This window comes from Schistocerca nitens, chromosome 9, assembly GCF_023898315.1.
Source record: "Schistocerca nitens isolate TAMUIC-IGC-003100 chromosome 9, iqSchNite1.1, whole genome shotgun sequence".
NCBI lineage: Eukaryota > Metazoa > Arthropoda > Insecta > Orthoptera > Acrididae > Schistocerca > Schistocerca nitens.
The window spans coordinates 448,567,004-448,849,417 of NC_064622.1; the positions used below are offsets into that span (position 1 = coordinate 448,567,004).

General features: G+C 44.6%; 2 protein-coding genes across 2 annotated transcripts; both read left to right on the forward strand.

Moving 5' to 3' along the window:
• The first annotated feature begins 7,977 nt into the window (after positions 1–7,977).
• LOC126204311 (uncharacterized) lies at positions 7,978–143,313 on the forward strand. The gene is made up of 6 exons (XM_049938696.1): positions 7,978–8,086; positions 53,167–53,262; positions 82,872–83,013; positions 89,584–89,717; positions 102,998–103,147; positions 143,159–143,313. Exons 1-6 carry the CDS (start codon positions 7,999–8,001, stop codon positions 143,311–143,313), a joined length of 765 nt encoding a protein of 254 aa, XP_049794653.1. The 5' UTR covers positions 7,978–7,998.
• A 52,644-nt stretch (positions 143,314–195,957) lies between these two features.
• On the forward strand, positions 195,958–270,258 carry LOC126204312 (protein takeout-like). The gene is made up of 7 exons (XM_049938697.1): positions 195,958–195,999; positions 196,097–196,265; positions 230,627–230,719; positions 246,482–246,629; positions 253,371–253,504; positions 255,666–255,818; positions 270,016–270,258. Exons 1-7 carry the CDS (start codon positions 195,958–195,960, stop codon positions 270,165–270,167), a joined length of 891 nt encoding a protein of 296 aa, XP_049794654.1. The 3' UTR covers positions 270,168–270,258.
• The last annotated feature ends 12,156 nt before the right edge of the window (positions 270,259–282,414 follow it).

Here is a 282,414-nt window from a genome sequence, read left to right on the forward strand (position 1 = left end):
AACAATAGTCTGCGGAAGACCTTCAATGCAAAAAATAGCAGATAACGCTTGTATGGTGGCAGATGACGTCGTGGAAGACATCCGGACAACAAAAGGAAAATTACTGAAAGAATCGACCACAACCAACCATCGAGCATTCCAGAATGGACCGGCAAAATCTATGTGCAAGCGTTGCCAAGGGGAAGTGGCTTTCGGCCAGGCAAAGAATTTCCGCGGCGGTGCGGATTGTTGTTCGGCACACGCCATGCAAGAAGAGCACATATTCGTAATCGCAGCATCGATTCGGAACCAAGTACAGTGCTGACGAGCAAGTTGTTTCGTACGCACTATACCCCAATGTCCTTGGTGGAGAAACTTTAAGACAGAGGACTGTAACGAACGTGGGACCACGACCCTAGACTGATCATTATCAGAACGCAATAACAAAACACCACGTCGTACAAAAAGTCTCTCCTTGTGAGCAAAAAATCGGCGAACCAACGGATCCTCGATCCGTGACTTCGACAAGGGCCATTGCGTAGCAACAAAACGCAAAACAGTAGCAAGGACAGGGTCAGCAGCTGTGGCTGTAGCTACATGACGAAAATCAATCGGAAACGATTCGACCACGTCATCGGTTTCCGAATCAATGAACATGCAAGCAAGTTCGGAAGAATCGAATGCTTTATCCTCAGCAACAGGCAAACGGGACAACGCAGCAGCGTTTCCGCGCTTAGCAGTGGACCGATACAAGATATCGTAGCGGTTGGCGACCTCATAACGCAATGCGTGGGGAACATTGCGCGCTCGGAAAAAGTTCGGTTGCGCGTTTACCTTCAGTGCCAAAGGTGCTTCATAGTTCTTAGCGCAACCAAGGCCCGGTGCAAAAATGTCTGAACATTCCTCACATAGACGAGAAACACTGGCGGAAGGCACAGTCTGATTCACTGATAGGACCTGATTGACTATAGACAAGTTAAACAATTGAAATAAATCTAAACCAAACAAGTTCACTGCAGTAGAAGAATGAAGGACGTAAAACGACACAAGTTTTGTTTGTCCCTTGTATGTGGCAAGAAGAGTGCACTGTCCTAACACAGGGAGAGCTAGTCCCGAATAACTCGTGAGCTGAACATTTGCGGCACGCAACGGAGGTGCGCCCAGTTGTTTGTACGTGGCGAGATTGAGCAATGAAACTGCAGCTCCAGCATCGAGCTGGAACGGTATCACTTGTCCGGCAAAGTCCAAATCTACAAAAAGTTTATTGTCCTGCTGACGACAAGAGCGACTGTTTTGTGCAACTTGAACAGACACTGGAACAGAATCACGCGCGACGTGACGGGACTTCCGTCGACGTCGACGCACACTTTTTGTGGGACGAACACAGTCACTGTTAGCGAGAGGAACACTGGGCGGAGTGGCAGTAACTACATGAATGTCCATGGGCAAAGGTTCACGAGCCCGATTGTCCTTGGTTCGATTCCGGCGCGAAGCAAAGGGCCTGGAATGGTTGTGAGTGTCTGATCTGAGCTTGTTCTGGCAAACACTTTGAACATGTCCTTTCTTATGACAGTAAAAGCAAATAGCTTGGCGTGATGGGCAATTGTCACGCGAATGTCTAGTTGCACATCGCGGGCATGATTTCACTGCATTTGCTTGCCTGCGCGGGACACGTGGCTGCGTGGACGTGCGCGAGGGCAGGTTAGCGTTCCGTGCAGCGGGCCCGGCGGGCCGGTGAATGTGACACACGGCTGGCGAAATTGCAAATGATTCCTGAGCAAAGTCAAGTGTGTCTTGCCTATCTAATATGTCTATCACTTGCTGAAGGGAGTGATTAACTAGTTTCAAAATCTGTTCCCGTATGCGAACATCAGAAACGTTCTGTGCTATTGCATCACGCACCATAGTATCTGAATAAGGGAGTCCACAGTCACATTCAAATGCACACTCCCTAGTAAGTCCTTGCAATGTTGCAACCCACTCCCTATTAGTCTGACCGGCCATACGTTTTGTACGAAAGAACGTATACCTTTTTGCAACAACATTGACTGTTTCCTTTAAATAGGCATCTAAAGCAGACAAAATTTCTTCGTATGACAGAGTTGCTACGTCGCGTCGGGGAAACAATTTCACTATCACACAGTAGGTGGACACACCTACACACGAAAGCAAAAATGGCTGCCGCTCATTACCTTGAATTCTGTAGGCGGCGAGATGAAATCCAAATTGTCGGGATCATTCTGTCCAAGATTCGTTGGCTGCATCAAAACTACGGAAGGACGGTGCAACGGCGTGTTGTGGCTGCGGTAGCGATGAAGCGGCGGCGGCTGCATCGTTTTGCAGCGCACGTTGACCCTGGACGAGCTGTCCCAGGGCATCCAATAACGCCTGCGTCTGCTGATTCTGCAAGCGATAAAATTCGGACAGTACATCTGGAGAATGTGGCGAAGCCATGACACAAGCAAATTAGTGCAATACGAACGCTAAAGTCCCTTTTTAGACTCGTCGCCAATGTAGTGGACTGTTAAGGCAGCCAGTCCACAGTGAAGTAGCCGAAAGGGCACGCGTCAACTCACGCCGTCTGGCGTTAAGTCTGGAACAGGAGTCGTAATGAATGTGATAAAGAAAAGAACGTAGCTACTAGAACACTTAACTTTTATATTGTCCTTTGGTATACAGCATTCTGGATGATACAAGTGAGACTCTATCTGGAGGTACATGCAACGTTACAAATGGTTAATGGCACCTTGCTAGCTCGTAGCCATTAACTTAGCTGAAGGCTATTCTAACTGTCTCTCGGCAAATGAGAGAAAGCCTTCGTCAGTGTAGTCGCTAGCAAAGTCGTCGTACAACTGGGGCGAGTGCTAGTACGTCTCTCGAGACCTGCCTTGTGGTGGCGCTCGGTCTGCGATCCTGACAGTGGCGACACGCGGGTCCGACATGTACTAATGGACCGCGGCCGATTTAAGCTACCACCTAGCAAGTGTGGTGTCTGGCGGTGACACCACAAGAACAACCGAAATAAAATGTTCAAACATACCTACATTCTGTATTTTAATTTAAAAAACATACCTGCTACCAACTGTTCGTCTAAAATTTGAGCCATATGTTTGTGACTATTACAGCGCCATCTATCACTAAGCGAAAAAAGTGGTCCAACTAAAACATTGCTATTTCTTTGCGTACTACACGAATACGTAATAAAAATGGGGGTTCCTATTTAGAAAAACGCAGTTGATATCCGTTTGACCTACGGCAGCCCTATCTAGCAGGCCAACCATAGCGCCATCTGGTCTCCCCTTCAAGCTAGACAAATGGTCGTGGATTTAAATCCAATTCCATACACCTATGTAAGTCACAGCTACACCTTTACCCATTTCTACGTTACCTTCATGCATCAATAATATTCTATCTAGGGGCTAGTCAACTTAATAATCTCTCCAGTAATTACTGTTCCTTTACCGCTTAAAATATGGCCTTATGTCCCCATACATATCTCTATATTCGTCAGAACAAAGTATCTATAAACTTAAACGATTAATCTCATCTTCGTCATAGAACCAATTCTTGAAGACTGCTAGGAACTCATCAGTCTTCTGGAAAATATCTTGATACATTAAATCCCGTGGGCAGGGTGCCTTCTCAGATATCCTTCCCACGAAACTGTTCGTATGCCCTCTGTTTGGTAACCTTATCTAAAGAAGTTAAATCAGACCCAACTACCTTTACTCTCTCCTTAACGCCGAACTGAGACTCGACAACCTTATCAGAATAATTAATGAACATAGACTTCAAATTGTTGATCATTGCGACACAAGAGATGTCTACTTCCTCAATTGTTTTGTCCGCTTTCGTAGACAGCTTTTGTGGCATATCAGATTTGGACTTAACATAGGTTCTTTAAATCAACAAATTAATCCTTAACGGTAGTAATAATCTAATTTAATTACTTCTGTAAATGACTAAAACGGCGCAATTCTTTTTGGATTCGTCTAGTATTCTGAGGGCACTGAATTAGAAACCTCCTGTCACCCAGTCGACAACCCCTTTATAATCCTTACTTATCGAGTCTCCTTACTTTTTTAATTTCGCCCTTAGCTCCTTGTAATTAGCATTTGACATATTCTATAACTTGCCAAAATCAATAGTCTTCACTTCTTCATACTCAGCGTTTAACTGATTCTCTAACTTAACAAATTCAATTCTTACTTAATTAAGATTGCCACACATTTCAAATCTGATCTCTCCGTTTCCTCAAGCATGATGGAGGGAGCTACTGGGTATAGCAGCTGGACTGATTGGTAATTGCTGGAGGAAGGCTGACTACTTCCCATTATAAGATGAGAATGGTAAACCTGTCGTCATACCCTTCATAAACAAGGTACCAAATACCATATTTAAGGAGGGTAATGCAACCCCCACACTGTAGGTCACACCACAAGCGCCTCGAGGAATGTACAGGTTTCTGATTGGCTTATTCTGTCCCATAATTTATTATACATAGAGATGAAAAGACATCGACTTCCATTACAGCCTTTTGCTAGAAATCGTAATGAACTGATACATAGTGTGTTTCACGCAGAGATTCCTCAAGATGACATGCGTAGACTGTTTTCTTCCATGCCACAACTAATACAAGAGTGCCAATGGAGGTCACACTTCATGCTGATGTTGATAATGGACATCTGTTTCCAACGGAATGAAAAATGGTTCAAATGGCTCTGAGCACTATGGGACTCGACTGCTGCGGTCATTAGTCCCCTAGAACTTAGAACTAGTTAAACCTAACTAACCTAAGGACATCACAAACATCCATGCCCGAGGCAGGATTCGAACCTGCGACCGTAGCGGTCTTGCGGTTCCAGACTGCAGCGCCTTTAACCGCACGGCCACTTCGGCCGGCCAACGGAATGAAAGCTTAATTGTTTAATATTCATTATGTGATAAACATCTGCACAGAGTTTGATAAATATCGCACTGGCGCGCCATAGTGGAATTGTTACACCACCGTTTTTTCCAAACAGTCCCATAACTTACGTAAATCTATACGAGAGAGTAAAATTAAAATCTAATAAATTAATGTCCACCAGATAACGAACTGTAGATTAGTATTAGTGATTGCAGCCGGCCGAAGTGGCCGTGCGGTTAAAGGCGCTACAGTCTGGAACCGCAAGACCGCTACGGTCGCAGGTTCGAATCCTGCCTCGGGCATGGATGTTTGTGATGTCCTTAGGTTAGTTAGGTTTAACTAGTTCTAAGTTCTAGGGGACTAATGACCTCAGCAGTTGAGTCCCATAGTGCTCAGAGCCATTTGAACCATTAGTGATTGCCAACACATAACTACTTTGACTTTGAGTTCCCATGTTAAACGGCATGCATAGCTAAATCCGACGCCGCTGTGAAACCAGGTTGGACTCCATTGAGGACGAGGGGCGCTCTGTAGGAGCATAAAACCGCAGAGAGGCAATCCCCAGCCCTATTCACAGAATCGCCACTCGTTCCGCGTGTGACGGGAAATGCAAGGCAGTGCCGTGCCGAGCTTTGTTTTGTGAAACAAGAGTAAGAAAGAAAGCCACCTTGTCGGCGAGCGTCCGAAATCAGACAGTGCAGATTACATTCTGAAAATGTATTGAACATCAGAGTCTGTTTTTCTCGATATGTGTGCCCATGGAATGCGTGCCACTTAGTGATGAGAGGTCTAGAAGAACTGCTATTGTAGCGGGAAACAGCGGACAGTCAGATTTTGCCGAAAAGCACAGACTGTTAAAAAAAACACCTTCGAAATAAAATGATCGTATGGCATTATTGGCCGGGACCCCCCATCCGGGGAAATTCGGCCGCTGGGTTGCAAGTCTTATTTCAGCTGACGCCACATTGGGCGGCATGCTTATCGGTGATGATGAGGACAACACAACATCCAGTCCACGAGCGGAGAAAGTCTCCAACCCGGCCGGGATTCGAACCCGGGACCGTGTAGTAGGCAAACGCGTTATCACTCAGCTAAGCAGGCGGAGACGTCTTCGAAAGTGGAACGTGAAAAGGACGTTTAGCACTTATTGGAAGAGCATGAGATGCCGAAATCCGTCCAGGTGCCACTAAACTAAGCGTTTAAAGAAACATATTGATTCATTTTAGTAATTGAGAAGGGGAAGTAGGGAGTGCCACTGTACTTCCAGAGGTCCAGGGAGGGGGGGCATAAGTTGGACACATTTTGGAGCGCCAACGCTAACAAGTTTTTAAGTCATTAACCTCCTGTCTTGTAAGACAAGATTTTACTGGACGGTACTTCTAAGAATTAGTATTCTACCAATTAAAATTAATTGACGCGAAAGAAACACAAAACTCAGTTTTTCCTTGACGGAAACGGTCAGCAGATAGTTGTTACTTGTGGGGCAGGCCTCTTCACTTCTAGGAATCACTCTTAGACGACTTCTCGAGCACATCTTCACCAAATCCAGCCGCCGTAGGACCGCGATGCTCTCACCCGGCTGAGCTGAACTAGGAGTTGTTGGTACAGAACCAATGACTGTTCTTGTAGCACTTCAGCCGCCTCTTGCTGCTCATGAGTATGGCGATATCCAGTCGCAACAGCAAAGCGAAATGTAGCAAAATAGTTTCGTACTGATGTTCAATAATTTCATTCTTCATTCGAAACATTTCTTTGCAGTTAGAAGTTCAACATTCTCTGAACTCCGACAGTAGATACACGTGCATATATCATCATGTAGTATTTTCTATCTCTCAATACTAATTTACGGCATCATAGTACGTCCTTCGCGAATGTACCCTTTATCAAAATACGCATTCAGTTGAATCACATTCCAGATCCCTTGTCCAAGTTTGCCAAGGCATTAGTTTATTGATCGCAGTCGTTGTTCGATATGTTGATATAAATTTGATTTCTTGCATGGAAAAATCTAAGTTTACTGAAGTCTTTGTTTAATTTCGTAATCAGATGAATTCCCTTATCATTGATTCAATAGGTAAAATTTACTTGTGTCAGACATTAAAGTGCCAAATTAATGCATTTAATTAAAGATTCAAATGAAATAATTCCACCCACACGATACGCAAGAGCTGCCAAAACGCGTAAACTTACATAAGACGTTTCATCAGTGTAGTTTTAGACCGGCAGATGCGGGGTACAAACTGGATGTATTTTCCAAGGCCACAAATGTCGCTCGCTGAATTGAGGACGTAGGCATTATTTCCTTGTAATTTCTATTCTTTGTTTTCTCGATCTCTCTTTCAGTTTAAGTATTTTTATTAAAACGAGAGACTTCATTAGTGTCTATAATAAAGAGAAACACGTAATGTTGAGATCACTGTCATTAATTGTATTGTACCAACGTAATTCATTTGCATCAATTCCTGCGAGAGAATTCCAAGCCCTTCTGGCCATGTGACCAACTGAGACAATTGTCCAGTCCGCCAAGGACAATGTCCTTCGCCTACCTCTAGCGAAGGAGTTGATATTCTGCTCCATAACAGCTTGTGTCGGAATTCTGGGCAATAAACTGGTAGACTCAACAGTCGAGCCGAAGACTGGCACTACGTCCACTGTAGTTATGTCGTCGCAGCAGCTTGTATGCACGTCAGTTGGCGCTGACACTACGTACCACACTAAATAGTGAGGGGGCTCATGTTTGCCGTGTCGCGCATACACATAGGGCACTTTTCACTTACCGTGTCCGTCGGTCCTCTTGCAGTGACTACGGTATAGGACACTCTCCCCTGATGCGTGGATAGCAGTCTGGTCCCTTTAATCCCACAAACCAACCAACCTGATGCGTGGACTGTCTCTACGGCGATAGCACACGCTCGTGGAAATTCCAAGAAGGCAGTAGTCATAGTATGGGATGTTTGAGAGCACACTTGTATTTTAAAGGAAGGCGCTGTGTGACATAAACATGTCCCCTATCCTTGTGCAAATGAGGTAGCTTTCTATACCTGGTAACCTATACGTATATAAGTCTTTAAATTGTGACGATTGTTTCTTTACATTTACAGGACTGCGTCATGAAGAATGCAGTAGCAGCAGCAGTGCGTCTCTGTTTGATGGTGACAGCGTTGGCGGCAGAGCCGGACAAGGAAGATGATGACGGAGGTCAGTAGGGTGTCGCTCTGAACCACACGTTAATATTTAATTATTTCACTGTAACCGTAATGTTTCATACACTATAACTGTGGCTGCCTACTTTTCCTGAGTCGTGTTACTAGTTTAGTCAGTTGCAATGTATGACAAAAATATTGCTTTCATACTGGTCTTTCACGTGTCTGGTTGTCAAAGGAAAACTGGGCCCCAAGTAGTCTTGCAAGCCCCTTTCACATATACTGCCTTTATTTCCACGCATGGACGTTAATCTTAATTTAAGACATTAATGTAAATGAAGGAAGTATGGGGTGCTGCGTAGTAATTTTTTGTCACTAGAAATCAAGCAAAGGAATAAACAGAGAAGTAAATAGCCCAGAATACTTTCGATAAACTGAGCGCAATCATCAAAACGAATATTCCAATATGCAGAGAGTTGATGCAGAGATTTTACAATCAATGTGTATTATTAGTTCTGACATATATTAGACAAATATACAATTTTAATGACAAAATTATTCAAAAATTGGAGACTAACTAGCGACCATTTTAACAAGAGGCATGTTAGGACTTTCTGGGGTGGCAAGAAAAGAAACAAGCGAATCAGGCGACAGACTGGAATGGAAGACGTAATTCTGATTTCAAAGAAAAGGAGTTGAAAATTGGAGGGAAATGCAACAAGGCTAATGGATGGTAAATACACCAAGGATGTTGTGTGCTGGATTTGAAGTCATAAGATCGAGACGACGGCGTATAGGATAGTGGGTAAATGACATTAGAACACATTTAGGAGCAGCATGTATGGGCATAGCCGAAACCCCTAATGTATGGGAAAGTCAAGAGGAGGTCCTTATCCTACAGTGGTTGTCAAAAGTGTAATGATAATAACGAAGATCCATAGTAAAAAGCTTTAAATTGTTTTGCAGGGAATTTCTGAATTTCGTTCTCAATTCTGACATCTTTTAAATTTTGAGAAATATTTTTCAATGTGATATTTTCCACATGTCCGTTCGAAGCGTTCTTTCTCGTGAAACGCTTTAATATTATAGCCTAGCTTTTTCATATCATTAAATAATTTCTTTTCAAGAACGTATAAATAAAATGGAATTGTGCATTGGGAATAAACCGACCGAGGTTGAACTGTTTTCAACAGCCTGGTCTTGTATTTGGGAGGATGGAAGCACGAATCTGCAACTAACCATCCATGGGCATCGGGATTGAAGTTGCACATAATGCAGCTTATTGCGCACAGTTTGAGTCATAGCACAACGCCCTGTGCCTGCATGAAAAAAGCATTATTCAACATGGTGGCGTTGCTGTCAGGGTTCCTCCGAGCCAAAATCGGTAGTCAGCGGTCATCCACTGCAGTAGTAGCCCTTGGGCGGTCTGAGCATGTCATCGACGGTTCCTATCTCTCTGTATCTCCTCCCTGTCCGAACAACATCGCTGTGTTTCACTCCGAGACGCCTGGATACTTCCCTTCTTCGGTGCCCTTCCTGGCACAAAGTATCAGTGCGGACCGCGGTATTGACCATCCAGGCATGATTGAACTACAGGCAACACGAACCGTTAACCTCCTTCCAAGTGGAATGACTGAAACTGATCGGCTGTCGGACACCCTCCGTCTAATAGGCGCTGCTCATGCATGGTTGCTTACATCTTTGGGCGGCATTAGTGACATCTCTGAACATTCTCGAAGACTGTGTCTGTAATGCAGTATCCACGTCTACCTTCAGGAGTTCTCGGAACCATTTTGATGCAAACATTTTGTTGTTGTGTGTATATGGAACTGTAACAAGCTATTCCATAGACAAGCTTCTGAAGGAGTGATCCATCATGGCGTATAAAATAATCATCCTTATAAAATCAAACAACTGAAAATGTAGGATGGAATGTAACAATATTATGAGGAGGAAAGTTGCTACTCACCATATAGCGGGGATGCTGAGTAGCAACTGTTCTTCTCATAATACCGTTACATTTCATTCTTATAAAATGTACACGAGTTGAAGATTCAGAATGAAGAACCAAAAGACCAACCATGCCGGCAAGACAAGTTTGTTTTGACGTGTGTTGCCAGATTGGTTGGGCTTTTGGCATTTCACTTTTAATCTTTAATTTGTACACGTTCTATAAGGATGACAATTTTATATGCCGTTATGGGTAATCCATAATGGCGTATAAAATTGTCGTCCTAATGAAACGCTTTTGTAAGCCAGGCTATGGAACAGTAACAGTTCTTGTCTGGAGAGAAAGGGACCAAACTACAGGGGCATGAGTCCATTTTTCCGCACTCAAACAGCTCGCAGAGTAAAGCCATTCCCCAAAAGAGTCTGGGAAGTAAAAAAGGCGGAAAACTAACGGCTACCCACACTGAAAGACAAAACTAAAGAGGCAAGACAAAGGGGGGAACGTGCACTAAAAGAAAAAAAGGGGTAGAAGGTATTTAAAAAATAAAGTAGATGGCCTGGGTTGGCTGATTGCTAGAAGAAAAAAGGATGCCACTCTGCAATACACTAAAATCTCCAGCGTAAAAGACAAGGCTAGAGGAAAACAGATAGGCAAAAGACGAAATAGCAAATAGAGAGTGAGGGAGGGAGGGCGGAGGCCTGGGAGAGAGAGCCAGACGCTCACCCTTAGATTGTGCGATGAAAACGAATAAAACGTAAAACTATTTCAGTTGATTCATTGTCTCCCAACATCCCAGACAGTGTGGTGACAAGGTTGAAATGGGCCACAGAGTGGCTAAAATTGGGCAGTCAGACAAGATGGAGACGTCAGTCAACTGGGAAGTACAATGGCACTGAGGTAGGTTTCTCCAATGGGGGAGGTAACCATAAGTCAGCCATGTATGGGCGCTGTGGGGCTGGCAAGGACAATAGAGTCACTGTGAGTGGCATGCAGGACTGCCACACATTCATTGTCTGCTTCACAATACGGAATTTATTTGGTGTACTGAGGATGCACCATTCAGCATCCCGGATCCCAAAAACTTTACAGTGTAAGAGCAATTGTAGATCAATTTCCAGTTGACTGATCTCCAGAGTTTTACTGGTAGCCTGTCAGCAAGTTCATTGCCCAGGATCCTGACATGTCCTGGCGTCAAAATGATGGACACTGAACGTCCACTGTTTCTGAGGGCATAAAGAGACTGCTGGAGAGTTATTAGCAAAGGCTGGCAAGGGAAGCACTGGTCGAGAGCTTGTAGGCTGCTTAAGGAGTCTCTACAGGTGATGAAGGACTCACCTGCACAGGAGTGGATATGCTTAAAAGCTACCAACTCTGCAGTAACAACACTGCAGCCATCCAACTAGGAGCATAGTTGAGTATGTCCAACGTGAGCGTAAGCGAAGCCAACGTGACCATTGATCATTGAAACATTGGTGTGGATTATTTCTGAGTGCTGGAATGCTGAGAATAGAGAAGAATTGCTGGCGGAGGGTCTCAGGTGGAACTGAGCTTTTTGGATCTTGCGATAGGTTCAGACTAAGCTGGCGCCGAGGCATGGACCATGGAGGTGTATATGAGTGGACCTGTAGGCAAGGTGGTAGAAGGAAAGTGTCGAGTTCAGTAAGAAGCGACTGGGCAGAGACTGCAATTGGAATCCCAGATCTGGACTGCCATTGCAGAGGATTGGTCGCCTTGTTAGGGAAAGGGCACAGTAATTTGGATGGTGAGGCGAACTATGAATGTGGGCAGTTTAATTCGAAAGCAGCTTTTGTCACCTGATCCGCAATGTAGCACCCCAGCTTCCAAGATCAGGCGGTCTTTGGGCTCATCGGAAAGCTGCCATCGCAAGTCGAATTCCACAGAGTTGGATGGCGATGCTGAACCATACACCAGCCTCCCATAGTTAAGACAGGAGTGTGCAAGGACTTTGTGTAGCTGCAGCAGTGTATGGCGATCAGCACCCCAGTCAGTGTGGCTCAGGCATTGAATAATATTAAGATGCTGCCAGCACTTGTCCTTCAGCTGACGGAGATGGGGAAGCAAAGTAAAGTGGGCATCGAAGACCAGTTCCAAAAAGCGGTAAGTCAGTAGTTGGTCATTGATGTAAAGTTCTGGATGGGGGTGGACAGTACAACGATGACAGGAGTGCATGATACAAGTCTTGGTGGCCGAAAACTTAAAGCCATGAGCTAGGACCCACAACTGTGCCTTCCCTATGGCTCCCTGCAGCTGGCGTTCAACCGCACCAGTAAAAGAGGATCAGAAGGAAATACAAAAATCGTCAGCATATAGGAAAGGGGGGCGGGGTACTGAGGACTCCACTGCTGCTGCGAGACCATTAATGGCAATTAAGAAGCATGGGATGCTCGGTATCGAGTCCTGCGGGATCCCTTTCTCTATGATGTGTAGCGAACTGTGTGAAGCACTGACTCGAACACGAAGTGACAAAAAGTTCCATATAAAAATCTAGAGGGGCTGTGGTGACCCCACTCTTGCAGAGTAGCGAGAATGTGGTGGCACCAAGTGGTATTGTAGGTTTTCGTCAGGTCAAAAAAACGGCAATGAGGTGTTGACGCCGGGAAAAGGTCGTTCATATGGAAGACCCCAGGCAGACCAAGTTGTCAGCAGTGGAACGAGCTTGGCGAAAACCGCCCAAGGACAGACTCAGAAGGCCCTGAGACTCAAGGACCCAACACAACCGCCAGCTCACCGTATGTTCAAGTAGCTTGCACAGAACATTGGTCAGGCTGATAGGACGATAGCCATCCACTTCTAGCTAGTTTTTACTAGGCGTCAGCACTGGAATGGTCATACTTTCCCGCCATTGCGACGGGAATTCGCCATCGCTCCAGATGCGATTGAAGGCAGCAAGGAGGTGGCGCTGGTAAACCGCTGCCAGATGTTAAATCATTTGGGAATAGATATGGTCTGGTCCGGGATATGTGTGACGACAAATTGCAAAGGCACAGGGTCATGGTGGCGTGGACCAAAAGGTAGATGTTGTCGTTACACCTGCTATTTTAGGAGATGCATGGCGAGGCAGTAGTTCCCAGATGAAGAGGTGTGAACATAATGTTTGGCAATGCGCTAAACGATTACATCTGGATCAGCAGTACAACTCCATGTGAGGAAATTCCAGATATACATGCAGGAGTCTGGTATCCCTGAAGGTATCAGAGCCTGACCAAAACCTGCAAAGGAGAGGTTTGTGTTCTAATGGTGGAGACATATCATTCCCAGCACTCCTACTTCCTCGTTTGATGAGCTGATGGACATGAGCATGCAGCCGTTTGAAGGGAAGGAGGTACTCCAGGGATGGGTAGCGTTTATGACATTGAGGGCCTGCCTACGGTCTCTAATGGCTGCAGTTATTTCTGGCGACCACCAAGGCAATGTCTTCCACCTGGGCAACCTGAGGAACAACATATTACCGATTTAGTTGCGGCAACAACTATAGGAGTGATGGTCTGGATCACCTCATCAATGTTCCCATCCATCGGTGATTCAGCGGTGGTAGTGTAGGTGAAAGCGCCCCAGTCAGCGTCAGTAAGAGCCCATCTAGGTAAGCGTCCAGGTGAGTGACGTTGGGATAGGAACAGGAAGAGCAAAAAGTTGTCACTACCACACAAATCGTTGTCAGCTCTCGCGTGGATAGAAGGGAGAAGGCCACGACTGCAAACTGAGAGATCAGTAGCTGAGTATGTGTTATGTGCCACACTGAAATGGGTGGGGGCACTGGCATTTAGGAGGCAAAGGTAGAGTTGAGTTTGTAAATCCTCGACATCTTTATCATAGCTAGAAATCTTGGTTCCACTCCACAAAGGGTTAAGGTTCAATGGCTCTGAGCACTATGGGACTTAACATCTGTGGTCATCAGTCCCCTAGAACTAATTAAACCTAACTAACCTAAGGACATCACATACATCCATGCCCGAGGCAGGATTCGAACCTGCGACCGTAGCAGTCGCGCAGTTCCGGACTGAGCTCCTAGAAAGGGTTAAGGCATTAAAATCATTTAGAAGTAGAAAATGTGGGGGGAGTAGGAAAATTAGTGTAGCCAATACATGGTAGGCACTTCACCATCTGGAGGAAGGTAGATCTTATAGATGGTAATTTACTATGTTGTCCTCTCCCTGACAGACACGGCTTCTAAAGGTGTTTGATGGTGCACAAATTCGCTACATAGACATACATACAAACTCCATCTGACATTCTGCTACAGTCAGAATGGTTTTTGTAGTACTCCCAATAGCCACAATGGGTGAGGGTCGGCATTATGCGAAACCAGGTTTCCTGAAGGGCAATGCAAAAAGCAGGTGGAACACCTGAAAGGTCATAACTCAGCCAGGTGAGAGAAAAAACTGGCGCAGTTCCAGTGGAGGATGACGCTGTCAGTCGTATGGGAAGTCATGAAGGGGCCAAGGAGGCAGTTAACACCTCTGGGTCACCTGCTGCCACCGGTTGAGTACTGGTATCCAGGACCTTTACATCTGGAGTCTCGGCAAGATCTAGGTCCTTTGGATATGCTAGAATCTCTACCTCATCCTCTGACATGGAACTGTTAGGGAGTGGTGGTGTTGGTGCCACAGGAGTGTCCTGTTTCTTAGTAGACTTCATCTTCATCAGCTTGCTCTCTCGCTTCTCTTTAGGGGCTTGCTGGGAGGACTTCTCCAAAGTAGCTTCTGGCATAGTGGAAGACTGTGAAGCCCTTTGTCCAGCAGCTTGTGGATCCTTCCGTCACTGCTGAGTGTCCACCCTGGGATTGCTGGAGAGTTCCAGAGGTCCCCCTTTCATGTGAGAGGAGTTGGAGGAGGCTGTTGCTTCTTTAGCTACGGTGTGGGAACCAAGGTCCCCATCATTTAGAGAGGTGTCACCCTCAAAGTTTTGGGAGCAACAAATGGAGAAGTGCCCTCAACCACCAAAGGGACAGGATGTAATAGGGTTGCCCTGAGGGCCCACTGTACCGAGGTAGAGGCGAGGAGGCTACTGTCGCCAGTGAGGGTGATGTCGACATAGCTGCAGCATAAGTAGATGTCAAGAGAATGGGGTGCAACCATTCATCTTTCTGTTTAGCCTCTTGGTAAGTCAGCCAGTGCAGGGTCTTGTACTCCATAATTTTCTCCTGCTTTTGGAGTACTGTGCAGTCTGGCGAGCAGGGGGAGTGGTGCTTTCCAAGTTGATACCAGTGGGAGGAGGTGCGCATGGAGAATTGGGATGCAGTGGATTTCTGTAGTCTTGACAGGTGGTGCTGGAATTGCAGTGGGGAGACGTGCCCAAATTTCCAGCATAGGGCGAGTGATGTATGGTTTTACGTCATATGAGTATACCATCACCTTGACCTATTCAGACAATGAATCACCCTGAAAGGCCTATTGTCTTTTGTTCCCTTATAGATACGCCGAATCAAGTGAACACGCTGCTGCTCTATATTGGAGCGGAGTCACACTGCAAGAGAAGATCATGATTTAAAATAATCCCCTGGACCATGTTGAGGCTTTTATGAGGGGTGACGGGAATGGGAATATCACCCATCTGGTCACAGGCGTGTAATGCCTGGGAGTGGACTGGGGAAGCTTTCTGAATGAGGACTGCCTCATTTCTCATTTTCGACAATGCAGACACTTTCCCAAACATGTCTTCCAGGTTTTCGACAAGAAATAGAAGCTTTGTAGCCAGAAAGGAGTCCCCATCTGTTCTGCTACAGACTAAATACCTTGGCGAATAAGGCTCTCTCTTTTTCTTTAGTCCTACAAGCCTCCCATTGGGTAGCTAGGGAGGGGAACGATTTAGGGTCATTTCTGTCAGCATTGTACTCTACTTTGCCTTTCTTAGAGACTGCTGGCGCCATTCAGCCACCAGTAAGAGATGATCTGGTCCGTTTCATTGCAGGTCATCCACCCTCATGCCAACCATTCTGATCAGGGACTCTCACACAGGTGCCACCAAGCCACAACAAAAGCCATCTGGCGCGATGGCCATTGCCAGGAGTCCTGATGGCCGAAGATGATGAGCATCTACTCCTTGGCATACATGGGGAGTTTTCAGCGCAGGTATCAGCAATGCTGATCCCTGTGTTGTCATGAGGCTACAACCAAGAGGGTACATGATGGCCCCACCACGACTGACTGGCTGGTGTGCTGAATATTGGATGCAGAGAAATCCAGTTTTGTCATGGAGGCAAAAGAGGACAGCGGAGAACAGAAGAAGATGACATACCCCAGAAGGTGTCCTCACACAAACAGCTGAACTGTGGGTGGAGTCGCAGAGCCATGACAATAAATAGCGCAGAATATCTAACCACCCTATGGATAGCAAGTGCATCACGTAATGCATCCTTCCCAAATGGCCCGCGTTCCTGTAGAATTTTGGAAGTGTGAGGTCAAATCCTGAAAGGGAACCAGAACTAATTAGGTCGAAAAGTGGGAGACTCCTTTTAGTCGCTTCTCATGACAGGCAGGAATACCTTGGGCCTATTCCAATCCCTGAACCCGCAGGAGAAGCTTTAACTGTACAACGAAAATTGCAGTATAAGTATTAAAAAGTTTTTATATTAAAAATTATTTATCACAAGTTTTACATTAAAAAATTTATTTAATAATCTGCTAGACTGATTGAAGGAAAGTGCCACCATTTATCGAGTTAGAGAAATGCAGACTGTCGCACAGATATGTGTAGTGCAATTGCGTCTGGAGGAAAGCAGAGGCGACGGAACGTGTAGAATATTGACATCACAGCCTCAATTTGAAAAGCTAGGATCACATTGGATCTACTCAGTTTTTCACCGGAAACTGTATTCGTGGACTGCAATAAGACTGGAAAATTTCAGGGCATTGGAAAATTTCGAGTTACATAATACTGTTGTTTTGGTGAACTGCACAACTTATGAGATAGCTGGGACGAGGTTCTGGCTCCCAGTTACATGAGCTGGGACGAGGTTCTGGCTCCCAGTTACATGCGCAGGTACGACTGTAAATACCATGAGTCCTGATCTCATAGACTCTTTAGATACACTAATAGCATCTCAGCAAGCAAAATTTCCTTGGAGCAGATGTTGCAACGTATTCAGCGATATCAAGATAACAGACGCCGAAATGTGGTAACCATAAGCATTACGACCCCTAGTCTTTCCGTGTTAGCAATTTTTGTAGTTTATTTTTGTCTCAAACGTAGATGTATCCATTCTCAGGGCCTACCGACACATCAGATGCCTGTCGAATTTTTAATTAACGTAATTCGAGAAACGTAGACTAATAAAAACTCTAAAAGTACTGCAACTTGGAAAACGAAATTAAGGTCATGTAGGATATCTCTAAAATGGGTTCAGAAAATCAAAAGTTAAGGTTAATGGTATAGAATTAGGAAACAAAGAGAAAATACATCAGAGTCAGCTCTCACAAGCAAACGAGTTGATGACATAGCACAGTGTACAGTTTTGTATATAAATCTATGAGATGATTGCAGAGGATAATGAAAGGTAAAATTTTTTTGGAAACGGGGAAGGAATGTTACGCATCAGAATATTTTACTGTACGTTGAATTTACTTTACGTTGAATTTATTGAAAAGTTCTGCCAGGCAAGTTCAGAACAGAGTAGGCCAGCACTGGGCCGGTGTCCTACTGTGAATGTTAACAGGAGGTGTTGCCAATGTGACCCACGTCTCAGCACGAAGCGAACATTGCCACACAAACTTCGAGTGGGGGAAGGCAGAAATGTAACCGTCGCAGTGCTACGCAACACAGTAATGTGTAGTAACACTTCGTAATTTTAGCGGCAGACCGCCACTCTCAAGCCAAATGTAGGCAGAAAACCCAAGTTCGGCGACGTAGAATAATTATGGAATTGCCACAGAAAGGTAAGGAGGGATGACAGGACCGACAAACGAGGGCAAATGTGTCGATACACCTAGAGCCACCGCGTCATAGGCGCATCCTCGGTACACATTCCGTTGTGCTGCCATTCTGTCCAAGTCGCTAGAGCCAGAGAGAATGGCGGTCTACTGAGTTTCAGTGAAACTATGACAAACTGATCGATGATGATTCGCCTACTACTTGCTTGCTGATTCGCACACCGAGACGCAGCCAACCTGATACTTACTACAGACTTCGCCTGCCCTTGATGCCTACTGGAATATCGCAGATAAAAACATGGGTTTGCGTCCAGCCACCTTCACTACAGGGTATCATGGCTTGCAAGCTGTCATCTTCACCCCGACCAGGTGTCGCCCGTTTGTACAGCCCTCTGGTCAACTTTTGAACATTTGCTGCACTTGGTCGCTCCATGGGGGATGGCCAGGGCCTAGTCTTCACGGTAATCGACGTCCTGGACTACATTCGGATTTCCTCACCTGAGCAAGTGGTGGGCTTTTTATGAGAGCACTGTAGTGGGAGCTGCAGCGTATCGCACCACGTCTGCACAGGAGATATCTTCTCGCCCCTCTGCTGCCGCCAGCACAGCACGCAGCCGTGGCTCACTGCCCTGCGGGGTGGCGTCGCAAGCCGCTAAAGAGGCAACAGCACTTCTTTATGGCACATTCTTATGCCCGGCCGCCGACTGTCGCCTTGAAGGTAACTCTGTAAACTCAAGAGAAGGAACAAATCTTATTACAAATACCAATGTGTGATTGACGCCTCCGAGCGTAAACTGGATCACTAATCCTCACTCTGTGCCAGGCCTCCTGCTTAAAGTGCAGCCCCAATTCCTTGGTTCGCAACAGATCTATGATCACTTGTTAAGTGCATCTCTTCTACTGAACAAGTACTCATAGCTCTTAAATTACGTATTTTAGAGCCCATGTTTATTAGACAATTTTTCCTGTTTTGGTCAATACTACCACCACTGAAAGTACACTTTATGATCAAAGGTACTTGGACACCCCCAAAATGATAAGTTTTTCATGTTAGGTGCATTGTGTTGTCACCTACTTCCAGGAACTCCATATCAGCGACCTCAGTAGTCATTAGACATCGTGAGAGAGCAGAATGGGGCGCTCTCCAGAACTCATGGACTTCGAACATAGTCAGGTGATTGGGTGTCACTTGTGTCATATGTCAGTAGTAACTTGATATCTTGAGCACACTCGCAGATAATTTAGCAACATTTTTATATTTTAAAGGAATCACTTGAGTGATCAAACCGAATGTACCGAAAAAATATGAAAATGGAAATTCAAGAAAAGAGTCTTGAGGAGCCCGCAAAAGAAACCCTGAAAAGCTACTTCAAAATCACACATTGAGCTCTAGATCATGAAATTCATTATCATTATTTTAGCTCTTTTCATTCCTTTATATCTCAGCTTAATATTGGCTTCTTCAAAACACTTAAAATCCCAACTACTAAGAATTTTATAATATCTGTCTGGTAAAACAGCTTTACATTTTTCTCCATATCTAGTTTTTAAATATTAACAACCTATAATGTAATATAATTCATTTACTTCTAGCTCACTAATCATTTTAAACAAATTAGAATTGCTTGCAGTGTTTAGCTTCTTCAGTAGAGCCTCCATTTATATACAATAAAAAATTTAATAAGATTATAAATTTTATTATTATAAATATGACTAATGTGTGGGAAATATTTCAATTTGACATTACTGATCAAAAACAACTTCAGTGTAATGTTTGAAATGAATATTTTAAACCATCTTTAATTATAGAACATTTGAGAAGTCGGAAACATGATGTATTAAAGAACATAGAAGAATATGATGAAACTGATATAGAAATATGGGAGGAAATAGAAAACTCAGGTTCTTTCTTTTCTATGATTGTAAAACAAATAGCTATTTATAATTTACCTAAAAATACTTTACCAATAAAATTACATTAAAGTCTATTCATTATTTTTATCAAAGCCTATTCATTAGTTTTAAAAGTTTCTCATTCTATAACCAAAAAATTAGATATCAATGAATACAACGGAATTCAACTAACTAATTTATTCTGTTTGTATAAGAAATGTGGTATGAATTTTTTTACATTAGAAGAGATTCAAAATCCATAAAACAGTGTATCAAAATTTTCTAGAACAATTCTCTTATCATACTGAAATGAGAATCCTTTCTTAACTTGTCTGTTAACTAGATTTATAGTAACAACATCTCTAGTTACCTGATGTATAACTGTATCTGTATCTTTTCTTTCAATTCACTCTCTATTAGTCATATCACAGAACCACCATTCAGCTTTTGAAGATTCATGTAATTTAAAGTGAAAACCTTTACCTTCATCTCTCCCCCCTGCGGGTTCGGGGGTTAGAATAGGCCCGCGGTATTCCTGCCTGTCGTAAGAGGCGACTAAAAGGAGTCTCACATGTTTCGGCCTTATGTGATGGTCCCCTCTCGGGTTTGACCTCCATATTTCTAAATTATTCCGAAGAGCGAGCCAATTGGGGAAGGGCGCCTTACATGGTGCACTGTATCCGTCGTGCAATTAGACCTTTAGCCGGCTTTCTCGTCGTTGCAATGGTGTCCCGCTCGTTTTCGATCTCTTGGGCGATTACCACGCTGCACTCTGCAGTGTTTCTTTTATCTGCGACGACGACCTTGGTCAGTTTTGCACCTAAGATCCAGCACGGTAGCCAGTCCGTTGTGGTGGGGCCGCCATGTACCCTCTTGGTTGTAGCCCCCTGACAACACAGGGATCGCTCTACTGATGCCTGCGCCGTTAACTCCCCACGTATGCCAAGGAGTAGATGCCCATCTCCTTGGGGCATCAGGACTCCCGGCAATGGCCATCCTGCCAGGTGGCCTTTGCTGTGGCTGGGTGGCGCCCGTGGGGAGGGCCCTTGGTCGGAGTAGGTGGCATCAGGGTGGATGACACGCAATGAAGCGTGGCACTTCTTCTCTTGCTGGTGGCCAGCCACCAGCAGTCTCTAAGCGTTCGAGGGCCCATTTCAAAGGTAACGTTTATGACCCCAAATCGTTCCCCTCCCTCGCCACACCATGGGAGGAACGAAAGGCATTACATGCAAGTGAGCAGTATTCGCCCAGATATCTTGTCTGTACCAGAGCTGATGGGGAATCTTTTATGTCCGTGAAGCCTCAGTTCTTTGTCGAGCATTTAGAGGACAAGTTTGGGGAGGTGGAGGGCTTGTCAAAGATGCGGTCCGGATCGGTGTTGATAAAAACGGCGTCCTCCGCCCAGTCGCGGGCCTTGCTCGCTTGTCCTAAGCTGGGGGATGTCTCCGTCACTATCACGCCCCATAAAAGTCTGAACATGGTCCAGGGCATTATCTTCCACAGGGATCTCCTTTTACAGTCCGATGACGAGCTGCGCGCCAACTTGGAGCGCCGAGGTGTCCATTTCGTCCGGCGCGTCCACCGGGGTCCGAGGGATCGTCAAGTTGCCACCGGTGCCTTCATCTTGGCCTTCGAGGGTGACACGTTACCTGAGAAGGTCAAGGTGATGGTGTACCGTTGTGATGTCAGGCCTTATATCCCTCCCCCGATGCGGTGCTTCAAGTGTTGGAAGTTCGGCCACATGTCTTCACGCTGTGCTTCCGACCTCGTCTGTCGCGATTGCGGTCGACCATCCCATCCTGATCATCCCTGTGCCCCACCTCCAATCTGTGTGAACTGTGGTGCGCACCATCCGCCTTGCTCGCCAGACTGTCCGATTCTGCAGAAGGAGCGGAAGATCATGGAGATAAAGACTCTCGACCGCCTGACGTACACTGAGGCGAAGCGGAAATATGACCGGCTTCACCCAGTGCGCATGACGGCTTCTTATGCCGCAACTGTCTCTCCTGCTACGGTTCAATCCTCTCCAGCCAGCTCGCAGAGTCGCAGTCCCGCACCTGCCCCCTTGATGGTGGGGGGCACTAAACCCACTGTTGCTCCTGCTCCATCTACTTCAGGAGCAACACCCCCCCAACCATCGGGGACATCAGTTCCCCCTTCCCAGCCGGAGAAGCGTAAGACTTCTTCGGCTACTCTCGTACGGAAGGGGTCCCTTGGGGACCTCCCCTCGCAAGTTCCGACCGGTACCAAAGCCGACAGCCGCAAGTGGCTTAAACAACCGCTGGTCCCTGGTCGTCGGGACACTCGGTCGTCGTCTGTCCCTGAGACTGACCCAGTGACGCCCTCCCAGCCTGAACCACCAAAGGCGCAGCGCGAAAAGCAGAAGAAGAAGAAACTCCCCAAGGCTACCGATATTGCGGTGGCACCCATTCCACCGCTTCCTACAAGCTCTGCGTCTGAGGATGAGGTGGAGATTCTGGCGTCCGCTGAGGACATGGATCTCGCCAGTCCCTCGGACGCACTGGCTGGCTGTTCTCCAGGTGGTGACTCAGTAGCAGCAGGGGCCTCGGAGGCGTAATCTGCCTCCCCAGTCCCTCACGCCTTTCCCATCCATGGCTAATACCATCCTCCAGTGGAACTGCAGCGGTTTCTTCCACCATCTAGCTGAGCTCCGCCAGCTTATCAGCCTTCATCCTTTCCTTTGCATTGCTCTGCAGGAAACTTGGTTTCCAGCAATGCGAACCCCCGCCCTCCGTGGCTATCGGGGTTATTTTAAGAACCGGGCAACTTATGAAAGGGTGTCTGGTGGCGTCTGCATATATGTCGCTCACACTCTGCACAGCGAGTCTGTCCCTCTCCAAACACCTTTAGAGGCTGTCGCTGTACGGGTGTGGACGCCACAGGCTATTACCGTCTGCAGTATCTACCTTCCACCGGATGGTGCTGTCTCGCAGCATGTCCTGGCTGCTCTGATAACCCAACTGCCGCCACCTTTCATGTTGTTGGGCGATTTCAATGCCCACAACCCTCTATGGGGTGGGACTGTCTCCGATGGCCGCGGTCGTGCCGTGGAGCATTTATTGGCTCAGCTCGACCTTAGCCTCTTGAACACCGGTGCTCCCACACATTTCAGTGTGGCCCATGGCTCGTTCTCCGCCATCGATCTCTCTCTTTGCACCCCCGGACTTGTCCCATCCCTCCACTGGAGGGTGCATCCTGACCTGTGTGGCAGTGACCATTTTCCCATCTATTTGTCACTGCCCCAGTGTCATTCTTCTGGGCGTCTGCCACGCTGGGCCCTCCACAGAGCTGACTGGCCGCGTTTTACTTCCGCGGCAACCGTTGAGTGTCCCCCGCAGGGTGACATTGACGAGGTGGTCCGTGTCTTCACCACGTCCATCATTTCGGCAGCCGAGGCTGCCATCCCCCGCTCTTCTGGACTCCCTCGGAGGAAGGCTGTACCCTGGTGGTCGCCGGAGATTGCTGAGGCTATTCGCGACCGTAGGCGGGCCCTCCAGCGTCATAGGCGGCACCCGTCTCTCGAGACCCTCATCGCCTTTAAGAGGCTACGTGCCTTCGCCCGACGTCTGATTACACGGCGTAAGCAAGAGTGCTGGGAGCAGTATGTCTCATCGTTGGGCTCCCGTGTCTCCCCCTCGCTGGTGTGGTCCCGGATACGGCGGATTTATGGACACCAGACCACTTTCGGTGTCCCTGGGATCTCCTTGGACGGCGCTGTATGCACGGACGCTGCCGCCATTGCTGAACGGCTTGCCGCGCACTTTGCTCAGAGCTCTGCGACTGCATCTTATCCCCCCGCCTTTCGCTCTCTAAAGGAGCGAGCCGAGCGGACGCCGCTCTCATTTCACACGCGTCGTTCTGAAACATACAATGCCCCTTTCAGCGAGAGGGAATTCCTCGCTGCTCTCGCCGATTGCCCTGATACAACACCAGGCCCAGACTGCATCCACGCGCAGATGCTGAAGCATCTCTCCAGGGACTGCCAGAGACACATTCTCGCGATATTTAATCGCATTTGGAGTGAAGGTGTGTTCCCGTCGCAATGGCGAGAGGGTGTTATTGTCCCCATCTTGAAGCCCGGTGCGGACCCACTGGCGGTGGACAGCTATCGTCCCATTACCCTCACCAACGTTTTGTGCAAATTGCTCGAACGTATGGTGGGGCGGCGTTTGTGTTGGGTCCTTGAGTCGCGCGGTCTCCTCACTCCATCCCAGGGTGGCTTCCGTCGGGGCCGGTCTGCAGTGGACAATTTGGTGCGGCTGGAATCAGCTGTCCGTACGGCCTTTGCCCGACGTCAGCATCTCGTTGCTGTATTTTTCGATCTGCGGAAAGCGTATGACACCACATGGAGGCATCACATCCTCGCCACGTTGCATGAGTGGGGTCTTCGTGGTCAGCTCCCGGCTTTTCTTCAAAGCTTTTTATTGCGCCGCTCTTTCCGGGTGCAAGTCGGTGCCACCTCTAGTTCCTCTTATATACAGGAAAATGGGGTCCCGCAGGGCTCAGTGTTGAGCGTCTCCTTATTTCTGGTGGCTATTAATGGTCTGGCTGCAGCAGTGGGGTCGTCGGTGTCTCCTTCTTTGTATGCCGACGACTTCTGCATCTCATTTAGCTCCACGACTACGGGAGTCGCCGAACGCCGGCTGCAAGTCGCCATTCGCAAGGCAGCCTCGTGGGCTCTGACTCACGGTTTTCAGTTCTCTGCAGCCAAGACTCGAGTTATGCACTTCTGCAGGCGTCGGACGGTCCACCCTCATCCTGAACTTTACCTCGACGGCCACCTGCTTGAGGTGGTGGACACTTGCCGCTTCTTGGGACTCGTGTTTGATGCCCGGCTCACATGGGTTCCTCATATTACTCAGCTGAAGCAAAAATGCTGGCGGCACCTCAACGCCCTCCGCTGCCTTAGCCACACGTCTTGGGGTGCAGATCGCTGCACGCTGCTGCGGTTGTACAGAGCCCTTGTGCAGTCCCGGCTTGATTATGGGAGCCTGGCCTATGGGTCTGCGTCCCCCTCAGTGTTGAAGTTGTTAGACCCCGTACACCACTGTGGGGTTAGGCTTGCCACTGGCGCTTTTCGCACCAGCCCCGTGGATAGTCTACTGGTGGAGGCCGGGGTTCCCCCGCTGCGGATTCGCCGCCATCGTCTGCTCGTCGACTATGCTGTCCACGTTCATTGCTCGCCAGGTCATCCCAATCGTCGCCTGCTTTTCCCTGCTATGGTCCTCCATCTGCCCGAACGGCGACCTAGGTCTGGGCTTTCCATAGCTGTCCGTGTCCAGTCCCTGCTGTCAGACCTGGGGTCATTCCCTCTTCTGCCTCCCTTCCGGGTCCGTACACCTACGCCTCCCTGGTGTTTGTCCCGGCCGTCCGTCCGTCTGGATTTGGCACAGGGACCTAAGGACTCGGTTCCGCCTGTGGTCCTCCGTCGCCGTTTTCTTGCACTCCTCGACTCATTTCCGGGCTGTGAGCCTGTCTACACGGATGGTTCCCTGGTTGATGGTCGCGCTGCCTACGCTTTTGCTCACGCTGCCCATGTTGAGCAACGCTCCTTGCCGGCTGGCTGCAGTATTTTTACTGCAGAGCTGGTGGCAATCATGCGCGCTCTTGAGCATCTGCGTTCCTGCTCAGGTGGGTCCATCGTCATCTGCAGTGACTCCCTGAGCAGCCTTCAGGCCATCGACCGCTGCTATCCCTCCTCTCCTCTGGTGTCCTCCATACAGGAGTCTGTTTCCGCCATTGCCCGTTCTGGTCGTTCGGTGGTCTTGGTTTGGACGCCCGGTCATGTTGGCATCCCAGGGAACGAACGTGTCGACAGGCTGGCTAAAGGGGCGATCGACGCCCCGGCTTTGGAGGTCGGCCTTACGGCTCGCGACCAGCAGATGGTGTTGCGCCGTAAGTTGATTGGGATGTGGGCTGCTGAGTGGCGTGGCATGACAGCCCCGAATAAACTGCGGGCTGTCAAGGAGACGACCGCCGTGTGGCGTTCCTCCCTGCGGGCTTCTCGCAGGGACTCGGTGGTCCTGTGTCGGCTGCGCATCGGCCATACGTACCTGACGCACGGCCATCTCTTGCGTCAGGAGGATCCCCCCCTGTGTCAGTGTGGGTCCCGGCTGACGGTCGGCCACATTTTGCTGGAGTGTCCTCGACTGCGCACACTCCGGCAATCTTTTAATCTCCCGGGCACTTTGGCTTTGGTTTTATCTGACGATGCCTCCATGGCTGATAACGTTTTAAATTTTATCCGTGGTAGTCCGTTTTATGGTTCGATTTAGGGAGGTCCTGCACCTTTCCCTTTCTGTGTCTTTTGTCCTTGTGCCTGTTGCTGTTCTGGTGTGCCGTGAGATGGTTGACTCTTTCCCTTTTTTGTTGTCGTGGTCAGTCAACCAGTCTCCGGCCATCTTCTTCTCTTCTATTTCTTTCTGTCTGGTGTTCGTCCGTACTCTTCTTTTCTGTAGTGTTCGTTGCCTAATTTGTGTTCTTTAGCACCCGGGGGGGGGGGGCAGTCTCCTTCCCCCTTGGGGTTTTATCTGCTCTGCGACTTTGTCTCGCTTGTTTTTGGAATGGGGGACTGATGACCTTCGCTGTTTAGTCCCCCTTACACATCCCAACAACCACCACCACCTTTACCTTCATCTCTTTTTTTTATCATTTTTCTCATAATAATAACTTTTGGGGCCTTTTGAAGCCCAGTCTGTAATCCAGTTATTTCCCGATTCATCAGTTCATTCGCCTAACATACAAACTGTTTCCACAGTATTTTTACCAATATCAACATATACTACAGAATCGGTGTCAAAATACATAAAGTTTATTCCTAGTTCGTCTAACATATCATGCAATTTAAGCCTTGCATTTGTTCTATTGAATGCAGCTATGAAAATATATGTAGCTGTATTATTTTCTACACAATAATCCTTGAAATTGTACCTCATCTGTACCATACGCTCATTAATAAAATTTATATCTAAAGTATCTATTCAGTCATCCAAAAGTATCTCATAAAAATGTAAATCTATCACATAATGAGTTTTATTCATATTTTGCCTTTGTCCAAATTTCCTCCATAATAAATTCAGACATATCTTGGCAACTGCTTGTTTTTCCGGGTTTTCATTTATTCTATCAGGATCTAAGTCAATATCCATTTTCTCTTTATCTATTTTCATATACTCTTCATCACTTTCAAAATTATGTTGACTGGTTTCTAATTTTATTTACGCAAAATTTTTAAACAATTTGTTGCTTTCATCTTTAAAATCCCATACCTCATCTGTACCATATATTCATTAATAAAATTTATATGTAAAGTATCTAATCGATCATCCAATAGTATCTCATAAAAATTTTATAAATCTGTCACATAATCAGTTTTATTTATATTTTTCCTTTGTCCAAATTTCCCACATAATGAATTAAGACATATCTTAGAAACTGCTTGTTTTCCTGGATTTTCATTTATTCTATCAGGGTCTAACTCAATATCCATTTTCTCTGTAACTGTGTTGATATACTGTTCCTCATTTTCAGAAGTATGTTGATTGTATTTTAATTTTATTTTTAAAAAGTCTTTCACATAATTTTCAAACACTGTTGCTTTTATGTTTAAAATCCCATACTTCATAGACATCTAAAATTTTATATCCTTTTTCCACAGCTTTCTTTACTTGTCCGTTACCCAAGTTCCAATCAAACTAATTTCTTCATCAATGTGATTAAATTATTTATTTGTTCTTCTGCGCATTGATAAAGGAAACAACAGTTTTTCATTTTTACCTATCTTTATTTTCAATGGTAAAACAGGGTGATACAATCGTCTGGGTGCCAATACTTAACATTTTATAAAGCTGTACCATTATTTAGTGTAATATCTTAGTTCGTATATTTTTGTTTCATGTCATCAGGATAGTAATCATAATATTGTACAGTTGGATAAAGACTACATGCAGCAATATATTTTATTTTTGTGCTAACACCATCTGATTTAGCTCTTAATTTTATTGCACTTATTCGGCCACCAAAAAAAGCATTTCTTGGATTCAACAGTTCGACAACTTTGGCTAACTGTTTTAGTTTCTTAAGCTTTTTATATTCTGGTGAGTTCAGCCAATCACATTTCCACATCTCTACCAAATTACATACAGCATTTCGATTTTTCTGTACTTCTTTCTAAAATTCTTTTGATAAAGGTCATCTATTGTTTTTTATTTTTCTTGTTAATCGTTTCACTTTTGAAACATATTTTACATCCATACCAGAAGTAACCATGATAATGATAAAGAGTATTAGTTTCTTTATCAAATCCATCTAGTTTTGCACCAACTATTCTTATTTCTCCCCCATTAAGAACATGTTGAAAGTTGCTATTATTTAAACTATTTAAACAAGCTATGGATTCTTTACTGTAATTTTATTTCTATTCTTTATCCAATACAACAGTCGTATTTCTAGCTAAATATTTGGATCTGTATATAGCCATGCAAACTCCACCAATTGTTAAGTAACAAAATGGATCAATATTAGCTATTTATAATAATTCTAAACAACCTCTTCTCAAATCACTACATCAGAATTAGAGTACTCATTAATTTCTTTCTTGAAATTGAACACATAATTTTCTTTAACTCTGTAACTATTCCATTTGAGAAATGCTTCTGTATTTCTCACTGTGAAAACAGTAATATTCAGAATAAGTAATTGGTCCAATTTAATTTTCATTTTCTGCTGTATTGAATAAATGTGGGAAGTAACCTTTCTTCAATTCTTTCTGTTGTGTCTAGCTCATTCAGCATAGACACAATGAGGTAGCTAGGTGCACGCTAAACTAACGCAGACGGGCTTGAAGTTCTGGAACATGAGACTTATTAATGAATAAGAAGAAAAGTACGTAGATGTTACTTAACTTTTATTCTCTTGTTGGAATACATCTCTTGAATAGTAGTAAGCTATAAGCACTGATACAAATGGCGCCTTGCTAGGTAGTAGCTATGGAATAAGCTGAAGGCTATTCTATCAGTCTCTCGGCAAATGAGAGGAAGACTTGGTAGGTCTGGTCGCAAGCTATGTCGTCCGTACAACTGGGGCGATGTCTAGTCCGTGTCTTGTGACCTGCCATGTGGTGGCGCTAGGTTTGCGATTACACAGTGGCGACACGCGGGTCCGACATGTACTACAGGACCGCGGCCGATTTAAGTTACCACCTAGCAAGTGTGGTGTCTGGCGGTGACACCACACTTTCAAATCAAAAGTTTTTGGAAAAATACTAAGAGGACTTTGTACAGAAGTACTGCTGTCTATAATTTTTGTACCTAACTGTTTGATCTCCAATAACATCAATTTAGTTCCTGTGTAGATGTTATTTTATGATATTTTCAACACAGTATTTCAAAATAAATTGTGAATTGTAAGCATTTGCATAATGAGCTATGAATGTGTAATAGCTGCTTTTTTTCCAGATATCATCCATCTACAGAATTCATAATTTGTCTTAAATTTATAAAGAGTGTCACCTTTAAAATTGTGAAAAGTTATGAAATTTTCAGTGTGTGTTCCAGTTTCTTGAGTTGCTTCATAATCAAACCACATATACCTCTCTGCATAAGTACAATTCACTCTCTTAGGGATTCCATCTTTACAACATTTAAACACCTGCAAATATTTTATTGCACTCCAAGCATTCCTAAACATAAAAATCTTTAAATTCTCCATTAATATAACAACCATCTTTATTACAATTTGGACAACCTTGGACTATAAAATGCTCACCAAATTTTCTTTCATAGATGCCACCTTTTTGCAATTTGTATTGCATATAACATTTGTGATTTTTAATTTTTACTACTTGATTACAGTTTCTACAAAGTTCAAAGCGACATGTATTTACTTTCGATCTCACACAAATCTTGTTACATCCTTTACATTTATAAGCTGTAACACAAACTTCTTGGTGATTGTTTAAGCATTCTTCATTCATTGCATTTCTCACAGTAAATCTTATTTTCTTCATTTTCATGTTCTGGACTTTTCCATAATATGCACAATTTTTTCTTTATTTTGCATCTCTGTTCATTCTTCTTGTTGTATGATTTCTTACACTTATTGCAGAAATATACTAAATGCCAGGAAAGCTGTCATATTGTTAATTACATCGAAATGGTTGCGATCTTTATGTAGATACATCTTCATTTCTTTTTCAGGACCACTATAGGTAACTGAATTGATATTTTCAGCACATACAACGTTTTTTGGATATCTAGTAGTTGCTCTACGTTTTTGATGTCACCTACAGTAAATCCTTCTTCTTTGGATTCACCCAACTGTTTACATAATATGTCAGTTAACTCTTTCATTAATTTGTATTTATCTCCTACTCTGATCTTCTTAATCTCACCTGTAGTTAGTTCTATTCCCAAAATATTATCTGTATGGTATGTTAATGTAACAATTACTGCTCTAGGAAAATACAAATTATCATTAATTTTATTTCTTGTCATACACCTTTTAGTCCTTTATCTTCAGCTATATGTAATATTTTTCTACCTTTACCACTTCTAGGATTGCTATCATCGGAATATTAATCGAGGTATCAGCTATATGAACAGTCTCAACAGATGTTAAGATATATCTCATTTTATTGCACAAAACTTCAACAGACTCTAGAGTATTATTCGATGCTCTATATCCTGTGGAAATTGGATAAAACATTTTTGGGTTGTTTATTGGTAAATTCAACTTATCACCTTTTCTAAAATTAGATGTCTTTTTAGCTGCTTTTAACATAGAATTGAATGCTTTCGTTATATAATCTGTTTTCTCACTAATGGTACTAAGTTTGGTAATGTTAGCATCGTTAAATACAATTTTGTAGTCAACGGACCATGCTTTCAATTTTTCATTAAATCTAGATCTAATTTCTTCAATCTCAAGTAAATACTTTCTGAGTGGTTTGGTCGCTTTTTCTTGTTCAAGACGTTTGGACAAAATGGATAAAGTTGATCTAGTCTCACTATCATTTCCTCTCTCAGTGGACGAGTTTTTTCAATAATGTCATCATAACATCTGCAGAAAAAATTTGTATTAGGTACATTTTGTGGTCTTGGTCTAGTCATTTGGAACAAATGTGGATGAAATTGAAACTCTTTTTACCCAATAGCATTAATTAACTCTGATTTCCTTAATGTACTGTGTCCTCTAAGGCCAGGATTTTTAGCTAGAGCTTTGAGTTCATGTACTCTCAAATAATCGAGATTTATTGTAGGAGGAGGCAAATTATTTGAAACGATTAAGTTAATTAAATCAGCTTTTCTAAACTCACAATAAACTCATAAATTATTCTTTGTGCAATAATCGTGAGGTTGAGCGACTGTAAACGCTTCCATTTACGTATAATAAAAACAACAATAGTTAAATTTTATCTTCAGTTAATTGTATATGTTTGGCTGACTGGAAATGTCTTTTGAGACCACTTGTAATTCAATCTTTTCCACATTTACACACCATTTTTCTTTTTCGCTTATCTTCTAATTGGAAAACATTGCACCTGCTTGACCACTTGTCCCTAGGTGAAGGATTTGTGTAAAAACAACTAAAATCTTTAATTTCTTGACAACCAATACATTTTTAACAATGTGCTTCACTCTGTTGATCTCTGTGTAACTCCTGTTGTTCATAATAATTCTTGCTAAAACAAAGAATAGCTTTCATGTCATTAAATTTTTCAATTGGATTCTTATGGTAAGATATAAATTGTTTAAAATGTTCTTTTTCATTATTATATATTTCTCATTTACGATTTTTTTCATATTCTATTCATACATTTGAATGTTTATCCTTTGTATATTTATGTTACTGAAAGTTATCAATTGACTTCTCCACTTGGCATTTCTTACTTTTTCAACACTTCCATTTATTGAGATAGTTTTTCATTAGAATACCTAAAATTATCCCTTAAGAAATGAATCCTCTTTCATCTTGTTGTACACTAGATAATTGCATAGATAAAATATTTACACTCTTAATTTTTTTACTCTCACTATGTATTTTTTATTGCATTTACGATTTTTAGTACAATATGCATTTCAAACCATGTGCTTTGCTGATTTGTTGATAAAATATATCAAATACTTGTATAACAGCTATAACTGACGATAGCAAAAGAGAGAAGTGTTTGTATCACGTCATGAACAAGGGAAGCACGACCGCAGCAGAAAAAAGACAAGCTGTGAATGCATAATATAGCATAATATACATAACATGTACATACATATACCCTTCTCTGTCGTCTGTGAGCGTTTGTAACTGTTGTGTCTAGACCATACAGCCCAGACACAATGCTGTAGCCGATAGGGCACGCAAGGCTAACGCAGACGGGCGTGAAGTCTGGAACATGAGACTTATAAATGCACTAAAGAAAAATACGTAGCTTTTTTAATACTTAACTTTATTCTCTTGTTGGAATACATCTCTCCTGCATACTCGTAAGCTATTGGCACTGATACAAATGGCGCCTTGCTAGGTGGTCGCCATTTAACTTAGCAGAGGGCTATTCTACTGTCTATCTCTCGGCAAATGAGAGCAAGGCTTAGCACGTCCAATCGCTAGCTATGTTGTCCGTACAACTGGGGGCGAGGTCTCCTCAGTCTCTCGAGACCTGCCTTGTGGTGGCGCTAGGTTTGCGATCCCACAGTGGCGACACGCGGGTCCGACATGTACTACAGGACCGCGGCCGATTTAAGTTACCACCTAGCAAGTGTGGTGTCTAGCGGTGACACCACAGTAACATCATCACGTAATCATTCTGTATCGAGAGAGGTGGCACAGTGAGTAGCACACTGGACTTGCGTTTGGGAGGACGGTCATCCTGATTTTGGTTTTCCGTGATTTCCCTAAATTGCTTCAGTCTAGTGCCGTGATGGTTCATTGGAGAGGGCGCGGTCTATTTCCTTTCCCCATCCTTCCCTAATCCGATGACACCGATGACCTTGCTGTTGGTTCGCTCCCCAAATCAACCATCCAATCAAATCATTCTGTATAATCCAGCAGCTAAAGAGAAAGCACGAATTGATGATTTCCTTTCAGGAGGCGTCGCCATGATAGCTTGATTCCGTGCCTGCGATACTAATGTGCACTATATAAGGAAATAAATTAAAACCCAGTGAAGCTAGCATATAAAATATCTAAACGCGTTTTGTAAAACAAAGCTGAACAAACCGTGTCTTGCATATAGCGAAGTTTCTCGGTAAGCACGGGAAATAAGAATACCTATAAGAAAAAATATTACGACGATTATATTATCAGTTTGTCTTGGTAATATATCCATATTGGCCTTACCTCTGTAATTTATTAGGTGTTTAATTCTAGTTAATTTTCTCCCTTGATACAAATTAATGCCCCTCCGTAGTTGGGATAGCTAATGACGCCTGGTGGCGCTCGAGTCGGTGGCAAGTCGGTTGGAATTCTGCTTGTGGATGAAACTTCCACTACCATTATTTGGCCGGAAAGGAGGGGAGAGGTGGTGGCACAAGGTTCGCGATCACCAGTCTCTGCGCCAGTATCCTTTATCAAATTCCAAACCTCTCTTCAGTGTCTCAAGACGTGAGGCCGTGTGTGTCCGTCAAATGGGGATGTGGAACTCTGCGACTCCCTTGATGCTGTTCGAGATCAGGACGCTGTGCGCTGGCACCGGCTTTTACCCTTCCCCTTCTCTCATCGTCATACAACATAATACAGCACACTATATATACACATCCACTTCAGTCACATACACTCTACGGATATACCTGCGACACAATTCCCGGATATCCGCAAGGAAAGGGGCCAACTCACACAGAGGAAGAGGATCCTTTCAGAGAGGTGGCTTAACTAACCCAGTGAGATATTCCATCCACAATGCCAAACGACATTTACATTTTCATTTCAAGATGATTAAAAGCTGGTAACTTTTCGAACGCTTTATAAAATGTTAAGAGGGAACGACGTCTCCATTTCCAAGCCATTTGGTAAATCATAGGCTCTAACAACAAAACAAAACATTGTAATAGACTATATTGCTGTGCATGTGTTATTCCAAATTATGATGGAATGTTCCTAGGCACAGCGACGACTACAGCCTTTTTGAAATACAATTCACAGTTGCGAATATGGACAACCGTAAGCTGTATAATAAATTGACGACAGTCAAACGGTGCCGACACAATAGCTCAGCGTGTTCGGTCAGAGGGTTAGCTCCCCTCTGTAACAATAATAAAAAATAAAAATAAAAAAAAGGCGACCGCTCACGATAAGTGTGAAGTCCGGGTTCGAGGCCCGGCACAGCACAAATTTTCACTGTCATTAATTCATTATACATGTGATGGTTGTCCACATTCGCAACTGCATATACATTTTTAGTAAATATTGTAATGGTCTGAGAGTCAAGTAACATCTTCTGAAAGACAACTTTCTCTCCTTTCACTTTTAGCTTTATTTAAAAATCGCTTAAATCCTTTCCTGTGCTAACCTCTTCATCTCAGAGTGGCACTTGCAACCTACGTCCTCAATTATTTGCTTGACGTATTCCAATCTCTGTCTTCCTCTACAATTTTTGCCCTCTATAGCTCCCTCTAGTACTATGGAAGTCATTTCCTCATGTCTTAGCAGATGTCCTATCATCCTGTCCCTTCTCCTTATCAGTGTTTTCCACATATGCCTTGTCTCTCCGATTCTGCGTAGAACCTCCTCATTCCTTACCTTATCAGTCCACCTAATTTTCAACATTCGTGTATAGCACCACATCTCAAATGCTTCGATTCTCTTCTGTTCCGGTTTTCCCACAGTCCATGTTTCACTACCATACAATGCTGTACTCCAGACGCACATCCTCAGAAATTTCTTCCTCGAATTAAGTCCGGTATTTGATATTAGTAGACTTCTCTTGGCCAGAAATGCCTTTTTTGCCATAGCGAGTCTGCTTTTGATGTCCTCCTTGCTCCGTCCGTCATTGGTTATTCTACTGCCTAGGTAGCAGAATTCCTTAACATCATTGACTTCGTGACCATCAATCCTGATGTTAAGTTTCTCGCTGTTCTCATTTCTACTACTTCTCATTACCTTCGTCTTTCTCCGATTTACTCTCAAACCATACTGTGTACTCATTAGACTGTTCATTCCGTTCAGCAGATCATTTGATTCTTCTTCACTTTCACTCAGGATAGCAATGTCATCAGTGAATCGTATCATTGATATTCTTTCACCTTGTATTTTAATTCCACTCCTGAACCTTTCTTTTGTTTCCATCATTGCTTCCTCGATGTACAGATTGAAGAGTAGGGGCGAAAGGCTACAGCCTTGTCTTACACCCTTCTTAATACGAGCACTTCGTTCTTGATCGTCCACTCTTATTATTCCCTCTTGGTTGTTGTACATATTGTATATGACCCGTCTCTCCCTATAGCTTACCCCTACTTTTTTCAGAATATCGAACAGCTTGCACCATTTTATATTGTCGAACGCTTTTTCCAGGTCGACAAATCCTATGAAAGTGTCTTGATTTTTCTTTAGCCTTGCTTCCATTATTAGCCGTAACGTCAGAATTGCCTCTCTCGTCCCTTTACTTTTCCTAAAGCCAAACTGATCGTCACCTAGCGCATTCTCAATTTTCTTTTCCATTCTTCTGTATATTATTTTTGTAAGCAGCTTCGCTGCATGAGCTGTTAAGCTGATTGTGCGATAATTCCCGCAATTGTCAGCTCTTGCCGTCTTCTGAATTGTGTGGATGATGCTCTTCCGAAAGTCAGATGGTATGTTGCCAGACTCATATATTCTACACACCAACGTGAATAGTCGTTTTGTTGCCACTTCCCCCAATGATTTTAGAAATTCTGATGGAATGTCATCTATCACTTCTGCCTTATTTGACCGTAAGTCCTCCAAAGCTCTTTTAAATTCCGATTCTAATTCTGGATCCCCTATCTCTTCCAAATAGACTCCTGTTTCTTCTTCTATCACATCAGACAATTCTTCACACTCATAGAGGCTTTCAATGTATTCTTTCCACCTATCTGCTCTCTCCTCTGCATTTAACAGTGGAATTCCCGTTGCACTCTTAATGTTACCACCATTGCTTTTAATGTCACCAAAGGTTGTTTTGACTTTCCTGTATGCTGATTCTGTCCTTCTGACAATCATATCTTTTTCGATGTCTTCACATTTTTCCTGCAGCCATTTCGTCTTAGCTTCCCTGCACTTCCTATTTATTTCATTCCTCAGCGACTTGTATTTCTGTATTCCTGATTTTCCCGGAACGTGTTTGTACTTCCTCCTTTCATCAATCAACTGAAGTATTTCTTCTGTTATCCATGGTTTCTTCGCAGCTACCTTCTTTGTACCTATGTTTTCCTTCCCAACTTCTGTGATGGCCCTTTTTAGAGATGTCTATTCCTCATCAACTGTACTGCCTACTACGCTATTCCTTATTGCTGTATCTATAGCGTTAGAGAACTTCAAACGTATCTCGTCATTCCTTAGTACTTCCGTATCCCACTTCTTTGCGTATTGATTCTTCCTGACTAATGTCTTGAACTTCAGCCTACTCTTCATCACTACTATATTGTGATCTGAGTCTATATCTGCTCCTGGGTACGCCTTACAATCCAGTATCTGATTTCGGAATCTCTGTCTGACCATGATGTAATCTAATAGAAATCTTCCCGTATCTCCCGGCCTTTTCCAAGTATACCTCCTCCTCTTGTGATTCTTGAACAGGGTATTCGCTATTACTAGCTGAAACTTGTTACAGAACTCAATTAGTCTTTCTCCTCTTTCATTCCTTGTCCCAAGCCCATATTCTCCTGTAACCTTTTCTTCTACTCCTTCCCCTACAACTGCATTCCAGTCGCCCATGACTATCAGATTTTCGTCCCCCTTTACATACTGCATTACCCTTTCAATATCCTCATACACTTTCTCTATCTGTTCATCTTCAGCTTGCGACGTCGGCATGTATACCTAAATTATTGTTGTCGGTGTTGGTCTGCTGTCGATTCTGATTAGAACAACCCGGTCACTGAACTGTCACAGTAACACACCCTGTGCCCTACCTTTCTATTCATAACGAATCCTACACCTGTTATGCGATTTTCTGCTGCTGTTGATATTACCCGATACTCATCTGACCAGAAATCCTTGTCTTCCTTCCACGCCCGCATCTCGTGGTCGTGCGGTAGCGTTCTCGCTTCCCACGCCCGGGTTCCCGGGTTCGATTCCCGGCGGGGTCAGGGATTTTCTCTGCCTCGTGATGGCTGGGTGTTGTGTGCTGTCCTTAGGTTAGTTAGGTTTAAGTAGTTCTAAGTTCTAGGGGACTTATGACCACAGCAGTTGAGTCCCATAGTGCTCAGAGCCATTTGAACCATTTTCTTCCTTCCACTTCACTTCACTGACCCCTACTATATCTAGATTGAGCCTTTGCATTTCCCTTTTCAGATTTTCTAGTTTCCCTGACACGTTCAAGCTTCTGACATTCCACGCCCCGACTCGTAGAACGTTATCCTTTCGTTGATTATTCAATCTTTTTCTCATGGTAACCTCCCCCTTGGCAGTCCCCTCCCGGAGATCCGAATGGGGGACTATTCCGGAATCTTTTGCCAATGGAGAGATCATCATGATACTTCTTCAATTACAGGCCACATGTCCTGTGGATACACGTTACGTGTCTTTAATGCAGTGGTTTCCATTGCCTTCTGCATCCTCATGTCGTTGATCATTGCTGATTCTTCCGCCTTTAGGGGCAATTTCCCACCCCTAGGACAAGAGAGTGCCCTGAACCTCTATCCGCTCCTACGCCCTCATTGAGAAGGCCGTTGGCAGAATGAGGCTGACTTCTTATGCCGGAAGTCTTCGGCCGCCAATGCTGATTATTTATCAAAATTTAGGCAGTGGCGGGGATCGAACCCGGGACCGAAGACGTTTTGATTATGAATCAACGATGCTACCCCTAGACCACGGGTAAAAGTTTTTATGTAGCATGATATTAATACCCTTAGCTGCTAAAGGGCGTTGATATACAGGGTGAGTCACCTAACATTACCGCTGGATATATTTCGTAAACCACATCAAATACTGACGAATCGATTCCACAGACCGAACGTGAGGAGAGGGGCTAGTGTAATTGGTTAATATAAACCATAAAAAATGCACGGAAGTATGTTTTTTAACTCAAACCTACGTTTTTTTAAATGGAACCCCGTTAGTTTTGTTAGCACATCTGAACATATAAACAAATATGTAATCAGTGCCGTTTGTTCCATTGTAAAATGTTAATTACATCCGGAGATATTGTAACCTAAAGTTGACGCTTGAGTACCACTCCTCCGCTGTTCGATCGTAGAGAGAGTAGAGTAGAGGGGTTTCGTGGGCGCACGACAGCAAGGTCTTCAGCGCCCGTTCAGTATCCTAGTGAGACGGGTGTCAAGAAAAAAAAAGGCTCAGAACATTTACATAAAACGGAACATAAAACAAGGGGAACAATCATTGGAAAATATGTGCTCACCCACACCGAAGCGTGGGATGAAGCAGGGCGTCAGCAGTAAAACATGGACAACACAGGAAGAAAATGAGAGAGGGAGCTAAAACAATGTAGGAGATGGAAGTGGCTGGCTGACCGCAAGGAAAAAAAGGGAGGAGTCAGCCACTCTGCAATACACTAAAACCTCCAGCCTAAAAGTTTAGGCCAGAGTCCAGACACATCACAAAACTTAAAAACCCTAGACACACACGTCTCATCGTTTGCTAAAACACAAGGCAGATCCCCATCAACTTGTGCTTCTGCCCTTGCATCACGGTATAAAATGCAGTCTGTTAAAATGTGCCGGACAGAGATGTGCACACCACAGGCATCACAAAACGGAGGATCCTCCCGCCGTAATAAATAGCTATGCGTCAGAGGACAGTGCCCGATCCGAAGACGTGTGAGGGCCACCTCCTCCCGCCTCAGCAACCGGCAGGAGGAACGCCACGGCCGAGTGGTTGACTTTACCGACCGCAGTTTATTGGCCGTCACCGCCAGCCATTCGTCCTCCCACAACTCCATGCACTTCCTGTGGAGTGCAGCGATGACTGACTGCAAGGGGATAGGACACTGGACCACATCCTGCTCTCTGCAGGCCTCCTTGGCAGCCCGATCAGCCTGTTCATTGCCCCATATTCCGACATGACCAGGCACCCAGCAGAAGGATACCTCTTTACCCCGCTGTTGGAGCAAGTACAGTTGGCCATGTATCAGCTGGACCATCTCCTCAGTCGGGTATAGGTTCTGCAGTGATTGTAAGGCACTAAGAGAATCGGAGCAGAGAAGAAATCGATCGCCCCGAACACGATTCATCTGCCCCAGTGCCTTCAGGATCGCGTGGAGCTCCGCTGCGAAAACGGTATATTCAGCAGGGAGGCGAATCCGGGTAACATTATCAGGGAACACCGCAGAACAGCCAAGGAAATTCTCCTGTTTGGAGCCATCAGTGTAAACGACAGTGAAACCGTGATGCACATCTAAAATGTGAAAAAACAGTGACTGGAATGTAAAATCTGGCGTGCCATCCTTCTTAAAACGAGTCAAATCTAAAATAAGTTTGGGTCTTCGGAGGAGCCAAGGTGGAGATCTGCTCTAACCTCGACGTAAAACACGAAGCCCAGCCATAGACATTGCAGCGAGGCAATCCTGTGCGCGAATCCCATAGGGCTGCGTCGCACGTTGCCGGTTATGAAATAACCGTGCCAGAGGAGGCTGAGCAACGGTATGGTATGCAGGGGTGTATGGTGTGGACAAAGTTTTATACGCCTGGCGGACCGTAAGTAGCCGTCGCCGCATATGGTGGACAACGTCCAAAATCTTTAAGTAAGAAGGCCTCGCGGACCCATACACCGTGCACCCATAATCGAGCCGAGATCGCACAAACGCCCTGTAAAACTGGAGCAGACAAGTCCTGTCAACTCCCCATGTACTGTGGCTAAGACATTTTAAAATACTTAAAGCCTGAAGCGACCGCCGTTTCAGGTCTTTAAGATGAGGTAACCACGTGAGCCTCGAGTCAAAAATGAGCCCCAGAAATCTCACCGTGTCTTTAAAAGACAGAATAGTGTCCCTCAAGCGCAACTCAGGAAAGGTGAAAATCGAACGAGAACGGTTAAAAAGAACACATACAGACTTCTCGGTGGAAAACTTAAATCCACTCTTCAGCGCCCAGTCATCCAAACGCCTAATCGTAAGTTGCAACTGACGAGTTGTCGTTGCAAGGCTTGAAGAAGAGCAGAACAAAGAGAAATCATCCACAAACAAAGAACACTGGACAGGACTTTTCACTATGGACGTAATGCTATTAATAGCGATGGCAAAGAGAGTCACACTTAAAACGCTACCCTGAGGGACACCATTCTCCTGCTCAAATCGATCAGACAGGACGTCACCAATTCGGTATCTAAAATATCGTGGCGAGAGGAAAGACTGAATAAAAAGAGGAAGACAACCACGAAAACCCCATTGGTGAAGCTGCTCCAGGATGAGACGCCTCCAAGTGGTATCGTAGGCCTTCTCGATGTCGAAAAAGACACCTATAAGGTGATGACGGCGTAGGAAAGCTTGTTGTATAGCCGCCTCCAGGAGGGCAAGGTCATCGAAGGTGGAACGAAACCTCCTGAACCCACACTGAAAGCGACTAAGGAGTTGCCGGGATTCTAACATCCAGACAAGGCGGCGGTTGACCATCCGCTCCAAGGTCTTCCCTATGCAACTAGTGAGGGCAATACTACTGTAGCTACTTGGGCTCGTGCGGTCTTTCCCAGGTTTTAAAAAAGGGATTAAAACTGCCTCACGCCACGCGTCAGGAAAGTGACCCGACGCCCAAATGTCATTAAAAAGTGCGAGGAGGAGTTCTCTGTTGCGCATTGTGAGGTGCCATAGCATACTGTAATGGATCCTGTCGTGACCAGGGGATGTGTCACGAGCTCCAGACAATGCAGAATCCAGCTCCCACATAGAAAAAGGGCAGTTGTAAACTTCATGAGAGGTGGACTGGAAGTTCAGTCTACACCTCTCAGCAACCGCTCTATGGCGCTGGAAACCTGGATCCTGACTGGTTGTGGCAGTAACTGTCGCAAAATATGCTGCCATAGTCTGGGCAATGTCTCGCGGATCTGTGTGGAGAGTGCCGTTATTCATTACAGCAGCTATGGGGCACCTCCCTCCTCTGCCAGAAATTCTCCTGATGGTCTCCCACACAATGGAACTTTTGGTGGAACGATTAATGGTGTTCAGGAACTGCTGCCACGACCTCTTCATGCTCTCACGAATAATGCGGCGACATCTTGCCCTCGCCACCCGAAAGGCTGCAAGATTCTCAGCAGTCGGCCGACACTTGAACCGCCGCAGAGCCGCACGCCTGGTCCTGATTGCAGAGCGGCATTCGTCACTCCACCAAGGCACAGGTGGCCTTTTCCGGTGGCCTGTGGACTGTGGAATGGATGCTGCAGCGGCGTGGTGGACCGTTTTGGTAATATGATCCACCCACACCTCAACATTCGCACAGTGTTCGAATTGGGCCAACTGGCTATAAAGTGTCCAGTCAGCTCCACTGAGCACCCATTGTGGTGGTCTCCTTTCGGGCCCCACGCCATCTGGCAGGTGAATCCAGATTGGGAAATGATCACTGCCGTGCAAGTCAGCAACCACTTCCCAGTGAGCACTGGCGGCAAGAGCTGTAGAGCAAAGCGCGAGATCAATGGCAGAGAACGACCCGGTCGCCGTGCAGAAATGAGTACTCTGTCCTCCATTGAGCAAGTAGGCACAGGAGGACAGGAGAAGCCTCTCAATCGCTCTACCCCTGGGGCAGGTAATTGCAGAGCTCCAAAGCACATTGTGGGCATTAAAATCACCACAAATAATGAATGGCTGGGGGAGCTGTGTAAGAAGGTCGGTGAGGGCCGCGTCATCAAGAGCATCATGTGGGGGCAAGTAAAGTGAACAGACAGTCAATGGATGACGCACGTGCACGGACACAGCGACGGCCTGTAAAGTCGTCGTAAGTGAGAGAGGCGAGGAGCGGTAGTCCGTCCTGACAAAAATACCTACGCCTCCTCTAGCTCTCTCTCCATGCAGGTCGTCCTTTTTGTGGAGTGTATAGCCTCGTATCTCAGGGGAGTATGATGGATGGAAATACGTCTCCTGGAGACAGAGACACAGTGGTCTACCTTGCGATAGTAGACGAAGTTCCTCCACATGCGTCCTGAACCCTTGCAAGTTCCACTGAAGTATGGGAGCCATCTATGATGGGGGTAGCACCTTCATCCTGTCTCTCCGACGGGGCGGGGAGACTGCAGCAGGTGGAGGGGCAGGCGTGGGGCGAGATGATTTCCCCACACATACATCGGATTCCATCAACTCTGGGGAAGAGTCAGAGGAAGCCTCACGGAAAACCACATCTGCATGGTCAGACGGTTTACTACGGGATTTGACCCGCTGTTGCTGCTGTATGGGAGCTTTCTGCGGTTTGGTGGGCTTTGGGGGAGCTGATGTGGGAGTGGTAATGGCTGTACTGGGCTTCAGAACATCCTCAGCTGTTGGAGGCGTCAGGGGCTGGCCCAAGTTCGCCACTGTACCTTTGTCTGCCATTCGAATAGGGGCTACTGGCTCTGAAACACTGGCTGCGTTGCAAGTGCACTGACAGCTGCATGTATTAGTGCCAACACTCACCACCTCTGCGTTCCTCTAAAAATATTCGGCAGTCCCTACTCCAAACAGGGTGGTTCCCAGAGCAATTGATACATTTGGCTGGAGAGGAGCAACCAACTCCGTCATGAGCAGCTTTACCACAGTTGCCACAAGTCGCGTCGCCTTTGCATCCTAAGGTGGTATGCCCAAAACGCTGGCATTTGAAACAGCGCATTGGGGTCGGGAAATAAGGCCTCACACTAAGGCGAAGAAAGCCAGCTTTCACATGTTCAGGAAGTTTCGTGCTACTGAAGGTTAGAATAAAGGAGTCGGATTTGACAAGATTGCCATCAACCCTCCTCATGATATGTTGAACATCAACGATACCTGCCGGAGCCCACTCACGTTGCAGTTCTTCCTTGGGAATGTCAACTAGATCCCGGCACGTCACAACACCTTTGCTGTAGTTCAAGGTGCCGTGCAGTTCAGTGTCTATGGCATACTCTCCAAGGCATTTAGCAGACTGAAGTTTAGTCGCTTTCTGGGAAGTGGAAGTTTCCACTAGCAAGGTCCCATTACGTAAGCGCTTCACCGATTTTAAGGAGCCACAGATTCCCTCCAACCCCTTTTGTATATAGAAGGGCGAAACCTTCTCGAAACTACCCTCCTTCCGTTTCACAATGAGAAACACATTCGGATCACAAGAATGCATTCTGTTACCTAAGACTGGACTTTGTAAAGAAGCGCCGGAGTCAGGGGGACTGACTGCACGGGCCCTCTTAAGAGACTGGGTGTTAGAACCTTCCAGCGGCCCACCCTTTCCGCTGGGAGGAAGAAAAGAAGATTTCGAAGGATCCATCTCGGTCCCACGAGCAGCTAGGGAACTACAAGTCCACCTAGACAGAGCCCCGCGTGCCTAGGTAAGCCTTATACAACTGAGGTGCGGCAGGTTCCCCAGAGGTTGCCCGCTATCGACTGTTCCACCTCAACAGCCATGCATCTCATCGGCGCGCAGCACACCTTGAGATTGAGGGTTTTTTTATAGAGGTTTATGCCATCCTCGCGATCCGGGCGGTCAAGCCAAGATCCCCATTCCCTGAGACACACAACGTTCCACCGCCGCGCCGCACGGTGGTCGCTGAAGTATGCTCAGAGGTTACGGTGACAGGGGACTGGCGGCGCTTACCAGTCCCCAGCTCAGGAACCCCGGGGTCGCCAAGCCCGTACCCAGCAAATGAGTGCTGAGCCCCTGGGGGCGCTGTTCGATCGTGTGCACCGGAGAGCAGCGAATTACGTAGGGATCCAAAGGGAACGGTGATGGACCTTAGGTACAGAAGTGACTGGAACAGCACATTACGTCCACATGCTAACACCTTTTTATTGGTCTTTTTCACTGACGCACATGTACATTACCATGAGGGGTGAGGTACACGTACACACGTGGTTTCCGTTTTCAATTACGGAGTGGAATAGAGTGTGTCCCGACATGTCAGTCCAATAGATGTTCAATGTGGTGGCCATCATTTGCTGCACACAATTGCAATCTCTGGCGTAATGAATGTCGTACACGCCGCAGTATATCTGGTGTAATGTCGCCACAGGCTGCCACAATACGTTGTTTCATATCCTCTGGGGTCGTAGGCACATCACGGTACACATTCTCCTTTAACGTACCCCACAGAAAGAAGTCCAGAGGTGTAAGATCAGGAGAACGGGCTGGCCAATTTATGCGTCCTCCACGTCCTATGAAACGCCCGTCGAACATCCTGTCAAGGGTCAGCCTAGTGTTAATTGCGGAATGTGCAGGTGCACCGTCATGCTGATACCACATACGTCGACGCGTTTCCAGTGGGACATTTTCGAGCAACGTTGGCAGATCTTTCTGTAGAAACGCGATGTATGTTGCAGCTGTTTGGTCCCCTGCAATGAAGTGAGGACCAATGAGGTGGTCGCCAATGATTCCACACCATACATTTACAGTCCACGGTCGCTGTCGCTCTACCTGTCTGAGCCAGCGAGGATTGTCCACGGACCAGTAATGCATGTTCCGTAGATTCACTGCCCCGTGGTTTGTGAAACCCGCTTCATCGGTAAACAGGTAGAACTGCAACGCATTCTCTGTTAATGCCCATTGACAGAATTGCACTCGATGATTAAAGTCATCACCATGTAATTGCTGATGTAGCGACACATGAAACGGGTGAAAGCGGTGACGATGCAGTATGCGCATGACACTACTTTGACTCAGTCCACCGGCTCTCGCAATGTCCCGTCTACTCATGTGTGGGTTCGTGGCAACAGTAGCTAACACACCAACTGCACCCGCTTCTCCTGTGACGGGCCTGTTACGGACCCGTTTGCGTGCTACGACCATACCTGTTGCATACAGTTGGCGGTAGATGTTTTGCAATGTGCGGCACGTTGGATGCTCTCTGTCCGGGTACCGTTCTGCATACAACCTGCAGGCTTCAGCTGCATTTCGTCGACACTCGCCATAGATGAGTATCATCTTCGCCTTTTCAGAGTTCGAATACACCATGGTCACAGTTCCTACACCACTACATTATCACAGACGTCTGGTAACACGGTGTACTACAGTTGGTCTGCGTGCGGAGACGAATGCAGAATAAAAATAGCAGCAAGCGCTACATGCGGACACTGCGACAGCTAGACCAAACCACAACAGCGCACTACAGCCACACTCGTAAACACGGTCGTCATCGTAAGCATGTCCCTGCAGATGCTGCTCGCCGACCGTGGCCCGTGTTTGTTACAACACGCAACTGAACGTCGGAGGTTTCAAGCGTCAACTTTAGGTTACAATATCTCCGGATGTAATTAACATTTTACAAATCAACAAACGGCACTGATTACGTATTTGTTTATATGTTCAGATGTGCTAACAAAACTAACGTGGTTCCATTTAAAAAAACGTAGGTTTGTGTTAAAAAACATACTTCCGTGCATTTTTGTATGGTTTGTATTAAACAATTACACTAGCCCCTCTCCTCACGTTCGGTCTGTGGAATCGGTTCGTCAGTCTTTGATGTGGTTTACGAAATATATCCAGCGGTAACGTTAGACGACTCACCCTGTATATAAACGGGGAGAGGTGTAAATGTGTGCCCCGACCCGGGATCTTACATGGCAGACGCTCTATACATCTGAGCAACCGAGGACACAGAGGATAGCTCGACTGCAGGGACTCTCTCTAGCACGCCTCCCGCGAGACCCACATTCTCACCTTGTATGTCCACACACTACACTCGTAGTGTCCCACCCCACCACACTCAGTACTCGTGGAAGACATTCTTACCAAGTCCCGTAGGAGTTCGGGGAATATGTGTGCATCCGCGCAGAAGACGGAGGTCATGGCCGGTGTTGCCAGAACTGTATATTTATATGGATATGGTGTCTGTTCTTTCGGACATGTCCGAAAGAACAGACACCATATCCATGCAAGTATGCTCTTTTTATTTGTTTTCTTCCTGTGTTGTCCATGTTTTACTGCTGACGCCCTGCTTCATCCCACGCTTCAGTGTGGGTGAGCACTATTTTCCAATGATTGTTCCTCGTGTTTTATGTTCCGTTTTATGTAAATGTTCTGAGCTTTTTGTTTTTTCTTGACACCCGTCACACTAGGATACTGAACGGGCGCTGAAGACCTTGCTGTCGTGCGCCCACAAAACCCCTCTACTACTACTACTATTCTTTTTATTTGGTGAACGGTTCAGCATAACGAAACGACGTTTTCAGAAAATTATGGTACATAATGTGGTGTCACCGCCAGACACCACACTTGCTAGGTAGTAGCCTTTAAATCGGCCGCGGTCCGTTAGTATACGTCGGACACGCGTGTCGCCACTATCAGTGATTGCAGACCGAGCGCCGCCACACGGCAGGTCTAGTCTAGAGAGACTCCCTAGAACTCGCCCCAGTTGTACAGCCGACTTTGCTAGCGATGGTTCACTGCCTACATACGCTCTCATATGCAGAGACGACAGTTTAGCACAGCCTTCGCCTACGTCATTTGCTACGACCTAGCAAGGCGCCATATTCAGTTACTATGTATGAGAATGTATTCTGAACAGATAATATTGTGAATCATGTACCGTCAAGAGCGTCGTTCATCATTAATGGATTAATGTTAAGTATCAAACTAATTACGTCCACTTTCGTAATTCTAACTCCTTGTCATGTTCCAGACCTCACGTCAGTATAGTTCTTCCCTCCTCACGCCAGGCTGCGTGAGCTAAAACGCGGTGCATTTCGGCCTCCACTAGTAACACGGTGTTGGCTCTTCTGCCAACACAACACATAAATGGGCACGTATTTTATTACATGTTTAAAGCCTTTAAGTTATGTATCAACCAAAATAATGAAGTAAGTTTAATTTTTTTAATTGAATAATGTGCTACTTCAACGGTATTTGAAAATGCGAAATGAGTGACAGTGATTGTAAACGTGTCCGTGCTGAAACTTTTCACAAAAGTGCATTTGAAATGTGCTATAATTTAAAGGCAAGACAGCTGGATGCGCCTGCTGTGGTGGAAACGGCACCAAGTGTGGATCTCATGTCAGGCTCCGCCGTTGTAACAAGCATTTCGGCCGTTTGCTTGTTTCCACTTAAACAGGTTTATGTACACATAAAACGCCTTCTGATATGCTAGAATTTAGTATACAGTTTAATTTATAAAATTTACCAATATCTATGTTGCATAACATTGAGCCAAGAAAAATACGTGTTATCTTAATACCGCAGGCTTACGATCTCGGTATACACAGGGTGTATCAAAAAGAATCATCCGATTTGGCACGTCTATATTTCTGAAAGTAATAAACAAATACAACGAATTATGTTTTCTGATGAACGGGAAACTCAAAAAGTTTTTTTTTTTAATGCCTTTTCATAGGTGTTCAGTATGCCCCCCTACAGATGCACGGCATACGTCAATGCGGTATTCGAATTGGTTCCACACTGCAGAGAGCATGTCTTGAGTTACGGCTTCCACAGCTGGTGTTATGCGATGTCTCATTTCATTTATTGTTGTTGGTAACGAAGGCGCATCAGCAGGGTCTTTTACAAACCCCCACAGGTAACATTCATATATAATCAGATCCTGTGACCTTGGAATCCAGTAATGTAAGGCTAAATCATTTGGTCCAGTACTATCGATCCATCCTTCAGTAATCATTTGTTTTATAAATTCCCGCACTTGCAAATGACAGTGCGGCGGCGCCTCATCCTGTTGACAAATGAAGGTGGGCTTACTGGTAGTTGGGAGCTCCAACGTCAGGTGCGTAATGGGGCCCCTTAGGGAAATGGCAGCAAGAGAGGGGAAGAAAACCAATGTGCACTCCGTGTGCATACCGGGGGGAGTCATTCCAGATGTGGAAAGGGTCCTTCCGGATGCCATGAAGGGTACAGGGTGCACCCATCTGCAGGTGGTCGCTCATGTCGGCACCAATGATGTGTGTCGCTATGGATCGGAGGAAATCCTGTCTGGCTTCCGGCGGCTATCTGATTTGGTGAAGACTGCCAGTCTCGCTAGCGGGATGAAAGCAGAGCTCACCATCTGCAGCATCGTCGATAGGACTGACTGCGGACCTTTGGTACAGAGCCGAGTGGAGGGTCTGAATCAGAGGCTGAGACGGTTCTGCGACCATGTGGGCTGCAGATTCCTCGACTTGCGCCATAGGGTGGTGGGGTTTCGGGTTCCGCTGGATAGGTCAGGAGTCCACTACACGCAGCAAGCGGCTACACGGGTAGCAGGGGTTGTGTGGCGTGGACTGGGCGGTTTTTTAGGTTAGATGGCCTCGGGCAAGTACAGAAAGGGCAACAGCCTCAAAGGGTGCGGAGCAAAGTCAGGACATGCGGGGACCAAGCAGCAATCGGTATTGTAATTGTAAACTGTCGAAGCTGCGTTGGTAAAGTACCGGAACTTCAATCGCTGATAGAAAGCACCGAAGCTGAAATCGTTATAGGTACAGAGAGCTGGCTTAAGCCAGAGATAAATTCTGCCGAAATTTTTACAAAGGTACAGACGGTGTTTAGGAAGGATAGATTGCATGCAACCGGTGGTGGAGTGTTCGTCGCTGTTAGTAGTAGTTTATCCTGTAGTGAAGTAGAAGTGGATAGTTCCTGTGAATTATTATGGGTGGAGGTTACACTCAACAACCGAGCTGGGTTAATAATTGGCTCCTTTTACCGACCTCCCGACTCAGCAGCGTTAGTGGCAGAACAACTGAGAGAAAATTTGGAATACATTTCACATAAATTTCCTCAGCATGTTATAGTCTTAGGTGGAGATTTCAATTTACCAGATATAGACTGGGACACTCAGATGTTTAGGACGGGTGGTAGGGACAGAGCATCGAGTGACATTATACTGAGTGCACTATCCGAAAATTACCTCGAGCAATTAAACAGAGAACCGACTCGTGGAGATAACATCTTGGACCTACTGATAACAAATAGACCCGAACTTTTCGACTCCGTAAGTGCAGAACAGGGAATCAGTGATCATAAGGCCGTTGTAGCATCCCTGAATATGAAAGTTAATAGGAATATAAAAAAAGGGAGGAAGGTTTATCTGTTTAGCAAGAATAATAGAAGGCAGATTTCGGACTACCTAACAGATCAAAACGAAAATTTCTGTTCCGACACTGACAATGTTGAGTGTTTATGGAAAAAGTTCAAGGCAATCGTAAAATGCGTTTTAGACAGGTACGTGCCGAGTAAAACTGTGAGGGACGGGAAAAACCCACCGTGGTACAACAACAAAGTTAGGAAACTACTGCGAAAGCAAAGAGAGCTTCACTCCAAGTTTAAACGCAGCCAAAACCTCTCAGACAAACAGAAGCTAAACGATGTCAAAGCAAGCGTGAGGAGTGCTATGCGTGAAGCGTTCAGTGAATTCGAAAGTAAAATTCTATGTACAGACTTGACAGAAAATCCTAGGAAGTTCTGGTCTTACGTTAAATCAGTAAGTGGCTCGAAACAGCATATCCAGATACTCCGGGATGATGATGGCATTGAAACAGAGGACGACACGCGTAAAGCTGAAATACTAAACACCTTTTTCCAAAGCTGTTTCACAGAGGAAGACCGCACTGCAGTTCCTTCTCTAAATCCTCGCACAAACGAAAAAATGGCTGACATCGAAATAAGTGTCCAAGGAATAGAAAAGCAACTGAAATCACTCAACAGAGGAAAGTCCACTGGACCTGACGGGATACCAATTCGATTCTACACAGAGTACGCGAAAGAACTTGCCCCCCTTCTAACAGCCGTGTACCGCAAGTCTCTAGAGGAACGGAGGGTTCCAAATGATTGGAAAAGAGCACAGGTAGTCCCAGTCTTCAAGAAGGGTCGTCGAGCAGATGCGCAAAACTATAGACCTATATCTCTGACGTCGATCTGTTGTAGAATTTTAGAACATGTTTTTTGCTCGAGTATCATGTCGTTTTTGGAAACCCAGAATCTACTATGTAGGAATCAACATGGATTCCGGAAACAGCGATCGTGTGAGACCCAACTCGCGTTATTTGTTCATGAGACCCAGAAAATATTAGATACAAGCTCCCAGGTAGATGCTATTTTTCTTGACTTCCGGAAGGCGTTCGATACAGTTCCGCACTGTCGCCTGATAAACAAAGTAAGAGCCTACGGAATATCAGACCAGCTGTTTGGCTGGATTGAAGAGTTTTTAGCAAACAGAACACAGCATGTTGTTATCAATGGAGAGACATCTACAGACGTTAAGGTAACCTCTGGCGTGCCACAGGGGAGTGTTATTGGACCATTGCTTTTCACAATATATATAAATGACCTAGTAGATAGTGTCGGAAGTTCCATGCGGCTTTTCGCGGATGATGCTGTAGTATACAGAGAAGTTGCAGCATTAGAAAATTGTAGCGACATGCAGGAAGATCTGCAGCGGATAGGCACTTGGTGCAGGGAGTGGCAACTGTCCCTTAACATAGACAAATGTAATATATTGCGAATACATAGAAAGAAGGATCCTTTATTGTATGATTATATGATAGCGGAACAAAAATTGGTAGCAGTTACTTCTGTAAAATATCTGGGAGTATGCGTGCGGAACGATTTGAAGTGGAATGATCATATAAAATTAATTGTTGGTAAGGCAGGTGCCAGGTTGAGATTCATTGGGAGAGTGCTTAGAAAATGTAGTCCATCAACAAAGGAGGTGGCTTACAAAACACTTGTTCGACCTATACTTGAGTATTGCTCATCAGTGTGGGATCCGTACCAGATCGGGTTGACGGAGGAGATAGAGAAGATCCAAAGAAGAGCGGCTCGTTTCGTCACAGGGTTATTTGGTAACCGTGATAGCGTTACGGAGATGTTTAGCAAACTCAAGTGGCAGACTCTGCAAGAGAGGCGCTCTGCATCGCGGTGTAGCTTGCTCGCCAGGTTTCGAGAGGGTGCGTTTCTGGATGAGGTATCGAGTATATTGCTTCCCCCTACTTATACCTCCCGAGGAGATCACGAATGTAAAATTAGAGAGATTAGAGCGCGCACGGAGGCTTTCAGACAGTCGTTCTTCCCGCGAACCATACGCGACTGGAACAGGAAAGGGAGGTAATGACAGTGGCACGTAAAGTGCCCTCCGCCACACACCGTTGGGTGGCTTGCGGAGTATGAATGTAGATGTAGATGTAGAAATCGTTCAAGTCAGTCTCCATCTGTGGGAAAAGAAAGTTCTCATGCATATCGAGATATGTGCTTTCTGTAACAGTGTTCTCGGCAAATAAAAATGGAGAGACCCTCTGTTGTTGTACAACTTCATGTGGTTATTTCGTACGCCATATCCTCACATTATGACGGTTCACCTTTCCATTTAAATGGAATGTTGCCTTGTCGCCAAACGCTAAGAGTGGAAGAAAACTTTCATCATCCACACGTTGATATTTGTCACCTCCACAAAGATCTTGCAGTAGCAGAACTTTGTATATTTTCGTGTGTAAAGGTCGACACAACACACGCCAGACGGACATCGGAGCCACGATGAGCTGTCGAGCTGCACGACGAACGGATTTCTGCGCACTCTCTGTGAAACCAAGGCAGATGTGAAATTTCCTGGCAGATTAAAACTCTGTGCCGGACCGAGACTCAACTCGGGACCTTTACCTTTCACGGGCAAGTGCTCTACCATCTGAGCTACCCAAGCATTACTTACACCCCGTCCTCACAGCTTTACTTCCGCCAGTACCTCTTCTCCTATTTTCCAAACTTCACAGAAGCTCTCCTGCGAACCATGCAGAACTAGCACTCCAGGAAGAAAAGATATTGCGGAGAGAAGCGCACACTTCGCTGCAGAGTGAAAATCTCATTATGGCAGATGTGTTCGAAGTCTGTGTCAGACACTCGACGACGGCAGGGCGATTTGCCTTTACACAAACCGTGTTTCTCCGAATTGTTCGCAGGTCGGTGTGGCCAATCGGTTCTCGGCGCATCAGCCTGGATCCGCGCGACCGCTACGGTCGCAGGTTGGATTCGTGCCTCAGGCATGGATCTGTGTGATGTCCTTAGGTTAGTTAGGTTTCAGTAGTTCTAAGTTCTAGGAGACTGATCTCAGATGTTTAGTGCTCAGAGCCATTTTTTCGGAGTTGTTCATGCCATAGTCTAATGCCCTGTGCTGTAGGAGGATCCACACCATACCTAGTACAAAAGTTACGCTGAACAGCTATTACTGATTCCCACCGCGCAAAAGATAGAACACAAAACGCTTTCTGTTATGCCGACACCATTTTTACTAGAACTGAAGTGGGTGCACACTCCCGCTACCTAGCGGGAACCGTGTAAATCTCGAGAGTTTGCTCTTTCCAACAGCACGTTGTTCACACACATATCTCAAACAACATAATAGTTATGATTTTTTCAAAAATAGGATAATTTTTTTGATACATCCTATATAATGATGGAAGTAGGCACGAGAACTGCCTTGCCTTTCAATTTTAATACGTCGCGGATACTACTGCGCAGTTTTTCTACATCGACACTTCTGTATCGCTGTTTCTATCTCTACAGGATCAGGAACTATGAATGCCGTTAAAAAAGTATACCGCTGCATTTTAAAAACGATACTAGCTTCCACGTCTTAGTTGATACAAAAGTTAAGAGTATTACCTCTGCAACAAAATTACGTTCTCCCCTACGTATTATCATTTACTGGAAACCTCGTTTTATACCTTGAACCATTCAGGAAATAAGAGGGATTTTATGTGTTAACGCAGCGCATACTGCATATCTAGACTTACTGTACGAGAACTTTTGTCTCAAATGTGTTCAGATGCAACAGTAGTTTGTATGGTAGTAGATTTAGTGGTGTTTCCTCCTGTGCTTTTCGGTCAAAATTCCAAGCAGACCTATAGCTCGTTCTTGAGGCTAGTTCGTAGGAAAGAGTCAAATATCACGTGACTGTTCTGGCAGCCGTGATACCGTATCGAGCTCTGCCGCGTATCTGTAAATCTCGAGTCCTGACGGTCGTAAGTATATTTCAACCAGATGTAGTAAACATGACGGTGCTGCGACTCTGGTTAGATCTTCACTTCACTTTGTCAGTTCATACCTTTGCAGCTGGTTGTCTTTCAAACTCTACGTACAGGAAACGTGTTCAAACGACAACTGGGAGTAGGCTGAGAAGGCCGGAGGACGAGTATTGGCACGCTGTGTTTTGTTGCAGGGACAGTGGCGGTGCCCAAGTGCCGGCGCGACAGCCCAGACCTGGACGAGTGCCTCCAGCGCGCCCTGCAGGCGTCTCTGCCGCTGCTGCTGCGAGGTGAGCCGCTCCTGCGTCAGCATGTCGTACCCTCCCTCGGAAAAGAATCACACGTTAAACCGCTAGCTGCGTCCCTTGTTGTTCAGGTTGTATGTTAATGACCTTCCAGACAATATTAATAGCAACGTCAAAGTTTCCCAGCTGATGCTGTTATCTGTGATAAAGTACTATCGAGAAATAGCTGCACAAGTATCCGATCAGATCTTGATAAGATTTAAAAGTGGTGCAAAGGTTGGGAGCTCGCTTAAAATGTTTAGAAATGTAAAATTATACACTCCGCTAAACAAAACAATATAGTAAGTATCCTACCACTACAATATGGATGAGTCACAGATGGAATCAGTCAACTCATATAAATACATGAGAGAAGCAGTTTGCAAGGTTCTGAAATGCCAACAACATAGGCTCGGTTATAGATAAAGCACGTAGCAAAATCCGTTCCTTGGTATGGTGCTAGGAAGATGCTTACAAACTACTTGCGCGGCCTGTACTAGTGTGCGACCCGAACCAAATGAGACTGATAGTGGATATTGAACGTATACAGGGAAGGGCGCACGAATGGTCACAAGTTTTTTGGGCTCACAGGAGATTGTGAATCAAATGCTGAAAAATTTGGATTGGGTATTGCTTGAAAATATATGGAAACTCTCCAGAAAAAGCTTAATTACAAAGTTTCAAGAACCAGTATTATGCGAATAACCTAGGATTATATTACAGCACCGTATGATATCACTGCTGTAGGCGTCGCGGAGAAAAGATTAGAGTAATCATTATTCCTGTGCTCCATATGAGAAAAGGACGGAAAGAAACTGTCATGCGAGGAAAAGACCCTTCGGCATGTATTTCACAACGGTTTGCAAAGTGTGTATGTAGACAGTTGCGTCCTCTCTCAATCTAATGTTACCTGCAGTCTCATTACAAATAAATCAGTTTTGTATTTTGTACCGTGTACGCTTAGTCTTCGGTTGGGCGACGCCCAGTTTTGTCGTACATCTACATCTTCATCTATATACTGAAAATATCTAATGTTCATCGATGCAACTACTCGCTGTATGCGGGTGGTATATGCCCAAACAAAAACTACTTATGTTTTGTGCGGTGCGCAATGTGAACAGCACAAGACATTTTGATTTTCATTGTAAATAAATAATTATTCAACTGACAATTTTACTTGTTCAGTCCATAGAACAATCTCACATTACTCTAGTGCAATATTTAGATAAAAGGCTTTTGTTGATAATGGTAGCGAAACAAGAACAATATCGGTGGTTTCAGCAAACAACGAATAGTATTTCTCTGCTATGCAGCGTTGTCCTTGGAGTCCTTGGATTGAATTCTGAAAAAGTCTATATCAACTGGATACTTACAATCGTAATAGGGAAAATATTTTACTTACAGTCAGAACTAAAGCGTTTTTCTTTCTATTCGTATTATACGAGGACTGTAGAAAAAATTCCGGAACTTTGTTCACAAAATTTTTTCCACGCTTACCTTTTACTTATTGTGCATGGTCTTCTTCGAAGTACTTACCTCCACAATTGATACACCACTCCCAACGCCGTTTCACTTCCGGAAGTAGTCTTGGTACGCCTCGTGCTGGATCGCGCGAAGCGCCGTCTGCGAATTTTCTTGTATCTCGGCTATCGTTGCAAATCTTCTTGCTTTCAACAGGGTATTCAACTTTGGAAATAAAAAAAATGGCAGCAGGAGCCATGTCTGCAGAGTACAGAGGATGAGGCAGCACAGTGATTTCGTTTTCTGTGCAATAGTCACGCACCAACAGGGATAAATGTGCGGATCGGTATCGCTATGCAAGAACCACGAATTTTCTCGCCACATCTCTGACCGTTTCCTTCTCACATTTACTCGAAGATGTCGCAACACATCCCGATAGTACCATCGATTAATAGTTTGTCCCTGTGGCACGAATTCATAATGAACTAATCCTTCAAAGTCAAAGCTTTGACATTTGACCTGACCTGATGAGCTTTTTTTGGTCTTGGAGAACATTTCCCGACCCACTGTGAACACTGAACTTTAGTCTCAACATCATAACCGTAGATCCACGTCTCATAAGGAACATCTAGTTCTCATTTGTGCGATCCAAAAGCTCTTCACAGATTGCGAAGCGAATGTCTTTCCGGTCGTGACTCATGAGCCGTAGGACGAGCTTGGCGGCAACACGATGTTGTGTCAGGATTTCATGACTTGATCCAACTGAAATGTTACATTCTTCTGAAATCTCTCGGATAGCTAGTCTTCGATGGGCACGCACAATTTCGTTGACGTTCCTGATATGGACGTCGTCGGTAGATGTCGAAGGGCGTCATGAACGAGTGTCATTTTTAACTTCCGTCCGGCCATTTTTAAACCGCGTGAACCATTCGTAAGACCGAGTACGGCTTAAGCACTCATCACTCTAGGCTTCCTGCGTCATTTGGTGTGTCTCTGTAAAGGTTTTTTTCAGTTTCGCGCAAAATTTAATGCAGTCGCGTTCTTCCTCTAACTCTGCCATATAAAAAATCGCAAACTGTGCGACACAACGTTCTACTCGATACAGCATTGAACAATAACTAACAGACATACAACATCGAAACTTCCGGAAGTTACACACTAAACACAGGCGTGTGCAGGGATACCAACCGCATTTCACTCCAACACACAATTGGCGCGAAATTACAAAAGTTCCGGGAGTTTTTGAACAGAGCACGTATATCTCGTGAAACGGTCTACAAGAAATTTTAGTGTGAACTGATTTCATCCAAAAGTCACAATAACAAGTTTAAAATAAGCTTTCGAAACAAAATACGAGAGGATGTCAAATGAAAACCGAATACCCGCCACAATGGGGCCATTCAGTGGTTCCATTCAAAAGTAATCACCGCTCGCACTATGACATTTTTCCCACTGTTTCATGTTTCGTGGAACGCGGTCGGCTGCTGACGGATCCAGAAACACACCGACTCTTGCACGTACTCGCCGGACTGAAACAGACGCCCACGCATATCTTTCTTCAGGTCGACAAAGATGTCAAAATCACACTGTGAAAGATGCGGGCTACACGGAGAATGTTGCAGTGTTTCCGAATCAAAGCGCTTAAGCATAGCCTTCATCTGGTTGACAGTGAGGGGGCAGGCGTTATCGTGCAACAGTGTGGTTCCGTGCAATAGCATTCCTGAGCGTTTTATCTTAATGATGCGTCGCAGATTTTAACAAGTGTCTTCATAGCGTTGCCCATTGATTGTGGTTCCACGCTCGACGACCTCGCCGAACAGAGGAACTATCCTGTTCCACGATAACGGCCTTTCCCACAATGACAATAGAGCGAAGGCTACACTTCGACGATGTGGTTGAGAAACACTGAAACTTCATCCGTACAGTCTGGGTGTTTCACCGTATGAGTTTCACATCTTTGGCGATCTGAAGAAATAAATGAAGGGACGTCGGTTTCATTCGGACGAGGACGTGCAAGAGTAGGTGTGGTGGTGGATTTGTCAGCGAACGACCGCGTTCTACGAAACAGGAACTGATCGTCTTGTCTCTCAGAGGGATCAATATCTTAAAGCAGGTTATGATTACTTTTGAACTGACCATTCCATGGTCCCTGTGAGTTAGGTTTTCATTTGACTACCCTTTATATAAGTCACCCCCTTAAAAGAGCACCCCGTTCGCTTTGTAACGCTAAAGGTGCTGTAGGTGTAGCACCAGATGGTCAAATGACTCTTCAACGCTGACGTACATCATGGCAGCGAAGTGGTGTGAATGTGCCAGTCGGCTGAATAGAATCGGCGTAGTAATTGACTCGGAGTGACATAGTGACAAAAAGCAGCTGTCGTATTTGGACGCGCCAACGATCACACCGTGATTGAAGTTGCCCAATTTGTTGGTGCACAACGTACATACAAGAAATGGGATTACCATGCAGAGCCATATAACACCGAATGAGAACAATAGTCGTGAAAAGATCCTACCTGGTAGGGGTCGAAGTCGAGTGTCACCCTCTGTCAATAACAGTTTGTTTCAAACACGACATATACTATGGCTGTCAGTGAACGCAGACCTATCTCAACCAACTTAACTTCTGTCAGGTCCGAAAGTGCTTATGATTGACAAGGATTGACCCTCATTTTCGGTCTCTGTGAGTTACGATCTTTGCGACCATTGTTTTTACACTGCGTTACATAACTGCAAATGGTGCATACACGATAGACAGACTTCTTAGATACATCAACAGATAGTGTAACTTGATTCGCGGTCTGGTCATGAGCACTTCCAAATAAGATAATTCTTTTCAGCCATTCTGTGACGTCTCCGCGTCGACCCATCTTAATTCGTTAATTCCGTACAAACAGCTTTCACTCACACACCACTTCACTCTACAGCGGTAAAAGCTTGCGTGACCTTCTGGTATCAGCTATACAGCTACCACTGTGCGCCTTTAAGGGAGTGACTGTATTTTGCCCAGTGAGCTTACATTCAGAAAACTGCAGGCAAAAGATAATAAAAAGGCAGTCCAATGACGACGTGAGGTCTGGTAGTGCGTTAGGCTCATTAAGACTAACTTATGCCCAAGAGCACATCACCCGGCCATAAACAGACTATGGCCTCCCCTAAACATTCTGAACGGCTTTGGGAATGAATTACGGTATGAATATAGACGTCACGCAACCACGATATATTTTAAATGAAGGTTCTCTCGAATACACAACAATCTACTGTATTAAAGTATGTTCCAGAATAAATCATCCAGTGCAGAGCTCGTCTAGAAATGGCTAGGTACGAAGGGTATTCATAAAATTTTAACTGTCACCTTAAAAAGTAATCTTAGGTAATCAGTTATTTTCACTTATCTGTCCGTTGTCCAGGTACACATAGAAATCTAGCGTCACATTACGTAGCACGCCGATTGAGGAGCCAATGGCACAGATCATTGACAAATGTGCAGTGCTGTGTGGTAATAGTTTTCCGCGTTTGACGAGAACAGCAGAGCAACAAATCCGTGTTGACTTGGTGCAAATGTAAGGCAACAATGCACCATCCTGTGCCACAGTAGCTAGATGGCGTAGAGGTTTCCAGAGTGATGAAACTAGTTTGAACGACGAACAATCATGTGGCAGACCATCTCTCTGCGAAGAACCAGGTACCACAGGAGAAGAAGAGACTCTGATGCTCCAAGCCAGCGTATCTCAATACAGGCGATTATGAAAAAATTGAAATTCAGTCATGGATCAGTTGTTGCATCCAGGAATTCATTTTGCACACAAGGAAGGTCGTCGCCCGGTGGGCTCACATCCAGTCTGAAAGTCCGCCCAGCCGAAGCAGCAGTGGAAGTGCTGCTGCTGTGTCAGGCCAATCCAGATCAATTCCTTAGCCGCCTATGTTGTTGTTGTTCTTGTTGTTGTGGTCTTCAGTCCTGAGACTGGTTTGATGCAGCTCTCCATGCTACTCTGTCCTGTGCAAGCTTCTTCATCTCCCAGTACCTACTACAACCTACATCCTTCTGAATCTGCTTAGTGTATTCATCTCTTGGTCTCCCTCTACGATTTTTACCCTCCGCGCTGCCCTCCAGTACTAAATTGGTGATCCCTTGATGCCTCAGAACATGTCCTACCAACCGATCCCTTCTTCTGGTCAAATTGTGCCACAACTTCTCTTCTCCCCAATCCTATTCAATACTTCTTCATTAGTTACGTGGTCTACCCATCTAATCTTCAGCATTCTTCTGTAGCACCACATTTCGAAAGCTTCTATTCTCTTCTTGTCCAAACTATTTAAAGTCCATGTTTCACTTCCATACATGGCTACACTCCATACAAATACTTTCAGAAATGACTTCCTGACACTTAAATCTATACTCGATGTTAACAAATTTCTCTTCTTCAGAAACGCTTTCCTTGCCATTGCCAGTCTACATTTTATACTTCGACCATCATCAGTTATTTTGCCCACTAAATAGCAATTCTCATTTACTACTTTAAGTGTCTCATTTCCTAATCTAATTCCCTCAGCATCACCCGATTTAATTCGCCTACATTCCATTACCTTCGTTTTGCTTTTGTTGATGTTCATCTTATATCCTCCTTTCAAGACACTGTCAATTCCTTTCAACTGCTCTTCCAAGTCCTTTGCTGTCTGTGAAAGAATTACAATGTCATCGGCGAACCTCAAAGTTTTTATTTCTTCTCCATGGATTTTAATACCTACTCCGAATTTTTATTTTGTTTCCTTTACTGCTTGCTCAATATACACATTGAATAGCATCGGGGAGAGGCTACAACCCTGTCTCACTCCCTTCCCAACCACTGCTTCCCTTTCATGCCCCTCAACTCTTATAACTGCCATCTGGTTTCTGTACAAATTGTAAATAGTCTTTCGCTCCCTGTATTTTATCCCTGCCTCCTTTAGAAATTGAAAGAGAGTATTCCAGTCAACATTGTCAAAAGCTTTCTCTAAGTCTAAAAATGCTAGAAACGTAGGTTTGCCTTTCCTTAATCTTTCTTCTAACAAGGGAACCTCCCCATCGCACCCCCCTCAGATTTAGTTATAAATTGACACAGTGGATAGGCCTTGAAAAACTGAACACAGATCAATCGAGAAAACAGGAAGAAGTTGTATGGAACTATGAAAAAAAACAAGCAAAATATACAAACTGAGTAGTCCGTGTCCAAGATAAGCCACATCAAGGTACGTGTATACTGATGAGCACCGTGGTCCCGTGGTTACCGCGAGCAGCTACGAAACGGAAGGTCCCTGGTTCAATCCTCCCTCGAGTGAAAAGTTTTAATTTTTTATTTTCAGACAATTATCAAAGTTCATGCACTCAGACATGATCAACATCGCTCTCCAAAATTCCAGGACATGTTCAGATTTGCTTGGACACATGCAGGATTTGACGGTCTACACACGCAAAAACTTGAAAACGTTAAAAACGTATGTTTTGACAGAGCACTGGGAAAACTGTGCGACTGTGAAACTTGCATTCATTTGTTGCCGTTTATGTGACAAACTCTTGTTTTCATCACTTTTTTGGGAGTGATTATCACATCCACAAGAAAACCTAAATCGGGCAAGGTAGAAGAATCTTTTTACCCATTCGCCAAGTGTGCAAGTTAGGTGGGTCGACAACATATTCCTGTAATGTGAAGCACATGCCGTCACCAGTGTCGTATAGAATATTTCAGACGTGTTTTCCTGTGGAGGAATCGGTTGACCTATGAATCTGCGATCAAATGTTTTCGGTTCCTATTGGAGAGGCACGTCCTTTCGTCTACTAATCGCACGGTTTTGCGGTGCGGTCGCAAAACACAGACACTAAACTTATTACAGTGAACAGAGACGTCAATGAATGAACGGTCAGATCGTAACTTTGCGAAAATAAAGTAAGTAAAATTTTTACTCGAGGGAGGACTCGAACCAAGGATCTCTCGTTCCGCAGTTACTCACTCTAACCACGGGACCACGGCGCTCCTCAGCTTACACAGTCCTTGATGTTGCATATCTTACACTTGGACTACTCAGTTTGTATAATTTGCTTATTTTTTCATAGTTCCACACAACTTCTTCCTGTTTTCTCGATTGATCTGTGTTCAGTTTTTCAAGGCCTATCCACTGTGTCAATTTGTAACTAAATCTGAGGGGGGTGCGATGGGGAGGTTCCCTTGTAAGATAAGTCGTAAGGTTAGTATTGCCTCACGTGTTCCATTTCTACGGAATCCAAACTGATCTTCCCCGAGGTCGGCCTCTACCAGTTTTTCCATTCGTCTGTAAAGAATTCGCGTTAGTATTTTGCAGCTGTGTCTTATTAAACTGATAGTTCCGTAAGTTTCACATCTGTCAACACCTGCTTTCTTTGGGATTGGAATTATTATATTCTTCTTGAAGTCTGAGGGTATTTCGCCTGTTTCATACATCTTGCTCACCAGATGGTAGAGTTTTGTCAGGACTGGCTCTCCCAAGGCCGTCAGTAGTTCCAATGGAATGTTGTCTATTCCTGGAGCCTTGTTTCGACTCAGGTATTTCAGTGCTCTGTCATACCCTTCACGCAGTATCGTATCTCCCATTTCATCTTCATCTACATCCTCTTCAATTTCCATAATATTGTCCTCCAGTACATCGGCCTTGTATAGACCCTCTATATACTCCTTCCACCTTTCTGCTTTCCCTTCTTTGCTAAGAACTAGGTTTCCATCTGAGCTCTTGATTTTCATACAAGTGGCTCTCTTTTCTCCAAAGGTCTCTTTAATTTTCCTGTAGGCAGTATCTATCTTACCCCTCGTGAGATAAGCCTCTACATCCTTACATTTGTCCTCTAGCCATCCCTGCTTAGCCATTTTGCACTTCCTGTCGATCTCATTTTTGAGACGTTTGTATTCCTTTTTGCCTGCTTCATTTACTGCATTTTTATATTTTCTCCTGTTATCAATTAAATTCAATATTTCTTCTGTTACCCAGGGATTTCTACTAGCCCTCGTCTTTTTACCTACTTGATCCTCTGCTGCCTTCACTACTTCATCCCTCAGAGCTACCCATTCTTCTTCTACTGTTTTTGTTTCCCCCATTCCTGTCAATTGTTCTCTTATGCTCTCGCTGAAACTCTGTACAACCTCTGGTTCTTTCAGTTTATCCAGGTCCCATGTCCTTAAATTCCCACCTTCTTGCAGTTTCTTCAGTTTTAATGTACAGTTCATAACCAATAGATTGTGGTCAGAGTCCACATCTGCCCCTGGAAATGTCTTACAGTTTAAATCCTGGTTTCTAAATCTCTGTCTTACTATTATATAATCTATCTGATACCTTTTAGTATCTCCAGGATTCTTCCGTGTATACAACCTTCTTTTATGATTCTTGAACCAAGTGTTAACTATGATTAAGTTGTGTTCTGAGCAAAATTCTACCAGACGGCTTCCTCTTTCATTTTGCACACAATCCATATTCACCTACTATGTTTCCTTCTCTCCCTTTTCCTACTCTCGGATTCCAGTCACCCATGACTATTAAATTTTCGTCTCCCTTCACTACCTGAATAATTTCTTTTATCTCATCATACATTTCATCAATTTCTTCATCATCTGCAGAGCTAGTTGGCATATAAACTTGTACTACTGTAGTAGGCGGGGGCTTTGTGCCTATCTTGGCCACAATAATGCGTTCACTATGCTGTTTGTAGTAACTTACCCACACTCCTATTTTTTTATTCATTATTAAACCTACTCCTGCATTACCCTTATTTGATTTTGTATTTATAACACTGTATTCACGTGATCAAAAGTCTTGTTCCTCTTGACACCGAACTTCACTAATTCCCACTATATCTACCTTTAACCTATCCATTTCCATTTTTAAATTTTCTAACCTACCTGCCCGATTAAGGGATCTGACATTCCACGCTCCGATCCGTAGAACGCCATTTTTCTTTCTCCTGATAACGACGTCCTCTTGAGTAGTCCCCGCCCGGAGATCCGAATGGGGGACTATTTTACCTCCGGAATATTTTACCCAAGAGGACGCCATCATCATTTAACCATACAGTAAAGCTGCATGCCCTCGGAAAAATTACGGCCGTAGTTTCCCCTTGCTTTCAGCCGTTCGCAGTACCAGCACAGCAAGGCCGTTTTGGTTAGTGTTACAGGTCCAGATCAGGCAATCATCCAGACTGTTGCCCCTACAACTACTGAAAAGGCTGCTGCCCCTCTTCAGGAACCACACGTTTGTCTGGCCTCTCAACAGATACCCCTCCGTTGTGGTTGCACCTAGTACGACCATCTGTATTGCTGAGGCACGCAAGCCTCCCCACCAACGGCAAGTGGTGTTCCTCCTGCCGGTCACCTAGGCGTGACGAAGTGACCCTTACACGTCTTCGCATAGGGCACTGTCCTCTTACGCATGCCTTCTTACTACGGCGCGAGGAACCCCCTCTGTGTGCTGCCTGTGGCGTGCGAATCACTGTACGCCACATTTTAGTTGAGTGTGCTTTATATCGTTTTGTCAGGGCGGAAGTTAATATTAGAGGGGATCTGCCCTCGATTTTAGCCGATGACGAGGCGAGTGTCAAGAAAGTTTTAAGGTACTGTGCTGTTTCTGGGTTTCAGCCAAAAATTTTAGGTTGGAATTACTAGTGTGTTGCCGAGTGGCTTACCACTCCTTTTTATTCTTGTCATAGGCCAGTTCCCAACATGTGCTGTGTGTTTCCTTTTAACCCCTTCCCCTCCGTTCTCTTGCAGTTCTCCTCATTATGTGCTGCTTTCCTTTTGCTACTGTTGAGGTGCAAACTGCCTCTGTAGACTTTCACCTATATTTTTAATCCTATTTCTGCACTTGCTGCATTTTAGTGACACTCGTCCGTTGTTGTCTCCGTTCGGGCGCTAAAGACTACACTGTTGAGCGCCCATAACACCATATCCATCCATCCACCAACGGCAAGGTCCACGGTTCATGGGGGGGGGGGGCGAGTGGGGGTGGAGGAGGAATGACCAGGGAATGCAGCGTCTATTATTATGAGGAGAATCGACAAAGGAAATAATTTTACTGAATGGTTGCGCGATCATTGTGAAAATTTTATAAGTAAAAACTTCTACATCGCTTATTTATTACGTCGTTTCGACTACTGCCAACATCGAACCAAAATTTACATAAGAAGACTTCTGTCTTTTGCAACTGACTTTTATTGTTGAGTACCATACATGTTTCGCTTATTCATGTTAGGCTTCTTTGGTACATTCATTTTTGTGACCTGTTCATGAAATCATTTGTTGTTCTATATCTGCTAAATGCACATTATATAGGTTTCTTCCAGTAAATACTTTTCTGCACATAACCTATACTGGTGAATACTCCACATGGTTGCACTGTTCTTGGTACATATATACCATCGCATGTGACCAAATGCAGTGCAACCATGTGGAGTTTCCTACAAAATAGGTTATGTGCGGAGAAGTACTTACTGCAAGAAACCTATGCCATGTGCATTTACCCGATGTACAACAGCAAATGGCTGTATGAACAGGTCACAAAAATAAATACTGCTGAAGATGCCTAACATCAACAGATGAAATATGTTTTGTACTCAAGAGTAAATTTCAGTTGCAAAATATGGAAGTTTTTTACCTTTATAATGAAGTACAACTGAAGTTATTATTTTCAAGTAAGGGAAATGGATGCAAATGTTAACAAAAATTAGAACTTGTAAAACAGCGTTCAATTTGCAGACATAAGTTCTGTTGAGTAGCCGAAAAGGCGTTATAAATAAAGACATGGATTAAGCGATCTAGACGGTTTTATTCACAAGCAAAGGACGAAGCAATCACTGCACACACGTGGAATCACCGCCGTCGGAATGCGAAGACCCAACCATCATCGGACAAGGGCAAGCTGAGTTATTGGACTGCCATGGTGTGATACGAACAGAATTTGCTCGTAAGGGGTAAACCCTCACGGGACCGTACTACAGTTTTGTTAGTGGACTTCGCGAAGCTGTCAAGACAAAGCGTTGCGGGAAACTGTCCGGCAACAACTCCCCACTTCGCTTTGCGTAGGACACAGTCACATATGCTGCTTGCTTGGGCTACCAAATTTTGCATGCCCCCTCCGTATTCTCCAGACATGGCGCTTGCCAACTTCTTTTCCTTTCGTCGGATGAAGAAGCCATTGCTTGGCCGACATTTTCAGAATGACGACCAGACGATTTTCGAAGTGGAACGTTTTCTTAACAGCCAAAATGCACATTTCTACGACCATAGTCCCTGTCACGTCACCTATCGTTGGAAACAAAGCTGCGCAGAGTGGCAGCGCATTTAGAGACGCCATGTCACTGATTACGCGACTCCTCCCGCCAAAGGTTCGAGTCCTTCCTCGGGCATGGGTGTGTGTGTGCCGTTCTTAGCATAAGTTAGTTTAAGTAGAGTGTAACTCTAGAGACCGATGACGTCAGCAGTTTGGTCCCTTAGTAATTCAAACACACATCATTTTTGAAACAATATGTCGCATTGGAGAGTAAATACACTACCGGCCATTAAAATTGCTACACCACGAAGATGACGTGCTACAGACGCGAAATTTAACCGACAGGAAGAAGATGCTGCAATATGCAAATGATTAGCTTTTCAGAGCATTCACACAATGTTGGCGCCGGTGGTGGCACCTACAACGTGCTGACATGAGGAAAGTTTCCAACCGATTTCTCATACACAAACAGCAGTTGACCGGCGTTGCCTGGTGAAACGTTGTCATGCGTCCAGTAAGGAGGAGAAATGCGTACCATCACGTTTCCGACTTTGATAAAGGTCGGATTGTAGCCTATCGCGATTCCGGTTTATCGTATCGCGACATTGCTGCTCGCGTTGGTCGAGATCCAATTACTTTTAGCAGAATATGAACTCAGTGGGTTCAGGAGGGTAATACGGAACGCCGTGCTGGATCCCAACTGCCTCGTATCTATAGCAGTCGACAAGCATCTTATCCGCATGGCTGTAACGGATTGTGCAGCCACGTCTCGATCCCTGAGTCAACAGATGGGAACGTTTGCAAGTCAACAACCATCTGCACGAACAGTTCGACGACGTTTGCAGCAGCATGGACTATCAGCTCGGAGACCGTGGCTGCTGTTACCCTTGACGCTGCATCACAGACAGGAGTGCCTGCGATGGTGTACTCAACGACGAACCTGGGTGCACGAAAGGCAAAACGTCATTTTTTCGGACGAATCCAGGTTCTGTTTACAGCATCATGCTGGTTGCATCCGTGTTTGGCGACATCGCGGTGAACGCACATTGGAAGCGTGTATTCGTCATCGCCATCCTGGCGTATCACCCGGCGTGATGGTATGGGATGCCATTCGTTACACGTCTCGGACATCTCTTGACCACATTGACGGCACTTTGAACAGTGGACGTTACATTTCAGTTGTGTTACGACCCGTGGCTCTACCCTTCATTCGATCCCTGCGAAACCCTACATTTCAGCAGGATAATGCACGACCGCATGTTGCAGGTCCTGTACGGGCCTTCCTGGATACAGTAAATATTCGACTGCTGCCCTGGTCAACACATTCTCCAGATCTCTCACCAATTGAAAACGTCTGGTCAGTGGTGGCCGAGCGACTGGCTCGTTACAATACGCCAGTCACTACTCTTGATGAACTGTGGTATCGTGTTGAAGCTGCATGGGAAGCTGTACGTGTACGCGCCATCCAAGCTCTGTTTGACTCTATGCCCAGGCGTATCAAGGCCGTTATTACGGGCAGAGGTGGTTGTTCTGCGTACTGATTTCTCAGGATCGATGCACCCAAATTGCGTGAAAATGTAATCACATTTCAGATCTAGTATAATATAATTGTCCAATGAATACCCGTTTATCATCTGCACTTCTTCTTGGTGTAGCAATTTTAATAGCCAGTAGTGTATGGTTCTGAGCACTATGGGACTTAACATTTATGGTCATCAGTCCCCTAGAACTTAGAACTACTTAAACCTAACTAACCTAAGGACATCACAAACATCCGTGCCCGAGGCAGGATTCGAACCTGCGACCGTAGCGGTCACGCAGTTCGAGACTGAAGCGCCTAGAAACGCACGGCCACATCGGCCGGCCGCCAGTAGTGTATATGGAGAAGGACCAGCACCGTGACATCGAGTTCCACAGCTACAGCTTGAATTTTTCGGCGGGATGGTTGAAGCTTTATGACTATTCATCGTAGAAGCATGCTTAAACCAGGGTCCTTGACCCTGGAGTTAATATATGGTGTAAGTCCTCTAGTTCTGTGAATTCTGTGCATGTTGCAGTCCCACTGTATCAGGGCTATCCTGATAAGTGGAGTGAGGATCAGTTTGTGTGTACACTTAATTCCCCAGTTTCTCGAGGAAACGGAATAGTTATTAGTTCTCCGCATCTGATGTTCATTACAGCAAGAATAGAGCACCACGTAGAACCAACTCGAAACCTACAGCGAAAAACCAAGGAGGAAAATTCTTGTTAACATGAGGAACAGAGCAAACGTTTGCCATAATTCATTTGTAGTGATCAACTGAGAAGGGGCTTCCTCTGAGAAGACCTCTCATTTCTATGTTTACAAGTGTCCTGGCATGGAAACAATGAGGCCTTGGTTGGTCGCTGAATGGAGTTGGCACCACATCTGTTCACACAAGAAGTATACTTCCTGTAAACTCCGGGGAGTAGGGCGATGAACTCTGACGCCACATCTCAGATGTGTTCGATTGGGTGCAGACATAGCGAATTAGGGGGCCAGTACATCACTTGGAACTCACCACTTAGTTTCTCAAACCACTCCATCGCCCTCTTGACCTTGTGAAACTGCGCATTACCTTGTGGGAAAATGCCTCTGCCGTCAGGAAATATGATTGTCATGAAGGAGTGCAGGTTATTTTCAACCAGCGTCCGATACTCCTTGGCCGTCATGGTGCCTTGCTCGAGCTCCAGTGGACCCATGGATACCCACGTGAATGTTCCCCAGAGCATAATGGAGCCGTCGTCAGCTTGTCTCCCTCCTACAGTACAGAAATGTCAAGGAGCTGTCCCGCAGGAAGACGACGGTTTCGTGTCTTCGCATCGGCATGATGAAGAAGGTATCGGGATTCATCAGATAATGCAACACTTGCCACTGCACCAACGGCTAGTACCGATGGTCAAATTCTTATTTCAGTCGTAGTTGCCAGTGCCGTGGTGTTAATGTTGTCACATAAATGGGTCGTCGGTTGTGGAGGGCCATCATTAGGAGTTCAGTGCTCCGTGTCTTCAGACACACATGTACTCTTCCCGGCATCAAAGTCTGATGTTAGCTCCACCACAGTTCGCCGCCTGTCTTGTTTTATCAGTCTGCCCAGCCTACGACGTCCGACATCTATAGTGCGGAGTGGCCACCCAACATCACGATGTCTGCACGTGGTTTCATCTTGTTTTCGCCACATATTGGAGACACTCGCCACAACACGCCTCGACCATCGACAATTCGTGCAGTTTCAGAAATGCTCGTACCGAGCTGCCGGGCTATCACAGTCTGCCCTCGGTCAAACTCAGCTAGATCGCGCGTCTTCCCCATTCTACACACTGACAGCACGCTGACTGATACTATACGCGCCGTGAGTGTGTCTGACTAGCAGTTATTCCTGGCCATGTGACGCTGCTGTCGTCTATCGCCTGTCGATAGTAGGCCAGTGGTAATAATGTCCTGGCTGATCAGCGTAATTGTTCAATGGTAGAAAGCGCAAGTCTTTTTCTGACTTTAAAATCCTCCTTAAAAATAAAGATTTATACTGAACAAAGTTATCTATCAAATTCTAGCAGGAGCCCTAAATGTCAGCAGTTTGGTCATAAGACTAATGGTAGTAGAGACCAATCTTTGTGTGGTAAATGTGGGTCAAAGCTGCACCAAGAGGAGAGAGCCTGTACATTTCCACCCAAAAGTGCCATCTGCCCGGTGATCATGCAGTGTGTCTATATTGGAGAGCGGAAACTGCAGAAGAAATGGGAAATCGTATTTCGTGAGGCGAAGAAAGCTTCCAAAGGAATGTAATCTCTAACATTTGTCGCCTCTTTTGCTGCAATTGTGAAACCATGTCAATAATAGTAATTCCTTAGCATAAATCTTCGAGTTGGATAGAAACACATATACTCGCAGCTTCAGTTACAATGGAAAAAGTAAGTAAATCAACAATTACAAACCAAAACACTCCCTCTCAAGATTCTAAGAAGTGAGCGTTATTGCAGTTACACCCACTCTTTCCTCTAGGTAAAAACAAATGTTAAGCTACGACTTGTCCAAAACCCATGCAGTCACAACACAGACACTAGAGAGCTGAATACTCTCACTGTCCCATACTGAATACAATTTTGTGGACATCGATGAATACTGATCTCCGTGAACTATTTTAAACATTACTAAGAATCGGCAGTGATCAACGTCATGAGAATGCAGAAGGCAATGGAAACAACCGCATTAAAGACGCAATGTGTATCCACAGGACATATGGCCTGTAACTGAAAAAGTATCATAATGATCTCACCATTGACAAAAGATTCTAGAATAATCCCCCATTCGGATCTCAGATCATGCGGGACTGCTAAGTTGGATTTTTTTTAGGAGGTGGAGCCCCTCCAAGCCCACACTGGCATGACGGCCAACACAAAAGGTCTACTGCGATCTCTGCATAAGGGCTAGCTTTCACTAAAGTGAGGTATCGCAGGATGTGGATACTGCGATGTTTGCGTACGTCTGGCTAAGGTTAACCACTAAAACGCGCTCATATGGAGATAGATCGGATCGAAAGTCGATCGAAGGGCAGCAGTTTGAAGGGCAGAGGAAAAAAACTGCCAAGGCAAGAGCCAAGGGAAAAAGCCTTTGCGATAGTTCGGTCGGGTAGTAAGAGCAGTAGCGGATGTCTTGTTGCCTGCGACAGGTCATGCAAGGGTAGGTTTTGTTAGTAGAGGGTGTCATGCATGTCGATACCTTTTGAGTCCGCAGCCCGTGGTCGTGCGGTAGCGTTCTCGCTTCCCTCGCCCGGGTTCCCGGGTTCGATTCCCGGCGGGGTCAGGGATTTTCTCTGCCTCGTGATGACTGGGTGTTGTGTGCTGTCCTTAGGTTAGTTAGGTTTAAGTAGTCCTAAGTTCTAGGGGACTGATGACCATAGATGTTAAGTCCCATTGTGCACAGAGCCATTTGATACCTTTGACGTTGTGCGATGCTGTTACTCGGCGGCTCCCGCTGGGTGCCGGTGTTGACCTCTCGATCAGCGTCAGCAATCTGCAACAGTTAGGTTCATCATCGTTTCGTGTCCGATAGGTCATATATCAGATGCACAGTGTAGGGTGATGTTGGCGATTTGTTTATGCTTCAGTGGACGAGCTCGTTTCCCTGCTGTAGCCTGTTGTTCGGCTTTATTAGCAGCTGGTATATCCAGTCAACGTTGCTGATACGCAGGGGCTTGCAGACGTTTGTCGCGCTATTGGTGTATGTTAGCTTGCCATTGGTGGTTATGCCCTAGCTAGTAGTGTCTAGCTAGGGCATAACCACCTATGGCAAGCTAACATGGTGGAGGTGACCATGACAAAAAATATTGAATAGCCAACGAAAGGATAACGCTCTACGAGTCGGGGCGTGGAATGTCAAAAGTTTGAACATGAGAGGGAAGCTAGAAAATCTGCACAGGGAAATAATAAGGCTACATATAGATATAGTGTCAGTGAAGTGAAATGGAAGTAAGACAGGGATTTCTGGTCAGACGAGTATAAGATAATATCTATAGCTGTAGAAAACTGTGCCACAGGAATAGGATTCTTTAAGAATAGGAAGGTAGGGCAGAGAGTGATTTACTGTAAACATTTCGGTGATAGGGTTGTTCTCATCAGAAACCAAAGCCGACAACGATACTTTAAGTATACATGCCGACGTCACAAGCCGAAGATGAAGAGATGGAGAAAGTTCATGAGGATACTGAACGAGTAATTCAGTACATGAAAGGAGATGAAATCTAATCGTCATGGGAGACTGAAATGCGGTTGTAGGGTAAGGAGTAGACAAAAGGGTTACTGGAGAATATGGGCTTGGTAGTAGAAACGAGAGAGGAGACACACTAATCGAGTTCTGCAATAAACATCGGTTAGTAATAGCAAGTACTCTGATCAAGCAGGAGGTATACTTGGAAACGGTCTGGAGATGCGAGAAGATTCCAATTAGATTACATCATACTCAGGCAGAGATTTCGAAATCAGATATTGGATTGTAAGGCGTACCCAGGAGCCGATATAGACTCAGATCACAATTTAGTAGTGATGAAGAGTATGCTGAAGTTTGCCAGCCCGGTTGCCCGTGCGGTCTAACGCACGGATTTCCGGGCGGGAGGGAGCGCCTGGGCGCCGGCACGAAACCGTCCGGCGGATTTGTGTCGAGGTCCGGTGAACTGGCCAGTCTGTGGGTGGTTTTTAGGCGGTTTTCCATCTGCCTCGGCGAATGCGGGCTGGTTCCCCTTATTCCGCCTCAGCTACACTATGTCGGCGATTGCTGCGCAAACAAGTTCTCCACGTACGCGTACACCACCATTACTCTACCACGCAAACATAGGGGTTACACTCGTCTGGTGTGAGACGTTCCCTGGGGGGGTCCACCGGCGGCCGAACCGCACAATAACCCTGGGTTCGGTGTGGGGCGGCGGAGTGGTGAAGCGGACTGAGGTGGTCGCCGTGGGGTTGTGGACCACTGCGGGCGCGGCGTGGAAGGAGCCTCTCCGTCGTTTCTAGGTCCCCGGTTAACATACAACACAATACAATACAATGCTGAAGTTTAAGACACTAGTCAAGAAGAATCATTGTGCAAAGAAGTGGAAGGACTAAGAAACGAAGAGATACATTTGAAGTTCTGTGAGTCTATAGACACTGCAATAATGAATAGCTCAGTTCAGTATAGTTGAAGAGGAACGGACATCTCTAAAGAAGGAGATCACAGAAGTTGGTAAGAAAACCGTTGGTACGAAAAAGACAACTGCGAAGAAACCATGGATAACAGATGAAATACTTCAGACGATCGATGAAAGAAAAAAGTACAAAAATGTTCAGGGAAATTTAGGAATACAAAAATACAAGTCACTTAGGAATTAAATAAATAGGAATTGCAGGGAAGCTACGGCAAAATGACTACATGAAGAATGTGAAGAAATCGAAAAAGAAATGATTAACGGAGGGACGGATTCAGCATATAGAAAAGTCAAAACAATTTTCGGTGAAATAAAAAGGGCGGTAACGTTAAGAGTTCAATGGGAATCCCACTGTTAAATGTAGCGGAGAGAGCAGGCAGGTTGAAAGAGTACATTGAAGGCCTCTACGATGGGGTGGACTTACAGGACGAAGAGATAGGAGAAGAAACAGAAGTCGACGGGGAAGAGATAGGGGACCCAGTATTAGAATCAGAATATAAAAGAGCTTTGGTAGACTTAAGATCAAATAATGGAGAAGGGGTGGATAACATTCCATCGTAATTCCTAAAATCATTGGGGGAAGTTACAACAGAACGACTATTCACGTTGGTGTGTAGAATGTATGAGATTAGCGATACACCATTAGACTTTCGGGGAATCATCATCCACAAAATTCCGAAGACAGAAAAAGCCGACAAGTTCGAGAATTATCGCACGATCAGTTTTGCTTTAGGAAAGGTAAAGGCACCAGAGAGGCGGATGTGACGTTGCGGTTGATAATGGGAGCAAGAATGAAGAAAAGTCAAGAAACGTTCGTAGGATCTGTCGACCTGAAAAAAGCGATCGGCAAGGTAAAGTAGAGTAAGATGTTTGAAATTCTGAGAAAAAATGTAGTAAGTTTTAGCGAAAGGCGGGTAATATGGAATATGTACAAGTGCCAAGAGGGAACAATAAGAGTGGAAGATCAAGAACGGAGTGCTCAGATTGAAAATTCAATCTATACATCGCAGAAGCAACGAGGAAACTGAAGACAGGCTCAAGAGTGGGATTAAAATTCAGGGGGAAAGGATGTCACTTCTGTCTCTCGGCTGGTCCCGGCGGAGGTTCGAGTCCTCCCTCGGGCATGGGTGTGTGTGTTTGTCCTTAGGATAATTTAGGTTAAGTAGTATGTAAGCTTAGGGGCTGATGACCTTAGCCGTTAAGTCCCATAAGATTTCACACACGTTTTTGAACTTCTGTGTCTAAGCTGGTCGTAGGTTGTGTTCCAAAAATGAACAACATAGAGACAGAAGTGATGACACTTTCTGCAGGACCCGACCATCGTTTTGCAGGACAATGCTCAAGAACGTACACTGCAAGCTGTTACTGATTTGTTTGACTGATGGAGCTGCCTAAGTGCTATACCACCTACTTCACTTCCTTGACTTAAGCCCTCGTAGTTTCAACTCGATTTCTAAACTGAAGGAAACACTTCACGGCATTCGCTTCTGAACTGCTACAAATTCGTCGGGAAATAGACCGCGCCGCTCGAACTGTCAACACAACTGGCACTGCTAAGAGTACCTTACGACTTCCACGTCGCTGGCAACGGGTTATACACAATGCTGGTGACTACTTTTAAGGGTAAAACTTTGAAACACGTATGTATTTTGTACGAGCTGTAAATAAATAGTTGACACTATTAAAGTTCCCACCCTCGTATGTGCCGGATCGGGCATCGAACCCGGATTTCCCGCTTTACGCGAGCGGTCACTATAACCGCCTTCCTTTTTTTGATCTCATTTTTTTTCTGTATTGTTCGTTGAATTTGTTCGAGGCAGACGTCCGACGACACCCGTTCAGGTTCTTCGTTGATCCGCTCACACAGTTTTTTTATTATAAATGCGAACACGCTGAGCTATCGTGCCAGCAACGGTTTTGACTATTCGATCGCGACTGACGGCCAAACCCAAACTTCCATGTGACGTCCATACCATTTAAATATGACGTTGTCCGTGTGTCATAACTGTTCACGTGCAGGGGAGACATTATCGTCGGTAAATACGAAATCGCAGTGGTTGTAATCTGAAGAAGTACGATGCTATGTTCCTTCGGACATGCATATATGTAAACACTCAACGCGTCATGGGATGAAATAAAAACTGACACAAATAATTGTTTTATTTGAACTTTTATTGTCCTAAACAGGTGCATTTCCTTACAACAGTCCAACACGGACTACATAAGATTATGGCTTTCCTCTTCCATTTACCTAGGTACTGTTCCAAAGCCTTTTTAAGAAGAGACGTCAAAATTACTGCTTTCCCTGCAGGTGGTGTTGGGTTTGATGGCGGAAGTATGGGAGGTGGGTTGATTTCAAAAGGAGAAATCGCTGTTTCTTGCCTTACATTAACTATAGTTAACAATGGCCCTACTGTGGCTTCTGAGGCCCTATCCGCATTTGCTGCTGATTGCAGAAGACGAAAATCCATAAATAATGAAACCAAGGGGGTCACAAGGATAGATCCCAAATTTTTCGAAACCATTTGCATCTGAGCAGTACGTCGAATCCATCAGTGGCCCAACGTCTTTGTCTCTCAAACATCGGACAGGTGGCATCTGGAATAAAATTCAGAACATAGCTCTGTATAAACTGACGATAAATTTCGGCCCCCCAGGGGCTCAGCATTCATTTGCTGAGTACGGGCTTGGCGACCCTGGGGTCTTGAGCTGGGGACTGGTCAGCGCCGCCAGTCTCCTGTCACCATAAACCCCAGACATGCTTCGGCGACCACCGCATGGCGCGGCGGTGGAATGTTGTGTGCTGCAGGGAATGGTAATCTTGGCTTGACCACCTGGATTGCGAGGAAGGTAAACCTCTATAAAAAACCCTCAATCTTACGGTGTGCTGCGCGCCTATAAGATGCATGGCTGTTGGGGTGGAACAGTCGCAAGTGGGCAACCTCTGGGGCACCTGCCGCACCCCAGTTGTATAAGGCTTACTCAGGCACGCGGGGCTCTGTCTGAGCGGACCTTTAGTTCCCTAGCTGCTCGTGGGACCACAATGGACCCTTCGGCCTCTACGTTTCCCCCTACCAGTGGATTGGGTGGGCCACTGGTAGGAAAACACACCCAATCGAAAAAGTGACTTCGTGCTGCGAGTCCTCCAGCGCCTGGTGTTACTAGAGATTTATCAGACTGTCGTAACAGAGCACATGCTGATAACCAGAATGTGTTTTTGATTGTCAAACGGAAGGAAGGTAGCTTTGAGAGGGTTTCTCCCTTTTACATCCACAAGGGTCTTGAGGGAATTGCAGGAACACTTAAATCTGTGAAGCGGCTGCGCAATGGGACTCTGTTAGCTGAAACTTCTAGTTCCCGTCAAGTCACTTCTCTTCGGAAAGCAACCTGTCTCGGAGAGTACGCTATCGAGACCGAGCTCCACTCCACTTTGAACTATAGTAAGGGTGTTGTGACATGTAGGGACTTGGTGGATATCCCCAAGGACGAGTTGAAATCTGAGTGGGCTGACGAAGATATTGTCGACGTGCAGCATATTATGAAACGAGTCGATGGGGACCTAGTCAAATCCGGCTCGTTTATTCTCACGTTCAATTGCCCGAGACTCGCAGAGCATGTTAAAGCGGGTTTCTTACGTTTGCCAGTACGGCCATATTTCCCCAACCCAATGCGCTGTTTTAAATGTCAGCGCTTTGGGCATACTACGTTGGGGTGCAATGGGATAGCCACTTGTGGTACATGTGGTCAGCCTGCCCATGAAGGAGCCGATTGTTCATCGCCTGTGAAGTGCGTGAATTGCTCTGGGAGTCACCCTGTCTGGAGCTGGGTCTGCCCCATCTATCTCGAGGAACGGAAGATACAGGAGATCAAAACATCTAAACGCATCCCCTATGGTGAGACCAAGAAGCTCTTTAAAGGCCATGCAGCCTCCTGTGTTTACATCTTTCGCTTCCGCTCTGCAGAAACCGGTACAGTTGGCCACTGTTGCTACACAAATGGATGATGCTAGTGTCAGCACTAATACCTGCGTTTGCCAGTGCACTTGTGCTGCTGCGGTTGTTTTGCAACCTGCAGCTGTCCCCACAACGTCGGACAAGGCCGTGGTTGCTGACATTGGGGTACTTCCTGCCCCTCCCCATATGGCACCTTCTGCCCAGGCGAGTAAAGCTCCAACTGTTGAAAAGGTTCTGCATTCTAAGCCCCCCAAGACGAAGACGCCGAAGGTGAAGGCTTTGCCACCTGAGGAGACTAGTCAGGGTCAGTCCAATGACGATGCCATCGTACTGTCTGACATCTCCCTTGGGTCGCCATCGGAGCTGATGGACATTGATGTCGACCGGGGGCGATATTCTCGCCCCAGGAATAAATCTCTGGCCAGTACGGGCTCTCCTCCAAAGCACAGAGGCAGGGTGAAAATTCAGCCACCCTGATCACTGGCTCCCATATTACAGTGGAACCTGAATGGGTTCAGGAAGCATGTGGCCGAATTACAGCTCCTTGTACGAGAGCGCCCCTTGTGCTTATGTCTCCAAGAGACACATTTCCGGGCCACTGATGCTCCTTCTTTACGGGGCTATACCGTGTATCGAAAAGATCTACATCTACATCTACATTCATACTCCGCAAGCCACCCAACGGTGTGTGGCGGAGGGCACTTTACGTGCCACTGTCATTACCTCCCTTTCCTGTTCCAGTCGCGTATGGTTCGCGGGAAGAACGACTGTCTGAAAGCCTCCGTGCGCGCTCTAATCTCTCTAATTTTACATTCGTGATCTCCTCGGGAGGTATAAGTAGGGGGAAGCAATATACTCGATACCTCATCCAGAAACGCACCCTCTCGAAACCTGGCGAGCAAGCTACACCGCGATGCAGAGCGCCTCTCTTGCAGAGTCTGCCACTTGAGTTTATTAAACATCTCCGTAACGCTATCACGGTTACCAAATAACCCTGTGACGAAACGCGCCGCTCTTCTTTGGATCTTCTCTATCTCCTCCGTCAACCCGATCTGGTACGGATCCCACACTGATGAGCAATACTCAAGTATAGGTCGAACGAGTGTTTTGTAAGCCACCTCCTTTGTTGCTGGACTACATTTTCTAAGCACTCTCCCAATGAATCTCAACCTGGTACCCGCCTTACCAACAATTAATTTTATATGATCATTCCACTTCAAATCGTTCCGCACGCATACTCCCAGATATTTTACAGAAGTAACTGCTACCAGTGTTTGTTCCGCTATCATATAATCATACAATAAAGGATCCTTCTTTCTATGTATTCGCAATACATTACATTTGTCTATGTTAAGGGACAGTTGCCACTCCCAACACCAAGTGCCTATCCGCTGCAGATCTTCCTGCATTTCGCTACAATTTTCTAATGCTGCAACTTCTCTGTATACTACAGCATCATCCGCGAAAAGCCGCATGGAACTTGTGACACTATCTACTAGGTCATTTATATATATTGTGAAAAGCAATGGTCCCATAACACTCCCCTGTGGCACGCCAGAGGTTACCTTAACGTCTGTAGACGTCTCTCCATTGATAACAACATGCTGTGTTCTGTTTGCTAAAAACTCTTCAATCCAGCCACACAGCTGGTCTGATATTCCGTAGGCTCTTACTTTGTTTATCAGGCGACAGTGCGGAACTGTATCGAACGCCTTCCGGAAGTCAAGAAAAATAGCATCTACCTGGGAGCCTGTATCTAATATTTTCTGGGTCTCATGAACAAATAACGCGAGTTGGGTCTCACACGATCGCTGTTTCCGGAATCCATGTTGATGATCTGATGGGGGAAAGGGCAAAGGGTGGTGTTGCGGTTTTTGTCCAGGACATGCACCACTCATCTGAGCTCCCTCTCGTTACGGACTTGCAAGCAGTTGCAGGGGCGGAGGCTCACAATCTGTTCCGTTTACTTACCGCCTCAGGACGCAATAGACTCTGAGGTTCTCACAGACCTTATTAGCCAACTCCCCCGCCCATTTCTCCTTCTGGGGGACTTCAATGCTCATAATGTCTTATGGGTCTCTACGACTACTTGCCCCAGGGGTCGCATTCTGGAAAGCCTCATGGCATCCGAAGAACTGTGCATCCTCAACTCTGGTGCTCCCACTCATTTCTGTACTGCTTCTGGGTCGTCGTCAGCTATTGACCTTTCCTTTCGCTCTCCAGCACTCACGGATTCTGCTCTGTGGGAGGTTGCCGCTGACCTCCATTCTAGTGACCACTTCCCCCTTTGGATTCGCCTCCTGGATGAGACTGTGGCCTTACCAGTGCCGCCCAGGTGGCACCTCTGCAGAGCTGTTTTGGAACACCGTGCCAGCGTCCACGAATGGGTCGACCCTGTTACAGCCGTGATCTCCCATGCTGCTGAATTGTCGATCCCACGGTCCTCAAGTCATCCCAAGAGGCGTCCTGTCCCTTGGTGGACCACTGAGTGCCGCTCAGCCATCCGAGCCCGCCGTGCAGCTCTGCGCCGCTTCAAATGCTGTCCCTCAGCTGACAATCTTGCGGCCTTTCGGATGGCAAGGGCCAAGGCGCGGCGAGTGATTAAAGAGAGCAAACGACGGTCGTGGCAATCGTTCCTGAACTCCATCTCCCGCTCCACTAGTTCTACGAAAGTATGGGAAGCCATCAGGAGGATTTCCGGGAAACGCAGCCAACTACCTATCAGGGATGTCTCCTCACGGCGCCGAGAGACATTGCCCAGACACTGGCCATGTATTTTGCCGAATCTACTGCCACTATTAACTGTGATCCAGATTTCTGCCGCTACCGCACTGCCATCGAGAGGGATCACTTGGACTTCCGGTCTCCAAGTTCTGAACCCTACAACTGCCCCTTCACAATGTGGGAACTGGATTCGGCGCTGTCTGTGGCTCATGATACTGCGCCAGGTGATGATCAAATCCTGTACAGCATGCTGCAGCACTTGTTGCTGCCATCCAAAGAAGTTCTCCTGAATTGTTTTAATATGATATGGTCATCCGGCACGTTACCTGACTCGTGGAGGGAGGCGATTTTGATTCCCCTGCTCAAACCTGGGAAGGATCGAATGCATACCAGTAGTTATCGGAGTATTGCTTTGACGAGCTGTGTCGGGAAGACGTTGGAACGCATGGCCAACCGTCGCCTGGTTTGGCTGCTTGAGACCAGGCAGCTCCTTAGCCACTCTCAGTGTGGCTTTCTGAGATGTCGTTCAACTATAGACAACTTGCCCCTGCTTGAGGCGGCCATCCAGCAGGCCTTCCTACGCAACCAGCATTGTCTAGGTGTATTCTTTGACATTAATATGGCGTATGACACTACTTGGCGCCGCCTTATCCTCAATCAACTCCATCAGTGGGGCTTTCGTGGCCATCTCCTCATCTTCATTCGGTTCTTTCTTTCCCGCCTCCTCTTTCGATATCGGGTTTGTAATGTGCTATCTGATTTGTACACGCAGGAGAATGGTGTTCCTCAGGGAAGCGTTTTAAGTGTCACCCTATTTGCCATCGCCATTAACAGTATCACGTCCACTATCCGGATTCCTGCCCAGTGCTCCTTGTTTGTGGACGATTTTGCTGTTTTCTGTTCTTCCTCCAGTCTTGTCACTGCTAGTCGGCAGCTGCAGCTTACGATAAAGCGATTAGAGGCATGGACTGCGAAGACGGGTTTTACCTTTTCTGCAGACAAATGTGTGTGTGTTCATTTTAATCGTTCTCGACGTGCTTTTACCTCCCATGAATTGCGTCTGAGGGACACCATTCTTCCTTTTAGAGACACTGTGAGGTTCCTGGGCCTCACTTTTGATTCCGAGTTGTCGTGGTTGCCGCACCTTAAAGACCTCAAGGTGCGGGCCCTGAAGGCACTGAATATTTTGAAGTGTCTGAGTCATCGGTCCTGGGGAGCAGATCGGGGGCGTCTGCTGCAGTTTTATAGGGCTTTCATCCGGTCGCGTCTTGACTATGGATGCACCGTGTATGGGTCAGCGAGGCCTTCGTATCTGAAGATTCTTGACGCAGTACACCATGAGGGTATCAGGCTGGCCACTGGTGCCTTCCGTACCAGTCCCATTCCCAGCCTGTGTGCTGAGGCAGGGGAACCGCCGCTCGCCATCCGGCGGAAACTCCTCATGGTGCGACGGGTGTGTCAATTCCTTGCCTGTCCTACCTCCCCTGCATACCCTACTGTTGCCCGACCGCCTATAGAACTTTTCCAGTCGTCCAAGGGCAACGAGATCATTTGGGATTCGTGCCAAGCATTTGCTTGAGTCCCTTGGTGTGGAGCGTGTGGCACCCCAACTCCAGGGTTTTACCCGCCTGCCTCCCTGGTTGCTCCAGAGGCCCAGCGTCCTTTTAGACTTGTCAGAGTACCGGAGGAGATGCACTCCTGCATTTGTTTTTACCTCCTTATTTTACGATATTTTAAACCAGCATGCCGACCATGTACCAGTATTTACGGATGGCTCTAAACAGGGGGACTTTGTTGGTTGTGCTGTTGTTTTCCCTGATCGAGTCGTCAAGTTACGGCTTCCTGCGGCGTTTACCATCTTTGATGCCGAGTTGTTTGCGATCTTTCGGGCATTGGAGCAGATGAGATGTGTTCCCAGTCTTAAGTTCCTCATCTGTTCTGACTCCCTGAGTGCCCTTCAGACCATGCAACACTTGTACCCGGTGGATACGGTCGTCCAGAACATCCATGATGCCCTATTCCACCTGCAACGGCAGGGGAAGGAGGTTTCCTTCTGCTGGGTGCCGGGGAACTTGGGTATTAGGGGAAACGAACTGGCGGATGTGGCTGCCAAAGATGCATGTTCCCTCCCTCACGTTGTTGAATGTGCCGTCCCTCTCCATGCTGTTACCTCCCTCCTGCGTTTTCGTGATATGCGTCAATTGGAAGAGGAGTGGCTGGCAGTCGGTGAAAATAAGCTGCGTCTGGTCAAGGCCACCACGCGGCCATGGCGTACGTCCTACCAGTCATGCAGGCGGGATGAGGTTCTCCTCACTCGCCTCCGCATCGGGCACAGTTCCGTAACGCACGGTTTGTTACTCTGGCGGGAGGACCCCCCTATCTGCAGTGCTTGTGGCGTCCAGATTACTGTCCGCCACATTTTACTTGACTGTCCTTTATTCTCTGACCAGAGGGCGGTGGTTTCCTTGCCACCGGATTTGCCCTCTATTTTGCAAGACGACGCAACGACTGTGGTTAAGGTCTTACGGTTTTGTGTCCTGTCCAATTTGTTGCCTCGGATTTTAGGGAGAGGATTTTAATGTGCTGCTGGGTGACTGGCTCACCCAGGCTTTAGGTAAGAGGTCCGCCAGTCACGATTACCTACTTGTTTCACTTCGATTTCTGTTCTCTTTTCCTTGTGTTTCTTTTCCTTTTTTAGTGCGTTTCTTCTCCTCTTGTTTTGCCTCTGTATGTGAGGATTTGTAACTGCGTCAGGTCCGTGTCTTTTAGCCGTTCTCCTTGTTCGCTGTCCGTCTTCGTCCCTTCACTGCATGTGTTCCTGTTTCTATGCGTTTGGGCGCTGATGACCACGCTGTTTAGCGCCCGAAAACCTCAAACCACACCCACCCACCCACACACACACACACACACACACACACACACACACACACACACACACACAAATTTCGGATACCCGACATAGTGCAACATATTGCTACCAACTATTAGGGACACTTGCTTCTACTTAGGCACTACCTAACCCTTAAGTGAACTGTGGACTACATGGTTTATCTGTTAGGTAACAAGTCTCATATGAAATGCTTTGAAAGTACGTCTTACCTGGCTTTATGATAGACTTCTAACTGAACTCTTCAGCAAATTTTTGTCCTGACCATAATGCATATACGTTCGAAGGAACAGGCTCTGCTGCGAAAGACATGAAATATATTCGCAGTTGCGAATATGAAGCACATCCAGCTAAATAATGAAATTATTGTTTGTTCTTTTACATATAAAATATCTTCCTGTATGAGGGTAACATAATGGGATGTACGAGTACTGGTATGATACATGGACAACGACATAGAAGTCAGGGGGTGGCCGTTAGTCGTGCTCGGATAGCTGAAGCGGTTAAGGCGACCGCTCGCGTAAAGCCGGAAAGCCGGGTTCCAGTCCCGGTCCAGCACAAATTTTCAGTGTCGTCATTCCATTATACAGCTAGAGAGGTGCTTCATATTCTCAGCTGTCAAAACATTTCATTTCTTTCATAGCCGCTGTAGTCGCCGTAGTCCCTGCTGCATGTCCTTGCAGGTGCGAAGGAACATTACATCGTACTTCACAACACAGGCATTGCAATATCGTATCGTCTCTTTAACACTGTTAGATACGGGTTCGGTTACCATAAGTTTTGTGCGCGGTGGTACCAAAGTGTCTCATCAATGTTCACAAGACTAAAAGAATAGATTCAGCCTCGACATTCCTTCGGTGCTACCATGAAGAGGAGGAGGAATTTCTGGATACAGTCATGACTGAGGGTGGGACATGGGTGTAGCACGTGAACTCTCAAGTTGAGGAACAGCCCAAACAGTGGACGGACACTCATTCTTCCAATAACCCTACAAAACTCAAGCAGACACCCTCAAACGGCTAAATATTTGTTACAGTTTTTTGATATCACAAAGCGGTTTTGACAACCGATTTCATGAGAGTAAAGAGAGAGAAGTCAGTGATATCACGTGTTTATTGTGACACTCTTATAAACCTACAAAAATCAATCCAAAGAAAACGGCGCAGGTTGAATACCGAAGGCATCATTCACACTCAAACAAGGAAAATCTCGGAATTTTTGGATGGGAGAGTTTTTACGCCCTTGGCAATAAGCTACTTTCATCTATTTTCGAAGATGAAGGCACAGCTAGGCATTCAACACATCACTACCGGTTAATAACTGGCTAAAGCAACGAGTGCCACTATTCTTTTACGAATGAATGAAGAAGCTGATGTCACAGTATGACAAATGTTTCAGTTTGGGTGGCAACTGTGTGGAGAAGTAGCGTCACCTCCTAAGTACAGACTGTATATAATTTTTTTTCCATTTTTCTTTCTTTGATATCCAGTGCGAGGTTAATTTGTCAATAGGCTTCGTATTTTATTGTAGGAAAAGACCACAGATCGAAATTTTCGTCGTGTCTTAGGTCCAGCCCCTCTTAACGAGGTGATTTGTGAAAGTTGGCTGAGCTGCACAATACGTTTTCAGGAAATCCTGACTTGGGGCTGCCTGCGCTACAGCCGCTGCTGGTGGACAAGCTGGACTTCGGCAACAAGGAGGCGGGGCTCAAGCTCAAACTGCGAGACGTCCGCGTCTCGGGGATCGCCAACAGCACCTTCCATGGAGTTCGGTGAGTGTACGTCTTGCGAGGAAAAGCCCTTTGTAGGAGCTGTGCGGCCACCCCTTTCCCACCCGCCTGTCGCCGTGACTGGTTGAAGGCGCGTCACGTGACGCTGCCGGCCATATTCTGCCTTCCTACTGCATCGTAGTAGAGGATGTGTGTCTTATTTTTGGACGTTTCCACAGTGATGTGGTGTTTAGAGTCACCTTTCGTGACACTAAGGCACGGAAATATTATAGGAGGAGCGAAGCAGTAAGAACAAGAACTACAAAATCATTTTAAGATTCGCTGACGAATAGGGAAAAGTGCCCGTATTTCGGGTTTTGCCTAATTCAGAGTAGCTGAATATCGTCCTTGCTTGGTGCTGCATTCTGTAGCTCCCTCCGGCAACCAGTAGCAAGGGTAATTTTGATATGCCTTTGAGAGTTTGATGCTCGTGCTGTTAACGTTTCTTTCTCCACAGCTATCTTTGCGCTGTGGTCAGGAAAAACATTTTCTAAACTTCAGTTGGAAATCTATCCTAGAGCCAGGGAAGATGTACTTTCAAAGCATTTCATATGAGACTTTTTATCTGTCTGATAAATCGTGTCACCCACAGTTCACTTAAGGGTTAGGTAGTGCCTAAATAGAAGCAAGTGTTCCTAATAGTGGGTAGTAATATGTTGCACTATTTCGGGTATCCGAAATTTGGCGTCAGTCTATACAAAACGATGTTCTTAATTTTATTCCAGATACCACCTGTCCGATGTTTGAGAGACAAAGACGTTGGGCCATTGATGGATTGGACATACTGGTGAGATGAGATGTAAATGGTTTAAAAAAATGTGGGATATGTCCGGGTAACCCCCTTGGTTTCTTCATCTATGAATTTTCCTCTTCAGCAATCAGCAGCAAATGCGGATGAGGCCTCAGAAGCCACAGTAGAGCCATTGTTGATTGCAATCAATGCAAGGCAAGAAACAGCGATTTCTGCTTTTGAAATCAACCCACCTCCCATACTTCCGCCATCAAACCCAATACCAAGTGCAGGAAAAGCAGTAGTATTGACGTTATCTCCTCTTAAAAAGGCTTTGGAGCAGTACCTAGATAAAGGGGGAAAAAAGCCATAATCTTATGTCGTCCATGTTGGACTATTGTAAGGAACTGCGACTGTTTACGGCAGTAAAATTTCAAATAAAACAATTATTTGTGTCAGTCACTCTTTATTTCACCCCACCACTCGTTTCGAGAGCTTACACACTCATCTTCGGGCGGACCAATGATATTATGTTACATTTTTGCTAGCTGGATGCAGCCAATTGTTCGTTTTGGTTTCATTTTGCTACAAAAACGTATAAGATGCACTTGTTAGCGTAATATGGCACTAAGATTATAAATTTAAAACGGTGATTGAATTATTTACAATATGTTCCTGTGCGCAGAACCCTGAAATTTGTCTTAAATATACATTTATAACTTAGTCTGTCTCACAGAACACGAACCAATAACATAAATCAAAGATTGTAACGACGTAAATATATAGAGCGTTGCCTCAGATATCATTTATTACTAACTTACATTGTGGACCTGATAGACATATAACAATCATAAAATTGTTTCATTCTGCAGAACAACTTGTTAAAGTATTATTATTGCAAACACTTGGCAATGCAAAGACAACAGAGAAGACATCACATTCAACAAAACCTACTCCATGAGTTTAATTTGATACATGTGACAGACCTTCAGTATCTGAGGCTACCAAAAGGAAGCTGTTCGTAAGAAAGAACAAGTAAGCCACGAAACGGCAGGCTCATGGTGAGAAAGACTCCATTTCAAGCCTTCATTAAAACATGAGTATGAAGAGAACAAGGAGCACATATGAGTATGCTGTGACCAATTGTGGCCACCTGACACGTCCGGTGGATACATGGATTAAGTTCATCGGTTGCTTTCGCTTGTGTTAGAGCTATGTGCAGGTGTCGACGGTGATACTTGTACAGCTTTTAAATGTGACTTCCGTATCAAAAAGCACAGGACTGAGCATTTTTCTTGTTATGACTGAAACTTCTGCAGAATAACAAAAAGTCATGCAGCACTCTTTACTTTTGAAACAAAAAATCAATACGAACAAAGGCTATGATACTAATCATTAAATTTTTGTATTTGTTTACTACCCATAACTAGGAAACCCGAAAACCTGAAATTAGGAAACATATTTCCTGAGGTAAGAATTACCTTTTTTAATTCTTTGATCTGGAATTACAGAATCAGAAAATATTCGGAACATTTTTGTAAGGGTAGTATTTCAGTATTCAGTAGTAGTAATGCGGCACATTTTCTTAATTTAAAGACTGCTAATTTACTGGCGATTTTAAATTTAAAAACGGCACCTAGTAATAGGGCAGTTTCCTCTTTATAAAAGCAACAAATAGCCTTTGTGTTTTAACCCGAATAAAGTCGAGATAATAATGTTAAGGTCACATTCTTGGGTCGTTGCTTTTTATTTGTTTGCAGTTGGTTGAAACGCGCCAAGTAAGTAACTTACAATTAATCGAAAAAATTGGTTTTTTCCTTTTCTTTTCCTTGTTAATGTTGAATTCTTGAAAGAAGCTGAATGCTTCCCCATTTGCTTACTTATGTTTAATAAATCATTACAGCAGACGGAGGAATAAAAGCAGATGAGAAAAGGTTAAACGGCATGCAAATGTAATCCTTTCAGTACAGTCGATTTTGTTTTGTTTTATTCTCCGTATTTTACAGCTGTTTCTACGCTGGACTAAGCAATTTCAGATGCAAATACTAGTAAAATGTGTGCGGCAAACCATGTTTGGTACATATTTTTGCAGAACGTTCACCACCTAAATGCAGTGACCTGTAAATGCGTGTGTGCACAGTTACCATTGTATGTCCACCGGGCTTTCTGTGGAGTACGATACAACAATAACAGGCAATTTATCAATAAGTGGCCACTGAAGCCTCAGTAATTTTGTACTACTACTCCGTGTGGAGGAGATGTAGGCCTAATGTTTGGTACAGGTACAGGTATACGTCGGCGATACCATCGTCGTGTGGAGCCATAGTGAGTAACAACTCGGTGACTTCTTAAGACCCCCGAGCAGTCTCCATGCCAATTTAATATTTACTATGGAGGCAGAAAACGAGCAACAACTATCCTTTCTAGGTGTGCTAGTTACGAGGAATGATGAGAAACCAGCACATAGCGTATATCGAAAGCCGACACACACGGGCCGATACCTTTACAAACTGTCAAGTCATTAACCACTCCACAATAAGGGAATGATTAGTACGTGCTTAACGCGCGCAAGATATGTGAGCTGCAGAATCTCGGACGCGCTATGAAACACCTGGAAAGCGTTCTGAAGGGCAGTAGGTACTCCACCAGCTGCATAACAAGATGCACGAAGTCTAATAACACCCTGCCATGTGAAACGTCAGAAAAGAAATGCCGGGTAAAGCCTTTCTGTCTTAATCCCCAGGCTGACGGACAGAATTGCCCTCATCTTGCACAAATTCGGCCTAAGGAGGTTTGCCGGCCGGTGTGGCCAAGAGGTTCTAGGCGCTTCAGTCCGGAACCGCGCTGCTGCTACGGTCGCAGGTTCGAATCCTGCCTTGGGCATGGATGTGTGTGATGTCCTTAGGTTAGTTAGGTTTAAGTAGTTCTAAGTTCTAGGGGACTGATGACCTCAGATGTGAAGTCCCATAGTGCTCAGAGCCATTTGAACCATTTTTTGAACCAAAGGAGGTTTTACAGATCATCTATGAAGATCAGAGGGTGTCTTGGATCAGCAAAGGACAAAAGGAACCCACTTGTAAAGTCGCCAGTACAACACATTTCCCGTGCATGTGGAAGAAAAGTCTATGTGGGACTGATAGTCTAGGATCACCGAACTTAAACGATACTGCAGGGTGGGTCAGGAGGAGAAATCGGCCGTGGTGGAGCACGCACTGTGTGATACGAAAATAAAATTCGCCTACACGGAATTTATTGCTTGAAGAAGAGCTATCGCGCTGTCTTGTTCGGGAAAGGCATTGAAATCCACAAACATGACAACAGTTTCAACAAGAAAGAGGGAAGTCTCAAGTTAAACTGATCTTGAATTTCCGTGCTGCAGCGAACGACCGTTGCAGCTAGAAGTGGGAGAACTACTGCGAAATTGACCAGTGAAAATCATCAGACGTTGGCGCGACTAGTACATATAATCTTCGGCGGTCTAGAATCCTTTTCACCGCTAGCAACAGAGTATGAAGTTTCGACTGTCAGCTACTCGTGTTGGCAAAACGTCAGAAAAATCGTCGAGCAAACGTCGGCCGAAGATCCCGAAATAGACGCCAACAGGCGGTATGTTTACAAAGATTTGAATCCCACAAATATGTGCGTTCTTACGACTAAATATCTATACAAAATAATTTTATATTATTTTGTGATCGGAGATTAAAAGTATAAGAATGTACAGGCCAAAAACCGTGCACGAGCGAATACTGACACGGATTACATGTTATATGAATAATAATAAAAAAAAAAACTGGCGAATGAGAAGAACAGTGAAAAGAGGGGAGAGGAGAGGGGAGAAAGGAGTCTGTGGAATAACAACAAGAGTATTACGTAATTACGAGAAAAATTTTAACTGGTTTAACTGCTGCTGCTACTTTAATAAGAATGAATAATGGAATGGAACTGCATTTGATAATTAGGGATTGTGTCATTGTGAGTGGTGTTCATTGATAGCCAGAATGTCAGTTGATGCCCGATTTCTGCCCATAGCTCCTGATGAAGAACATCACATCATAAGAACGATATCCATTCAGAGGATTTTGATGAAAGACAGAATTTTTCTTTTTTAAGTCTCTAACTCCTTTCACGTTGAGTCAGAGTAGTAGCTATAGCCTCATATTATTGACTTCCAAATAATTTGCCACAGACATTGCAGGAAATCCTATAGATTCCACACTGTTATAAAGGTGGAAGCTTGTCTTTACTCTTGAACAGAGTGTGAGCAACAATATTCCTAGTATAAAAATGTGGTGTACATTTCCTGGATTTTAATTTGCTGGACGTACTTGTAAAGTCATGCCTAGGTACATACAGCATGGGGATCTGTGTGTTGTCAGTGTGATTTAGTGACTGTTATCCTCTGGTACTCCTTTCTAATGAGTTTATTATCAATTGAGATAGGACTGTAGTCATTCCTGTATGCAATTTATTCTATTATTTTCAATTCGTTTTCAAACTCTGATTTGGTTTGTGATGTAGATAGCAGGCAGTGTACCATAGAGCGGAAGGTTGGATGTTTATATGTTATAGGATGCTGGGAATTGACAGGTATTACTAAGTCTCTAGAAGTTTGCCTGTTTGGTGGTACCTGTCCACAAGCACAGTACATCATAGACATACCTGGTCCAGCAGTGTATTTTAAAACTTGTGGGCTCTTGTCTAAAAAGGTTTGTACAGAATTATCCATAAACATTTCAGCTAATAGGCGGTTCAAAGACGACTGCATTGCTACTGACTGACTGTACAGTGTCTGTGGAAACTGAAATTAATTTTGCTTTAAGCGTGCCTCATTGCCAATCTTATATCCTCTGTATCTAATGGATTTGTTCTGATATTATGTAACAATTCTTTTAACATTTCCAAAGTCTCTCCAACTGTAATATTGAAAAACAAGCTGCTGATACCAATTGAGATTGGGTTAACATTAGATAGAATGGGTACATATTTCAGTGTTTTGACTTATGTCCGCGAATTAGGTATTCCCAATTTTTGTTTAAATTTAGCTTTTGTTTTATTTAGTGAATCTAACTCTGGATAATTTATGGCAAGCTAGTGAAATGAAGACACTACAGGTCTTAATGGAATACTTTCTTTGTGAAGCTTAGTTAACAACATACACTGGAGGTTATTAGATTCGTGTCTGTGAGGTATTTGAAGACATTAGTAAACAGGAATTGGAAGGTTGAATTTCTCACTACCGTAGCATATTTCACTGTGGGGTCGTTAGGCAACTAGCGTATTGACTTTCGTATGATGTTTGTTGTCAAGAATCAATCACAGCTCGAGAAGAACAGTTATATTTGTAGATGTGATAGTAGGAGGAGAAATGACTTAGAATATCCTTCAGTCAACCATAGTGTGGCACGGAAAGAAATGGCCGGCCGCTGGTGGCCGAGCGGTTCTGGCGCTACAGTCTGGAACCGCGCGACCGCTACGGTCGCAGGTTCGAATCCTGCCTCGGGCATGGATGTGTGTGTTGTCCTTAGGTTAGTTAGGTTTACGTAGTTCTAAGTTCTAGGGGACTTATGACCTCAGCAGTTGAGTCCTATAGTGCTCAGAGCCATTTGAACCATTTGAACGGAAAGAAATGAGGCTTTCAGCTGCAAAAATGTGTGACTACTTACACACTGTTATAAAGAATTTATTAGAAAATAAAATTAACTAGAAACGAAAACAAAAATCATATATATATATATATATATATATATATATATATATATATGTGTGTGTGTGTGTGTTTGTAGCTCCCCAGTGACATGGTCGTCACAGATGTTAATGCGTAACCATCTTTTTTCATTTTGCAGCGCCAAACTGGACGACTATACGGTCTTCGTGGGAGGCAAAAGTCCGCTAGTGACGATGACAGGAAGATACAAAATCAATTTCACATTCGAAGGAGAGAAAATTGAAGGCAAAGGGCGTTTTGAAATGAATCTGAGTGAGTACTAGAACTGCGTCTCTAATTCGTAAGATTTAAGCAGAATATAAGAGGAGGTTCTTGTTGGCAAAACCATTTAGATTCATTTCGCTTATAGTCTTTTACTAATAATGTAGTATTACACTTTTTAAAATCTAGTTGGCTTATATTTCTTTCCAATTGCGATGGTGCATCTTATTGGCTACAGATCGAAAAGTGTAGGGAGGAAACCTCAACTGCTCCAATGATTTTTTTCTATCACTACCTCTGGCAACAATCTTCCTACGTGACACGTACCAGGTTGCCCTGTGGTTTTTCTGAGTAGACGTGGATATGAAAATAATAATAATAATAATAATAATAATAATAATAATAAATCGATGCAATGTTTCATGTCATAGCATCCATCATACGACGATACATAGAATGTTGTATCGAAATGCCTATTACGTCGATTGCAACTGAATACGAATATGGTTTAGAAATGCATGGAAGTGAAACTGAAAAAAGATACTTTCACAAAGTCGAAAACCTTTTATTATAAATTACAAAGAAAGTTGTTATAAAAATACAGTTTTTAAAAAGTCCAGATATTTATTTACTGTGCTTTGCAAAAGCCCAGTCTTTTGCCCCTCAGGTGATTTCATTGTTCATCCAAAACTTTCGCCACCAGTGAAAATAATCTCTGAGATGCGAAGGATATGCCGACTGCTATACAATATTTTAACGCAGTATTATAAAATTTGGTAAATTCTATTTTATGATCTTTCCAAATTTCCAGTGGATTTCTGGTTGTTCTTCCTAACCTGATGATTAATTAAAAGATCATCAGAATTCCAATTCATGTGTAGTGATGTATGATGGTCACAGTCTCAAGCGACCAAGGGACCAGTGTACTATTTTAAGAGTATGACTAATATTTTGTCCAGTCACCCTATGTTTAAGCTCAAAATGTCCTCCTGCAACAAGTGATAGGAATAGCTTGTTTAATTGAGAGTGGTTTTACGATTTTGGATAATTACGAAATATTTCCATATTTTGTGAAATGTGTCTTTATGGTAGTTGTGATCGGTACACAAGCTCTACGTAAACCTGCGTTGTTTGTGTGAATATGGCAGACACCGGGACGGAATGGTGACCCAGTATCCGATAACTGCCAACAACTCAACTCAAAACCTGTAATTTGCTTTGTTTTTCTTCTCTCCTGTGACGAGCGATTATGGTGGTGACTATTAACACGGAACTATGTTGTCCTCTTGGTTTGGAGTGAGCCAACAGTTTTTACACCGTATCTCACGTAATACGTTCTTTTCAGCTTCTGCAGCCAAATAGTTCTCTCATATAATACAGACGCAGGACTCGATAGGACCTACAGCATGACCTGTAGATAACGACTATATAAATATAAGTGTTTTGAAACAGAAGTTATGAAAAGTATATATGAAGAGTCTCGTGTATTTATAGCAGGCAAAAATAATTAAAATTCAGAGACCATCAACCTAAGTTTAAGACGAGAGTGCATTTATCCCATGTGCGTTTTAGTATATACGTAGATGAATTCCTTTTATAATGGATAATTGAACTACCGTATTACTCTTTTAATATTAAAATCGAGACTACATTATGACGATGCTATTGCTAGATGACCAGGTAATTGTTGTGAAAAGTGAAAATAAACTGCAAACGGCAGAATATGAAGTACAAAAAATCTGTGTTATCTGATAACGAAACGGAAGTTAAGCAGTTTGATGGGGGAACAAAATTAGATCAAATATTATAATAAATGGGGAAATAGTAGGGCCAGTAAAAATTTTAAATCCTTAGGATGAAGTATATCACATGTTAGGCCAAATTAATTTTCTAGAGACGACAGAGAAATTTAACTTAAAGAGTGATACTATTAGACGAACATTTCAAAGGAAGCAAGGTAAGAGTCCTTATCTGTGTCGTCCCATACTGAAGCATTGAGCGTAGGGCAGCAAATGCAGGATTCATTACTGTACTATGCAAGGTCCTAGTCGAGATCGTTCGCAGTTGACAATTCATGACAGGTCACGGGAAGGCAAGTGTGTATCTGTCTCTTAGGGCGTGTGGATGGCTATAACGAGTGCTTTTCCAATATAGTGTACGGGTTTGCTTTGTTTTGGATGAAAGGAAGTGAGAGGGTGAAACCTACTACCAGCCCGTACCCTACTCCTCTCGACTAGCACTAAGGCGTCAGCTAAGCTTAAGGTCTCCATCCGAAGGAATGATCACCATCAACAGTGTCATATGCCCCCAATTCGTGTGACATCGCGGAGAAGCTTGGGATTCAAACCAGGAAGTCTGCGCAACGTCTGGTGATCAATAACTCTACGCCCCCTCCCTTTGCAGTAAGTGGAAATAGAAAGTAACCAATAGACATAGCGTATCCCGCGGTCTCCCATCCAAGTACTGATCACACCCGACATTCCTTAACTTCGATGCTCTGACGAGAACCGGTGTTTACAAAGAGGCAAGACCGTTGGCAAAGAAAGGGACATTTCTGAAAATTTATGAAACGCTAGTCACTTTCAGATTTAGTGTAGGAAGTGAAACTTGGAATCACTTAGAATCCAGATAGCGGAAATGAGATTACACAGACATGTAGAAGGATATGTACGAATAGGACTCGCGAATTGAGAGTTCCGCCAAGGTTTAACTACGTGTGTAGACAGTTCACGCATCCTGACAATCGAGAATATCGACGATATTTGACTGTATTCGATAGCGATACAGGCAAGACATACGTCTATCCGCTCTTGAGAAAAAGAATTCGTAACAGAACGACAGACACACAGTCGGGAGACAAATGAAAAAAAAGTCGTGTGATATAATTACAAATTTACAATTGTCAGATTTTTTTTCCTTTTTGCCTGTACTATGAAACCTTGCTTCTCGCCAAATATCATGACTGTACGTCAACGAGTAGTATCTTATACTTTTCTGTGAGTGACTTTGCGGAGGCAAAATATGTGGATTAAGTGTCCATATCTTTTGATGACGTTGACTTAGAAGATTAAATTTTTTACACCGCCAAGGAACATGGATCTTAATATGGGACGTAAATGTCAACTTGGTACGTCCACCCGTTCGTGACAACGCAATTTTTAATAGTCGCACAGACAAATAGACGGACAGATGGACAACAAAGTAATCTTATTAGGGTTCCGGTTTTCCGACTGAGATTCAGAACGCTAAAAATGGAACACAAAATAGGAAATAAAAGCGGCATTTTGATTTATACCTCTAAATGGCAAAACTAGAACAACCGGGAAGGAAGTGAAAGAACACATCCATTCGTTGTTGAGTGGCGGATCTCTAAAAATACTATACAAATAAAAACCAGCTGAACGCATAAACACACACTTTGTGATCTAAAGTATGCGGCACCTGGCTGAAAATGACTTACAAGTTCGTGGCGCCCTCCATCGGTAACTCTGGAATTCATATGGTGTTGGCCCACACTTAGCTTTGATGACAGCTTCCACTCTCGCAGGCATAAGTTCAGTCACGCGCTGGGGAATGGTAACCCATTCTTCACGGAGTGCTGCACTGAGGTGAGGTATCGACGTCGGTCGGTGAGGCCTGGCACGAAATCGGCCTTCCAAAACATCCCAAAGGTGTTCTATAGGATTTAGGTCAGGACTCTGTGCAGGGCAGGCCAGTCCACTACAGGGATGTTATTGTCGTGTACCCACTCCGTCATAGGCCGTGCGTTATGAACATCTGCTCGATCGTGTTGAAAGATGCAATCGCCATCCCCAAATTGCTCTTCAACAGTGGGAAACAAGAAGTGCTTAAAACATTACTGTAGCCCTGTGCTGTGATAGTTCCACGCAAAACAGCAAGGTGTGCAACTCCGCTCCATGATAGACACGACCACACCATAACACTACTGCCTCCGAATTTTACTGTTGGCGCTACACTACACACGCTGGCAGATGATGTTCACCGGGCATTCGTCATACCCACACCCTGCCATTGGATTGCCACATAGTGTACCGCGATTCGTCACTCCACAAAACGTTTTTCCATTGCTCAATCGCACAGTGTTTACACTCTTTACACCAAGCGAGGCGTCGTTTGGCATTTAGCGGCGTGATATGTGACTTATGAGCAGCCGATCGACCATGAAATCCAAGTTTTCTCATCTCCCGCCTAACTGTCATAGTACTTGCAGTGGATCCTGATGCAGTTTGGAATTCCTGTGTAATGGTCTGGATAGATGTCTGCCTATTACACATTACGACCCTCTTCAACTTTCGGCGGTCTCTGTCAGTCAATAGGCGAGGTCGGTCTCTACGGTTTTGTGCTGTAGGTATCCCTTCACTATCACTTGACTATCACATCAGAAACAGTGGACCTAGGGATGTTTAGGAGTGTGAAAAATCTTGCCTACAGACGTATGACAAAGTGATACCCAATCACCTGACCACGTTCGAAGTCCGTGAGTTCCGCGATGCGCCCCATTCTGCTCTCTCACGATGTCTAGTGCCTACTGAGGTCGCTGATATGGAGTACCTGCCAGTATGTGGCAGCACATTGCACCTAATATGAGCCGGCCGGGTTGGCCGAGCGGTTGTAGGCGCTTCAGTCTGGAACTGCGCGACCGCTACGGTCACAGGTTCGAATCCTGCCTCAGGCATGGATGTGTGTGATGTCCTTAGGTTAGTTACGGTTAAGTAGTTCTAAGTTCTAGGGGAGTGATGACCTCTGATGTTAAGTCCCATAGTGCTCAGAGCCATTTGAACCATTTGAACCTGATGTGAAAAACATATGTTTTTGGGGCTATCCTGATACTTTTGATCACATAGTGTAGGGGACCCCAAGTTATAATGTGTCCACGAGATGATACATCTTTCACGAAGACAAATACCATATGATATCTACGTGAGGGGATATTTCTAGACGGCCAGCACTGCTGAAAACACAGTGTGTATTTTACAATCTGACAAAATTTTCAGACAGCTTCCTGATTCCTGGAAGATAACAACAGAACTGCAATAGGCACCGGGTTAGGTGTTGCCGTGGTAATACGAGTACATTGCACTCGTTTTAAGAACACCTGTCCGTTTCATGTTTTCCATGGCTTCCTTATAAGAATGATGAGTGGTGTTTAACGCAACATCTACACGGATATCATCAAAGCCTTAGTGGCAGCTCACAGTGACGAGAGTGTGAAGCAGTATTAACATACACTCTGATCTCGATGATATGTGAAAAAATTGTTACCATACATCGTTAGTCTTATTTTTACACACCATACATTGAATCCTAAAGCCTGACTCAATAACTTATAAATTAGGGGTGTTATTATTACGTGTGACACTTAAATGTATAGGTTACATGAACGAGGGCGTGCTGAAAAGTAAGGCTTGCGAATTGTTTATGTAAAAAAATGGAAAACGAAATACAGACATAACAGCGGAATTATGATTAATATCTCTAGATAGAAAAAAAATAGAACACAGACGGATATGAAAGAGCTCATCAGTTCGATGGTTTTCAATAAAACAAACGTGAGTAACATTCAACGTAATTATTCTTCATATCTTCATATTCGCTGTCCACTGTCGCTAGAGGGTTCCAAACTGTAACATGTAACATGGCGGTGTGTAAGTAACTATGTCTACATCTACATCTACATCCATACTCCGCAAGCCACCTGACTGTGTCTGGCGGAGGGTACCCTGAATACCTCTATCGGTTCTCCCTTCTATTCCAGTCTCGTATTGTTCGTGGAAAGAAGGATTGTCGGTATGCTTCTATGTGGGCTCTAATCTCTCTGATTTTATCCTCATGGTCTCTTCGCGAGATATACGTAGGAGGGAGCAATATACTGCTGGACTCTTCGGTGAAGGTATGTTCTCGAAACTTTAACAAAAGCCCGTACCGAGCTACTGAGCGTCTCTCCTGCAGAGTCTTCCACTGGAGTTTATCTATCATCTCCGTAACGCTTTCGCGATTACTAAATGGTCCTGTAACGAAGCGCGCTGCTCTCCGTTGGATCTTCTCTATCTCTTATATCAACCCTATCTGGTACGGATCCCACACCGCTGAGCAGTATTCAAGCAGTGGGCGAACAAGCGTACTGTAACCTACTTGCTTTGTTTTCGGATTGCATTTCCTTAGGATTCTTCCAATGAATCTCATTCTGGCATCTGATTTACCGACGATCAACTTTATGTGATCATTCCATTTTAAATCACTCCTAATGCGTACTCCCAGATAATTTATGGAATTAACCGCTTCCAGTTGCTGACCTGCTATTTTGTAGCTAAATGATAAGGGATCTATCTTTCTATGTATTCGCAGCACATTACACTTGTCTACATTGAGATTCAGTTGCCATTCCCTGCACCATGCGTCAATTCGCTGCAGATCCTCCTGCATTTCAGTACAATTTTCCATTGTTACAAACTCTCGATACACCACAGCATCATCTGCAAAAAGCCTCAGTGCACTTCCGATGTCATCCACCAGGTCATTTATGTATATTGTGAACAGCAACGGTCCCATGACACTCCCCTGTGGCACACCTGAAATCACTCTTACTTCGGAAGACTTCTCTCCATTGAGAATGACATGCTGCGTTCTGTTATCTAGGAACTCCTCAATCCAATCACACAATTGGTCTGATAGTCGGTGCATGTCGGTGCAAGTCGGTGCATATGAAACAATGTGCTGTAAACGAGTTTCAGATTTTTAGTGTTCGTTCACACATGGCGCACCCTCTCCTCTCTTCTTCACCATGACGATGTCAGACCACACACGAGCGCTGCGACATCTGCAACAATCGGATGCCTTGCGTTCATTGTCGTCGTTCGTCCTCCATACAGTCCCGGCTTGGCCCCATCCGATATCTTTCTGTTTCCAAAACTTAAAGAACACACTAGAGGACTTCACATTGAAGTTATGAGGCGGTGCAAGCAGAGGTGATGCTGTTGTTCTGTCAACAAAGTCAAACATTCCACAGTGACAGTATCGACAAACAGGTCACCAGGGTGACTATGTTGAGAAATAAATATACAGACATGAAGAATAAAGATGCAGAATGTTAATCACGTTTGTTTTATTTAAAAAACGATGAGAGTTTTTACATAAAAAATTAAGAGGCATTAGTCCCCTTCCTGCGCCGGAAATCGCTGCAGCCGTTAGAGACCGTAGGTGGGCCCTCCAACGTCATAAGCGCCACCTGTCCCTGGAGAACCTTATTGCCTTCAAATAGCTCTGAGCACAGGTACGCCTCCTCATCATACGAACAAAGTAGGAGTGTTGGGGAAAGCTATGTCTCCACCTTTGGAAAACGAACTTCCCCCTCCCAGGTTTGGGCCAAGCTCTGCCGACTTTACAGCTATCATAACCTAGCAGGTGTACCTGGAATTTCCATAATTGGTGGTGTACTTGCCGATCCAGACATAATTGCAGAGCATCTTGCTGAGCATTATGCTTGCATCTCTGTATCGGAGAATTGCCACCCCACCTTTCGTCTCCTCAAACGGAGGATGGAGTGACAGCACCTCTCTTTTGCTCCACATCACCCTGAGCCTTAGAATGCTCCATTCAGTGAGTGGGAATTTCTCACTGCCCTTGCTGACTGTCCTGACACATCCCCTGGCCCAGATCGCATCCATTCGCAAATACTGAAACATCTGTCAGTGGATTCCCAACGCAGCCTTCTTGCTGTCTTCAACGGCATTGGAGCGATGACGAATTACCATCGCAGTGGTGGGAAAGTGTCATTCCAGTGCTAAATCCCGAGAAGAACCCATTAGATGTTGACAGCTATCGTCCCATCAACCCCACCAACGTTCTGTGCAAGCTGCTTGATGTATGGTGAGCCAGAGATTGTGTTAACTCCTTGAGTCTCGGGACCTTCTTGCTCCATCTCATGGCAATTTTCGCAAAGGACGCACCACGATCGACAACTTGATGCACCTCGAGTCTGAAATTCGATCAGCCTTTTCCCGGTGACAAAACCTATTGCCGTCTTTTTCGATCTCATGAAAGCCTACGATACCACTTGGTGACACCACATCCTCGCTAGTCTGCATGGGGGAGGGGTCTCTGGGGCCCACTCCTTAGTTTTATACAGATTTGTTTTGTCACACCACACTTTCAGAGTTCGCGTCGGTGCTTCCCATAGTGCACCCCATATACAAGAGAAAGGGGTCCCGCAGGGCTCTGTACTGGGTGTCCCACTCGTTTTAATTGCCCTCAATGGTGTTGCATTAGCAGTAGGATCGTCAATCTCTCCCTTCCTATACTCTGACGATTTTTGTATTTCGTTCTGCTCTTGTTCTACTGCTGTGGCTGAATGCCGGCTGCAGGGAGTTATATGGAATGCACAGTCGTGGGCCCTCACTCACGGATTTCAGTTTTTGGCCGCCAAAACATGCTTGATGCACTTCTGTCGTCGCCGTACCGTCCACCCCCATCCAGAATTTTATCTCGATGACCAACTACTTGCCGTAGTGGAGACTTACCGCTTTCTGGGACTGGTCTTCGACGCCCACTTAAGTTAGCTTCCCCATCTTCGTCAGCTTAAGAACAAGTGCTGGCGGCACCTTACTCTTAAGCCTGAGCCACACTGACTGAGGTGCTCATCACCATACGCTGCTGGAGCTGTACCAAGCCCTTGTACAGTCCCGTGTTGACTATGGGAGTGTGGTTTATGGTTCGGCGCGCCCTCAGCATTGCGTTTACTCGACCCAGTGCACCACTGTCGCGTTCGAATAGCGATGGGAGCTTCTAGGACGAGTCTGGTGACCAGCGTTCTGGTGGAGGGCGAAGTTCCTCCAGTGAACGTTAGGCGTGCACAACTCCTCACCAGTTGCGTTGCACACATTCGTATTCTCCTGCGCATCCGAGTTACCGTCTCGTTTTCCCAAACACTGCGGTTCATCTCAAACATCGGCGGCACAGGTCAGGGCTCTCAACTGCGGTTTGCGTCCGATCGCTTCTGTGTGAACGGGAGTCCTTCCCTTTACCACCTCTACTCGAGGTCCATTCACATACACCTCTATTGTGTAAACCTTGTCTGAAGCTTCGCTTGGGCCGGACGGTGTGGCCGAGCGGTTCTAGGCGCTTCAGTCTGGAACCGCGCGACCGCTACGGTTGCAAGTTAGAATCCTGCCTCGGGCATGGATGTGTGTGATGTCCTTAGGCTAGTTAGGTTTAAGTCTAGTGGACTGATGACCTGAGATGTTAAATCCCATAGTGCTCAGAGCCATTTGAACCATTTTTGAAGCTTCGCTTGGACCTTTCACATGGCCCTAAGGACTCAGTTACTCCCGCAGCTCTCTGCAGCCACTTCCTCTCGATTCTTGATGTGTTCCGGGGCTCTGAAGTGGATTACACCGATGGCTCGATGGCCGATGGTCACGTTGGCTTCCCCTAAGTTGACAGAGGGCATATTGAACAGCACTCTTTGCTAGATGGCTGCAATGTTTTCACTGCATTACTGGCGACCATATCTTATGCTCTTGAGCACATCCGCTCATGTCCAGGCGGGTCGTTTCTTTTGTGTTCTAACTCCTTGAGCAGCCTACAAGCTATCGACCAGTGCTGCCCCCGCCATCCTGTGGTAACGCCCATCCAGGAGTCCATCTATGCCTGGAACTGTCCAGTCGTTCTTTAGTGCTTGTATGGATCCCAGGTCACGTCGGAATCTCAGGAAATGAACTTGCTGACAAGCTGGCCAAACAGGCTACACGGAAACCGCTTCTGGAGATCTTCATGCCCGTTACTGGCCTGCGATCATTATTACGCCGCAAGGTTTTTCAGCTTTGGTAGATAGAATGGCATAATCTCACTACACACAATAAACTGTGGGTCATTAAGGAGACTTCAAATGTGTGGAAGTCCTCCATGTGGGCCTCTCGCAGGGACTCTTTCGTTCTCTGCCGGCTCCGCATTGGCCGTACATGGCTAACGCATAGATACCTTCTCCGTCGCGAGGACCCACCTCGGTGTGACTGGGTCTCACGTATGACTGTCGTCCACATCTTGCTGGACTGCCCATTTTTAGCCGCTCTGCGGCGGACTTTTAACCTTCCCAACACCCTAACTTCGGTGCTGGGCGACAATGCCTCAACAGCAGATTTCGTTTTACGTTTTAATCGTAAGGGGGATTTTTATCGTACCATCTATGGGTGGGCATTTAGCCTTCTCACCGAGGCCACCACCCTCCCTCCATTTTAACTCTGTCACCCTTTCTTTGCATTTACATGTCTTGGTGGTTGTCTTTTCCCTAGATGTGTTGATTTCGCCTTGTTTTTTTGTGGTGGACATTTTAATGTATTGCAGAGTGGCTGGCTCATCCAGTTTTATTCTTGTGATCAGCCAACCCAGACCATCTGCTCTATGGTTTTAATACCTTCTTCTACTTTTCCTCCTGGTGTATGTTTTCCCCGTTTTTGTTCGTTCCATTCGTTTTCTTATTAGATGTGATTCCCCATTCCTTTTCCCCCTTTTACTTTCTCAAACGTCCTTTGGGTGTTTTTGTACCTTGAGCCTTACTTGCATCAGGAAAAATCGACTAATGAAGTTATTCAAATGGCTCCGAGCACTATGAGACTTAACTTCTGAGGTCATCAGTTCTCTAGAACATAGAACTACTTAAACCTAACTAACCTAAGGACATCACACACATCCATGCCCGAGGCAGGATTCGAACCTGGGACCGCAGCGGCGACTGATGACCCTATAGTTTGGTCCCTTTACACCCCAAACGAACCGACCAATCATTATTATTTAAGGAAATTTTTTGTTGAAATACTTATGTTTCAATATCTTGTCGGGTAGCCATTCTATTATATCACTTCTTTAAAACGCTGCGGCATATTGCTAACAATATTTTTTAAATAGTCTGTACATAGACCGTCCCATTCGTCTTGTAGTCGATGTTTCAGAGTTTCTTTGGAACATATTTGTGCTTTTCTCATACGTCGCTGTAGTTCTCCCGACACATTTTCAATAGTATTGTCTGGTGGTGGAGGTAACTGTTATAAGACTTTCAGGCAGTTGTACGACAAATATTCTTGCACAATGTGAGCCTTATGTTTCGGGTCATTGTCCTGCTAAAATTCGAACGTGTTTGATATCCTCATTTTTTCAGCACTTCCGCGTAAATTATTTTTTAATATGGCAGGTGGACATATTTGTCCATGATACTGTCGATGACCACAAATTCGCCCTGTCGAAATATGGATATACAATCCCAGACAAGAACATTGTCACCTCTATGCTTTACAGGCGGCTTTAAATTTATGACATTTGATTCTTCATTCTTCTTCTGCCACACCATTCTTCGTTGATCCTACCCGAAAATATTAAATTAACTCTCCTGGATAAAAATGACTTGTTCCAAAATGTTGCATCTTAGTTATGCTAGGTATTATACTGTCTGGACACTCGACCACGGTTGTAAACAGTATATACAGGGTGTTTCAAAAATGACCGGTATATTTGAAACGGCAATAAAAACTAAACGAGCAGCGATAGAAATACACCGTTTGTTGCAATATGCTTGGGACAACAGTACATTTTCAGGCAGACAAACTTTCGAAATTACAGTAGTTACAATTTTCAACAACAGATGGCGCTGCGGTCTGGGAAACTCTATAGTACGATATTTTCCACATATCCACCATGCGTAGCAATAATATGGCGTAGTCTCTGAATGAAATTACCCGAAACCTTTGACAACGTGTCTGGCGGAATGGCTTCACATGCAGATGAGATGTACTGCTTCAGCTGTTCAATTGTTTCTGGATTCTGGCGGTACACCTGGTCTTTCAAGTGTCCCCACAGAAAGAAGTCACAGGGGTTCATGTCTGGCGAATAGGGAGGCCAATCCACGCCGCCTCCTGTATGTTTCGGATAGCCCAAAGCAATCACACGATCATCGAAATATTCATTCAGGAAATTAAAGACGTCGGCCGTGCGATGTGGCCGGACACCATCTTGCATAAACCACGAGGTGTTCGCAGTGTCGTCTAAGGCAGTTTGTACCGCCACAAATTCACGAAGAATGTCAAGATAGCGTGATGCAGTAATCGTTTCGGATCTGAAAAATGGGCCAATGATTCCTTTGGAAGAAATGGCGGCCCAGACCAGTACTTTTTGAGGATGCAGGGACGATGGGACTGCAACATGGGGCTTTTCGGTTCCCCATATGCGCCAGTTCTGTTTATTGACGAAGCCGTCCAGGTAAAAATAAGCTTCGTCAGTAAACCAAATGCTGCCCACATGCATATCGCCGTCATCAATCCTGTGCACTATATCGTTAGCGAATGTCTCTCGTGCAGCAATGGTAGCGGCGCTGAGGGGTTGCCGCGTTTGAATTTTGTATGGATAGAGGTGTAAACTCTGGCGCATGAGACGATACGTGGACGTTGGCGTCATTTGGACCGCAGCTGCAACACGGCGAACGGAAACTCGAGGCCGCTGTTGGATCACCTGCTGCACTAGCTGCGCGTTGCCCTCTGTGGTTGCCGTGCGCGGTCGCCCTACCTTTCCAGCACGTTCATCCGTCACGTTCCCAGTCCGTTGAAATTTTTCGAACAGATCCTTTATTGTATCGCTTTTCGGTCCTTTGGTTACATTAAACCTCCGTTGAAAACTTCGTCTTGTTGCAACAACACTGTGTTCTAGGCGGTGGAATTCCAACACCAGAAAAATCCTCTGTTCTAAGGAATAAACCATGTTGTCTACAGCACACTTGCACGTTGTGAACAGCGCACGCTTACAGCAGAAAGACGACGTACAGAATGGCGCACCCACAGACTGCGTTGTCTTCTATATCTTTCACATCACGTGCAGCGCCATCTGTTGTTGAAAATTGTAACTACTGTAATTTCGAAAGTTTGTCCGCCTGAAAATGTACTGTTGTCCCAAGCATATTGCAACAAACGGTGTATTTCTATCGCTGCTCGTTTAGTTTTTATTGCCGTTTCAAATATACCGGTCATTTTTGAAACACCCTGTAAATTGGCGTGAACGCCCGAAACAAGTGCTACACTGACAAATGTCTGAATATTGAGGTACGGTGAAAATCGAACTATTTTATTTGGATCTATTATTTAACAGTTGTTACAAGTTGTGTAAGAAAAGTCCATACTTTTATTTACCGGACATCTACCTGAACATAAAGCTGTTTTGTTAAAAATAAAGTTATGATGATGCTGCAAAGTGAAAATCTCATAGCGTCCGAATGTTAACGTTGCTCACTGTATCCTGTAAGTTTACGGCTGTAGCGTGTGATGTGTGCCCCGCAGCTGAGGTGGAGTCGAAGAACGTGCTGCACGGCGTGAAGAGCGTGAAGGAGGGCCGCCAGTACGTGGACGTGCACCTGGACGGCGACATCCTCAGCGTGGCCGGGCTCAGCGTGCGCTTCCACGGACTCTTCACCGGCGACAAGGACAAGGGTGAGCTGCTTACCTCCTGTTACTGTCGTCTTCTTGGAGAGGTCCTCCGTCTATGAATTGTGCTCAGTGACCTGTAATGCGTGTTTGATGTGTTTAAACAGGGTGAACCACCGCTGACACATTCGGACGCGACAGCGCAATCGCTTGCACACTTAACACTACACAAATATCTCTAACACAATTACACCCCCATTGATATTTTCGGTGGAAAAATCACATAGAAGAAAGGAATCTTTGGGAGCGCCATAAACACATGTATGAGAAGTATCTTCATTCAATACTGTGTTGCTGAGTTCGAGAGTTCGATACTGGGTCCCGATTTTTATTAATTTTTATTTTCTTATATTGATCTACGCAGTAATGCTGTAGAATACTCTAGTTCTTAAACGACACATATCCTTTAACTATAGAGTTTTTAACACTGATCATAACGATTATTGCTCAGACATATCAGAAGTATTCGTGAGGAGCATTAATCAGTTAAAATTAATTAGCAATAATATGGCTGAGATACCTATACACAATGTCGATGTGGAGATGTTAAGCAAACACATCACATTCAGTAAGAGCGGCCAGCTGACTGAAAGCTGAAAAACATAATTAATAGTTACATGAAGATGATAATAAAAATATACTCTAAAACAAAAAAAAGCGACTCACTACGAAATAATTAGCTGAATGGGATGTAAATAGATAGATGTGATGTACACATACAGACAAACAAAAGATTACAGTTTCAGAAAACCTGGATGATTTTTTCACGGGAAAGAGCTTCACAAATGGAGCAAGTCAATAGCACGTTGGTCTATGTCTGGCCCTTACGTAGTTATTTGGCTAGACATTGATTGATAGAATTGCTGGATGTTCTCCTCAAGGACATCGTGCCAAATACTGTCCGATTGGCGCAGTAGATCGTCAGTAACCCGTGCTTGTTGGAGGGTCCTGTCCAGAGCGCTCAGATCGTTCTCATCTGGGGGGGGGGGGGGAGATTCAGCGTCCCTGCCGGCCAAGATTGGGTTTGGCAAGCATGAAGACGAGCAGTGGACACTCTCGCCGTGTGCGGACAACGTTATCTTGTTGAAACATAAGCGCAGAATGACGTGCCATGAAGAGAAACAAAACGGGGAGTAGAATATCGTCGACGTACCGCTGTGCTTTTAAGGATGCCACGGATGACAACCAAAGGAGTCCTGCTGTGAAATGATATGACACCCCAGACCATCATCCTGGTAGTCGGGACGTACGGCGGTTGAAATTCAGGTTGGTATTCCACCATTGTTGCGCCTCCACGCACATTTTGCTGATTTTCAGGGCTCAGTTCGAAGCAAGAGTCATCACTGAGAACAATTCTACTCCAGTCAATGAGATTCCAGCCCGAATAACTGCGTGGATGGGGGCCACAAAGCGTTATTAACAATGCATTATTGACTTGCTCTATTTGTGAATCTCTTTCTCGCAAATAAATCATCGGATTTTGTGATACCAAAGTTTCGTGATTACCAGCGAAGGGGGCGCTATCCTTACTGAAAAAATGTAATGGACATAAAAGTTGGTACGAATCGATTTGAACTTGTGGTAAGCAGATAATGTGGAAACTGGGTGCGAACGTAGTTGAAAGGGTAGTGCGAAACAATACTGTTAGATGACGTAATTTCTGTGGTTTCAGGGAACTACCCAGGATAGAAGAAGCAGAGATAGGAAAGGGAGGTGTGGATTCGCCATTTTTTTTTTTTTTTTTTACTTTAGGGGGAGAGGTGTCGCTTAAGAAACGGGAAACAATGCTGAAAGCAGGGTGCAAAGAATGGAGGAACGCAGTTCGTGGAAGACTATAGAGTAAGCAGTTAAAAGTCAAATACATCATTAAAAGTGGAATACGACCGAGCTCTCGTTTCTGGGTGACTTTTGAATAATTGCACGTATTTTGTATAAGAGCTGCTATGATTGCTGCATAATGACTAATAACACAGGTATCATACCACGTAGTTTAGAAAAAAAAATCACCTAGATCCGAAAACGAATTCGAGTATTTTAACGTGAAACTCTGTCCAGTGCACTCACTGTACAGTATAGTGACGCAGCACTAAATGAAGATACTTGTCATACATTTCATTAAAGTCTTTCTTCTGCGTCTTACAGACATTTTTGTACTGTTAATATGCAAGGAATCGCGCTGCGGCGTCCCAGTGCGTGAATGTTGCTTCATCGTGTACAATAAATTTGTTAAATAATGTTTCCAGATGTAGTATAACAGATTTTTCATTATTCTCCCTTTGTTAGGTAAGAAATAACTTTTTAGAACATAGCTTTCGTAAGGTTAAATTACTGCTCGGCTCTGTTTAGGATTTCCTGAGATCTCACTATCTCATTACATAGCCCTGGAAGTTATCGTACCTCGCTGTCGTGCGTGCTGTAGGATGCTCGATTTTCGGCATCTGCGAGCACTATACGCGGGACAACGACGTACATTTGCAGGAGGACACATATAGGATAATGAGATCTCAAAATATATGAGTAGTAAGCTGAGTCAAACAGTAACTGAACCTGACGAAACTTTTGCTTGAAAACTTATTTCTCATCTAACAATAGGACAATAACGAAAAAACTTTAATGTGGTAACACATCTGGACATACTTAAGACATATTTAGTATATACTGTACGTACAACTGATACGTAATTCAGGCGACTGAAGATCTTTCGTAAATAATAAAAAATGGAAATGAGCGTTTTGTGTCATTGGCCGGGAGGCCCCTTGCGGGGCAGGTCCGGCCGCCTTGGTGCAGGTCTTATTACATTCGACGCCACATTGGGTGACCTGTGCGCCGGGTGGGGATGAAATGGGGATGAAGACAGCATAACACCCAGTCCCTGAGCGGAGAAAGTGCCCGATTCAGCCGGGAATCGAACCCGGGGCCGTAGGACGGCAATCCGTCACACTGACCACTCAGCTATCGGCGCGGACTCGTAAATAATAGAAAGCGAAACGGTGTGGCGTCCTGTTTACTTAAAATACAATAATAACAATAATATTACACTTATTCAATAACACTCTTTTCCGGACACACACACACGCACACACACACACACACACACACACACACACACACACACACACACACAAAGTAGTGCTGGGATGCATACTATTTTCTTCTCACATCGTAGTCTTGTGCCTCAGTGGCTCAGCTCCAACCTTGTCCTACAGATCCAAAACATTCTCTCGGAGTCTTAATGTAGGCATAAAACATAGATATTTCAGCAGAAATAACAGTATAGGAAATTCTAACAATCACTACAGTAAAGAGATGTAAAACGGTTGGTTACTTTCATTTTAATAAAAGTGGTTCTCCCACTCGCTCTCGTATACAATTACAATAATAGTTGCTAATCACTGCTAATATACAATGAAGGGCCAAAGAAACTGGTACACCTGCCTAATATTGTGTAGGACCCCCGCGAGGACGCAGAAGTGCCGCAACACGACGAGGCATGGACTCGAGTAATGTCCGAAGCAGTGCTGGAGGGAACTGACACCATGTATCATGCAGGACTGCCCCCAGGGGCTCAGCATTCATTTGCTGGGTACGGGCTTGGCGACCCCGGGGTTCCTGAGCTGGGGACTGGTAAGCGCCGCCAGTCCCCTGTCACCGTAACCTCTGAGCATACTTCAGCGACCACCGTGCGGCGCGGCGGTGGAACGTTGTGTGTCTCAGGGAATGGTGATCTTGGCTTGACCGCCCGGATCGCGAGGATGGAATAAACCTCTCTAAAAAACCCCTCAACCTCAAGGTGTGCTGCGCGCCGATGAGATGCATGGCTGTTGAGGTGGAACAGTCGATAGCGGGCAACCTCTGGGGAACCTGCCGCACCTCAGTTGTATAAGGCTTACCTAGGCACGCGGGGCTCTGTCTAGGTGGACTTGTAGTTCCCTAGCTGCTCGTGGGACCGCGATGGATCCTTCGAAATCTTCTTTTCTTCCTCCCAGCGGAAAGGGTGGGCCGCTGGAAGGTTCTAACACCCAGTCTCTTAAGAGGGCCCATGCAGTCAGTCCCCCTGACTCCGGCGCTTCTTTACAAAGTCCAGTCTTAGGTAACAGAATGCATTCTTGTGATCCGAATGTGTTTCTCATTGTGAAACGGAAGGAGGGTAGTTTCGAGAAGGTTTCGCCCTTCTATATACAAAAGGGATTGGAGGGAATCTGTGGCTCCTTAAAATCTGTGAAGCGCTTACGTAATGGGACCTTGCTAGTGGAAACTTCCACTTCCCAGCAAGCGACTAAACTTCAGTCTGCTAAATGCCTTGGAGAGTATGCCATAGACACTGAACTGCACAGCACCTTGAACTACAGCAAAGGTGTTGTGACGTGCCGGGATCTAGTTGACATTCCCAAGGAAGAACTGCAACGTGAGTGGGCTCCGGCAGGTATCGTTTGATGTTCAACATATCATGAGGAGGGTTGATGGCAATCTTGTCAAATCCGACTCCTTTATTCTAACCTTCAGTAGCACGAAACTTCCTGAACATGTGACAGCTGGCTTTCTTCGCCTTAGTGTGAGGCCTTATTTCCCGACCCCAATGCGCTGTTTCAAATGCCAGCGTTTTGGGCATACCACCTTAGGATGCAAAGGCGACGCGACTTGTGGCAACTGTGGTAAAGCTGCTCATGACGGAGTTGGTTGCTCCTCTCCAGCCAAATGTATCAATTCCTCTGGGAACCGCCCTGTTTGGAGTAGGGACTGCCGAATATTTTTAGAGGAACGCAAAGTCCAGGAAATTAAAACCACTAAGCGTATCCCCTATGGTGAGGCCAAGAAGATCTGTAAGTCGATGCAACCTCCCACATTTGCTACATCTTTTGCCTCCCTGGTTCAGAAGCCTACTCCAAAAGTCGATGCCTCCACGCAGACAGAGGTGGTGAGTGTTGGCACTAATACATGCAGCTGTCAGTGCACTTGCAACGCAGCCAGTGTTTAGGAGCCAGTAGCCCCTATTCGAATGGCAGACAAAGGTACAGTGGCGAACTTGGGCAAGCCCCTGACGCCTCCAACAGCTGAGGATGTTCCGAAGACCAGTACAGCCATTCCCCCTCCCACATCAGCTCCCCCAAAGCCCACCAAACCGCAGAAAGCTCCCATACAGCAGCAACAGCGGGTCAAATCCCGTAGTAAACCATCTGACCATGCAGATGTGGTTTTCCGTGAGGCTTCCTCTGACTCTTCCCCAGAGTTGATGGAATCCGATGTATGTGTGGGGAAATCATCTCGCCCCACGCCTGCCCCTCCACCTGCTGCAGTCTCCCCGCCCCGTCGGAGAGACAGGATGAAGGTGCTACCCCCATCATAGATGGCTCCCATACTTCAGTGGAACTTGCAAGGGTTCAGGATGCATGTGGAGGAACTTCGTCTACTATCGCAGGGTAGACCACTGTGTCTCTGTCTGCAGGAGACGTATTTCCATCCATCATACTCCCCTGAGATACGAGGCTATACACTCCACAAAAAGGACGACCTGCGTGGAGAGAGAGCTAGAGGAGGCGTCGGTATTTTCGTCAGGACGGACTACCACTCCTCGCCTCTCTCACTTACGACGACTCTACAGGCCGTCGCTGTGTCTGTGCACGTGCGTCATCCATTGACTGTCTGTTCACTTTACTTGCCCCCACATGATGCTCTTGATGACGCGGCCCTCACCGACCTTCTTACACAGCTCCCCCAGCCATTCATTATTTGTGGTGATTTTAATGCCCACAATGTGCTTTGGGGCTCTGCAATTACCTGCCCCAGGGGTAGAGCGATTGAGAGGCTTCTCCTGTCCTCCTGTGCCTACTTGCTCAATGGAGGACAGAGTACTCATTTCTGCACGGCGACCGGGTCGTTCTCTGCCATTGATCTCTCGCTTTGCTCTCCAGCTCTTGCCGCCAGTGCTCACTGGGAAATGGTTGCTGACTTGCACGGCGGTGATCATTTCCCAATCTGGATTCACCTGCCAGATGGCGTGGGGCCCGAAAGGAGACCACCACGATGGGTGCTCAGTGGAGCTGACTGGACACTTTATAGCCAGTTGGCCCAATTCGAACACTGTGCGAATGTTGAGGTGTGGGTGGATCATATTACCAAAACGGTCCACCACGCCGCTGCAGCATCCATTCCACAGTCCACAGGCCACCGGAAAAGGCCACCTGTGCCTTGGTGGAGTGACGAATGCCGCTCTGCAATCAGGACCAGGCGTGCGGCTCTGCGTCGGTTCAAGTGTCGGCCGACTGCTGAGAATCTTGCAGCCTTTCGGGTGGCGAGGGCAAGATGTCGCCGCATTATTCATGAGAGCAAGAAGAGGTCGTGGCAAAAGTTCCTGAACACCATTAATCGTTCCACCAAAAGTTCCATTGTGTGGGAGACCATCAGGAGAATTTCTGGCAGAGGAGGGAGGTGCCCCATAGCTGCTGTAATGAATAACGGCACTCTCCACACAGATCCGCGAGACATTGCCCAGACTATGGCAGCATATTTTGCGACAGTTACTGCCACCACCAGTCAGGATCCAGGTTTCCAGCGCCATAGAGCGGTTGCTGAGACGTGTAGTCTGAACTTCCAGTCCACCTCTCATGAAGTTTACAACTGCCCTTTTTCTATGTGGGAGCTAGATTCTGCATTGTCTGGAGCTCGTGACACATCCCCTGGTCACGACAGGATCCATTACAGTATGCTATGGCACCTCACAATGCGCAACAGAGAACTCCTCCTCGCACTTTTTAATGACATTTGGGCGTCGGGTCACTTTCCTGACGCGTGGCGTGAGGCAGTTTTAATCCCTTTTTTAAAACCTGGGAAAGATCGCACGAGCCCAAGTAGCTACCGTAGTATTGCCCTCACTAGTTGCATAGGGAAGACCTTGGAGCGGATGGTCAACCGCCGCCTTGTCTGGATGTTAGAATCCCGGCAACTCCTTAGTCGCTTTCAGTGTGGGTTCAGGAGGTTTCGTTCCACCTTCGATAACCTTGCCCTCCTGGAGGCGGCTATCCAACAAGCTTTCCTACGCCGTCATCACCTTCTAGGTGTATTTTTCGACATCGAGAAGGCCTACAATACCACTTGGCGGCGTCTCATCCTGGAGCAGCTTCACGAATGGGGTTTTCGTGGTTGTCTTCCTCTTTTTATTCAGTCTTTCCTCTCGCCACGATATTTTAGATACCGAATTGGTGACGTCCTGTCTGATCGCTTTGAGCAGGAGAATGGTGTCCCTCAGGGTAGCGTTTTAAGTGTGACTCTCTTTGCCATCGCTATTAATAGCATTACGTCCATAGTGAAAAGTCCTGTCCAGTGTTCTTTGTTTGTGGATGATTTCTCTTTGTTCTGCTCTTCTTCAAGCCTTGCAACGACAACTCGTCAGTTGCAACTTACGATTAGGCGTTTGGATGACTGGGCGCTGAAGAGTGGATTTAAGTTTTCCACCGAGAAGTCTGTATGTGTTCTTTTTAACCATTCTCGTTCGATTTTCACCTTTCCTGAGTTGCGCTTGAGGGACACTATTCTGTCTTTTAAAGACACGGTGAGATTTCTGGGGCTCATTTTTGACTCGAGGCTCACGTGGTTACCTCATCTTAAAGACCTGAAACGGCGGTCGCTTCAGGCTTTAAGTATTTTAAAATGTCTTAGCCACAGTACATGGGGAGCTGACAGGACTTGTCTGCTCCAGTTTTACAGGGCGTTTGTGCGATCTCGGCTCGATTATGGGTGCACGGTGTATGGGTCCGCGAGGCCTTCTTACTTAAAGATTTTGGACGTGGTGCACCATGAAGGGCTTCGGTTGGCCACTGGGGCATTCCGAACTAGCCCCATACCAAGCCTCTGTGCAGAGGCTGGTGAACCGCCACTTCATATGCGGCGACGGCTACTTACGGTCCGCCAGGCGTATAAAACTTTGTCCACACCATACACCCCTGCATACCATACCGTTGCTCAGCCTCCTCTGGCACGGTTATTTCATAACCGGCAACGTGCGACGCAGCCCTATGGGATTCGCGCACAGGATTGCCTCGCTGCAATGTCTATGGCTGGTCTTCGTGTTTTACGTCGCGGTTGGAGCAGATCTCCACCTTGGCTCCTCCGGAGACCCAAACTTATTTTAGATTTGACTCGTTTTAAGAAGGATGGCACGCCAGATTTTACATTCCAGTCACTGTTTTTTAACATTTTAGATGTGCATCACGGTTTCACTGTCGTTTACACTGATGGCTCCAAACAGGAGAATTTCCTTGGCTGTTCTGTGGTGTTCCCTGATAATGTTACCCGGATTCGCCTCCCTGCTGAATATACCGTTTTCGCAGCGGAGCTCCACGCGATCCTGAAGGCACTGGAGCAGATGAATCGTGTTCGGGGCGATCGATTTCTTCTCTGCTCCGATTCTCTTAGTGCCTTACAATCACTGCAGAACCTATACCCGACTGAGGAGATGGTCCAGCTGATACATGGCCAACTGTACTTGCTCCAACGGCGGGGTAAAGAGGTATCCTTCTGCTGGGTGCCTGGTCATGTCGGCATATGGGGCAATGAACAGGCTGATCGGGCTGCCAAGGAGGCCTCCAGAGAGCAGGATGTGGTCCAGTGTCCTATCCCCTTGCAGTCAGTCATCGCTGCACTCCACAGGAAGTGCATGGAGTTGTGGGAGGACGAATGGCTGGCGGTGACGGCCAATAAACTGCGGTCGGTAAAGTCAACCACTCGGCCGTGGCGTTCCTCCTGCCGGTTGCTCAGGCGGGAAGAGGTGGCCCTCACCCGTCTTCGGATCGGGCACTGTCCTCTGACGCATAGCTATTTATTACGGCGGGAGGATCCTCCGTTTTGTGATGCTTGTGGTGTGCACATCTCTGTCCGGCACATTTTAACAGACTGCATTTTATACCGTGATGCAAGGGCAGAAGCACAAGTTGATGGGGATCTGCCTTGTGTTTTAGCAAACGATGAGCCGTGTGTGTCTAGGGTTTTTAAGTTTTGTGATGTGTCTGGACTCTGGCCTAAACCTTTAGGCTGGAGGTTTTAGTGTATTGCAGAGTGGCTGACTCCTTCCTTTTTTTCCTTGCGGTCAGCCAGCCACTTCCATCTGCTACATTGTTTTAGCTCCCTCTCTCATTTTCTTCCTGTGTTGTCCATGTTTTACTGCTGACGCCCTGCTTCATCCCACGCTTCGGTGTGGGTGAGTACATATTTTCCGATGATTGTTCCCCGTGTTTTATGTTCCGTTTTATGTAAATGTTCTGAGCTTTTTTTTCTTGACACCCGTCTCACTATGACACTGCACGGGCGCTGAAGACCTTGCTGTCGTGCGCCCAAAAACCCCTCTACTACTACTACATGCAGGACTGTCCATAAATCCGTAAGAGTACGAGGGTACACGTTCATCCGCTCGATGCATGCAATTTGAAACCAGACTCGTCCGGCCAGTCAGCATGGTTCCAGTCTTCGACAGTCCGATGTCGGTGTTGACGGGTCCAGGCGAGGCGTAAAGCTTTGTGTCGTCTTGTCATCAAGAGTACACGAGTGGGCCTTCCGCTTCGAAAGCCCATATCGATTATGTTTCTTTGAATGCTTCGCGCCCTGGCTCTTGTTGATGGCCCAGCATTGAAATCTGGTGCAATTTGCGGAAGGGTTGCACTTCTGTCACGTTGAACGATTCGCTTCTGTCGTCGTTGGCCCCTTTTTCCGGCCGCAGTGATGTCGAAGATTTGATTTTTTACCGGATTCCTAATATTCACGGTACACTCGTGAAAGGTCGTACGGGAAAATCCCCTCATCGTTACCTCGGAGATGCTGTGTCCCAGCGCTGATGCGCCTACTATAACACCACTTTCCAACACACTTAAAGCTTGATAACCTGTAGTAACCGACCTAACAACTGCGCCGGACACTTGTTGTCTTATATAGGCGTTGCCGACCGCAACGCCGTATTCTGCCTGCTGTATGTGAATAGGCATCCGTATACCAGTTTCTTCGGCGCTTCAGTGTAGAAAAATAGCTATCAATATTAAACACTGAAGTTGCTCTAATTACGGTAGTAGGCACGTGTGATTACTTAAACAGCGAAAACAGGAGCAAGAGTGAACTCCGTGTATGGATTAATCACTGTCTCTGGCAGCTGTTATACGTAGAGTTCACTGACTGTGATGTTCAGAGTGGAATGGATGTTAGATTGTGTTACTTTTTTTTTTATTTTTCAGTGCAAACATCGAAAAATTTACTCAAATCAGCAGTTCACAGCAACTCCACTGTTGGTTAAAAAAATTAATTTTGCTCACTGACAGTTCCCGGTAGCACAAAAGCATTACTGAATGTGCTAAAAATGTTCTGTGAATGAGAAGTTTATAGTAAATTCCTCAAGGCACACAAAGTCAGCAATGAGTTGAATATATCTTGAAACTAATAGAGTTTCAAAATGTACAAATATGTGTGAATTCCGAAGGGGCCAAACTGCTGAGGTCAACGGTACCTAGTCTTACACACTACTTAAACTAACTTTGCTAAGAACAACACACACACACACACACACATACACACACGCTCGAGGGAGGACTCTAACCTCCGGCGAAGAGGCTTCGCAACACATTTAAATAATAATATTGTAGATAAAATAACATAAACGTAAAACAATATTTTAGGAAAGTTCCTACTTGCTATGGCAGCGGGTTAAACGTGTACAATGGAGATATTCTCTATAGAATATTTCAAGTTGCTTGGACATCTTTACAAAGATATCTTACTGCGTGAAATGCATCATATTTTCTGCAGTGGTTGGTGACAGTTTGTCCAGACGATAGGTACCCTAATTAGCTTTCTTTCGGCTTCTCCGTCTTGCAGCATATGCTTTCTAGACTGAGGTGCCATACGGGTCTGGTGTGCGTTACGCATATCTCGGCATTCGCCCGCTGTCTCGAACCCTCCAAGCCTTCGAGCGAGATGTCCTCCATTCTCGCATATTTGGTTATGTTCCGTAGCGGATGATATGTTAGAGTCACACAGGCAGAAGGCAAGTTCAAGATTTTAATTGTAAGGCGTTCCCTGCAATTAAGACGTAGCATTATTCAGTCTTTGCGACTATGAGCTAATAAGCATTTTAAATTCCTTCGCTGTATCTATGCGCAGCTCTTGGTGGCATGACGGTAGCACAGCTGACCTCTCATACCCAAGTGTTTACACCTAATTCACTTTCCAATATTGTAGCGTACTCACGATTCCTCAAAACATAGTTCTATACAATACAAAAACGAAGATAATATCTCAAGGACACTGTTTGCAAAGCTGCCCTAACGAACTAACAAAACAAACAAAAACTAACGTAATTGATATTTGAGCGTGATATACCTCATTCCAGCACATTCACACTTTCTCCAAATTCTACATGTCAAAATTCAAGTAATCACCTCACTTCAGAATCAGTTAGGCTCAGTATACCGTCCTCAATTCAATCACGTTGCGGAGCCTTACAATTCTACAGGAAGGAAGGAAGAAAATTCGCCCGAAAGGCACATCAAGACAGGGAGAGCCACGTTTAATTAAGGGCTTCATACAGGACTCAGGCTTGAATATCGTGAACTGAAAATGGCAAAATAAAAAATAAAAAAATCCAACAAACAAGTTGTGCTGATGAAACCAAAAATAGCACAGAAGGTGAAAATGATGTTACTTGTAATCATAATCGTCTAGAAAAGTATTCATCTTTTGGATCTGCAGTAGTCTTTTTTCGGTGTTTGGAGCTACATTATTGAATATAGATCCGCCTGTTACGTAAAAAACTGGTTTTACTTGTTACGCCGGCCGACGTAGCCGTGCGGTTAAAGGCGCTGCAGTCTGGATCCGCAAGACCGCTACGGTCGCAGGTTCGAATCCTGCCTCGGGCATGGATGTTTGTGATGTCCTTAGGTTAGTTAGGTTTAACTAGTTCTAAGTTCTAGGGGACTAATGACCTCAGCAGTTGAGTCCCATAGTGCTCAGAGCCATTTTTTTTACTTGTTACCTAAACATGTTTCAACACCTCTGTGCCATACTCACTGGATTTTGGTTATTGAAAACTGTAAAAAGTAGACATATTTCAGGTTGTAACTGATATAATGAAGTGAAGCATAAAGAAAGTTTTGATTTGTTTTTCTTCTTACTGAGTGTTTTTCTTTTCATTACTTCTTATTTTCCAAACGTCTGCAGTTCTTATTGCACCGATTATTTTTCTAATAATCCTTATTTCCAGTACCTCTAGTTTGTCCATCTTCGTTAGGCATTCTGATCCATATGAACTTTCTGGTCGTACTACGGTGGTATAGTGTTTTAGTTTTTTTTCAGCTGTACGTTTCTTGTAAATATTTTGGTCAAACTATATGCTCTTTCCATTTAGTTAATTCTTTACGCCTATTGCAGATTTTTCTAGTCCATTCTGGTGTATAGTTTCTCCAAGATATTTACATTTGTTTACTCGCTCTGTTTTACCTGTTTGTGTTTCTATGAATTTTGGCGCATTTTTTATTTTTGTCATGAATTATTTTTTTATTTTTTTAGCAGAACTTTCGAGACCAGTTTTGCTATTTTTTCCAGTAGGTTTATCTGAATAACTTCTTCTGTCAGGTTTTCTGAAAGTATTGCAAAATCATCCGCAAATGCCAAGCAGTTTACCTAAATTCCATTTGTTTTCCTTCCCAGAGTTATTGGTTAAATTTTGTGATTTTTTTAGTTCTGAATTCCAGATCCTTGCATTTTTTCTAGAACGCAATTAAACAGTAAAGGTGATAAACCATCACCTTGTCTAACACCAGTTTTTATTTCAAATGCTGAATACTTCTCCCATAAATTTGACCTTAGCTATTGTACCTGTTAGTGTTTCACGAATTATATTTGATAATTTTGATTTAACAAAAAATTCTCTAATGACCTTATCTGTTGTTACTTTGTCTACACAATCACTTGCTTTCTTGAAATCAATAAATGACACAGTTATTGGTTTTCTGGTTAACATTCTATGGGGAATTATTGACTTTAACTTAAAAATTTGTTCTGCACAGCATCTTCCCTTTCGAAAACCAACCTGATATTCTCCCATTTGTTTGTCTAAAGTATCTACCATTCTGTTCAGGAGAATGTTTGATAATACTTTGTATGCCTCTGGCAGTAGTAACACTCCTCTGTAATTATTGACATTTTGTAATCTTTTCAGTTTTTCAAATGTTTTCAAAAAGCAGCTGTAGGTCCTTTATGATTTTTGGTTCTCACCACTTCAGTAATTCTGCTGTAATGGAGTCTTCACCACTTGCTTTATTGTATTTGGAATGTTTTGATGGCTTCACGAATTTCTGACTCTATTGGTGGGAAATCTTCTAGATTTTGAGGTGTCACTGGTAATTCTAATTTATCTGTTGAAACTGGACAGTTTAACAGCTTTTCAAAACATTTTGCTAAAATTTCACAATTTTCTTTGTTATTTAACCCTATTTTGCTATTTTCATCTGTGAAACAAATACTTGGTGCCTGATATCCTTTAAGTATGTGTTTAATAGTTTGGTAAAAATTTCTACTATTATTTTTGGTGAAATTTTCTTCTATTTCAGTAAGCTGAGAATTTCAAAGTTTCTTTCGATTTTCCGGATTATTTTTGATGTTTCTTTTCCTTTGTTGTCTGAATTGTTCAAAGTCTTCCTCTTTTTTCGAACATCTCCATTTTCCCCATTTTTGAGCTCTTTGTACTAATGCTTCTACACACTCCTCATTCCACCATGTCTTCTTTTTATTCTTGGCCAATCCTAAAGTTTCCTCTGCTGCTTGAGTTATTTGCATCTGGAGTTCATGCCAATCACCTTCTTTAATTCTCACAATTTCTTCTCAAAATTTGTCTACATTTTCTTTTGTAAAATTAGCTGTGGTGGTGTTGTATCTGATCACTTTTTTGGTCACCTTTTTTTTTGTTTCAGATGGGAGAAATTTTATTTTAATCTTAGGGAGATAATGGTCTGAATAGATTTCCCCATTTCTGACTACTTCAACGTTCATAATTTCTGTGAGATACCTTTTAGAAATGGCTACATGATCCAGTTGAAATTATCCTAGGTTTGGATTTGGATGTCTCCAAGTTTTAGGGGCACAGCATTTGTTTGCTGAGTATGGGCTTGGTGACCCCGGGGTTCCTGAGCTGGGGACTGGTAAGCAGCGCCAGTCCCCTGTCACCGTAAGCTCTGAGCATACTTCAGCGACCACCGTGTGGCGCGGCGGTGGAACGTTGCGTGTCTCAGGGAATGGGGATCTTGACATAAAAAAAACCTCAATCTAGATGTGTGCTGCAGACTGATGAGATGCATGGCTGTTGAGGTGGAACAGTCGTTAGCAGGCAACCTCTTGGTAACCTGCTGCACCTCAGTTGTATATGGCTTACTCAGCCACATGGGGCTCCGTCTAAGTGGATCTTTATTTCCCCAGCTGTTCGTGGGGCCGAGATGGAACCCTCTAAATCTTTTTCTTCTCCTCCCAGCGGGAAGGGTGTACCACGTGGGAGTTCTCACACGCATTCATCCAAACGAATGAGGGAGGCTAGTCCTCCTGATAATCAAATTCTTGTCGGTAATGGGGTTCAAGGAGTCATGAATCACAATGTCTTTGTAATGCTCAAGAGGAAGGAATGGACATTTGAAAAAGTGTCCCCCTTCTATATCCATAAAGGCTTAGAAGGGCTAGCTGGTCCCCTAAAATCTGTTAAGTGGTTGAGAAATAGTTCCTTACTCGTTGAGACTAACTGGGCTAAGCAGGCGGAACTCTTTAAGAAATCACAGAAATTGGGTGAGTACAACATCATTGTTGAGTTGCATAACTCCCTTAACTCCAGCAAAGGTGTCGTAACCCGTCGGGATAGTATGGATATAGCCGTTGCTAAACTCAAACAAGAATGGGCACCACATGGACCATAGATGTGGAACAAAGGACTCGCAAGAACAGTGGAGAGATTGAGAAGACTGCCATTTTTATTGTGACCTACCTGAACACATCATGACAGGTTTCCTCTGACTTAGGGTGCGGCCCTATGTACCTAAACCTATGCAATGCTTGAAATGCCAGCGTTTTGGCCATACAACACTGAGTTGCAGAGGCGAAGTGACTTGTGGGAAGTGTGGAAAGACAGCCCATGAAGCTGGGTCTGACTGTCCATCTCCAGCAGTCTGCATTAACTGCTCTTGGAGCCACCCAGTCTGGAGCCGAGCCTGCCCTGTTTTTGCAGAGCAATGCAAAATTCAGGAAATCAAGGTGACCAAGTGGATCCCCTATGCAGAAGCCAAAAAGCACTATCAGTCGTAGAAACTCCCTATCTTTGCCACTTCTTATGCTTTGTTGGCGCAGAAACCTGTTACTAAGGTCGATGCTTCGACTCAGAAGACATCCAGCGTTCCCTTATCCACCTCTAGCACCTGTACGTGCCAAAGTAAAGTGAAAGACATAACGATCCAGACAGCTTCGACAGAAGAGACAAGTCATGCTTCCACAGTGCACAGCCCTAAGGCATCCCAAAAGCAGAGTGCCCCTCAATGCCAAGTTTCTTCAACGAAAAGTGGCTCTTATTGCCCCCTTTCCCCCTCATCCTTGCTGGAAAAGGAGCAGGGAAAGGATCCCAACTTTCAGGTCGAAAGTTGACCTGGGTGCCATCAGACATCATTCTGGCACATCTGACTGATGATGAGGATATCATGGATTTTGATGCCTCATCACCAGACCCAGTCAGTCCTAAAACCCCGCCTCATTCTAGAAGCACCTCACCACCCCAGCGCAAAGACAGGGGTAAATCAAGACATCATTGATGAAATGGCTCCCATACTCCAATGGAATGTCAATGGATACAGGACTCATCTGGAGTAACTGAATCTCCTCGTACAGGATAGATAATTTTGTCTCTTCCTTGAAGAGACTCACTTTAAAGAGACTGACACTCCTGTACTTGGAGGCTATCACCTTTATAGAAACGATGACGTTATTGGTAGAAGGGCAAAAAAAGGTGGGGTTGCAGTGTTCATAAGGTCACTTTTCACTCTTCACCTAGTCTCTTAACAATGACACTACAAGCGGATGCTGTTTGGATAGTGGCTCATGTTGACATCACAGTGTGCTCTGTGTACTTTCCACCCCAGAAGCCTCTTGACAGTGGGTTCCTCACTCATCTTCTTGATGAACTACCCTGACCCTTTCTCCTTTTGGGGGGCTTCAATGCACACAGTACACTATGGAGTTCTAGCACCACATGGCCCGAGGGTTGGGTACTTGAGGATATGTTACAAACAGCAGATCTTATACTGCTGAACATGAGTCAGTCCACACATCTTAGCACCACTACAGGTTCGTCTACAGCCATAGTCCTCTTCTTCTTGCCTGCTCTTGGGGACACTGCACAGAGGGCAATGGACGATGACATTCATGGTAGTGACCATTTCCGTATCTGGATCCATCTGCCTGATGGAGCAGATCCTGGAATAAATCCACTGAGATGGTTATTCAAGAAGGCTAACTGGATGCTTTACAGACAGCTGTTTTAGAGCAATGTGACGGCGTCCAGGACTGGGTGGATCACACTACAACTGTGATTTACCATGCTGTTGATCCACTAGTCAGTTGAAGTGCCTAGGAGGCGACCCATCCCTTGGTGGGCTGGTGAGTGTCGTTTTGCAATCAGGCACAGGAGGGCAGCTATGTGTAGATTCAATCAATGCCCTACAGATGCGAATCTTACAAATTTTCGAATGGCGCATGTAAAGGCGATGAGAACAGTTCGGGAGAGTAAGCAGAGGTCTTGGCAAGAGTACCTGAAGTGCATCAATACGTCCACATCCGCAAGTAAAGTATGGGTGGATCTCAAGGCACAACTCTCCACCACTAATAGCAGCTGTACAAATACAGGTGTCTCTTGAAACATCGATGAGGGACATAGCTCAGACAATGGCTGAATCATATAAATCCATTATTCTGATTCCAGCTAGGATCCCACCTTTCATCAATATTGGGAGGCCCAGGAGAAGATTGCTCTTTATTTTAGTTCAACCAACATGGAAGAACACAACAAGCCTTTCTCTCTGTGGAAGCTGGAGTATGCATTGTCAGTTGCTTGTGATACAACACCTGGGAACGACCTGATAACCTACAGCATGTTGCAACTGTTGGACCGACGGTCGAAGAATGTCCTCCTTCAGCTCTTCGATAACATTTGGATAACTGGCGACATTCCCAACTCGTGGAAAGAATCTATTTTAATTCCAATTTTAAAACCAATTAAGGATCGGATGGACCCTGGTAGTTATCGTAGTATTAGCCTGACAAGCTGCGTAGGAGAGACACTGAAGCGTATGGTCAGTCGGCGCCAAGTGTGGGTTCTTGATACCAGATCCCTACTCAATCGCTCCCAGTGTGGGTTCAGGAGGTATCACACCACTCTCGGTAACCTGACCCTGCTCGAAACTGCAATTCAACAAGCTTCCCTTCGCAAGTAATCGGTGTTTTCTTCTACTTTGGGCAATCCGTGGACATCTACTGACCTTCATATGGCCCTTTCTTTCGGACAGATATTTTAGATACAGGGTTACGAATGCCCTGTCTGTCCGTTTTAAGCAAGAGAATGGTGTCCCTCAAGGGAGTGTTTTAAGTGTCACGACGTTCGCCATTGCAATCAACAGTATTACATTCACATTGCGACGTACAGTACAATGTTCCTTGTTTTTGGACGACTTCTCCATCTTCTGTGCATCCTCCAGCATCGCCACGGCTACTTGGCAATTGCAGCTGACGATCACGCGGTTGGAGGAATGGTCTTACATCACAGGTTTTAAATTTTCATTAGTGAAAACAGTTTGTGTTGATTTTAATCGTTACCTTGTCTGTTTAATTTGCCCATTTCAAACCTGTGGCACACCATTCTCACTTTTAAGGAAAAGGTGAAGTATCTGGGTCTTATTTTTGATGAGAAGTTCACATGGTTGCCACACCTTAAAGAACTGAAACTCAGATGTCTCAAAACCTTAAAAATCCTGAAAAGTATCAGGCATAGGTCTTGGGGAGATGACAGGGTACGTTTGCTCCAACATTATAAGGCCTTTGTGCGACCTCGGCTTGAGTATGGATGCCAGTTTATGGGTCAGCAAGGCCTTCTTACCTTAAAATGCTGGATGCAGTTCACCACGAGGGTATTAGGCTGTCTACAGTGGCCTATCGCACAACTCCAGTTGTTAGTTTGTGTGCAGAGGCTGGTGAGCTTCCGCTGTGTATTCGACGTCTCCTTCTCGTGGTACGCCAAGCATGTAGGGCATTGTCCTTTCCTACATCGCCAGCATCCAATTACGTCGTTCAGCTGCCACTGGATCGGCTGTTCGATCATCGGCCACAAGCAACACGGCCATTCGGGATCCGTGCAAGGGAGAGCCATGAATTATTACAGGTTGGTGGCATTAAGGTCCAAAGCCGGGGTTGGAGTAGGCCCTCCCCAGATTGCTTTTAGAACTGACTGCTTGCAAGAAGCATTGTACCCAAGGTTATGTGTTTGAAGTTAAATTTAATGAAATTTTACGTAGCCACCCAGATTTTATTACCGTCTACACGGATGGTTCCGAACAGGGAGATGTTTTCGGATGTTCTGTCGTGTTCCCCGACATTGTCCTCAGGATAGGGTTCGCAGAGCAGTTTTCAGTTTATTACGCGGGACTGTTTTCTATCCTGAGGGCAATGGAGCAGATGAGAAGGCGTCGTGACGAAAAATTTCTCATCTGCTCTGATTCTCAAAGTGCCCTTCTCGCTGTTGGACAGACGTACCCAGCAGATCGCATGGCGCAACAGTCGCATGGTGCAACAGGTACTGGACGCTCTCCTTCTCTTGCACAGGCAAAACAAGGAAATCATTTTTTGCTGGGTTCCAGGACACATAGACATCCAGGGAAACGAACTCGCTGGTGCTGCTGCTAAGGAGGCTTGCTCCCTCCTCCTGCCCGCTGTTCTGTCCCTCTGCGGGCTGTCACTTCATTTGTGACTAGGAAGGCTATATGTTGGTGGGAGTCCTAGTGGCTGGAAGTGAGGAACAATAAACGACGTTCCATCAAGACTCGGCTTAGAGCGAGACATTGTCCATTGACACACGGCTTCCTTTTACGTCGGGAGGAGCCCCCAATATGTAAGAGATGCGGGACACAGCTGTCAGTACGACATCTTTTAAGTGAGTGTGTTTTATATGACGACCTTAGGGTTGAACTGGGTTTCCCACAGGATCTTCCTTCTATTTTAACTGATAATGAGGCGAGGTTTGTTCGTGTCTTAAAATTTTGGGTGGTGACCGGAATTCTTCCCAAAATACTTGGTGTGAGATCTTAATGTGCCACAGAGCGGCTGCGTCACGTATTATTTCTAAGTCGTCATCCAGCCACGGTTATTTGTCGCTTCTTTAACTGCATACTTACAGGTATTTTATCCATGATTTTATTTAGTTCTCACGCTGTGACTCGCTGTGGTTTTATTACGAGCTTTTATGAACTTCATCTTCTTGGGTTTGCTTTATGTTTCCTGTGGTGGGATCAAACGTAGTTTTTCGATTTATTGATCTTCTTCCATAGATTGTGAAAATCTTCTTCGGTGTAACATTAGCTGTTTAGCGCCCTCCACCATAAATCATCAGCGTCATCATCATGAGTTTTAACTGAAACATTTTATACATATTGATCAGTCTTACACCATTTCTGTTGTTCTTGAGTGTGCTGAGTATTCTCCTACAATATTCCTAAATTTATTTTCTCCCAGTTTGCGCATTGAATTCGCCAAGAGGTATTTTAACGTTCTTTTTAGGTATGATAGAAATTTTAGATTCTAAAAGATCCCAGAAAAGATTTACTTTCTCCAGATTTCTTCTGTTGTCAGCATTTACAGGTGCATGACATGTTATGAGGGTGTAACTTTTATTCTTGCACTTTATTTTTTACATGGATATTCTTTCTGAATTCCGTCTAAATTCTGTTACGCTGTCTACGATTTTTTTTTACATAAAATGCTGATCCAGACATCGGCATGTTTTGCATTATTCTCAGTGCTGGTTTCCCTTTATAAATTCTACAATGTTGTGTATCAAATACATTCTCATCTAAGAATCGTGTTTCCTGGACTGCTATAATTTTTATATCGTTCTTCTGCAGAAATAATTTTAATTGCTTTTGTTTCCCATTTTTCAGAAGAGAATTTACATTTAATGTCCCAAAGTCGTACTTCTTCTTGAACTGAAACTTGGAAGGGTTTTGAATATATTCCATCTCTTCTTCACCGCAAATGTTGGGACTCCCCAGAATCCTAGGTCCAATTGCATTACATGATGTTATGGTGGATTCCTTGTCCGATTTACCACTTGGGGTAGAGCATCCATTGTGCGAACTTTCCATTTTGCGACATGAAGCTGTAAATTGTAAAGAGCAGAGAATCGAAAGTCATCCCTGAATTCCCAAATTAAGACCACGTTGTTAGCCTGGAATATTACTTGCCGCCAATAACGCTGTCGGGGTGCCGCCACTAACATGTGGAACCGTCGCGCTCTCTGTCCATTTTGGCCTTGGACAAGAGGCTGCCTCTTCCGCCAGCTCCGCCGTACCGAAGTCCATCTTCTCCGCCTTTGCTGCCTTTAAGGTCTTCACCGTATCCCTGGCAAGGGTCCTTCACGAGGCACTATCACCCGAGCCAGGGGAACCTAGGTTTTTTAACGAGATGTTACTGCTTCCCCTCCTGCTTTCTCAACCGGGCTTGGGACCGGCTATGGCGGAGTTCTTACCGTGATTTTAGATTATATTGTTGTGCAGAACAATTTGTATGGTGTCCTGCACTGATAGCTTGTCATCTACAAACCAAACGATGTAAAAGTGAATTTCATCGGTGAGTTAACACATCGCTTGATTCTTAAAGAACGTGACACTGGTTTGGCAAAATGTTTTGTGAACTTATTTGTTATTAGTCATGTTTTGTTGTGACTGATGTTACTTCTTCAGCGTTCTGAGAGCACTGCAGACACATATTAATGTAATTTTTGTAATTTCATTCTTCCAAACGCCTATTCACTTTGTAAAACGCGCTATGTTGTGTTTCGTAAACACGTCGCCGTTCATTTGTTGCAGAGAGAATTTTGCGCCGAATTTGAATCCCGTTTACTTTTTCTCTCTCTTTGTGTGTGTGTGTGTGCGTGTGTGTGTGTGTGTGTGTGTGTGTGTGTAATCCCCATTAGCTGTTTGTGTTGCCTTTTCCCTAAAGTTCCTTTAATGTCTTAAGTAATGCGCCTTTACAGAGTGTAGTGTTTTCATTTAAAACTTGTGTGCCTTCTTTTTTGCTTTCTCTTCTATTGTCAGTTTGTGGTATAGGCTGTAGAATGTAGTTAGGGTGGTTACAGGCTGTTAGGTGGTCAGCAAATGTGCTTTGAGTGCTGTTATTTTTGGGCTACGAGGTGTTTTGAGTATCTTGTTTGAAAGTTCCTACATGTCTGTTCTATGTATACTGATTGGCACTGTTCATATATTCCTGATTCGTTGAATTTATCTGTGGGTTTCTCCTGTGTTCTGTGTTTTTTCTATATTGTGTTGTCTGTCCTGTACCCTGTTTGAAGTCCCTGTTTCTTCAGTATGCTGCCTATTCTGTGGACAGTTTTGTTATTGTAGGTGAGTGTGGGCCATTTTGTTTTGTTTGTGTTTTGTTGCATTGTTGTGACTTGCATGTGGTCATTGTTTGTATATTGTGTAGATCAGTTTTGTGTAAGGTTTTATGTCTGCGTTGTGTATTCGTACCTTTTCTGTTTACAAATTTGGTGGTTTAATTTCTATCACATGGGGCTTGTGACCATTTCCCGCTGCTCTCTATTTTATTGTGTTTAGCTCTAGAAAAGTCATGAAAATTTTCAGGCATATGTTCTGAGAAATGTGACCGCGAGAATTGGGCACGCACCCTGAGTTAGGTGTAGTTATGATATATACATGAATTAAAAAACGAAAATAACATGGATAACGTTTAAATTATCAACAGTTCATATTTTAAGGAGCACAGTTAATGAGATATTGGACTGAAGTATGATAGGTGCAATCTATACGCAAAGTAAATATCATACAAAAGGATGTAAAGATTCAAATACTTAGAGCCGAGGTAAATATTTACAGTCATAAACGTCTTGAAACTGTGGGGTGAACCATGCCCCAACATAAAGAAAATATATGCATAACGTTAAGTCTAACATAGATCTGCTTATTCACAGCCAGTTGCCTGACCAAGGAGATGCTGTAAGAAGTATGACAATAAGTCTTGTGAGGATACACTACCAGTTTTCACTATCATCCTTATATGACCCCAGGGCGTTCTTCAGATGGGTTCCAGAAAACTGAAAACCTATCTGTCAACTCCCTCCTTTGAGAGTCGATGAGAGAATCAGCTTAACTCTATCCACAATGGCTCGGCACCTGGTAAGTAACTCTGGTGTGTTTGGCTACCTCTTGTGGATGAGCTCACCAATTAGTGAATCTTTACTGGTTGGCAAAACCTCCCAGGGCACACTTCTTTGTGAATCAGATTGGGAATAATAGTGTCTCGATGTCGTCTCAAATGTAGGTGACCGGTGCAGAGGTCAATCCTGGCACCACTGCGTCCTAACAAGTCCATCCCTACCAAGCATTCGGTCGTCAAACCGTCAGTTACCAGGGACGAGTAACCGAACTTCGTTGCCTTCATTTCAGTCCGTAACAGGGCCCACAACTTTACTGGCTTGGATCCGAGGCTAACCACCCCTAAACTTTGCCTCCATTCACTCGTAGCGTTGGTATTTTAGTGTGCTCATTAATTCTCTTAAAGCAGTTAGTTGAGCGCCTATGTCCAGGATTACAATTACCGGTAATCCGACCGTAGCTGTGTGGATGGCAGACTGTACTTACAGTTCTGTGTTCATTGCACAATCATTATGCTTTATGCATAACGCGTTGTATATATACGAACCATTGTAATTAAGTTGACATATGTGTTAGTTATGCCCCCGTCGCCCTCCATTAACAGGCCGGTGGCGCAAGATCCAATCATAATTTTCCGATCGCGGTTTAGGCTCAGAGTGCAATTCGTTGCGGTTGGATCCATATTACTATCGTACGATCGTTGGTGTTTCCGATCCTTGTTGTGTTTCCGTTGATTTCGATAGATGGGCGGGTAGCGATCGTTCCATCTGTTTTGCTACTGACATTTTCGTGATCGATGCAGATGGTGTTCATCTCACCACTTGGCTGCAGTGTTGCTGCTGTTTGGCTCTTGGCATGGACTGCTCGATCGCGAACCACTGGGTGCATTTGATGTATACCACTCCCAGTGGCAGCAGCGGTTGTCAGACCTGCTATAGCAGTTCGAGTTCCTGTAACGCAATCCATTTCCATAAGTGAAATTACGGTTATTGTTGTTAGCATGTACGCTCGTTGAGTCACACGCATTCTCCGGCGTTAAGTCGGTGATATCTGTGATATGCAAAAACTATCTGTGACGTCATCTGGCATGTTGAGAAGATTTTTTTCAGATGTGCACGGAAAGTCTGGCCTTCAATGTGCGTGAGAAGTCTCTGCCAGAGATCGCCTCATCCCTTGCAGCTGGCTTTGTTTAAGTATTTCTCAAAATGTTTCCTGAGACCCCACGCTTTTCGCTATACGCCTCAGGATTGCAAACTTCTACGTGCAGCCATTGCTGGACATTTATTGACAGTGTTTTCTGAGAAAAGCGTTCTCAAATTCGTCGTATTTGCGGCAATGTTTCCTCGCCTCTGTGGCCCATGAAGTCGCGTCCCCTTGCGTGTGTCCACTGACAAAGCGGAGGAGATGTTTTTTCAATCCATAACGCTGGTGAAATGCGACAAAAGACCTTATAAATACAACGGGATAAGTTGTCTTGTCGGGTCGGACGACGTTAAGCTGCCTACTGTGAATGATATTTTCCTCTAGCAATGTATTTACTAGTACGGTCTGCGTACTGGTAGGTAAATCGCATTATTGGCGAGGGCAGGTATGGCTTGCCGTTGTCCTCTCAGTTCAGTAGATGATGTGTCCGATGCTTGCAGTTATTCATTAGATTTACTCATATTTTGTTTAAGCATGGTAACTTCTTTACCACCACCTCTTTCGAGTCTAACTAGTTGACTTCAGATACTTTTATGTTCTATGAGTAGAAATTGTTATCATATTCTTTCTTTGAAGCTTTTATCTTATTACACATGATCTCAGCAATATACCTATCAGTGTCTTCTTGGCAAAAGGTGATTTTCCCCTCTATAACATTATGATGGCTGATTCCATTTCGTGTGCAACGCATTGTACAATTTTTATATACACATTTTAAAAAAAAGCATCATCTCGGTTCCGAGAGTTCCGGAACCTGCACAGAAAATTGGAATAGAGATCAACATAAACATCATTTCTGCCCTTTTAATAACTGCTCACGAAAAGCAGACATTGCGTGTTGTACCACCATACAGCGAAACCTTCGGAGGTGGTGGTGGTCCAGATTGCTGTACACACCAGTACCTCTAATACCAAGTAGCACGTCCTCTTGCATTGATGCATGCCTGTATTCATCGTGGCATACTATCCACAAGTTCATCAAGGTACTGTAGGTCCAGATTGTCCCACTCCTAAACGGCGAATCGGCGTAGTGGTTGGTGGGTCACGACGTCCATAAACGGCCCTTTTCAATCTATCCCAGGCATGCTTGACAGGGTTCATGTCTGGAGAAGATGCTGGCCACTCTAGTATAGCAATGTCGTTAGCCTGAAGGAAGTCATTCACAATATATGCACGATTGTGGTGCGAATTGTCGTCCATGAAGACGAATGCCTCGCCAATATGCTGCCAATATAGTTGCACTATCGTTCGGAGGATGGAATTCACGTATCATACAGTCGTTACGGCGCCTTCCACGACCGCCAGCGCCGTACGTCGGCTCCACATAATGTCACGCCAAAACAGCCGGACCGGGTTGCCTCCAAACACGTCTCCGACGGTTGTCTGGTTGAAGGCATATGGGACACTCATCGGTGAAGATAACGTGATGCCGATCCTGAGCGGTCCATTCGGCATATTGTTGGGCCCATCTGTACCACACGGCATGGTGTCGCGGTTGCAAAGATGGACCTCGCCATGGACGTCGGGAGTGACGTTTCGCATCATGTAGCCTATACAGTTTGAGTCATAACACGACGTCCTGTGGCTGCACGAAAAGCATTATTCAACACGGTGGCGTTGCTGTCAGGGTTCCTCCGAGTCATAATCCGTAGGTAACGGTCATCCACTGCAGTAGTAGACTTAAGGTGGCCTGAGCGAGGCATGTAATCGACAGTTCCTGTCTCTCTATATCTCCTCCATGTCATAAAGACATCGCTTTGGTTTACTCAGAGACGCCTGGACACTTCCCTTGTTGAGAGCCCTTCCTGGGACAAAGTAACAATGCAGACGCTATCGAAGCACTGTATTGACCGTCTAGGCATGGTTGAAGTACAGACAACACGAGCCGTGTACCTCCTTTCGGATGGAATGACTGGAACTGATCGAATGTCTGACCCCCTCCGTCTAATAGGCGCTGCACATGCATGGTTGTTTACATCTTTGGGCGGGTTTAGTGACATCTGTGAACAGTCAAAGTGACTGTATCTGTGATACAATATCCACAGTCATCGTCTATCTTCAGGAGTTCTGGGAACAGGGATGATACAAAACTTTTTTTGATGTGAGTAGATTCTGTGTGCGCAGGGCTTGCTGAGTGATGAACTTGCTGTTTTTCTGCCAAGGCCTCAACCTCGTCAGATAGTTCCTTATGGGAATCTGTCTGTGCAGTTTGCAAAATAACTTCCTTATGCGTTAGAAGTTAGGCTTAACTGGTTCTTAAATATTACTATAACACTAGATACATGTTATCAAACAGATCATGAATAGTACTGTGTTGGTAGAAACTGTGATATCTGCAGGAGACGTCTAGATGAATGTAATACTATGTGTATTTTAATGAGTTATATGTAGACAATTTAGGTGATGAAGTATTTAATTAGCTTGCAAATCATGTAGAGCTTTTGGTGAGTTTTAGATATGATGTATTTTAAGCTGCATGGTAGTGCTCATATGTCACAAGCTGTTGCGTATTAAGATGAACTTAATGCGACTGAATTACTGTCATCCCCTAACAAGTGTGCTAATTAGTATAACAGTCAGTTTAGGTGCAGAAATATTTAGTCTAAAGATCCATTGTACTATTGAAGTGTGCGAAATTTTACGTATGGGGTCAAATTAGAACAGGTGATAGTGAGTCCACAATCTATTATACCGAGATAGGGAACCAACGGTCGGAAATTCGTATTTATTGTGTTGTGGATATACATAGCGTACACCACATAACAACAATTTAAGTCATAGTGATTGTTCAAAGCGATGACCGCAGCCTCAATGCATGTATTGCAACAGCACGTGCAATTCTGGTGCAGAGTGAGGACAATCCACACGTCACCCACACCTGTGGCCACCAGCAACGACGGATGAGCATTGTCCAAGAATACCTAATAGGACCTTACTTGCTGCCTCCCCATTTGACTGGTCCACGTTAGCTGGTGTTCCTGCGAGATGTGCTGCCACGATCTTTGGAGACTGAATCCGTTGTTGTCCGCGAAAAGATGTGTTTTCAACATGACAGTACAACAGCCCATATTGATGTTAATGTCCGCCAGCACCTGAACAACATGTATCCTCGTTGTTCCCATGGCTAGCGCGATCGCTTAATCTCACGTCTCTGGACTTTTTCCTCTGTCGTTATGTCAACACGTTGGTGTATGAAACATCCATAGAAGCATATGAAAGATCTCCTTTCTAGGGTCTAGGCTGCCTCTCTCCTGGTTCAATAGACACCAGCAATCTTTGAGAGAGCGCAGTAGAACTTTATGCGCCATTACAATGCATGTATTAAGATTGGCGCTCGTCACTGTGTTGTTGTTATGCAGTGTATGTCACACAACACAATAAGACAATAAATATGCACTTCCGACCATTAGTTTCCTATCTCAATAAAATCGGTTGTGGTCCCACTATAAGCTGTTTGAGACCCCCTGTATAATACAATTTTATTTTGCTCAAATTTGTGTACGTATCTTGGGTAGTAGGATATGCATGCAAGCTACGTGTACTTTAATGAGCTAGATACATACTTTATAAAGGATGTAAGGGTCTACAGGTTGAACGCAGCCGTACGGTACGTAACGCGCTCGCCAGCCAACCTGCTTGGTCAGTACACATGCGTCCGGCCGCATTACCACGCACGGAGTAAGCCACTGGCTGCCGTCTGCAGCGCACCTATTAACTAGCGTGGCCTTGGGCGCGAATATGTCTCTTTTCTTAGCTCACCATGGAGCCTTGGAATACGACCGTAATTAGGATGTCAGACACTGTGATGATGGGTGCGTGTTTTATAATCAGACTTTGTTAATAAAACTGTTTAAACTTACTTCTTGTGTTCATGTATTGCCGTACCTCAAGGACCCACCGCTTACAAATCCTGACAAATATCGTGACTAATTATCATCTGGGGCAACAACACAAACACCACCCCTATAGAAGTGGTGCCAGAAGTGGGATAATTATGGAAAATCTACAGTCCCGAAGAGGTGCAGCACAACGTGAACTTCGAGCAGCAGCAGAAGCATGAACATCTTCTGACTAAGTTGGCATCGAACTCTGGAATTCAGGTTGGTCTACTCCAGTTTGGCTAGAAAAGGCTGTGATGGATTTTTATTTTACATTCGATTGACTCATTGGCGTTAAATTAGACGAAATGTCGCAGTCCAGTCAGAGTAACGTTGTCGATCTACAAACTGTTATTAATGAACTACAAGAAGAGTTTCGGCAGTTAAAAGCAGAAAGAGGTGTGCGTAACATTCCGAAAGACTTGGCAAACGATAGTTCATGCAGTACAGGTACAACTTCAATAAAGAATTTTTCATTATTGCCATCAGTACCAGTGTTTAGCGGGAAACCCGAAGATTATGTGGAAATGTTTTTTGGTAAACTTGAAGGTGCCGCCCTGTCAGGATCCTGGACAGGCTGCGAATAAGCTAGTGGCTGCCAAATTAAGAATTCAGGGAGCAGCACAAGATTTCATTAGCGCGGAGCCTACTTGCGTGAAAACAGAAGATTACAATGAGTTTAGAACGATTGTTGTTCAGAGATTTAAATGTAAAAACGCGATCAGATTTTACAGAGAGCAGCTTTACAGTTTGCGAATGCGACGAGACGAATCTATCGAGCAGTTTGCCAACAGAATTCGAAACATCAACGATCAAACATACGAGTTAGTAGAACATGAAAATGAAAATCGCATTCAGTTGTTCGAAGCCGACCAGAGAGCCTTGCACACATTCATTCGTGGGTTGCATGGAGAGGAATTAAGCAAAGCTGTTCGATTGGCACGATGTAAAACGTTTCAGGAAGCAATATAATCAGCTGTTGGTTTCGTTGAAGCACTGAGACGACCGAATGAGATGCAGAAATAAGAACGCAGAGTTTTCAACACAACAGTACAATGGTACAGATGCAATAAGCAGGGCCACAAGCGTAAGGATTGTAAAGAGAATGGAATCTGCTATCACTGCCAGATGCAGGGTCGTGTTTCGAGAGATTGTCGCAAAAAGAAGAAAGGTAATGCGAACAACAGACAATCTGCCAGATCTTTAAACGAATACGGGGACGTATGGGCCACCACTTCGTCCGCCCCTTGCCAGAGGCAGAGATTCCTGTTAGTTCCAGTGAAAATCAGACCGAAAATGACTTCGTGATAGGTGCTGTATATCGTGGGAGAAACACCAAACTACTTACTGACACAGGAGCACAGACATCATTAATGTGGTGTGGCATAGATAAATGGGATAAATTGAAACCGCTGCTATTAAAAGTGCGACGGTTAAGCGGAGGAAAACTGTGGAGAAGTTGACGTAGAATTAATTCTTGGCCAAGGCGAAGATTAGAGTGAAAATAAAGATAACGATAAATACACAGCAAGGGTACAAGTAGTTTCAAATAACGGAACCCGTTACGACAGTGGGATTTGATTTCTTGTCCGCTAACGAGGCAGAGATATTTATCGCCGAAAGAAAGATCAGACTAGGCCGTAGCAACTACAACCTAGGAAATCGTTCTTCAGATCGAACTCAAAGGAGCAGCAATACTGACGTCGTGGGAATGGACCGCCCAAACGATGCATCAGTTCAAACCGTCCGAGTCGATGTTGAAATTGATCAGCTTCAACAAATTCCCAAGGGAGCAGGAAAGACAATCTACGTTGAAGTTAAGTTACCCCGATGCAAGGCAGGAACTTTGTTATTAATTGAGCGATCCGAGAAAAGTGAGTTACTGGGTACAATGCATTGTTATGTTGCTAAAAGCGCAGGTGTTGCTACAATGGTGAGACAGAATGTCGCAAAAGTCCCGGTTACAATAACGAATATGAGCAATGAGGATTTTGTTTTGCCACGAGGAACTAAAGTTACTGAAGTGTCGAACTTAAGTAAAAGAGACGTAATACAGATTCCAGATGAGGTAACAAATGCTGCAGTTATAAACACAGATTTTTGTAACAGTACCGCAAAACTGCAACGAGGAGATGAAGTTAATAATGAACTGAAGCGCAAGATTTGGAAGAAGATAGACCATTTGACAGCTGATGAACAGAAGATTTCAGCACCTATTTTGTTGGAGTATGCAGATTTATTCCAAGAACGTGCAAATTTACGTGTCACTCATTTAGTTCAGCATCGTATTCATACAGGGAAAGCAGCCCCAATCACACAGAAACCTTACCGAATATCATTCAGTCAAAGAGAGTTGCTAGAAGACATGGTTAAAGAACAATTAGAAGCCGTAATTATAAAACCAAATGATCCTTCACACTAACCGTGATGTTCGCCTGTTGTAATTGTAAAGAAGAAATTAGTTTCTGGAGAACAACAGTTCCGTTTTTGTGTTACAGATCGTTGAATGCTGTGACCACACCCGACATTTACCCCTTACCATATTTAGTGGAAACCTTGGATTACTTGGACAGATGTCGAATTTTTTCAGTATGTGATTTAACAAGTAGTTATCACCAGTTAACAGTGCCAGATGATCAAGCAAAAACTTCATTTGTAACAGCAACAGGAGTATACAAGTATCTTCGTATGCCGTTTGGACTTCGTAATGCTCCAGCTACATTTCAGCGCCCGATGGATTCAGTTTTACGAGGGCTCACCCCAACACAAGCACGTGTTTACCTTGATGATGTAATAAGTTTGGTGAAAACATGAAGCAGCATACTGAGAGACTACAAGCTGTTTTTGAGCGTATAACAAGCGCAAACCTGTTTTTATTAATAGATAATCATTTTGCACAAAGTAAAGTTACCTATCTTGGTCATGTTATAAACAGTGAAGGTGTTCGACCTGATCCAAAATTAATTGAAGATGCAAAGAGTTTTCCTGAACCACAGAATTTGAAAGAACTACGATCATTATTGGGATTTTCAAATTTCTACAGACGATTTATAGCCGGTTATACAAATACATCACGTCCAATGACACAGCTACTAAAGAATGGAGCCACATTTAATTGGTCAACAGAGTGCAAAAAGGCTATGGAAGAACTTAAAACTGCTCTAACCACAGCCCCAGTGTTAGCCTATCCGGATTTCAGTAAACCTTTTCTTCTTTCAACAGATGCATCCATATTTTGCCATAGGTGCAATCTTGTCTCGTGAAGTTTATGTTCATGAACATCCAATCTCATTTGCTTCCAGACAATTAAACAAAGCAGAACGTAATTTTACCACTACTGAGAAGGAGCTTTGTGCTTTGGTGTTTTTTAACAGGAAGGGAATTTACAGTTATTACAGGTCATGCCGCACTTCAATGGTTATTGATGTTAAAGGATCCAAGTTCCAGATTAACAAGATGAGCAAGATGAGTGAGTACCCATTCAAGATTATCCACCGACCTGGTGAACAACATGTGAATGTTGATGCAATGAGTCGAAAAGTCAATGTTTGTGTTACAATAAGTCGAGAAGAAGAATTAATGGCAGCTCAAGTAGAAGATCCACAGTGCAAATTATGGGAAAATGATCAACGTTATGTCGAAATAAATGGATTATTGTACTAAATCATTAGTAAAAGAAACCGTCTAGTTATTCCAGAAAGCATGAAAGAGCAAATGATGAGACAACAACACGATTCTTTATTATCAGGACATTGCGGTAAAAAAGCAACAAACGTTAAAATACCTGAAATGCTTTTGTGGCCGAGCTGCAAAGTTGACGTTTTCGATTTTGTTTCACAATGTGATTCCTGTAACAGACGGAATAATGTAGGAAAAAGTAGAGCACCACTGCAAGAACTGCCAGAGACAAGTGAACCATTTGAACGAGTAGGACCGTTGCCTAACACTAAAGATGGAATCAAATACGTATTGACTATGTTAGATCATGTCTCTAGATACCTTCTCATGATACTAAATACCTGATCAGAGCGTTGAGACTATAGCTAAAGTTTTTGTAAAAGGATGGATTCTTAAGTTTGGGTCACCATTAAGTATAATTAGTGATCAAGGAACGAATTTTATGAGTGTATTACTTAATCAGACTTGTAAGCTCATGCAAATAACTCAGTTAAGAACTACACTAGCAAACCTTAAGTAAATGGAAGAGTCGAGCGGGTCCATAGAACAATTATTAAAATGGTTAGCCATTATATGAACAGCAAACACGACAATTGGGATGTCTGTTTACCGTACTTGGTAAGTTGTTACAATGCCAAAATGCACAGCTCAACTGGCCTAAGTCCATATGAGAAGGTCTACGGAAGAAAAATGCATTCACCCTTGGACTTTGCACGATCGACTTCCGGAATCAGCAATGAACACGTAAGGGATCTAGCACGCAAGCTAAAGGAAGCATGGAGGGGAGTGAAACAGCGAAATCGCCAATCCTTTCTTCAGCAAGCAAGACAACACGACCGACAAGCAGCAGTGCCACAGTATCGAGTTGAAGATCTTGTGTATCTGAGCAACGTGGCGTTAAAGAAGAGTCAAGAAAAAAGTTTAAGAAGTTGTGGGAAGGACCATATTCAATCTTGGAGGTGTTGTCGCCACTCACTCTTAAGCTCCAACTGCGCTTTCGTTCGATTGTCGTTCATGTCAATCATGTAAAGTCATTTCTGGGAAGATTTCCTGTAGTATCGCAAGACGACTAGGACTGACCGAGAGGCACACATGCTGTTCTCAAACCCAGGAAGCGACAATCGCGAGATCGCAGTCCAGACTTCGAGGCCGAGGCATCGCCACGTTCCGAGCGATCCTGTTCCAGACACCCCTATGATCTGCGTAAACATGTGTAATCTGTGAGACTGCAATGCGTGTGTTTATGTCAGCCATGTCCTTATGTATATATGTTATGAAAATTTAGTGCTGAAGCTATTGCACGAGTGCACAAGTGAAACTAAACCTTTTATTCCACAGGTTGCTACAAGAAGCTCATTTATTTTATGTTCATTGTTAACTCTAGTATTTAGAACTAATGAACCATGTTGACTTTTATTCTAATGTTTGCCATGATAGCGTACTCTACTAAAGCTGTCGTAATAGTACCACAGAGTGCAGGTGATTTGTCTGAACCACGATCAAACATGGTAGTTTCAACAAGTAATGCAAAACTTATCCTCAAGTACAATTTGAGTGAAAGTCAGCAACAGTTCAGTTCTGTAAAGAAGCAAATTGTTCTAATTCGTTCTGGTAAGAGTAATGATACAATTTTGGAAATGGGTACATCTCGGTATAATAACTGGAACACAGCCAAAATGCAGGTAGAGTCTACATTACCAATTATGAACAAAACATTTACTGTTTTTTAAAGCTTTTGCCTCACAAAACTTTAATTAGGCGTAAACGTGCCTGGCTTGATTTTGGAGGGAGTATCGTTAGTACTGTATTTGGTACTTTAACTAGTCGAGATCTACTGGAATTCAAAGGCAAAATATTAGCTCTTGACCAACAGTCCAGTACAAATTTAAGTAACCTCTCTAATGAAATTATCATATTAAAGAATGTGCAAAGAACCATTACTAGCCACACAGTTTTCATTGAACAGATTGTGAAGCAATTTAGCTCACATTTCCATGTAATTCGTAATGAAGCGAACGCAGATATCCAAGAACTATTCCAAGGATTAAATGCTGTGAGTGCACACTTAGATTTAAACACTCTTTCGTTTAGGATTACTGGTGGTTTATAAATGCTAGGATTGATGCTCTTAACTTAAGAACGGCTTAGAAAGTAATTCAAATGATTGTTTGAGCAGTGTACTACTACATCCAGAACAATTTTTGCAGATCCTACTATCAGTTGAGCGAAAGCTAGATGCAACCTATACTCTGATTTACCCTGTTAACTCTTACAATTTATATGATTACTATAAGTTAACCGCCAAACACTCTTTGATGACTGAAGATGAATTACCTGTTATTGTTTCTATACCCATTGCTAGATCAAAGCATAATTTTGAAATGTATAAAATTTATACTTACCTCATGAAATGGAGACAGGCAGGTATCCATGTAAAGTATGTACTGAATGATTATCTACTGATCAGCAAGGATCGAAGATATTTTGTGTCCCTAAATGAAAATGATTTGCATCTGTGTAAATGTAGTCATAAGTTAATTTGCGCTGAATCAGCAGTATTCTTAGACAGTAGAGTGTACAGCTATGAGAAAGAATTGTTTATGAATCATCGCCCAAGCGATGATTGCCGTAGAATTTTAACGCATCTTTATCATCCATTTCTTAAACGATGTCCTGAAGGTATAATTTTCTCATTTAACTCCTCCCTTGATGTCACATTTACAGGTAAAAATTATGATACACCTGAGCTACCCTTTACACTCAAACTGAAAAATGGTGGATTAATCCTGAATGCCACACATTGTGATTTATCATGTGAACTATTTGATATATCTAGTGTATTGCTAACCACATTTCATGCAACGGGACATTTGCCATTAATGAGAATGTTATCTGTTCATTACAATGATTAATACATATTAACATATGGAAAGCATTCCTTATGAAGTTTTTCTGAAGACAATAGTTTAATTAAGGATAGCCATGAAAGTTTGATTTCTTCCAATAATGAGTTAAACTTCATTGAATCAGCAAATTGATTTAAGTCCTTCGATTCATCCAGTAATGTTAATGTATACTTGATTGTCAGTATTGTGTTTTTATTGCTTTTATTAATTTGTTTTTGGTCAACAGCATTTGTCATGTATGAAATTGTCATCCTGAAGGCACGCTTCTCTGTACCGAATATTATTGTGTCTGCAAATGAAATACATGTTGAGATGCCTTCTGATGCCACAAATGGCGAAATACATTCATAACGCCCAGGAGGTTGTTTTGAGCCACCTATGGTTGCTCTTTATCTCTGGGGAGAGTGACGTAAGGGTCTACGGGTTGCACGCAGCTTTACGGTACGTAACACGCGCTCGCGAGCCGACCTATCTGGAATGTTGATAATTTGCTTGGTGAGTACACATGCGTCTGGCCGCAGTGCGATGCAGGGAGTGAGCCACTGGCCGCCGTCCACAGCGCGCCGTATTAATTATCGTGGCCTCGGGCGCGAATACACTCCTGGAAATTGAAATAAGAACACCGTGAATTCATTGTCCCAGGAAGGGGAAACTTTATTGACACATTCCTGGGGTCAGATACATCACATGATCACACTGACAGAACCACAGGCACATAGACACAGGCAACAGAGCATGCACAATGTCGGCACTAGTACAGTGTATATCCACCTTTCGCAGCAATGCAGGCTGCTATTCTCCCATGGAGACGATCGTAGAGATGCTGGATGTAGTCCTGTGGAACGGCTTGCCATGCCATTTCCACCTGGCGCCTCAGTTGGACCAGCGTTCGTGCTAGACGTGCAGACCGCGTGAGACGACGCTTCATCCAGTCCCAAACATGCTCAATGGGGGACAGATCCGGAGATCTTGCTGGCCAGGGTAGTTGACTTACACCTTCTAGAGCACGTTGGGTGGCACGGGATACATGCGGACGTGCATTGTCCTGTTGGAACAGCAAGTTCCCTTGCCGGTCTAGGAATGGTAGAACGATGGGTTCGATGACGGTTTGGATGTACCGTGCACTATTCAGTGTCCCCTCGACGATCACCAGTGGTGTACGGCCAGTGTAGGAGATCGCTCCCCACACCATGATGCCGGGTGTTGGCCCTGTGTGCCTCGGTCGTATGCAGTCCTGATTGTGGCGCTCACCTGCACGGCGCCAAACACGCATACGACCATCATTGGCACCAAGGCAGAAGCGACTCTCATCGCTGAAGACGACACGTCTCCATTCGCCCCTCCATTCACGCCTGTCGCGACACCACTGGAGGCGGGCTGCACGATGTTGGGGCGTGAGCGGAAGACGGCCTAACGGTGTGCGGGACCGTAGCCCAGCTTCATGGAGACGGTTGCGAATGGTCCTCGCCGATACCCCAGGAGCAACAGTGTCCCTAATTTGCTGGGAAGTGGCGGTGCGGTCCCCTACGGCACTGCGTAGGATCCTACGGTCTTGGCGTGCATCCGTGCGTCGCCGCGGTCCGGTCCCAGGTCGACGGGCACGTGCACCTTCCGCCGACCACTGGCGACAACATCGATGTACTGTGGAGACCTCACGCCCCACGTGTTGAGCAATTCGGCGGTACGTCCATCCGGCCTCCCGCATGCCCACTATACGCCCTCGCTCAAAGTCCGTCAACTGCACATACGGTTCACGTCCACGCTGTCGCGGCATGCTACCAGTGTTAAAGATTGCGATGGAGCTCCGTATGCCACGGCAAACTGGCTGACACTGACGGCGGCGGTGCACAAATGCTGCGCAGCTAGCGCCATTCGACGGCCAACACCGCGGTTCCTGGTGTGTCCGCTGTGCCGTGCGTGTGATCATTGCTTGTACAGCCCTCTCGCAGTGTCCGGAGCAAGTATGGTGGGTCTGACACACCGGTGTCAATGTGTTCTTTTTTCCATTTCCAGGAGTGTATGTCTCTTTTGTTAGCTCACCATGGGGTATGTCAGACACAGTGATGATGGGTGGGCGTAGCGTGCGTGTTTTATAATCAGCCTTTGTTAATAAAACTGTTTAAACTTACTTCTCATGTTCGCGTGTTGCCATACCTTAAGGACCCACCGCTTACAAATCCTGACAAATATTTCGTCTAATTATCATGCAGGGCAACAACATGAACAACCACCTTATAAGGAAAATATTTAGTGTCACGGTCCACAGGGCTTGCAAACTGTGCAAAATCTTTCAATAAACGATAAATAATTTAATTTACTTCTGAGATATCGACTCCGACATTGTCTTTGGAGATAAACCATCTCTATATTACTGTCTCTGGTCGTCTCCTGAGTATGTATAAACAAAATAATCCCTGCAATTTATGTGATATTTCGCAATTAAACACCTTATTCCTTCATAAAATAGAAAACTTTCTTCATTTCTTCCTAGTACGATGTTTGTTTGTTTTTTGGCTGTGTTGCGGGTGTCACATATTTTTATTATGTGATGGTGTTATTTAAAAGTTAATTATAGGTAATACGGTCTACAAACCTGATGCCTCTGAACCACATTGCTGGTTGCAAATATCGCCAAAAGTTGTTGTTAGCAGGACTGAGTCATTTGTAATAAAAGCAGTCATTGTTTGTCAGTATCATCGACTATATTTTTCTAATGTATAACATGAAGCGTAATCTTTATTTCTTCTAAAATGGTGCTGGAGGACAATGCAGACGCGGAAGTATTTAATTTAATTTGAGGATGTATGGTGACTTCCATTATCCATAGACATAATCGCTTACATTCAGACTGTGTGCTTACTTGCTTATTGTATTATTTAGCTAATACGTGTTTTCACGCGTTTCCTGCGGTTATAAGCATGCTTAGGTTAGTTTAATGACGTCGGTTCCCCTTAGGCCTAACTTATGAACGGTCAGCTGTTATTTGTAACTATTTAGGCATGGAAATGCTTTAGAGCTGACAATGTTGATATTGGCACTAATTTGACAACTATGTGTGCATATGGAAATCAACTTTACAGTACATGTAAATATGCAATTTTTTGCGTCGCGCGCGTAGTTTTGCAGACATTCTAAGATATTGTGATATTCGGTTAACAGTTATTTGTAACAATTTAGATACGGGAATAGAATTGGGATACTTTGAGAGTTGACAATCATGTTTTGAGTTTCGATGCTTTCACATGTGTTAGAGTTACGTTCATGTTCGAATGGTACATTAGTAAGGTACTCTTCCTGTGGTCTTGCGACACCAGGTGTTTGAGCAATGGAGCCAATGACTGATCGCAGACTATATGTTTGTATGCAAGATGGCTCAACTCAGGTGAACAGATTACAGCTGTCTACAGGCAGAAGAACTCCCTTAATTTTGTTATTAAACTATAGAAGGCATGATCTTGAATACAGCTTTTTTATTTAGATGGATTTAACCGACTGCAACTTGAGAGCGACAAAACACTAGCTGCCGGCGTTTGTGAATCTCATATTCCCTCTGTCTTTTTTGTTCACTTCCTCCACCTTTGTCTCTCGCTCCAGCCTTTAGTTGGAAAAAACTGACAAAAATAGGAAGCTAATAATGAAATAACATGTTTTCTTCCCATCTTTGAGAGCCTATAATAATATAACGAAGTAGAACCGAGAACACCTTTGTCAAAATGGGGGAGGAGTGTACGTGGCAGATGTGACTACCTAATACTAGACATCTATTCCGTAGTAGCCATTTGATTATGATACTACTTGGAAGACTTGACACTGATGGAATGACTATGTGAGAACAGATCGTGTTTGCAGTTAGGAGACGGGGGAAAGGCTTCTTCTTGTAGGCGGAAAACAGGAACACGAGACACAGAATAACTCACATAGCTCTCTCAGTTAGTTCCTAAACCGTCTTCCTTCGCTTTTTTATGTCAGTTTTCGGCCCGTTTGCCTACAGGCCTTGGATGGGAACCTAATTAGCTAGTCCCCCGGTACGGCCCTGAAGGTGAATAGTTCACCATGGAGCTGACGAATGATACTATAAAATGTGGGACAGTCGATTTACGAGGGGCGTTCAACAAGTGATGCAGCACTTTTCTTTCAGAAAGCAGGTTGGCTTTATTCATGATTCAAACACATCGTATTATTTCTCTCTCTTCTGGGTACAAAATAATATTTTTCAACATAATCTCCGTTCAATTTGACACTCTTACGCCACCTTACTGGGAGGACCTGTATGCCAGCGCAATACCACGCTATTGGTCGACGTCTAAGCCAACGTCGTGCTGGATAACCTTCCAATCATCCACGTGCTTCTTCCTGCGAAGTGCATCCTTGATTGGACCAAATAGATGGAAATCGGAAGGTTCGAGGTCCAGGCTGTAGGGTGGATGAGGACGAATGGTCATAGGGCGTTTTGTGAGTTCCCCTTGGGTGTACAGACTTGTCAGATCTTGTGTTGGGATGGAGGAGAAGAAGTTCGTTCACACTTTTGTGGCAACGAAGAGGCCGAAGTGTCCACATGTTTAACACTGCAGGAGTCACAGCTGTGTGCAGCCGGCCGGCACGCGGGAGATGCCGTGTGGCTAGGGCCTCCCGTCGGGTAGACCGTTCGCCTGGTGCAAGTCTTGCGAGTTGACGTCACTTCGGTGACTTGCGCTTCGATGGGGATGAAATGATGATGAGGAGGAAATCTCAGACCCAGCCGGGAATCCAACCCGGGCCGTTAGGTATGACATTCCGTCGCGCTGACCACTCAGTTACCAGGGGCGGACATCGGGAGATCGGACCGCTGTCGTTGTAGGAAAGTTGCAGAAATGATTAGTGAATAATTTAACACATTAAAGAAAAGATTTACTTAACTTTTTCTCCAAGCATACGAAGATTCAATACAAATAATGCAGCAAGAATTAGAGTCCAGCTCATACAAAAGCGGCCGGCCGCTGTGGCCGAGTGGTTGTAGGCGCTTCAGTCCGCAACCGCGCTGCTGCTACGGTCGCAGGTTCGAATTCTGCCTCGGGAATGGATGTGTGTGATGTCCTTAGCTTAGTTAGCTTTAAGTAGTTCTAAGTTCTAGGGGACTGATGACCTCAGATGTGAAGTCCCATAGTGCTCAGATCTATTTGAACCATACAAAAACAACTAGTATGAGGCTCACTCTACAAAACACGAACGATGGTGTCAGGGCAATGAGGCTCCAAGTGCAAGTCGGTTGAATGGCTGCTGCCGGCCGTCCTATATTGCGGCGGCAGAGGACGCTCGTAGCACAGAGTCGCTGGAGTCGTGGATTAGCGCGGATGCACCACTGGGTCCGCCGATTCCGCGCGACTGCTATCGTCGTCTAACGGGAACTTGGAATTCCATTACTAACTGTGACGAGCTTGGGATGGCACTGATACGTGATACCACACTTTCTTCAAGCGCCTATGAATATCTGCGCTGTTCTCGTGTTCTTCCAAGAGAAATTCAGTGACAGCTCTCTGCTTGGAACGCGCCTCCGTTACAGGGACCATTTTGAAGGCTACGTATAGCGCCACCACCTACCCGAACTTCATGAAACTATAAGGGCTGAAGCGGGAATATTCTATGATGTCCACAGCAAATTCCGCGTATTTTCAGTCATAGTTGGAAAAAAGTGTTGCACTATTTATCGAATGCCTCTTGTACTTTACCGAACAGATTCTATAAAATCGTCTGAGGATTGAAGAGCAGCCTGCATGCTGGCGCTGTCCTTTCTGCAGTGAGCGAATCTGTCACATGCCGCGCCGAATCGGCTAGCCGGCAGGCGCCAGTACTCTGGTGACACCGGCTGCCACTGTGTGCTGCCCCACTGCCCACACGGGCCTCCACCGCGTGCTTAACCCGCTTCCGTTTTGTGGGCTGTTGCAGAGGAGCAGGCGAACCGGCTGCTGAACGAGCACTGGCAGCAGCTGTGGTCGGCGCTGGAGCCTGCGCTGGACGCCGCCTACAACAGGCTGCTCTCTGAGATCTCGGGGAAGGCACTCGCCCAGCTGCCGCTCGCCGCCATCCTAGACGACCCTTGAGGCGCCGCTGACTTTGCATCGCTACCAACTTTCTAGTTTCCTGATTAACGTTAAGATTTGTACATGTAAATCATTAGATTTTAATGTGTGTGGATAATAGCCTTGTTGGTGGATGAAGTAATAAAGTTTCACAACACACATTTTCTAACTCTTCCCTCCTTTACCAGAAAGGTAGGCTACCAGTATTCGAGGTTTCTCCAAAGCTTTATTGTTGGCACACTGTACAAAAATTAGTCATCCTCAGGGGACCGTAACACCATGTAAAACACCCTCTATTAGCGGCAACGGCCTCGATTCTGAGATGCAGGAAGTCCAAAAACTTCTTAAGGTATGCAATATCCAGCTGAAGCCATTCAGCGATTACATTCCACAGAGCAACCATGTTGAAGGTGTGTTGATTGCTATATTTCACCTGATCTTTCAAACTGCCCCAGACACTTTCTATTCCATTAAGGTCAGCACGTTTAGCGGGCTAGCCCACGTGCGATACGGTGCCTGAGTTTTCGTGTACCCAGGAAAGTAAGCGTGGAACACAGCTTTTGTCACGGTTACCAATGACGTTCAAATAAACATTCTGGGTCTTGTTCAAGGCAAGCTAAATGACTGGGCCTAAATGATGCTATGAAAAATACCCCCAAAACATCACAGAAACACCTCCAGGCTGAAGTAGACCTTCCACATACTGTGTCTTAACCGTACGATTGGGCTACTTGTGCACCTCGCATCGTTTAACTCGTCGGACTACATGGGATGCCTTCAGTCACATACTGTGCTGTTTCTTTGTTGTTTTGCCCTCTGAAGTCGTGCGGCTTAATGTCCCACTGTGAGCAACGGCCTTTGCGAGGGACCCGACTCCACACGTCTACTACTTGTAAAACTCGTTGATGTGGACCTGATTCACTAACAGCAAAAGTTCGTATCTGGTTTGAAACCAATTGCCATAGTCAGGGCGTGACAGTCTTCCTTAGTTCCTGCCGTTTATAACGTTTTACGACTACTGTTCCATGGGTGTGAGTGGCTCACAATTCCTTGTAGATACATTGGACCATTCGCATTGGTGCACCAACAAATCGCGAAACTTCATTCACGGTGTAGTCATAGGCACGTCCGAACACGAAATCTCCTTTCTGCCATTCTGCCACATCACCACGTCAATTCATCTTACAGCGCTAATTCAATGCAAACGAATGTCATACATATACCACTTCATTACTATGACTTAAACTGGCGGTACAGGATCACATGACCAATTGGTACCAGTTCTACACCACATGCAGCGATCCAGGCCGACCACTGTGCTCTTTTAAGGGGGCAGTTAGTATCTTGTCGTGCGAGTTTTTGTTGCTGAGTAAGAACTACTACACTCAACACGCGGCACTCGTACAAATTCATTACAAACTTTACATACAGAGCCTGGGGATCAAGTGATGTTGACCAGACTCCGTATCATCATGTCAATGGCGTTATTTCGATGTCGTATGAATGGACACGTGGTCGGAAATCCGCTTTCCCAGCCCTTGTCAGTTACCCGAACTTGACGTCTCTTACATCCCGGCGCAGGAACTCAGCTGTCGGGATCACAAGATTTTGTGTATCCTCTTCTGACACTCTCACCAAAGGAAAATAGCAGGCAATTAGATGCGCCGACCGCCAGCTGTGGAGGTCACGGAGAAGAGCTGATAATGAATACTGCTTTATTACTACCAGTTCCAGTCCTCAGATCGTCATCAGGTATCAACAACCACTTAAACCAGCTTTCATGTCCGTCTTATGATGCCTCACGACCTGAATACTGAAACTGGTTGTGATAAAGGAGTATTTACTGTAAGCTGGTGGCGATGAAGTGCCATTTTTTAAAATACTTACGAGATGTGATGTACCACCTTCACAAAATTCTTGATATTCTTCAAATTAGCAACATTCAAGGATCTCACGCCGAACATCAGCGAGTACTGACAAAATGACTCTGTGCTTTAACGGAAGACAAGAATCTAATTGAAGGGGTCTGTAAGAAAAATGCTAACCCAAGAGATCTTCACTTTGAATTTAACCAACATATAGTATACAATAACTCAAAGACAAGAACAGAGGTACAATGAGAGAAAACAATTTATGTAAGAAATAGTTCTCTCTGGCGGTATAAAGGGAACTATATCATCTGAACAAAATTATCCATGCACCCCGATGTAACGCGGAAATGACCACTAGATATTATGAATGGCGGGAACGTCATTATGAAGAGAGGATGGCGATTATTGTGTTGTCAGCAGAGAAGTAAGCAAATAGGTAGCCCTGGAGAGGTCAGTGACTTCTAACGTAGACTAGTCACGAGGTGTCACCTAAGTAACAAATCCGTAGTAGGAGCATTTGAACCCTTATAAAGCCGCCCAACTCGACTGTGTTATCATTGTGGAGTGGAAACGCGAAGGAACAACCGTAGCGAAATCAAGAGCAGCGGACTTCATATGCTGACGGATGGGGACCGTCGAGTATTACGGATGGTGGTTATAAAAAATCGCACAAAATCACTGGAAGAAATGATTCGTAAGTTCCAAATTATTAGCAGTGGCCCAGGCAGCACAATGAATATGAGTGGGGAGTTTAGTAGACTGGGTACAATGATCGAGCAGCTCCTCATAAGTCACACAATTCCGTATAGTGGTAAGCGCCGCTTGAGGTTGTGTAAAGAGCGACACCGCCAGAGAGTGGACTGGAAATGAGTGATGAATCCAGTGGAATGTTTCAGCAAGTAGTGTACTCGTTACCAGCATGTGGCGCGTTAGTAAACAAAAGATAATGTGGTCAGATTACTACTAGCGAATTTGAGTGTTAGCAGTATCTTCCACCGACACCTTCAAATGTGTGGCCTGCTGATAATAAAAATGTTACGATCGTTCTTAATGAGAGACTATAGAAGAGTTTACCGAACTTTTAACGTTCGCACAATTAAGGCTTTCACGATCGGATTGCGTAGTTGCTGGTGTCTTCTGGGTCGGAGGTCGTGGTCCAAAAAACTTTTCGGTTGCTGACGTTTCGTCCAGAGCTGCGTTGGATATCTGTGGATGTCCTCGTGGTACTACTGAGTCCTTCTGACTAGTTATCCTGTTGCAGCGTGGCATTTTGATTTGCCTGAAGGAGAACCAAAGCATACGTAGACACCGAAACGACATGTTCAGTAATGATTGTGTAATGATCGCGTAGCACGATTAAAGTGACGCCACCTCTCTGCGGTTGGCACCAAGGCTGTCAGTGATTTTCAGTCATGGCAGAGTGTATGCAGGGCATGAAAGCGGCAGACCAGTGACACAGTGACTCGACAAGCGGGCGACAGCGACAACAGTATGCAGTCTTGTATGAGGCAGCGCACCGGCCAGGAAAACACTGTTTGCGAGCGTAACATTTGTTCACCCAAGTCTTAACTTGAACTGATGCTGCCATGCCTCATCAGATGAATACGCCAAACATGAATACGTCAAAATTTTTTCAGCGTTAATGACGATAACATCCAGAAATCACTTTCATTTAGATTCAATTCACAGAATAAGTGCCTCAAGTAATTTTTAGTAAATATACAAAATTACTCTTTTTGATTGTAATGTGAAATTAGAAAGGTATGAAAATAGTATAGTCCAAGTGATATTACTTTGCAACATTTTGACTTGTAAAAAAAGAAACTTTCCACTGTCAGAGGACACTGGCTTAGAACGTCGTGCGAAAATCTGTGAGGTGATACTGGCACCAAAAAGTTAGAAAAGAGGTGCAAGGATGCAAACACGCACCAAACAAAACTCCCGCAATTGCATTAAAAACTATTTGTGATTGTATACGAGGGCAGTCATAAAATTTTCAGGTATTATCTCGAAATCATCAAGCTTCTATCACGAAACGTGGTGACGATGTTAGAGCTCCTCTACATTGTCGCCTTTGCAGTGGGGAACATTTTTCCCGGCGATAGCTGCCTTACCGGAGACGTTGGTTGTAGAAGTCTGCATTCTGACTGTTAAGGTAACTTTTCACCTTAAAAATCAAGTCGTCTTGGTGTTCGAAACACATCCCAGGCAATGATTTGTTCATGTGAGGAAATAACAACATAGTGGATGCGTATCAGGAGTGTACAGAGGTTGACGTAAAATTTGAAAGCACACTAAAGTAGCAATGTGGCTGTATCCTGTGCGGAATGAGCTGGGGCGTTCTCATGAAGCGAAAACTTACCCTTGCACAGCTTTCCTCGAATTTTCGCCTTGACAGCCTTCTGTTATCTAGCCAGGAGATTTCGTTGGTATGCCTCTGTGGACGGTTTTCCTGTTACCAGCACATCCATTGGCATCTGCAGGAATTTTTCCAAGAAGGAACAAATAGTTTTGATGTAGCTGATTCGGTGAGTTTTGAAACGTGATATGCCCCAAGAGCTACGTTTGACAAGTAGTACGCAGAACTCACTGTATATGAAAAGGTCGAGAGTTATCTACTTAGTGCTTTCAATGTAAATTATTTTGATATAGTAAGCCTGTTATAACAGTATACGTGACTAGAAGAAGGGATCGGTTGGTAGGACATGTTTTGAGGCATCAAGGGATCACAAATTTAGCATTGGAGGGCAGCGTGGAGGGTAAAAATCGTAGAGGGAGACCAAGAGATCAATACACTAAGCAGATTCAGAAGGATGTAGGCAGCAGTAGGTACTGGAAGATGAAAAAGCTTGCACAGGATAGAGTAGCATGGAGAGCTGCATCAAACCAGTCTCAGGACTGAAGACAACAACAACAACAAACGTGAGGTACAGCTTTTATGTTGTCGACTGAATGTGGATGCCACCTTTTCGATTCAATGATCAGAAATTACAGCCTTAAATCATTAAATACAGGGTATCCTACGACATATGGACTTAAGCTAGCAAACATTCATAAAAAAATTATTCCCATTCGTACAGTGTTAGGTTGAAATTCAAAAAACGTCAGCACGACTGAGAAAATCCCACATTCATTCTTTTCGATATGAAGAAGCGGGGAATAAACGTAGAAAAGATGTTATCTACAAAAGTTCTTTGCTTATAAAACTTCACATCTGATCACATTAGTGTGTTTATGGCGTTAATTTTATGCTTTCCAATTTTATTGTGAGAGACATAACTGAAGTTGTACAAAATGCATATTGTAAGCTACATTTACTTGTTGGTTAGATACAGTTAATATAGGACACGACAGTTAGTATACGACACGATTAACGTGAGGAACATCTCAAAATCAACCACAAATGGCCGGCAGAATCGACATCTGGCAGACTAGGACTGCACCAACGTAATACTTGTGCCTCCAGTTTGTCACATTATTGTTCATCATCCTAACTGGAACACAGAATTCATAGCTCTGTGACGGCATGTGATGCTACTTTGCTCACATAGAATTTGAGAAGATCCCAATCCTCGAGAGGACGCCATTTCAAATATTAAGATTTCACATTTTCCCCCTCTCTTCTAGGGCACAAAATGGTATTTTCTTTTTTAGACTGACGTATTTGGGATTAACTCTACTGGGACACCTCTGCGATATATAATGACAGATTAAGTCCATAGATACACTTTTGCAATACAGAATGACAGTGTCTTTCGAAGTGTTCTACGATAGCTCTGTAGTGTGAAAGAAGAATCAGGAACTCATCATCGATTTTTCTTGTCTACAGACAAATGGTAAGCTAGTGTTGAGACTCCCTTGTAGAACGTGGAGGGGGCATCCTGATGAGAATTTGGAAGTTATGTCTGGTGACGGAATCCGTGGAGATTGATTTTGGACCGGCCTTTCTCTGCAGCTCGGTAAGGGCTGAACGAGGAAGCGGCGGAAAAACGTTAACGACACACTTTCGGCATTTTTCTGTAGAGTTTCGCACCCTGATTGACTGCAGAACTGCGGCTAATTCACAGCCAGAATTGGCATAATTTCCCATCAACAGGCTGACATCTAAGAAAAGGCAAGATCTATAGGGAATGCTAAAAGCTGCAGTATTTTCTTTCGCGGTCAGCGATGTTATATCTGTAGTGAAGTTCCAGACAATTAATGAAGGTGAAAATTGGAGAGAATTCTAAAGAAGTCATCTACATTCTTCTGACACATCATCTGTAACATTTCCGCTGCTGCCTCGATTTGGACGGCTTTGGGCGAGAACAGTCGCGGAACCCACCGGGCTTGCATCCAGAGCTGTGAAGCTTCAGAAGCCGTCCTTCATTGAACTTCTATATCTTCTGTCAATGTAATACGTTACTCTGGAACTGCAGACAAGCAAGATAATCAGCGGGTCTATTGCACCTTCTAAGATTTCTTTCAACAAACCTTGTTTTTGAGTCGCCTTTCTTTTAAAATTTTCCATATTATTGTTCCAGTTTGAGTCGTTCATATCTGTAATGCCTAAATATTTAGTTGAATCGACAACCACTTAAATTGTGCCATTTACGAGGTTCCCTCTGTGAGTATTACCAGAAATTCAACGAAATTCTGGTAGGGAACCTCATGCTTTTTATAGCTCAGGGAAAAATTACCACTTTTTTCACCATTCACGTATCTTTTCTAAATCATTTTGTAATTAGTTTTGAACTTCTGTTAACGTCACTGCACAGTAAGCAATGGCGTCACATGCACACGATCTGAGAAGGCCGCTCAAATTGTTTCCTATTTATGTAGATCAAGAATAGCAAACTGCTTCTTTTCCTTAGGTACCGCCAGGTGAAACTTTGGTTTACCTAGATGAGTTCCCACCAATCTGTGCTCTGTACTCGCTGCATTCTTGTTTTGATGCGATCTCTTGCTACTAAGTGCACAAACCTGATCTCTTACTTAATTTTGCTACTAAGTGCACAAACCTGCTGTACTTAAGTTCGATTTTCATGTTGTCATGATTGACCAGCAAGCACATCATCACTGAGTATCAGAACCGGAAGTCTGGGCATCTTATTGTTTAGCGATCCATTTACCGATTTCGCGGAAGGCCAGTGGCGTCATTCAGTTGGGGACATGTCCTGTATTCACGGAACGACCTAACAGGGGGCTGTGTTTAGCTGCACGCCACGCGGGCCAGCATCCCTCCAGGCGACTTCGAGAACCGTGTCATCAGCAACAAGGCCGTTGTTGTGCGTTCGCGTGACTTGCATTGGCTTTCCCAATGCAAGTACAAGGAAAAAGAAAAAAAGAAAAGAAAAACAGGTAAACGCCACGTCTCTGAATACAGAAGTTGTGAAAGATGTTCTCCCAACTACTGGAATCATCTGGAAAGGTGATGTATGTGTTCTGTTCGAACCGAAACAGCGAGAAAGTGACTCGAGGCCAACACCTGCCTTTCGTTTGATATAATGTCACTACTCTGTATGAAGACGTGTGAAAGTTAGCGTGCAGGGCCAGTGGGAAGGATGGTCTCATTGGTGTGGTCTTCAGTCCGAAATGTGACGCAGCTCCCCACGCTATTCGATAGAAATCTCTTCATCTCTGCAAAAGTATTTCAAGCTAGATCCACTTGAAACAGTCGTGTGCGAAATGTAAAGACAACAGTAAGTTCCGCATGATGTGTCACTGCCGAGTAACGTAACTCGATGAAACGTGGACCATACGTAGAAAGAAACGCTACACTGAAGTACAGAAGGTAACAAAGAAATACGAAATGAAATGAACAGAGGTGACACTTTTATTGGAAGACAATAACTACACCGAATTCACCGCGTTTTATGATAGTTCCCTGAACGTTAAAAAAAACGGAACATAGTTCGTAATAAGGTGTCTGATCACGATAGACAGCTACACATACACTGTAATGAGTTCCTAAGCTGGCCACAAGGTTGGGAAGGAGTTCTTGTGGCAGGGCATTGCACACCCCCGCCAGCACAGTTGATAATTTCTGGATCATATGGACGTTCAGCAGTACGTCCCCCAAATCATCCTACAAGATCTCGATTGGGATTTATGTGGGGGGAACGGACAGTTCAGTCGATTCGCCGAATATCCTCTCGTTCCCAGAGCTCCTCCATCTGTGCTGTTCCAAGCGATCACGCATTGCTGTCCATAAAAACAAAACCAGGGCCAGTGCACCCCAGAAAAGACGCGCATGGTGATGGAGTACAGAGTCTGAAGTCATTACGTATTCCCACCCTCATTATATGGAGCACATCCAAGATCACTACTCAGACTAAATCTGCTCTCATTCGAGAGAAGCATGAGGCTCCACTACTCGTTGATCCAATCCCTATGCTGTTGGCACCATCACAAGCGATGCCGTCGATGCCGTCGATGCTCGGGTGTCAACGGGGAAAAAACGTACTGGTTGTCCAGCAAGGAGGCCATCTCCATGCAGTCGTTGTGCTTCTGTGGAGCGTGTGATTGTGTGCCTTGCAGTCCTGTTAAATGTGGTTGCAATAGCACATGCCCTTCCGTGTCTCACAGTGTAGTTGACCGTGGCCGACGATCTCCTGTCCTTCGGGCGGCAGTGCCTGCGATTTGGAACGTCCTCTCGCACGTGGAATAGATTTGTGAGCAACACCAAACTTTTAGGCTACACCCGTTGTAATCCGTCCAGTCTCCAGTGTGAAGTCATCCAGATGTTGTCTCTGGGCCATGTTGTAGTAAAGAACATCACCACAGTTCGTGGTAAGCCGGCCGGAGTGGCCGTGCGGTTCTGGGCGCTACAGTCTGGAACCGAGCGACCGCTACGGTCGCAGGTTCGAATCCTGCCTCGGGCGTGGATGTGTGTGATGTCCTTAGGTTAGTTAGGTTTAATTAGTTCTAAGTTCTAGGCGACTAATGACCTCAGAAGTTGAGTCGCATAGTGCTCAGAGCCATTTGAACCATTCTGAGTTCGTGGTAAATACTCGCTTATCGACACACACCGTCTTTTCCCGTTCTTTCAACTGCCTCATGTTGTGCGGCCAGCCACATTTGGCGCTATAGTCAAGCGGACGTCATGACATATAACGTCAGACTTTCTGTGACCTCTGGCAACTGTTTCTTTCACTTTAATTCATTTCCGCTGACTGATTAATACGTCATGTTTCTTTATCTATCTCGTCCTTATGTTTTGCAGAAAGGTGTACAAACTGTGATCAAGCTATGGTCACTTCTTACAGTTTTTACCCTCTGTTACCAAACTATCTGTTCCTTGATGCCTCAGAATGTGTTCTGTCAACGTATCCCTTTTATTCGTCCTAGTTGTACCTTAAGTTTCATTTCATCCTGCTACGATTACGTATCTCTACACTAGAAACGATATGAATTGAGACTGTTACTTAAAAATAATATTAGGAGGGCGAATGAAATACTTAGATTTACTGGAAGGTTTCTGGAAAAATGTGTTCTATCTATACGAGAAACTGGAGACAAGATATCTAGAGCACTCTTTCAGTGGCTGAAGCCCTTATCAAATAGGCAAGACAATTGGCGTTCTGTAATTTTAAAAATCGGTATAGCCCTTCCCAAAGTGTACCATAAATGCTCGGGTAACTTAAATGGGAATACCTGGATAAAGACGATTTCGTTCTCACGAAGTTCTGTGGGGTAAATTTAGTGACGCCGTCCTGGAACTTGACTGTGCGATCAGCATCCCGCCAGCAGCGTATTTATCCTATGGTATCGTGAGACAAGGGTACGAGAGATTTAGATGTAAATGCAGATACACTCATCTAATATTGAGACTTATCTTGTACTACGACGTTTCAAAATCTACTATTCGGTTTTGTCTGAACTGTTTATCGTCCACGTTTCATTTCGATACGAAACAGCACTTCGGACAAACACTTTTGCAAATACTTTGTAACAATTTAATTTATACTCCATGTTAACATTTTTTGTTTCACGAAAGCTTTTCTTGCTATCGCGATTCTGCATTTTATATTCTATGTGTTTGTGTCATTTATCTACCCAAACACCAGATTGCGTCTAATCCTTTAAGTGCCTCATTTTCTTAGCTAATTCTCTCAGCATCATCGTTTTTAATTCTATTGCCCTTCATCACCTTTTTTTTTTTTTTACTTTCCTTATGTACATCTTACAACCTCTTTTTCAGACTCCTTCCGTTGCTTTCAGCAGCTCTTCCACGTTCTTGGATATCTTAGATAGAATTAAAATGTCGTCGGCACACCGCAAAACTTTTATTTCGTTTCTCTGAACTTGAAATCCTGTTCGAAACTTCTCTTTGGTTTCATTTACTGCTTGCTCGATGTACAGGTTGAATAATATCGGGTATAGGTTACAATCGTGTCTCACTCCTTTTTCAACCACTGCTTCTTTCTCATGTATTTCCAGTCTCATAACTGCAGCCTGATATGTGTACAGGTTTGAGATAACCCTTCGCTCCCTGTATTTTAATCCTGCTACGTACAAAATTTCAAAGTTGTGTTCCAGTCAGCATTGTCGAGACCTTTCAACATTGTCAGAACCTTTCTCTGAGTCTACATGTCCTATAAACGTAGGTTTACCATTGTTTAACCTAAAGTAAGACGTAAAGCCAGTATTGCGTTTTCCTACAAGCGTCGAATAAAAGTCTTATATGCATGTGTTGTAGTTCGTACACTGTATCGCTAAAAGCCTTGTTGTAATTTTGATACCCTCCTTGTAGTAGTAAAGGTGATTGTCCTATTCTTTGAGATACGGGGAACACTAACGGCTCAACGATGTGTACAGTACACTACACGAAATTTGTCTCCCTGCAATGCGATTGCGTTCTCCAGCGAGGCGTGGGAGCCAATACCCGCATAGGCAACTTGCCATCGCCGCAGGTTTTATGGCCCGTTGCGCAGACGAGGTGGTAGCAGGCGTTTCGCTTTCATCGGGAGTAATAATAATAATAATAATAATAATAATGTTTTGAACGTGGCCGTGCTCAGCAACCGTAATTAATTAAAATGTTACAAACTTCCAGCCAACCGGTTGCAAAAAGAGTTTAAAATTCCTTAACTGGTTTTCAACGCCAACTAGGAGCGCCTTCTTCAGAAAGGAAGGTACATTAATAGAGGGTGGGAATAGAACAAATACTTAATTTTTACAAGTTAAATTGTATAAAAGTACTCAGATGTGTTTAAAAGGAAAATATGAGCGACATCGCTGTAGTCAAGACGTTAAACCACAACTAAAACATTTTCCACCTGGATTCATAACAGATACAGTCAAAATTTTAAAACAATGTGTAAACATGCCTCTAAGGGCACTACAGTGGTGTAGGCCACGAGTAAGTAACAACAACTGTGCGAGCAGTCCGTGCCAAATATCGACGTGAACATGATACAGATCGCGCCATCTGGTAGCAGAATTTATAAAAGCTTAAGAACATCTACTCGAAATTAATATAATAGTGATTAACAGATTAATAAGATGTGATTATACAACCAATAGAGAGAAAAACAGTATTTAAGGGCTTACAGGGAAACGGATAAGCAACTTTATTTGTCAAACATCTTTTAGTAGCGGCTTTAGGTCAATGAAAAAATTTATATTATGCGAGTGCAGTTGTTTATTTAATACGAGGCCATCCTTCAGAGAAAAATATTTGAAGATGTGTAACTCTTCCAAAATATTTAATCTAAAACCTTTTCTTTCGCAGTGCAAAATTCCGATGTCATGAATTTCCATTTGGCCTATGTAATTGGCTTTACATGTGTCACAACTGATTTTATAGATTTCTGAGCTTTGGAGGGGAGACCGTTCTGATTTTAAATTACATATAAGGGTGCAATGTAAGCTGTTGTTAGTAGAAAAGGCTATGTTGCAGTTATATTTGTTCCTGAGTAATTGCTGAATCCTGTAAGATACCAGTATACATAATGGAAAAATATTTTTTCTTTTCGTTAACTTCATTACTAAGAGAAGTTCTGAGAGTAGTAATTCTGGCTTTAGTCTTATTTCTGAAAATTTTATCTACTATAGTGTCCTTATATTCGTTATTAACTGCAATGGTTTTTAACTGATTTATCTCAGTTGCAAGATTTTCGGCGGGCAGTGGTGTGGAAACAGCTCTATGGACGGCTGAGTGAAAAAAGGATTTTTTTATGGGATTCAGGATGCGTTGAAGAGCCCGGTACAATCTGATCCGTGTATGTCTCTTTACGAAAAATGTTAAAGGCTATTCTATCGTCAGTTATCGTTAATGTTAAATCCAAGTAGTTTAACTGACGATGTTCACTTCTGCGCTCACATGTGAACGTAATTTTTTCGTGCAGTTCATTGAAGATTTTAAACAGATGGTCAACACCAGACGAAGAGCTTTTGTAAATAATCAAAATGTCATCAACGCATCGGAAATAAGATAAAATACCTAATGTTGGAGCCGAAAAATTTTTAAAGAAATTTTCTTCTAAGGAATTTGCGAAGATATCGGCTAAGACACTTGCTAATGGATTGCCCATCGCGAGTCCGTCATGTTGCTGGTATAACTGTCCATTAAATTCGAAATAATTATATTTCCACACGATATGTAGTAAATTCATGACATCGGTAATTTGCTCGCCAGTAATGTCTTTATTAAAAAATCGTAATTTTTTTCCACAGTACCTACGGTCGTGCGTACAGGTACATTCGTATATAAAGTCTTAATATCAAACGAAACGATCTTGATCTCTTGATCACATTATCAATTTTTGATTTTATGGATTGAGTTCTGGCTATTGGATACTGAATAATTATTTTGAAAAACAAAGGATTTTCTTAATTCATCATGAAGAAACTTTGCTAAGGTGTGGTAGGCAGTAGTCATGTTATTAGAAATGGGACGAACTGGATGACCAGTCTTATGTACCTTAAACTGAGAACGCAATGTTGGAGGCTGCGGGTTCATATTTATTAACTGTTTTTTCTGGAATAGTTTCAGTAAAAATTTTGCATCATTAGCAGCGGACCTAACTTCTTCTTGTAACGTTGAGGTGGGATCATCTTACAGCTCAGAAATACAGTTCTCCTCAAAGAACTGCAAAGTCTTACTCACATATTCATGCTTTCTAGTGATAACCATAGAACTTCCTTTATTTGACCTCATTACAAGAGCATAATTTTCTTTAAGCTTCTTATTAATAGCATTACAAATTTTAGTGTCACGGCTGATGGTATTCTCAGCGGTAGGCAAACTACGGCTGACGATATGACATACGTTATGGGCTGTTTTAGTTTGACAAGTGTTATATATTTTTAAGCAATCGAGGCCACTTTTAAGGTCTACTATCATATTTTCTACAACACTATGGTCAGATACATTAGGTGAGATGTTGTACTTAAGACCTTTTTCAGATAAATTCCGTATTTCTGGATTTCCGGAAGGCTTTTGACACTGTACCACACAAGCGGCTCGTAGTGAAATTGCGTGCTTATGAAATATCGTCTCAGTTATGTGACTGTATTTGTGATTTCCTGTCAGAGAGGTCACAGTTCGTAGTAACTGACGGAAAGTCATCAAATAAAACAGAAGTGATTTCTGTCGTTCCCCAAGGTAGTGTTATAAACGATTTGGGAGACAATTTGAGCAGCCGTCTTCGGTTGTTTGCAGATGACGCTGTCGTTTATCGACTACTAAAGTGATCAGAAGATCAAAACAAACTCCAAAACGATTTATAAAAAATATCTGAATGGTGCGAAAAGTGGCAGTTTAACCTGAATAACGAAAAGTGTGAGGTCATCCATATGAGTGCTAAAAGGAACTCGTTAAACTTCGGCTAGTCGATAAATCAGTCTAATCTAAAACCCGTAAATTCAACTAAGTACCTAGGTATTACAATTACGAACAACTTAAATTGTAGGGAACACATAGAAAATGTTGTTGGGAAGGCTGACCAAAGACTGCGTTTTATTGGCAGGACACTTAGAAAATGTAACAGACCTACTTAGGAAACTGCTTACACTACGCTTCTCCGTCCTCTTTTAGAATACCGCTGCGCGGTATGGGATCCTTACCAGATAGGGCTGACGGAGTACATCGAAAAAGTTCAAAGAAAGGCAGCACGTTTTGTATTATCGCGAAATATGGCAGAGAGTGTCACACACATCCATGCCCGAGGCAGGATTCGAACCTGCGACCGTAGCGGTCGCCCGGCTCCAGACTGTAGCGTCTAGAACCGCACGGCCACTACGGCCGGCAAGTACGATACAATGGACATGGACGACGACATATGGAAGTTTGGGTCTGGCCGTGATTCGTCCACAGTTAGCCGAAGTGTGGTTAAGGTGACCACTCGCGTAAAGTGGGAAATCGGGGCTCAAGTCACATTCCATCACGAATTCTCATTGTCGTCTCATTGTAAATAGTACGACTTGTTTCAAAATACTAGAAATGGATCCTTAATTGTGCAGTATTTGAAATAGGCTAACAGTTCTATGGGCAAATGCTGCTGACGCACCATCCTCAAGTGCTCTGGAGTGCAACAGCTGTCACGGACTTCTGTCGAAAGCTGCTCTTGACTGGTGTGTCCGAGTAACGGGCCGTGGTGCGAGCTTGTGTGTCTGCGCCACAACATCAACGACTTAACCAATGTGCTCCTTTCTGCACTAACAACTAAAGTATATTGTGCTCGAACAAACAAATTTTCCCCATAATCCCGTGACGGATCATTTAAACGTCCAATACTGCACCGGTGATATTCGTGTAACCGCAAATCTGTGGAGTCACTCGTTAGAGACGCCGAATTAGGTCTTTACCTGCCGCTATGGCAGCCAAGACCAGTAGAGTCGGTGCAGTGTGTGTGTGAGGTTGCATTATATGAAGTTATTTGTTTAGTAAAGCGTCAGATTGGTCGCCGATTGATAATAACCCTGATAGTGTATTTCGATTGGCTGAAATGGAGTTACGACGAATTCTTCTGCGTGAAGATGGCAGAGGTGTAGATGATGAATCATTCACATGTTTTCTGGTGTCTGTCACAGTGCAACAATATTACCACCAGTTATAGACGGATACTACTGATGATGACAAAGCCCGAGCGCGTCATTGCAAGCGGTAGTGATACGGAAGTTCGAGAAGAGGTGACTGAAGCAGTGAAAGTGATTTCCAACTTTCTCATGACAAGAATTTTAAGGTCGAAAGTGGTATCACAGTATCTGATGGCAACATATCAGAGGACATACAGATGATTAAAACAGAGAGAGAGAGTGAGAAAGAAATCGTACGCTGCAATTCAATCTCATCAAGCAGCGTGTATTGGCGATGTCTGACGAAGCGAGAGAAAGTGGCGATAAAAGCATGCTCGAGCATAAATGCAGTTGGTAGCCAACCCTGCAGGTTGTGCTGTTGTGTTTGACCACGAACGGCACCAGTGCAACGTCGTCGATCAGTTTCAAGTGTGAGTCGTCGTTAGAATAGTTTTCTGTGTAGCTACACTATGTGAACAACAGTATCCGGACACCCCCAAAAACATACGTTTTTCATATTAGGTGCATTGTGCTGCCACCTACTGCCAGGTACTCCATATCAACGACCTCAGTAGTCATTAGACATCGTGAGAGGGCAGAATGGGGCGCCCACGTAACTGGGTATCACTTGTGTCATACGTCTGTACGCGAGATTTCCACACTCCTTAACATCCGTAGGTCCACTGTTTCCGCTGTGATAGTGAAGTGGAAACGTGAAGCGACACGTACAGCACAAAAGCGTACAGGTCGACCTCGTCTGTTGACTAAGAGAGACCGCCGACAGTTGAAGAGGGTCGTAATGTGTTTTAGGCAGACATCTATCCAGACACAGGAATTCCAAACTGCATCACGGTAGACAGCAAGTACTATGACACTTAGGCGGGAGGTGGGAAAACTTGGATTTCATGGTCGAGCGGCTGCTCATAAGCCACACATCACGCCTCGCTTGGTGTAAGGAGCGTAAACATTGGACGATTGAACAGTGGAAAAACGTTGTGTGGAGTGACGAATCACGGTACACAATGTCGCGATCCGATGGCAGGGTGTTGGTATGACGAATGCCCGGCGAACGTCATCTGGCAGCGTGTGTAGTGCCAACAGTAAAATTCGGTGGTGGTGGTGTTATGGTGTGGTCGTGTCTTTTATGGAGGGGGCTTGGACTCCTTGTTGTTTTGCGTGGCACCATCACAGCATAGACCTACAATGATGTTTGATGTTTTAAGCCTCATTTTGCTTCCCACTGTTGAAGAGCAATTCGGGGATGGCGACTGCATCTTTCAACACGATCGAGCACCTGTTCATAATGCACGGCCTGTGGCGGATTGGATACACGACAATAACATCCCTGTAATGGATTGGCCTGCACAGAGTCCTGACCTGAATCATATAGAATACCTATGGGATGTTTTGGAACGCCGACTTCGTGCCAGCCTACACCGACCGACATCGATACCTCTCCTCAATGCGACACTCCGTGAAGAATGTGCTGCCATTCCCCAAGAAACCTTCGAGCACCTAATTGAACGTATGCCTGCAAGAGTGGAAACTGTCGTCGATGCTAAGGGTAGGCCAACACCGTATTGAATTCCGGCATTCCCAATGGAGGGCGCCACAGACTTTTAAGTCATTTTCAGCCAGCTGTACGGATACTTTTCATCACATAGTGTATGAGTTCATTAGGTCCTAGCAAAGTGAAGTCGAACGTGGACAAACTGGAGGTGCTGCTGTGGTGGGTGCTTCTGCAACCAGGACATCCAAAGTCTTTGCTGTGTCAAAAGGCACCATAAGGAGGATACGTACCGCAGACAGGAAAAGCGGAAAAAAATATAATCTGCCAAATCACACGCGGACGAAAGTCTGTACTGAATGATGGTCACCGACAGTCATTAAAGAGGATTGTGATGAAAACTAAGGGGACAACAGCTGCAAAAGTCGCTGCATGACTAAATGTCTCACTCGTGACCCCTGACAGCAGTAAAACAAAACGAAGGGAGCAGGGAATTGAAGAGCGCGCTGTAACTCCAAAACCATTCATCAGTGTTGCGAATGCCCGCAACAGGAAAACGTGGAGCCGAAGCTGTAAAACTTGCACGGTGGAGCAGTGGAAGAATGTCATTTGCTTGGGTTAGTCTTGTTTCACGCTATTTCCCAACTTCTGGGAGAGTTTGCGTCGCAAGAGTGAAAAATTACGGAGGTTCGGTGATGGCAGCCATATCACCGTATTTTATGGGCCCCTTGGTTACTCTGCGAAGTCATTTTACTGCCAGGGATTATGTGACCATTTTGGCTGATCAGGCCCAGCCCATGGTAGAATGTTTGTTTCCCGGTTGTGATGCTGTGTTCTAAAATGAAAGGGCCCCTGTTCACACAGCTCGCATCGTGCAGGACTGGTTTTCTTAGCACGAGGATGAACTGTCGCATCTCCACTGGCAAACATACTTATCGGATCTCAATATTATCGAGCTTTTGCAGAGAGGGGTGCGTAATCGCTGTCCGCCTCCGTCACCGTTACCGAAAATTTCCACCGTTTTTCAGGAAGAACGATTTAAGATTTCCTTGAAAACCACACAGTACCAGTTTTTATTCACTCGGAGACGCGTAGAAGCTGTTAAGAATACCAGCGGGTTTCCTACACCGTGTTAGGGATAGTAATCTCTTATGTTTTTGGTGTTTCCAAATTTCTGTCCGCTCCTTGTGTATAGAGCGAAATTATATTGTTCTTAATAAACAAAATTTTCGCAGCCTCTACGCAAAAACGTTTGATGCACATTTTTATAAATAGACAACAACGTACGTGAAGATAAATTCTAAATATTGAGACGAGAACTTTGTTTTCAATAAAACATTTCCAGGAAACGTGTTCAGGGTTCAAATCAAATGGCTCTGAGCACTATGGGACTTAATTTGTGAGGTAATCAGTTCCCTATAACTTAGAACTACTTAAACCTAACTAACCTAAGGACATCACACACATCCATGCCGAGGCAGGATTCGAATCTGCGACCGCAGCGGTCGCGCGGTTCCAGACTGTAGCGTCTAGAACCGCTCGGCCCGTGTTCAGCAAGATGGAGTCGTTACAAAAGTAACTCTACGAACTGCTAATGAACTCACCAAGCAAAGCAAGCCATTCACTGATAGTGCTAACATAAAGATGTTCATTTTAAGTACAGTTTAAGAACTATTACCTAACAAAACTGAAAAGCAAAAAGGAGCAATCAAGAAAAGGCATCTAAGTTAGCGTGGTAGTCAAAAGCCCCGGACAAATCAACAGACCTACAGGTATATGCCGGTCAGGTCGCATTGTTTTTTAGAAGTATTAACACTGACTTCGATGTTACTGAAGAATTAGGTGATCTGATTTCCTTCCATAGTATGATCTCTTTCAAGGGATACAGTCAACTTTATCTGAGGACAGAATCTGAAACATTTCGGAATGAGAAAAATAATACTTTGGAAGTCCTGTCGGACAAATTATGCCTATAGAAATTAACTTTCTTGGCTAATTTTACTGCCCATTTGATTGAATTCATTATAATACTTCAAGGGGAGGGCAATGTTATTTGTGAACTTTACACACACGTTAAAGCTTTCACAAAGAAACTGATACTTTTTGTGTTGTATCCTGCCTACTCTTCGAATAGGGGGTGCCTAGGAAACCTGCTTTCTCGGATCGCTAGACAACAATTCAAGCAAATCGTATTAATAAAATTTATTACAAAAGTAAATAATTACAATGCTTAACTTTGTGAAATACAGATGTACCGAAAGCAAATGGAGATAGACAATTAATTAAGAGGTCTCTTCATTATATACAGTTCGTAATACGAGAGAAATATACAGTTCCTATGTCGCTGCTGTAGAGCTCATAGAACGGCTATCCTTCAACTTATGTCCTCTTCGCTCAGAGGCCGCTGCCGCCTCGGTGTCGTCCTAGAGAGGGTTCGGTCAGCGTACTGTTGCCTGACGTCGTCTCACAGGCCTCTCTGCTCTACCGTTCCTTACCGTCGTGCCGGTGCTTGACGTTACGCCGAAACATTCTGAACACAACGGCAGACAGGCAATTTTCTCATACTTCGCCACCTGCCAGTCATTGTGGGCGGAACGTGGGTCATGTTTCCATCTCTTGTTTGCAATGATCTGAAAAAAAGGTCTCAGATTTAGATGCTCATTCCAAAGGGGTCCAAATTTCTCAGAACTCCTTTTTTGTGAAGTGGAAGATGTTCAGGCAGCACTGCAAAAGGAGAAGAGTTGATCTGCAAGCTGATACCACCATGAGACATAAGTTTAAAGAAAGGAGACCTGTTTAGTATTACAAGTTCCTTCCGGAAGGTAACTACGTGAAGATCGAGGGCTTTGCACGAGGTTTGTTAACTGTATAAACATTTTTGTTAACAAATATTTTCTTTGCTGAAATTTACATCTAAATACGGAAGCAGGGTGAGTTAAGAATATTATGAGGCACTTTACTCATGCAAGAATCTAAATTAGAGCCACGGCTTGAGAAAATTTTGGAATCAAAAGACAGATTTAATACATGACACTAGAGTACTAAAGGGTGTAAAGGGTACCTGAAGTTTCCACTAATATTCTGTGTGTTAAATAACAATATATTTCGTTATAATTTTCTTCTTTAATTTTTGAGACTATTTGTTATCCAATGCCCACTGAGATTCAAAATTTCACGTGTGGGCCTCATGGTATAAAAATTTAGAGAATCTTGATCAACGCTGTGAGAATAATTGACACTAATTTTATCTGGCAGGCCGCTAGAATTTGCGCGAACGACGATCTGATTGGCCAACTTCAAAGCTAATTAACTCAGAAACGGTACAAAATATCGAATTTCTTTCTTGACAGTTATTTCTCAGCGCATCCTACCCTGCAACACCCTTACAATCTTTTCAGATTGTTTCTGACCACCCTGCATTTACTTCCAAGAACAAAATGGAAGGTTTGGACCCCCTGTATAAAGGGAAATAGATAAATGGTGCCATCTAAATGTCTTCTTAGACGCAAGTGCGAGCGGGAAGATGACGAAAGACATCTGAAGACGTTTCTTGTGTCAATTTTGAATCTATACATTCTGACAAAGTGCTAGTACTTCGCGACACATGGCCTGGACATATGGGTAAACAAGTACTACTGGAAACTTCTGGAGGAAAAGATGTCGTTTTAAAAATCATTCCACCTAAAACCACAAAATATTCACAGCCTCTGGAAGTGTATTTCTACAGGCAATACAAAATATGCCAAGAGAATAACAACCGTCTTCCAACTACGCTCCTGGAACATGCACGAAAATTGCATGACAAATCCTTTGTGAAGAAAAAGCATTATGTCATTTGCAATTATATATTCAGGCTTCGTTAGGCATTGCAGACCGCTAGCTACAATATTTGTGAACTTCATGACAACTTCAAGAGTGTCAGTGATATGGCGTTCAGCATTGGCATTATAGAACGTGCAGTTATGACATTTGATCATCTTGATTTTCTTCACTCTGAATTTGTAGTCATTCGTATTGCTATGAGTATTTTATTGAAAGTCCTCACTTGCATTTAGGAGTAAGACATCGGCATTGCATTTGGCTTTTACATCTATAGTAGCATCTGGACCAAGTCTGCAGAGTCTTGCAGAAAAACGTGACTAACTAGCACATTGAGAGATGGGTAATGGTCCTGTAACCAATATTCTATACAAGTGTATTCGTTTGAACGCACTTAGTTTCTTTTCAAGAAATATTTCTCACCGCGTTGGCTTGCGGACACGATTGCTAGAACTGTTTGCGTACTTATGCTGAGTGTTACTCTATGGCGTTGTTTTCTAGGCATTGCAGCTAAGGTGAATAAAGTGTGTAACAAGAATGTTGCATAAAGCTGATAACCAACCTCCCTGCAGAAGCCCCTTCAGGAACCTAGGATTCCTACAATTACGTACCAGTACATACGTTCTCTAATATTGTTTGTGGTTAATAATGAGGGTCCGCCCATGAACCATGGACCTTGCCGTTGGTGGGGAGGCTTGCGTGCCTCAGCGATACAGATAGCCGTACCGTAGGTGCAACCACAACGGAGGGGTATCTGTTGAGAGGCCAGACAAACGTGTGGTTCCTGAAGAGGGGCAGCAGCCTTTTCAGTAGTTGCAGGGGCAACAGTCTGGATGATTGACTGATCTGACCTTGTAACATAAACAAAACAGCCTTGCTGTGCTGGTACTGCGAACGGCTGAAAGCAAGGGGAAACTACAGCCGTAATTTTTCCCGAGGGCATGCAGCTTTACTGTATGGTTAAATGATGATGGCGTCCTCTTGGGTAAAATATTCCGGAGGTAAAATAGTCCCCCATTCGGATCTCCGGGCGGGGACTACTCAGGAGGACGTCGTTATCAGGAGAAAGAAAACTGGCGTTCTACGGATCGGAGCGTGGAATGTCAGATCCCTTAATCGGGCAGGTAGATTAGAAAATTTAAACAGGGAAATGGATAGGTTAAAGTTATATATAGTGGGAATTAGTGAAGTTCGTTGGCAGGAGGAACAAGACTTTTGGTCAGGCGAATACAGGGTTATAAATACAAAACCAAATAGGGGTAATGCAGGAGTAGGTTTAATAATGAATAAAAAAATAGGAGTGCAGGTAAGCTACTACAAACAGCATAGTGAACGCATTATTGTGGCCAAGATAGACACGAAGCCCACGCCTACCACAGTAGTACAAGTTTATATGCCAACTAGCTCTGCAGATGACAAAGAAATTGAAGAAATGTGTGATGAAATAAAAGAAATTATCCAGGTAGTGAAGGGAGACGAAAATTTAATAGTCATGGGTGACTGGAATTCGTCAGTAGGAAAAGGGAGAGAAGGAAACATAGTAGATGAATATGGATTGGGGGGAACAAATGAAAGAGGAAGCCGCCTTGTAGAATTTTGCACAGAGCATAACTTAATCATAGCTAACACTTGGTTCAAGAATCATAAAAGAAGGTTGTATACATGGAATAAGCCTGGAGATACTGACAGGTTTCAGATAGATTATATAATGGTAAGACAGAGATTTAGGAACCAGGTTTTAAATTGTAAGACATTTCCAGGGGCAGATGTGGACGCTGACCACAATCTATTGGTTATGAACTGTAGATTAAAACTGAAGAAACTGCAAAAAGGTGGGAATTTAAGGAGATGGGACCTGGATAAACTGAAAGAACCAGAGGTTGTACAGAGTTTCAAGGAGAGCATAAGGGAACAATTGACAGGAATGGGGGAAAGAAATACAGTAGAAGAAGAATGGGTAGCTTACAGGGATGAAGTAGTGAAGGCAGCAGAGGATAAAGTACGTAAAAAGACGAGGGCTGCTAGAAATCCTTGGGTAACAGAAGAAATATTGAACTTAATTTATGAAAGGAGAAAATATAAAAATGCAGTAAATGAAGCAGGCAAAAAGGAATACAAACGTCTCAAAAATGAGATCGACAGGAAGTGCAAAATGGCTAAGCAGAGATGGCTAGAGGATAACTGTAAGGATGTAGCGGCTTGTCTCATCAGGGGTAAGATAGATACTGCCTACAGGAAAATTAAAGAGACCATTGGAGAAAAGAGAACCACTTGTATGAATATCAAGAGCTCAGATGGAAACCCAGTTCTAACCAAAGAAGGGAAGGCAGAAAGGTGGAAGGAGTATATAGAGGGTCTATATAAGGGCGATGTACTTGAGGACAATATTATGGAAATGGAGGAGGATGTAGATGAAGATGAAGATATGATACTGCGTGAAGTGTTTGACAGAGCACTGAAAGACCTGAGTCGAAACAAGGCCCCGGGAGCAGACAACATTCCATTGGAACTACTGACAGCCTTGGGACAGCCAGTCCTGACAAAACTCTACCATCTGGTGAGCAAGATGTATGAGACAGGCGAAATACCCTCAGACTTCAAGAAGAATATAGTAATTCCAGTCCCAAAGAAAGCAGGTGTTGACAGATGTGAAAATTACCGAACTATCAGTTTAATAAGTCACGGCTGCAAAATACTAACGCGAATTCTTTACAGACGAATGGAAAAACTAGTAGAAGCCGACCTTGGGGAAGATCAGTTTGGATTCCGTAGAAATATTGGAACACGTGAGGCAATACTGACACTACGACTTATCTTAGAAGCTAGATTAAGGAAAGGCAAACCTACGTTTCTAGCATTTGTAGACTTAGAGAAAGCTTTTGACAATGTTGACTGGAATACTCTCTTTCAAATTCTGAAGGTGGCAGGGGTAAAATACAGGGAGCGTATGGCTATTTACAATTTGTACAGAAACCAGATGGCAGTTATAAGAGTCGAGGGACACGAAAGGGAAGCAGTGGTTGGGAAGGGAGTGAGACAGGGTTGTAGCCTCTCCCCGATGTTATTCAATCTGTATATTGAGCAAGCAGTGAAGGAAACAAAGGAAAAATTAGGAGTAGGTATTAAAACCCATGGAGAAAAATAAAAACTTTGAGGTTTGCCGATGACATTGTAATTCTGTCAGAGACAGCAAAGGACTTGGAAGAGCAGTTGAACGGAATGGATAGTGTCTTGAAAGGAGGATATAAGATGAACATCAACAAAAGCAAAACGAGGATAATGGAATGTAGTCGAATTAAGTCGGGTGATGCTGAGGGAATTAGATTAGGAAATGAGACACTTAAAGTAGTAAAAGAGTTTTGCTATTTGGGGAGCAAAATAACTGATGATGATCGAAGTAGAGAGGATATAAAATGTAGACTGGCAATGGCAAGGAAATTTGTTAACATCAAGTATAGATTTAAGTGTCAGAAAGTCGTTTCTGAAAGTATTTGTATGGAGTGTAGCCATGTATGGAAGTGAAACATGGACGATAAATACACTCCTGGAAATGGAAAAAAGAACACATTGACACCGGTGTGTCAGACCCACCATACTTGTTCCGGACACTGCGAGAGGGCTGTACAAGCAATGATCACACGCACGGCACAGCGGACACACCAGGAACCGCGGTGTTGGCCGTCGAATGGCGCTAGCTGCGCAGCATTTGTGCACCGCCGCCGTCAGTGTCAGCCAGTTTGCCGTGGCATACGGAGCTCCATCGCAGTCTTTAACACTGGTAGCATGCCGCGACAGCGTGGACGTGAACCGTATGTGCAGTTGACGGACTTTGAGCGAGGGCGTATAGTGGGCATGCGGGAGGCCGGGTGGACGTACCGCCGAATTGCTCAACACGTGGGGCGTGAGGTCTCCACAGTACATCGATGTTGTCGCCAGTGGTCGGCGGAAGGTGCACGTGCCCGTCGACCTGGGACCGGACCGCAGCGACGCACGGATGCACGCCAAGACCGTAGGATCCTACGCAGTGCCGTAGGGGACCGCACCGCCACTTCCCAGCAAATTAGGGACACTGTTGCTCCTGGGGTATCGGCGAGGACCATTCGCAACCGTCTCGATGAAGCTGGGCTACGGTCCCGCACACCGGTAGGCCGTCTTCCGCTCACGCCCCAACATCGTGCAGCCCGCCTCCAGTGGTGTCGCGACAGGCGTGAATGGAGGGACGAATGGAGACGTGTCGTCTTCAGCGATGAGAGTCGCTTCTGCCTTGGTGCCAATGATGGTCGTATGCGTGTTTGGCGCCGTGCAGGTGAGCGCCACAATCAGGACTGCATACGACCGAGGCACACAGGGCCAACACCCGGCATCATGGTGTGGGGAGCGATTTCCTGCACTGGCTGTACACCACTGGTGATCGTCGAGGGGACACTGAATAGTGCACGGTACATCCAAACTGTCATCGAACCCATCGTTCTACCATTCCTAGACCAGCAAGGGAACTTGCTGTTCCAACAGGACAATGCACGTCCGCATGTATCCCGTGCCACCCAACGTGCTCTAGAAGGTGTAAGTCAACTACCCTGGCCAGCAAGATCTCCGGATCTGTCCCCCATTGAGCATGTTTGGGACTGGATGAAGCGTCGTCTCACGCGGTCTGCACGTCCAGCACGAACGCTGGTCCAACTGAGGCGCCAGGTAGAAATGGCATGGCAAGCCGTTCCACAGGACTACATCCAGCATCTCTACGATCGTCTCCGTGGGAGAATAGCAGCCTGCATTGCTGCGCAAGGTGGATATACACTGTACTAGTGCCGACATTGTGCATGTTCTGTTGCCTGTGTCTATGTGCCTGTGGTTCTGTCAGTGTGATCATGTGATGTATCTGACCCCAGGAATGTGTCAATAAAGTTTCCCCTTCCTGGGACAATGAATTCACGGTGTTCTTATTTCAATTTCCAGGAGTGTAGTTTGGACAAGAAGAGAATAGAAGCTTTTGAAACGTGGTGCTACAGAAGAATGCTGAAGTTTAGATGGGTAGATCACATAACTAATGAGGAGGTATTGAATAGGACTGGGGAGAAGAGAAAATTGTGGCAGAACTTGACTAGAAGAAGGGATCGGTTGGTAGGACATGTTCTGAGACATCAAGGGATCACCAATTTAGTATTGGAGGGCAGCGTGGAGGGTAAAAATCGTAGAGGGAGACCAAGAGATGAATACACTAAGCAGATTCAGAAGGATGTAGGTTGCAGTAGTTACTGGGAGATGAAGAAGCTTGCACAGGATAGAGTAGCATGGAGAGCTGCATCAAACCAGTCTCAGGACTGAAGACCACAACAACAACAACAACAATAATGAGGGTGAACCTGTATAGATAATATATTTGCTTCACAGGGATTCAGTTAAAAAAAGAAGAACGAGAGGCAGGCTCACACATTTTGATTTTTATTGATTTAGAAAAGGCATGTGACACCGTACCAATAAAGAATGTAGGTCGCTATCTTGACGAAATCACAGTAAATAAGTTTGCGAAGGATTAGAGGCATGGATTAAGATAGGAAAAGAACACTCCTGGGTAATACGACCAACCAAAGAACTTAGACAAGGGTGCTGTAAAGCACCTTCTCTGTTTAAATATTGTCTGAACAAAGTTCTCGAAGAACAGCTGAAACAAGTATGGAGGATTGGGCTTGGACACAGATGGATGCTACCTATCGAGTTTACTAGAAGAAGGGATCGGTTGTTAGGACATGTTCTGAGACATCAAGGTATCACCAATTTAGTATTGGAGGGCAGCGTGGAGGGTAAAAATCGGAGAGGGAGACCAAGAGATGAATACACTAAGCAGACTCAGAAGGATGTAGGTTGCAGTAGTTACTGGGAGATGAAGAAGCTTGCACAGGATAGAGTAGCATGGAGAGCTGCATCAAACCAGTCTCGGGACTGAAGACCACAACAACAACAACAACAATAATGAGGGTGATCCTGTATAGATAATATATTTGCTTCACAGGGATTCAGTTAAAAAAAGAAGAACGAGAGGCAGGCTCACACATTTTGATTTTCATTGATTTAGAAAAGGCATGTGACACCGTACCAATAAAGAATGTAGGTCGCTATCTTGACGAAATCACAGTAAATAAGTTTGCGAAGGATTAGAGGCATGGATTAAGATAGGAAAAGAACACTCCTGGGTAATACGACCAACCAAAGAACTTAGACAAGGGTGCTGCAACGCACCTTCTCTGTTTAAATATTGTCTGAACAAAGTTCTCGAAGAACAGCTGAAACAAGTATGGAGGATTCGGCTTGGACACAGATGGATGCTACCTATCGAGTTTACTATTCGCCGATAATCAAATAATATTGGTTGCAGATGACTATGATATAGAATACATGATGAAGGAAACCTTAGAATCATACGAAAAGACCTGAGTAACAATAAATTTTCCTAAAACAATAAATCTCTGTATAGGAAATTAACAACATGACATTATTATTGATGAAAAACTATTGACACATGTCAGAAGTATAAGTATCCTGGGGTTATAATCTCAGATTAAGATTACAGTAAACAGGAAATAAGACAGATGACAACACAAACTAACCAAGCAATCAGTAAGCTAATTTCCATCCTTTCCTCAAATAACATTAAGAGAAAGATGCAAAAGGTTGTATGAATCTATCACACAAAGCATTTATCTATCTGGACACCTGGAAAATGAGAAAATAATGTAAAAGAAACTTTCGAATTTTTAGAGGAAAAGTTGTAGAATTTCAAGGGAATCAGAAAGCAAACGAAAACTGCCACATACATCACCGAAAAGGGAGGCAACGGCTTTCAAAATAGCAGGGGCGTGTGATGAGATTAGGGGATGGGTGATAGTCGAGAAAATTACTTTGTCGGCAACCTCCGTGCAAGAGGGAAATAGGAAGACCGCGTGCAGAATGGAAAAATCAGATGGAGGAAGACACACAGCGCAGACATTTGAATGATATGAAGGGATGTGAACCACCGACATTGCACCGCACTACCTCGGACTCTCACCAGTTTGCGGAGAACTTCGCCCAGCAGCATCCGACTCACGTAATCACCGTGGCGGCTGGATGGCTAGGCCTTGTTGGCAAGCATCGTAGCCCGTAGAACAGGCGTTGCTAAACAGGATGGAGATTGCTTATTACCAGAGCATGCTCGTAAACATCGAAGGGCTTTGCTCGGGTAATCTCTCAGCAGCTGTGCAGGCTGCCGAGATGAACAACAACATAACCCTCCCACGAAAGAAGGCCGGAGATGTTGATGATTGCTTGCAGTTACCAGTCGAAGGCAATAGCACATAGCAGGCCTCCGGAATACTGTGACAGTTGCACAGGGCGCAACACACCACCAGATCGTCTCAGCAAGCTGGACGTACACTACTGGACATTAAAATTGCTACACCAAGAACAAATGCAGATGATAAACGGGTATTCATTGGACAAATATATTATACTAGAACTGACATGTTATTACATTTACATGCAATTTGGGTGCATAGATCCTGAGAGATCAGTACCCAGAACAACCACCTCTGGCCGTAGCCTAATAACGGCCTTGATACGCCTGGGAACTGAGTCAAACAGTCCTTGGATGGCGTGTACAGGTACAGCTGCCCATGCAGCTTCAACACGATACCACAGTTCAACAAGAGTAGTGACTCGCGTATTGTGACGAGCCAGTTGCTCGGCCACCATTGACCATACGTTTTCAATTGGTGAGAGATCTGGAGAATGTGCTGGCCAGGGCAGCAGTAGAACATTTTCTGTATCCAGAAAGGCCCGTACATACCTGCAACATGCGGTCGTGCATTATCCTGCTGAAATGTAGGGTTTCGCAGGGATCGAATGAAGGGTAGAGCCACGGGTCGTAACACATCTGAAATGTAACGTCCACTGTTCAAAGTGCCGTCAATAAGAACAAGAGGTGACCGAGACATGTAACCAATGGCACCCCATACCATCACGCCACATGATATGCCAGTATGGCGATGACGAATACACGCTTCCAACGTGCGTTCACCGCGATGTCGCCAAACACGGATGGACCATCATGATGTTGTAAACAGAACCTGGATTCATCCGAAAAAATGACGTTTTGCCATTCGTGCACCCAGGTTGGTCGTTGAGTATACCATCGCAGGCGCTCGTATCTGTGATGCAGCGTCAAGGGTAACCGCAGTCGTGGTCTCCGAGCTGATAGTCTATGCTGCTGCAAACGTCGTCGAACTGTTCGTGCAGATGGTTGCTATCTTGCAAACGAACCCATCTGTTGACTCAGGGATCGAGACGTGGCTGCACGATCCGTTACAGCCATGCGGATAAGATGCCTGTCATCTCGACTGCTAGTGATACGAGGTCGTTGGACTCCAGCACGGCGTTCCGTATTACCCTCCTGAACCCACCGATTCCATATTCTGCTAACAGTCATTGGATCTCGACCAACGCGAGCAGCAATGTCGCGATACGATAAACCGCAATCGCGATAGGCTACAATCCGACCTTTATCAAAGTCGGAAACGTGATGGAACGCATTTCTTCTCCTTACACGAGGCATCTCAACAACGTGTCACCAGGCAACGCCGGTCAACTGCTGTTTGCGTATGAGAAATCGGTTGGAAACTTCCCTCATGTGAGCACGTTGTAGGTGTCGCCACCGGCGCCCATCTTGTGTGAATGCTCTGAAAAGCTAATCAATGAATATCACAGCATCTTCTTCCTGTCGGTTAAGTTTCGCGTCTGTAGCACGTCATCTTCGTGGTGTAGCAATTTTAGTGGCCAGTAGTCGTTGCAAGGTCGGCAGCTTATAGCGACCGAGGACAGCGGGCCATAGAGTTAGCGGTCTAAAAAGTGAAGGTCATGTGGCGAGTGATAGCGGCGAATCACAGGCTCGGCCTCGTCGTTGGTGTACTGCAACATAAAGATGCCAAGATTCGGAAAACTGACTATTTTTTACAGCATATCTGAGGTAATGGCGATGTGTCTGCCTGGCAATGGCCGAATATGACCTACTTTTCCTGGCTAGTCAGTGGTCTTCGCACCCTTCTAATTCTCAAAAATGACTTTCAGAGCTTCAACTTGTTGCCGTTCTGCCATATACAGTACGCAGGCTGATGGGTGTTCTTGTGAAACTTTTACTCTCTCTTGCGAAATCAAACTGCCCTCTTAGAATGACGTGAGGTCTTCTCCTCGCTGAAGTCATGTTGCTGAGTTTACAATTCCGACCTTTCTCTCGCGCCAGGCGAGGCAATATCCTCCGGGTTTGTTCTGCTTTCCACAATGTCGGCTTTCCCCCTGTTTGTCGTTTTTGATTGCGACACGGATCGTTGGCGTGGCTTGCCTTTGCTTGTTGCTGGCTGGAGAAGACTTTGAGGAAATTTTTGCCCATAAATACGTTTCTGCTGTGTAACAGACGATTTACACAAACAAGGTTCGAGAGGCTCGAATACAGGGTTGAGAGGAACAGCCTAAAGAGCTGTAAACAACGCCTAAAAAAGTTAATGAACCCAGAAATTCCCAGTCACATACTAGAAGTACAAATAATTTCCATATAGACTTTGGATCCCTGTCTAGAGCCCAAAAACAGTTTTATATTTTGGTGCAAAAGCCTATATTATGTTGCCGATGGATATCAGACAAGAAATTGATAATCCTCAAATATTTAGAAAGAAAGTACAAGAATACCTTGTTAACCACTTCTATAATTTATCATAATACTTGGACTCAACAAATCAAATTCCGCATACCCCTAATCCTTCTATCAGAAATATCTTGACCTTGCCAGTGTATGGACGGGTGATGGTGGTTAATGTGAAGTTAGATAAATGCTTTGTTTGAGGTATTAGATGAAAACAGCGGCTGAGGAGGATATGAAGAGGAGAAGTGGCTTTTTTCAAAGTTGTTTTGTTTCTACTGTAACTATATGTTACGTTTTTGACAGTCAGCGCTGGAGACGAGCGATCTATCGAAATTTTTTAAATATATATTAAAGACTAAAAGTCTTTGTAGACAAGATCGAAAACAAATTTTGTTGCGATTACTAGTTTCAGCTACGCAAGAGCCGTCTTCAGATCATAGAAAACAGTCTTGATTAGTATAATTACAATGGCAACTTAATAGAGCGCCACCAAAATTTTGAGTGACTACATTCATACAGAATCTGTAGGTGGACTAATTTGACATATCGAGCGTATACAGTCAGTTGGAACGAAGGTTATAAAACTAAGACATTATATCATTAATGCTTAGCAACTGACACATTAATTATCATCTATCAGACAACACAAATACTAATTAAATGTGTCAGCTACTAAGTCTCAACAAATGTGTCAGTTACCAAGTCTTAACGATATAATGCCTGAGTTTTATAACCTTCGTTCCAGTTAATTGTATAAGAAAAATATGTCAAACTATTCCACCTGTTCGTCCTGTATGAATTCTCACTCAAAATTTTATAACGATGCATTAAGTCGTTATGACAGTTACACTAATCAAGGCCGTTTTTATATCCTGAAGATGCTCGTGTGTAGCTGAAACCAGTGATCACAAAAATTATAAAAAATTCTTAAGGATTATACACTACTGGCAATTAAAATTGCTACCCCACGAAGATGACATGCTGCAGACGCGAAATTTAACCGACAGAAAGAAGATGTGATATGCAAATGGTTAGCTTTTCAGAGCATTCACACAAGGTTGGCGCCGGTGGCGACACCTACCACGTGTTGACATGAGGAAAGTTTCCAACCGATTTCTCATACACAAACAGCAGTTAACCGGCGTTGCCTGGTGAAACGTTGTTGTGATGCCTCATGTAAGGAGGAGAAATACGTACCATCACGTTTCCGACTTTGATAAAGGTCGGATTGTAGACCATCGCGATTGCGGTTTATCGTGTCGCGGCACTGCTGCTCGCGTTGGTCGAGATCAAATGACTGTTAGCAGAATATGGAATCGATGGGTCCAGGAGGGTAATACGGAACGCAGTGCTGGATCCCAACGGCCTCGTATCACTAGCAGTCGAGATGACAGGCATCTTATCCGCATAGCTGTAACGGATCGTGCAGCCACGTTTCGATCCCTGAGTCAACAGAGGGGACGTTTGCAAGACAACAACCATCTGCACGAACAGTTCGACGACGTTTGCAGCAGCATAGACTATCAGTTCGGAGACCATGGCTGCGCTTACCCTTGACGCTGCATCACAGACACGAGCGCCTGCGATGGTGTACCCAACGACTAACCTGGGTGCACGAATGGCAAAACGTCATTTTTTCGGATGAATCCATGTTCTGTTTACAGCATCATGATGATCGCATCCGTGTTTGGCGACATCGCGGTGAACGCACATTGGAAGCGTGTATTCATCGCCATACTGGCGTATCACCCGGCTTGATGGTATGGGGTGTCATTGGTTACACGACTCGGTCACCTCTTGTTCGCACTGACGGCACTTTGAACAGTGGACGTTACATTTCAGATGTGTTACGACCCGTGGCTCTACCCTTCATTCGATCCCTGCGAAACCCTACATTTCAGCAGGATAATGCACGACCGCATGTTGCAGGTATGTACGGGCCTTTCTGGATACAGAAAATGTTCTACTGCTGCCCTGGCCAGCACATTCTCCAGATCTCTCACCAATTGAAAACGTATGGTCAATGGTGGCCGAGCAACTGGCTCGTCACATTACGCCAGTCACTACTCTTGATGAACTGTGGTATCGTGTTGAAGCTGCATTGGCGGCTGTACCTGTACACACCATCCAAGCACTGTTTGACGCAATGCCCACGCGTATCAAGGCCGTTATTACGGCCAGAGGTGGTTGTTCTGGGTACTGATTTCTCAGGATCTATGCACCCAAATTGCGTGTAAATGTAATCACATCTCAGTTCTAGTATAATATATTTGTCCAATGAATACCCGTTTATCATCTGCATTTCTTCTTGGTGTAGTAATTTTAATGGCCAGTAGTGGACATACATATAGTAGTCCATGAGAAATTTTTACAATTTCCAATTTGAGTAAATTAGCAATAGTCATAATCTGTTGTTGGCATACTCGTTCTTTGCAAAAGTATCCAACAGGGGCTACTCCTACCTGTTGTTTATTTTAGCTCCTTCCATGTCCCTGAAGCCTCTACGTCACTTTAGAAGTAACAGAACACGACATGTCAATGTGTTACTCTAGAGTCTAAACCGTGTCATCAGGTGACAGGTGCCTGGTATCTCAGGCAGAATATCTTGGCAACTTTCGATATGTAGCTTTGGCGCGTCGATTGCAACACCATCTCGATCGTCAGAACTTCGTTAGGACGCGTTCATGCTCTTCGTTCAGTTACCAGTCCGCAATACAGGGTACTCCATGGGTGTGGAACAACGCTTCTAAACAAAAACCGGTGTATAGACAAGAATTTAATGTGTTGGGAAAAAACTGTGAGTCTGTGATAACAATTTGGCGGCCATTTCGGAACCCGAAAACTGTATGTAGCTCATATATTTCAAATGGAAAGGGATCATTTGAAACTTGAAACAGAAAATTGCGCCAGAAAAACGGTGGGTCCTTTCGCTTTAGGATAGCTTTATTCGTTTTCGTCGCGTTTTGTACAGAACGACTCAAATGCTGGTGGTAACGTATAGAGACTACCGTATGTGCTCGATTTGTTGTCCAGAAATTTGTAAGGTTGCTGCTGTCTACTTCAGCTATCCCTAACGTACTTTAACCAGCACGTGTAGCGGAATGAGAGCACAATCATCGGCATCCGCTCCCTAAGGTGAGCAGAGTTTCCGATATGCATCACACACACACTATTCGCTTCACATGTCTCCAAAGGCAAAAACTAATGGAATTGACGGCATATGCTGGCCCTCCAATGGATCTCTATCTCCGGGATAACTGGATATCATGCGATTACAGGTGGATGGACGAGCACAGTTTGCTCCGAGGTGCGGGCAGTATTGCTGTTAGGACACTTAGTGAACGATCCCAACACTATTTGCGTCCAAGGTGACGTTTTCCAAATGACCGCCATGTTAGTAGAAGAGCCTTACCGCCTCCACACGTGTGGAGCACTGTATTTCCTCTGGCTCAGAAAACAGTCGGCAAGATTCTGCGTCAAGAGGAAACATGTATTTCGTGATGGCGGGAGCGTTTACTTACGGAGCCTTGAACCGGCCTTGAAGCGAAACCCTTCACGTAAGTTATAGCGTGCATAGAACCAATATTTGTTTTCGCAGTGTTAGAGTTTATACCCACAGGCGTTGGAAGGTTTTCTCCAGCCAAATAATACACCAGAGCTGTAGTTTTACACTCTGCAAGGACGGCACCTGTCACTTCCTGCTGACGTACATAGCCACAGCACAGTGTGGTGTCGCTGAGGTAAAAAGCGAAGCTCTGTGGAGGCGATTGCATAACATTCGGATGTAAAAATGTCTCGAATCTCCAGCTGGACATATTTCCTAGACAACATAACGGCAAAGAAAAGCGAAAAGAAAAGTTTTTACAGTCTTCCAAAGTAATCTATGACATTTTGAAAGACTGTCAAAACAGAGAACCCATTACACCAAATTTCAATGCAAATTTAACGCCTATTTTGAACAATTTTTAACAATATAAAACCGTCAGCCTGTACCCAACTCGTATACACACATTCATGGAACATGTTGGATCATACTGAAATATTGAGGTGCGCTCATCTTTCTTGTACAGCTAAGTGTGGCTAATTTGTATTTTCGCAGTGTGGGTGGATGCATGATTATGCTGCTTTTTGGGTTTCTGAAGAGGCTGAGGTTATGATTAACACATAAATAATTTTGACTGACGGCCCACAGAACGTTTCAAATATATTAACGTAGATAATAGATTACTCCTTAATACTAATACATAGGTAGTGCAACGTAGAAACATTGACATACTACATCTAACTGTAGTATACTAAACCAACGTAAACTAGAATGTTTGTAAACATCTTTTGAAATTACAAAATGTGCAGTTACTTAAAATTTAATACGAGAATACCCGTAAAGTATGTAGTATACATCTAGAAAGCAGGCTAACCATCCAAAAAGTCAAATAAATTAAAAAATTACTAAAGTAATGCCTACCCGCTAAGAAAGCTACATGCAAGTATGTGGTTGTAATGTAATATAACTCGTAATTTCGAGTTGCTTCGAGATTATACTGTTTTTACTAGCGCGGAATTCCTTGTTACAGTATCGAGTTGAACAGAAAATAAATATCTGATAACACTGTAGCCGGAACAGATGGCTAATTCACCAGCAGTTTTGCTAAATAAATTACAATTTGTTATTTTAGTCTTTCAGTATACACACGCAGATTAATATTTCTAATCATACTTTCCTAATCACTGAATATCCTTGCAGTCACACTGATTCATGCTGTCGCAACTCAACTACTCGTACGTGTGAATATTAGATTGTTAACACACATTCCGAGCTAGGCTACTTCCAAGAGCTGGGCATACTCTGTACTTCTCCACTCAAGAAATTTAAATAATAATTAAAAGAATGTAACAGCTATTTCACTGGTTACCTAATGAGAGTCTAAGTATTGAGATATGCTGATGTGTGAAACGGCGATACGTAACAACTTTGACATGGGTATTGTAACAAGGTTGCGCTGTGGAGTCTGAGAACGCAAATGGGAAGTTCAGCAAGAAATTTTAGAAGGGACTGTGGAGAAGGAGTAACTTCTCTGCCGAATAGAATCCTTCTAATACCAGATACCGGTCTTAAAATGAAGAAGGAATGTCTGAAAATGTACGTTTGAAGCACAGTATTGTACAGTATTGACTCATGGAGCGAGGAAAATCCGGAAAAAAGGGAATAAGCGTTTGAGATTTGGTGCTATAGAAGGATGTTAAAGACTAGCTAGGCTGATAAGGTCAGGAATGAGGAGGTTCTCTGTAGACTCAGCGAAGAAAATAACATGTGGAGATCATACCACGAAGAAAGAACAGGATTATAGGACATGTGTTAGGGCGTCAGAAAGTAACTTCCAGGGTACTAGGGGAACTATACGGGGTGAAAACTGTAGGGTAAGGCAGAGATTCAAATACATCCGACGAATAACTAAGGACTCAGGGTGCAAGTGTTGCTCTGACATGAAGAGGCTGACGCAAGCGCGGAATCCGTGGCCGGCCGCACCAAACCAGTCATAACACTAACGACTAAAAAAAAAAAAAATGTAATTGTGGCTCAGGAATGTAAACATCATTCATTTATCTTGCAGTGTTTTGACAGGAGTCACAAGAAATAAAAAATATTTCGTGTTTAGTGCTACATATCGGGTTATAAACATAAAACTGCTCCTCAGGTTTCTTTATTGGGATACGGGAATATCAAAAAGTGGAGAAATGTATATGGAGTTGTTCCTCCTAACTTACAGACGTAGCAGGAAAGGGCTGCAGGCCTTTTGTAAACAACCACAGCTTGTTGTAGCACTGTGGCCTAACAGTCGCGACACTTACTTCTGTGAAAGTTGTTGCCGTCTGACAGTGAAAGATGCAGTAGTGCTCCTGCCGATATGAAATCCATTCGTCACTTAACGTCTTATATGCCATGACTCACTGTTTGTTTTTAATTCATTCCCTACTGGATTTACGAAATAGTTATTACTGCATCCCAAGCGTTAAAAAGTGTTACGAGTAAATGACTTGAATAGTTACAAAATAACTGTAAACAGAGCCTAAATTCATGAATGAAATGACAAGCTAGAATGGAAAGTCTGGTAGAAACAGGCACCGTGGAAGATCAATTTTACCACGTTATTCGGTATACTCTGAACAAGCAGTAAAGCAAACGAAGGATAAATATGTGAAGGGAATTTAAAGTTCAGGTAGAAGAAATAAAAACTTTAAGGTTTCTCAAAGACGTTGTAGTAGCGGACCACAATATTATTGCATCTGAGAGTGAGGTCATTTCTGACGGCCTATCGTAGTTTTTATCGTGATATTTCACGAGGATACGCTGAATGACGTAATAGTATAGGTACGATTGTCCTGAAAACATTCACAGCGCGATGCGTTTTCCGCTGTATTCGCTTACTGTAACCTCAACGCATGTTTCCGATAACGGCTAAGGGACGCCAAGTGCAATAATATCTTGATCGAGTAATAAAGTGTATTCAAGATAGGGGTTAAGGTTTATACTAGTGAAAATACTACAAGGGTAACGGAGAGCAGCAGAGTTAAATCGTTGACGCCGAGGGGTTGAGATTAGGCAACAAGCATAGTAGTTGGGTTTTGCTATTTGGGCAGCAAAATATATGACGATGACAGAAGAAGAGTGGATAAAAACTGCAGTCTGAAATTAATAAGAAAAGCTTCCCTGAAAAATATACCTTAACATCGAATATAAAGTGAAACGTTAGACACAATTTTTTGAAAGTACTTGTCTGAGATGTAGCCTGGAAGTCAAAGATGAACACTTAACGGTACAGATTAGAAGTGCACAGAAGGAACTGGAATTCGGTGTTACAGGTGAACGCTAAAGACGAAATTGGTAGATCGTATAAACATAAAGAAGAAAAGATCTTTATGACACAACTAAAAGATGCAATAGGTGAATATACGTCCTGATGCATCAAGGTATAGTTAATTTGGTAGTTGAGGGAAATGGGAGTAGAAACTGCAGAGCCAAGTTGGAATTGTGTAAGCAGCTTCAAACGGATGTATCTTTGTAGGTTGTTACGCAGCGATGAAAAGGCGTGCGCATGACAGTTTAGCACTGACAGCTTTCGGACGGAAGACCACAGCACCAACAACAGCTATCAGAAGTAGATGAAATGATTTTCTGAGCTTTTCTAAGGCCCACTACGCAGAATACTGTAATATAACAGGTAAAATATTTGTTTGTTAGACATTTTTGTTACCATTTAACATTTTATCGACATGGCGGACCCTTTTTCAGCTGGCAGGACACCTCAGATGGCTATCGACGACGTTGAACGTCCGCCGAACGTTCACTGAAAGACGCTACACGTAAGTGGCCTAGCGAAAACATGTAACTAGGTGAGTGTGGCTCGGTGTGGCTCTGGAATTCCTCCTGTCCTCCACATCCCACCCAAAGGCCTGGTCAGTCTTCCGCCTGCTTGTACTGCACATTCAAACTCGGAGGTACGTAATTAGTAAAAAGGTTTGCGTCTTCACGTGGCGCTCCAACCCTCAAGTTCGCGCTTTCATTATGATTCGTAAGTGAAACGAAAAATAGCTAGTTGTGGTTTTCCGACATTTGCCTTATTATTGTAACAAATTAACGGTATTAAATGAAGACCTTTCATAATCGTCTCCGACTCTCCATTGAACCACCAACTAAGAAATCATAAGCCGTTGTTTTAAGCAATTTTAACGAACTGGAAGTCCCTGCAAAGGAAATAGCCCGGCCAACTGCTTACGTCACAGGACGACGTCAGACGAATACAATATTCGTAGTCGCCGCGCGGGGTGGCCGCGCGGTTTGAGGCGCCATGTCACGGACTGCGTGGCCCCTCCGGCCGTACGTTCGAGTCCTCCATCGGGCATGAGTGTGTGTGATGTTCTTAGCATAAGTTAGTTTAAGTAGTGTGTAAGTCTAGGGACCGATGACCTCAGCCGTTTGGTCCCTTACGAATTCACACATATTTGAACTTTTCTCTTTGTTTGCTCGTAGCCCACGTAAGTGGACTAGTAGAGCTATATATTGAAAATAAAACAGTTATTGTTGGAAAGTTAATTTTTATTTAAAAATAACGCGTTTCGCAGTAGTTAGGCATCATCAGAGCATGTAAAACTGTCGAGTTCACTGCGCCTGCTACCAAAGTTGTACATCAGCCACATACTCATAAAACTTTGTGGATGAAAATCCGGTCGTCAGAATAACTAACTGCTTTCAAGTTGTGCAGGTTCTTCTTGAGAATGACAAAGAGAGCATGCTGAATTTTTTGATGATATGCTAGAAATGATGGAAAATGATGCGTTGGCACCGCACTTTATTTTTAGTGGAGAAGCTACGTTTCACCTTAGTGAAAGAGTGAACGGACACAATGTCCGAATATGGAGTCTGCAAAATCACCGTACAACATGCACTATAAGATAGAGTCGGCGAAGCTAAACGTGTTCCGTACCTTATCATGAACAAAAGTTTGTGGACTGTTCGATTTTGGGGAAAGCACTGTAAGTGTAATAATGTAGCTGGACATCTTGGGACAACGGCTTTTACTTAACTTATCCAAGCTTCACAATACTCTATTTTCCAACAGTTGTGCGCCGTTGACACCATCATCTCAGGATTTTTAAATCGATTCCTTCCTCTGTGACAGACCGACCGTACGAGGAATCGAGGCCTGTCTCTACACTTGTGGCCACTGAGATTTCGTGGGGCTGTGTTAAGGAGGCTGCTTACGTGGCACCTTCCACCAAGAACTCCGACTGACTTGCGGAACCGCGTCACTGCTGCGGTGAATTCCGTTACACAGGACGTGCTTGAAGAGTTTGCCTAACGTTTAGATGTTTACCATGCAGCAAAGGAGTGACACTTCGAACATTTATCATGTGTGTTAAAATTTTTTTAAATCTTCTTCCTTTCAGTAGTACGTATACTGTTCATGTACAGTTTGTACTTCAGGAATACAGATCGATTAAATTGGGTCTAACTTTTTGAAAAACTCTGTATACTGCAGGCTGTTAAAATTACAACAACAGGAAGGATAGTAAATACAGAAAGTTCAGTTGTTGTGTGTTTATAGTAAAGTAGGATAAGTACATTATTAAATTTGTAGGTAATGTGGGGGAATACAGAGATATCAATTTAGTACGCAGTGCCGCCACCCTTGGGACCTGGGACCAGCAGCAGGTCTAAACCACTGCCAATCGAGCCTACATGAGCTTGGATCACAATGACGTCATGCCTCGCTGCTTCAGTTGTGGCCCGGAGTTCACCAACTTTAGTGGCTGCTGGGTGGTGGCATGACACTCTCTCAGAAACCCATGAAGAGGTGTTTTCAGTGGACGATGTCTGGAGTCGAATATCCTTTGTATGGAGAAGAGTCACTAAAGTGCAGACAACATCCGGCCTTGTTTAATATTGTTGAAAGCTAACGTTGCAGAGGCTTCGAAGGTAGGCCACAACCACTGGCCGTACCACGTCACAAATGTAATGCCTTCTGTTTTAATTAATGGATAAGCGAACCAGAGGTGGTCATGTGCTGCACCCAGTGGCACCCCATCTCTTCAAGCCAGCTGTTGGGCCCGTATGAATTTACGAGGTGCGACAATAAAGTAATGAGACTGATATGAAAAAAATGTTGCTTACCGTTTTAGTGAAGTTTAGTGTTGTCTGCTTCAGAGTAGTTCCCTTCTGATTGCACACACTTTTTCCAGCGCTTCTGCCATTGATGGTAACATTTCTGGAACTCATCTTCTGTAATATCCTCCAAGACCCTCGTCACAGCTTTTTGGACATCATGTGTTGTTTGAAAATGGTGTCCCTTGACCGCCGTTTCGACTCTTGGAAATAGAAAAATGTCGCACTGAGCGATATCTGGTGAATAAGGTGGCTGTGGTAGTACTAAAATTTGTTTTGAGGTTAAAAATTGCTGTACTGACATAGCAGTATGGGATGGCGCATTATCGTGATGCAGAATCCAATTATCAGCAATGATGGCATGGGCACAAAGAACTCTTTTACGAAGTCTTTCTAAAATTTCTTTGTAGTAATATTGATTAACTGTTTATGAACAATTCCCTTGGAATCTAAGAAGCATGCAAGCATGCATTTCACTTTTGACTTTGACATGCGAGCTTTTTTTGGTCTGGGTGACCCCTTTGAGCACCATTGCGAATTTGTCGTTTTGTCTCTGGATCATACTGAAAAAACCAACTTTCATCACCAGTGATAACACGGCTCAACAATTCTGGATTGATTTCCGTTTGCTCTAACAGATGGGCTGCCACATTTTTCCGTATTTCTCGCTGTTGTGGTGTGAGATTTTTGGGCACCATTTTTGCACAAATCTTTCTCATACCAGGATCTTCAGTTATTATTAGACGAACCGTTTCTCGATTGATGTTCAGTTCTTCTGCAATCATTTTCACGGATTATCTTCGAGCAGATTGTATGAGTTCACGCACCCTGGCCAAGTTGACATCCGTCCGTGAGGCTGATGGTCATCCACTGCGGTCTTCATCTTCAACATTCGTTCTATCTTCACTAAACATTTTATGCCAGCGAAAAACTTGAGCTCTTGACGTAACCTCCTCTCCAAAAGCCTTCTGAAGCTTATCGTAAGTTGTCGTCGCGTTTTCACCCAGTTTAACACAAAAAGAAATGGCATATCGTTGCGCAATGTTATGAGGTTCCATTTCCGAGACGAGAGACACAAACACATGTTAACTTATGACAGCACAACTCACGACTGATCAGTTGCATCGATGAGCCGCTTGGACTAGAAGCAGCTTATGGACCAAGGTCAAAGGTAATGTGCCTACACAAGCCTGCAGGGTTGCCACATCTTGCAAAGAAAATCAGTCTCATTACTTTATTGTCGCACCTCGTATTGTGGCAATGTTAGTTCTAGTTGGAGCCTTCACCCACGGACCCATCCACGGTGATGCTATATCCCACACCAGGATTCGTGTGAAAGTATGGCGCGGCGCCGCTGTGCGTGTCCAGTGTTTCTGGTGGCTGCGACACTGTCGGCGCGCCTCTCCCTGCTGCTGCATCGAGGGAGGCCGCGGTGTTGACAGTCCGTGGTGCTCCAGACGTCGTCACACTGTCTGCGTGGATACTCGACTTGCTGGAAGCTGGACCATTTCACTTGCTCGAGGTATGTAACGTGGCTGCACCGTCCTGCACAGCCGACTGATCAGTCTCCATATTTATTTTCTATTTATTTATTTATTTTACCTGATTGTATTATAATCATCAGACGCTCTCTTACATCGGACCTAGGTTTCACATATACACTATTTTGTTACCTAAGAAATAATAATTTTCATATGACAAACAGTATTAAAGTTATTTGACTATCTATAGTAACAGTAAGAGTAAACTCTACCGAATATAAACTAATAAGTCAGTACCGGCAGTATTTCTACTGCTACTAATAGTGGTAATAGTAATAATAATAACGAAATTCAGAATAAAAGTGTAGTGGCGTAGCAAGACAGCCACGCCACTCGGAGGTAGCCGAAAGGCACGCGTTAAGCTCATGCAGACTGGCGTGAGGTCTGGAACAGGACAATGTCTTGAGAATTGCAAATAAAGTACGTAGATGATGTAATACTTAACTTTAATCCATAATTGGAGTACATCGCTCTTGATGATACAAAAGTATAATAAGTTCAATATAACTGGTAATGGCGCCTTGCTAGGTCGTAGCAATTGACGTAGCTGAAGGCTATCGTCTCGGCAAATGAGAGCGTTATTGTCAGTGAACCATTCCTATGAACGTCGGCTGTACAACTGGGGCGAGTGCCAGGACGTCTCTCTAGACCTGCCGTGTGGTGGCGCTCGGTCTGCGATCACTGACAGTGGCGACCCGCGGGTCCGACGTAAACACCGGACCGCGGCCGATTTAAAGGCTACCACCTAGCAAGTCGGTGTCTGTCGGTGACACCACATTCCTCCCCCGCAAATCGGCGAACGGTTGTATTATAAGGCTTCCGCCCACCATGGGGAGGACCCCATGTTGACGTATGCGACGAGGTGGGGAGCCTAACAACAGGCGAGGCTGTGCCACCCGCACCCCGCCATTCGGTCCGAGGGGAGCTAGGAAACGCCTGAAAACCTAGTCCAGGGTGCACGCCAACATGCGGTGTATGCGCCAGTAAAGAGACAGGAGGGGCCGAAGATTCGACCTCCATCGCGTCGGGGTACCCGACGGGCGAAGACGACATCTGGTCCGGAGCGGGCAAGAGTTCCAAGTCGGAGGACAGCTGGTCACAGGAAGCCACCGGCGGCGCGTGACACAGGGAGACACCCGGCGGTTGCAGAGACGCGTCCACTACGGGCGTCGCCGGCGGGAGAACAGGCGGCGGCGGCGGCAGCGGCGCGTCGCCATGGGGCAAAATGGAAGGCAGCGTCGGTAACACCTGGGGGTGAGGCGAGCCAGTAGATGGGTCCCCAGGGCGTTGACCGGACGGCACCGTCGCTGAAAGCAGACGGGGAGCGGCAGAACCCGTGCGACGACAGAGGCGCAGCTGATTGAGATGCCGACGCACCTCACCAGAGGCTCCCAAAACCAGATACATAGCGCGGCCGAGGCAGCTAAGAATGCGCCTTGCGAGCCAACGCCGTGAACCGCGATAGTTGCGAAAGTATACAACGTCGCCTGGAGCAAAAGCAGGTGGCTGCCGCTGCACAGGCACCTGATGCGGCGGATGTAACAAAGACATCAAGGTTCGATGAGGACGACCGTGCAACAACTCAGCCGGCGAGCGACAATCTCGGGGCTGAGAGCGATACGAAGACAAAAAGAACAATAACGCCTCCTCCCGAGAATGCGACTCTTTCAACTTCAACATCTGTGACTTGACAGTCCTGACCAATCGTTCAGCGGCACCGTTTGACTGAGGCAAAAACGGCGCGGATGTCAGATGTTGAATACCATTGGCCGTGCAGATTGACTGAAATTCTGCGGACATGAATTGTGGGCCATTGTCGGAAACAATAGTCTGTGGAAGACCTTCAGTGCAAAAGATAGCAGATAACGCTTGGATGGTGGCAGATGACGTCGTGGAAGCCATCCGGACAACAAAAGGAAAATTACTGAAAGAATCGACCACAACCAACCATCGAGCATTCCAGAATGGACCAGCAAAATCGATGTGCAAGCGTCGCCAAGGGGAAGTGGCTTTCGGCCATGCAAAGAATTTCCGCGGTGGTGTGGATTGTTGTTCGGCACACGCCATGCAAGAAGAGCACATAGTCGTAATTGCAGCATCGATTCCGAACCAAGTACAGTGCTGACGAGCAAGTTGTTTCGTTCGCACTAGACCCCAATGTCCTTGGTGAAGAAGCTTTAAGACACAGGACTGTAACGAACGTGGGACCACGACCCTGGACTGATCATTATCAGAACGCAACAGCAAAACACCACGTCGAACAAAAAGTCTCTCCTTGTGAGCAAAAAATCGGCGAACCAACGGATCCTCGATCCTTGACTTTGACAAGGGCCATTGCGTAGCAACAAAACGCAAAACGGTAGCAAGGACAGGGTCAGCAGCTGTGGCTGCAGCTACACGACGAAAATCAATCGGAAACGATTCGACCACGTCATCGGTTTCCGCATCAATGAACATACAAGCAAGTTCGGAAGAATCGAATGCTCTATCCTCAGCAACAGGCAAACGGGACAATGCATCGGCGTTTCCGCGCTTAGCAGTGGACCAATACAAGATATCGTAGCGGTACTGCGAGAGGAAAATAGACCAGCGAATGAATTTCTGCGCTGTACGTGGAGGTACAGGCTTGTTCGGATGAAAAAGCGATGTCAAAGGTTTGTGGTCTGTGATGATAGTAAAATGACGACCAGACAAGAAATCATGGAACTTAGTAACACCAAAGACGAGAGCCAAAGCTTCTTTCTCGATCTGTGAATAATTTCTTTGCACAGACGAGAGCAATTTGGACGCAAAGGCAATAGGGCGATCATGCGATCCATCTTTGTGCGCAAGGACAGCACCGAGCCCGAAATCCGATGCATCTACCATCAACAAAAGGGGTTTCTGGGGATCGAATGGCGTAAGGCAAGTATTTGAAAGCAACGCCGATTTCAACTGGCGAAAGGCGCTTTCGCATTCCGTCGTCCAGACGAACGGAACACCTTTACGGCGTAAGCGATGAAGTGGAGCTGAAATGGAAGAGGCATGGGGAACATAGCGATGATAATAGTTAATTTTTCCCAGCACGCTCTGTAGCTGCTTCAAATTCTGCGGCGAAGGCAAGTCCTGTATGGCACGGAGGTGCTCTGGACTCGGATGTATGCTTTGTGCATTGATGACATGTCCCAAATATGGTAAGTCACGAGCAAAAAACACACATTCGTCCTTCTGCAAGCGAAGACCATTTTGTCGCAAGACCTGAAATAATGTTCGGAGATTGGCTAAATGTTCTTCTTCTGTCTTTCCAGAGATCACAATATCGTCCAGATAGTTTGCTGCAGTAGGGACCGACGCACAAACAGTTTGCAGATATTGCTGAAACAATGCAGGGGCGGATGCACACCCGAATGGCAGTCTTTTGAATCGGTACAAACCAAGATGCGTGTTAACCACCAAGACGCGCTGGGATTCGTCGTCCACTGGTATTTGCAAGTACGCATCTGCTAGGTCCAACTTCGAAAAATATTTACCTGGGCACAGTTTGTCAAAAAGATCTTCCGGGCGGGGTAAAGGAAAAGTTGCAATCACTAGTTGTGGATTCACTGTTGCCTTGAAGTCCACACAAAGTCTCAATTTTCCGGAAGGTTTTGGCAAAATTACTAAGGGTGATGCCCAGAGAGAAGCCTGCACACGTTCAATCACACCTTGTGATTCCAAATCGTTTAACGTTCGTGCGACCTCATCACGCAATGCGTGGGGAACATTGCGCGCTCTGAAAAATTTCGGTTGCGCGTTTACTTTCAGTTCCAAATGTGCTTTATAGTTCGTAGCGCAACCGAGGCCCGGTGCAAAAATGTCTGCAAATTCGTCACATAGACGAGAAACACTGTCTGAAGGCACAGATTGGTTCACTGATAGGACCTGATTGACTATAGACAAGTTAAACAATTGAAATAAATCTAAACCAAACAAGTTCACAGCAGCAGAAGAAGAACAAAGGACGTAAAAAGATACAACTTTTGTTTGTCCCTTGTATGTTGCAAGAAGGCTGCACTGTCCTAGCACAGGGATATTCTGACCGGAATAACTATGTAGCTTAACATTTGCGGCACGCAACGGAGGTGTGCCCAGTTGTTTGTACGTGTCTTTATTGATCAATGAAACTGCAGCTCCGGTATCGAGCTGGAATGGGATCACGTTGCCATTAATGTCCAAATCTACAAAACGTTTATTGTCCTGCTGACGGCAAGAGCGACTGTCTCGTGCAACGGGAACTGACACTGGTACAGGATCACTTGCGACTTGACGTGATTTCCGTCGCCGTCGACGCACACTATTTGTGGGACGAACACAGTCACTGTTAGAGAGAGTTGCACTGGGCGGAGTGGAATTAACTACATGAATTTCCATGGGCGAAGGTTCACGAGCCTGAGTATTCTTGGTTCGAATCCGATTCCGGCGTGAATCAAAGGGCAAGGAACAGTTGTTATGTCCGATCTGAGCTTTTTCTGGCAAACACTCTGAACATGTCCTTTTTTATTACAGAAAAAGCAAATAGCTTGGCGTGACAGGCAATTCTCACACGACTGTCTAGTAGCACACCGCGGGCATGACTTTAGCACTGCATTTGCTCGCTGGCGCGGCAAACGTAGCGGAGAGCTTGGCGGCAGCTGCGCGGACGAGCGTGAGGGCTGTTTACTGTTCCGTGCAGCTCGCCCGGCGGGCCGGTTAACGTGACACACGGCTGGCGAAGTTGCAAAGGATTCCTGAGCGAAGTCAAGTGTGTCTGGCCTATCCAATATGTCTATCACTTGTTGAAGGGAGGGATTGACTAGTTTCAAAATCTGTTTCCTTATACGAACATCAGAAACGTTCTGTGCAATTGCATCACGCACCATAGCATCTGAATAAGGGTGTCCACATTCACACTCAAAAGCACAATCCCTAGTAAGGCCTTGCAAAGTTGCAACCCACTCCCGATTAGTTTGACCGGCCGTATGTTTTGTACGAAAGAAAGTATACCTTTTTGCAACTACATTGACTGATTCTTTGAAATATGCATCTAATGCAGACAAAATTTCTTCGTAGGACAGAGTTGCTACGTCGCATCGGGGAAACAGTTTCACTATCACACTGTAGGTGGACACACCTACACATGCCAACAAAAAAGGCTGCCGCTCGTTACCTTGAATTCTGTAGGCGGCGAGATGGAATCCAAATTGGCGTGACCACTCCGTCCAGCTTTCCAGTTCCGCGTCAAAGGGACGAAAAGGTGGTGCAACAGCGTGTTGTGGCTGCGGTAGCGGTGGAGCGGCGGCTGCCGCATTGTTTTGCATTGCACGTTGACCCTGGACGAGCTGTCCAAGGGCATCCAATAAGGCCTGCGTCTGCTGATTCTGCAAGCGATAAAATTCGGACAGTACATCTGGAGATTGTGGCGAAGCCATGACACAATGAAAGCAGTCTATCAATTAGTACAAACGCTATTTAGCTCGTCGCCAACTGTAGTGGTGTAGCAAGACAGCCACGCCACTCGGAGGTAGCCGAAAGGCACGCGTTAAGCTCATGCAGACTGGCGTGAGGTCTGGAACAGGACAATGTCTTGAGAATTGCAAATAAAGTACGTAGATGATGTAATACTTAACTTTAATCCATAATTGGAGTACATCGCTCTTGATGATACAAAAGTATAATAAGTTCAATATAACTGGCAATGGCGCCTTGCTAGGTCGTAGCAATTGACGTAGCTGAAGGCTATGCTAACTATCGTCTCGGCAAATGAGAGCGTTATTGTCAGTGAACCATTCCTATGAACGTCGGCTGTACAACTGGGGCGAGTGCCAGGACGTCTCTCTAGACCTGCCGTGTGGTGGCGCTCGGTCTGCGATCACTGACAGTGGCGACACGCGGGTCCGACGTATACTACCGGACCGAGGCCGATTTAAAGGCTACCACCTAGCAAGCGTGGTGTCTGGCGGTGACACCACAAAAAGCATGTGTAAGGCAAGGTGACGGCCTATCTCCACTCCTCTTCAACTGCGTCCTAGAGAATATAGTAAGAGAATGGAAACAAAACCTGAAAGAACATAAGCCATCACCAATAAGACTGGTGATAAGAACATGGGTGTTGAAATTCACTGTGTAGCATTTTCCGATGATGGTGCCATTCTTTCTGAAAGCCTAACAAAAGCAGAAATACAAATCAGTCTCTTAGAAGAAATAGCGAGCAAAGCAGGTGTAAGAATCTCCAGGAATCCTAGTGACAGATATTCAACAGATAAAGAGGGTTAGGAAACTTAAATGATTCAAGAAAATACCTTAGAAAAATTCGCTGTAGAAGAAAATGTAAAATGGAGAGAGCATGTGGTATAACCAGGAACATTTGCAACACAAAGTTTCTAAAAATTTGAAAATAAAGCACTACAACACAGAATCAAAACCATGATGTCTTTATGCAAGTGAATGTTTAGTACTGAAATACAAATTACACTAACTTGAAGTCCTAGGAAGAAGAATCATGCCTGCTAAGAAATGCAGAGGTATTGGAATTTAGAAGCAATTAAGAAGTAGAATGAGATTTTCACTCTACAGCGGAGTGTGCACTGATATGAAACTTCCTGGCAGATTAAAACTGTGTGTCGAACCGAGACTCGAACTCGGGACCTTTGCCTTTCGCGGGCAAGAGCTCTAGCAACTGAGCTATCCAAGCATGACTCACGCCCCGTCCTCACAGCTTCACTTCCGCCAGTACCTCGCCTCCTACCTTCCAAACTTTACAGAAGCTCTCCTGCGAACCTTGCAGAACTAGCACTCCTGAAAGAAAGGATATTGTGGAGACATGGCTTAAAAAAAAAGTTGGTAGAGCACTTGCAATTGACGTAGCTGAAGGCCATGCTAACTATCGTCTCGGCAAATGAGAGCGTTATTGTCAGTGAACCATTCCTATGAACGTCGGCTGTACAACTGGGGCGAGTGCCAGGACGTCTCTCTAGACCTGCCGTGTGGTAGTAGGCTGTAGTTAATAATTGGAAGTATAAATATTTGCACAAGTTTGTTTTTCAGGTCAAGAGGGACGAGCTGTTTACATTTTAGTAGAGCATGAAGCTGATGCTGTCTTGCACACTGCAGTTACCTGCTCAGTCAAATTTAGATTTTCATCTATTACTGCTAGACGTTTTGCTGAAGTAGAAAAGTTGATATTTGTCCCATTTAGGATTAAAATGGAAGGGTTGATCTTTAACCCTATATCCTGCGCCAATGTTGACTGTGTATACAGTACGTCTGTTCTACCAGGCGCTGCTTGCGTGGGGAAATTGAAACCTGCATGGCGTTGAGAATGTCCCTCCTGAACACGCCAGTTCCAGATTGAGTCGTTAGATCCTGCCCAAGATCAGCAGCAATGTCGTGGAGCAGTGTCTATTGTATGGGCTAAGACCATGTCGCTGTCCAGTTCCAATAATGAGTGATAGACGTGTCTCGTGCTTGTACGGGGCACACAAAATCAGTCAGCCACTTTTTTTACATTTATTTTACTGTCATTTCGTCCGTAACACCTTACGGTCATCCTGATTGTTTACTGACGACGTTACATTACCAACACCATTCTTGTATTATTAATACATCTAATTAAAAGAATCATAATTGTAAATAAACCTGCGCTGAGATTCCATGAATAAAATCACTTTTAGATTTCAATACAGCGATTGCTGCAGGGACTTGCTCATAGGTCTCATCGGATAGTGAATTAATCTTCTGTTGAAGTTGGACACGCCTGAGCTCCAGGATGAAGTTTTTCGTCGTAACTTCATATTTGCTGCAAGAGAACAACATATGCTTTAGAATCCATAGTGACTTAGTAACACAGTAACAAAAAGGCGGTGCACTGGTAGTGGCTTTATATAGGTGAGACAGAAAACATCTGTGTCCAAATCTGATTTTGCAAACCCTGCTGATTGGCCGTTTTGATAATGCTGTGAAGCAGTCATTGAAGTGTTGCGTTGGGCAGCGTGCTCAGCAACTGGGTGGTCCAGCTGTTTGTAGGCCACTGTTTTTCGCTGGCTATTTATACAGATAGACAGCTTGTTTGATGTCATGGCCACGTAGGATGCAGCACAGTGGTTGCAGCTTAGCCTGTAGACCACATGACTAATTTCACAGGTATCCCTGCCTTTGATGGGATAGGTGATTCTTGTGGATGGATTGGAGTAGATAGTGGTAGCAGATGTTTGAGACTGGTCTTGCATTTATGTCTGTTACAGGGATATGAGCCATGAGGCTCCCAACTGCTTGCATCGCAGACATCTTCAGAAAGAGCGAACGCAAATAATGTGGAGATATTAAATATGTGCGTGTGAGCAGAAATTTGTTAATATCGATTATAAATTTAAGTGTGAATCGTCTGTTTGCTAATGGAGGGACGTGTAAGAGATAAAAATTGTGGAGAGAGAGAATGGCATGACTACGGTAAGTAGGTACAAACAGACGTAGGTTTCAGTAATTGTTCATAGATGAAGAGGCTGCAGGGGATAGACTAGCATGGGGAACTGCATCAAACCAGTCTTCGGACTCAAGGCCACAGTAACAACATAGAATTCCTGGAAGTTTTCTGTCTTACTGTCAGTTAGTTTAACTTTTATGTACAAAGACAGTAACAGAATGATGACTGATAAATGTTTCCTATAGTTTGCTACCAATATATATGCAGATGAATAGCTAAACACATTTCAAGAAATTCTGCATCCCACAGCTAAGCTACGTCTTCCTCCTCCTCCCCCCCCTCCTCTCTTCCTCCCTCTCTCTCTCTTCTCTCTCCATCTCTCGCTCTCAGACACACTTTCTTCCTCTGGCTACTAGACTAAGATGTAGGGTGGGCTCATTGAGATCCAGTTCAATAAATCACTCACATAATTGCGATTGCAAGAATCAGTGTTGTACTGGCGTAATAGAATATACCAGTAAACCTCGAGTCTTTAAAGAATGGAACTCCCATGTACACAAGAGCTTCAAATGTCTCAGTACTTTAGAAATGAATAAATGTGTTAAATATTTGACTTTAAGCATGTAAGCGAGAAAGTTATGAAATTATGCTTAAGGTTTGTAGAAAGTCGCTAAGGGCTCTTATTACGAAATACTGGATGCATGTAGTCTGGCTAACATACGCTCCACATAAAGGAAAAGCAAGTTTTTCACGCACTTCAGTGTTTACGATGACATATCCCCTGAACTATATGCCGTACACTGTTATCATTTTGCAGGTATAGTCAGTGGTATAAGTGGACACTGTCTGGAAACTCTGGTGTGAACAGAATTGGTAAGAAGAAGAAATAAATCGAAACATCATCTCTGATGCTGAAGTTTTGCTGCATAAATAGCGCAACTGTAGTAACGACAATCTTTTTTTCCTTTCATCATTTTATTGAGCGTGTAACCGGGAAAGGTTTCGTAAATGCTTGAAATTATGCGTTAAGTGTGTTGAAAGTCGCTAAGTGCTCTCATTCTGAAATACTGGCTGAATAAAGTTTGGGTATTAGTGCGCCATGAGTTACACAGTTTCTAACTGCAACACTTGTCGGATTGCGTTAAACCTTCAACATAAAGTATACCTCTTAATGAGGGGCAGATGCACATAAGCTCGAACTCTTACTGGAATTAGCGAAATTCTGAGGTTATTGGGCTGTAGACAGGACGACAATTTGAATTTGGAGAGCTGTGGTAAGTTCCTGTAGGACCAAACTACTGAGGTCATCGGTCCCTAGGCTTACACACTACTTAGTCTAACTTAAACTAATTTACGCTAAGGACAACACGCTCACCCATGCCTGAGGGAGGACTCGAACCTCCGTTGGGGGGCCGGCGGGAAGCGGGGGGGGGGGGGGGGAGGGGAAATGCTGCGCGAACCGTGGCAAGGCGCCATAGACCACATGGCTGAGAATTTGAGTCTGTTTAAAGGCATACTAGCAAAGTCCGTTCAGATGTGCCGACCACTGTGTCTGGATGGCCCACTGGTCAGAGCATCTTCCTACAAAGCAGGAGGCCCAGGTTCGAATTCTGATCTGGCATAAATTTTCAACTTTTCCCATTGATTTGAATTAATGGCCAAGATTTGTAATTCCTCTGTGTCTTAATAAATTGTAGACTCATGTTCAGAAAAAAACAGAACATCTTGAACGACTGGACATAGGACGTTCATATTCACAGGACATGCGCATTAGTATGTCATGCAGAAATGATTAGCACTTGACCCGTGTTGGCCTGTAGGTTCAAGGTCAACATTGATATCATGACGCAACACCACCAACTAGTAAAATATGCCTGCGGCACTCGCTGTCGCCATAAATCGAAAGTAATGGACCAGTGTGACCAGCGGATTTGCAGAATGCCTTGCAGATATGAGCGCGAACTGTACCATCAAGTCAGTTAGTTTGAAAGAGCTCGCATTACTGACTTGAGACAATGTGATACATCCATTTGGAAAATTGCTGCTTGTGTGGGATGAAGTGTTCCAGCCTTGCAACGAGTGTGTGCAGAATTGTTCACGGAAGATCATAGAATACGACAAGATGGGTCAGGTCGTCCCACCTAGACACCCCACCCTCCCATCTTCCGAGAAGATCCATACCTCGTCCGAATGGCATTGCGGGACAGATCTGCATCGTGCTCGGATCTGCCGCAACACTGACACATTGTAACACACCATACACTATCAGGGCTGAGAGTCCATCGCTGTTTATTATGACAGGGGTTACGTGCGCATTGTCCACTTCTCTGTCTACCTTTGACGTATGTGGAGAAACATACTAGATGGCAATGGTGTATGGAACGACATCACTGCGACAGGAATGGCATTACATAGTGTTTTTGTACGAATAATGGTGAAGGGGGAGTGATATCACAGTGACTGCATTCGCATTAGAAATACAGAGCTATCTCAAGGCCTGTTGGTATGGGGTGCTATTGGGTACAACCACAAATCACAGTTGGTGCGTGTCCAGGGCACTGTGAGCAGTGAATGACATCCTGCAACCTGTAGCCATACCCTTTATTGCACAACACCCCAGGCGGCATTTTTCAGCAAGACAACGCACGACCACATGTTGCTACACGAACACGTGTCTGGGTGTCACGGGATGTCAGCCTTTCGCCTTGGTCCGCCAAGTCACCAGTCTTGTCGCCAATTGAAAATGTGTGACCCAATGTCAACTGTCAAAGATGAACTTTGCAACCAGATAAATACCATATGCCTTATATACGTTCTTGCCATCACGCATGGAACAGGTTATCAGGGCCCATGGCAGACCCTGTGCCTAAGAGGCAAGAGGACACATGCTGAAGTGACTGAAATGATAATCACTTATGTGAAACGTGCGAATGTGCATGTCCTGTGAATATGAACGTCCTATCTCTAGTTGTTCAAGGTGTTCTGTTTCTTTTGAACATGAATGTATATTCATGCAACTGAGATGGACAAAATAAAAATAAAAGAATTATCAAATTTTCCTCATTATTGTAGAGTTGTGGACCGACCACTCCGAAGCAGCATGCTTCGACTGAATGATGGCGGTAACGCTGGTAGCGGTGGCTGTGATGGGTCGGCTGGTGGTGTAATGTTGAGGATCACCATGGTGATGATATGGCATAAAGGATATGTGGGAATGAGAAAAGTCGGTGAGGCGAGGAAGACATTTTGAGAGCAGTGGAAGGACAGTGACGCAGGTCTCTGTCCTTGGCCCCGGTGAGGTCGCCTGACGTGTGACGGAGGGGCGGCCGGCGGCCAACGCTCAGGTGGCGGCCGGCGGCCCAGAGCCGCCTCCGCCCCGGCCAGCAGAAGCCTCCAGCGCGCCGCCGCCACCAGACATGCTGCCTACCGCCGCCTCCGCCGTCGCCGCCGCGTCTCTGCTGCTGCTGGCCGCTGACGCCGCACACCTGCGTGAGTCGCTAGCCGTACCTAGAGGACCAGTATAGAGGGCCGGAGTGCATAGGCCCCGCCGTGGCGGTCGCGTCTCTGACACCCAGCTGGCCAAGTTTCTACTGGGTTCTAACGTTATAAAAAATAACGTGGATGTTAAGACTTTTCTTACGACTCGTGGCTCGCGGTTCGCGTGATGAATGTAGTGAATGTGGCTATACAAGCCAAAACATCCAAACGAGAAAATATTGTAAATAAGTTATCGTTCTACACAGTCACACGAATTTCGGACGAAATCAGAGGCAAGCATTATTTAACGTCAATCAGTGTGGTTTTGGCAGTGGTGGGGCTGAACCACGTTCGTCTACATCCACATTTACATAAGTATTTTGCATTTCACACTTAAGTGCCTGCGAACCACCTCCACACTAGTTCTGTACCGTTCCACTCTGTAACAGTTTTTGGGAAAAACGAAAACTTAAATCTTTCTATACGACCTCTAATTTCTCTTACTTTGTTATGATGATCATTTATCCCTATGTACATTGGCGACAGTAAAATATTTTTACATTCAGAGAATAAAGTTGGTGATACAAATTTCGTGATAAGATCTCGCCGCACCGAAAACGCCTTCGTTTTAATTATTGCCATCCCAACTCGCTATCAAATCTGCGATATGCTGCCCCCCCCCCCCCCTTATTTCGAGACAATACAAAACGAACTGTCTCTTTTTGAACTTTTTCGATGTCCTTCGTTAATGCTATGTGGTAAGGATCCCATACAGCACAGCAGTATTCTAGCATAGGGCGAACACGCTTAGTGAAAGCATTCTCTTTAGCCGACCTGTTGCATCTCCTAAGCGTTCTGCCAATCAAAGCTTGTCTTTGATTTGCCTTCCCCATAACACTATCTATGTGATCGTCCCTACTTAAGTTGTTCCTAATTGTAATTCCTAAATATATAGTCGAATTGACAGCCTTTATATTTGTGAGATTTATGGTATAATTGAAATTTAATGGTTTTCTTTTTGTACTCATGTGGATGACCCCACACTTTTCCTTACTGAGAGACAATTGCAACTTTTAGCACCATTGAGAAAAGTCATTTTGCAATTGGTTTTGATTTTCTGATGTATTTACTGGAAAGTAAATGACAGCATCATCTAAAAACAGTCTAATATGGCTGCTCAGATTATCTCCTAAATGGCGGATGTAGATTAGGAACAGCACATGGCCTATAAACGTTTTTGGAAACGCTGGATGTCGCTTCTGTTTTACTCGATAATTTCCCGTCAATGCGTGACGGCAAGGACGTGTTTAAGGAATATGGTATTCACCTCGTTGCAAAGTTCATCTTTGACATTGTGAGCCTTCTGAGACGAAATCACGGATCCAGTCGCACAGCTGAAGCATTCTCCACAGGCACGCAATCTGACTAGACGTCTCTTATGAAGAACGGTGTCAAAAGCCTTCTGGGAATCTAGAATATGGAATCAATTTGAGGTCCCCTGTCGATGGCACTTATTACCTCGTGCGGATAAAGAGTTAGTTGTTTTCCACGAGTAACAGAGATTTTCTGAAACCGTGTTGACCGTGTGACAATAGACCGTTACCGTCGAGATAAATCATAATATTCTAACTACGTCAACAATATGGATCTCTAATTCAGCGGATGACTGCCATTTCCTTTTTTGAGTATTGATCTGACTTTTCAGTCTTCTCGTACAGATCTTGTATCGGGCGAACGGTTGTATATGATAGCTAAGGATGAGGAAAGTGCATCAGCAGACTCTGGAAGAAACCTCATTGGTATTGGTATGTGCTTTTTGACCTGACGATGGCAGGTCATTTCGTTTTGAAATTTGTGTGATTGTCCCGGACCATCAATTATTTTCAAAACATTCAGTCTGCGTCTCCAGCTCGATTGAAATGTGGATCTTCCCAAAAAGAATACTTTAGTGGCAGGTGCAGTACAGTGCGTTGGAAAAACACATAGGGATGATGTAAGACACGGGAAGAGTGGACTGATGATGGTTTTCAGGGAAGTAAAACGCGTGCGGTCTAAATATGACTTTACATAGACGCAAAAGACAGCAAAATCCCCATATTATTTGTGAAGGCAGCGACTGCGGAAGAGAGGACTCAAAAACAAAAAAACAACATGTACCGTCAAATAGGTCGGGGAAAAAAGAAACAGTCTATTGACACACAACCAGTACAGACTAAGGAAATACCGTCCTTGTGACACACACCTACCTCTTTATTCACACGAAGTAACAAGCGTTATCGACAGAGGGTCAACGTTGATTCCACATATCTACTAGATTTCTAGAGGTAACTCCACACGACTACTCACAAGCGACTTCTAATCAAATTGCATACATGAAGAAGATCTTTTCAGCTGTAGGACTGCATTCGTGATTTTCTCTCAGGACGTTAACAGTTGTCAGTCCTGTTCTTGAATACTGCAGCGCAGTCTGAGGTCCTTTCCAGGTAGGATTGACGGATGACGTAGAAAACATAGAAGGGCATGTCGTTTTGTATTATCACGGAACAGGTAAGAGATTGTCACGAATCTGATAAGATAGCTGGGTAAGTAAAACTTAAAACAAAGGCGTTTTCCATTGCAGGGAGATGTTTTAACGAAATTTCAATCACCAACTTTCTCTGCCGATATGCAAAATAGTTTGATGAGTGCCACTTAGATAGGAAGAACTGAATATCGCTATATAAAAAGAGAAATGAAAGCTCGTACGGAAAGGTTTAAGTTCTAATTTTTCCCAAGTGTTATTCGAGAGGGGGACGGTAGAGAAATAAAGTGGTTCTCTGCAAAAGCCTCTACTTCATCTATACTTCTCTCTCTCTCTTTCTCTCTCTCCCCTACGAACAGGCCTAGAAGACTCAACAGTACCGGCCGACAGCCGTGTCATCCTCAATCTATCACTGGGTGCGGATATGGAGGGACATGTGGTCGGCACACTGTTCTCCCGGCCGTTGTCGCTTTTCGCTACCGGAGCCGCTACTTCCGAATCAGGTAGCTCCTCAGTTGCCCCGGCGAGGCTGAGTGAATCCCACTTGTCAACAGCACTCGGGAGACCTGGACGGTTATCCGTCAAAGTACTAGCCACGACCAACAGCGCTCAGATTCGATGATATGACGGGAAGCAGTGTTACCATTGCGGCAGGGCCGTTGGCGCATCATCTACACCTGCACTCAACAAATTACTGTCAACTGCAAGGGGGTAGGTTACACGGTCTGCGCGAATACGAAAAAATGTAATCCCTCATCCGCACCTGCATGAAATTTGCTAAAACAGTTTGTCTCGCTCGGTACGCCATACTTCTGACGGTCGTCTGATGTAATCACACCTCGTAATCCACATTCTACTGAGTAAGGCGCCAGCCATGACGATATATTAATACGAGTATTTTTAATACATCCCTACGTCACAGTTTTCTGTGACAGTTACACAAACTGATTTTTTGAAATTTTCTGCTGAATATTTCCTCAATGTTGGGAAAGCAAATAAAATCGTGTTACTAGCCGTCTTCACATATTGCACTTTGTTAGGTGTAGCTCATATAGCTAATTTACCAAATGTACGTCAATTGTCCATTGTTATGCCTGAGTCCGCAGCTCGTGGTCGTGCGGTAGCGTTCTCGCTTCCCGCGCCCGGGTTTCCGGGTTCGATTCCCGGCGGGGTCAGGGATTTTCTCTGCCTCGTGATGACTGGGTGTTGTGTGATGTCCTTAGGTTAGTTAGGTTTAAGTAGTTCTAAGTTCTAGGGAACTGATGACCATAGATGTTAAGTCCCATAGTGCTCAGAGCAATTTGAACCATTTGTTATGCCTGATGATGAACTTAGACTGAATAAACAGCGAATATGTAGTAAGTGTTAAAACTTGTCCGCTTCCGTTATTTTGTCGAGAGTGTAAGCGAAAAAAGTATTGAAAGGGTTTGAAACTATGAAGGAAGACAGTTGACACTCCCTTGTACTCCTTTTTTTTTACATGAACACACGCGACGCCTCTGAACGGTACATGGAGCAAGCGAGTCAAGGCAGACCATTATAAACAATGAAATCTGGACAGCCAATAAGAGGCAAGTACAAAAAAGAAGATTGGTGGGTCATAAAAACAGAACGGGATGAACCAGTCGTTCTCTAATATACTAAAAGCGTCGACCTAAAGAGGTTAGATAGAAGTGAAGACAAAAAACGAAACCGTAAAACGCATGCCACATTCAGCTCATCATCACTTAAAATTGAGGGCAGGTCTGTCTGTAAACAAGCTTGAACCCTCTCGTCATTATATAAAACACAGCCGGTTAAAATGTGGCGAACCGTTATCAGCACACCATATGCATCACAAATAGGCGGTTCTTCACGTCTGAGGAGGAAGAGATGGGACAGGGGGCTGTGACCTATCCGAAGTCGCGTTAAACAGACTTCATTAATCTTAACTGGCCGGAAGAAGGTGCGCCATGGCTTGTCTCTCTTATTGATCGCAGCTTATTTTCCCTCACGCCCAGCTCCCAAAGACACATATCAGACCTTCGCAGCAAAGAGTGTTCAGCGCACAGAGGGATAGGGCAGTCAGGGTATAAGCCTCCTTGGCTGTGGTATCGGCCAACTCATTCCCACAAATACCCACGTGTCCTGGAACCCAACAAAATGAGACCTCATTTCCTTGTCGTTGCAAGTGCAGATCGGCGTCGTGGGTGTTCTGAACAGTTCTATCCGCTGGGTACTTAGACTGGATTGTCTGCAGCGCACTAATCGTATCAGAACAGATGAGAAATAGGGATCCACGTTCACGTTTCATCTGATCCACAGCTTCAAAAATCGCATAAAGTTCGGCGTCAGAGTTAGTAAACGCACAAGGCAGACGGAACCTAAAAGCAGAGGCAGAAAAAATGACCGAACAACCGACAGCTTGCCCCTCTTTTTACCCATCTGTGTATACCACGTTACAGACCTGGTGCTCATTTAAAACGATACGAAATTTATTCTTAGAAACGTAATCTGCAGTGAACAATTTGTTTCACTCTGTCAAATCTAAAATCATCCTAGGTTTCAATAACAACCAGGGCGGAGCTTTGCACCCACCCTCTCGCTGAATGTTTGGCGGAGAAACTCCCAGATCCAATAACAGCTGCTTCGCCCGAACACCGAACATTTCGTCCCTCGTGGATGAGTGCGATAGAGTCGTTCTAGGGATGTGCAGATATTAATACCTGCAGGGAAAGCCAACGAAGTCGAAAACGACCGGAGCTACTTGAGTGCCTGTTTAGCCACAAGGAACCGCCGCCGAGCAACTAATGGCGGCTCCCCTGCCTCTGCTCATAGGCTCGATATAGAGCTCGTCCTGTAGCCAATCTGATGCCCTCGTGGTGTACGGAGTGCAGCATCTTTAAATATGACAAACTGCCTATTGGCTTCTGTCTCGGGTTCTTCGGCCGACGTTCATCTAATGATTTTTCTGACGTTTCGCCAGCACGAGTGGCTGGCATTGTCAAAGCTTCACCCTCCATTGCCGGTGGTGAACTGGAGCCGAGCTCGCGGGCGCAGGCTATATGTACCTGGCGCGCCAACGTCCGAGGGCTTCTCCGCGGTCATTTCCGGTGCGGTTCTCCTCTTGCTACCTGCGACGGTCGTTCGCTGCAGTACGGGAAGCCAGGATCCGTTGACCTTAAGGCTTTCCTCTTTCTTGTTCAAACTGTTCGCGTGTTTTTGTATTTCTACAGCTTCTCTGAACAAGCGCGTGTGATAGTGCTTCTCTACAGCCAGAACTTCCGTGTCGGCGAATTTAATTACATGGTCGGTCTCATTCAGTGCGTGCTCTGCCACGGCCGATTTCTCCACCTGCCCCAACCTGCAATGTCGCTTATGCTCTTTGATCCTGGTGTTAATGGATCGTCCAGTCATTCCGACATAAACTTTTCCGCATGTGCATGGTATGCGGTATATTCCCGACATTGCAAGTGGGTCTCTTTTCTCCTTCGCCGATCTAAGACACTCTTTGATCTTCCTTGTCGGTTTGAAAATCGTCTTTACGCCATGTTTGCGCAATATACGGCCGATTCTGTCCGTCACTCTGGGAATGTATGGCAGAAAGGCCGTACCCGACAATTCTTTTTCCGGTTCCTTACTTCGCCGAGGGTTGGGCTCTGTTACACTTCTAATATAATTTGTGGAGTAACCATTGCTCCTCAGGACAGTTTCCAGGTGTTGCATTTCTCGTTTGAGGTGTTGCGGCTCACATATTCGTCCTGCTCTCGTTACGAGCGTACTAATCATGCCTCTTTTCTGGCTCGGGTGGTGGTTTGACAGTTTGTGCAGGTATCGGTCCGTGTGAGTCGGTTTTCGATACACGCTGTGTCCCAGATCTTCGCCGTCCCTTGTGACCAGAACATCTAGAAATGGCAGTTTCTTGTCCTTTTCTACTTCCATGGTAAATGTTATGTTGGCATGGAGGCTGTTCAAGTGTCTTAGGAAGTCACTGAGCTGTTCTTCACCATGGCTCCACACCACGAAAGTATCATCGACGTACCTGTACCACACCTTAGGTTTGCAAGTCGCCGAGTCCAGTGCCTGTGCTTCGAATTGTTCCATGAAGAAGTTGGCCACCACTGGACTGAGAGGACTACCCATGGCGACGCCTTCCAGCTGTTCGTAGAAATCGCCATTCCACGTGAAATAGCTCGTGGTGAGACATGCATGGAAGAGCTTTCTGATGTCTAGCGGAAAAATGGAACCGATGTGCTCCAGAGCGTCACTGAGTGGCACTTTCGTAAATAACGAAACAACATCAAAGCTGACCAGGATGTCGTTTGGTGCAAGTTTCAGTTTCTTCAGCTTCTCAATGAAATGTCCTGAGTCCTTAATGTATGTGTCGGTCTTCCCCACGTGTGGCTGGAGCAGAGAGGCCAAGTGTTTTGCCAGTTTATATGTCGGTGATCCAGGAGCGCTAACGATCGGTCTCAGTGGAACGTTGTTCTTATGGATCTTGGGTAATCCATACAGCCGAGGTGGTAGGGCTTCTATGTTGCGCAGGTTTCTCTGTATGTCCGCCGGCAGAGAAGACGCCTTGATTAATCGATTCGTATTCCGTGTGATACGTTGCGTCGGATCTGCGCTTAGTTTTCGGTACGTCGTCGGATCAAATAGGTCTCGGATCTTTTGCTCATAATCTTCGGTCTTCATTACGACGGTCGCATTCCCCTTATCGGCAGGCAGTACCAATATACTCTTGTCGGCGTTGAGATTCTTAATGGCTTGTACCTCTTCTCTCTTCAGGTTGCAAGCTGGTGGTTTTGCTCGGCGCAGTATCCTGGCTGTTTCCGTGCGTATTTCCTCTGCCCTTTCACAAGGAAGGGTACGAATGGCTGCTTCGGTGTTGGCAATAATGTCCTCCATAGGTATAGTTCTCGGGATGATAGCGAAATTCCCTCCTTTTTGAAGAACAGACACTTCCTCTTCGGTCAATTGTCGTTCAGTGAGGTTGACCACTGTGTGTGACATGTCGGGAGTCGCCTTGTCGGTGTGCTTCCGGCATCTTTCAAACTTTTTCTTCTGTCGATCGGTGCAGCGCTCGAGTTCGTTCTGCATGCTCCTGTGAGTGATGCTGTCAATCTTGTCCCAGTCGTCTCGATGCATTCTGCTACTTAGTTGATAGAAAAGGTCCAGAAGTTCCTGATCCGTTCTTGCCAAGTCTCTCCGTGTTGTATGTATTCGCTCACGAAGAAAAGCTCGTTCCATTCTGTCGTAGATACGATGTGCTTGGGCGGTGGTGAATAGGCGCTTACATCTCAAGAACTTCGGTGTAGCACATTCATCTCGGCAACGTGACAGAAAGGCGAGAGAGGACATCAGTCGCGCTTTCTTCTTCCGTCGTTGGTCAAGGCGTCGGTACAATCTGCAAATCTCCTCCCCGTAGAGGCGTAATACAAAATTGTTGAGGCTTTCGTGGCCACTTGTTGACAAACTGCCTATTGGCTTCTGTCTCGGGTTCTTCGGCCGACGTTCATCTAATGATTTTTCTGACGTTTCGCCAGCACGAGTGGCTGGCATTGTCAAAGCTTCACCCTCCATTGCCGGTGGTGAACTGGAGCCGAGCTCGCGGGCGCAGGCTATATGTACCTGGCGCGCCAACGTCCGAGGGCTTCTCCGCGGTCATTTCCGGTGCGGTTCTCCTCTTGCTACCTGCGACGGTCGTTCGCTGCAGTACGGGAAGCCAGGATCCGTTGACCTTAAGGCTTTCCTCTTTCTTGTTCAAACTGTTCGCGTGTTTTTGTATTTCTACAGCTTCTCTGAACAAGCGCGTGTGATAGTGCTTCTCTACAGCCAGAACTTCCGTGTCGGCGAATTTAATTACATGGTCGGTCTCATTCAGTGCGTGCTCTGCCACGGCCGATTTCTCCACCTGCCCCAACCTGCAATGTCGCTTATGCTCTTTGATCCTGGTGTTAATGGATCGTCCAGTCATTCCGACATAAACTTTTCCGCATGTGCATGGTATGCGGTATATTCCCGACATTGCAAGTGGGTCTCTTTTCTCCTTCGCCGATCTAAGACACTCTTTGATCTTCCTTGTCGGTTTGAAAATCGTCTTTACGCCATGTTTGCGCAATATACGGCCGATTCTGTCCGTCACTCTGGGAATGTATGGCAGAAAGGCCGTACCCGACAATTCTTTTTCCGGTTCCTTACTTCGCCGAGGGTTGGGCTCTGTTACACTTCTAATATAATTTGTGGAGTAACCATTGCTCCTCAGGACAGTTTCCAGGTGTTGCATTTCTCGTTTGAGGTGTTGCGGCTCACATATTCGTCCTGCTCTCGTTACGAGCGTACTAATCATGCCTCTTTTCTGGCTCGGGTGGTGGTTTGACAGTTTGTGCAGGTATCGGTCCGTGTGAGTCGGTTTTCGATACACGCTGTGTCCCAGATCTTCGCCGTCCCTTGTGACCAGAACATCTAGAAATGGCTGTTTCTTGTCCTTTTCTACTTCCATGGTAAATGTTATGTTGGCATGGAGGCTGTTCAAGTGTCTTAGGAAGTCACTGAGCTGTTCTTCACCATGGCTCCACACCACGAAAGTATCATCGACGTACCTGTACCACACCTTAGGTTTGCAAGTCGCCGAGTCCAGTGCCTGTGCTTCGAATTGTTCCATGAAGAAGTTGGCCACCACTGGACTGAGAGGACTACCCATGGCGACGCCTTCCAGCTGTTCGTAGAAATCGCCATTCCACGTGAAATAGCTCGTGGTGAGACATGCATGGAAGAGCTTTCTGATGTCTAGCGGAAAAATGGAACCGATGTGCTCCAGAGCGTCACTGAGTGGCACTTTCGTAAATAACGAAACAACATCAAAGCTGACCAGGATGTCGTTTGGTGCAAGTTTCAGTTTCTTCAGCTTCTCAATGAAATGTCCTGAGTCCTTAATGTATGTGTCGGTCTTTCCCACGTGTGGCTGGAGCAGAGAGGCCAAGTGTTTTGCCAGTTTATATGTCGGTGATCCAGGAGCGCTAACGATCGGTCTCAGTGGAACGTTGTTCTTATGGATCTTGGGTAATCCATACAGCCGAGGTGGTAGGGCTTCTGTGTTGCGCAGGTTTCTCTGTATGTCCGCCGGCAGAGAAGACGCCTTGATTAATCGATTCGTATTCCGTGTGATACGTTGCGTCGGATCTGCGCTTAGTTTTCGGTACGTCGTCGGATCTAATAGGTCTCGGATCTTTTGCTCATAATCTTCGGTCTTCATTACGACGGTCGCATTCCCCTTATCGGCAGGCAGTACCAATATACTCTTGTCGGCGTTGAGATTCTTAATGGCTTGTACCTCTTCTCTCTTCAGGTTGCAAGCTGGTGGTTTTGCTCGGCGCAGTATCCTGGCTGTTTCCGTGCGTATTTCCTCTGCCCTTTCACAAGGAAGGGTACGAATGGCTGCTTCGGTGTTGGCAATAATGTCCTCCATAGGTATAGTTCTCGGGATGATAGCGAAATTCCCTCCTTTTTGAAGAACAGACACTTCCTCTTCGGTCAATTGTCGTTCAGTGAGGTTGACCACTGTGTGTGACATGTCGGGAGTCGCCTTGTCGGTGTGCTTCCGGCATCTTTCAAACTTCTTCTTCTGTCGATCGGTGCAGCGCTCGAGTTCGTTCTGCATGCTCCTGTGAGTGATGCTGTCAATCTTGTCCCAGTCGTCTCGATGCATTCTGCTACTTAGTTGATAGAAAAGGTCCAGAAGTTCCTGATCCGTACTTGCCAAGTCTCTCCGTGTTGTATGTATTCGCTCACGAAGAAAAGCTCGTTCCATTCTGTCGTAGATACGATGTGCTTGGGCGGTGGTGAATAGGCGCTTACATCTCAAGAACTTCGGTGTAGCACATTCATCTCGGCAACGTGACAGAAAGGCGAGAGAGGACATCAGTCGCGCTTTCTTCTTCCGTCGTTGGTCAAGGCGTCGGTACAATCTGCAAATCTCCTCCCCGTAGAGGCGTAATACAAAATTGTTGAGGCTTTCGTGGCCACTTGTTGACAAACTGCCTATTGGCTTCTGTCTCGGGTTCTTCGGCCGACGTTCATCTAATGATTTTTCTGACGTTTCGCCAGCACGAGTGGCTGGCATTGTCAAAGCTTCACCCTCCATTGCCGGTGGTGAACTGGAGCCGAGCTCGCGGGCGCAGGCTATATGTACCTGGCGCGCCAACGTCCGAGGGCTTCTCCGCGGTCATTTCCGGTGCGGTTCTCCTCTTGCTACCTGCGACGGTCGTTCGCTGCAGTACGGGAAGCCAGGATCCGTTGACCTTAAGGCTTTCCTCTTTCTTGTTCAAACTGTTCGCGTGTTTTTGTATTTCTACAGCTTCTCTGAACAAGCGCGTGTGATAGTGCTTCTCTACAGCCAGAACTTCCGTGTCGGCGAATTTAATTACATGGTCGGTCTCATTCAGTGCGTGCTCTGCCACGGCCGATTTCTCCACCTGCCCCAACCTGCAATGTCGCTTATGCTCTTTGATCCTGGTGTTAATGGATCGTCCAGTCATTCCGACATAAACTTTTCCGCATGTGCATGGTATGCGGTATATTCCCGACATTGCAAGTGGGTCTCTTTTCTCCTTCGCCGATCTAAGACACTCTTTGATCTTCCTTGTCGGTTTGAAAATCGTCTTTACGCCATGTTTGCGCAATATACGGCCGATTCTGTCCGTCACTCTGGGAATGTATGGCAGAAAGGCCGTACCCGACAATTCTTTTTCCGGTTCCTTACTTCGCCGAGGGTTGGGCTCTGTTACACTTCTAATATAATTTGTGGAGTAACCATTGCTCCTCAGGACAGTTTCCAGGTGTTGCATTTCTCGTTTGAGGTGTTGCGGCTCACATATTCGTCCTGCTCTCGTTACGAGCGTACTAATCATGCCTCTTTTCTGGCTCGGGTGGTGGTTTGACAGTTTGTGCAGGTATCGGTCCGTGTGAGTCGGTTTTCGATACACGCTGTGTCCCAGATCTTCGCCGTCCCTTGTGACCAGAACATCTAGAAATGGCAGTTTCTTGTCCTTTTCTACTTCCATGGTAAATGTTATGTTGGCATGGAGGCTGTTCAAGTGTCTTAGGAAGTCACTGAGCTGTTCTTCACCATGGCTCCACACCACGAAAGTATCATCGACGTACCTGTACCACACCTTAGGTTTGCAAGTCGCCGAGTCCAGTGCCTGTGCTTCGAATTGTTCCATGAAGAAGTTGGCCACCACTGGACTGAGAGGACTACCCATGGCGACGCCTTCCAGCTGTTCGTAGAAATCGCCATTCCACGTGAAATAGCTCGTGGTGAGACATGCATGGAAGAGCTTTCTGATGTCTAGCGGAAAAATGGAACCGATGTGCTCCAGAGCGTCACTGAGTGGCACTTTCGTAAATAACGAAACAACATCAAGGCTGACCAGGATGTCGTTTGGTGCAAGTTTCAGTTTCTTCAGCTTCTCAATGAAATGTCCTGAGTCCTTAATGTATGTGTCGGTCTTCCCCACGTGTGGCTGGAGCAGAGAGGCCAAGTGTTTTGCCAGTTTATATGTCGGTGATACAGGAGCGCTAACGATCGGTCTCAGTGGAACGTTGTTCTTATGGATCTTGGGTAATCCATACAGCCGAGGTGGTAGGGCTTCTGTGTTGCGCAGGTTTCTCTGTATGTCCGCCGGCAGAGAAGACGCCTTGATTAATCGATTCGTATTCCGTGTGATACGTTGCGTCGGATCTGCGCTTAGTTTTCGGTACGTCGTCGGATCTAATAGGTCTCGGATCTTTTGCTCATAATCTTCGGTCTTCATTACGACGGTCGCATTCCCCTTATCGGCAGGCAGTACCAATATACTCTTGTCGGCGTTGAGATTCTTAATGGCTTGTACCTCTTCTCTCTTCAGGTTGCAAGCTGGTGGTTTTGCTCGGCGCAGTATCCTGGCTGTTTCCGTGCGTATTTCCTCTGCCCTTTCACAAGGAAGGGTACGAATGGCTGCTTCGGTGTTGGCAATAATGTCCTCCATAGGTATAGTTCTCGGGATGATAGCGAAATTCCCTCCTTTTTGAAGAACAGACACTTCCTCTTCGGTCAATTGTCGTTCAGTGAGGTTGACCACTGTGTGTGACATGTCGGGAGTCGCCTTGTCGGTGTGCTTCCGGCATCTTTCAAACTTCTTCTTCTGTCGATCGGTGCAGCGCTCGAGTTCGTTCTGCATGCTCCTGTGAGTGATGCTGTCAATCTTGTCCCAGTCGTCTCGATGCATTCTGCTACTTAGTTGATAGAAAAGGTCCAGAAGTTCCTGATCCGTTCTTGCCAAGTCTCTCCGTGTTGTATGTATTCGCTCACGAAGAAAAGCTCGTTCCATTCTGTCGTAGATACGATGTGCTTGGGCGGTGGTGAATAGGCGCTTACATCTCAAGAACTTCGGTGTAGCACATTCATCTCGGCAACGTGACAGAAAGGCGAGAGAGGACATCAGTCGCGCTTTCTTCTTCCGTCGTTGGTCAAGGCGTCGGTACAATCTGCAAATCTCCTCCCCGTAGAGGCGTAATACAAAATTGTTGAGGCTTTCGTGGCCACTTGTTGACAAACTGCCTATTGGCTTCTGTCTCGGGTTCTTCGGCCGACGTTCATCTAATGATTTTTCTGACGTTTCGCCAGCACGAGTGGCTGGCATTGTCAAAGCTTCACCCTCCATTGCCGGTGGTGAACTGGAGCCGAGCTCGCGGGCGCAGGCTATATGTACCTGGCGCGCCAACGTCCGAGGGCTTCTCCGCGGTCATTTCCGGTGCGGTTCTCCTCTTGCTACCTGCGACGGTCGTTCGCTGCAGTACGGGAAGCCAGGATCCGTTGACCTTAAGGCTTTCCTCTTTCCTGTTCAAACTGTTCGCGTGTTTTTGTATTTCTACAGCTTCTCTGAACAAGCGCGTGTGATAGTGCTTCTCTACAGCCAGAACTTCCGTGTCGGCGAATTTAATTACATGGTCGGTCTCATTCAGTGCGTGCTCTGCTATCATCCCGAGAACTATACCTATGGAGGACATTATTGCCAACACCGAAGCAGCCATTCGTACCCTTCCTTGTGAAAGGGCAGAGGAAATACGCACGGAAACAGCCAGGATACTGCGCCGAGCAAAACCACCAGCTTGCAACCTGAAGAGAGAAGAGGTACAAGCCATTAAGAATCTCAACGCCGACAAGAGTATATTGGTACTGCCTGCCGATAAGGGGAATGCGACCGTCGTAATGAAGACCGAAGATTATGAGCAAAAGATCCGAGACCTATTTGATCCGACGACGTACCGAAAACTAAGCGCAGATCCGACGCAACGTATCACACGGAATACGAATCGATTAATCAAGGCGTCTTCTCTGCCGGCGGACATACAGAGAAACCTGCGCAACATAGAAGCCCTACCACCTCGGCTGTATGGATTACCCAAGATCCATAAGAACAACGTTCCACTGAGACCGATCGTTAGCGCTCCTGGATTACCGACATATAAACTGGCAAAACACTTGGCCTCTCTGCTCCAGCCACACGTGGGGAAGACCGACACATACATTAAGGACTCAGGACATTTCATTGAGAAGCTGAAGAAACTGAAACTTGCACCAAACGACATCCTGGTCAGCTTTGATGTTGTTTCGTTATTTACGAAAGTGCCACTCAGTGACGCTCTGGAGCACATCGGTTCCATTTTTCCGCTAGACATCAGAAAGCTCTTCCATGCATGTCTCACCACGAGCTATTTCACGTGGAATGGCGATTTCTACGAACAGCTGGAAGGCGTCGCCATGGGTAGTCCTCTCAGTCCAGTGGTGGCCAACTTCTTCATGGAACAATTCGAAGCACAGGCACTGGACTCGGCGACTTGCAAACCTAAGGTGTGGTACAGGTACGTCGATGATACTTTCGTGGTGTGGAGCCATGGTGAAGAACAGCTCAGTGACTTCCTAAGACACTTGAACAGCCTCCATGCCAACATAACATTTACCATGGAAGTAGAAAAGGACAAGAAACTGCCATTTCTAGATGTTCTGGTCACAAGGGACGGCGAAGATCTGGGACACAGCGTGTATCGAAAACCGACTCACACGGACCGATACCTGCACAAACTGTCAAACCACCACTCGAGCCAGAAAAGAGGCATGATTAGTACGCTCGTAACGAGAGCAGGACGAATATGTGAGCCGCAACACCTCAAACGAGAAATGCAACACCTGGAAACTGTCCTGAGGAGCAATGGTTACTCCACAAATTATATTAGAAGTGTAACAGAGCCCAACCCTCGGCGAAGTAAGGAACCGGAAAAAGAATTGTCGGGTACGGCCTTTCTGCCATACATTCCCAGAGTGACGGACAGAATCGGCCGTATATTGCGCAAACATGGCGTAAAGACGATTTTCAAACCGACAAGGAAGATCAAAGAGTGTCTTAGATCGGCGAAGGAGAAAAGAGACCCACTTGCAATGTCGGGAATATACCGCATACCATGCACATGCGGAAAAGTTTATGTCAGAATGACTGGACGATCCATTAACACCAGGATCAAAGAGCATAAGCGACATTGCAGGTTGGGGCAGGTGGAGAAATCGGCCGTGGCAGAGCACGCACTGAATGAGACCGACCATGTAATTAAATTCGCCGACACGGAAGTTCTGGCTGTAGAGAAGCACTATCACACGCGCTTGTTCAGAGAAGCTGTAGAAATACAAAAACACGCGAACAGTTTGAACAAGAAAGAGGAAAGCCTTAAGGTCAACGGATCCTGGCTTCCCGTACTGCAGCGAACGACCGTCGCAGGTAGCAAGAGGAGAACCGCACCGGAAATGACCGCGGAGAAGCCCTCGGACGTTGGCGCGCCAGGTACATATAGCCTGCGCCCGCGAGCTCGGCTCCAGTTCACCACCGGCAATGGAGGGTGAAGCTTTGACAATGCCAGCCACTCGTGCTGGCGAAACGTCAGAAAAATCATTAGATGAACGTCGGCCGAAGAACCCGAGACAGAAGCCAATAGGCAGTTTGTCAACAAGTGGCCACGAAAGCCTCAACAATTTTGTATTACGCCTCTACGGGGAGGAGATTTGCAGATTGTACCGACGCCTTGACCAACGACGGAAGAAGAAAGCGCGACTGATGTCCTCTCTCGCCTTTCTGTCACGTTGCCGAGATGAATGTGCTACACCGAAGTTCTTGAGATGTAAGCGCCTATTCACCACCGCCCAAGCACATCGTATCTACGACAGAATGGAACGAGCTTTTCTTCGTGAGCGAATACATACAACACGGAGAGACTTGGCAAGAACGGATCAGGAACTTCTGGACCTTTTCTATCAACTAAGTAGCAGAATGCATCGAGACGACTGGGACAAGATTGACAGCATCACTCACAGGAGCATGCAGAACGAACTCGAGCGCTGCACCGATCGACAGAAGAAGAAGTTTGAAAGATGCCGGAAGCACACCGACAAGGCGACTCCCGACATGTCACACACAGTGGTCAACCTCACTGAACGACAATTGACCGAAGAGGAAGTGTCTGTTCTTCAAAAAGGAGGGAATTTCGCTATCATCCCGAGAACTATACCTATGGAGGACATTATTGCCAACACCGAAGCAGCCATTCGTACCCTTCCTTGTGAAAGGGCAGAGGAAATACGCACGGAAACAGCCAGGATACTGCGCCGAGCAAAACCACCAGCTTGCAACCTGAAGAGAGAAGAGGTACAAGCCATTAAGAATCTCAACGCCGACAAGAGTATATTGGTACTGCCTGCCGATAAGGGGAATGCGACCGTCGTAATGAAGACCGAAGATTATGAGCAAAAGATCCGAGACCTATTAGATCCGACGACGTACCGAAAACTAAGCGCAGATCCGACGCAACGTATCACACGGAATACGAATCGATTAATCAAGGCGTCTTCTCTGCCGGCGGACATACAGAGAAACCTGCGCAACACAGAAGCCCTACCACCTCGGCTGTATGGATTACCCAAGATCCATAAGAACAACGTTCCACTGAGACCGATCGTTAGCGCTCCTGTATCACCGACATATAAACTGGCAAAACACTTGGCCTCTCTGCTCCAGCCACACGTGGGGAAGACCGACACATACATTAAGGACTCAGGACATTTCATTGAGAAGCTGAAGAAACTGAAACTTGCACCAAACGACATCCTGGTCAGCTTTGATGTTGTTTCGTTATTTACGAAAGTGCCACTCAGTGACGCTCTGGAGCACATCGGTTCCATTTTTCCGCTAGACATCAGAAAGCTCTTCCATGCATGTCTCACCACGAGCTATTTCACGTGGAATGGCGATTTCTACGAACAGCTGGAAGGCGTCGCCATGGGTAGTCCTCTCAGTCCAGTGGTGGCCAACTTCTTCATGGAACAATTCGAAGCACAGGCACTGGACTCGGCGACTTGCAAACCTAAGGTGTGGTACAGGTACGTCGATGATACTTTCGTGGTGTGGAGCCATGGTGAAGAACAGCTCAGTGACTTCCTAAGACACTTGAACAGCCTCCATGCCAACATAACATTTACCATGGAAGTAGAAAAGGACAAGAAACTGCCATTTCTAGATGTTCTGGTCACAAGGGACGGCGAAGATCTGGGACCCAGCGTGTATCGAAAACCGACTCACACGGACCGATACCTGCACAAACTGTCAAACCACCACCCGAGCCAGAAAAGAGGCATGATTAGTACGCTCGTAACGAGAGCAGGACGAATATGTGAGCCGCAACACCTCAAACGAGAAATGCAACACCTGGAAACTGTCCTGAGGAGCAATGGTTACTCCACAAATTATATTAGAAGTGTAACAGAGCCCAACCCTCGGCGAAGTAAGGAACCGGAAAAAGAATTGTCGGGTACGGCCTTTCTGCCATACATTCCCAGAGTGACGGACAGAATCGGCCGTATATTGCGCAAACATGGCGTAAAGACGATTTTCAAACCGACAAGGAAGATCAAAGAGTGTCTTAGATCGGCGAAGGAGAAAAGAGACCCACTTGCAATGTCGGGAATATACCGCATACCATGCACATGCGGAAAAGTTTATGTCGGAATGACTGGACGATCCATTAACACCAGGATCAAAGAGCATAAGCGACATTGCAGGTTGGGGCAGGTGGAGAAATCGGCCGTGGCAGAGCACGCACTGAATGAGACCGACCATGTAATTAAATTCGCCGACACGGAAGTTCTGGCTGTAGAGAAGCACTATCACACGCGCTTGTTCAGAGAAGCTGTAGAAATACAAAAACACGCGAACAGTTTGAACAAGAAAGAGGAAAGCCTTAAGGTCAACGGATCCTGGCTTCCCGTACTGCAGCGAACGACCGTCGCAGGTAGCAAGAGGAGAACCGCACCGGAAATGACCGCGGAGAAGCCCTCGGACGTTGGCGCGCCAGGTACATATAGCCTGCGCCCGCGAGCTCGGCTCCAGTTCACCACCGGCAATGGAGGGTGAAGCTTTGACAATGCCAGCCACTCGTGCTGGCGAAACGTCAGAAAAATCATTAGATGAACGTCGGCCGAAGAACCCGAGACAGAAGCCAATAGGCAGTTTGTCAACAAGTGGCCACGAAAGCCTCAACAATTTTGTATCTTTAAATATGTTGGTCATGCCGAGCCATAGACCGTACAGCCATAATCAAGACGAGATCGCACGAAACCCTTACAGAACTGCAGCAAGCAGGATCTACCTGCTCCCCAGTTCTTCCCATTCCAGCATTTCGTGATATCGAGCTCTTTAAGGGCTCGTGTTTTGAGCTCCTTGGGATGTGGCAGCCAAGTAGGTTTGCTATCAAATAAGAGACCTAAAAACCACACCGTCTCCTTAAAATGTGAAACAGTATCCCGCAGCCTTAGTTCCGGAGGACTAAAAAGAGAACGATCACGATTAAAATCAATAAATACTGTTTCGGAAATAACGTTCAACAAGGAAGGGGCACAGGAAAACGGGGAGGCGGCCTCGAAGGACCGACCCTTTCATGTAGCTGAAAAAGTATATTGTGTCTCTGCGGTGTGTCGTATGCTTTTTCAACGGCAAAAAGGACGGATATTAAATGCTGTTTCCTTAGGAACGCCTCTTGTATAGCCGCCTCCAGTAGGGTGAGATAATCAAAAGTGGAAAGGTATCTTCCAAATCCCCACTGGGAACGACTGAGGAGATTTTGAGATTCCAGAGTCCAGACTAGCCAGGAGTTGACCATACACTCTAGCGACTTTCCTACACAGCTGGCAAGAGCGACACTCCGATAGTTGCCAGGTGGTGTGCGTTTCTTTCCTAGTTTTAGAATGAGGACCATTATGGATTCCCTCCAAGGGACGCCGTCTCTCCGTGTCTTATTAAAAAGAGCAAGTAAGATTTCTTCACATGCAGGTTAAGGTGCCGTAGCATACGATAACGTATAAAGTGTGGCCCGGGAGCCGTCTCGCAAGCTGCAGCTAATGCTGTCTCCAATTCCCACATGGAAAACGGGAAGTTATAGGCCTCGTAATTATTAGAGGTGAAAGCAAGACATTCCTCTCCCGAACTTCGCGATAGGCGTGGAAAAGTGGCACTGTACTCATGGACGATGCTACATCTAAATGTACCTCGCAATGGTGTTAACGATATCCGCGGGCACTACTTTCAGGACTCCATTGGCCTTTACGGCAGCTAATGGACAGAACATCCGTTTCCCAGATATCTTCCTTATGGATCCCCATACTGAAGTGGCGTAAATTGGCCGCTTAATGCACTTCAGAAACTCGTGTCATGATTGCTTCTTGCTCTCCTTCACAGTCCGTCGGGCTTTGCCTCTCGCTAACCGAAAGGCTCGAAGGTTCTCTGATATTGGCCTGTGCTGGAATCTGCGCAGCGCTATCCGGCTGTCCCATATAGCGCAACGACACTGATCATTCCACCAAGGAACAGGCTCCCTTCTGTCACAGCCTGACGATTAAGGTACAGATGCATCAGCGGCAGCGTGGATGTGACCCATCAAGTCGTGGATGCTGTGCCTGTACTCAAGCACAGCCAGCTGGCTCTAAGATGTCCATTTCACCTTGGATAGTAGCCACTTGGATGGTGTTCCCTCAGGCTCCATTCGTTGTAAAAAGCTGTCAGTAATAGGAAAGTGGTCACTGTAGTGCAGATCGTCTGCCACATCCCATTCGACAGAGTCTGCCAGAGCAGTAGAGAAAACTGTCATATCAGTGGTGCAGAATGTGCCTGTGGCTGTGCAAAAATGTGTCATGGAGCCCATATTCAGGAGATGCGTGGTATCAGTTCGGAATACTCTTACAACCACTCATCCCCTCGAGCAGGTGGACAGATTACCCCATAGAATATTACGGCCAATAAAATCTCCTAAGAGCACAAACGGGGCAGAAGCTAGTCGATCAGCTCGGAAAGTGCCTCGCGATCCAGTGGTGCCTGTGGCGGAAGGTAGAGGGAACAGAAGGCTATGTGAAAGGACACAAAATGCACAGTGACGGCAACTGCCTGTAGTGTGGTGATTACCGTCACAGGGGAGGAGTAAAGTGTGTCATGGACGAACACTGCCACTTCTCCCTGAGCTCTGTCACCATGAAGATCATCTCTTCGTTGTAGATGATAACTGCTACACACAGGGTATCGGCGTCCTTGAAATGTGTTTCCTGAAGACACACACACATGAGTCTGGTCCGTGTGAGGAACTTAAGTTCATCCACGCGAGATCTGAAGACATTTAAATTCCACTGCAAGACGTACATTATCCATTCGGAAAGTTTGTCTTCTCTTTCTCTTTGTCCTTGGTGGGGAACGTGAGGTCATTGGTCGTCGTCTAGTAGGATTGGTGAGTCACCATTTGGAACCACATCCATTGCCAAATCGTTAATAGCAGTAGCAGCAGCCGGTTTCACTGTCGGTGTTTAGGGACTATTTCACTGAACTTTGACTTGGTCTTTGTGGTGGTTTTCCCTTGTTGAGCTGAAACATGGGAAGGTTCCTGAAGGAGTGTACCAATCGGTGCCGGTGGGACAGTTGCTGTTGAGGGCAGTGACTCCACGTTGTCGCTCTGAAAAGTTCGTGTGACTGAGTCTCTGGAAAGCGCCTGGCTTCTTGGTGGTGGCAGTCGCCACTTCCGTTTGCATCGTCACACTTTAACTGTGGGCTGTTTCGCAGCTGATAGGAATAAGGTAGCGAATGAAGGCAGCTGCAGTGATTTAAACAACTTCTTTGCTTCGGCATATGTTACGCGACTTGTAACTCTAAGTTCCTGAATTTTCTTTTCGTCCCTATAGACGGGGCACTCTCTATTCCGGACTGGATGCGCATTAGAGCAATTAACACATACTGAGGGAGATGAAGGGCAACGGCCTTGCCGCAGTGACTACATCGGTTCTCGTGAGATCACCGAAGATAAGCGCTGTCGGGCGTGGTCGGCACTTGGATGGGTGACCAACCAGGCCGCCATGCGCTGTTGCCATTTTTCTGGGATCACTCAGCCTCGTGATGCCAATTGAGGAGCTACTCGACCGAACAGTAGCGGCTTCGGTCAACAATACCATCATAACGACCGGGAGAGCGGAATGCTGACCCCGTGCCCCTCCTGTACGCATCCTCCTCCAAGGATGACACGGCGGTCGGATGGTCCCGATGGGCCACTTGTGGCCTGTAGTCGGAGTTGATGGGGATGAACATTCCACACCTCGTTCATGACCTTCTTGACGACAGTTCCCACAAGTAGCACGACCATTACACACAATGTAATCTTTGACACTTGAAACATCGCATGGGATTTGGAAAAAAAGGCGAACCGGTAAGTGTAAGAAATCTGCCTTAATGTGGCTGGGCAGGTCTTGCGTACTGAAAATTAGAATGAATGTGGGTGTTGGTTCAAGCTGCCCATTCGCTGTCTTCTTCACATTTTGAACTTCCGTAACACCATCATCTGCCCATTCCCATTGTAGGACACTGCTGTCCTCATCCATGAGATCTTGACACGTTCTCACCCCATGCCTGGAATTTAAGGGTTTTTTTCAGTTCAACAGTAAGAGGTTAGTCACCCAATCCAGTTGCTTTTAGAAGTCTCTGTACTTGCCATTAAGTGGTCGTTTCAATCAACAACATACCATACAAAGCTGTTTAACTCTCTTCAGACCACTCGCAATACCATCTAAACCTTTCTGCATGAAGAATGGGGACATCTTGGCAAAGGTTCCCTCGGCTCTTTTAACTATAACAAAAACATTTTTGTCTAAAAATGTTTTTGTTATAGTTAAAAGAGCCCTGTCACTATAACTGATTCTGTATTTCTGAGGAGTATGCTCAGGAGAGATATCCGCACAGCTTCTCTGGTTGGTATGGGCAACAGTGCTCACGTGATCCACCTGATCCAATGCGAGCAGTTTTTCAACAATTAAGGTGATCCTTGGTCGTCCCATGGATTGAGTTTTTTATGTTGTCTCTGTAGAACTGTACCATGGGAAGCAAGGAGAGGAGGCCAGACGCAGTGGCCGAGCGGTTCTAAGCGCTCCAGTTCGGAACCGCACGACTGCTATGGTCGGAGGTTCGAATCCAGCCTCAGGCATGGATGTCCTTAGGTTAGTTAGGTTTAAGTAGTTCTAAGTTCTAGGAGACTGATGACCTCAGATGTTAAGTCCCATAGTGCTCAGAGCCATTTGAACCATTTGAGCAAGGAGAGGACGTTGTTTCATGGCCAGCATCTTCTATCTATAACACAAACTGCACACATTATTCATAAGAATGGAAAGTGTACTTAACTCAAGACATTCGTTGTGATACAAGGCCGGTCGCGGTGGTCTTGCGGTTCTAGGCGCTGCAGTCCGGAACCGTGGGACTGCTACGGTCGCAGGTTCGAATCCTGCCTCGGGCACGGAGGTGTGTGATGTCCTTAGGTTAGTTAGGTTTAAGTAGTTCTAAGTTCTAGGGGACTGATGACCTAAGATGTTAAGTCCCATAGTGCTCAGAGCCATTTGAACCATTTGTGGTACAAGCTCTTCTGTGTAGTCCACTTTAGCCTCACTACTTGTGAAGTACAAAGTCCACTATGTACACTACATGTTGCTATGTGATCTACATCTACATCTACATATACATCTACATGACTACTCTGCAATTCACATTTAAGTGCTTGGCAGAGGGTTCATCGAACCACAATCATTCTATCTCTCTACCATTCCACTCCCGAACAGCGCGCGGGAAAAACGAACACCTAAACCTTTCTGTTCGAGCTCTGATTTCTCTTATTTTATTTTGACGATCATTCCTACCTATGTAGGTTGGGCTCAACAAAATATTTTCGCATTCGGAAGAGAAAGTTGGTGACTGAAATTTCATAAATAGTTCTCACCGCGACGAAAAACGTCTTTGCTTTAATGACTTCCATCCCAACTCGCGTACTATATCTGCCACACTCTCTCCCCTATTACGTGATATTAAAAAACGAGCTGCCCTTTTTTGCACCCTTTCGATGTCCTCCGTCAATCCCACCTGGTAAGGATCCCACACCACGCAGCAATATTCTAACAGAGGACGAACTAGTGTAGTGTAAGCTGTCTCTTTAGTGGACTTGTTGCATCTTCAAAGTGTCCTGCCAATGAAACGCAACCTTTGGCTCGCCTTCCCCACAATATTATCTATGTGGTCTTTCCAACTGAAGTTGTTCGTGATTTTAACACCCAGGTACTTAATTGAATTGACAGCCTTGAGAATTGTACTATTTATCGAGTAATCGAATTCCAACTGATTTCTTTTCGAACTCATGTGGATCACCTCACACTTTTCGTTATTTAGCGTCAACTGCCACCTGCCACACCATATAGCAATCTTTTCTAAATCGCTTTGCAACTGATACTGGTCTTCGGATGACCTTACTAGACGGTAAATTACAGCATCATCTGCGAACAACCTAAGAGAACTGCTCAGATTGTCACCCAGGTCATTTATATAGATCAGGAACAGCAGAGGTCCCAGGACGCTTCCCTGGGGAACACCTGATATCACTTCAGTTTTACTCGATGATTTCCCGTCTATTACTACGAACTGTGACATTCCTGACAGGAAATTACGAATCCAGTCGCACAACTGAGACGATACCCCATAGGCCCGCAGCTTGATTAGAAGTCGCTTGTGAGGAACGGTGTCAAAAGCTTTCCGGAAATCCAGAAATACGGAATCAACCTGAGATCCCCTGTCGATAGCGGCCATTACTTCGTGCGAATAAAGAGCTAGCTGCGTTGCACAAGAACGATGTTTTCTGAAACCATGCTGATTACGTATCAATAGATCGTTCCCTTCGAGGTGATTCATGATGTTTCAATACAGTATATGCTCCAAAACCCTACTGCAAACCGACGTCAATGACATAGGTCTGTAGTTCGATGGATTACTCCTACTACCCTTCTTAAACAGTGGTGAGATCTGTGGTGTCACCGCCAGACACCACACTTGCTAGGTGGTAGCCTTTAAATCGGCCGCGGTCCATTAGTATATGTCGGACCCGCGTGTCGCCACTGTCAGTGATCGCAGACCGAGCGCCGCCACACGGCAGGTCTAGAGAGACTGACTAGCACTCGCCCCAGTTGTACAGCCGACGTTCATAGGAATGGTTCACTGACAATCACGCTTTCATTTGCCGAGACGATAGTTAGCATAGCCTTCAGCTACGTCATTTGCTACGACCTAGCAAGGCGCCGTATTCAATTAATATTGAAATTATAAAACATGTACCGTCAAGAGCGCTGTACACCAAATATGGATTAAAGTTAAGTATTCCAAGACCTACGTTCTTTTCTTATTAGACTCAACTCCTTTAATTGTTCCAGACCTCACGCCAGTCTGCGTGAGCTTTAAAAGCGTGCATTTCGGCCTCCTCTAGCAACACGGTGTTGGCTCTTCTGCCAACACTACAAGATCTGCGCAATTTTCCAATCTGTAGGTACAGATCTATCAGTGAGCGAGGGGTTGTATATGATTGCTAAGTAGGGAGCTATTGTATCAGCGTAATCTGAAAGGAACCTAATCGGTATACAATCTGGACCTGAAGACTTGCCCGTATCAAGCGATTTGAGTTGCTTCGCAACCCCTAAGGTATCTACTTCTAAGAAACTCATGCTAGCAGCTGTTCGTGTTTCAAATTCTGGAATATTCCATTCGTCTTCCCTGGTGAAGGAATTTCGGAAAACTGCGTCCAATAACTCCGCTTTAGCGGCACAGTCGCATTAACAATACCATCGGCACTGCGCAGCGAAGGTATTGACTGCGTCGTGCCGCTTGTGTACTTTACATACGACCAGAATTTCTTCGGATTTTCTACCAAATTTCGAGACAATGTTTCGTTGTGGAACCTATTAAAGGCATCTCGCATTGACGTCTGTGCCAAATTGCGCGCGTCTGTAAATTTTAGCCAATCTTCAGGATTTCGCGTTCTTCTGAACTTCGCATGCTTTTTCCGTCGCCTCTGCAACAGCGTTCGGACCTGTTTTGTGTACCATGGGGGATCAGTTCCATCTCTTACCAATTTATGAGGCATGAATCTCACAATTGCTGTTGCCTGTCTCTAAGTTAGTGGCGGAGCTTGCTGCTACTGCTATTAGCACTGGGCTGTGACTGATGACACTGGAACTTACTCACTGCAACAGACACGAACAGACTCGCCCTCTGGTCTGCGGCAGCGATCCTATATACTGGCGGCCGAGAGAGCGTTGGCGGCGCGTTTCTTGCGGGTCTGTTGTTGGCCTCTATCATCTCGCAACCTCTTTGCTGCGTAGTGTGCTGGTGGCAGCTTACGCCAGCACATTTTCAAAGAGGTTTTTACCATCCTTGCGATCTGGACAGTCAAGCCAAGATACCCATTCCCTGTGACACACAAAAGTCCACTGCCGTGTCGAATGATGGTTGCTGAAGCATGCCCAGAGCTTACCGTGACAGGGGACTGGTGGCGGTTACCAGTCCCCAGCTCAGGGAATCCGCGGTCGCCAAGCCCGTACCCAGCAAACGAATGCTGAGCCCCTGAGGGGTCAAATGGTGGATGAATATGGTCGCGTTCATTTGCACACCATGAGTCACACTGCCTCAAGACACATAGACAATTCCTAACTTGTTTTATTGTTTAAAGCCTTTAACGGAAAATTGTACTGCTTAAAGATTGTGACAGCATTTCAACTTTTTAAATTCCATCAACAAATACTAAAAGTGAATTTTTTTTTGTCTCTGGAAGCACTTACATAGGCAACCTTGAGCTGGAACGAGGTGATGGGGAGTCTATTTTAGCCGTTTGGTTTTACAAATACAGGGTGGTCAGAAAGAGTTTTAAAAGCTTGTAAGGGTGTTGCAGAACAGTTTCTGGAGAGAAATAATCGCCAAGAAATAATTCTATTCGTTATGCCGTTTCCGAGTTAATTGGCAGTGAAGTCATCCAATCAGGCCGTTGCCTGCGCAGATTCAAAGGCTCGCCGGATTCAATTAGTGTCAGTTGTTCTCATAGAGTGGGTGAAAGTGCGTGAAACTGCTCGGCCTTTCGCTTGTATTCGATCCTTATTACCACCCCATTTCCAGTTTCTGTATCGATCTCTTGTTCTGTAGGAAACCAAACTAGCAACAGATTCGGCGACACTGTCTCTGGTGGGCCGCCTGAATATGCAAGCGCAACTGCGTCATTGGTTCCTTAAATGCCAATTAACTCGGAAAAGGCACAACGTATCGTATTTTTTCTGAACAATTATTTCTCAGCAGAACCTAATATGCAGCGTCCTTAGAAGCATTTCAAACTTTTTCCGACCATTCTGTATATGTGAGGAATCGCAAAAGCAATGTCACTACACAAGAATGAATAGCAGTCCCTCCACTGTTAGAGAACAATGCGCACACGTGGGGGATGTAGGTCGTGTTGCCTGAATCGGACACCTCTGGCTGTCTAGCTGTCTATATTCTTACAATCAACCAGAAATTAGCACAAGTCTGGCAGTTTAATTTCTCTCACTCATCACAACTTCAGCATTCATGTTTTCGACTGTAACAGCAGTGCATTAGCGGCCAAGTGATATATTTATCCTGATGGCTGAACTAAATTCGAAACCCAGTACTTGATTACTAAATGTCTTTCGTTCACTCTTGTGCATTACTACCAGCATCTGTTTCATGTCACAGCCACGCGTCGTTAATACAGCGCCCAGCTCACATTACTGCAATGTGCGTGTGCATAGCGTGGTTTTATACTTGTGTTGTATGATGATGATGAGAGAAGGGGTATGGTGAAATCCAATGTCGGCACACATCCTACTCCTCTCGAATAGCAACGAGGAGGTCGCCGATTCTAGCGTTCCCATCCGACAGACGGATCGCCATCAACAGTGTCACATGCCCCCACTACAGAAGATTTATTGCACCACACTGACGCAAGGTCTGGCGATCAGCAATTTTACACCATCGCTTTCCTTCGCTTACCAACGAAACACTGGGGAGAAAATTTCATCTACCGTCAGGATTCCAACGGACTATTTCCGAGGCTTAGCGACCTCGGCCACGGAGGCGAGTCATATTATACAATAATTTACTGACGCTACAATAGCGGCGAATGCAAAGTCTTGGAAATTGTTGAATCAACAGGACAACAGTCCAGATCAAACTTCCTGGCAGATTAAAACTGTATGCCGGACCGAGACTCGAACTCAGGACCTTTTCCTTTCGCGGGCAAGTGCTCTGCCAACTGTGCTACCCAAGCACGACTCACGCCCCGTCCTCACAGCTTTACTTCTGCCAGTATCTCGTCTCCTGCCTTCCAAACTTTACAGAAGCTCTCCTGCGAACCATGCAGAACTAGCACTCCTGAAAGAAGGGATATTGCGGAGACATGGCTTAGCCACAGCCTTGGGGATGTTTCCAGTTTTACTAGATTTTCATGTGCAGTATTTGTCTATATAGTATTATCGTTAGGTGTCAAAGTTCTTAAGCAGGGTCCTTATCTCAGATTTCGTCTATTGTTATAGATTTCTCGACGTTTGAATCAAATGAAAAAATTGTACCTCGCGAACTGTCCAAACGTATCTGTTGTCTAGGTAACATATTTAAGCGAGTAACACTGTAATATCACATGTTAATGTAAATGCGAGGTAAGTCATTGAAAATGTGGACTGCTGGTCCACTGATAACCGGTGTAACCGCCATAATGTTGAATACAAGCATGAAAACGTGCGTGCATTCTGTTGTAAAGGGACGGATGTCAATTGGTGGGATGGAATTCCACGCCTGTTGCACTTGGTCCACGAGTACAAGGACACTTAATGGCTTTTCTGAATGACGCTGGAGTTGTCGTCCGCTGATGTCCCATATGTGCTCGACTAAAAATAGATCTGGTAGTCGAGCAGGATAAGGCAACATGTCAACACACTGTAGAGCATATTTGGTTACAACAGCGGCGATGAGCGTTATCCTATTGGAAAACACCACATGGAACGCTGGCCATGAATGGTAGCACAACAGATAGAATCACGAGACTGATGTACAATTTTGCAGTCACGGTGCGTGAGATAGCCATAATACGAAATCGCACCCCACATCTTAACTCCAGGTGTACATCCAGCGTGTCTAGCATGCAGACAGATTGGTTGCAGGCGATCAACTGGCATCCTTCTAACCAACACACGGCCATCACTTGCACCGTGTCAGAACACGCTTTCGCCAGAAAGCCCCCCACCCTGGCTTCCAATGAGCTCTCGCTTCACACCACTGACGTTGCAAACGGCGGCGCTTTGGGGTCAGTGGATTGCGTTCTACAAGACGTCTGGCTCGGCGCTATCCTTGAAGTTATCAATTTGTAACAGTTCATCCTCTAAATGTGGTGCTAAATGCTACTAATATTGCTGCTACAGATGCAGTACGATGTTCCAGAGCCATACGCGTAACACGATGGTGTGTGTGTGTGTGTGTGTGTGTGTGTGTGTGTGTGTGTGTGTGTGTGTGTGTGTGTTTGGAGCTTATAGACGCTCAACGCCGAAGTTATCAGCGCCCTTACCTACACTACCGTTTGTGGAAATTGCAACACCAAGAAGGAAACGCATGAATTCAATTAATTTAATACCACAGGTTAGGTACATGACAAGTAACAAATCTGTACATTCCTTTGAGCCCTGCTATTCAGTATGTCGGGTAGCCACCATGCGCTGCAATTAGCGCTGCTATACCCCGTGGCACTGAATCAATAAGGTTCTGAATACGTTCCTGAGGGATTTCCCTCCACGCACTTTGTATCCGAGCCCAAAAATCCGCGACACAAGTTACTGGAGGACCGTGACGTACCAGGTGCCGATCAACCACATCCCAGACATGTTCGACGGGAGACATGTCTGGCGAACGTGCGGACCCGGGAAGCAATGGTACCCGTCGATCTTCGAAGAAAACCTGTACATTCCGCGCAATACGTGGCCTGTGGAGATGCCTGAAGCTCGGGGAGTACCTCAGGCTCCACGACCTCCGTTAGGTACCGCTTGCTGTTCAAAGTGCTCGCAATTCGTACGAGGAGAGATCGGTTCTTGTAACCAATGGCGCCCCAAACTATCATACCAGGTGTTTGTCCGCTATGCCGCTCCACAATGCAGCCCTCCAGGTTTCGCTCACCACGGTACCGCCGGACACGTATGCGTCCATCACTGTAGGACACGTTGAAGCGGAGCTCATCCGAAAAGATTACTTGTTACCACTCAGCACCCCAGTGAAGGTGTTCACCTGCCCATTGCAGTCGGAGGGGCTTTTGGTTTCTGGACAATGGAAGCCGACGTAATGGCATGCGTGCAACCAGTCCAACCTGCAGCAGACGGCGACAGACCATCGATGCAGACAAGTTCGCATCTGTTGCAGTACATCACTGTGGATGCTGCTGTACGGTCCATAATGGCCATGCGGACAAGGTGACGGTCATCCCGTGCTGTGGTCACGTTCTGTGGTCCAGTTCCCGCTCGTCGCTGCGTACGACCTTCCTCTATCCACTGCTTCCACACACGCATCACTGTCGTAGCAGCATGCCCTGTGCGAGCCGAAATATCACGGTATGACAACCCCGTTTCCCGGACACCGATCATTCTGACCCGTTCGAACTCGCCCACATGCCGATATGGCACCCTTTGACGTCGACGTCACTGTATTGTTTCAACCTTGTGTGACAGCTCTGCACCGACTACAGAAGGCGCGATACCGAACGTGTCGGACCGACACGAGAGGGCTCTGCTAGGCCTACGTGTACCCTATCTCGCTGCAAAACGTATCACTTATTGCTTGCACACCTGTCGCCACTTGCACCAAGTGTGGCGCTATTCAGGTAATTTCTTCTCGGTCTTGCGCTTTTCACAAACGGCAGTGTATATTAAGAAACGAATGTAAAATGACTGAAACTGCTATCACACAGTAAGTAGGAAGTGATACTCATTTACTCACCCCCATCTCACTCGCGTTGACCTACAGAATCACTTTATCTCACAGACCTTAATACAACAGAGAAGGGCCGAAAGGTGCATCACATGGTATAAAAAAATAGAAGTAAAACCACAGAAGAGCTAAAGGAAAGGCACGGATAAATGTGACTGGCTGACCAATTACAAAAAATACGAGTGAACCAGTCACCGTATTGACACATTAAAAACGACTCCCTAAAATTTTCGAAAGTATGTTGGACATATCACAGAACCTTAAAACTCTCCCCACATTCGTTTGAACGTTACTTACGATAGAGGTCAGATCTGTACGCATAGCAATCTGTACGCCACAAACACCACACATTGGAGGGTCCTCTCGCCGGAGTAGGAAGCCATGGGTCATAGGACTGTGGCCTCTACGAGTAAGGAGGAAATCGTTTCGTTGACGTAGATGAAAGGAGATGCGTCACGGCCGCGTTGTATGCTTCACTAGACGGACCTTATTACGTGTCACTTCCAGCCATTCATCCCCCCATCGACGCAAGACCCTGCATCTCAACAGCGAGGCCATAGAATTTGGGGGGGATGGCACACTGAAGTAACTGAATCTCGCGACACGCACCCTTGGGTGCTACATCTACCTTTTCATTCCCTACAATATTCATGTCACTGGCACCTAGCAGAAAGACACCTCCTTCGCCAGCCGCTGTACACTACTGGCCATTAAAATTGCTACACTAAGAAGAAATGCAGATGATAAACGGGTATTCATTGGACAAATATATTATACTAGAAATTTCATGTGATTACATTTTCACGCTATTTGGGTGCATAGATCCTTAGAAATCAGTACCCAGAACAGCCACCTATGGCCGTAATAACGGCCTTGATACGCCTGGGCATTGAGTCAAACAGAGCCTGGATGGCATGTACAGTTACAGCTGCCCATGCAGCTTCAACACGATACCACAGTTTATCAAGAGTAGTGACTGGCGTATTGTGACGAGCCAGTTGCTCGGCCACCAATTGGTGAGAGATCTGGAGAATGTGCTCAGAGCCAGAGAGCAGCAGTCGCACATTTTCTGTATCCAGAAAGGCCCGTACAGGACTTGCAACATGCGGTCGTGCATTATCCTGCTGAAATGTAGAGTTTCGCAGGGATCGAATGAAGGGTAGAGCCACGGGTCGTAACACATCTGAAATGTCCACTTTTCAAAGTGCCGTCAATACCAACAAGAGGTGACCGAGACGTGTAACCAATGGCACCGCATAACATCACGCCGGGTGGTACGCCAGTATGACGATGACGAATACACGCTTCCAATGCGCGTTCACCGCGATGTCGCCAAACACGGATGCGACCATCATGATGCTGTAAACAGAAGCTGGATTCATCTGAAAAATTGACGTTTTGCCATTCGTGCACCCAGGTTCGTCGTCGAGTACACCATCGCAGGTGCTCCTGTCAGTGATGCAGCGTTAAGGGTAACCGCAGCCATGGTCTCCAAGCTGATAGTCCATGCTGCTGGAAACTTCGTCGAACCGTTCGTGCAGATGGTTGTTATCTTGCAAACGTCCCCATCTGTTGACTCAGGGATCGAGACGTGGCTGCACGACCCGTTACAGCCATGCGGATAAGATGCCTGTCATCTCGACTGCTAGTGATATGAGGCCGTTGGGATCCAACACGGCATTCCGTATTACCCTCCTGAACCCACCGATTCCATATTCTGCTAACAGTATTGGATCTCGATCAACGCGAGCAGCAATGTCACGATACGATAAACCGCAATCGCGATAGGCCACAATCAGACCTTTATCAAAGTCGGAAACGTGATGGTACGCATTTCGCCTCCTTACACGAGGCATCACATCAACGTTTCACCAGGCAATGCCTGGTAACTACTGTTTTTGTATGAGAAATCGGTTGGAAACTTTCCTCATGTCAGCACGTTGTAGGTGTCGCCACCGGCGTCAACCTTGTGTGAATGCTCTGAAAATCTAATCATTTGCATATCACAGCATCTTCTTTCTGTCAGTTAAATTTCGCGTCTGTAGCACGTCATCTACGTGGTGTAGCAATTTTAATGGCCAGCAGTGTAGTTGGAGCAGGGTATACTGAATATTCTGAAGTACTTTGTCTGGAGGGTACAAGCGTTGTAGAGTTCGAAGGGCACTCAGAGAATCGTAAAAGGCAATGAATTTACCACTTGAATTCCGTCTCATCTGATCTACTGCCAGCAAGATCGTGTAGTTTTATAATTTTATATCGTAGACAGTAAATTCTTGAGGCAATCGGACCTTCAGGACACCGTCAAGGAAAACAACAGTGTCCCCCTGTTTCAACCATCTGTATAGATGGGTGTAAAGGTGTGGTGCACAGTTAAAATGTCCTTAAGTAATGTATTCAAAAGATATGCAGGAGGGCAATGTCTCCTGCACTGCGCTACATCTAAAATGACGCTGGTCCCCTGCAGTAACCTGAGTGGCAGTCAGTTGAAACACTGGATTTGGGGTTGTGTTTGCTCCACACCAAGTGACTCCTGCGTACATTTCGCACGCATCCCAAATGGCCTCGTTGCCAGTGGACGATTCGTAAAGAGACGTTCCATAACTGGACGAGCAACAGTATGGAGTGTTGGGGGAGTAGCGAGGATCTGACACGCCTGAAGCACGTGAGGAGTGGTGGTTCCCCAGTCTCAGCACAGAGGCTGGGTTCACTGCTGGTCCTGTAAGCACCTGCGTTCAGTCTAACCCCCTCATGGTGGATAGCATCAATAATATTCAGGTAAGAAGGCCTTGCTGAACCATATAATGCGCATCCATAGACTAGCCGTGAACGCACAGACGCGCAATAAAAGCGCAACGTACCCTGTCTGCTCCCCAAGACGTGTGGCTAATGCACCTTACAATATTTAGCGCCTTCTGGGTTCTGGTTTTTAGGTCTCTGAGGTGTGGTAACCGCGATAGTTAGATGTCAAAAATGAGGCCCAGAAACCTTACTGATCTTGAAAATGTTGAATGGTATCCCTCGTATGGAAGTCAGATAAATTAAAAATACGACAAGAACGATTAAAATCAACACAAACACCCCTTTCTGCAGAAAACTGAAAACCCGTCTTTGCAGCCCACTCCTCGAATCTTTGCACTGTAAGTTGCAACACTGGAGGGGGAATAGAACACAGAAAAATCGTCCACAAATAAGGAGCACTTTACAGGACTCCTTACCGTACACGGGATACTGTTTATGGCTATGCAAAGAGGGTACGATTTGGAACAGTACGCTGAAGAACAATGGTCTCCTGCTCAAAATGATCCGACAGAACGTCACCAACTCGAGACCTATAAGACCGCTTAATCAGGACAGACCGCATGAAATTGCGAGGTGGCCACGAAAGCTCCATTGATCGAGCTCCACCAGAATATTCTGTCTCCAGGCAGAGTCTTGCTGATATCGAAAAAGAAGCCGAGTCAGTGATGTTTACGTAGTAAAGGCTGGTGAATAGCCGCCTCTACCAGTGTTAGGTTATCGACAGTGTTCTGAAATCTCCATAATCCATACTAGAGCGGCTAAGGAGTCGCCTTGTTCCTAACAGTCAGATCAGACGGCGGTTAACCATTCGCTCCAGGGTCTTTCCTATAACTCGTAAAGGCGACGCTCCGCTAGCTACGGGGTCATGTGCGGTTCTTTTCTGGTTTGAGGAGAGGTATCTTCACCTCGTCCACTCTTTTAGGTGTGGCTTTTAACTCCATGATGTAGTTGAAGATCCTTCTGGTCAGTCTGCGTTTATCTATCCTTAGTAGGTGTCCGTAAAATTTCAACCTCCGCTTCGTCATTGTGTTCCCACTCTTCTCAGTGTACTTCCAGAGTTCTTCGTTTTTCCTCTTGTCCCATGTCCCATTCAGCAGTCTTGTGCGGTGGCAGTATTTTCCTCTGATCCTTTCTTTCTTCCTTTTCGAGTTCTTGAAGGTCCCTTTTTTATTTGTTTTTTATTTAAAATAAGGCACTCCAGAGCGTACAGGTCTTACTACCGAGTTGTAGCACAAAAAATTTATTAAGTAACTTTGTTTTTTCAGGGTGACAAGACGTTATGACTAACTATCTTTTTAATATGTTCTATACAGTAAGCCCATCGACTATTTACGGATTTGTTTTTATGGCTCTAGTATTTGATTAGATGAAAAATGCACTCTCTTTTTAGCAACAACGTCATTTAAATTTTCTGAACTGTTTGTCAAATATTGTGTTTGGAGTTAAGGCTGCGTTTTCTTTGCCGAATCTGCCCTTTTAATAGCTGATTCCGTAAATAGGTCCAAACAAATGTAACCTTTCTTGCAGTGACAGACCATCAGCAATACAATAGCTTTGTATAGATGTATTTAAGATGTAATCTGCTATGTTGCAGTGCTTCAGATAACTCTGCTGACTCTGTTATGTTGCTTTTCCAGCCGCCGAGTTCGCCGTGTGCAAGAGGAATGCCCCTGACATGGGGAAATGTCTGAAGGCTGCGTTGCAGGACGTGATCAAGCATCTGCCGCCAGGTACCGTAGCTACTCATACCTCTCTGTCTGTGTGGTGGGGAGCGTCCTCAAAGTCTGAGTGAGACGCGTACTGAGGTGATGCGTGCTGGGAGAGAGCGCGATGAGCCTTCGTTCCCTCAGCAGGAACTTCACTCATTCCTCTTCTCTCTCTTCCCCTCCACCTGTTTTACCGACCTACTCGATCACGAGACACAAATCACGTCCTTCTATCACACGCTTTCTAACAACAGGATGTTAATACATTTTTGCACGTATTGCTTCAGCATTGCGAAGTTTTGTAAAGGCAGCGCCATGTTGATGCAGGTACTCTTCTCTTTCTTCCGGCATCTTTGCCATTTTGTTTCAGGTGCTCCAGTTTACTTCACTGATAAAATTTTATATGATTGTTCTGGGAAAGCCTTTTACCGGAACTTTTCCATCTAAAATGTTTTATAGGAAGCTGTCGTGTCGCATTAGGTGTCCAATTAATTTAATTTTCTTCTCTGTATCATGTTAATCAATGTCCTATTATCTTCAAATACTTTTAGGTTTCGTCCAACGGATTTTGTTTCAGGCTAGGTTGGTTTTGATGCTCTTCTCCAATTACACATCTCTAGTGCTTTTTTATTTTCGTGTTCCCCCAGAATCCACCCTTCAAAAGCATAACTTACAATGTTCCAAATAAATGCCTCTCTGAATTATTTTCTTCTTTCTACATTAAGGAGGTTGTTTGTTGAAAATTGGTTGTATTTTTGTAGCTTTGTTTCGGCATTATGCTTACTATTTTAACATCCATTATACTTCTTAGTCATGTTTATCGTACTTTCTCAGCACCAAAGTTCGTTTACTTGCATCAGTATTGTATTTCCTGTCTTAATGTTTCCCTTTCTTTGTGTCCTAGATTTATCTGTCACCATTATTTTTGTTTTTATTCTTAGACTGTGGTTGCCCAAAAACACCGTTCGTTAAAAATGAAGTTCTGTATTCTCACCAACGATATACCTCTCCATGAAATTTGTGCCAGTTTCCTTAGTCATGGCTTCAAAGTAATTTTTTTTTTTCAGCAGTCATTTGGCTGCTTTGATGTGGCTCTTCGCGGCTCGTGCCAACCATCTGATAGCAGCACTTGCACCCGACGTCCTCGGTTATTTCTTTGACAAATTACAATCTCTCTCTTCATCTACAATTTTTGCCATCTACCAGTACACTTTGATTCATGATATTCACATGTCCAATCATCCTACCCTTTCTTCTAGTCAATTTTTTGCCACACGTCCCTTTGCAAACACCCTCATCGTTTACTATCTAGATACAAACTTATTACAGATGGACAATATCATTTCAGCGAACGAAATTCCTCTAAATGGTGTATCAGCTAAAAGCTGTGTAGATAATTCCGCAATTCACTGCGTGCTTAACTTTTTGAGAAATGTTTTGACCTAGCTTTATAAAAGTATTTGCTACTGAAGCGAAAAGGGTTTTCTGTGATAATGTGTCATAGTAGTGGGATGTCAAACAAAGCTCAAGTACGATCGAAGATAAATGGAGCCCCAGTGTCGAATGGTTCAAGGTGACCAGCAAAGCTTTCTAGAATGCAAAATTGCCGATGACAGCTTCACATCTCTTCAGAATTAATTACCCTGGTATAATTTCAATTAATAGAACGTAAATTAAACTGCCTGTAAAATTTTTGTTCAGTGGTGTAAGCTGGTTTGGTCTCGGCATAAGATTTTGTGATTAAAAGGAATACTAGAAAATATAATAGCACAACATAATACTTTTCTTGCTCTTCCTTATGCTCTTTTGTTATTCATATGTGTTTCCACATTGTGTCTGAAATATATCAACATTAGTAGCTGAATTCCTGTGTTCTGGTACCAGTCAATTAACACGACAGTAGTGGACAATCTATAGCTAGCTCTAGGTCAAGCTGAAGCAGCACTGTGCACTTAACAGCGGTAGAAGAAGGTAAGTAGAAACTGTAATGTTTGGATTACTCATTAAACAAATGTAAATACTGTATTCATAGCTGTTAAATGATGGCGCCAAGTTAACGTATAAGTCCTGTTTCACTGCCCAAAGCCATTCAATAAGCGTACCGTCAAATTTTTTGTTAAGTAAAGTATTTTGGATAAAGTCATTTTACAATGAGTGAAAACAAACACAAACACTATAAGAAACACTCATGAACAGATTTCTTTGCTGAAGCCACTGTAACATATTCAGCAGTTGACTGTAGCGTTTTCTGTGGGGCTAGCTTGAATTTACATGTTGTTTGTGATAGCAGAGGTGTTCATTCAGAAGAACTGAGGCGAACCTTAAGCGGTCAGAACTGAAAGACATTTGTGGAGCGGTTATCGAAAGCTCTCTCAGGCAAAGAGAAAAGTTTCGGAAACGAAAACATCAGGGAACATTCAGAACAAAGAGGCGCTGTTGGAAGTCATGAATCAGGCAGAGGGGCAGCCTGGCCACGGGGAAAACTATAGTTCAGAAAGGGGAAGTCGCTCTGTAGGCAGTCAGAACAGACGAGACCCAGCACCTACGTATCGGGCGGCCTGCGGCAAAAAAATCCAGCAAATACTGACGAGCACCCAGCAACAATTTGCTCCTAGCATTATTTGCTGATATGCAATACGCAACCGTTCCTGCGACAGTGCCTAAAGTGCTCTGTAGGTCATTTCTGCCATTGATTAATACAAGGCTAAAACCATTATATGGTTGATGGGGGACCGAAATTCGGTAGTAGGAAAAGAAATAGAAGGATAAATAGTAGGAAATTGTGAGCTGAGGGAAAGGAATGAAAGAGGGATCCATCTGGTATGCACAGGACATAATTTAATTGTAACTGGCACTCGGTTTAAGAATCATTAAAGAAGGTTTGGAAAAGACCTGGGAACGCTGGAAGGTTTCAGGCTGGTTACCTGTATATGATGGTAAGTTAGAGATTTGGAAAGTAGATTTTAAACTATAAGGCATCTGCAGGTGCTAATATGGACTCTGGCCATAATTTATTGGTTATGACCTGCAGATTACAGCTGAAGAAATTACAAAGAGATAGGAAATGAAAGGCATGGACATGGATAAATTGAAGGAACCAGAGATTGAGAGTTTCAGAGGGAGCATTAGGGAACACATTGAACTGAAGCAAGGGAAAGAAATACAACATAAAACCGATGGGTAAGTTTGAAAGACGAAATAAGGAAGGCACCAGAGGATCAAACAGATAAAAAGTAAAGGCATAGTAAAAGTCTCTGGATAACTTAAGAGATACTAAATTTAACTAACGAAAACCTTTATAGTCTGCGCAGCCACTGTGCAAGTTACTTGGATCGCTAGCTCAGCCTTCAGATCATGGATTACGTCTGCTTGTTATGCTTTTATTTTAATTTTAGATTTTAATTGGAATCCTTGCACTGCAGTCCATTTTCCTTGATATACAGATATTAGGGCTGCAAAAGTTTTTAGCCAGTGGACTGTCACTCAGGTACCATATGATATATCTGCTGGAACGTTTGAGTTGAGCTACTTATGCTATTAGGGTCATTGCAAATTTTGGCGATTACATCTCAGTAATGTAGCTTACCACGACTATTTTCATTCTCTGCTTTCGTATGGCATCGTATTCTGGGGTAACTCATCACTGAGTAAAAGAGTGTTCATAGTAGCCTTACAATATATATATATATATATATATATATATATATATATATATATATATATATATATATATATATATATTCACTTATGAAATTTGTTATTAACAATCCGAACGAATTCAAATGTAATAGCAGTGTACATGGCTACAACACTAGGAGAAAGGATGATCTTCACTACTCAAGGTAAAATCTAACTTTGGCTCAGAAGGGGGTAAATTATGCTGCCACAAAAGTCACTTACCTAATAGCATCAAAAGTCTGACAGATAGCCATATAGCATTTAAAAGGAAATTAAAAGAATTTCTTCATGGAAACTCCTCCTACTCATTAGATGAATTTTTGGATATAGTAAGTGGGTAATTTCCCCAAACCCCACTAAAAAAATTAAAAATATTAAGTGTCATGTAATATTTTGTGTAATGTGATATCTTGTATAGACACCTTTTATTAACCAGACACGTTCCATATCATTACGAAGTGTCGTATTCATGATCTATGGAACAAGTACTAATCTAATCCAATCTAATTTAATAGTGGGTGTCCACTTCTAAATGTTGACCTTTAGTGAGTGCCTCTTACATCTGCTTTTTGTCCATTGTGACATTACTCATAATTCCTGTTCATTGTTTTTTAACGTTCTCCATAGGTTCTGCGTAAGCGTTTTCCACAATATCTTATTACTTAGGACAATGCCTTTTCTCCGGATAATCTATTGCATGGAATTGACTATGAATGCTGGGTTTTCCCGTTATATGTTACGTATATCATGACTTGACTCCGAGGAGTACATATTTCATTACGGTTTCACCTTAGGTTTGGGATTATTTATTTCACTGTATGGTTGTTTTCCACTTACATACAGATTTTCACCTGAAGATGCAGCAGTAAGTGCTGTGAAATCTGCAGTGCCTGAGAATAAAGGGACTTTACAGCTGATGCGGTTTTATTTGTCCCCATGATTAATTGACGAATGGAAAAAATATAAAAATACAGCAAATGAAGCAGGCGAAAGAGAATGCAGAAAGTGCAAATTGGCTATGCAGGAGTGGCTAAAGGACAAATCTAAGACTGATAGAAGCAAGGATAACTTAGAAAAAGACAGATTCCACCTATAAGGAAATCAGGGAGACCACTGGAGCAAACAGAAGCAGATGACAAGCCGGTACCTAGAAAAGAAGGGAAAGCTGAAAGCTGGAAGGAGTATACTGAAGATCAATATCAACGAAATAAACTTGAGGACAATATTATAGAAAGAGAAGATGAAGTAGGTGAAGATGACACGAGAGAGAGATATGATACTGAGAGAAGAACTGGACGGAGCACTGAAAGAGATAAGTGGAAACAGTGCCTCTGGAACAGACGAAATTCCCTCAAAATTGTTGACGTCCTTGGCAGAGCCTGCAATGAGAAAATTATTCCAATTTGTATGAAAGATTGAGTGGGAAATGTAATAATTCCGATTTCGTAGAAGGAAGGTTGTAGCATTTGCGGAAACTAACGAACGATGAGCTTATTAAGTCATGGTGGCACGACTTTGACACGAATTATTTACAGAAGAATAGAGAAATTGCTAGAAGCCGACCGCAAATGAATGTTTGCAAGACTTTGACGCGAATTATTTACAGAAGAATAGAGAAATTGCTAGAAGCCGACCTCAAAGAAGATCACTTTTGGTTCTGGAGAAACGTAGGAACATGCGAGGCGAAGCAGACTCTGCGATTTATCCTGGAAGCAGGCAAACCTACGTTTATAGCATATGTAAGTTCAGAGAAAGCTTTTGTCTATTTTTACTTGAGTACACTCTTGGAAGTTTGTGTGGCAATAGGGATAAAATAGAGGAAGCGAAATGTTATTTACAACTTGTACAGAAACCAGACTGCAGCTATAAGAGTCGAAGAGGATAAAAGAGGAGCCGTAGTTGAGGAGGATGTTATACAGTCCATGCACGGAACAAGCTGTGAAGGAAACTGAGGAGAAATTTGGAAAGCGAATTTAAGTTCAGGGAGAAGAAATGAAATTTTTAAGGTTATAATTCTGTCAGAGGCTACAAAGGACTTGGAGGAGCATCTGAACGGTGTTGATAGTGTCTTCAAAAGAGATAAGATAAACGTCATCAAAAGGAAAAGAAGGGTAACGGAATGTATTTGAATTAAACCAGCTTATGCTGAGGGAAATAGATTAGAAAATCAAATGCTAAAAGTAGTAGACAAGTTTTCCTTATTGGATAACAAAGTGGCTGAGGACAGCCAACGTAGGGAGTATACAGGGAGATTCAGCTGCCCCTACCAATGTCGTTTTATGCAGCCCGCAGTTCTTTATCTGCCCTTCAGAAACCACGCCCGAGATTTTCATATTCTCTCGGTTGCTACGCACGAACTGTTATTCCTAGCCGGCCGCGGTGGTCTCGCGGTTCTAGGCGTGCAGTCCGGAACCGTGCGACTGCTACGGTCGCAGGTTCGAATCCTGCCTCGGGCATGGATGTGTGTGATGTCCTTAGGTTAGTTAGGTTTAAGTAGTTCTAAGTTCTAGGGGACTAATGACCACAGTAGTTGAGTCCCATAGTGCTCAGAGCCATTCGAACCATTTTTTTTTTTTTTTTTTTTTTTGCTATTCCTACAGAAGCAATGAACAGGGCCGTTTTTTTAGGAAATGTAATGTAGTTAAATTTTGTACTGGGATACGTTTTTGTTGTAAGGTATGGTTTTTTAGTTATTCAAGAAAAACGTACAAGAGTGAGCTTCAAACGCACATCCACCTCGCCACGCTCAGCCGTATGTTGTGTGTGGTGCTCCGTCCTATCATTGTATAAACATTTCTGTTCCCAATATTAGAACTTTTTTTATCTCAATTGATCGGGTTATTACCCCGCCAGCATAGTCGATTATTTTGCTAACATTATCAATTTATGGTTCAAATGGCTCCGAGCACTATGGGACTTAACTTCTGAGGTCATCAGTCCCCTTGAACTTAGAACTACTTAAACCTAACTAACCTAAGGACATCGCACACATCCATGCGCGAGGCTGGATTCGAACCTGCGACCGTAGCGGTCGCGCGGTTCCGGACTGAAGCGCCTAGAACCGCTCGGCCACTCCGGCCGGCTTATCAATTTAAACGTGCCAGTGGGGGTAATGAAAATAAAAAGACTTCTTTTAAATTTTACGCTAAAGCTAATTACGTTGATAATTCGGTCTAAACTTAACCCTTACAAGCCTAGTAGTTTCGTAGTCAGATGGTCTGACAAATACAACAATGAAATTGTTCCTTTTATTCTATTAAAATGTATAAAATTATTAGCTAAAATCAACAAAAAATCTATTTTACAATTTGTAAGGGTTCGGCTAAGCTGGTGGCCTAATAAGACCAGCCAGTGAAGACAAAAACGGTCGAATGTGGGAAGTAATTCATGCATCACAAATTATTGTACAGCGTCCGCCTCCGTAGCGTAGCGGTTGCGTTTTGGCGTACCACGCAGGGGGCCCAGGTTCGGTTCCCGGCAGGGGACTGTGTGTTGTGTGTCCTTCCTCATGATTTTCATCATCATTGACCCGCAAGTCGCCGAAGTGGCGTTAGCTAAAAAAAAGGACTTGCAATACGGCGGCCGAACTTCCCTGCATGGGACCTCCCGTCCAACAATGCCATACGGTCATTTCCTTTCATTTCATTATTGTACAGCGGTGGGAGAGAGTTCCATGCACAACATACTAGGAATCCTTGCCGGTGGAGGCAGAGGGTGGCAGTAGAGGTGCGTTTGAATGTGATTTTTGTACGTTTTTCTTGAATAATTCGAAAACTACGGCCTCTAGCGAAAACTTATCCTAGTACAAAACTGAACTGCATTAAAATTACTACAAAATGGTCCTGTTCATTTTTTATGTAGGATTAATACTTTCACGTAGCTAGCGACAGAATATGAAAATCCTGCGCGTGGTTTTTGAAGGCTAGATACAGAATTGCAGGTTGCATAAAACTACATCAGTAGGGGTACCCGAATGGTCTTGTATAAAGCGCAGACTGGCAGTTGCGAGAAAAGCATTTCTGAAAAAGAGGAATCGTCAGTATAGCAATGATAGGAAGTGTGGGGGAAAAATGGCTTGAATGTAGTCAGCAGGCTCAAATGAGTACAGATTGCGCGAGCTACGCAGAGGTGAAGAGGCTTGCTCGAAGGAGGCTAGCATGCAGAGCTGCATCAAATCAGTCTTGGGACTGAAGTCCACAACAAGAATTTTCCTGTCGTAGAACGAAAGTGCCTCCATATAACAAATTATCAGTTTTATTTACAAATCTTCTGTATATTATCCTGTTCAGAAACATGCATGCATAAACTGATAAGCTGACTGCTCCTTAGTCATCGTATGAAAATAGTTGTATATAAGGGACAAACAAACGAAACGGAACACCCACTGCAACGGGATCATGGAATGATCACACGCGTTAAGATATTTATTCTGCTGAGAGATGAGACTATCGAGTGCTGCTTCGTGGAACGATTTAGACTGCTGAGGAATCCAGAACTCCACACAATCTTGCACTTCCGCGTCCGACTGAAACCGACATCCACGCATATCTTTCTTCAGGTCGCCAAAGATGTGAAAATGACACGGCGTAAGATCCAGGCTGTACGGAGGATGATGTAGTGTTTCCCAGCCAAATCGCTGATTGGTGTTATCGTGCGATTGGTGGTATTGTGCAACAGAATGATTCCATCCGACAGCATTCCGACAGTCCGACGGAAAATTGCACGGCCAACCGTGGAAACTTTCCATGTCTCCATCGCCAAAGAAATCTAGAGCTGTTCATACAAATTCCACTAAGGTCACGGTGACCTTCTTCGAAAGCAGGGGCCCTCTGCCTCTCGAGTTTCTCGAGCTTGGAGCCATAATTGATGCGCAGCGCTATGGAAAGACTCTGCAGAAATTGCGACGCACCATAAAATCAAGAGACCGAGGAACGCCGTCGGGCGCAATCGTCCTGTTGCACGATAACGCCAGTCCCCACACTGCCAATCGGCTTCAGCGATTTGGTTGTGGAACACTGCAACATTCCCAATACAGCCCGGATCCTCCGCCGTGTGATTTTCACATCTTTGGCGACCTGAAGAAAGAAATGCGTGGACGTCGGTTTCAGGCGGACGAGCAAGTGTAGCAATGGGTGCAATTGAGGATCCGTTAGCGGCCGACCGCGATCCATGAAACAGGAACTTTATCGTCTCGTCTCTCAGCGGAATAAATGTCTTAACGCGTGTACTGGAAATTAAGTTTTAATTTGACTACCCTTTACAGATATGACATCTTATCATGTCTTAAAGCACATTCATTACAGAAGGGCAGTGCTGTTTTAACGAGGGAACTTCCCCTAAACGAAAAGTCTGAGAAAACGCTGAATTATTTCGGAGCTTTGGCTTCACTGTCAAACAGTAAACATATATAGCTTTCATCTGACATGGACCATGAATCATTGTGCAGTCCGCAGAGCAGTGGCTCGAAACTGATTAGGGAAGAGAAAAAGGGAAAGGGGGCCGGGGGGGGGGGGGAGGGGGGGAAGGCAAGAGTTCACATAAATGAACACATTCCTGCCAGCGTTGAGTGTATCTTGACTTGAAACATGTGCTGTGGTGTAAAATGGGAGTATTATGAACTAATAGTAACAGTTTCGAAATTAAAATCTGGTTCATCATCATCATCATCATCATTTAAGACTGATTATGTCTTTCAGCGTTCAGTCTGGAGCATAGTCCCCCTTATAAAATTCCTCCATGATCCCCTATTCAGTGCTAACATTGATGCCTCTTCTGATGTTAAGCCTATTACTTCAAAATCATTCTTAACCGAATCCAGTTATCTTCTCCTTGGTCTACCCCGACTCCTCCTACCCTCTACTGCTGAACCCATGAGTCTCTTGGGTAACCTTGCTTCTCCCATGCGTGTAACATGACCCCACCATCTAAGCCTGTTCGTCTTGACTGCTACATCTATAGAGTTCATTCCCAGTTTTTCTTTGATTTCCTCATTGTGGACACCCTCCTACCATTGTTCCCATCTACTAGTACCTGCAATCATCCTAGCTACTTTCATATCCGTAACCTCAACCTTATTGATAAGGTAACCTGAATCCATCCAGCTTTCGCTCCCATACAACAAAGTTGGTCGAAAGATTGAACGGTGTACAGATAACTTAAGTCTTGGTGCTGACTTCCCTCTTGCTGAAGAGAGTAGATCGTAGCTGAGCGCTCACTGCATTGGCTTTGCTACACCTTTCTTCCAGTTCTTTCACTATGTTGCCATCCTGTGAGAATATGCATCCTAAGCACTTGAAACCGTCCACCTGTTCTAACTTTGTTCCTTCTATTTGGCACTCAATCCGTTTATATCTCTTTCCCACTGCCATTAGATGTTAATCTTCATACCATAGTCCTTACATTTCTGATCTAGCTCTGAAATATTACTTTGCAAACTTTCAATCGAATCTGCCATCACAACTAAGTCATCTGCATATGCGAGACTGCTTATTTCGTGTTCACATATCTTAATCTCACTCAGCCAGTTTATTGTTTTCAACATATGATCCATAAATAATATGAACAACAGTGGAGACAGGTTGCAGCCTTGTCTTGCCCCAGAAAACTACTCTGAACCATGAACTCAATTTACCTTCAACTCTAACTGCTGCCTGACTATCTATGTAAAGACCTTTAATTGCTTGCAAAAGTTTGCCTCCTATTCCATAATCTGGTAGAACAGACAATAACTTCCTTCTAGGAACCCGGTCATATGCCTTTTCTAGGTCTATAAAGCATAGATACAATTCCCTGTTCCATTATTTGCCGTAAACTAAAGATCTGGTCCTGACAACCTCTAAGAGGCCTAAACCCACACTGATTTTCATCCAGTTTGTCCTCAACTAATACTCGCACTTTCCTTTCAACAATACCTGAGAAGATTTTACCCACAACGCTGATTAAAGAGTTACCTCTGTAGTTGTTCCAATCTTTTCTGTCTCCATGTTTAAAGATTGGTGTGATTACTGCTTTCGTCCAGTCTGATGAAACCTGTCCCGACTCCCAGGCCATTTCAATTATCCTGTGTAGCCATTTAAGACCTGACATTCCACTGTATTTGATGAGTTCCGACTTAATTTCATCCACCCCAGCCGCTTTGTTGCACTGCAATATATTGACCATTTTCTCCACTTCCTCAAATGTGATCCTATTTCCATCATCATTCCTATCCCATTATACATCGAAATCTGAAACATTACGCATCGTATTTTCACCTTCATTGAGTAACTCTTCAAAATATTCCCTCCATCTGCCCAAGGCAGCAACAGGATTCACCAGCAGTTTTCCTGACCTGTCCATAATATTTGTCATTTCCTTCTTACCTCCCTTTCGAAGACTGCTAATTACACTCCAGAATGGGTTTCCAGCAGCGTGACCCAAAGTCTCCAACCTGTTTCCAAAGTCTTCCCAAGATTTCTTCTTGGATGCTGCAATTAACTGTTTGGCTTTGTTTCTTTCTTCAACATACCTTTCTCTGTCTGGCTGAGTTCTAGTATGTAGCCATTTTTGATACGCCATCTTTTTCCTTTTACAGGCTGCCTTGACTGTGTCATTCCACCAAGCTGTGTGCTTCATCCTACCTTTACACACTACTATTCCAAGACATTCTCTAGCCACTTCTAGTACTGTGTCCCTGTACCTTGTCGATTCCTTTTCCAATTACTGTAATTGCCTACATTCAACTAACTGGTGCCTTTCTGAGATCACTGTTATGTACTTATGCCTGATTTCCTTATCCTGAAGTTTCTCCACTCTTATCGTCCTACATATGGACCTGACCTGCTGCACTTTCTGCCTCACAATACCAATTTCACTGCAGATTAAATAGTGATCAGTGTCATCAAAGAATCCCCTGAATACACGTGTGTCCCTCACAGCCTTCCTGAATTCCTGATCTGTTATTATATAGTCAATGACAGATCTGGTTCCCCTGCCTTCCCAAGTATACCGGTGAATGTTCTTATGTTTAAAAAAGGAGTTTGTGATTACTAAGCCCATACTGGCACAGAAATCCAAGAGTTGTTTCCTGTTCCTGTTGGCCTCCATATCCTCTCCAAATTTACCCATAACCTTTTCATACCCTTCTGTTCGATTTCCAATCCTGGCATTAAAATCACCCATGAGCAGAACACTGTCCTTGTCCTTTACTCTAACAACTACATCACTGAGTGCGTCATAAAAACTATCCATCTTATCTTGATCTGTCCCTTCACCATGCGAATATACTGACACAATCCTAATTTTCTTGTTAGACACTGTCAAATCTATCCACATCAGTCGTTCGTTTACGTATCTTACTGCAACTACGGTGGATTCCATTTCTTTCCTGATGTAAAGCCCTGCACCCCATTGTGCTATTCCTGCTTTGACTCCTGACAGGTAAACTTTGTATTCTCCCTCTTCTTTTTCACCCCTTACCCGAATGTCACTAACAGCTAAAACGTCCAACCCCATCTTACTTGCAGCCTCTGCCAACTCTACCTTCTTCACAGAGTAGCCCCCATTGATATTAATAGCTCCCCATCTCGTTACCATTCGTTTGCCGAGTCGTATCTTAGGAGTCCCTGGTTTGTCAATTGGAGGTGGGGCTCCGTCACCTCCAAAGGTCCGAGGCATTTTGCTCTGATTGTTGCCAGCATCATATTTAAAGTACCAGGGAAGCAGGTTGCTAGCCTTACTTGCCCCGGGTCCCATTGGGTTTTACCCCTAACGATTGAGGGACTAGCCGGTGGATTTGATAGTCTTTGCCGTCTGAGCACAAAGGTGACCACGACTCAGAATATGTCCGAGATGCCCAGTCTTATTCCAAAGTAACTGGTATCCTGACTGTCAGGACCACTTACTTGGCCACTCATACGTTGCCCGTGGTTCATGAACTAGTACATGACAACAGGAACCCACACCATCTGGTTCAGAAAACCAAATTAATCCATCTATATACTTTGAATTACAAAGTTAAAGTTTCAGATGCTATCACTGCTAAAATAAGTTTTCCACCAATAGCATGTTTTCGAACGCTTGTGGATGTATATTCATGCAAAGCAGGGAATGAAAGAATATCCGTACTTATCTTTTAAAAAAATTTACTTGAAATACAAACGAAACCATAATTAAAATATGGGCAATCTGTATGAAAGTGCGCGTCTGAGTATTGCTGGTCGGCAACAGTCGATACCGTGTTGTTCTACCCAGTACATCACGGATCCTCCTTACCTGCTATCCACACGTTTATGAAGACATGCTGCTCATTCCAGTCCCACTCGTTCACGGCTGCTCTCCTCAGATCATCCAGTGTATGGGAAGGATTCGTGTGACGACCCACTGCAAGTTTCAGCTGGTCTCAAGCAGGCTGAGCGGGGTTCGCGCAGGGAGGTACCGCAGGGCATTCCATTCAGGTGATCCCGGTTTCCTAGAGAAAGGTCTTCACAAGGTGGCCAGATACGCCCAAGTGTTAACCGTAGGGCTGGACAGTAGCCAGGAGGATCCTGCCCCAATACTGCACAGTCCCGGATATGATAAGACTTTTCCGAAATCCTTACGTAATGCCGGCCCAAAACACGACTCATCCAGGTCCCACTGAACACTTGGGACTGAAATCCCGCCTGGCCGGCTCTACACTTTCCGCGGCAATCATACGGCGTCGGGCAATCGTGCACTCTTTGCTGAAGAGTGACTGACGCCATTGTTCTAGATCCCAGTCAGTTTTGTTCGTGACCAGGCGAAGCTGATGGTAGTGAGGTGCTTGCGCACTCTGTGAATCGACACTGCCCTTAGTCGGCCGGAGTGGGCGAGCGGTTCTAAGCGCTTCAGTCTGGAACCGCGCGACGGCTATGCTCGCAGGTTCGAATCCTGCCTCGGGCACGGATGTGTGTGTTGTCCTTAGGTTAGTTAGGTTTAAGTAGTTCTAAGTTCTAGAGGACTGATGGCCTCAGATGTTAAGTCCCATAGTGCTCAGAGCCATTTGAACAATTTTTTGACACTGCCCTCCCTGTCGTCTACAAAAAGACACTGCGCTGTTCTGTTCTGTTCTGCTCAGTGTACCTAAGAGCCACAATTGGCAGTCAGCGGTTGTTGATGTCGACCGTAGACGACCACCGCATCGTTGAAATGTCGTGTCTCTCAATAGCAGTTCAATGTTCGAGTGAGGCGACTGAGGTTTACGACAGTGCGGTACAGAACTTAGCGGTAGGGTGGCAGCTGGTGGACGGTGGAAGCGGGATCTGTGTTCTCAGGGTGAGTACCCTGCACAAGCAGCATCGGCCCGCTCGCCTTTCGATACATAGCGCGCTCTTCTACACTGAACTGAACGTAACCACTTTCTGTCGTCATATCAGTATTGATAACAAATTTCCCATCATAAGCACAAACTACGCCACTCATGTGGATGTTGTAAAATAGTTATAAGCGCTTTAAGAATCGATGTCCGAAACGCTGAACACTTTTTGAGAGGGTTCTATGGAAAAGGAAGGAAAATTACTATTTAACGTCCCGTCAATAGCGAGGTCTTTAGAGTCTGAATGTTTCTCTGTAAGAAGAACTTCTGTCCAAGCAGGGTTTACGTGTAAAATTTTGAATCATACGAATCTACAGAAAAACAGAAAATTATGCCCAAATATTTTCTATTGTTTTCTATCGATTATTTGTACAAATTCACACTTGAGATGGTCCAGAAAGTGTTATTTATGTACAAAACAGCAGGGATTTCCTATTCATTCTTTTACATTTCATATTTTTCAGCCAGCATCAAGTCAAATCTTCAGTTCCTCTGCTCTCTTCTATTGCACCCTATCTTTCTGGTAATCCATTATTTTTCCTCAAGTTGTTTCTGTTCTTCTGTCCATGTCGTTCCTCATTTCTTATTTATTCTACCTTTAGAATTTTATGAAAACCATTGTTTCTCTTATTTTTATTTGATGTTTTTTAGTCATTTCCTTACTTCTCTAATCCATGCAATCGTTGTCTTCTCTTCCAGAAATACGAGAATATATGTTTGTTAGCCGCTTGTCATTCATTCGGTACAGCTGCCTACAGAAGGTTAACCTACCTTTCCTAATAATTCTGATATTTTCTGTGTACTTTGCTAGATCTGCTGATTACTTCTCATTCTTCAACCACTCGCAGTTTTTCTAGGCGCCATTACTTTTCTAAGGAGCCGTGTGTCAAGTGTCTCTATGGCGTATTAAGCATTCACACTGCTTTTCCATTGTGGTATAATATTTTAGTTTTTCGTTACTGTATATGAACTTCGTATTATAGACACGTTTAGCTAAGCCATATGCTCTTTTCCTTTTATTAGACTTTACATCTATTTCAAATTTTTCTGATCCACTCAGCTGCATAGTTTCTCCAATTCGCTTTATTTTTCTTATTTTTCCTTCTATGTATTCTGGTGCATTTTAATATTTGTGTTGGAATTTTTTTTTTCAGGTGGAATTCCGAGTCCAGTTCTACTGGCTGTTTCTTCCCGAAGTCTTATTTGAATAACTATTTCTATCAGATTTCCTGAAAGTATTGCAAACTCACACTTGTACCCATTATGGATGTTTAACACTGCAACAACGATGAATACAGTTTCTCAGAAATAGTATGACCATCTTCTTCTTCAGATGGTACAAGCAACTAACAGAATTCGTGTCATATCTGAAGACGAATCACTGGCGATCGAAACTACGGTATAATAAAAATGGAAATATCACAAAAGGCGATAGGTTGCAGTTCTTTCTCAAAGCCTTTATTGCGAAATCATTTGTAAACGCCAGTCTGTTTACGTTAATTCCATTTGATTTTCTTCCCAGAATTTTTGGTTAAATTTTGTAAATTTTTACCTCCAAATTCTAGATACATGTATTTTTTTTGTAAAAGCCAGTTTATCGATTAACAGTCTTTTATCATTTAACTATGCATAAATTTTATAAAGTTCGCTTTAAGGTGGTAATGAATGTTACTATAAAATAATAATGGATATCCTGGATGTCGCTTTCAGAATTATAGATATTTCAAGTATTCGTAGGACTGTGAGAGGCGGCCATTTCCTGTTTGTCATGTGACGGATCGTGTGCTTGTCGGCAGGCATCCCGTCGCTGGGCGTGGTCCCCCTCGACCCGCTGGACGTCCCGGAGATCGACATCAGGGACGGCACCAAAAACCTCAACTTGAGGATCACGTTCAGGAACGTGCGCGTCACCGGCCTCATCAATGCCGACATCAAATCCGTCACGTGAGTACAGCACCACGTACCCGTTCCTCGCTCCCTCCCGCTGGAAGGCTAGTGGCGCGTGTGCGGAGGGCATGTACGTGGTCGAAACAATTAGGTTAGTAAGTATTTATTACGAGCTAATATTGAAACGGCGACGAATTCTCCGTGTAAAGACAAACACATTTTACATACTAGGTTCGAAACTTTCCGTTCGGCTCCGACGATCGGCCATTTAGGATTAAGAAGAGACCAGTCCACCATTTCTAGGCCCCACATAATGGAGAGCTCTCAGTACGATATGAAACGAGTCAACTTCATAATCATTGACTTTTCAACAAAATTAAAGGATCACTTTTTCGAGACTCCATAATTCCCAGCCATTGCGACGCATAAATTTGAAATTAGGCTCACCGTGCGTTCAACTTTTCTCTCTAATGTTACAAAAGCATGGTGCCCTTTGACGTCATTCTCGGGCTCGACAACGCTTCAAACAGCATGGTATAACGCTCGCGAAAAAAGACCGGAGTTCGGAAGTACATGTGATGTGTAAGGTGGGTGACTGGTGTCACATTGGCACCAGACTTCACCAAAATTCTGACCAGCGTCACAGTGGACGTGTCACACTATGGGAAGGTCGTCACAGTCCGTCTCACTCACATTTCACCCTTTCTTTTGACGCCTCTGCCACGGAGGTTAGAACCGCGACCCCTCGAGCAGAACCTCGCGGTTATCTCAAGAGTGGCCGACGGAAACATTCCAGACGCACCGCCGCTCAGAATCGGCATGAAAAGGCTTCTTGGGGTGGCGTAAAGCGCTTCAATGAAGCCATCCCTGTCCCTGAGGTGTTGATTCGCAGTCGAAAATGATAGATCGCAGTGTGATGAGCAGCTGGAAGACGTTCTTGACAATCTTTGACAGTGTTGACTCCCTAGGACGTTTCAACTCTTTTTCTAAGGACATTGTACCACAGCATCTGACCTGAACGTCATCTGACTGCTTTGGTGGGCACCGTGACCGCAGTTTTCCCTCTTGTGTACAGGCTGGAGTCGCTAGGGACCGTTCAAAACTATTCGGCGAAATCTGAACTTGATGGCAGGAAAGGATACTTATGCGTTTCATCCCACCTTTTTCCCGCCCTCCTTTGACGTCATCACGGGGAGTTCAGCATCAAGATGTGCGTGTGAATAAAATGGCACAATGAAGCTCGAAGACCCTCCACTTCGGTAACAGCTTGGGAGCCACCCACACACCTTAGTTACGTACGTTACAAAGGTACCTGTCCCTGTCTGAAACTTGGACACACATTCTGTCTCTTTGTTGCTCTAGCTCCTGAAGGCAGGAAGACACTGCTTGAGGGATTTCAAAGGGGTCACCTATCGGACAAGCGCTAGAGCACTCATGAAGCTTAACGCGTGTCTGTTTCAGTCAGCCTCGACTGAGGCGCGTGGATGGTTGTTTTTGTTACTGGAACCTTGCGCTCCACTCAGCTACAGTGTGATATGATGGCCTATTGTTAGCGCAGACTACCTCCAATTCAACAGGGATGGTTGTAGCTTTGTTCTCTTCAGACGAACGAAATCAATTTCAGTGTGATTCACCGTTTTATCAGCGCGCTGCGCCATTTGGCTCTTCTAGCAACGCGCTATGGTACTGTGGCGCGAGGATTTCAATGTGTACCCGAAAGCAAACAAAAATTAATCAGGTAATTATTCTTTCAGGATAATAATTAAATGCTTTGTGTCCATCCTTTGTACTGTATATCCCTCTAAACTTCCAGCAAATTTCTGTTGCGTCAGCATGTTTTATGTCATAATATGACGGGTCCGAGATGCATACTATGGGTTTAATCAACGGTTATTACTTGTGTGACACGACTGTAGCCGTGGGCGACATGGTCACTGATGTTTATTGACAGATGGATAGAATCAGATCTCACGTAGCGGGAACAGCTACTGCCCTCCCTTTCAAAACAAACTTACTCTGTGTGAGTATAGTCTTACGCATTGCAGGCTTGCAAGTCGTAAGAGAGAGAAAGAATGGCATGGTATTGTTTGCTGGGAGACGACTCTGGAGGATTGTTGACTGACATAATCTGAGCACAACTGGTCCTTTACTCACCGTGTGTAGAAGTAGGGTATTAAGTGTATCTGCAGAGTGTAGGTGACTTTAAAAGGTGTGTACATAATGTGGTGTCATGTGTGTATTGTTTGACAACAAGAGAAGGGAGAGGGTGTGTGGTGTGCGTACTGTAAGACCTTCAGTACACACACCATCAGATTATTTGACTTGTCGCTCTAACGAAGTAGGCAAGTGTCAGCAATATGTCTCGTGGTCTTATCGTGGCGTGTTTATCTTCTGCCGTTAGGTTAGACGATAGAAATGCCACTTGCACGCTTAGAGTAGCAGATTGACGGTGACCAACTTTAAACAGAACTTGATTAATTTTCACACACATTTATTAAAATAATAACAAGCATAAAAGTTACTTAACTTGGTTCTGGATGCTATTTACAATTGACAATCTGAAGTTCCTTTGGTATTGGTACAGTCATCTTATTCTCACATATATCTCTGATACTTGACAAAAGTATCTATAACTATCTTCATGGCTATGTACAGGAAAATGGTAATCTTATTAGGCACAGACTGAAACTTGACTACAGACTGATGCAGACAAATGCAGACTGACTAATCGGAGGTCTGTACACTTGTTATAATACCTCGCGCATTCATGTATCACTGCGCGAGTGTGATCCGCGAGGAGTAAACTACGTTAGCAGCAATCTCATTGGCTGCGTTACATATTAATGCGCGGATCGGCGGAAGCAGAATTTGGTCCGTCTCTAAGACAGCGCCATCTCGTATTGCGGGGACGGACGAGCGCTGCGCCTGCGCTGTTGTGCTTAGAGGGGCTCGCCCTAGTGGGAAAGTTGTGTACGCGCTGACTACGTGGAACTATGTACACAACAGGGTGAAACCCGATGCTGTCCCACGCCACGCTCCTCTTGAATAGCACCAAGGAGGCCACCGATCTTAACACCCCATCCAACAAACGGATCACCACCAGCAGTCTCAGCTCCTCTCACTGCATGAGACACTGCAGAGAGGTCGAGATTTAACCCAGAACATGTGTGTAATGTCTGGTGATCTCTAACTTTTAGCTTGCACCCGTCCTTCGCTTGCCGGCCAGATACTGTCGATAAAATTTTTTTTTCTACCATGACGTTTCGAACCTACTGCTTCCGCATAGAGCGCCACTACAAAGGAGTGAGACAGCGACCTCGATTGTAGAGGAGGGTAGGTCGAAAAATCATTCATCGTATTTGCCAGTATGAGTCGCACTGAGTACTGTGCGCAGTAATAAATTCTGCTGTCAAACATCAGTCTTTCAATTATGTTTACATCGGCTGTACCAGTAGAGCGTGCACCCATATAGACAGACCACCCATCCGATATCTGGATGAGACAATGTCAGTGTTATGGTCACTAGTTCCTTCAAAGGGGAATCTGCAATATAATCTTCCCATCTTCTGCTCCATTAAAACGTCACGGTGCCAATGTACCGTTTCGACGTTTCCTTTTATCACTCACAGTCACGTCGCTTATGCAGTTTGGTCTCGGTCCAGTCAAAGTTTTCATAGGAAGACTGTTCGTTTTTCACGATAGTAGTTTTTTGTTTTGTAATTTATTGTTTAATCTTTTTCCAAATCCAATTAGGTCGTAGCGAACCATTGTAAAACCCAACGGTGCATCCACTCGAGATGTTCTGAATAATTTGTTACTGCAACACACTTGGCGTAATCAGCTTTCTTCTCCACATACCCGTATGTCCAACGTGATGCTGTACCCAAAATTGAGACTCGACTGAACAAATGACGTGGTGCCACTCTTCTGTCCATTGTTGTAGTAGGTGCACTACTATTGGAGAGCACCCTACAGCAGCCGAGTTAAGGGAAGCTTCAACAGTTTCCACCGTGAGGACAGTTTGTGGTGCTCCACACGCTGTCTCACTGTTCGTATGGATCCTTGTTTTGCTGCAAACAAGCATACTTTTCGATTCAAAGTACGATCCTGCACAGTCAGTTGAGCAACATGTCTGTCCTCTGGGGCACTGGTGGCACGGGGTCACAGTGATCGGGCAGGGCATTGGGCATGGCACTCCTGGACCCATCACTCGGACCACAACCATCATGCAACACAGTGGCACAATAAACTGCAGTCTCAGTTGGCCACCATCCTGCCACTGCCGAATTTTATCAGCTGCCGGTAGACGTTTCTCCTTCTGTAACCAGACACAATACCATCTTCACACAAACAACTGACATTCAATTGCAGTTTCTGAGTGACAAATCCGCTGTATAGTGTTTCTTCATACAGGGTGTCCCACGAGGTCAGTATTGAGGGATATGACAGGAACAGAATGTAAAAAGCTGTCCTGAGTAATTCAGACAATCTTTTAATGGTAGAAAGTATTACTGACTGGGGAAAAATGCAAAGGAAGTTCCATAGGGTCCGGTTTTGGGTCCACTCCTATGGCTGTGGCAGAAAGACATCCAGAGAAAAGAGACTGAAAGCAGCAACATAGGTTGGGCTGGAATAAAACGACCCAGAGGTTGAGTGGGTAAGATACATATGTACGCACCACTATCCCAATAACAAATGTGCATTAGAAGTGTTCTGTTTCGAAAACTGTTCGGAATAGAGCATAAGACCATAACAAGTTTTTTGCTTCAAATAATCTTTCCTTTCACATCCCTAAATTTTGAACATTGCTCCTGGGATACCGTGTGTATAGAATGTGGATGCTGGTGGCCCTACCAGATTTGTGTGGTTTCAGTGGCTATCATTCATATGCTACCTAAAGCAAGAACATTGTGACCACTGACTTGCTGTCACTATAAACCCGTCCAGGCGATAGCAGCTCAACTGGCGACAAATGACTGCTATTCAGAGAAACAGTGCATGTAGTATCAGTAATCTTGAATGAGATTTTCACCCTGCAGCGGAGTGTGCGCTGATATGAAACTTCCTGGCAGATTAAAACTGTGTGCCCGACCGAGACTCGAACTCGGGACCTTTGCCTTTCGCGGGCAAGTGCTCTACTCTACAGAAACATCCCCCAGGCTGTGGCTAAGCCATGTTTCCGCATTATCCTTTCTTTCAGGAGTGCTAGTTCTGCAAGGTTCGCAGGAGGGCTTCTGTAAAGTTTGGAAGGTAGGAGACGAGATACTGGCAGAAGTAAAGCTGTGAGTACCGGGCGTGAGTCGTGCTTCGGTAGCTCAGATGGTAGAGCACTTGCCCGCGAAAGGCAAAGGTCCCGAGTTCGAGTCTCGGTTGGGCACACAGTTTTAATCTGCCAGGAAGTTTCATATCAGTAATCTTGTTGTCAGTGTGTATAATGGGGAGATGTGCGATCTATCTGAGTTTGACTGAGAGCAGATTGTGGTGGCCTAGACGCTCGGCACGAGAATTTTGGAAACTGCACGACTTTTCCAGTGCTCAAGGAATGCTGTGGTGAGTGTGTCTGAAACGTGGCGAAACCGAGTTGAAGTCACGTGCAGACGTCGTGCGGGTAGGCAGCCACCTCTCACTGCAGATGACGGACGCCGTAGTCTGGACAGTCTGGTAAAACAGGACAGACAGCTAACTATGGTGGATGTAACACCAGAGTTTAATGCTGAGCAGCATACAAGCGTGTCTGAACACACTCCTAAAGATAGGCCACCGCAACTGACGACCCATACATGTGCCAAAGTTAACACCACGACATCAGAAACTGCAACTGAAATGGGCACATGACCATCGACATTGGATGTTGAAGTACTGAGTTGCAGGGTCTGATGAATTCCGATACCTTCTTCTTCATGCCAATGGAAGGGCACGAATCCGTCGTCTTACATGTGAACAGTTCCTTGACACTGTACTGCAGGATAGGGACAAGCTGGGTCCAGTGGAGCTCGTGCAAGGCACCATGATGGCTAAGGAGTATCGTACACTGTTTGCAGACCACTTACACCGCTTCATGACGATAATGTTTCAGGATGGCAGTGGTATTTTTCATCAGGATAATGCACAGTGTCACAAGGCCAGAAGTTCGAGGAAGACAGTGGCGAATTCCAATTAATATGCTGGCCGCCCATCTCGCCAGATCTGAACCCAATAGAACATATCTGGGGTATGATTGGATGTGGCGTCAGAGCTCATCGCCGCCCTGCCAGGAATTAAAGGAAATTAGGTGACTTGTGTGTGCAGATGTCATGCTAACTGCCTCCAGCGACCTACTAAGGCTTCCCTGCTTCCATGCCACGAAGCATGCAGCTGTTGTCCCTACAGAAGGTAGGTAGGGGGTCATAATGCTCTGGCTGATGGTTGTACGCTTCATGCCAGTTTGATGTTTTTTACATGCAGCTTTCATGGTTTCGCATTGTTATTAAACAACAAAGCGTCTACAGAGGGATTAGCCGAGAGGTCTGAGGCGCTATAGTCATGAACTGAGCGGCTGGTCCCGGCGGAGGTTCGAGTCCTCCCTCGGGCCTGTGTGTGTGTGTGTTTGTCGTTAGAATAATTTAGGTTGAGTAGTGTGTAAGCTTAGGGACTGATGACCTTAGTAGTTAAGTCCCATAAGATTTCACACGCATTTGAACATTTTTTTTTAATAGAGCGTCCTCTTTGTGTAAGAGAAACAACAGGATTTGTGTCTGAATTCTCGCCCACGCAGTAAGGGGGGAGCGGGTCCATTAAGTGTAGTCCATGCTGTTGCAGAGCCGACCTGGACACGAACAAGATGACGCTGCTGGGAGAGGAGCCGCACATCCTGTTCGAGGCGGACTACACGATGACCGGCAAGTTCCTGGTCGTCCCGGTCGAGGGAGCCGGCAAGTGCAAGTTCGTCTTTGGTGAGTACCGGCACCGGTAGCGTACCTTGGCACTCCGTCGTTCCAGGAGCGAGTGTGCCGACGAAGCCAAGCTCTCTTTGTCTCACTGTCCGTAAACAGAGTAGGAATGTCTGTGAAGTGAACATTCAGATGAGTAAAACAGATTATATGTGGCAAACAGACATTGCCTCCAATGTCACAAGACTATGATCCTACGTAAGGTTTTGTTGTGGATTGGCAAGACAGCCAATCCACTAGGAGGAAGCCGATTTGGCACGCGTTTAAGCTCACGCAGGCTGGCGTGAGGTGTGGAACAGGACACGGAAATGAGAATAGCCAAAAACGTACGTAGCTGCTGGAATACTTAACTTTAATCCATAATTGGTGAACATCGTTCTTGACGGTACATGTTTTACAGCATCAATAGTGACTGGTAATGGCGCCTTGCTAGGTCGTAGCAAATGACGTAGCTGAAGGCTATGCTAACTATCGTCTCGGCAAATGAGAGCGTAATTTGTCAGTGAACCATCGGTAGCAAAGTCGGCTGTACAACTGGGGCGAATGCTAGGAAGTCTCTCTAGACCTGCCGTGTGGTGGTGCTCGGTCTGCAATCACTGATAGTGGCGACACGCGGGTCCGACGTATACTAACGGACCGCGGCCGATTTAAAGGCTACCACCTAGCAAGTGTGGTGTCTGTCGGTGACACCACAGTTTTTTCGTTTTTTCGTATGCTCTTTGCATATTTTCAATAGCGCTACATCGCTAGTGCAGACGTATTCCACTCAAAAGCTTTACGAACACTGTACACTCGTCTCATATTAAGTTATGTGTATCTAATATCTGGAATAAACGTTATTTGTTTGTGGCAAGGGTTACAGCTCCTAGGTGGCTAATACGTTTGCTGTATGTAAAGACCAGATGACGACCCCTCCTATTTTTATGATCTATACTGCACTTTAATCGTACTGCACAGTCTCTGTTTTAACAAATTATGCTGCAGTGGTATTTCGAAATGGCTTTCCATTACTCCAAACTGAAAATACCTCGAAAAACATAGAATTAGAAAATAATTTTTTCCGGTTTGATTTTCTTATACGAAATGTTTCATCTTCTTTCACTCCAACAGAAACTAAGGACTACATCGCGTATACTCATCATCCACATCATAGCAGTGCAGTTTTTTGTTGTGATTAATAAAATGAGGACAGTGGTTTGTAAACCTGTATCACTTTTAAGTTGTGACTCTGATATTCATATGCAGGGTATATCAGGTGTAATGCCGATATCTTTGTACGTGCTATCTTAATATCTATACACATCACTGTCTTGTTTGTTTTTTCTCTTTGTTGACCGGTCTTTCGACAAACATGTCACGAAATTTACGGCCTGACGTTTCTGGATGGTTGTAACTGCATCACTAAGTGGACTACGCCTGTCAGTATAGATTAACCATTTTGCGTCCATGCACCCACACTGCAACATGTGACTTACTCCCGAGGGGAAAATAAGCATTAATGGCTTGCTCTTGACACATGTACTTGGAGGTAGTAGCCAACCTGAAAACATACTATTTGTAATAACTATAATTATTGGTCTGCAAATGACGTAAATACCAGTGTAGTGTTGTTGAATACGCCTTCCCTAGTCACGAATAGAAATATCTACACTTATACCGTTACATCCCGTATAAAACCTATCTGCAGGTGAAAATGGCGTAAAGTGTGTATATATTCAAGGGATTGGCCAGGAACATCCCTTCACATAAATACTTGGGCTTATAGTCTTATAAATTAGTCGAAGACTTGATCTCTTTGTGACACTGTCTCTCGAAATTGTTCAACTCATAAATCGCCTCTTTCTAGTACGATAACCGTAATTAGACCTTTGCTATACCTACCTATAAAAAGTATTTTTCTCCTGTTACTTATCTGTGTTTGCATCAGTAGCAGCAACTATTATTCAAAGTTGCTGTTACTAACAGATAAATGTAAGGAGAGAGCAAATGAGTGAAATAGTAAATTTGAAGTATTACTGCAAAATACAAACGAACACCACTATACTCATTCCATTCAGCTGAGGGCTCACCCCATATGTGCTCCTGCTCCATGCACCCTGGCTCCCTGTAATACCCTATTGCTGTATCCCTGGCCGCTCGTGCACTTGTTCTTCGTTGTTCGCAGACAACATGGAGTCGCGGCTGGAACTGGAGTCGGAGCGCGTCCAGAAGCAGGGTCACGACTACTGGGACCCTCAGCGTTTCCCAGTCGAGATCCTCGGCCTGGGCTCCATGAAGATCGAGTTCGAGAACCTCTTCAACGGCGACCCCAACCTGGGTACGTTCCACACAGTCTTATGACTCCAGCCATTCTCAAGCAATGCGGCAAAAGTCTAAGTAGCAACTGTATGACCGTCTGCGTTTCTACCAAGACGTGCTTTGCGCTGCGACTGAGGAAAGCGCTGTTGGAACAGTGCATATCACTCATATCAGGTTCTCTGCATGGCCACCACTGGGACTCATCTCTGAATAAGAATATCGTCTGAAAACAAAGTCTCGTTTATTACTTACTAGCTGGAAAACACTGACTTCGCCTGCTATTTCTTTTTTTCATTTCTTTTCTGAGAAGATTCCAGATCTCTCGAGAACATCGTAAAAGTAAACATTAAAAAACCGCAAGAATGTTAGTATTTCGCGTTCAAAAATGCTCTTGAACCGTCGGAAACACTCATAAATACTCTTAAATCGACTTAGGCATTCAACACTACCTTATTTTATGTCCACGTATCAGCACGGTTTTAGAAAGCATCGCTCTTGTTAAAGTCGGGTTGCCCGTTTCTACATGATATACTGCGAACTATGAAGGGTAACAGGCAGATACCACATTTCTGCATTTCCGAAAAGCATTTCAGACGATATCCTACTGCAGACTGTTAACGAAGGTACGATCACACGGAGTAGGTTTCCAGATATGTGAGTGGCTCGAAAATTTCTTAAGTAATACAACCCATTACATTGCCGCCGACGGCGAGTGTTCATCAGAGACAAGCGTCTCGTGAGCAGTGTCCCAGAGATGTGCGATAGGACCGCCATTATTTTCTATATACAAAAATAACATAGCGGACGCGGTCGGCAACAATCTACGGTAGTTTGCTGGTGACGCTGTGGGGTAGAGAAGGCGTCGAAGATGAGTGACTGTACGATGATACAAAACGACTTAGACAAAATTTGTAGTTGGTGTGATGAATGGCACCGGGCTGTAAATGTAGAAAAAAATAAGTTAATGCGAATGAGTAGGGAAAAACCTGTAATGTTCCGATACACCATCAGTAGTGTCCTGCTTAGCCACGTCATTTAAATATCTGGGCGTAACGTGGCAAAACGATAGAAATAAAACGAGCATTTGATACTTATGGAATGGAAAGCGGATGGTCGACTGTGATTTATTGGGAGAATTTTAGGAAAGTGTTGTCCAACTGTAAAGGAGAACGCATGTAGTACGTTTGTGTGACCTATTCTCGAGTACTGCTCAAGTGTTTGGATTCCTCGTCCTAAAAGAAAACATCGACTGCTAGATTTGTTACAGGTAGGTTCGAACAACACGCAAATGATACGGAGATGCTTCGCGAACTGAAATGGGAATCCCTGAAGGGAAAACGACGTTCTTTTCGAGGAACACTGCTGAAACAATGTAGAGAACTGACATTTGAAGCTGACTGCAGAACGATCCCACTGCCGCTAACATACATTTCGGTTAGAGACTACGAAAATAAGATACGAGAAATTAGGGCTCATGTCGAGTCATATAGACAGCATTTTTCCCTCGCTCTATATGAGAATGGAAGAGGAAACGTCTACTAGTGCTACAGGGTACCCACCGCCATGCACCGCATGATGGCTTGCGGACTGTATGCAGGTGTAGATTCGTTTGGCAGTGGTAACAATATCATTCCGTGATAGACTTGTCTTTTAATTGAAAACACAGAAATGAACTTCTTCATTCCTCATGGAAGTAGCGCTAAATAAGGTCGTTGGAAAACAGGCGTTCAAAGCTCTCATATTTGTGTTTTGATCCCGGATTTTCTCCAGTCATATAATGAGATAATTGTTGTAGAGGCAGTTTCAGTGACGCTAATCGAATTTTTTCACCTATGCAGGACATTCCTGATGTCTCTCTAATGAATTTCTTTGCACTGCAGACCTGACACACTTGATCTATTTTGCCAAATACAACGTCGTTCCTTTTAGTGTACTCTTTACTGGGACCTGATTTGAGCATCGTTACAGGCGCCACATTGCATACTAGGTTTTACTCCTAGTTTATCAAGGTGGCTACGCAGCTGCTGAACGACGTAATTACACCAGAGCTACCGCATTTATTACAGGTAGAATAAATACACAAAATACATAAGTTCTCTAATGACCTCTCAGACATAAAGTCGTGAAGAAGGTAGTTCATACGTCCGTGACTGTAAGTCCATTGGAGGGACGCAGCTCTTTATCCATGGTGTAAACTCTTGTAGACCACTGTAGAGCGCTCAGAGCCACTCTTATTCGCAGAAACCTCTACGGCAGCTCGAGCGTGCCTCACTGATGTTGGGCTACGCGGGCCTGTTAATCACCAGGCGAGCGGAAGGCTACCGTCGCACTCTCCAGCTCCGTGCACGTGACTGGCGTTGTAGAGAAGTGCGGCCGCAGTAGTCACCGCCATCCGTGGGCCGGCCATTAATGTGTTGTGATTGTGCTGTTAACTTCTGTTGAGTAGCCAAGCCTGTGACATGGCTGTACCACGGTGACTCTTGGATACAGTAGGATCATGATGTAACTAGGGCCTCCCGTCGGGTAGACCGTTCGCCTGGTGCAAGTCTTTCGATTTGACGCCACTTCGGCGACTTGCGCGTCGATGGGGATGAAATGATGATGATTAGGACAACACAACACCCAGTCTCTGGGCGGAGAAAATCTCAGACCCAGCCGGGAATCGAACTCGGGCCCTTAGGATTTACGTTCTGTCGCGCTGACCACTCAGCTACCGGGGGCGGACTTTGCTCACTTTAACTCTGCTTGGTTAATTTCGTCATCTTGTTTTTTTCAGCTCTTGTCTAGGTCTGCTTGCTGATCGTCCCACTCAGGCTCTTCTTTCATCGCGTTGTTTTTGTGTTACGTTTTCTTTCAGTCCACTCATTCCCCTCCGTTGCGAAATTAAACGTGCTTCTCGCTCCTCACCTGTTTCATTTCTTCGCTGTCCTCTCTATTTACTTCTTTTCGTTTCACCTACGTCAAAATCTCCATGTCTTTTAAGTTTCGGTATCTTATTAAATGTTAATATTACATAACACACTATAATTCCACAGTACCTTCAACAATTCACCGTCACTTAAATGTTTTTCAATGCCTATCACTTTTGTGTGGCTCGCTCTAATAAATTTCAATAATTGTAATGGTTGATTGGTTGATTTGGGGGAGGAGACTGAAAAGCGATGTCGTCGGTCCATAACATTAGGGAAGGATGTAGAACAAAATCGGCCTTGTCCTTTCAAAGCAACTGTCTCGGAATTTGCCTGAACCTATTTAGGGAAATCAGAGGAAACGTGAATCAGAACGCGGTTTGGACTGTCGGCCTTCCGAATGCGAGTCCAATGTGCTAAGCAGAGCGCCATCTCGCTCGGTGAAGTACAATAAGGCAGGCGTCTAAGCACCACCTACGTATACCCTTCTGACTGTGCACATTTTCCTCCCTATAACAGGATAATACAAAATTCGAGAACATTCTAGAATATTCTGGAACATTCTAGAACACTTTCGACCATTATGGAAAATTACAGAACGTCCTAGAATATTCTTTGACATTTGGATGATGCTATACCATTCTGGAACTCTTTCAAACCTTCTGGAGGATTTCATAACATCATGGAGCAATGTACATCATTCCCGAGCATTCTAAAGAATGGCCGGCCACGGCGTGCCAAACTTCATGCAGGTCACGGCCCGACCTGGCTATTCTGTGCAGCGCGACGTTTCATTTAGTACTGCTGTGTCGCATTTTTCGATCGACACAACTCCCTTTAGTTCGGCTGTTTATCCTTCGCTATGTCTTCGTGCTATGAAGGAAATTCACAGATTCAGTGGATATTTGCACAAAAAGAGGCGATCTATCGCCACAAGCCTTTAAAAATGAATGTGAATTCTCAATATCTGTTATACACTCGCACAAGCGACGGGTACTGCGAATTTGCTATGAAACAATATTATAAAATCATACAGAAAGAGCCGGCCGCTGTGGCCGAGCGATTCTAGGCGCTTCAGTCTGTAACTACGCTGCTGCTACGGTCGTAGGTTCGAATCCAGCGTCGGGCATGGATGTGTGTGATGTCCTTCGGTTATTTAGGTTTAAGTACTTCTAAGTTCTATGGCACTGAAGACCTCAGATGTCCCATAGTGCTCAGAGCCATTTGAACCATTCGTACAGAAAGAACTTAAACATTTGGTTGAAAATGAAATAGCAAAAAATTACAATCCATAGACGGGATTCATTCTTCAGTACATGAAAAAGCACATTGTGCTTAAATTGCAGTACACGAGAAAACTGGCGGCATGAATAGTAAAATTTGTGGAATCACCCACATTATTCCACTGTCACCTGGAACAGTTTCTGATGAAGGTGAACGAAGAGTATCTGTTGGTTAAGTCAAGCGGCACGCCTGGAACGATTTCTCGATTTAAAACCCGCTATTGTGGAATTAATCAAGAAAAAAGGAGTACACGAATAAAAATTAGACCATCTGGAAAAGTTTTCAGACCTCGCTTTTTAAGTGGACTTGACTGCACACTGCCCACAACAAGAGATTACAAAGTGAGAAATTATTCTTTCTGATTTGATGGGAATTCATTTAAAAAGAAACATAGTCCTAAGCTCACTGTCGTTAAAGGAAATGGAAGCTTTGTAGAATTACAAGGATAGTTTCCGAAACGTTTTGACGACGCTGTTAGTCTTACTCTTTTTTGAGCTCTTTTGGTGACCGTTTGTCTTTTTAGCTGAAAGCGCCCCTGTCTACGTCCAGATGCACACTAAGGTAACAAATGTCTGGGGTACCTCTTAATATCGTGTCGGACCTGCCTTTGCCCGGCGTAGTGCAGCAGCTCGACGTGTCATGGGCTCAATAAGTCTTTGGAAGTACCCTGCAGAAATATTGAGCCATGCTGTCTCTATAGCCGTCCATAACTACGAAAGTGATGCCGGTGCAGGACTTTGTGTACGAACTGACCTGCTGATTACGTCCCATAATTGTTCGATGGGAATCATTCGGGCGATCTGGGTGCCCAAATCATTCATTCGAATTGTCCAGAATGTTCTTCAAATCAATTGCGAACAATTTGGGCCCGATGACATGCCGCATTGTCATCCACGAAAGTTCCATCTTTGAGAAAATGAAACCCATGGTCTTCAAGAAGCCGAACATAAGCATTTCAAATCGATGATCGCTTACACAATCCACTCCATGTAAGCACAGCCCAGATCCTTAAGGAGCCACCCCCCAGCTCGCACACAGCCTTGTCGATGACCTGAGTCCCTGACTCCACGGAGCCTGCGCCACACTGGAGCCCCAGCCTCAGCTCTTACCGACTACACTCGGGACTCATCTGAGCAGGCCACGGTTTGCCAGTCACCTGGGGTCCAACCGATATGCTCACGAGCCCATGGAGGCACTACAGCCGATGTTCTGCTGTTAGCAAAGGCAGTTGCTGCCATAACACATTAACGAGACATGTCACAGCACTGTCTTAACGGATGCGTTCGTTGTACGTCCTACACTGTTTTCGGCGGTTATTTCACGTAGTGCTGCTTGTCTGTTAGCACTGACAACTCTGTGCAAAGGCTGCTGCTCTCGGTCCTTAACTGCAGGCTGTCGGCCACTGCGTTGTCCTTGATGAGAGGTAATGCCTGAAGTGTGATGTTCTCGGCACACTCTTGACACTATGTACAGGGTGATTCAAAAAGAATACCACAACTTTAAAAATGTGTATTTAATGAAAGAAACATAATATAACCTTCTGTTATACATCATTACAAAGAGTATTTAAAAAGGTTTTTTTTTCACTCAAAAACAAGTTCAGAGATGTTCAGTATGGCCCCCTCCAGACACTCGAGCAATATCAACCCGATACTCCAACTCGTTCCACACTCTCTGTAGCATATCAGGCGTAACAGTTTGGATAGCTGCTGTTATTTCTCGTTTCAAATCATCAATGGTGGCTGGGAGAGGGGGCCGAAACACCATATCCTTAACATACCCCCATAAGAAAAAATCGCAGGGGGTAAGATCAGGGCTTCTTGGAGGCCAGTGATGAAGTGCTCTGTCACGGGCTGCCTGGCGGCCGATCCATCGCCTCGGGTAGTTGTGCTTCTTGTTCGAGCTGAGGGAACAGCCAATTCTCTAACATCTCCAGATACTGTAGCCCAGTTACAGTAGCACCTTCGAAGAAAAAGGGACCAAAAACTTTACTGGCTGAAATGGCACAGAAAACGTTCACCTTAGGCGAGTCACGTTCATACTGAGTTGCTTCCCGCGGATTCTCAGTGCCCCATATACAGACATTGTGACGGTTGACTTTCCCGTTAGTGTGGAAAGTTGCTTCATCACTAAACACAATCTTTGAAACGAAAGATTCATCTGTTTCCATTTGAGCAAGGATAAAATCACAGAAATTGATTCTTTTCATCTTATCAGCTGCAGACAGTGCTTGAACCAATTTCAGACGATAAGGTTTCATAACTAACCTTTTTCGTAGGACTCTCCATACAGTTGAGTGTGGAATTTGCAGCTCTCTGCTAGCTCTGCGAGTCGATTTTCCTGGGCTGCGAACAAATGCTTGCTGGATGCGTGCTACATTTTCATCACTCGTTCTCGGCCGTCCAGAACTTTTCCCTTTGCACAAACACCCATTCTCTGTAAACTGTTTATACCAACGTTTAATACACCACCTATCAGGAGGTTTAACACCATACTTCGTTCGTAATGCACGCTAAACAACTGTCGTCGATTCACTTCTGCCGTACTCAATAACACAAAAAGCTTTCTGTTGAGCGGTCGCCATCTTAGCATCAACTGACGCTGACGCCTAGTCAACAGCGCCTCAAGCGAACAAATGTACAACCAGATGAAACTTTATAGCTCCCTTAATTCGCCGACAGATAGTGCTTAGCTCTGCCTTTTGCCGTTGCAGGGTTTTAAATTCCTAAAGTTGTGGTATTCTTTTTCAATCAACCTGTATATCGGCATATAAAATTCGAAATGAAATGTCGCACGCGTTTAGCTGCAACTACCATTCCGCGTTCAAAGTCTCTTAATTCCCATCGTGCGGCCATAATCATGTCGGAAACCTTTCTACATGAAACATCTGAGCACAAATGACAGCTCCGCCAGTGCACTGGGCTTTTATTCCTCGTGCACTACCGCCATCAGTATATGTGCATATCGCTATGCCATCATTTTTGTCATCTCATTGTAATTTATTAAGCTTTAACGTAATTCCCGTTTTAATGAGAAATCCGTTTACGTTAAAACTGTGCAGGACGTCTACACTGCTTTTCTCATTTACAGTTCCGACGTCTCCACAATGAGGCTGCAAAAGTTGTGCAACATTTTCATCGACATATTTGTGTGCAAAACCTTTATTCGATTATGGATCTAAATAAGTCACGATTATGTGGCAACTTGAGTGCGGAAATCTGTGAAATTGTCTGCCTTATCCTTATGCCGCGTGTTGTACCAGACAAAAGTTATATTGCCTTCAGCGAGCCAAAAATAATTACATAATTCTGAAGGTTTGTTTTATTCCCGATACATATTGTTGAGAAATGTGAGATATAAAACTCAGTCGTATGCAGAGCGACTGCATTGTTATTTAAACGTGACGCGTTCGCTTTCTCCCTGTCCCCCCCCCACCCACCCCCGCCCCCCCTCCTCTGAAGGAACAGAGAGCCGAGTGGCGATGTCTCTTGCCTCTGCATGAAGTCAGGATATGTGTTTGAAACCCGCAAAACGACGTTCTTAAAATATTGTTATAGTTCAGTTGTTTATTCTCAGTGTTACCTAGTTTTCGTTCTTCTCCACCAGCCTCGGATGCTGCTAAGACAGCTGCTTGTTGGATTCTAGGTGACGTCGATCAAGTCCGTTCAGCGTTTGAACGCCCACGAGGCGATGTCAGCGACCCTGGCGGCGCGGCGGCTGCCCAGTGGCAGAGTGGTTGAGTGGCTCTCGTGCCGCCTGCGGAGTGAACTCGGTCCCACTCCGAATCGTACGATGAGCCTTGATGACCCACCCCTATGTACCTGGTAACGGTACCGCGTAATGGGTTATTTCCTCCCCGAAGGCGCCTGAGTCTTAAAACAAGAAAGTGGACCGCAAGAGGCCGTGTTTCTGGCTTCTGCAGTGAAGTCCGGTATTCGTAGCACTCTCCCTTTAAGCAGTCCATCTCTCCATCTCTTGTCATCGGTTGATTATTGGGATCGATGCCATTCACAGTAATAGCACTCGATTCCATTATTACGATACTGTAGTGAATCTATATCCTAGATACTCCAGCACAGTCTACGAACTAGCGGAAGATCTTTTCAAAATGATGGCCTCAACCGAAGGAACTTCATGCTGCTTGCTGCCAACCATCTACACATGTAGAAACTGTATTCCGACATGTTTGTGTGTCGGGCGTCCTCCTAAGAGTCGTCAAGTGCATATTTTCTGGTCTTTCGGCAGAAATCTGCAGTTTCGTTTCTGCAGTGTGTAGCTGGAGTCAGCCCAAACAAATACTGCTCTCTGTGTCTTTCATGCCATGTCTAGTATCGACGAAAGGCATCGGTTTGTTTCCCACTAAAAGTAAAATAATTTTTAATGCACTATTTGACACGATCGTTCGATAGAGCGATCCAAAATTAGTCTTGAGCGATATTCGTTTAAGCGACATGTATCTACTGGAACATTAAAACACGATGAATAACCACTACTGCAGCAGCGACTGAGCAGCGTGGCGCCAGCAGTCAGCGCACTAGAGGGCGGAACGCGAGTCGTTGCTCAAGTTATAGTTTTTATCGTTTTTTAATGTTCCTGCAAATACATACCGGATATATATATATATATATATAGGTTCTTCCAACGAGCGGTTGCCTTATGTGCTTCGGCCATCCTCAAATTACTGTGTTCCGTTTACTTCGGAAGATATTAATGCATCCGCCCACAAACAAACGTTAAAGATGCGTGGCGCTCTTACAGAAATATGTATACGTCAGTTGTGTCTGTTTTGTCGGACATTTAACGTGTTTTCTCGTATGACATTTTCTGATACCTTTTGCGGTTTCCTTATGGCCTATTTTGTCTTTCCATTAGTTTAAGTAGTCCCTGGTACATCAAAAACATAGGCTAAACATTTACCATTGATTTAATGTCCAGAATATGGAATGTTTGTACCTCAAATCTCTTTTTCACTTTATCTTATACAGGGTGTTACAAATAGGTACGGCCAAACTTTCAGGAAACATTCCTCACACACAAATAAAGACGTTATGTGGACATGTGTCCGGAAACGCTTAATTTCCATGTTAGAGCTCATTTTACTTTCGTCAGTATTTACTGTACTTCCTCGATTCACCGCCAGCTGGCCCAATTGAAGGAAGGTAATGTTGACTTCGGTGCTTGTGTTGACATGCGACTCATTGCTCTACAGTACTAGCATCAAGCACATCAGTACGTAGCATCAACAGATTAGTGTACATCACGAACGTGGTTTTGCAGTCAGTGCAATGTTTAAAAATGCGGAGTTGGCAGATGCCCATTTGATGTATGGATTAGCACGGGGCAATAGCCGTGGCGCGGTATGTTTGTATCGAGACAGATTTCCAGAACGAAGGTGTCCCGACAGGAAGACGTTCGAAGCAATTTGAGACCTGAGTTTCTCCTGGCGTATACAACTTTCAAATAACTTCCGGGAATTCAGCCAGGTAACACTTTCAGCGACCGCCGATATTTCGGCGGGAGAACACCCCGCCAAGGCAGTTTGCCTTGAAAATGGCGGGGTGTTCTCCCGCCGAAATATCGGCGGTCGCTGAAAGTGTTACCTGGCTGAATTCCCGGAAGTTATTTGAAAGTTCGAAGCAATTGATCGGCGTCTTAGGGAGCACGGAACATTCCAGCCCATGACTCGCGACTGGGGAAGACCTAGAACGACGAGGACACCTGCAATGGACGAGGCAATTCTTCGTGCAGTTGACGATAACCCTAATGTCAGCGTCAGAAAAGTTGCTGCTGTACAAGGTAACGTTGACCACGTCACTGTATGGAGAGTGCTACGGGAGAACCAGTTGTTTCCGTACCATGTACAGCGTGTGCAGGCACTATCGGCAGCTGATTGGCCTCCACGGGTACACTTCTGCGAATGGTTCATCCAACAATGTGTCAATCCTCATTTCAGTGCAAATGTTCTCTTTACGGATGAGGCTTCATTCCATCGTGATCAAATTGTAAATTTTCACAATCAACATGTGTGGGGCGACGAGAATCTGCACGCAATTGTGCAATCACGCCATCAACACAGATTTTCTGTGAACGTTTGGGCAGGCATTGTTGGTGATGTCTTGATTGGGCCCCATGTTCTTCCACCTGCGCTCAATGGAGCACGTTATCATGATTTCATACGGGATACTCTACCTGTGCTGCTAGAACATGTGCCTTTACAAGTACGACACAACATGTGGTTCATGCACGATGGAGCTCCTGCACATTTCAGTCGAATTGTTCGTACGCTTCTCAACAACAGATTCGGTGACCGATAGATTGGTAGAGGCGGACCAATTCCATGGCCTCCCCGCTCTCCTGACCTCAACCCTCTTGACTTTCATTTATGGGGGCATTTGAAAGCTCTTGTCTACGCAACCCCGGTACCAAATGTAGAGACTCTTCGTGCTCGTGTAGTGGACGGCTGTGATACAATACGCCATTCTCCAGGGCTGCATCAGCGCATTAGGGATTCCATGCGACGGAGGGTGGATGCATGTATCCTCGCTAACGGAGGACATTTTGAACATTTCCTGTAACAAAGTGTTTGAAGTCACGCTGGTACGTTCTGTTGCTGTGTGTTTCCATTCCATGATTAATGTGATTTGAAGAGAAGTAATAAAATGAGCTCTAATATGAAAAGTAAGCGTTTCCGGACACATGTCCACATAACATATTTTCTTTCTTTGTGTGTGAGGAATGTTTCCCGAAAGTTTGGCCGTACCTTTTTGCAACACCCTGTATATTCGTCTTCAACTAAGTTAAACAGAAACTTGGAAAATCTGTAGTACATCACACGTATAAAATATCTTTTAGAGTGTATACCTTAAGGCTCAAACGTGATGAAATAATGACTGCAATAATCCTCATGGAGAATTTTTTGTGAATTACGGAAAGTGCCCAATTAGGAGCGGCGTTAGAATGGATAAAGAGGCTATCCTGGTACCCGATACCGGGCGGTGCTGTTGTTGAGTCTTCTGTTGCATTCTGCAGGACCTTCTGTCTTCCAAATAGTGCACCTGGTGATTATTTGGAATAGTGTGAGCCGGCTTCACAGCTCAAATACTGCAATGCTGACATAGTAACTGTGTAGTTTCCTCAGTGCATTGTGCACTGTGAATCTCTGCTCGTCGCCGAGTTTTAGTTTCAAAAATTTCTTCCAATTATGGCACTACGTTCGGTTTGAATTAATTGTGATTGTGTCCACAGCGAACAGAACTTCTGGTTGCCGTAGCTTCAGTCACAATACCATTTCATTACGTATTCCTCACTACTGCAAAAATTCGCCTGTTTAGACATTTTCTAGTGTCTGAAATAAACGCTAGACGTGACGTGCTTAAAATACGTGTATAACTCAACTATTGCTTATAAAAAAGCTCTTATTACCGTAACTGATACGATAGAAATTAGAATAAAGTAGTAATTGCGTGGTAGAACACGGCTGTCACCAAATTACAGTCCGACGGCGACGTCAGTTCTTTCGGTCCTCCGACAGTACTTCAATAAGTTAGACAAAACGTAGGGAAAGCGATACAGTTTAAATTTAAACATTATGTTTAGAATACGAGGAGCTCTGCAGACGTTCGGAGGCCCCTCAGCCTCCTGTGCGCCTAAAATTAAATATGTTCTATTTTAAATTGTTGTATCTATATACTGTACAGAAAGATGATGTGCCCCACTCTCGCCATTTTGTCAATTACCCGCCCGTTTATGAAAAAATTTACTGACCTCTGGTATAACATGTTCAATGGGCAGATTCAGTTGCAATAACACCTTAAAAATATTATAGTATGTTAATACGTTTCCCTTCTACTGTAATTACAACGCCATCAGTTACTCATCCTTGATAAAGGAAATGTAAATATGACGTGCCTCTGAGCGCTGCACACAGATGAAAGTATTATTACTCCTTATTTATTTTCCTGTTATTAATTCAATGTTGCTTTCGTTTATGAACAAAGATTACCTATATCTGTACGTCATCCAGAGCCGGTTCTGCCACTGAGTTTTATCTCTGACCAGCTGGCGATAAGGGATCGCTGTAGCTAGCCCTTGCACTTTCTTGCACTAACAAGTGGCCGTCATAACTGTCCGAGAAAAACTTTGTGTCATTTTTCTTATTTAAAGGTCTAGTAGTGTAGTATACTATTTTATCATTTGCTATTATCTCCTACTGTATAACGACAACATTCTAATTATGCTTATATTGTCTACCAGGCCGTCCAACTTATTCTTCTTTTCCCGAGGTCTGCAATTTTAAATGTTGTGGCACTCTTATTGTTGGCACACGGTGATCGTATTGCCTTCCTGCCAACACCCCCGCCCCCCCCTCTCCCCCAGGAAGAAATTCGTGCAGCCAACTTGTCCTCGCTACAGTAGATCTGATGTTCTGTTGTGAACTGCTTGGTACACAATGGTAAGGAGAGGTGGGCTACACAGAGGTGCAGCGGCTGTCGATATAGGGAAGCTAGACAGGAACGGAAATGATTAGCGAACGTGTGAACACACTAAACAGAAGTTTTACAGCTTTTAGCTTTCTTCAAGCAACCCGAAGAAACTTTACAAACGTACAAACAGCAATAAAGTCCAGCTATTAAAAGAAGCAAACTAACGAGTGTTATGCTCCCACCAGTAATGTACGAGCGAACTGTCGACGGCTAAGACTGAAGACTGGAGACCATAGAATACAACGACTGAGACTGGACCGTGTAGCTGCAGCCGGCCACCATACAGCGCGGTGGCAGGGGGCGCTCGTGGTCGGAGCCGCTGAAGGCGTGGCCCAGTGGGCGCGCATCCCTGGATCCGCCGGGTCCCCGCACGACCGCCATCCGTGCCTGGAGACTGCTAGGGGCGGTATCGATCTACGATACATGTTCGAGGGTGACAGTGTCTTCTAACGGTTTTTGTCCGGTGTGTCTGAAGTGGAGTGTGGGTACTAGACCAGTATTTACCTAGTTGGATGTGAAAAACCGACTGAAATCCACACCGTGGCTGACCAGCTTACCAGCCCTCGTCCTTATTCCATGAGGCGGATTTGATCCGGAGCCAGATCGTCTCCCTGTGTCCTGGCTCTCAGCTAACTGGGCAGTTCATAGCAGGCCATCCAACTGTTTTTTAATAATATATATCCAATGAAAGTTCTGACTGTAATGTAAATATGTACATCTGAAAAGCTATAACTTATACGTTCTCGTTTTACTTTTTATTTTATCTGATTTTTTTCTTCTCTCTCCAGAACATTGATTCATATTTGTGTTTTAACGATGTTACGTCTTCTCTGTTTTTGGGACACTTGTAAATAGCCGTACACCTGAAACTATGCGGTAATGAAAAATACGAAATAAAACGACATCCTGATCCAAGATACGAAAGCTAGTGCGTCAGATTATCATTATGGAAAAAAAATGTACGAACTTTAGCTACGTTATTTATAGAGGCGTGTGTCAGTGGCGAGCCACCAAAAAAATATGATGCCTACCACTAGTGCACCCCCGTAATGCCGCCAACTGAGCTTTATTACTAACGTTACTTAACTTTACAAAGCACTTACATCAAGTAGCAGTAAAAAAGAAATTACCATACTGTAGTCTGTCTGCAAACTGAAGAGCTTGTGGAGGGGTAACTTGCCTTTCCTGTAAGAACACTTCCGCTACCACACTACTGCAGGGTACCATTCAGTGCTTCACGTAGATTCTGTTGATGCACCTTGCTTGTCTTAGTGAAGTTAGTTACTAATTTATGTTTCCATATATTGTCAACAAATGTAGTTACTGTGTCTGAGCACTGCATTGCCGCTTATTTAAAAGATGTGTTGTGGAAGCAACGGTATCACATTGCAAAACAGCCCTTACGTGCCCATTGTGATGTTCTTGGGTAGAGAGAATGGGAAATCGCCTGCTCGCTCTGCATTTTGCCTACACATTGTAACAGAGTTGGTCAAATATTTCTCAATCAAATAACGACACTTTTTTTTCTTTTTTTGGCAAGGGCCCAACTTCAACCGGCTGCTGAACGAGAACTGGAGTGAGTTCTGGGCGGCGCTCAGGCCGACCTTCCAGGAGAGCTTCGGGGTGCTCTTCCTGGACTTCGCCCGCAAGGTCTTCCAGAAGGTCCCGCTCGACGAGATCTTCCCGCAGTAGGAGGTGCCGGCTGGCGGCGTCCATTCTAATGCGTTGTTTGAAGCTGTTGTACTGCATGTATCTCTAATAAAGCTAGTTTTCAAGTTGTTTATGTTTACTGTTTTGCTGTCACACGGAACCACGTGCTGTCTGCAAGCTTCCAAAGGGCATACATTCTGTAAGAAAAATTCTTGGTCAAATGTTCGAGCGGAGTGAAAACAAGACTTTTCGTAGCCAATCAAAGACTGTGCAATGGAGAAAGAAGGCATCAGATTCACCAGTGTGAAGTTTAGTTTTGAAAAACAATATTGAATTGTTTTAAATCATCCGAGATAGTCTAGAAAAACTTAATTAGTGATTTGAGGGACAATTACCCAGTAAATTTTCGAAAAAAGTTTCATAGTCAAACGAAGACTGAGAAATTTCACAAATGAGATGTCAAATTCACCAACATGGAATCTAGTTTCGCAGTAAATTATGTAATTCTGTGAAAGCGATAGCTGCTATTTAAATCAAGTTTCAAAAATTTCATTCCGTTAAGCCTAGCTAATTTTCTTGCAGCAAGTTGAATTGATGAGAGGATCTATTTTTAAAATGGCTTCCTTTCAAGTTCTAAATTTAGGGCATTTCATGAACAGTGACGGTAGAAAATGAGTTGTAAGTGAGAACATGTTTTCTGAATGAAACCTCAAAATAAAAAAAAACTTTCGAAAAAAACATTATCAGATTTTTGCGAAATGGTTTATCTAAAAGCAAGAAATAAAATAAGTTAGAGAAACATTTTAAATGAATCTGAATGAAGCTCAAAACCATGTGCAGAAAATCAGATGTGTCAAATATTTGTCTAATTTATTTTATTCTTTACTTTTACAGAAATAATTTCACAACAAAATTGATTGGTATTAGGAAAAAGACATTATTATGTTTAAAATCATCAAATTTATATTGGACACTTACGTTGAGTATCTCCCGATGTTAAGAATGTGTAACAGAACAATACCATTTATGATAATTGTAAGAACTAGATGTACTTCTGACTTGACAGCATCTTTATTTTTATATTACAATGTTTCCTTCATACCGCAAAATTTTTAGATGTTCACTTGCTTAATTCCTTCTTCTATCTATTTGCCGCTACAGAATCGTCTGCCAAAGGTAATTTTTATTACCATAGAGGCAGAAAGTCAGCGCACAGATCATTCCTGCGATCAGCTCATCAGTCTCCAACAATAATTCATGGACCTGAATCTTACCACCTACCATTATCATGCCCAAAATTAACAAACCTGAAATTCTAATTAATCCATCTGGGCTATAATTGTATAAAAATCGATTTTTCAGTTCGTTGCGGCCACTGGCTACCTTCGCCACGCGCAACGCGCGCTAAACGGTGTCGTCCTAGGAAACCAGCCACATATTTACCACTGCAATGAAAACTGAATTTTACCATTGCAGCCCTAATCTGATGACGTTCGACGATGAGCGAAGTATCGGAAATACCTCCTCTTGACAGCTGTGGCTCTGGAAAAATGAATATCTGTATCCTTGTTACGACTGGTCATAATTTTCCACATAAAATCTCTCATACCCCTTACAGTTATCGATACTTTGAAATCGCAGTTTTCCACATCAGATTCATACTTCCCTTACGACCAAGCATATTCGTTTCCTCTGCACACCTTGGAACAGTGACCACAGTGACTTTACATGCCATGAAATACTATATAAGTCTACTGATCACAGCGAATCTATCACACATTCCTTATTAGGTATAATACTTCGCCAATAGCTGAATTCTGATGGTACCAAACAAAACAGCGAAAATTCTGGGATGATCGGACATGCTCCATATGTTTTTTCTTGCGAGAAGTACCAGTGCGTCTAAGTGAGAGAGTCATAATCGTCTTTTAAGAGACCAGCTATTAAAAACATGATCGCAGCGGCTATGATACTGACGCCGTGCATAAAAAGCGGTCTGCCACACAGAAGTATCGCTAACAATATCCATGTTAAAAACTATACATGCTTTATAAATCGAGATACAGTATTGCTTCCGAATGAAGTGGTCTTCCGGACAAATACCGTGACATTGAATATAGACGGTGGTCGCGGGGTGTGTATTAACAGACGGACACTCTGCTTGCACGTCGCCAGCGGTGTGAGCTCGCAATAAAATGACCCTATTCACCGTATTTTGAAAGCGATTCGACTAAGGAACATTGTATTAGGCCGATATTTGCATCTTCCTTTTGCCGTTGCTAGGCATTTCCCACATTAACAAACAGTATTTGTAATGCATTCTACCTCAATGCATGCAGTCTGTGTAACAGAGGTTCTGCGAAATATCCATGGGCTCATAGGCGAGAGAGTATGATGGTTGATTGAGAATGATGGTCCTTATGTACAAGATACAACAGCACATTAGTTGGATGGTATAGTAAAGAAGTGTGCTCCAATGCATCCGGTCACTCCAGTCACATATTCTACAGTTGCAGTGCATCTGCTCTATTTTCTGTACGAATGATACGAAGGACTATCTCCATCCAACGGACATCTAGGGCACACAATAGCGTGGGCTGGTTATGTGCCGTCATCGTGAAAGTTCAGAGCACAAAAGGATGTATGATAGGCGCAGCGGAACACCTTGGATGATTGTTATTAATGGAGAATCTAGACAATCTTGTTACAAATCTTGATAGTATAAATTGTATCGAAGATGTTAAACTCTTTAGCAGGATGAGTTTAAATGTGCTTACACCCGCCGCAGAACCGTTTTGCGATGAGTATTTTACTATTTGCATAGCTGTAGTACTGTCGAAAATACGTACAAGTGGCTGAAATCGAGACTTCACGTTTGGTAATATGCGTACAGATTTGATATAATCCATTATGGAGTCGAGGTAGCAGTTGTCGTTATACTGGTTATCACATTTAGCATTCAACCGCGATTTTTATATATATTTTAACAACGCGTTTCGAGAGACAATGCTCTCATCATCAGGTTGTAAAATCTATGTCGCGAAATTTTAGTACGTTTAATTTCGCGACATAGATTTTACAACCTGATGATGAGAGCATTGTCTCTCGAAACGCGTTGTTAAAATATATATAAAAATCGCGGTTGAATGCTAAATGTGATAACCAGTATGCGTACAGAGTCTCTATGTGTATGTATGTAAAGCTTTCAACGGTAAATGGTTGCGGATCGGGCGCATAACTTGCTAACAGTTCATCTATAAACGACGCTGCCGGGGAGACGCACGCTGTAGCTAGAGACAGAGAGAGAGAGAGAGAAAGAGAAGGGAAACACATATGGCCGGACGCTACCTGCAGTCAGCACACTTCAACTAACGAATAACTTATTACCGGAGTATTAAAAATAAATACCCGAAAGCTACATTTGTAGTTGTTCTGACAGGTTTGTGGGTATGTATCAGTATTGAAAAGTATAAATAGAAATAACGAACTACATTGGTAAGCAATAAGAGCATATACTTACGGAAAAAAGTCTGAGCAGCAGCAGAAATGAACTCTGTACACATGTCAGCTCCCTGTTGCAGATCCCCGCACAATGGAGTGCAAGTCAAATGAACATGTAGAACTGTTGTTTCCAGACTCTGAGTTTCCATCACGTGCAGCACCACAAGGGTCTGCAGTCAAGCTCTCTGATTGGTTGGAGCGGTACACGGAATTATTTCCAGACTGCGAGTTTCCAATACATCCATCATCTGCACCACTCGTTGAGCCTCATATGGGTACAAAGCGACAGTTACTATAGTTTTCATCGTCGTACTATCCAACATGCATGCATGTGAATCATCGGGGAGAGGGGATATCTTAGGAGTCTTTAGTAGGTTGGTGTATAATACACACAAATACGAGTATTCTCGCAGAAAATCAAGCAACTCACGGGTATGCCAGCCATATGACCATATAAGTATGGATGACTGTCGAAAAACTACGAAAAATGACGTAAGTGTCCCACACTTTCGGTCTGTTAGTACATACCCGCTATCATCGACTATATTCAATGTGTAGCAGTGAGGGAGAAAGATAATGTGAATTGTTCAAAACTGAGGCAGTCATGTTAATGCACGTTTAGCCGCACCAGAAATTGTAAGTCCAGGAACGCACGCACATATGGATGCGTGCGAGTTAAAAAACGCTATGGCAGTTCCGGAACATTGACTGATGATTAATTCGTCTGCGTTCTGGTATAGGTCTTGATATTTACCTCGTCTCTCCAGCGATGTACAACAATGTCGGTGTGGCTGCGTCGGCTATTCTCTCTTCGTGTTGACTTTTTCTCCGGAAACGGCCATTTAAAAATCCAAGTCCTCATCGCATCGGGATGTAGATATTACGAGGTAACTGGGTAGGGGAATGAAAACTTGCGACTTCCGCATATTTAACTTTTAGCACCATATTGGAACAGGGCAAGTACATATATGTTTATCGCACCAGCGCAAAAGTTTCAATTTTGTGTCAGCTTATTCAGACGTCCTCCTCCCCCCCCCCCCCCCCCCGCTCCTTGTATATGGGCATGATCCATATCAATGGACGTGAGTATACAGTGGTGGTGCATTAAACTATGCAATACTTAAAACTCTTGGCCTGTCAGCGTACTGACACGTTTATCTCGTTTACTCCCGGAACTCGTCATTAGATAATTATTTTGTTTAACGTATACCATACAGATTAATAGTACTGCTATTTATAAAAAATTTTAAGGGTTGCGTCAACATGAGCATTTAAATTCAGCGTCTGCAGTTTGATTACTGGAATCGAACCGCTGCTATTGCGGCATTGTCCAGTGCATGCACCTCACGTGACGTACGCTGCGCGCACACTTGAATTTGTGGACGCTGTAATTAAACTGAGCTGTCCATGAGTGTGCTACAATTTCTCTTCTTTACCCAAAGTCAATAACGATCTCATTGGTGCAGCGTGGTGTGCTGAGGCTTGTGCATAGTGGAACCATCGAAGCTGAGGCGATGAGGTTCGTCGTTTACGGCCCAGGCATTTGTTCCTGTCGCAATCCACATGTTTTAGTGGTTGAACGAGGCTCCCGCTATCATCATCCCGAAGGCACATGAATGGGTTCAAGGTAAGTCTCCAGTGCCTTCATTCGTTTGCATACCATCTCTGTAGTAGAATATCTTGTCGATACACTAGTCCACTGTGGATATAAATGTTCATTACTGACCAGCACTGGCACACGTTTTTTGCGGGAACACACAGAACTACAGGTTTCAAACCTTCACAAAATGTTCGTAGCACATTTACAGTTATTAGTTCACATACGCAATCCTGGAAAACACATTCAGCTTTACATTGCCTTATAGAGATAGTTTTTACACTTCATCATTGTTATGTTACGATAACTTAAGTATTTGCATTTTAAAATATATTGACACGCAGGGTCTGCGTATTTATTACTCCGTCCAGATATATTTTCATACGTGATTTACATTTCTTTACATAAATATTGCACATAAATTTATATAAACACTGTACAGAAATTATACATACAAGACAGTTAATATTACAAACATTTCTTGTTGTTTTATGTCCCGCAACATTTTTCCGGTTTTACATTACAATCTTTATCACATTTTGAATATTCATTTATAAACAATCTATATTCATCTTATCTTACTTTAATATCACACAGGTTGTAATTTTTTCAATCTAATTTTCCAGTGCTGACAAAATACGAGGTGTGGCTAGAAAAAAACCGGACTAGTACTGGTGAAACAATAAAACGAATGCAATAAGGCTGAAAGTCGCGTGGCCTGTCACGTGACTCTCGCTCCGCCTACTGCTCGAGTTTCATCTGCCTCCTGCACTCAGTCTGCCCGTGGCGTCTGTTTTAAGTAGTTGACGTTTTGTCTGTGCGTCGGAAAATGTTGAGTGTACAGAAAGAACAGCGTGTTAACATCAAATTTTGTTTCAAACTAGGAAAATCTGCAAGTGAAACGTTTGTAATGTTACAACAAGTGTACGGCGATGATTGTTTATCGCGAACACAAGTGTTTGAGTGGTTTAAACGATTTAAAGATGGCCGCGAAGACACCAGTGATGACACTCGCACTGGCAGACCATTGTCAGCAAAAACTGATGCAAACATTGAAAAAATCGGTAAACTTGTTCGACACTTTCCTTGTCAACTCCTGTTAACTCAGACACTGCTCTGAATGTTAAACGGCGATCTGCCAGTGCGAGTGTCATCACTGGTGTCTTCGCGGCCATCTTTAAATCGTTTAAACCACTCAAACACTTGTGTTCGCGATAAACAATCATCGCCGTACACTTGTTGTAACATTACAAACGTTTCACTTGCAGATTTTCCTAGTTTGAAACAAAATTTGATGTTAACACGCTGTTCTTTCTGTACACTCAACATTTTCCGACGCACAGACAAAACGTCAACTACTTAAAACAGACGCCACGGGCAGACTGAGTGCAGGAGGCAGATGAAACTCGAGCAGTAGGCGGAGCGAGAGTCACGTGACAGGCCACGCGACTTTCAGCCTTATTGCATTCGTTTTATTGTTTCGCCAGTACTAGTCCGGTTTTTTTCCAGCCACACCTCGTATTTGCATAAAACATCATAACTTGATGTTTATGAGTTTTGTGCACTGACGAGAGTATCCATCGCAGATGCTGAAGGAAAGAAAGCTTCATAACATGAAATCGCGATAAGCCTACAAAACTGCGCCTCTGACAAGTTTACTAGTATGCATCTACTTGTCTACAGCAAATGGTATGGACAGAAAGAAGTGTTCATTTTTATTCTACGACTGAAATGCTTCGTTAATCACGAGAGAACTATTGTGTACATAATTTCATGACTATCTACTCGCGTTCATCCACTTACTTCGTGTTTACTACCTGCAGACACATTCTGACAGTACAGTATTGTGTTGTACAAATGTCACCATCGACTGTAAACAGTGTACTTCAGTGTCGGTGACTTATACTTCCTTTTTGCTACATGATATCACTGTTTTGTATTCTGTTGTGCATGAACATGTCTCCACGAAAATTGTGCCAATGAACAAGTGTAAAACAATTCAATATATTACAGTTATACATCTACATATATACTCCGAAAGGTACCGTATGGTGCACGGTGGAGGGTAATTCGTACCATCACTAGTCATTTCCTATCCTGTTCCACTTGCAAATAGAGCGAGGGACAAACGACAGCCTATATGCTACTGTACGAGCCCTAATTTCTCATAGCTTACCTTCGTGGTCCTTTCGATTGATAAGTCAATCATTTTCAGATAATTGAAACCTCACTATCATAATTTCAAATGTTCGTATACTATATTTGAAGAGACTACTACGTTGTACATTTGGCATCTATACCTAACACAGATGAAATTAAGTTATTTGCATTTAGCGAATTTAGTTCGAAGTAATTATGAGGGATGTCTCGTCAACTAGGTCTGTTCAACCAGACATGCAAGTAAACAGTTTGTCATAATTCTGCTGTAACATAAGACAGTTTTTCAAAGTATCGCTGTAACAGAAAGGGCAATTCGTCGCAGTTTTGCTGTATCATGGAGGGCAATTTCTTACTGTTTTACTATAACATGAAATGTAAGATGTAGCATAGAGAACAACTGTACAATTTCACAACAACATGGAGAACAATATACAGAAGGTTTACTGTAACGTGCAGGGTAATTTGGTGCAATTTAGCTGTAACAAGAACGGAAATTTGTTACTATTTTCCTCAAACATGGAGAGAAGTTAGAAAGATTATACGATAATGTGGACAATATGTCACAATCTTACTATAACATAGGCAATGTGATACAATTCTCCTGTAATGTTGTGATATATGGGGTAATTTATCGCAATTTTGCTATAACTTGGTGATGTATACATGGGCAACATGTCATGTAGTCTCCGTTGTGAGATAACGGAAGACAACAAACATTTTGAACTGCTAGATGAAGTTAATATCCTAGTAAGGTACCAATATAATTTTTTGGATGACTCTGAATGTGGATTCGTGTAAGCATTCTAAACGATTGATTCTTGGTTATACACATTTGTTTTGCTGCTGTTCAGTATGCTAGTTCATTAAACTGTCATGTAGTTTCTACTGTATGATAGCAGAAGATAACAAATGCTTTGAACTGCAAGATATAGTTAATACCCTAGCGCGGCGGTTACTACAATGTTTTGTTGGCTTTAACTGAATTAAGATGAGTTTGTGGAAAATTTTGAAGTGCTAATAACACGCTTTACTTTAGTTCAAAGACCAAACTATTCTCTTTTGCAAGCGCACTTTAAGCTTTAAGTCAGATCGTCAGTAGTGTCCATGAGTGTTTTGCAATGCTAGGTCAATTTTGTGTGTATATTGACAAATTTAATACGAGTACAAGTACAAAGGCCAAACTACAATTTATTTCAGTAGTGCCAATAATGGAGTCATGTCTATTTTAATAAATACTGTGAAACAGAGAATGTAGATGTGGAAATATGTAATTTGGCGATTTATTGCGACTTTCAAAGTGTGCTATAATTGCCCAACTTTGGGTGTCACCGGTGTACCTTATGTTCTAAGTTTTATCAGTGATGCCAATATGCAACACATGTTTATCTTTTCAATGTAAAAGAATAATTCAACTGCAACAACAGTGCCATGTGTGTTTTGTATTTGAAATCTTATTATTTTGAGAAACAATTTTATTTTTGAAATCTTATTATTTTGAGAAATAATTTTATTTTTGTGCAAAGTTCTATTTTAGTTTGCAAACAGAGATCCGTAATTATACTTCTGTTTTATGACAAGCGATATGTGGTTATGTGTACTTGTACTCAAAATCTTTGTGCATTTTATTAATAATTTTATGTTGGTACAGACATGGAGTTTTATGATGAAAGCACTTTATTTTAGAGCTATGGATTTTTCATCTCTGTGTGATACCCTGTTCCACCATTGTCTTTGGTTATATTGTTTTTAAACGGTTGTATTTCATGCAGTATGAAAATCTAGGAGATATATAAGCAGTTTAAGCGGTACATCACAATAAATATCTCATCAAAACATCATCTCTTCCTAATATAGAGCTTGGTATGTTTGTTTGTCTTTGGTTATATTGTGTGTTTACTCTTGTTATTCTTGAGTTCTATGAACAGGTATTGGTTCTAGTATTGACTGTGGACATACATAGAGAGCCTTGACGTCATAGATCATAAGTGTCACAGCCTTTCTCGAAAGTTTGTTTTTGTACATAACCTTGTGTATGTTTAGACCAAATGTAATAAAAATCAATATTAGCCCATCAATACTATTGTTAGTTCTTTTTCTATGGCAGAACATAATGCATTATCTCCTCCCCCCCCCCCCCCCGCCCCCAAACAAAAAAAAACTGGTGCTTGGCGAGGTGACCATTAGGAACTCATTGGTCCGTCTTTGAAACGAGTAACATACCGTTAAGTAAGCATACGACTGAAACGCAGACACACTTTATATATTCTGACACATATCTTACACGTTGAAATACAGTTGTGACACTTGACGTAACCACTTAGTGTGTTCTTAACGTATTTTTCGAAAGGATTCGAAAATATCATGACATAAATATCGTGTTGCTGGTGAAGTTCATGTATTTTTGCTAACATTTTACACGTCGAATAATTATTCTGTCACTTGACAAGCGTCGTTCTCTTGTTGTAGAAGTTAAGTATGGTAATCGTTACGGCGTAAAGTCAAAGCGCCGGCACGCCAGTCGGGGAACCACATCGAATACTGAGTTCCGCTCAGTATTACGTACCCTTCACGGAGTTTGATATAAATGCATATCGGACGATTACCGGCCCTAAGTGATTCATTTCCATATACTACCGATTTTCAAGAGCAGAGAGGTCTGTGAAGAAGATGTCAGCCAATCGCACGCTGACCGACCCCTCTCGAAGACGACAAATCGACTGCAGCATCCTCTATGCGAAGAGGACATAAGCCTCGCGCACACTGGTCGCAGCCAACTTCAACAGCAGCATCAAAATGATGCACTTCAAGACCAGCGACTTAGGAATTGTATATACTGAAGAACATTGTGTGTTTTGTCTCTCGCCCTTTGCTTGCGACCCATTTGTTTAACACAAAGTTAAGTATTGTCATGTACTTTTCGTAATGAAACTCATTAATACGATTTGCTGAATTGTTGTCTAGCGATCCGAGAAGCAGGTTTTCTAAACACCCCATCTTTGACAACTAGGCAGGACTCAACAGTAATATTTAATTTGACGGTTCATTGTGCTTTATATCACGTTCAGATCTAAAAATTAAATATAACTGTTATTTAGATCCTTACACAGCATGGAGCATTTAAGTTGTGAGTTCACAGTTTTGTATTAGGCATTGATTTTGCCAAGTACAAGCGTGTAGATGTAAACCTGTGACACCTGAACACAAACATTCCATATGTGTGTTGCTGACGTACTTCTGCAGTCATTTAAGATGCAGAAAAAACGCTGTAACACTTGACAAGAGTGATGCATTTCATAAAACTATTTATATGTGGAAATATTTAATTTGAGGGTCTCTTGTGTCTTATACCAAGTTTGATACAGCGATATACTGCACTCCCACAATTGTTAAAAATAAACGATCGAAGTGTGATATAAAGAGTTGTTGCAAGCATGAAGAAATATATCAAAGAACAGTACAATAGTCTATTATCGTCACACAAAACAGTTTACTTGCCAATGAAGAAGGCAGATGTAGAAGATTTACTGAGGCAGACAAAGATGCTTATTGAGGAAGTGGAGATGGTGGAACTACAACGGCAAGGCGAGGTGCTTAGCTTATACAGTTTTTCTGTTTTCTGGCGCAAAGGGAGGGGGGGGGGGGGTGTAACGCTCAGAATACTACACAGTCCTGCTGATACCAACTGCACAACTGTTATTTATTTCCTTCAGTCTCGGCCAAACATGCTTTCGTATTTAAATCACGTCTTCTGCCATTCGTGCACTGCAACTGCTCTTGTCCACGAGAATTCAACAAGCTGTAACTTGTCTGCAGATGAATTTGAGACTGGCATATCACCAAACGACTACTTCCTCATAAAACTGTTCACTACATTTGCGCTTTGCAAAATGCTTTTTGCAGAGCTTCAATATTAAGTTTCAAGCACGTGATTTTCAGCAGTGTGATTATGTAGAAATTGTAAATATTTCAGTTATTCACAATCAGACGTACATACTCCAGCTACTAACACCGTAGTCCCAAGATGGGAAACAAGTGTTAAATAATGATTTGATAACGGAAACAGGTAGTCAACAATAGAAAGAAAACTCTCGCCACTTAGATTTTATTTTTTATTTTTATGTTCCATGTAGTAAAAAAAAATGAAGGCGTAGCTTATTTAGAACCAGTACAAATTTCAAACTGCAGTGAGAAGACTCGGAGAACATGGAAAGGAAACAGTAGTCGAGAGGGAGTGGGACACAGTTGCAGCCTATCCCCAATGTTAATCAGTCCGTACATTGAGCAATTAGTAAAGGAAATACAGGAGAAATATGCAAAGCGATTTCAGGAAGAATAAATAAAAATATCATAATCTGGAAAGCTACGAAAAAGAAAGAAAGAACAACCTAGATATCTTACAGATGAGGTGATGAGGACAAGCCTTAGACGTGCTCTGGACAGAGGAGAATGGAGACAATAGACGCAGCAAACTGTGTTTGGTATGATGAGTGGATGCTGAGTTCCGAATGTGAAGTGAAGCAAGCTGATGCATTGGGCTCCGCAACGATGTCCGAAAATTACACACCTAGACCTGCGATGGAGAGAAGCCCACAGAAACTGTATCCCTTCAGTTGTCGAAAACTGCATTGGCAGAGTTATTTGGGAAACAACATCAGCCAGGCAGGGGTTTCAGATCGAAAAAGACGGAGGATACTTGTTAAAGCAATCCGTCGTCTTTAGGAACTGTTGATGACAAAGATGATGAATGGGGTAACAATATTAGTACAGAGAAGGATCGGATGGGGATCTTTATCAAAGTAGTGAGAATCAAACATATCCGGTAGTACCCGCATGTGGAAAGCATTGTCTGAAAATGAAATAGCAAGACCTGTGATGGAGTAAAATCCATAGAAAACGTGAGTCCTCGACAATCACTGTACTGGTATAATAACTGGGCAGATGACCTCAACCAGATGGGTGTTCCATATCGAAAGTGATGGACGCTAGTTGTTAAAGCAGCTCATGGTGTTCAGGATCTGTGATCACTGGTGA

What these genes read in the sequence shown, in the direction of transcription:
- LOC126204311 (XM_049938696.1), top strand. Translation starts at nt 7,999, where the DNA reads ATGAAGAATGCAGTAGCAGCAGCAGTGCGTCTCTGTTTGATGGTGACA. An exon ending in TCTGCCGCTGCTGCTGCGAG is followed by an intron (nt 53,263 to 82,871) that starts GTGAGCCGCTCC and finishes ATACGTTTTCAG; the next exon opens with GAAATCCTGACTTGGGGCTG. An exon ending in CACCGGCGACAAGGACAAGG is followed by an intron (nt 103,148 to 143,158) that starts GTGAGCTGCTTA and finishes GGGCTGTTGCAG; the next exon opens with AGGAGCAGGCGAACCGGCTG.
- LOC126204312 (XM_049938697.1), top strand. Translation starts at nt 195,958, where the DNA reads ATGGTGATGATATGGCATAAAGGATATGTGGGAATGAGAAAA. An exon ending in CGCTGACGCCGCACACCTGC is followed by an intron (nt 196,266 to 230,626) that starts GTGAGTCGCTAG and finishes TTGCTTTTCCAG; the next exon opens with CCGCCGAGTTCGCCGTGTGC. An exon ending in GCCGACATCAAATCCGTCAC is followed by an intron (nt 246,630 to 253,370) that starts GTGAGTACAGCA and finishes ATGCTGTTGCAG; the next exon opens with AGCCGACCTGGACACGAACA.